Here is a 278,248-nt window from a genome sequence, read left to right as displayed (position 1 = left end):
GCAAAACACCATGGCACATGCACCTGTGCAACAAATCTGCACGTTCTGCACACACACCCTAGAACCTAAAGTATAATAATTAAAAAAAGAAACCATAAAAATACTATGTCTTAATATAACTTACTGTACCACGGATTTGTTAGAAACTAAGGTAAGTCATTAAGAAAACGATACAGGCTGGGCACGGTGGCTCACTCCTGTAATCCCAGCACTCTGGGAGGCTGAGGCGGGTGGATCATGAGGTCAGGAGATCGAGACCATCCTGGCTAACGCAGTGAAACCCCATCTGTACTAAAAAAGACAAAAAAATTAGCCGGGCGTGATGGTGGGTGCTGTAGTCCCAGCTACTTGGGAGGCTGAGGCAGGAGAATGGCGTGAACCCAGGAGGCAGAGCTTGCAGTGAGCTGAGATCGCGCCACTGCACACCAGCCTGGGCAACAGAGCGAGACTCCATCTCAATAAAAAAAAAAAATTCTCTTGCCTGTAATCCCAGCACTTTGGAAGGCCAAGGTGGGCGGATCACCCAAGGTCAGGAGTTCAAGACCAGCCCAGCCAACATGACAAAACCTCTTCTCTACTAAAAATACAAAAAAGAAACAAACAAAAGACACATTAGCGGGATGTTGTAGTGCATGCCTGTTATCCTTGCTCCTTGGGAGGTTGGGGCAGGAGAATTGCTTGAATCTGTGTTAGAATTAAAATGCTTATTTCTTGGTGTCGCAAGGAAAAATCAGCATTCAGACAAAAAGTTTTCTCAGCAAGGCAATTTTACTTTTTGCAGAAAGGGTGCTGCCCATCAGCAATCCTGCCGCAAGAGCACAATGAACAAAAAAAGGCAGGAATATTTGTCCCTTATGTGTTGGGTCCTTACTGCTATGTCGTGTCTCCATTGGTTGGAGCTGGATCTCACAGTCTAAGCTAAACCCAATTGGCTAACAACTTAAAAAACTTTCTTAAATAAGTAAAGGCAATGGAGAACAAAGGAAAAGAGGAAGTTGCTTGCAAAAAGACTTAGAGAAGTAATAACATTTCCTAATGAGGAAGGGGCATAAGCTGTGAGCCGGGACATGCTTGAGCATGTCAAGACCAAATATCTTGGTTAAAGTACAAGGACACAAGCCGGGCGCAGAGGCTCACACCTGTAATCCCAGCACTCTGGGAGGCCACGAGGTCAGGAGATCGAGACCATCCTGGTTAACAAGGTGAAACCCCGTCTCTACTAAAAATACAAAAAAAAAAAAATTAGCGGGGCGTGATGGCGGACGCCTGTAGTCCCAGCTACTAGGGAGACTGAGGCAGAATGGTGTGAACCTGGGAGGCAGAGCTTGCAGTGAGCCGACATGGCGCCACTGCACTCCAGCCTGGGGACAGAGCAAGACTCTGTCTCAAAAAAAAAAAAAAAAATTACAAGGACACAGAATGTACTTATTTCCTTATATCTAACAACTACATAAGATACAGTTTAAGAAAGAGTTATTAACACAAAGCAAAGAGGCTTAAAAAAAGTTAGTTTTAAAAAATTATCAGGCCGGGCGCGGTGGCTCAAGCCTGTAATCCCAGCACTTTGGGAGGCCGAGACGGGCGGATCACGAGGTCAGGAGATCGAGACCATCCTGGCTAACATGGTGAAACCCCGTCTCTACTAAAAATACAAAAAACTAGCCGGGCGAGGTGGCGGGCGCCTGTAGTCCAGCTACTCGGGAGGCTGAGACAGGAGAATGGCGTAAAACCCGGAGGCGGAGCTTGCAGTGAGCTGAGATCCGGCCACTGCACTCCAGTCGGGCGACAGAGCGAGACTCCGCCTCAAAAAAAAATAAAAAATAAAAAATAAAAAATTATCTCTAACACTTATGATTTATTATTTAATAAAAATAAACTTTACAGAGAAACTTCTTTACTTTCCACAACCTGGAAGGTGGAGGTTGCTGTGAGCCAAGATGGCACCACTACATTCCAGCCTGGGTGACACAGGGTGACTTGTTTCCAAAATAATAAAATATGTTTTAAAAAAAAATACTTTTCTGCCGGGCGCGGTGGCTCAAGCCTGTAATCCCAGCACTTTGGGAGGCCGAGACGGGCGGATCACAAGGTCAGGAGATCGAGACCATCCTGGCTAACACGGTGAAACCCCGTCTCTACTAAAAATACAAAAAACTAGCCGGGCGAGGTGGCGGGCGCCTGTAGTCCCAGCTACTCAGGAGGCTGAGGCAGGAGAATGGCGTAAAACCCGGGAGGCGGAGCTTGCAGTGAACTGAGATCCGGCCACTGCACTCCAGCCTGGGTGACAGAGCAAGACTCCGTCTCAAAAAAAAAAAAAAAAAAAAAAAAAAAAAAATTTCTGTAGGCTTGAAATTTTGATTGATTGATTGAGACAGAGTCTCACTCTGTTGCCCAGGCTAGAGTGAAGTGGCATGATCTGGGTCCACTTTAGCCTCAACCTCCTGGTCTCAAGTAATCCTCCCACCTCAGGCTCCTGGGTAGCTGGAACCATAGCATGCACCACCACACCTGGCTGCTTTTTTGATTTTTTTTTTTTTTTTTTTGGAGACAGAGTCTTATTCTGTCTCCCAGGCTGGAGTGCAGTGGCATGATCTTGGCTCACTGCAACCTCTTCCTCCCGGGTTCAAGAAATTCTTCTGCTTCAGCCTTCAGAGTAGCTGGGACTACAGGTGCAGGCCGCAATGCCCAGCTAATTTTTCGTATTTTAGTAGAGACAGGGTTTCACTGTGTTGCCCAGGCTGTTCTCGAACTCCTGAGCTCAGGCAGTCTGCCTGCCTCAGCTTCCCAAAGTGCTAGGATTACAGGCATGAGCCAGAGTGCCTGGCCTACTTTTTAAATTTTTTTTTAGAGATGAGGACTTGCTGTATTGCCCAGGGTGATCTCAAACTCCTGGGCTCATCATCCTTCTGCCTCAGCCTCCCAAAGTTCTGGGATTACAGGTGTAAGCCACTGCACCTGGCCTGAAATTTTTAAAATAAAATTTTAAATAAACATTTTAAAAATGAAGATATTGCATGGGTGTACATGGGTATCATATGGATTTATCAAGCTCTTTGGGTTTCTTAAAACTTTTCAGGATTAAAAATGCCCTGATTTTGCAAAGCACTTCATGATTACAATCACTTGTAGAAGTTTACCAAAGGTGGGCGGGCATGGTGGCTCACACTTGTAATCCCAGCACCTTGGGAGGCCGACGCAGTTGGATCACCTGAGGTCAGGAGTTCGAGACTAGCCTGGCCAACATGATGAAACCCTGTCTCTCTAAAAATAGAAAAATTAGGCGTGGTGGCAGGTGCCTGTAATCCTAGGTACACAGGAGGCTGAGGCAGGAGAATCGCTTGAACCCGGGAGGTGGAGGTTGTAGTGAGCCAAGATCGTGCCATTGCACTCCAGCCTGGGGGACAAGAGCGAGACTTCGTCTCCAAAAAAGAAAAAAAGAAAAGTTTACCAAAGGCAAAATACACAAATTATTTAGCATTCATAAAGCTCTTCAGTATTAAAAATGACATACTGGGCCAGGCGCAGTGACTCATGCCTATAATCACAGAACTTTGGGAGGCCAAGGCAGAAAGATCACCTGAGGTCAGGAGTTCAAGACCAGCCTGCTCAACATGGTAAAACCCCATCTACACTAAAAATACAAAAATTAGCCAGACGCGGTGGTGTGTACCTGTAGTCCTAGCTACTTGGGAGGCTAAGTCTGGAGAATCACTTGAACCTCAGTGGCAGAGGTTGCAGTGAGCTGAGATTGTGCCATTGCACTCTAGCCTGGGTGACAGGGTGAAACTCCATCTCAACAAAAAAAAAAAATCAAATTTTGGGCTGGCTGTGGTCGCTCATGCCTGTAATCCTAGCACTTTGGGAGGCAGAGGTGGGTGGATTGCCTGAGCTCAGGAGTTTGAGACCAGCCTGGGAAACATGGTGAAACCCCGTCTCTACTAAAAATACAAAAATTAGCTAGGTGTGGTGGTTCGTGCCTGTAGTCCCAGCTATTTGGGAGGCTGAGGTGGGAGGATCATTTTAATCTGGGAGGTGGAGGTTGCAGTGAGCTGAGATTGTGTCACTGGACTCCAGCATGGGTGACACAGCAAGACTCCATTCTCAAAAAAACAAAAAACAAAACAAAACAAACAACAAAAAACATTTTGGAGTTTATAACGGAGACGTTTACCAACCACTTTGGGATAGAGTGAAAAATACTCTGGAGGCCGGGCGCGGTGGCTCAAGCCTGTAATCCCAGCACTTTGGGAGGCCGAGACGGGTGGACCACGAGGTCAGGCGATCGTGACCATCCTGGCTAATACGGTGAAACCCTGTCTCTACTTAAAAATACAAAAAACTAGCCGGGCGACGAGGCGGGCGCCTGTAGTCCCAGCTACTCGGGAGGCTGAGGCAGGAGAATGGCGTAAACCCGGGAGGCGGAGCTTGCAGTGAGCTGAGATCCGGCCACTGCACTCCAGCCTGGGTGGCAGAGCAAGACTCCGTCTCAAAAAAAAAAAAAAAAGAAAAATACTCTGAAGTTTGCAGAGGACTTACTTTGAGACAAAAACACACTTTGGGGTGTATGAGGGTGAAGCTTTCCAATCACTTAGAATTAAGAACCCTTCTTGGTTTATAAGACATTTTGGTGCTCATAGAAACACTTTGATTGACTATTATGTAGTTTAAAAAGAAAAAAAAAAGAAAACCACTTTGACACTCACAAAGCCCTCTACGGTCTACCAAACCCTTGGGGATGTATTCTGAGGTCGAAAAATCTCATTTCTGACAGTTGGATTGCCCAACTTGAGAGACGGCAAAACAGGCTCAGAAGGAGGAAGTTCCACACGGAGGAGTAGGAGGGTCAGTTCTTGTCCTCCTAAACTACAGAAAATGTTAGGGCCTTGCCAGGCATGGTGGCTCATGCCTGTAATCCCAGCACTTTGGAAGGCCAAGGTGGGCAGATCACTTGAGGTCAGGAGTTCGAGACCAGCCTGACCAACATGCAGAAACCCTATTTCTACTAAAAAAATAATAAAAATTAGCCGGGCGTCGTGGCGGGCGCCTGTAATTCCAGCTACTAGGGAGCTTGAGGCAGGAGAATTACTTGAACTCGGGAGGCGGAGGTTGCAGTGAGCTGAGATTGCGCCACTGCACTCCAGCCTGGCCAACGGAGTAAGACTCTGCTTTAAAAAAGAAAAAAAAAGGCCGGGCGCGGTGGCTCAAGCCTGTAATCCCAGCACTTTGGGAGGCCGAGACGGGCGGATCACGAGGTCAGGAGATCGAGACCATCCTGGCTAACACAGTGAAACCCCGTCTCTACTAAAAAATAGAAAAAACTAGCCAGGCGTGGTGGCGGGCGCCTGTAATCCCAGCTACTCAGGAGGCTGAGGCAGGAGAATGGCATGAACCTGAGAGGAGGAGCTTGCAGTGAGCTGAGATCCGGCCACTGCACTCCAGCCTGGGTAACAGAGCAAGACTCCGTCTCAAAAAAAAAAAAAAAAAAAAAGAAGGCCGGGCGCGGTGGCTCAAGCCTGTAATCCCAGCACTTTGGGAGGCCGAGACGGGCGGATCACGAGGTCAGGAGATCGAGACCATCCTGGCTAATACGGTGAAACCCCGTCTCTACTAAAAAATAGAAAAAACTAGCCGGGCGAGGTGGCGGGCGCCTGTAGTCCCAGCTACTCGGGAGGCTGAGGCAGGAGAATGGCGTAAACCCGGGGGGCGGAGCTTGCAGTGAGCTGAGATCCGGCCACTGCACTCCAGCCTGGGCGACACAGCGAGACTCTGTCTCAAAAAAAAAAAAAAAGAAAAAAAAAAGAAAATGTTTGGGCCTGACACTTTGACGGCGGGGCATGTCCTAACCTTCAAGTCACCGTTGAAGCTCCCCTCTGCTGGTTGGATGGATGCCACCATATTCTCGGAGATCAGCACCTCTCCTGTCTTGTTGTCGGTCATCTGTGAGGATCCGATGAGAGAGTGAGAGCAAACCTGCTTTCCTCCTCTGCCCTCCTTCCCTCCCAACAGATACTGCAGCACGAGGGATGGAGGGATGGAGGGATCCCAAGGGGACTCCAGGAAGGGCTTCCCTGCAAAGGCACCTTGTCTATCTGGAGGTGGCTGGAGAGGGTGTTGTTCCCCAGCTGGTGCTCCTGGTTCTCCTCTTTGTGGTAGTTCCTAGGGAGGCCCCGGAAGTCCATGGGGGCAGAGAAGAAACTGTCTATGCCCCGAAGCAGGTTACCCTGGGGCCGGAGGAGGGACTGGTGAGCTGCTGGACCTCATCCGCCTAGTACAGCCCCTTCTATAGCCCCGCTAGGATGCTCCCGAGGCCTGGCCCCAAGTCCCTCCCATCCCCTTTACTTTCTGCCCTCTGATACTTAGGGCCTAACCTGCGGCCTCCATCTGCCATCAATTCTGTCTGTCTTCTCAGTCCCGTTGCCTTACTATCCCTGTCTGTCCGCATCCCCCTCTCCTCATGTCTCTTTCCCCAGTCTCTTGTCTCTGTCCCGTCTCCCTCTCTCTTTGCCTGTTACCTTTCCTCTCTTATTTATGTACGTATATCTTTATTTATTTAGAGACAGGGTCTCCCTGTTATGTCAACCAGGCTGGAGTGCAGTGGTGCGATCATGGCTTACTGCAGCCTCAACCTCCTGGGCTCAAGGGATCCTTCTGCCTCAGCCTTCCAAGCAACTGGGATTACAGGTGCATGCACCTGCAACTATTTTTTATATTTTTTTGTACAGATGAGGGTCTCACTATGTTGCCCAGACTGGTCTCCAACTACTGGGCTCAAATGATCCTTCTGCCTCAGCCTCCCAAAGTGCTGCGATTATAGCCTGGGACCAGCCCCTTCCCTCTTCCTATCTCTTGGTCTCCCTGTTGCCCTCTCTCTCTGTCCCTTTGACTCTCATCCTGCCTGTCCCCCTGCCTGGCCCCCAACCATCTCCCACTCTGTGTCCCTGAACCTCTTCTCAGTACTTCTTTCCCCATCCCTCCGCTATCACTTACTTTCAGGAAAAGTCGGCTGAAGCCTTGGAGTAGGCTCTGGAGGCCTGTAAGATCCAAGGAGCTCTCTTGAGCATCAGCATCGTGGATAGGGGCTGCAGTGGAGGGGGTCACCAGGGCAGAGAGGAGCAGCAGCAGGACCAGCCGATGCCGCATTGTGGGGGCAGGCGGGGAGGCTGTGGCAAGGGTCGGGGTCAGAGCCCCTCACAGTGGCCACGCCCCCACCCAAGATGCCCGTCTCCAGCACCTTGCCCAGGCCGCCTCCCCAGTTCAGGCAACTCTCACACCGCGCTCATTTCCCCCACTGCTTCTTTCTTCTACTCCCACACCCTCTACCCTGCCAAGCCCCCTCTTCTCCCAGGTCCGGCCCTTCTGGGTTCTGTCTCATGTACTTTTTTTTTTGAGACCGAGACTCTGTCGTCCAGGCTGGAGTACAGTGGCACAATCACAGCTCACTGCAGCCTCGACCTCCCCGGGCTCAGGTGATTCTCCCACCTCAGCCCCCCGAAGTAGCTGGGACCACAGGCGCGCACCACCACGCCCGGCTAATTTTTGTATTTTTTGTAGAGACGGGGTTTCAACACATTGCCCAGGCTGGTCTCGAATTCCTTAAGTGATCCGCCCACCTGGGCCTCCCAAAGTGTTGGGATTACAGGCGTAAGCCACAGCACCCGGCCTCATCCAATGGTCTTTCCCTCACTTTCGCCCACATTCACGACCAGATCTCAATCCTCACCTTCTCCCATACCCCGCCCCTTCTTCTGGGCTCCGTCTTTATGCTAGACCACAGCCCGGTCACCGGACTCCCGGATTCCGGCCGCCCACGGACTGTTAAACCCGAACAGTTATGGTCTCGAGCCCAGGTCTGGTCTGGAGAGTTGGTCGCGCTCCGCGAGCCGTAGCCACGCCCCTATTGTCTGACCACGCTCCAAACTTGACGGCCTGACCCAGGAGCCCCGGCCTCTATTCCATGACCACGCCCTTGGTGACAGAGCCCCGCCCCATCCTTCGTTCACCACACCCCTTAAGCCAGAGCCGTGAGTTCGGTCCCTGGCCACGCCCACGCCGTCAGACCACGCCCCTGTCAGTTGACCTCAGTCCTGGAGACCAAGTCCTTGGAGGTGTTCTCTGCGGCCCTCGTTTCGGAGTCCCGCCGTATCTCAGATGGCCACGCCCCTTGGCTGAAAGCCACGCCCCTGCACTGGGCCCCTACCCCTGCGTCCCACAGCTTGCCCTCGGCACCCCGAGTTCCACTCCTAGGCTCCTCTTACTGGAGACACCGGAGTACGAGCAGCCCTTTTAGTTCTCACTCTAATTTTGTATCTGTCTCGGAACCTTTCCTCCGTGTCCCTTCTGGTTTTCCCGCTCCGGTTCCACTAAAAAGTCCCGTTCTCTCCCGAAACCCTAAATCCAGCCGTATATTTCATCTTCCAATGAACCCGGAATCAGACTTCCCTTATCCTTGAGGACCTCAGGTCCGGACTCCAGCCCCCTCTAGTCCCTTAATTTTGAACACCCAGCCCTTCACCCTTAAGGGACCGGGCCCTAAGTCATCTTCTCTCAGGCACCAAAGCGCTCTTCCCAGTCCTGGGACAGCCGCCAGCCGTCTCCAGTCCACTAGCGCCTGTAGATGAAGAATCTGCACTTACGTGGGCCTCCAATAAACTCCCGGTGGTCCTGCCCACGACTCTTAACTGTGGTGAGGTCACAAGGAAACCATGTTGTCATAGGCATCAGTCAAAACCCATCCCCAGACCCCAATCCTCAAAAACAACAACAACAACACACACACACACACACACACAAAACCCTTAGGGCTGAACAGTAAAGATTCTTTGTATTCGTATCACTTCCACACCCCCAATACGCAAACACTAGAGGGTAGCCGGGATTCCAGGTGCCCAGCCCCGTCCCCTCTCAGACCTAGGAGCCCATATCTCCAGCCCTTTCCTCTCCCAGATCCAGGAGTCCCAGCCCCTAGCCTCTCCTCCCTCACACCAGGGGTTCCTGGCTCCTATCAGCCTTTTCCCTCAGACTTGGAGTCCGAATCCCCAATTCCCCTCCTTTCCCAAGCATCCAAATCCTGAGTTCCTACCAGCCCCGAGATAGACTAATCTCTCCCAAAGCAAAAATCCTCCTCCAAACTGTCACCGTCGGATCCCCCTTCCCGCTGTCCGCCGGCCGGGCCCGCCCCCCCTCCGGTCCCTCCCACTTTTCCCAAACAAAGCTCCCGGCAACTTTCTCCCTCGCAGCGCCCCGCCCGCCCGCGGCTACCCAGCCCCAGGCCGGGAGGTAGGAAGGCGCCGGCGGGAGTCGGGGATCCTGCTTTGGGGTGTGTGAGTTGGGGTGGGGAGTTGCTGGTTAGGAGGTGAGGCGTGCGTTTGCGGGACCGTCTCTGAATGATTCACAGTCCTCTTTTTGCCCGGGCCCCGAATTTGCGCCCGTGACCGAGCCTCATTGAGGAGTGGGAACTCTGGCCGGAGTTAGGGTGACTGCGGCTGGGTCTGAGTTTGGGCGTGCGCGCAGTAGCGGGTGCGGGCCAAGGGCGCTGGCGGGGTGTGGGGCGTGCGAGTGTCTGCGGCGGTGTCACTTTGGAGTGAGAAGGACCCCATGTGTAATCTAGGGGGCATTTGGTCCTTCTTACGGAGAAGGGAGGGCCTCTGGGGTGGCCGAGGTGAGGTTACGGGGCTTTCTGGATCTTAAGCCTTGCCTCTTTGGAGGTTTAGGGTCGGGGGCGGGAAATTAGGGGGACCTTTCTTACCCGGCTCCACCGTCCCTTTGTCTGGCCACATGGGGGAGGGCTGGGCTGGGATTTTGGCCTACGGGGGTCCTGAACGCCGCAGCGCCACTGGGCTTGGCCCGGGGTCTTTGTCTGCTAGGGTCCGTGGGAGGAGGGGAATAGGGACCTGGACTCTGGGGTCCTGGGAAAGCTATGGAGGATATGGAGCCTCCGGGGAGGCGGGATCTGACTGTATTGGAAAAAGTTTTCCCTGTTCCTGGCCTCCGGAAAGTCGCTGGGAACTTGAGTTGGATCAGAGCCCACGGCGCACGGGGGAGGGGAGGGGCGGGGCCCGGTGCCGGAGGGGAGTCGCCCTGGCCGGCAAGCCCCTCCCCTGATGGGGGTTGTGGGAAGCTGGGGGAGGGGACGCCTGGGCCCTTTGTTCTGGCTCTCTTGATGGCAGGGCGCCCCAGTCCCCCAGCCTGTGGTTCTGTGTGTCTCTCCTGGTCTCGGCCTCAGCTGCTGCCCTGAGTCTCTGTCCCTATCTTCTCTAGGTCTCCGTCTCCCTCTTTCTGGGTCTCTGTTGCCCTCTCTCTGAGTCTCTGTCCCCCTCTCTCTGGGGTTCTGGCCCCCTCTCTCTCTGGGTCTCTGTCCCTCTCTCTCTGTGTCTCTGTTCCCCTCTCTCTCTGGGTCTCTGTCCCTCTCTCTCTGGGTCTCTGTCTCTCTCTATCTCTGGGTCTCTGGCCCCCTCTCTCTCTGGGTCTCTGCCCCCTCTCTCTCTGGGTCTCTGTTCCCCTCTCTCTCTGGGTCTCTGCCCCCTCTCTCTCTGGGGCTCTGTCTCCCTCTCTCTCTGTGTCCCTGGTCCCCTCCCTCTGGCCCCTGTCCCCCCCTCCCTGGTCTCTGTCCCTCTCTTTCTAGTCTCTGTCTCTCCCTCTCCCTGGGTCTCTGCCCCCTCTCTCTCTGGGTCTCTGTTCCCCTCTCTCTCTGGGTCTCTGCCCCCTCTCTCTCTGGGGCTCTGTCTCCCTCTCTCTCTGTGTCCCTGGTCCCCTCCCTCTGGCCCCTGTCCCCCCCTCCCTGGTCTCTGTCCCTCTCTTTCTAGTCTCTGTCTCTCCCTCTCCCTGGGTCTCTGTCTCCCTCTCTCTCTGAGTCTCTGTCCCTCTCTCTGGGTCTTTGTTCCCCCCTCTGGTCTCTGTCCCCCCCCTCACTGGGCCTCTGTCCCCCTCTCTCTCTGGTCTCTGTCCCCCTCTCTCTCTGGGTCTCTGTCCCCACCCCCTCTCTGGGTCTCTGTCCCCTTCTCTCTCTGAGTCTCTGTCTCCGTCTCTCTAGACCTTCCCTCAGTCTTATTTAGCCCCTCTTCTTTTCTGGCAGCTGCTGCTCACATCCTAGCACCTGTTCTTGGGGTGGGACTGGGAAAGTTTCACCCACACCTTCCTTCCCCACCATTAGCTTTTGCCTCCTGTCTTCTTTAAAACCCATAATTCATACCCGAACCTTTAGCCCTCATGGCCCTCGGCATTACTCTGGGGTAGTCACTCTGGGGTAATCATTGTGACTTCACCACGATTGAGTTCCTCTGGAAACCCTGAGAACACTCCCATCCTCCTCAACTTTCCCAGAAACCCAGCTCCTTCTCCTCCCTCACACCCAGGAGTCCAGGCCTCCAGCCCCCACTCCCTCAGACCCAGAAGTCCAGGCCCCAGTCCCTCCTCCCTCAGACCCAGGAGTCCAGGTCCCAGATCCTCCTCCCTCAGACCCAGGAGTACCCCCCAGCTCCTCCTCCCTCAGGCCCAGGAGTCCAGGTCCCCAGCCCCCTCCTCCCTCAGACCCAGAAGACCAGGCCCAGAGCCCCTCCTCCCTCAGACCCAGTGGTCCAGAGTCCCAGCTCTCTCAGCTTCAGGTCCCTTGAGGGTGGGGTTTGGGGGAAGCTTGCTGAGTTCTGTGTTCCTCCAGGCCCAGATGGGGGAACCCCGGGCTGGGGCCGCCCTGGACGATGGCAGCGGCTGGACGGGCAGTGAGGAAGGCAGTGAGGAGGGTACCGGCGGCAGTGAGGGGGCTGGGGGTGACGGGGGCCCGGATGCAGAGGGGGTGTGGAGCCCAGACATTGAGCAGAGCTTCCAGGAGGCCCTGGCCATCTATCCACCCTGCGGCCGCCGGAAAATTATTTTGTCCGATGAAGGCAAGATGTATGGTGAGTCTACTTCTGTCTTTTGCCCTGGCCCCAATGATGAATAATGACAGTAACCAAGGTTTATGGAGCACTCAGAAGTAGGAGCTAGCATCACTATTTGCACATATGAGGAAACTGAGGCACAGCTAGGTTAAATGATTTGCTTACAGTTGCACAGAGCTGGTTCGGATGGAGCTGAGATTTGAACCCAAGCAGTCTGGTTTCCATGTAGCTGAGGGGACCGGCAGCCCAGTTGCTGCAGACCTTTGGGGACTCTTGCTGCTTTCTTCTTTCCTGGTGTCCCTGCCGTGGGGAAGTTCTGCTGAAAGTCTAACTAACTCTATTCCGTCTTTGAATCTTCAGGTCGGAATGAACTGATCGCCCGCTACATCAAGCTGAGAACAGGGAAGACCCGAACTCGAAAACAGGTCTCAGAACGGACTTGGGGGCTTCTGTCTGGGATGGGCCGGTCTTCTCAGGGTCATCCTCATATGGGCAGGTTCAGGTTCAAGGAAGAAGCTGCTTCCTGTGTGTTCATCTGTCTTCTCGGCGTGTGTGTTAGTCCGTTTGTGTTGCTATAAAGAATTACCCGAGGCTGGGTTATTTATTTATTTGTTTATTTTTTGAAATGGAGTCTAGCTCTGTTGCCCAGGCTGGAGTGCAGTGGCCTGATCTTGGCTCACTGCAACCTCTGCCTCCTGGGTTCAAGCAATTCTCCTGCCTCAGCCTCCTGAGTAGCAGGGATTACAGGCATGCACTACCATGCCCGGGTAATTTTGTGTTTTTAGTAGAGTTGGAGTTTCACCATGTTGTCCAGGCTGGTCTCGAACTCCTGACCTCAGGTGATCCACTCACCTCGGCCTCCCAAAGTGCTGGGATTGCTGGGATTATAGGCGTGAGCTACCGCACCTGGCAAGACTGGATAGTTGATAAAAGAGCTTTAGGCTGGGCGAGTGGCTCATGCCTGTAATCCCAGCACTTTAGGTGAGCGGATCAGGAGGTCAGGAGATTGAGACCATCCTGACCAACATGGTGAAACCCCATCTCTACTAAAAATACAAAAATTAGCTGGGAGTGGCAGTGCGTGCCTGTAATCCCAGCTACTCGGGAGGCTGAGGCAGGAGAATCGCTTGAACCTGGGAGGCGGAGGTTGCAGTAAGCCGAGATCATGCCACTGCACTCCAGCCTGGCGACAGAGCAAGACTCCGCCTCACAAAAAAAAAAAAAAAAGAAGAAAGAAAGAAAAGAGCTTTATTTTGGCTCAAAGTTATGCAGGCTGTCCAGGAAGCACGGAGCTGGCATCTGCTCCTGGTGAGGCCTCAGGAAGCCTCCAATCATGGAGGAAGGGGTAGTGGGAGCAGGCCTGGCACATGGAGAGTGGAAGCAAGAGAAGAAAGACAAAGATCCCAGACTCTTTTTAAACACCCAGATCTTTTTGTTGTTGCTTTCTCTGGAGATGGGGTCTTGCTCTGTCGCCCAGGCTGGAGTGCAGTGACACGATCTTGGCTCACTGCAACCTCCCCTTCCCGGGATCAAGCGAATCTCCTGCCTCAGCCTCCTGAATAGCTGGGATTACAGGCCTGCGCCACCATGCCCAGCTAATTTTTGTATTTTTAGTAGAGATGGGGTTTCACCGTGTTGGTCAGGCTGGTTTCGAACTCCTGACTTCAGGTGATCCACCTGCCTTGGCCTCCCAAAGTGCTGGGATTACAGTCATGGGCCACTGCGTCTGGCCAGTTTTTGTTGTTTTTGAGACAAAAGTCTCACTGTCTCCCAAGTTGGAGTGCAGTGCCGTGATCTCAGCTCACTGCAGCCTCCACCTTCTGGGTTCAAGTGATTCTCCTGCCTCAGCCTCCCAAGTATCTGGGATTACAAGCACGTGCCTCCACATCTGGCAAATTTTTATTTTTATTTTTGTTTTTGTTTGAGACAGAGTTTTACTGTTGTCACCCAGGCTGGAGTACAGTGGCGAGATCTTGGCTCACTGAAAGCTCCTCCTCCCGGGTTCAAGCGATTCTCTTGCTTTAGCCTCCCAAGTACCTGGGATTACAGGCGCACCTCACCACGCCTGGCTAATTTTTTGTATGTTTAGTTTAGTAGAGGTAGGGTATTGCCATGTTGGACAGGCTGGTCTCGAACTCCTGACCTCAGGTGATCCACCTGCCTTGGCCTCTCAAAGTGCTGGGATTACAGGCGTGAGCCACTGTGCCTGGCCCTAATTTTTGTATTTTTAGCAGAGACAGGGTTTCACCATGTTGGCCAGGCTGGTCTTGAACTCCTGACGTCCAGTAATCCGCCCATCTAGGCCTCCCAAAATGTTGTGATGACAGGTGTGAGCCACCGCGCCTGGTCTAAACAACCAGATCTTGCATGAACTGAGTGAGAAGTCACTCATTATCAAGGAGATGGTGCAAAGCCATTCATGAGGGGGTCGCCTCCATGATCCAATACCTCCCACCAGGCCTCACCTCCAACACTGGAGATGGCATTTCTTTTTTTTTTTTTTTTTTTTGAGACGGAGTCTCGCTCTGTCACCCAGGCTGGAGTGCAGTGGCCGGATCTCAGCTCACTGCAAGCTCCGCCTCCCGGGTTTACGCCATTCTCCTGCCTCAGCCTCCCGAGTAGCTGGGACTACAGGCGCCGCCACCTCGCCCGGCTAGTTTTTTGTATTTTTAGTAGAGACGGGGTTTCACCGTGTTAGCCAGGATGGTCTCGATCTCCTGACCTTGTGATCCGCCCGTCTCGGCCTCCCAAAGTGCTGGGATTACAGGCTTGAGCCACCGCGCCCAGCCAGAGATGGCATTTCAGCATGAGATTTGGAAGGGACAGATGTCTGAACTGTATCAGCACGTCTGTTCGTGTGCTCTCGCTGTGCCTATTTGGGGATAGTTTTTCTAGCGGTTGTGTTAGACCCAGGGGAGCCACAGAGAGCATGATGGAGGGGAAGGAGGCCTGGATGGGATGGGTCCCGGGAGGATCTGTGGTGTTCAAGAGCTTCTTGATGGACATTTGTGTTTGGGTGCTCCTGAGACGGCTCTCATCTTCAGTGTGTTTGTCACCTTTCATGTTCCAGCAGCTCAGTGAGGCACCTGGAGGGAGAGAAGGGGTAGTGAACACAGGGGCGGTGGCTGCGGCCTGAATCTGCTACTCTGTTGATACTTCCAGGTTTCTAGTCACATCCAGGTTTTGGCCCGAAGGAAATCGAGGGAAATCCAGTCCAAGTTGAAGGTAGGGACCAAAGCAGACATCCTGAGAGGGGGACAGAGACTGGGGGGTGGGGGACCAAGACCCAGAAAGAGAGGGACAGAGACCCAGGGACAGGGGGACAGAGACTTAGAGGGGGGAGGACCGAGAGTCAGAGAGAAAGGGACAGAGACCCAGGGAGAGGGGGACAGAGACTTGGAGGAGGGGACCGAGACCCAGAGACAGAGGGGGACAGAGACCTCAGGTGAGGGACCTCTGTGGACAGGGCGGGGGGTGCAGTCATCCAGGTGGGGAGTCAGTGGCCCATAAAGGGATATGCCTAGGGATGGTGGTGTGGTTGCTGAGACCCTGGGCAGGGAGCGATAGCATGGAGAGAGCTGAAGGTTTTTGCTCAGGACAGTGGGAAGGATGAGCCATTGGTCCCCTCCCTTGACCACTGTTCCTGTCCCCCTCCCTTCCCTCTGCTCCTGTCCCTCCTTTCCCTCTTCCTGGCGATCTCATTTCTTCCCCAGTCTTGTGCTGTGAAAGCCTCTTCGTCTCCGCTGGATGGTTTTCCTATTTCCTGGCCTTCGTGTGATCTGCCTACTCTTTGTGCCCAGAAATCTTCATTCTCTGGTGGAGAGTCCTCATTCATTTCCTTTTCCTCATCCTTTGGATTTCCTGGTTCCTCTTGGCCAGAGACCCTCATTTTCTCCTCCTTCTGGGTGTGCGGGGTTTTTCTGTCGCTTTTTCTGGACTTGGGGACAGTCGCTTCCTGTTTTTGTTTTTGTTTTTTTGTATCCAGCAGCTTTCCCTTTCTTTCTCTCTAGGTCTGAAACCCTTCCCTTCCGGTCTGTTCTCGACCTTCTCTGTTCCCTGTCTGTTCTGTCTGGATTAGGAAACATTCACCTCGTCTTCCCGCTGGCTCTGAAATTCTCATTTCCTGTCTCCTGGACATCTGGGAACCTTCTGGCTTTCCTTGTTCTAGAAACCCTCATCACTGTCTTTCTGGGCAGGGAGCCCCTTTTCCCCTCCAGGGCTGGCCAACTCCACTTCCTGTTCTGCATCCATCCCTTGGCACTGCTCAGCTCAGGGTGGCGGGGCTGTGCGGGCGGATAGGGCAGGGAGGTGGGGGAGTCCGGGCCACACTTCCTAAGTCATGTTTTCTTTCCTCCTTTGGCACCCTCCCCCACCCCCACGGGCAGGCCCTGAATGTGGTAAGTCCCCTTGCCCATCCTCCCACCCACGCTCACTCCAGACTAGTGCCCCGTCCTGAGGAGGGGCAGAGGGCTGTAGTGAGAGGTTCAAACCTCCCCCAACCCAACCCTTTGCCATTGTTTTTTCCTTTTTTTTTTTTTTTTTTTGGAGACAGGGTCTTGCTCTGTCATCCAAGCTGGAATGCAGGGGCGTGATCTCCACTCACTGCAACCTCTGCCTCCTGGGTTCCAGAGATTCTTGGGCCCCAGCTTCCCTAGAAGCTGGGATTATGGGTATGCGCCACCACACCTGGCTAATTTTTGTATTTTTAGTAGAGACAGGGTTTTACCATGTTGGCCAGGCTGATTTGAACTCCTGACCTCAAGTGATCTGTCCACCTCGGGCTACCAGAGTGCTGGGATTACAGGCGTGAGCCACCACGCCCGGCCACCAACCTTTTACCTTGACTCCCCACCTCTGCACCTCCCCATCTTTGCCCCACCCTGGCACCACCTCCCTCTTGCCATGTTGGCTGGGATGCCACTCTCACATGAACTTCCACCTCCTCCTCCAGGACCAGGTTTCCAAAGACAAGGCTTTCCAGACAATGGCGACCATGTCCTCTGCCCAGCTCATCTCCGCGCCTTCCCTGCAGGCCAAACTGGGTCCCACCGGTCCTCAGGTGGTCCAGGTTGGGGATTGTGGGACTTGGGGGCAAAGGGGTATGGATGGGGCTGCAACTGTCCACAGGGGACTGACCAGCCATTTTTCTTTGTATCCTATCCAGGCCTCTGAGCTTTTCCAGTTTTGGTCTGGGGGATCTGGGCCCCCCTGGAATGTTCCAGAGTGAGTACTATGTATCCTGGTTCAGCACTTGCCCCCCACCCTCACACCTCCACAGAGACCTTTCTCACTCCGCCATCTAACTCCAATCTCCCCTCTTTTGTTTATTTATTTATTTATTGACATGGAATCTTGCTCTGTCGCCCAGGCTGGAGTACAGTGGTATGATCTCGGCTCACTGCAACCTCCGCCTCCTGGGTTCAAGCAGTTCTTCTGCCTCAGCCTCCCGAGTAGCTGGGACTACAGGTGCCTGCCTCCATGCACAGCTAATTTTTGTATTTTTAGTAGAGATGGGGTTTCACCATGTTGGCCAGGCTGGTCTTGAACTCCTGACCTCGTGATCCACCCGCCTCAGCCTCCCAAAGTGCTAGGATTACAGGCGTGAGCCACCGTGCCCAGCCTGTATTAGGTGGTTCTTGGACCTGAGGGTAGAACAGAGGTTATAATTAATCTTCTCTTAGATTCAGAAGGAAGAAAATGTTTCCCAGAGGTAAGTGGGAGTGTCCTTTTCAGTTCCGAGAGAGCCTTGAGGTGACAGGATATGTTTCTAGCCTACAAGAATAGAAATGGGCCCCAGAAGATGATGAAAAGTGCTTTTTTTTTTTCTTTTTTATACAGGATATTCCTCTGTTGCCCAGGCTGGGGTGTGGTGGCACAATCATGACTCACTGCAGCCTCAGCTTCCTAGGTTCAAGCGATCCTTCTGCCTCAGCCTTCTGAGTAGCTGAGACTACAGGTGTGTGCCACCACGCCTGGCTAATTTTTTTGATTTTTTGTAGAGACGGTGGTCTTGTTGTGTTGCCTAGGCTGGTCTCGAACTCCTGGGCTCAAGTGATCCCACTCCCTGGACCTCCCAAAGTTCTGGGATTACAGGCATGAGCCACTGTGGTGGGCTGGGGGTGTATTTTTCAGCCCAGAGAAGAACTGATGGATCCAGGCTAGGCACTGATTGGCTAGTGTGGCTGCAGGATGGTGAGGCAGGAGTGTTGACAGTATTGCCAGAGAAAGAGTGCAGTGAGGACTGGGTGCAGTGGCTCACGCCTGTAATCCCAGCACCTTGGGAGGCTGAGGCGGGTGGATCACGAGGTCAGGAGATCGAGACCATTCTGGCCAACATGGTGAAACTCCATCTCTACTGAAAACACCAAAAAAAAAAAAAAAAAACTACACAAAAAAATTAGCTGGGTGTGGTGGCAGGCACCTGTAGTCCCAGCTACTCAAGAGGGTGAGGCAGGAGAATCGCTTGAACCCAGGAGGCGGAGGTTGCAGTGAGCCGAGATTGTGCCACTGCACTCCAGCCTGGGCAACAGAGTGAGACTCCATCTCAAAAAATAAACAAATAAATAAATAAATAAATAGAGTGCAATGACAGGCTGTGGGATCTAGACTGGAAGAGAAGGAAGGTCACTAGGGAACCGCTGCTGAATGGGGACATGGGAAGCATCAGATCAAGTACCTGGGGGCTTGAGGGTTTTGCAGGGGAGGGTGCTGAGCTGGAAGGTGGGGGGTTGGGCAGGCACTGCACTGACGCTGGGGTTTCCACTTTTATGGAGCTGTTAGTCAAATGGGGGAAATGAGTGTTAATCAAATAATCACCTGCATAAACAGAAAATTGAAGAATGTGTGAGGTGCTGTGAAGAACCACAGCAGGTTCTGGGGTGGAGGAGAAAATTCTAGGAGTTTCTCTGAGAAGATAACATGGAAGCCTAGGTAGGACTTAGGTGAAGAATGGGAGTGGGAGGCCCGGCACGGTGGCCCACGTCTGTAATCCCGGCACTTTGGGAGGCCAAGGAGGGCGGATCACTTGAGGTCAGGAGTTTGAGACCAGCTTGGCCAACGTGGTAAAACCCCATCTCTACTAAAAATGCAAACAATAGCCAGGCATGGTGATGCACTCCTGTAGTCCCAGCTACTCTGGAGGCTGAGGCAGGAGAATGGCTTAAACCTGGGAGGCAGAGGTTGCAGTGAGCTGAGATTGTGCCACTGCACTCCAGCCTGGGCAACAGAGTGAGACTCTATCTCAAAAAAAAAAAAAAAAAAAAAGAATGGAGTGGGAATATATTAGGCAGAGACAATAGCACATGACAAGGTCCCGAGGTAGGAGATCTTGCTGGGTTCCAGGAATCTAGAGGCCAGTCTAGTATTTGTTGAGTGCCTACTAAGTACCTGATACTGTGCTTGGTTTGGGGGCACAGCAGTAAGACAGGTGAAATCCCTGCCTTCACAGAGCTTCATATATTTGGGGCTGGGAAGAGACCGACAATAAACATATCAACAGTGGATTAATCAGAAAAGGAGGCCGGGTGCGGTGGCTCATGCCTGTAATCCAGCACTTTGGGAGGCTGAGGCGGGTGGATCACTTGAGGTCAGGAGTTTGAGACCAGCCTGACCAACATAGTGAAACCCCGTCTCTACTAAAAAAATACAAAACTAGCTGGGTGTGGTGGCACAGCCTGTAATCTCAGCTACTTGGGAGGCTGAGGCAGGAGAATCACTTGAATGCAGGAGGTGGAGGTTGAGGTGAACCGAGATCACTTCATTGCACTCCAGCCTGGGCAACAAGAGCAAAACTCTGTCTCAAAAAAAAAAAAAAGAAAGAAAAGAAAAGGAATAAATATGAAAAATAGAGCAGGGGCCGGGTACGGTGGCTCAAGCTTGTAATCCCAGCACTTTGGGAGGCTGAGACGGGCGGATCACGAGGTCAGGAGATCGAGACCATCCTGGCTAACACGGTGAAACCCCATCTCTACTAAAGAATACAAAAAAACTAGCCAGGCGAGGTGGCAGGCGCTTGTAGTCCCAGCTACTTGGGAGGCTGAGGCAGGAGAATGGCGTAAACCCGGGAGGCGGAGCTTGCAGTGAGCTGAGATCGCGCCACTGCACTCCAGCCTGGGCGACAGAGCGAGACTCAGTCTCAAAAAAAAAAAAAAAAAAAGAAAAGAAAAATAGAGCAGAGTGTATTAGCTCTATTTTAGACAAGGGACAGAAAGGCCGATCTGAAGAGGTGGCTTTGACGATTAGAGATTATGTCAATGGGCAAAGTATTGAAGTTTAGATTTTAGAATTGGGATGACAAGGTCTAGGGCAGAACCCATGGGAGTCAGGGTCTGGAGGTCCCTGGAGTTTGTCATCTGATCTTGGTCTTTTGAGCCTTGACATCTTTTCTGACCTTTGACCCCCATATCCTATCTCCCTGACCTCTGACTTATTTTTTGAGGCAGAGTCTCACTCTGTGACCCAGGCTGGAGAGTGCAGTAGTGAGATCTCGGCTCACTAACTTCCGCCTCTTAGAGTAGAATCAAGTGAGTCTCCTGCCTCAGCCTCCTGAGTAGCTGGGATTACTACCACCACACCTGGCTAATTTTTGTGTTTTTAGTAGAGACGGGGTTTCGCCATGTTGACCAGGCTGGTCTCAAACTCCTGACCTCAGGTGATCTGCCCACCTCAGCCTCCCATGACCTCTGACTTTTCTTCTCTTTCTTCATCTTCCCTTTCTTCTCCTTCCTCCTCCTCCTTCTCTTCTTCCTTTTCTTTCTCTCTTTCTTTCCCTCCCTCCCTCTCTCTCTCTCTCTTTCTTCCTTTCTTTCCCTCCTCCTCCTCCTTTTTCTTTCTTCCTCCTCCTCCTTCTTCTCCTCCTTCTCCCCCTCCTCCCCCCCTCCCTCCCCCTCCCCCCCCCCTCCCTCCCCTCCCTCCCCTCCCTCCCCTCCCTCCCCTCCCTCCCCCTCCCCCTTTCTCTCTCCTTCTCCCTCTCCTTCCTTCTTTTTCTTTATAAAATAGAGATGGGAGGCCGGGCATAGTGGCTCACGCCTATAATGCCAGCACTTTGGGAGGCCGAGATGGGTGGATCATCTGAGGTCGGGAGTTCAAGACCAGCCTGACCAACATGGAGAAACCCTGTCTCTACTAAAAATACAAAATTAGCCAGGCGTGGTGGTGCATGCCTGTAATCCCAGCTACTCGGGAGGCTGAGGCAGGAGAATAGCTTGAACCCAGGAGGTGGAGGTTGTGGTGAGTCGAGATCACGCCATTGCACTCCAGCCTGGGCAACAACAACGAAACTCCATCTTAAAAAAAAAAAAAAAAAAATCAGAGATAGGGTCTTGCTGTGTTGCCCCGGCTGGTCTCAAACTCCTGGGCTCAAGCGATCCTCCTGCCTTGGCCTCCCAAAGTGCTGGGAATACAGTGCGCCTGGTCTGATCTCTGACATCTAAGTCTCTTCACCACTATCTCTTGGGCTACTAGGGCTGTGACTGATACTATAGCCAGTAGCCCATGCAGCTATTTAAATTAAAATTAAATAAAATTAAAGATTCTGTTTCTCAGGTACGTGAGCCACACTAGTGCTCATTGGCCACGAGGTGTGTGGTCAGTAGCCACATGTGGGCACTGGGTACCGTATCGGATGGCGCAGATTTCCATCGAATAGAACATTTCCATCACTGGAAAGTTCTATTGGCCAGTGCTGCCTCCCCACCCTGAGTTTGGCCTCATGTCCCATCTCCTGACTGTTGGTGATTTTCTTCCCACCCTCCCAACCCCTCAGCCTCTTCTTCCTCCAAATTCCTCGTCTTCTGTGTCTTCTCCCCACTTTCCAAGACTTGGTTTCTCTTCTCTCCTCTTTCTTTCTTTTTTTTGACATGGAGTCCTGCTCTGTCACCCAGGAGTATCATGGCACTATCTTAGCTCACTGCAACCCCTGCCTCCCGGGTTCAAGCAATTCTCCTGGCCCAGTCCCCTAAGTAAGCTGGGATTACAGGTATTGGCCACCACACCCAGCTAATTTTTGTATTTTTAGTAGAGATGGGGTTTCACCGTGTTGGCCAGGCTGGTCTCGAACTCCTGACCTCAAGTGATCTGCCCGCCTCAACCTCCTGAAGTGCTGGGATTACAGGTGTGAGCCACCACGCCGGGCCGGTTTCTCTTCTCTTTCTGACATTTTGTGAGAGATACCAAAATGTCATCATCAAGAGCCTGAGATACGGGGCTGAGACTGACCTGGGTTCAAGTCCTAGCTCTGCTGCATCTCAGCTGTGTTGAGCAGGTCGGTTGACCCCTCGATACCTGTTTCCTCATTTGTGTAATGAATAGAGCAGTCTTTCTACCTACCTCACGCACTGTGAGGCTTCAATGAGATTGTGCACAAAATGCACAGGGTCTGGCTTGTTGTGGCCTCTCAGTAAACATTTGCTGGTGACATTAGCATCTTTCTACCTGGCTAACCCCTGGCTTCCTTTTTCCCTCAGTGTGAAGCCATTCTCACAGACACCGTTCTCCTTGTCACTGACTCCCCCATCTACTGACCTCCCAGGTAAGAGCCTGCGCTCCACCCTCCCTCGTCTCCCCTCTCTCTCTTCGACCCCTGCTGCCTTTCCTTCAACCTTCCATCAATTGAGGGATACATTGTGGTTTTTTGTTTGTTTGTTTGTTTTTTGAGATGAAGTCTCGCTCTGTCACCAGGCTGAGTGCAATGGCACGATCTCAGCTCACTGCAACCTCCGCCTCCTGGGTTCAAGCGATTCTCCTACCTCAGCCTCCTGAGTGGCTGGAATTACAGGCGCCCACCATCACACCCGGCTAATTTTTGTAGTTTTGGTAGAGATCAGGTTTCACTGTGTTGGCCAGGATGGTCTCAATCTCTTGATGTCGTGATCCACCCGCCTCAGCCTTCCAAAGTGCTGGGATTACAGGCGTGAGCCACCGCGCCAGGCCAGTTGGAGGACACATTCTTACCGAAGCCCAGCTTTGAGGCAGGGTGTGTGTGTTGGAGGCGGGGGAGCAGGGAGGGGCTGGAGAGCTGAGTGGTGGAACTGGTGATGGTTAGGAAATTTTGGTCTTTGTAGCCACACACACTGGGTTTGTGTTCTGCCACTTACTAGCTTATGAGACTTTGGGGAGGTGTGTTAGTCAAGATTCCTTCAGCTGCAAGTGATAGAAATCCAAATCAAGCCAGGTGAAGCAATATTTTAAAAAAGAAGAGGCCAGTGCAGTGGCTCATGCCTGTAATCCCAGCACTTTGGGAGGCCAAGGCAGGTGGATCACCTGAGGTCAGGAGTTCAAGACAAGCCTGGCCAACATGGTGAAACCCCCCCCCCACCTCTACTAAAAAATACAAAAATTATCCAGGTGTGGTAGCATGCACCTGTAATCCCAGCTACTCGGTAAGCTGAGGCAGGAGAATCACTTGAACCCAGGAGGTGGAGGTTGCAGTGAGCCGAGATGGCACCATTGCACTCCAGACTGGGCGACAGAGCAAGACTCTGTCTCAAAAAAAAAAAAAAAAAAAAAATATATATATATATATATATATATAAAATAATAATAAAACTTTATTGATTTATTGGTTCCAGTAACTGATAGTTCAGAATTATGGCTTCAGGCATGGCTGGATCCAGCGGCTCAAGTGATGGCATCAGGCATTACTTTGATCTGCTTTCCACTGTGGTGGCTTCATTCCCAGGCAGGCTCAGCTACTTGGCAGCAAAGATGGCTTCTGGAAGTCCATACTGATATGGCCCTGAGAACTCACATCAGTGAAAGAGGGAGTCCCTTAGTTTCCATAAATTTATCAATTAGGAATACTTTTGGCTGCAAGTAACAGAAGACCCAAATTAAAAATGCCTTAAATAGTAAAAGCATTCATGTTATGAATCCACACAACAAAAAGCCTAGAGGTGGGCTGTTGCCGTGTGGGCTTAGCAATATGAGGACTGGCATCTTGGTAGTTCCTCTCACGTCTGTCTTATTGTCCCAAGATGGCTGTTGCAATTCCAGGGATCATGTCTGTGTTGGTCCATTTGCGTTGCTGGAAAGGAATGCCTGAGACTGGGTGATTTATAAAGAAAAGAGGTTTCTTTGGTTCACAATTCTGCAGGCTGTACAGGAAGCATGTTGCCGCCTATGCTTCTGGTGAGGGCCTCAGGAAGTTTAGGATCATGGTGGAAGGGGAAGGGGAGCCACCATATCACATGGTGAGAGGGAGCAAGCGAGTGAAGCCAGACTTCTTTTAACAGCCAGCTCACATCAACTCAAAGAGTGAGAACTCACTTGTTACTATGGGAAAGGCACCAAGACATTCATGAGGGATCCACCCCCATGACCCAGGCACTTCCCATCAGGCCCCACCTCCAACCTTGGGGATTACACTTTTCTTTGAGATGGAGTCTCAACTCTGTCCCCCAGTCTGGGGTGCAGTGGCACAATCTCGGCTCACTGCAACCCCTGCCTCCTGGATTCAAGTGATTCTCCTGTCCTCAGCCTCCTGAGTAGCTAGGATTACAAGCACGTGCCACCACGCCCAGCTAATACTTTGTATTTTTAATAGAGACAGGGTTTCACCGTGTTAGCCAGGATGGTCTCGATCTCCTGACCTTGTGATCCGCCCGCCTTGGCCTCCCAAAGGGCTGGGATTACAGGCATGAGTTACCACACCCAGCTGGGGATCACATTTCAACATGAGATTTGGAGAGGACAAATATCCAAACCATATCAATGTCCCAAGCAGGACTTGGCCAGGGCCAAAACTTTCTCCTTCCAAAGTTCTGTCTTTTTCATTCAGGAAGAAACTCCTTCCCAGAAGCCCCCCAGCAGATTTCCCCTAACGTCTCATTGGCTAGGACTGTGTCATATGGCCACTTCTAACTGCAAGGGAGGCTGGGAAAGTGAGTATTTAGCTTTTTCAGTTTCTAAGTGGAGGCAGGCAAGAGACAACAGTACCTGATATATTCAATAAATGTTAGCAATTTGTATTGTTCTTTCTTCTCTCTCTCTAGGGTACGAGCCCCCCCAAGCCCTCTCACCCCTGCCCCCACCTGCCCCATCGCCCCCAGCCTGGCAGGCTCGGGCCCTGGGCACTGCCCGGTTGCAGCTGGTAGAGTTCTCAGCATTTGTGGAACCGCCGGATGCAGTTGATTCTGTGAGTGAAATTTTGGTATAGTCACTGAGGGATTTTGAAATATCGAGGGTGATAGGGAGGGAAGGTATAAAGTCATGGTTTTCAAACTTTAGCATGTATCAGAATCATCTGGAGGGCTTCTTAAAACAGAGATTGCTGGACCCCATCCCCAGAATTTCTGATTTGCTAGATGTATGCGGGGCTTGAGAATTTGCGTTTCTAATAAGCTACCAGGTGCGCTGATGCAGCTGGTCTGGGGACCGTACTTTGAGAACTGCTAGCATAAAGGAACTGGAAGGTCACGGGGTGACAGGTTGGGAAGGTCAGAAAAACTCCTCAGGACATCATTCATTCATTCATCAAATGTGTTTGAGTTTCTACTGTTCACTAGGCTTTGTGATGCATATTAGGAACTTGGAAAAGATCTTATTTCTGTGCTTGAGCCTCTCCTGGGTGAGGATGGAGTGGGCCGACTGTTAGAAGAAACAGCTCCTAACTCTTAGGGACTGAATGCCAGATAAGTTGCATGTAACATTTCAATGTAGGTTCAGCAGGAGCCTTGGACTCAAGTGATTTGGGGATCCAGGCTCCTTCCATTTTGTGGCTCTGCCATTTTCTAAGGCTTCAGAATCTGCTGATGGAGTCTCTGCATCTGGCCAGCAGATGGAGGAAGGGAGAGAGTCAAGATTGTGCAGGAGGTTTTAGGAATCTGGCTTGGATGTGTCAACTGTCAGGCCTGGTCACATCCCATTGGCCAGAACTTAGTCACGTGGACACACCTAACTGCCAAGCAGCCTGGGAAATGTAGTTTCACACTGTGTAAAGGAACCAGGATTTGTGAACATGTAGCAGTCTCTGCCACACCATATAAACATCAATCAAAACACCAACCAATCCAGACCTCTGGATTCACATTAATTCAGTCTTCCATCCATTGAACATTTATGAGCACCTGCTTTATATAGGACCAGGCCTAGGGGGTGTGAGCTTTGCTCTGGGGGTGCTGGGAAGCTATGGGAGGGCTATGACCAGGGGAGGGGCAGGAGCAGGTCTGGAGCCACGTGAGGGATAAACTGGAGAGGCGAGGTTGGAGGCTGGGGTGAGGGCGGGAGGCCTGTGCTGAGGCTGAGGCAGTGAGGATGGAGTTGGGTGTGGCAGGGAGTTGGGGACTGTAGGACTGCAGGGGCTGCAGGAGACAGGAGTGGGGACGATGGGTGGGAGTCAGGCCCAGTGCTGGGTGGACAGTGTGGAACAGCTGACCTGAGCTGTGGGGATGGTGATGGCATTTGGTGGGCTCAGGCAGCACGGGCTGGAGATCCACCCCACCTCCGACTTCTCACCCATGGCCAACCCTCCTCAGTACCAGAGACACCTGTTTGTGCACATCAGCCAGCACTGCCCCAGCCCCGGAGCGCCGCCGCTCGAGAGCGTGGATGTCCGGCAGATCTACGACAAATTCCCCGAGAAAAAGGGTGGCCTCCGAGAGCTGTATGATCGTGGCCCCCCCCACGCCTTCTTCTTGGTCAAGTTCTGGGTGAGTTGTCGCAGCAAAACCAAAAGTGCTTACAAATCCTGTGGTGTCCCAGCAAAGGCCTCTGGCCCTAAGAGAGATGGTCGCAGGCCCTGCCAGGTCAGCCTGGGACGTACCGGTCAGTCCTCATGGCTTGGAGTGTCCCCTTTGCGACAAGGAACACCGAGGAGGCCAGCCCCTGGGGTGGGTGGGGGTGCCTGGGCCTCCCTGGATATTGCCGCATGTAACTAATATGGCGAGTTACCTGACTGTGTAACTAATGGGGTCCTGGGCATGGGCTTGCCATGTTCCAGGCTTCCCTGTGCCCCACCTGACTGCACCAAGCCTTGCTGCTAAGGAACAGCCCCCTCCCCTTAGCCAGTGGACTTGTGGAGGCTCTGTTCTCTAAAGAGGGGAATGATGCTTTGCATCAGGTTCACCAGACCTTGTTGCTAGAGAATGTCTAGCTTTGATGAAGTGATGGAAGGAGCCACGGAGTGGCTTTGTCAAATCCTATATTCATTTATTTGTTTATTTATTTTTGAGACAGAGTCTCACTGTCACCCAGGCTGGAGTGCAGTGACTGGATCTCGGCTCACTGCAACCTCTGCCTCCTGGATTCAAGCGATTCTCCTGCCTCAGCCTCCCCAGTAGCTTGGACTACAGGCACCCGCCACCACATCCGGCTTATTTTTGTATATTTAGTAGAGACGGGGTTTCGCCATGTTGGCCAGGCTGGTCTTGAACTCCTGGCCTCAAATGATCCGCCCACCTTGGCCTCCCAAAGTGCTGGGATTACAGGTGTGAGCCACCGTGCCCGGCCAAGTCCTGTATTTATGTAGCAATCATTTACTGAGCACTTCCTGTGTAGAGGCCTGGTGTCAGGTGCTATTTACATAACTGTGACTAAGAGGGCCCATCTTGCATGTTTCTTAGGGCTACTTGGTCTAGTGTCCAGTACGATGACTAACACTACCGGGGTTCAATAAATGTGTTTTATTTTATTTTATTGTTTTTATTTATTTATTTTTTTGAGATGGAGTTTTGCTCCTGTGGCCCACACTGGAGTGTAATGGTGTGATCTTGGCTCACTGCAACCTCTGCCTCCTGGGTTCAAGCGATTCTCCAGCCTCAGCCTCCCAAGTAGCTGGGATTACAGGCATGCGCCACCATGCCCAGCTAATTTTTGTATTTTTTTTTTTTTTTTTTTGAGACGGAGTCTCGCTCTGTCACCCAGGCTGGAGTGCAGTGGCCAGATCTCAGCTCACTGCAAGCTCCGCCTCCTGGGTTTGCGCCATTCTCCTGCCTCAGCCTCCCGAGTAGCTGGGACTACAGGCGCCCGCCACCTTGCCCAGCTAGTTTTTTGCATTTTTTAGTAGAGACGGGGTTTTACCGTGTTAGCCAGGATGGTCTCGATCTCCTGACCTCGTGATCCGCCCGTCTCGGCCTCCCAAAGTGCTGGGATTACAGGCTTGAGCCACCACGCCCGGCCTAATTTTTGTATTTTTAGTAGAGACGGGGTTTCATCATGTTGGCCTGGCTGGTCTTGAACTCCTGACCTCAAGTGATCCGCTCACCCCGGCCTCCCCAAGTGCTGGGATTATAGGCATGAGCCACTGCACCGGGCCTTATTTTTGTATTTTTAGTAGAGACAGGGTTTTACCGTGTTGGCCAGTCTGGTCTCAAACTCCTGACCTCAAGTGATCCACCCACCTTGGCCTCCCAAAGTGCTGGGATTACAGGTGTGAGCCACAGCACCTGGCCTGGGCTCAATAAATGTTACCTGGATGTTTAGGGGGTGCTAGCTCTTATAATAACAAAGGTGGTAGAGGGATCTAGTCTCTGAGAAGAAAGCCTGGCTAGGTGTGGTGGTTCACTCCTGTCTTCCCAGCACTTTGCGAGGCTGAGGTGAGAGGACCGCCTGCGTTCAGGAGTTTGAGACTAGCCTGGGCAACACAGCGAGACCTCAACTCTACAAAAAATGAAAAAATTAGCTGGGTGTGGTGGTGCGCACCTGTGGTCCCAGCTTCTCTGGAGGCTGAGGCAGGAGGATCGCTTAAGCCCGGGAGGTGGAGGCTGCAGTGAGCCAAGAGTGCGCCACTGCCTTCCAGCCTGGGTGACAGAATGAGACCCTGTCTCAAAAAAAAAAAAAAGAAAGAAAGAGAAAGGAAGGAAAGGAAAGGAAAGGAAAGGGGAAAGGAAAAAAGAAAGAAAGAAGGAAGGAAGAAAGAGAAAGAAAGAAAAGAAAGAAAGAAAGAAAGAAAGAAAAAGAAAGAAGAAAGAAAGAAAGAAAGAAGAAAGAAAAAAAGAAAAGAAAGAAAGAAAAGAAAGAAAAAGAAAGAAAGAAAGCCTGCTGAGGACTTGAACTTTATTGGCCTTGCTGGGAATGTTGCTGTTCTGGAGCTTGCTGTTCACGGTTCTGGAGCTTTCTGCCGTGTGAAGCAGGGGCCTGAAACTGCTCTGGGGATGTGCAGCTGAGGGCTTAGACACTGCTGGGGCTTAAGACAGGCCTCATCAGGTCCCAGGACTGGAGAGCCACCCGCTTAGGAAGCCCAGCTGCTGAAGGGGTTCAGAGGAGCAGCTGGTAAGGTCTTTGGTTTTGCCACAGTGAGGGATGGAGCTGAGCCCCTGAGAAGACTGACCTGGCACAGTGTTAGCAACTAAAGTTAGGAAGAGGAAGAGGTGCGCCTCTCAAGGAGGTGACTCAGACCAAAGCTGTGATGAACTCTTAGGCTTCCTTAGGCCCCACTTGGCCTAGTGACACTTGGCCAGCTGTCTACACACTTCGCCACTGGGGTTAGGGAGGGAGTCTGACCTCTCAGATTCGGCCGAGGGGGAAGCGCTCTGAGGAGGAGTCAGGCCTCCGCGGGCTCCGTGAAGTCCCATTGCTAGGGAGTAGCAACTTGCCTTAGCAACCAGGGTAGAGGGGCTTAGAGGGAGGTGTTCATCTTGAACTGGTTGCTAAGCAGTAACTGCCTCCTTAGTAACCAGGCCCTTGGAAGGGGCTAAACTCTTGAGTTGCGGGCTTCAAGAGAAAAAGGTTGAATTGGCCGGGCATGGTGGCTCATGCCTGTAATCCCAGCACTTTGGGAGGCCGAGGCGGGTGGATCACCTGAGTTCCAGAGTTCGAGACCAACCTGGCCAACATGACAAAACCCCGTCTCTACTAAAAATACAAAAATTAGCCAGACATGGTGGCATGCGCCTGTAATCCCAGCTACTTGGGAGGCTGAGGCAGGAGACTCACTTGAATCCAGGAGGCGGTGGTTGTAGTGAGCCGAGATCATGGCATTGCACTCCAGCCTGGGCAACAAGAGTGAGCCTTCGTCTCAAAAAACCAAAAAGAAAAGAAAAAAGGTTGAATTTGAATTCCAGGGTTCCTTTGGTTACTGGGGAGAGAGGGCCAAGACTGTTTTGGGGACCCAGACTTCTTCAACACGGATGGACAGTGGATCTTCTCCAGAAACCAGCCGTTGGAGAATTTTGAAAGGCTGACGTGGTGGCTCACGCCTGTAATCCCAGCACTTTGGGAGGCCAAGGTGGGAGGACTGATTGAGCCCAGGAGTTGGAGACCAGCCTGGGCAACATGGTGAAACCCTGTTTCTACAAAAAATACAAAATATTAGCTGTGTGTCGTGGCATGCACCTGTGGTCCTGACTACTCAGGAGGCTGAGGTGGGAGGATCACTTGAGCTCAGGAGATCGAGGCTGCAGTGAGCTGTGATTGTACCACCACACTCCAGCCTGGGTGACGGAGCAAGATCCTGTCTCCAAAACAAACAAACAAACAAAAAAAACAAAAAAGCACTGAGGAATCAAGCCGGGAACTACAGGGTTAATGGGAAAACTAGGCTATGGGGCAGAGTCCTTGCTGTGGTTTTGTTTTGAGATGAAGTTTCACTCTTGTTGCCCAGGCTGGAGTGCAATGGCCCGATCTCTGCTCACCGCAACCTCCGCCTCCCGGGTTCAAGTGATTCTCCTGCGTCCTGCGTCAGTGTCCCAGTAGCTGGGGTTACAAGCATGCGCCACCACGCCCGGCTAATTTTGTATTTTTAGTAGAGACGGGGTTTCTCCATATTGGTCAGGCTGGTCTCGAACTCCTGACCTCAGGTGATCCACCCACCTCAGCCTCCCAAAGTGCTGCGATTACAGGCATGAGCCACCGCGCCCCGTAGTCTCTACTGTTTATAAGGGACGTCCCCTCTGACTCATCTGTGCCTTCCCATCTCCCAGGCGGACCTGAACTGGGGCCCAAGTGGCGAGGAGGCGGGGGCCGGTGGCAGCATCAGCAGTGGTGGCTTCTACGGAGTGAGCAGCCAGTATGAGAGCCTGGAACACATGACCCTCACCTGTTCCTCCAAGGTCTGCTCCTTTGGCAAGCAGGTGGTGGAGAAGGTGGAGGTGAGGCTGGAGGGGTGGAGCTCTGGGCGGGTGAGTGCCCAGCCACCCAGCACTTGGGGGTGCAGAATGGACCAGAAGCCATGATGGCTCAGGCATTTGGGGGTGTGCGTGGAGGGAGTGGGTCCCAGCCTCTTTTGAGGGTTTAATGCACGTGTTGGGAGCTAATGTGGAGTCGAAGTCACAGGTAGGGATCATTCTGAGGGCTGACAGGTCATGTGTAGTATAGAGATTTAGAGTCACTGAGATTGAGAAGGGTCTTATGGATATGGAGAGATTCCTAGGGCAAGAAGGTTCGGCACTCAGACTTAGGGGTTGCTAGAGACTTGGGGAAGTCTCAAGTTTAGAGGTTAGATAGAGTTTGAAAATGTCATGGAGGTGTCTTTGGAGGGTATCTGAGGGCTGGGAGGTTAGAGGAGTTCAGAAGTCTTTGGGGGTTCAGAGCATCACTTTGAGGGGCTTGTGATTTGCAGGCTCAGAGATCCTGAGTTGGATCCCTGAGGGTTCAGGCCCAGTCTCCGGTCACTGTGGGTGGTGTAATGAAAGGAAGGTGGCAGTGAGAGTGAGTGTGATGGCATCTTAGAGGCACAGGGTGGAGCTCAGTTCCTGGGGTGACCCATGTGTCTCTCAGCCACCATTCTCCCCACTCCCTGCCCCTTGGTTCAGACGGAACGGGCCCAGCTGGAGGATGGCAGATTTGTGTACCGCCTGCTACGCTCGCCCATGTGCGAGTACCTGGTGAATTTCTTGCACAAGTTGCGGCAGCTGCCTGAGCGATACATGATGAACAGCGTCCTGGAAAACTTCACCATCCTCCAGGTGATGCCTGGGGCTGGGCTGGAGTGGGGGCCCCCAGGGGCCCCCAATGTGAAGGGACAGTACCTATAACAGACCTTCAGTCTAGGGGAACTCCTCACCCAGGGACTGACACAGCAGGGACTCCGAAGTGAGCCCTCAGCCTGAGGCTCTTTTAACCAGGAAACTGATGCAGTGGGGACCCCACCATTGACCCTTAGTTTAGGGGACCCCTTCACCTAGGGAACTGATGTGGTGGGGATGTCACAGCCCTCTCTCTCTCTCTTTTTTTTTTTTTTGAGATGGAGTCTCGCTCTGTCGCCCAGGCTGGAGTGCAGTGGCAAGATCTCGGCTCACTGCAACCTCTGCCTCTCGGGTTCAAGCGATTCTCCTGCCTCAGCCGCCCGAGTAGCTGAGATTACAGGCATGCCCCACCATGCCTGGCTAATTTTTGTATTTTTAGTAGAGACGGGGGTTTCACCATGTTGGCCAGGTTGGTCTCGAACTCCTGACCTCAAGTGATCCACCCGCCTAGGCCTCCCAAAGTGCTGGGATTACAGGCGTGAGCCAGCGTGCCCAGCCCCATAGCACTCGCACGTAAGGTGGGGCCCTCCTTCCCTGGGGAAGCTGACTGGAGGGCACTTCAAGGCAGATCCTCAGCTTCTCAAGAAACATGATATGGTGGGAGCCCCTTTAACTTTTTGGACTGGTGAGGCAGAGACCCCTTGACTGCGGAACCTGCAGGGAGGGTTCTCTCTTTACCTGTGACATGATGGGGATCCCTTTTACCTGGGGAATGTGATATGATGGGAACCTGATTGACCCTGAGATGTGATACACCATCACTGCCAACGCTCAGCTGAGGGAACTGACTTTTGGGCATCCCTTTCTCCTGGGGAACATGATATGGTGGCCGCCTGTTTCCTGGAGATAGAAAAGAGCCTGCTGGGTATTCCATGATAACTTGGCGGGGGTGCATAGGGGTCCCTGCCCTCCCTTCTAAGCATAAGTCCCTTGTCCTGGCCTCCCTGGCAGGTGGTGACAAACAGAGACACCCAGGAACTGCTGCTCTGCACCGCCTATGTCTTCGAGGTCTCCACCAGCGAGCGTGGGGCCCAGCATCACATTTACCGCCTGGTCAGGGACTGAAGGGGGACCCCAAAACTGGCTCACCCCCAGAACACCCTCCTCCCAAGGAGAGTCCTCCAGCTCACCTCATGCTTCTTATTTGGGGAGAGGGCTGTGATGTAAAGGGGTTGACCTCAGAGGCCTAAGCAACTGGGGCCATCCCCCCCATTAGAGGGGCCCCCAAAACTTGGTTGGAGAGCTGAACAGGCTGGGACTGAGGAAAGGATAAACCCCAATATTGGAACCTCACAGTGGGTGTCTGAAAGGACAGATCACTCTGGAGTATCAGGGATTGTGGGGACAGGAGTGAGACAACCCCCAGGTACAGCACTGACTTCTCAGCCCCTGGCAGGGCCCCCCCACTCCTCTGCATGTCTTGGAGGGCCCTAGTTACACATTGGCTTGTCCCCTTTACTTTTTCCCAGCCACCCCTCCCCCTGAAATTTCTGCCTCTCTCTACCACCCTCACTCCGTGACCTGTGAGATCACAAAGTGAAGATTAACCCTTTCTGTGCAGGAGCAGAGCCAGGTGGGCCCTGGAAATATTTTTTTTTTTAATATAACGAGATATTTATAAGTGGGTGCTAGGGTCTTGACTTTATCTCAGCTGCACAAGTAGTGGGTTGAAGCTTTCTAATCTCATCCCCCCGACAAGTGAGCTGTGAGCTAGACTGTTTCCTCCCTCCCCTCTCAAAGTTTGTTGGTTTGTGTTCTGACAGAGGATAAAGCTATTTTACCAAAAACGCAGGGCATTTATTTGAGGTTTGGGTGAAAAATAATCTTGTGGGAGGTGGTAGGCCGACAGATGGGGGCAGGAAACTGTGGACGAAAGCCCCAGGTCCCGTGGGAGAGGTGACAGCAGCGGGGACAGGCAGCCACCTGGGTCCCCAGGGGAATGTGAAGGAGGAGGGCTCTAGGCGAACTGGGGATTAAACAAATATTTACAGGCAGCAGGGAAGTGCCCAGTGCACGTGACGGGGCAGGGCGGGACTTTGGGGAGGGCGGGGCCTAGCGGTATCGAGCGAGCCGGTTGTAGACGTGGTCCAGGTTTCTGCACAGGAATATCGAGAGCGTCATGAACCCGAGCTATAGAGAAAGGAGATGAGGTCAGAGAAGTCGAAGGGGTGCTGGCGAGACGGGGGTGATGCCCATCTGGGCGAGAAAGGTCAGGGGTGGGGCCGTGAATTGGTAGAAATTCACGGGATTTCTACGGGATAGGTAGAAATGGGCGGGACTTGAGGGAAACTGCCGCAGGGCTGGCTGGTGATGCGGATACAGCTGCAACAGGTGAAGGTAGGGGAAGCGCTGCTGCTATAGGTGGGGAGGCGGGGTCGGGGTAGAGGCTGAGAAGGAGTAAGGTCGGAAGCAAGCCCAGGGTCCTTTATTCTGGAGGCTCATCTGTCTCCCCCTCTGCCTCAGCCTCTAATTCTGCCTCGGCCTCTAATTCTGCGCCCGCACTCCCAGTATCAGGCTGGTCCTCGTCTTGAACCCACAGCGGCCAGAACCCCAAGGCCATGGGCAGCTTGCCCTGCGGGGCCTTGTCCCCCCAGTTGGGGCAGGCACCCGCCATGCCCCAACCACCCCACAGACTGCCGCTGTGCCCGCCGCCGCCATCAGCGATCAGACTGGGCCCGGGGCTCGAACCCCTAGCGCCCGGCAAGTGCGGCTCGCATTTCCGGCGGAGTGCCCTGCGCTGTAGCTGCACGCTCAGCATCATGACAGTCATCTGCGGGGAAAGGGGAGGGAGATCGCAGCCAATAGCAGGAGGTTTTCCCTGCGTGCAGCCAATCAGGGCTCCCTGAAGCTAGGCCGCCCCCCCACCCCTGGTGCTGGGTGGAGCCGCGGGAGGGCTGGGGTGGGCTGCGCTCCGCCCCGAGCGCGTCCTTCCCAGGCAACCGGAGGACGCGAAATGAAGGGCAGGGCCATCTAAGGTAAATCCCGGCAGATCGCGGGTGGGGGCGGGGCCAGATCACCTCCAGTAGGCCGACGCCCAGGCAGATGCCCACTATGGAAATAAGGTTGTTGTGCAGCCACTTCTGGAGGCTCCGCGCGCAGCCCTGCGGGTGTAGGGAAAAGTTAAAGGGATTCTTTCTGGGACTCTCAAGCCCAGGGCCAGCGTTCTTTTCAGCCCGACTCTCACCGCCTTCAGGCATCTACCCGCTCCCATAGTCACCAGGCCTCTCTCGTCTCCTTACTAGTGCACCTTCGCTTAGCCTTTTCCAAGCCTGGCCCCTCCCTAGGTGTCTGTATTCCAGAGCTAGCCCCGCCTCTTCTTTAGGCCCTGTCCTTCCTACGGACCCCGCTCCCTTCAGAGGGCCCCGCCCCGCCCACCGTACCTTTCTTTTCTTGTAGCCCCGCCCTTTCTCAGGCCCCGCCCCTCACCGGCAGCCCTGCCCCTCCCGCAGGCCCCGCCCTATTCTACAGGTGTCTGCTCCGAACCCCTGCCCACCTCGCCGTAGATGTGGGTGTTTGCAGGGACCGCGCAGATGTCTGTACTGTGTCTGGACCGCGCCAGCTGTCCAAACCTGCTGAGCTGGGGCAAGATCACCTTATCTAGTATTGTGGAGTCGTTGGTCGCCGACAAGTTGTAGCAGGAGCAGGGCACGCGGTGCGCCTCCGACCCGTTACCTCTCAGGATGAGGACCTGGAACCAGTCCCGCGGGGAGTGCCAGCCGCAGCAGCGCAGCTGGGAGAGGGATACGGGTCAGAGGGACCGAGACTGGAGACATGATGTTGCGGATCAGGGGACAAGGTGATGGGTATAAGGTCAGGTCGGGGAGCAGGGGACTAAGTGGTGGGTGTGGAGTGGGGGCCAGTGGGCTGGTGTCGCGATGGGGCCGGGGCCAGGGGACATTACGGGAACATGGGGCTGGGAGACACGGGTCACGGGGTGATCTGGGGCAGGGGAAGTAGCTGCAGCTTCGCGCTCTGGACCAGAGATTGGGTGGGCGGTGCGATTGAGCCTCTGATACCCGACAGGTGAATGGGAGTGCGAGACCATGTGAGTCTCATCGGGAGCGGGGTCCGATGAAAGCCAGAGTCACTGCGGGGTAGGAAACCTCGCTAGGGTCTTGGGACTAGGGGCCTGACTACCTCCGGTCGGGGCGGGGTCGGGGCGGGGGCGGAGTCTCTCAAGGTAGATGGTGAAGCCATGCCAGGGTCTGGGTACTGGGAGACTGGGCCATGCCGGGGCCAGTTGTGTCATCTGGGGAGTGGGGGGCGTTGGGCCTGGGAGGGGTTGGGGTACGTTCGGGTCGTAGAGCTGGGGGTCGGGGCCACGTTGGGGTGGAGTCTCCTCGAAGCACAGGGCTGAGGTGGGTCAGTCCGTGAGGGAGCTGGAGGAGAGGGCTCACCTGGAACTGCACGTAGTCCCAGCTCTCCTCGGCCGCGGTCTCCTCGGGGTTGCTGCGGTACTTTTGGATGGTTTTCTCTACGATGTCCTGCAAGCTTCGCTCCAGCTGAGAGGCCACCAGTGAGGCTGGACCTCATGTGCCCCGCCCCATCCCACCCCCTCTCGGGCTGTGCCAGCCTCAGGCGGTCCCTGTGCATCTCTGGGTCAGTCTCAGATCCTCACTGAATGGCTAGCTCTGTGTACTTCAGGTCTGTCTCTCTGTTTCTCCCACTATTTCTACGGCTCATTAAGTCTCTGTCTCTTCTTTCAGGGCATCTTTTTCTTTCTCTTGTTCTTTTTCCTGTGTGTTTCCCTTTGGAGCTGTTTATCCTTCTCTCCCTTGGTCTGGGTCGGTGTGTCTATTTATTTTTTGAGACAGGGTCTCACTCTGTCACCCAGGATGAGTACATGGCTCACTGTAGCCTCAAACTCCATGGCTCAAGTGATCCTCCCACCTCAACCTCCAAGTAGCTGGGACCCCTGGTGCGCACCCTCACACCCGGATTTATTTTTTAATATAGATGGGGTCTCACTGTGTTGCCCAGGCTGGTCTCAAACTCCTGGACTCAATCCTCCAGCCTCAGCCTCCCAAAGTGCTGGGATTATGGGATTACAGGCATGAGCCACCAGGCCCAGCCTCTTATTTCTCTTTATCTAGATCAGTCCCTGTCTGCCTTTGTTTCTCCGTCTCTCTCCACCCCCTCCCACCACTCTGTTCCCCCTCCTCTCTGCTGGGCGTGGGTGGTGGCCACTGCAGGAAGCTCACCTGGGCCCGCTGAGTGGAGATGAGGATTCCCAGGGTTATCTGCGTGGCAAACAGGAGCAGCAGCATCCCAAAATACTGGGGAGCAGAGTGGAGAGATCAGGCTGACCACCCTTGGCAACCTCGGCCCAGGCCATTTTTGAGGGTGGGGATACGAGTGTTCCTAGGGATGGAGAGGGATGAGGCACTCACCAGGCCCAGGAGGCAGCGGAGCTCCTTGAGGGCCCCCACGCATCCCAGGAGGGCGAGGCCCATGGTGAAGACTCCAGAGATGGCCAGGACTTTGGACCAGATCTGCAGGGGCAGGAAGGCCAAGCCTGGGAGAGGTGAGGGGAGCAATGATGAGCCGGGTAGCACAATTCTAGGCAGCCCCATTTCCCGCCTAGGCAGCCGCCCAAGTGGCGAGCAGTATCCTGGTGCCCTTCTCTCTGGGACTCTGTCCCTGCCCCACCCTGAGTCCCTGTCTCCTTCTGAAACTTTCTTTTCTTTCTGGGCCTCTTTTTCCTATCCTTGGATCTCTCTTCCTCTCACCCTCTGCTTCCTCCTTCAGCTCCTCCTCATCCCCAGTAGTTTCAGCCCTAACACTTGTTCTGTGACCTTGGCTTGGCTCTTTAAACCTCCCTGAGGCCTAGGGGATGGTATCTATTTCTCAGAGGTTTTTTGGCTTGTTTGTTGTGTTTTTGTTTTTGTTTTTGTTTTTTTGAGATGGAGTCTCACTCTGTCACCCGGGCTGGAGTGCAGTGGTGTGATGTCGACTCACAGCAACCTCCGCCTCCCAGGTTCGAGTGATTCTCCTGCCTCAGCCTCTCTAGTACCTGGGATTACAGGCACGTGCCACCATGCCTGGCTAATGTTTTGTATTTTTTAGTAGAGACAGGGTTTCACCATGTTGGCCAGGCTATTCTCGAGCTCCTGTCCTCAAGTGATCCACCTGCCTCGGCCTCCCAAAGTGCTGGAATTACAGGCGTGAGCCACCACACCCGGCCCCTAGGGTCATTTTGAGGGACACACAGGAACATGTGTTCAACCCAGTCCTCAACGCAGGGCAAAGACTTCTTAAATATGAACATTTAGGGTCATATTTCATTATTATTTAGGGTCATACTTCATTATTTTTTTCCTATTACTATTAATGTTATTTCGGCTATTTTACTTCCTTGCTATATGACATCCATCAAGGGACTTCCCCTCTCTGAACTTCAAGAGAGGGGAAGGTTTGTGGGGGCATCTGACCAGCCACAAGGCCCGACAGATAGGAAGTGCTTGAGAAATGGCTCTCATGGTCATTGTATGCACAACCCCATTTGCCGGAAGACGCAGGCTCCGAGAAGAGAAGCAGCGGTGAGCAGTGGATGGGAGCCTGTGGCCTGACTGCAGAGTAGGGCACCATGGGTCTCCCTGACACAAGGGAGACCACAGGAAGTCACTTGGGTTGGGGGAGGCCCTCCCACCTGCCCCAGCCCCCCTCACCCACAAAGGACACGAAGCTGGTCTTGTCGATGAGGATCCAGATGCCGAAGCAGAAGATCAGGCTGCCCAGGACCTGAGGAGTGGCAGATACGGTGGTGGGCCACGGGGGAAGATGAGGGCAGGGTTAGCGGCAGGGGCTGGGCCCGGGCTGGGGAGCCATGAGGCAACTCACGAAGAAGAAGAGGTTGAAAACGAAGAGGAAGTATTTGATGAGGCTGAGGCAGCTCTCCTGGGCCGACATCTTCACCTAGAGGGGTGAGCGGTCCACTCACCACACAGAAGAGGTGCTGACAGTAGGGGAGACAGGGAGAAAGACAGAGGCTGAGAGAGAAAGAGAGACGGAGAGCTGAGACAGAAAGGAAGAACCCCGAAAGAGGAAGTTCCAGGGGTGGGGCTCCACCCCCTCCTGCTTCATGCAAGGTGGCTTTCTGGCTGTCTCTCTCTGTCCCTGTCTCCCTCACCTGCCCCACTGGGACACACGCTGTGGTACCTGAGGGGCCTTGGAATTTGTGGGCACCAAGGACTCACGGGGCAGCCCCTCCCAGGTCTCCATGTCTCAGGCGCTGGGGTATCTAAAGGGACACCTGATCTACTGTACCCACCTCTGGGCGTGGGGACCCCAGGGCTGACCCTGGACAGCAGCTGACCTCACAGACACTCTGACCTCATGGCCTGCTAAGCTCTCCCATCTCTGCATCCAGCTGTGTCTCCCCTTCCCCGCCCTGGGTCTCTTGTTCCTCCTCTCTGGGTCTTTGTCCCCACCTTCTTGCCACTCCCCATCTCTGTCCCCTTCTCTCAGCAAAGTCTCTCCCTCCTCTGGGTCTCTCTCCTCCTGCCCCCTGGGGTCTCTATTCTCCCTCTCTCTGTGTTTCTTTATTTTATTTATGTATTTGTTTCTTTTTGAGACAGGGTCTCACTTTTGACCCAGGCTGGACTACAGTGCGGCAAATAACTCACTGTAGCCTGGGCTCAAGCAATCCTCCCACGGGAGCCTTCCGAGTAGCTGGGATTACAGTGTACACTACCACGCCGGGTTCGCTTTTGTATTTTTTGTAGAAATGGGGTCTTGCTATGGAATGGGAGTGCTTTTTCTTTTTATATTTAATTTGAAAAAACAGAGACGGGGTCTCACTAGGTTGCCCAGGCTGGTCTGGAACTCCTGGACTCAAGCGATCCTCCTGCCTTGGCCTCCCAAAGTGCTGGAATTACAGGCGTGAGCCACTGTGCCTGGCCTTTCTCTGTGTTTCTGGTCCCTTCTTTGGGTCCCTTCCTCCTTTCTCTCTTCATCTCTCTTTTGTTTTTGTTTTTGAGACAGTTACCCAGGCTGGAATGCAGTAGTGCAATCATAGCTCACTGCAGCCCGGATCTTCCCAGGCTCAAGCAATCCTTGCACTTCAGCCTCCCAAGTGGCTGGGACTACAGGTGCACACCACCAAGCCTGGCTGATTTTCTTCATTTTTGTAGCGATGGGAGTCTCACTGTGTTGCCAGGCTGGTCTCAAATTTCTGGGCTCAAGTGATCCTCCTGCCTTGGCCTCCTAAGGTGCTGGGAGTATGGGTGTGAGCCACTGTGCCCAGCCTGTCTTCCTTTCTCTGTCTCCCCCTTCCCTGCTTGTCTTTGCACCTCTCAGAGTCTGCAGCCTGTTCGGGACCAGGGAGCACCCAGGTGCTGGGGGCAGGGGCTGGGTACCTGGGGAAGTGAAAGTGCTACAGGCTCGAGGTTGGAAGGTCCCTGGGAGTAGAGAGGGCGCTGGGCCGTGCCAACACCCCCAGCGGAAGCTGAGCATCAGGCGGTACTTCCTGCCTCTGCAGTGGGGCCCGAGGAGCAGAGGCCCCAGAGGAGGAGGCACTGAGCCTGGGATCCTGACAGTCAGATCTGGGTCTGCAGTACCTGGTTGCAGGTGCACACCCAGTGTCCTCTGCAGTTTCCCCTGATGTCCCCAAATTCTCTCACCTGGTTTCCTCATCTGAGGCAGCCCCACCATCTGTCTAGTCATGGGGTCAAAGCCCCATCTTGTCCCCTCTCCCCCAACAGCGCATCAGTCTCTAAACCAGACCCCTCCTGCCTCCTGAGTCTCCACTCCACCCCTCTTCTCTGTCCTGAGGGCTCAGGTAGGCTCCGGGCTCCTGCTCTCCTACCTGGACCCTGACTCTAGGCTTCTCCCTGGCTTCTAGTCTCTCCCTCCAGTCTATGCCCCACAGAGCCCCAGAGGGGTCTTTTTGAAACCCAGACCTGAGCCACACAGTTCTGTATCCAAACACTGAGTCACCACCCCGCTCATCCCTCAGATTTTATTTTTTCAGTTGTTGTTGAGACAGAGTCTTGCTCTTCGCCCAGGCTAGAGTACAGTGGTGCAGTCGGCTCACTGCAACCTCCTCCTCCTGGGTTCAAGTGATTCTTCTGCCTCAGACTCTGGAGGCTGACCTCGAACTCCTGACCTCAAGTGATCTGCTCACCTCGGCCTCCCCAAGTGCTGGGATTACAGGCATGAGCCACCACACCCGGGTTTTTTTTTTGTTGTTGTTGTTTGTTTTGAGATGGAGTCTCACTCTGTTGCCCAGGCTGGAGTGCAGTGGTACGATTATGGCTCACTGCAACCTCTGCCTCCCGGGTTCAAGCGATTCTCCCGTCTCAAGCCTCCCGAGTAGCTGGGATTACAGGCGTTGCACCACCACACCTGACCAATTTTTGTATTTTTAGTAGAGACAGTGTTTTGCCATGTTGGCCAGGCTGGTCTTGAACTCCTGACCTCAAGTGATCCACCTGCCTCGGCCTCCCAAAGTGCTGACATTACAGGTGTGAGCCACCGTGCCCAGCCCCTCAGCTTCTGTTTCTAACCACCACCAACGCCGCTGCTCTACCACTGACATACATTGCAAACCCACCCACTTCTCTCCAAGGCCACCATCCTAAGTCAGGTTCCCATCGTTTTCTACAAAAATAATTATAGCTGATTGTAATGGGTTGCATGTCGTTCTCCAAAAAGATAGTCTATGTCCTAATCCTCAGAACTTGTGGTGACCTTATTTGGAAAAAAGGGGTTTTGCAGGTGTAATTACATTCAGGATCCCAAGATCCTGAATTATCTGTGTGGCCCCTAAATCTGATGACAAGTGTCCCCCTTTTTTTTTTTTTTTTTGAGACAAGTCTGTCACCCAGGCTGGAATGCTGTGGCACAGTCTCAGCTCACTGCAACCTCCGCCTCCCAGGTTCAAGCAGTTCTCTGCCTCAGTCTCCTGAGTAGCTGGGAGTGCACACCCAGCTAATTTTTGTATTTTTAGTAGAGGTGGGGTTTCACCATCTTGGCCAGGCTGGTCTTGAACTCCTGACCTCGTGATCCACCCACTTCGGCTTCCCAAAGTTCTGGGATTACAGGCATGAGCCACCGCACCCGGCTGACAAGTGTCTTAAGAAACACACAGCGGAGAAGACACAGAAGAGGAGAGCACCATGCGATGGTAGACACAGAGACTGGAGTTCTGCAGCTACAAGCCGAGGAACTCCTGGAGTCACCAGGAGCTGGAAGATGCAAAGAACTGATTTTCTCTCAGAGCCTCTGGAAGGAGCGGGGCCCTGGTGACACCTTGATTTTGGACTCTGGCCTACAGAACTATGCAAGAATAAATTTCTGTTGTTCTAAGTAGTAAGTCTGTGGTAATTTGCTATTTCAGCCATGGGACACTAATACACCAATCCCTTCTTCCCACCCACTGATCCTTCTTCAGAGGTGAGTTCATGAGTAACCAGAAGTCAAAGGGTAGGTGGCAGAGTGCAGTGGTGCAATCATGGCTCACTGCAGCTTCCATGCTCACCAACTTGGTTTCTTTTTTCCTAGGCACACAGGAGGACTTCATTTCCCAGGTCTCCTTGCAGTGAAGTTGAGGTCATGTGACTGGTCTTGGGCCAATGGAATGAGTGCAGAAGGGAAGTAGCCCATTTCCAGACTCAGTCTAGAATGTCCTCCATAATCCTTACTCTTTCTGCCTTCACTCACTGGCTGCAGGAAGCTGAGAATTATCCTTGGACTTACATAAAGCATTCTGGACTTTATGTAAGTAAGAACCTATTGTATTAAGCTACTAAGATTTTAGGGTTGTTTGTTAAAGCAGGTAACCTTAAACATCCTAACAACTACAAATAGAATACCTGTTACTGCATACACTATATATATCAAAACATTATTATGGGCCAGGTGAGGTGGCTATAATCCCAGCACTTTGGGACACCGAGGCAGGAGGATCACATGAGCCCAGGAGTTCGAGACCAGCCTGGGCAACATAGACCCTGTCTACAATAACAAAAAAATTATCTGGGCTTTGGTATGTGCCTACAGTCCCAGCTACTCAGGAGGCTGAGGGAGGATTGCTTGAGCCTGGGAGATCGAAGTTGCAGTGAGCCGTGATTGCACCACTGCACTCCAGCCTGGATGACAGAGCAAGACCCTACGGGGGGGTGGGAGGGAGGAACACCAGGAGCTACCAGAAACTGAAGAGTCAAGGAAGGATTCTCCTCTGAGCCTTTGAAGGAAATGGCGTGCTAACACCTTAATTTCGGACTTTTGGCATCCAGAACTGTGAGATTATATATATATATATATGTATATATTTGTTGCTTTAAGCCACTAAGTTTGTAGTAATTTATACAGCAGTCTCAGGAAGCGAATACACCTGCTCAATCAGACACTCTGGGAGCAGGGCCTAGCAATCTGTGTGTGGGGTTTTTTTTTTTCTTTTTGAGTCTCACTTTGTCAGCCAGGCTGGAGTGCAATGGCACGATCTCGGCTCACTGCAACCTCCGCCTCCCGGGTTCAAGCAATTCTCCCGCCTCAGCCTCCTGAGTAACTAGGATTACAGGCGCCCACCATCATGCTCAGCTAATTTTTGTATTTTTAGTAGAGACAGGGTTTCACCAATTTGGCCAGGCTGGTCTTGAGCTCCTGACCTCAGGTGATCCACCCACCTTGGCCTCCCAAAGTCCTGGGATTACAGGCAAGCCACTGCACCTGGCCTGGCGATCTGTGTTTTAACAAGCCTTCCTGGTGACTCTGATGTGCACTAACATTTGAGAACAGCAATTCTACCCATTTAATTCACCTGATCCCCTCCTCCTTTATTGGCAAATTCCCTCTTGCTTTTCTTCCTTCCTTTTTCACTGGCTGGTTCTGCTCAATCCTCAGTGGATCTTCCTTTTTCTAGCTTCTAAAATTTGGGGAGTCCCAACCCTTTCCAGCTACACTCACTCACGAGATGATACCATGCAGTCCCATAGTGTTCATGGCAATCTACAATACTGGTGACTTATCCATTTATATGCCTAGCCTCAAACTTTCCTCTGAACTGCAGACTCAGGGGGATTCATTTCCCAGGTCTCCTTGCAGTGAAGGACAAGTTAACCTCTCCCTTTGGCTGTGTAATCGACATCTCAAACTTAACACGTCCAAAACGAGACTATTGATTCCCTCCCAACTCGTGCACACTCCAGTGCTTTCCTTTTCAGTAAATTGTTACTTCATCTTTCAATTCTGCAGGCCCAAAGTTTTGGAATTTTTTTTTTTTTTTTTTTTTTTTTTTTTTAGGTCTCGCTGTGTCATGCAGGCTGGAGTGCAGTGGCATGATCATGACTCACTGCAGCCTCAATCTCCTGGGCTCAAGTGATCCTCCCACTCAGCCTCCTGAGTAGCTGGGACAACAGATGCGTGCCACCACACCTGGCTAATAAAAAACAATTTTATTTTCTTTCCTTTAAGTGACAAGGCCTTGCTATGTTGGCCAGGCTAGTATCCTACTATCAAACTCCTAGCCTCAAGCAATCCTCCCACCTCGCTCTCGCAAAGTGCTGGAATTACAGGTGCAAGCCACTGCTCCCGCCTGAGTCATTCTTGATTCCTCTCTCTCACCCCCAAACCTAATCACCGTTAGTTTTCTAATGGTCTGTAACAAATTACCCCAAACTTAGCAGTTGAAAACAATAAACATTTCTTAGGCCAGGAGCAGTGGCTCACGCCTATAATTCCAGCACTTTGGGAGGCTGAGGCAGGCGGATTACGAGGTCAGGAGTTCGAGACCAGCCTGGCCAACATAGTGAAACCCTGTCTCTGTTAAAAATACAAAAATTAGCCGGACATGGTGACGCATGCCTGTAGTCCCAGCTACTCGGGAGGCTGAGGCAGGAGAATCACTTGAATCCGGGACGTGGAGGTTGTGGTGGGTTGAGATCGCACCACTGCACTTCAGCCTGGGCAACAGCGAAACTCTGTCTCAGAAAAGAAAAAACAATAAATATTTCTTATCTACTGTAGTTTTTGTGGATCAGGAATCAGGGAGCAGCTTATTTGGATGATTTCTGCTCAGTGTTTTATGAGGTTGCAGTCAAGATGTTGGCTGGGGCTGCAGTCATCTGGAGATTTAACTGCGGCTGGAGGATCCACTTCACCATGGTTCACTCACCTGGTGCTGGTTGCTGGCAGGAAATTTCAGCTCTTCTCTTATATGGATCTCTTCACAGATTGCTTGAGTGTCCTTGCCGTATGGTGGCTGGCTTCCTTTAATAAATCAGTTGAAAGGAATGGGCAAGTGAGAAACAGGAATGCTTTTTATGACCTAGTCCCGAAGTTCCCCACCATTACTTCTGTTCATTGGAAGCCAGTCGTTAAGGAGAGACTGCACTCAAAGATTGGGGAAATAGACTTTATTTTTCAAAGTGTCAAAGAATTTGCAGACGTATTTTAAAACCACCGCACAATCTGTCAACAAATCATGTCGGCTCTATTCTTGAAGTAGATCCAGAATTTGACCACTTTTCACCATCTCCATTGCTATTACCGAGATCTAATCACCACCATCTCTTGCCTGGACTAGAGATTTCTTCCTGACTGGGCTCTCTGCTTCTATCCTTAGCCCACTGATACGATTCGGCTGTGTCCCCACCCCAACTCTCATCTTGAATTGTAATGTCCATAATCCTGGTGGGTCAAAGGAGAGAGCAGGTGGAGATAATTGAATCATGGGGGTGGTTTCCCTAGGCTGTTCTTGTGATAGGGAGTGAGTTCTCACGAGATCTGATGGTTTTATAAGGGGCTCTGAGGGTTTTATAAGGGGGCTCTTCCCCGCTTCGCTTGTGAAGAAGGTATCTTTTTTTCCCCCCTTTGCCTTCTGCCGTGATTGTAAGTTTCCTGAGGCCTCCCCAGCCAAGCTGAACTGTGAGTCAATTAAACCTCTTTTCTTTGTAAATTATCCAGTCTTGAGCAGTTCTTTATAGCAGTGGGAAAACAGAGGAATACACCCATACACCCTATTCTCTGCCCAGAAGCCAGGGGGGTCCTGCTGTTAAAATGAAAGTCACTCCTTGACTCACAACCCTCAAATAGCTTTCATCTCACCCAGAAAAAAAAAAAAAATTTGCGACCATGACCCATAAGGGCCTCCAAATGATAGTCTGGCCCCTGCCACTTCTCTGATCTGATCTGTTGCAACCCTTTCGTCAATCACTGGGATCCATTCATATCAGACTCCTTGCCATTTCCAAGTGTACTTCTGCCTCAAGGCCTTTGCTGTTGCCATTTTCTTTGCCTGGAATGTTCTCCCGCATGCTGTTCACAAGGCTCCCTTCCTCATCTCCTTCAGCTCTCTGCTTAAATATCACTTCCCCCAAGGGTCCTTCTTGACTACCCTGTCTAAAGTAACTCCCTGTCAGCACTCTTACTCTCTGAAATTCTTTCTGTTTAGGCATGTACTCTCTTTGTGCAACTGGAATGTAAAATCTTTTTCATAACTGTATCCCAGGGGTCTAGGATAGTGTGGGGCACATAATTCAATAAATATTTATTGACCGACTGAGACTTTTCCTGGTGCCTTGAACTCACAGTTTGCCCTGCCTCAGGGCCTGTGGACAGCCTCGAGGCTTGAGATGTTCACACACAGTTTTCACCTGGTAAATCATCCTTTAAGCCTCAGCTGTAGTGTTATTTCCTTAGAGAAATCCTCCTTCTAAATTAGGTCTATGGGCCAGGTGCTGTGGCTCATGCCTGTAATCCCAGCACTTTGGGAGGCTGAGAAGGGCAGATCATCTGAGGTCAGGGGTTCAAGACCAGCCTGGCCAACATGGCGAAACCCTGTCTCTACTAAAAATATGAAAATTAGCCAAGTGTAATGGCAGGCACCTGCAACCCCAGCTACTCGGAAGGCTGGGGCAGGAAGAATTGCTTGAACCCGGGAGGCGGAGGTTGCAGTGAGCTGAGATTGTGCTGCTGCACTTCAGTCTGGGTGACAGTGAGACTCTGTCTCAAAAAAAAAAAAAAGGTAGATAAAAATAAATAGGTCTATGGCCTTTTTCTGTCATAACTTTTTTTTTTTTTTCTTGAGACAGGTTCTTACCCTATCACCCAGGCTGGAGTGCAATAGTGTGATCTTGGCTCACTGCAACTTCTGCCTCACGGTTTTAAGTGATTCTTGTGCCTCAGCCACCTGAGTAGCTGGGATTACAGGTGTGCACCACCATGCCAGGCTCATTTTTGTATTTTTAGTAGAGATGGGGTTTCACCATATTGGTCAGGCTGGTCTTGAACTCCTGGTCTCATGTGATCTGCCCACCTTGGCCTTCCAAAGTGCTGGGATTACAGGCGTGAGCCACCATGCCTGTTCTGTCATAGCACTTAATACACTTTATAATGTAATTATTTGTGATATCATCATATATGTGTTTTCTTGTTGTGTGAAGCAAAGTGAGGGCAGGAATGGGGCCTGTTTTGTTCTCTACACTATTCCCAGCTCCTAGCATTTAGTAGACTCTCGATAAATACGTGTTGAAGGATTGAATGATTCCCAAGAATTGTGATGCACTCTTAGAGCACCCCCAAAATTTCCTCTTCATCTCTTTGTTCAATCATAACAATTTAAGCCTGTGATTCTCAAAGTGTGGCCCAGGGACTCCTGGGGGCTCGTGAAACACTTTTGGGGTTCCATGAGGTGAACATTATTTTCATAATACTACTAGGTTGTTATTTGCCTTTCACTCTCATTTCCTCTTTGAATATAGTAATGTTTGCCAGAAGGTACAAGACATGAACTATTTTGACACACTTGGTGCAGAAGCAGATATGAGAATCCAGCTGTCTTCTATGAAGCCAGACATTAAAGAGATTTGCAAAAATGTAAAATGCCATTCTTCTCCCAAAAATTTCTTGAGACGGAGTCTTGCTCTGTCGCCTAGGCTGGAGTGCAGTGGCAAAATCTTGGCTCACTGCAACCTCCACCTCCTGGGTTCCAACGAGTCTCCTGCCTCAGGGTCCTCAGTAGCTGGCATTACAGGCCTGTGCCACCACGCCCGGCTAATTTTTTTTTTTTTTTACTTTTAGTAGAGACGGGGTTTCACAATGTTGGCCAAGCTAGTCTCGAACTCCTGATCTCGTGATCCATCTGTCTTGGCCTCCCAAAGTGTTGGGATTACAGGCGTGAGCCACTGCATCCGGCCCCAAAGTTTCTTTTGGTGTAGAAACTATAGTTATTTTAAATAAAAATGTTATTTTGACACATAATGAATTTTTAAACAATGATTATTTTAGAAATTTAATATTGATAGATACAACTTACATAAACATACAACCCATATAAATATAACTCATAAATTATTGGAGTCCTTAATAATTCTTAAGAGACCACAAAGTATGAGAACGGATGACCTAAGTAAATCTTTGAGTTTTTTATTCTTGTCTGCAACCTAGTAGGCTTCTGAGCCCTCTTAAGGCAACGTCCCTCTCTGCCTTGTTGGACGCATATTTAAGGTTTGTTTTCTAGTAGGCGATCTTTAAGTGTGAAAGGTTTGAAGGCTAGAAGGAATGAATGAGACGATTCTCCCACTTCATCACCTCTTCTTCCTTACGTGGAAGTGGAAGCAAAGCGCATGCATCAGAGAAGGGACTTGTCTTAGAACCCTGCCTGAAGTGTGGCGTCGTGGGTGTCTGTGATGGGATGGGATGGGGTATGGGGTGTGGTGCAGCGCGTGAGCAGTCAGAGGATGTGCGCACGTGCGTGCAGGCAGAGACCAGGGAGTTGGGGAGGGTGGAGTGGCGAAAGCATTCGCTATGGTACTAGGGAAGGCCTGAGGGGCCGTGGCGGCGGCGGCGGCGGCGCATGCGCAGAGAATCCGCGGGAAAGGCCGCGAGCCACGCAGATCGAAGGGTATTGCCCGAACTGATCCGTCGACGCCTGAAGGGGCCTGAAGAGGTTGCTAGGCTTCTCAGCTGGGGCTTCTTCACCCTCATTTTTGTCTGACTGGCTGGACTGAAGAACCTGGCAGAAGCCTCGGGGCTAGGGTGAGGGTCACTTGGCCCAGGGAGTCCTGAAACGTTCCCAGATCTGGGGTGTGTGGGGCCGGGCGCCATTTTCCAGGCCCGGGCTCACTGGGCTCCCCTGACGGGTGACAGTTGGCTGGGAGCCTCCTGGTTGCCCTGGGCTCTGTGGAGCTGAGGAGGCAAAGGCGTCCCTCCTTTACCCCCCACGTAGGACACAAGAAACTGTCTTCTGCTTTCCTTACTCATCCAGTCTGAGTTTGAGCCAATTCCTTAACAGGATTCAGCCATCAGTCCCTGCCTTTGGGGAAAGCCATCAGTGTCAACTGCCTGGGTGGCAGAAACCCGGGTCCAGCCCCTTCACTGGTCTGTTAGGGCAGTTATTTTCTGCTTTTTGAAGAAATGGGACACCAGCTCCCTATTTTCCTTTTTTGGAGGTTATAGTTCCAGGGAAGGAGGTAATGTGAGGGGAATGGGCATTTCTGGGGGATCCTGAGCACTCCCCACAGGGCATGAGCTCAGGAGTTGCTTGGGATGACGGTGCAGGGGCGCCATGGAGGGTTGCACCCATATGGGAGGAGGAGTCTGCCTGGGGCTCAAGGGGCTTTATGGGTGTTGAAAGTGGCCAGTTAGCCAAAACTCAGTTCTCTCACTTCTGTAAAGCTTGTTTTTAAGGACAACTATTCTAGAATGTGTTTAAGAAACATGAATCTATTATTTTTTATTTATTTTGTTGAGATGGAGTCTCACTCTGTCACCCAGGCTGGAGTGCAGTGGTGTGATCTCAGCTCACTGCAACCTCTGCCTCCCAGGTTCAAGCGATTCTCCTGCCTCAGCCTCCCGAGTAGCTGGGACTGTAGGCGCACGCCAGGCTGATCTCAAACTCCTGACCTCAGGTGATCCACCGGCTCCAGCCTCCCAAAGTGCTGAGATTACAGGCGTGAACCCCCGCACCCAGCCTATTATTATTATTTTTATGAGACAGGGTCTCTCTCTGTCTCCCAGGCTGGAGTCCAGTGGCACGATCACTGCTCACTACAGCCTCGAACCTCTGGGTTCAAGCAATCTTTCCACCTCAGCCTTTCAAAGAGCTGGGATTACAGGCTGAGCCACTACAGGCCTGGTTTTCAGTTATTTTGGGTGTATACCCAGAAGTGGAATTGCTGGATCATATGGTAATTCTATTTTTAAGTTTTTGAGGAACCACCATAGTGTTTTCCATGGTGGTTGCACCATTTTACATTCTGATGAGCAAGGCATAAGGATTCCAATTTCTCCACATCCTCACCAACAGTTCTTATTTTCTGCCTTTTTATGTTAGCCATCCTAATGGATGTGAGGTGTTATCTCATTGTAGTTTTCATTTGCATTTCCTTAATGATTAGTGATGTCAAACATCTTTTCATGTGCTTTTTGGAGACTGGTATGTCTTCCTTGGAGAAATGTCTATTTAAAAGTCTTTTGCCCATTTTTGAATTGTGTTGTTTGTTTCTTTGTTGTTGAGTTTTAGGAGTTCTCTATATATTCTGAATATTAATCTCTTATTAGACATATGATTTGCAAATATTTCCTCCCATTCTGTGGGTTGTCTTTTCACCCCTTCGATAGTGTCTCTTGATGCACAAATTTAAAACATTTTAATGAAGTTCTGTTTGTCTGTTTCTTCTTTTGTTGCTTTTGCCTTTGGTGTCATATCCAATAATTCATTGCAGATGCACTATCATGAAGCTTTTGTCATATGTTTTCTTCTAAGAATTTTCTAATTTTAAGTGTTACATTTAGGTCTTTGGTTTATTTTGCGTATTTGTATGTGGTGTCAGGTAAGAGTCCATCTTTACTCTTTTGCATATACATCATCCAGTTTTCCCAGCATCATTTGTTGAAAAGACTGTCCTTTACTCACTGAGTGGTCTTGGCACCCTTGTAAAAAGTCATTTTTCCATATATTGTTTCTGGGCCCTCTATTCTGTTCCCTTAGTCTGTATCTTTATGCGGGTAACACACTATTTTGATTACTATAGCTTTGTAATATTTTTTGAAATCAGGAAATGTGAGTACCCCAGCATTTTTCTTCTTTTTCAAGATTATTTTGGCTATTCAGGGTCCCTTGAGATTTCATGTTGGTTTTAGGACGTGTTTTTCTGTTTCTGCAAAAAAAAATAAAATAATAAAAAAATAAAAAAGCTACTAAATCTGTAGATTGCTTTGGGTAACACTGACATCTTAACAGTATTAAGTCTTCCAGCCTGTGAACATGGGATATTTTTCCATTTATTTATGTCTCCTTTAATCTTTTTCAGCAATGCTTTGTAGTTTTCTTTGTACATGTCTTTCACCTTCTTGGTTTTTTTTTTTTTTTCTTTTGAGATGGAGTTTCGCTCTTGTTGCCCAGGTTAGAGCGCAATGGCACAATCTTGACTCACTGCAACCTCTGCCTCCTGGGTTCAAGCGATTCTCCTGCCTTAGCCTCCTGGGTAGCTGGGATTACAGGCATGTGCCACCATGCCCGGGTAACTCAGTAATGGAGTCGGGGTTTCTCCATGTTGTTCAGACTGGTCTCGAACTCCCGACCTCAGGTGATCCCCCGCCTTGGCCTCCCAAAGTGCTGGGATTACTGGTGTGAGCCATCGTGCCTGACCAAATTAATTCTTAAGTATTTTTTTCTTTCTGATGCTATTACAAATTGAATTGTTTTCATAATTTTCTTTTCAGATTGTTCATTGTTAGTGTATAAAAATGCAACTGAGTTTTGATTGTTGACTTTGTATCCTGCTACTTTGCTGAATTCATTTATTAGCTCAAAAAATTTTTTGATGAAATTTTTAGGATTTTCTACGTATAAGATCATATCATCTTTCTAGTTTGGTTTCCTTTTATTTATTTATATTTTTGCCTAATTTCTCTGGCTAGGACTTCCAGTACTATGTTGAATAAAAGTGGCAAAAGTAGGCATTCTACACTTGTTTCTAATCTTAGAGGGAAAGCTTTCAGTCTTTCATCATTAAGTATGACATTTGCTGTGAATTTTTCGTATATGGCTATTATGTTGGGATATTTTCCTTTTTTTTTTTTTTTCTGAGACATGGTCTCACTCTGTCACCCAGGCTGGAGTGTAATGGTGTCATCATGGCTCACTGTAGCCTTGACCTCCTGGGCTGAAGTGATTCTCCCACCTCAGCCTCTTGAGTAGCTAAAAAAATTTTTTTGTTGAAATGAGGTCTCATTTTGTTGCCCAGGCTGTGTTTTGTTTGTTTTTGTTTTGTTTGTTTGTTTTTTGAGATGGAGTCTTGCTCTGTCACCCAGGCTGGAGTGTAGTGGTATGATCTTTGCTCACTGCAACCTCTGCCTCTGGGGTTCAAGCGATTCTCCAGCCTTAGCCTCCCAAGTAGCTGGGACTACAGGTGCATGCCACCACATCTGGCTAATTTTTGTATTTTTAGTAGAGAGCAGGTTTCACCATGTTGGCCAGGCTGGTCTTGAACTCTGACCTCAGGTGATCCACCTGTCTCGGCCTCCCAAAGTGCTGGGATTACAGATGTGAGCCACTGCACCTGGCCCCAGGCTGGTCTTGAACTCCTGTATTCAGCTGGTCATCAGGCCTCCCAAAGTGGGGATTACAGGCATGAGTCACCATGCCCAGCCATATTTTCCTTTAACTCCTAGATTGTTGAGTTGTTTTTTTTTAAATCATGAAAGGGTATTGAGTTTTGTCAAATGTTTTTTCTGCATCAATTGAGATGATCATGTTTTTCTTTCATTCTGTTAATGTGGTGTATTATATTGATTGATTTTTGTATGCAGAACCATCCTTGCATTCCAGGAATAAATCCCACTTGGCATGGGGTATAATCCTTTTTTTTTTTTTTTTTTTGAGACGGAGTCTCACTCTGTCGCCGGGCTGGAGTGCAGTGGCCGGATCTCAGCTCACTGCAAGCTCCGCCTCCTGGGTTCACGCCATTCTCCTGCCTCAGCCTCCCGAGTAGCTGGGACTACAGGCGCCCGCCACCTCGCCCGCTAGTTTTTTGCATTTTTTAGTAGAGACGGGTTTCACAGTGTTAGCCAGGATGGTCTCGATCTCCTGACCTCGTGATCCGCCCGTCTCGGCCTCCCAAAGTGCTGGGATTACAGGCTTGAGCCACCACGCCCGGCCTAATCCTTTTAATATGCTGCTGAATTAGGTTTGGTAGTATTTTGTTTAGGATTTTTGCATCAAAGTTCATAATGAATATTGGTCTGTAGTGTTCTTTTCTTGTAGTGTCTTTGTATGGCTCTGGTATTAGTACAATGTTGGCCTCATAGGATGAATGAGGAAGTGTTCCCTCTCCAATTTTTTGGAAAAGTTTGAGAAGGATTGATATTAATTCATTAAAGGCTTAGTAGAATTCACCCATGAAGCTATCAGGTCCAGAGCTTTTCTTTGTTGAGAGATTTTTGATTGCCAATTAAATCTCCTTACTAGTTATAGATCTATTCAGATTTTCTGTTTCTTTGTGATTTAGTCTTAGTAGATTTTGTATTTCTAGGAATTTGTCCATTTAATCTAGGTTGTCCAGTTTATTGGAGTACAGTTGTTCATAGGTTCATAGTACTCTCTTATAATCCTTCCTATTTCTGTAGAATTGGTAATAATGTTCCCATTTTCATTTCTGATTTTAATAATTTTAGTCTTCTCTTTTTTTCTTAGTACATCTAGTTAAAGGTTCGTCAATTCTGTTGATATTTTTAAAGAACCAACTTTTGAATTCTCTATTGTTTTTCTATTCTCTATTCATCTCTGCTTTGGATTTAGTTTGCTTTTCTAGTTTCTTAAGTTTTAGAGTTAGGTTATTGATTCAAGGTCTGTTTTTTATTTATTTATTTATTTATTTTTTTTGAGAGGGAGTCTTGCTCTGTTGCCCAGGCTGGAGTGCAGTGGTGTGATCTCGGCTCACTGCAACCTCTGCCTCCTGGGTTGGGTTCAAATGATTCTCGTGCCTCAGCCTCCTGAGTAGCTGGGATTACAGGTACCCACCACCACGCCCAGCTGATTTTTGTATTTTAGTAGAGATGGGGTTTCAGTATGTAGGTCAAGCTGGTCTTGAACTCCTGATCTCAGGTGATCCACGCACCTCAGCCTCCCAAAGTGCTGGGATTACAGGTGTGAGCCACTGTGTCCAGCCTCTTTTTCGTTTTTTAATGTAACTATTGATAGTTATAAATTTCCCCCTTAGCATTGCTTTTGTTGCCTCCCATAAATTTTAGTATGTGTGTTTTCATTTTCATTTATCTGTATTTTCTAATTCACCTTGTATTTTCTTCTTTGATCCTTTTTTTTTTTTTTTTCTTTGAGACGGAGTCTCGCTCTGTCGCCCAGGCTGGAGTGCAGTGGCGCAATCTCAGCTCACTGCAAGCTCCGCCTCCTGGGTTCATGCCATTCTCCTGCCTCAGCCTCCCGAGTAGCCGGGACTGTAGGCGCCCGCCACCACGCCTGGCTAATTTTTTGTATTTTTAGTAGAGACGGGGTTTCACCTTGTTAGCCAGGATGGTCTCGATCTCCTGACCTCGTGATCCGCCCGCCTCGGCCTCCCAAAGTGTTGGGATTACAGGTGTGAGCCACTGCGCCCGGCCCATTTGTTGTTTAAGAGTGTGTTTAATTTCCACAAATTTGTAAAAGTTTCAGTTTTACTTTTTTTTTTCTTTTCTTTTTTTGAGAGGGAGTATCGCTCTGTCGCCCAGGCTGGAGTGCAGTGGCCGAATCTCAGCTCACTGCAAGCTCCACTTCCTGGGTTTACACCATTCTCCTGCCTCAGCCTCCCGAGTAGCTGGGACTACAGGCGCCCGCCACCTCACCTGGCTAGTTTTTTGTATTTTTTAGTAAAGACGGGGTTTCACTGTGTTAGCCAGGATGGTCTCGATCTCCTGACCTCGTGATCTGCCCATCTCGGCCCCCCAAAGTGCTGGGATTACAGGCTTGAGCCACTGCGCCTGGCCTCAGTTTTACTTTTGTTATTCATTTCTAACTTCATCCTATTGTGGCTAGAGAAGATATTTTGTATGATATTTATCTTTCTAATTCTGTTGAGAAAAGGAAATTTGTGGCCCACAAATTTGTGGTCTGTCCTGGAAAATGTTTCATGTGCACTTGAGAAGAATGTGTATGCTGCTGCTGTTGGGTAGAGTGTTCTGAATGTATCTGTTAGATCTAGTTGGTTTATTGTGTTAAGTCTATTTCCTTGCTTATCTTCTGTCTGCTCATTCTATCCGTTGTTCATAGTGGGATATTAAAGTCTCCAATTATTGTAGAACTGTCCTTTTATCCTTTCAATTATGTGAGTCTTTTCTTCATATATATATATACACACACATATATATACACATATATACACACATATATACATATATATACGTATATACATATATACGTATATATATGAAGGAATTAGGAGTAAACAAGAGGAGTTGGTCAACATACAGCAGGTTCATCTCATTGTACAAATGTAATTTCTCAAGCTTCAGTTCTTTGGGCATCTGGCTTGTTGGAAAGTTGGTCTGGTTTCATTTTCATATCCTTCCTTTATTTTGGACCTCAAGTTACACATTTTAGGCCATTTGATATTGTCCCACAGTCACTAATGCTCTGGTAATTGTTTTCAGTCTTTTTTTTCTCTTTGTGCTTCATTTTGGATTGTTTCTATTGCTATATCTTCAAGTTCACTGATTTATTAAAATCTGCCAGTAATCTTCAGTGAAATTTTCATTTCAGGTGTTGTATCATCTCTAGAAGTTTTATTTGATTTTTAAAATATATCATGGCCAGTCATGGAGTCTCGTGCCTGTAATCCCAGCACTTTGGGAGGCCATGGCAGGCAGATCACATGAGATCAGGAGTTCGAGACCAGCTTGGCCACATGGCAAAACCCTGTCTCTACTAAAAATACAAAAAAAAAAAAAAAAAAATTAGCCAGGTGTGGTGGTGCACACCTGTAATTCCAGCTACTTGGAAGGCTGAGGTAGGAGAATTTCTTGAAATGTGGAGGCAGAAGTTACAGTGAGCTGAGATCAGTGTAGGCAACAGAGTGAGACTCCATCTCAAAAAAGAAAATATCTGTCTGTCTGTCTGTCTAGCTAGCTAGCTATCTGATATTTCCTCATTCTGTTCATGCTTTCAAGTCCTTGACCATACTGAGCATATTTGTAAGAGCTATTTTAGTGTTATGATGTGTTAATTCCGTTAGTCAATCATTTGTGTTTTTGTTTTCTAATTGTGGGTCACTTTTCCTGCTTCTTTGCATGTCTAGTGATTTTTGACTAGATGATTGACATTATGAATTTTTTGTTGTTCAGTGCTAGGTTTGTCTGTATTATCTTAAGGAATGTTGGCCTTTGTTGTAACAGGCAGTTACTTGAAGATTAGTTTCGGCTCTTTAAGAGTTGCTTTTAAGACTTTTTTTTTTTTTTTCCAGGTCTAAAGTAGTCCTACTACTAGAACTAGAGCTAGTTTATGCCACCTTGAATGTTCCAAGTATTCAGTAAAGTCTCTCCATACTGGCTGGTGGAAACTTAAGTAATTCTTGTTCTTCTTCAAATTCTAGGAATTGCTTTACCTATAGTTCCTCAGCAATTTTCTTTCCTTGGAATTTACTCTTTGCCTGTTCTTATGAAGTTTCATAAGAATACATGTGCAGGTTGATATTTAGCTAATGGCTCAAAAGTATTTTATCCAGATTCCTAGAGCTCTTTCTCTGTGGCTCCCTTCTGTTGAGTACTTAGCCCAGCTAATTCTAGTCACCTAAGCCTTCCTGAACTGATTTTTGCCTCAAGTACTGAGACTGCCAGGCTCTGTTGGTATTCTTCCTCCTGCGCCAAAGTTTGGAAATCAGTAGCAGAAAAACAGGGCAATGATGCAATGAGTTACCTTGTTTTTTGGCCTTTTTTAAAGAGATTGCAATGCTGTACTGCCTTTGTTTAATATGTGAAAATAGTTGTTTCAATTATTTGTACAGCTTTGTAGTGTTTTTGTGGAGGTAAGTCCAGACACTGTTTTGCTTTCATGGTCAAAAGTGGAAATTTCTTCTCCCCCCTTTTATCTGGATCCTGTATATCCTTCATCTCTGTTTTCTTAAAATTATTTTTAATTAATTAATTAAATTATTATTATTATTTTTGAGATAGGGTCTTCCTCTGTTGCCCAAGCTGGAGTGCAGTAGTGCGATCTTGGTTCACTGCAACCTCCCCCTCCTGGAGTTGAGTGATTATCTCACCTCAGCCTTCCGAGTAGCTGGGGCTGCAGGCGTGTCCCACCATGCCTGGCTAATTTTTGTATTTTTTGGTAGAGATGGGGTTTCACCATGTTGGCCAGGCTTGTTTTGAACTCCTGACCTCAAGTGATCCTCCCACCTCAGCTTCTCAAAGTGCTGGGATTATGGGCATGAACCACTGCACCTGGCCTATTTTATTTTATTTTTTTTAGGGAATAGGGTCCCACTCTGTTGCTCAGGCTGGAGTGCAGTGGTATGATCATAGTGCACTGCAACCTTGAACTCCTGGGCTCAAGCAGTCCTCTCCACTTAGCCTCCCAAATAGCTGGGACCACAGGCATGTACCACTATGCCTGGCTAATTTTAATTTTAATTTTTTTTTTTTTTTTTGGTAGAGATAGGTTTTCACTGCATTGTCAAGGCTTATCTTGAACTCCTGGCCTGAAATGATCCTCCTGCCTTGGCCTCCCAAAGTACTAGGATTACAGGCATGAGCCCCTGTGTCTGGCCTATCCTTCATCATTCTTGTTCTTGTATTGCTCAATTTAGTTTTACTCACAGGAATTTCTCCTCATTGTGGCTTCTGGGTTGGAAAAGATCCCTGGTTGGTTAATTTTAAGAGTTCATAGAATCTAGCCTGCCCTGGTCCCTTCAGTTTCTATTGTAGACTCCATGCACTCAACTGTTATTGATTAGGCAAGACATCTTCTAGTTTTAGCAGCTGTTCTCTAATAGGCTTTCCATGATTTCTGGTGAGTACCTGTTGATTATTTTGAGAGGTTTGTTTTCCTGCCCCCCACCCCCAGGTCTGTCAGATGTTGTCTTGCTTCCTTTGTTTCCTCCCACACAGATGCTGATTCTTTACAGGTCTGTGGCTCTTGTAGTTTATTCTCATAGACTTGTATTTTGGGGTTTATCTTGGTATCGTAAATATTATCCATGGATTTTGGGCTTGCAATCTAGTAGAACTACTTGTTTTCATGTGGGTATTTGGGAAGATTTTAAGACGATATTGCTGTTATTGCCATTACCTCCCCAGGATTTTACTCTATATTTAAAAACATTTTTATAAGTGGCATTTTAAATTTTTATTTTCTAATTATGTATTGCAAGCATAGACATATAATTAATTTTCATTTATTGCCGTTTGCATACAACAATCTTGCTAAATTATTTTATTAATTTAAATCATTTATCTGTAGTATTTTGGATCTTCCACAGATATATCATCTGTGAATAGTGAGTTTTGTTTAATCTTTGTCTTTTGTTCCCCTTGCTTTACTGTGCTATCTAAAATATTTAATGCAATGGGAAGGAAGTACTGATAGCTGTTTTCATTGATTGTTCTTTATTTCAAAAGGAAAGCTTTCCTCATTTCACTATTAAGTATGTAGCTATGTTTAAGCATACGTTCACTATTAAGTATGATCTTTTTTTTTTTGAGAGACACCATTTATCAGGGAAATTATTCCTGGTTTGCTAAAAGTTTTTCTCTTTAAATCATTGTATGTTGCACTTCATGAAATGTTTTTCCTCTGTTTCTTGAGAGGATAATATTTTTCTTCTTTATTATATCAATGTGGCTAATTATATTGATTTTCTTTAGTGGAATGCTTTGAATCATTTCTACTAAGAGTTTTTTGCTTTGTAGTTACCGTGAAGCTTACATAAAACATCTCCTGCCTCAGCCTCCCAAAGGGCTAGGATTACAGGCATGAGCCACCATGACCAGCCCCAAAGGCTGGATTTTTGTACCTAATTTTTTCTTCAGCCTTTTCTCCCCTGCATGGTTTCCTGCTTCTCTCTTAATCTTATGGAAGCATCGTTTGTCTCAGGGAGACGCCCATCAACCCACTGCATTTCTCTTTGGAGTGGCCCACCTGTTGTTGCATTCTCTGGCATATAGCTTCTGGAAGCCATTGGTTCACTGGAGCAGAAGGTCTTTGGCAAGTGATTGTTTTTATCTCCCACAAGTTGCTGGGAAAGTATTTACTTCCTGAAACATTGAACCACTTTGCCAGGAAAAAGAGATGTGAACTGACTCCTCAGTGATTACAGTTTGGTCCTGTTTCTTGTTTATGTAGCAGAAGTTTCTCTGTTTTTGACATGAGGATGGAACCTACTTTTCAGAAATGATGCGGATATCCCCATATATGTAATATTTTAAAATCATTTTTTGTTGTTGTTGTTGGGTAGGAGGAGATTGTGGATAAGTTTGGAGATAGGTGTTCATGTGACTGTCTTTCTTAGAAGAAACTTCCTTTTATTTTGATAGTGAATTGTAGGAGTGGCAGGTGCTTAGAAGTTTAAAAAATTAAGAAATTTTTTGACATAATTTCAGACTTACAACACTTCCATCTTTCCTTGTCTTCATTGACTGTGACATTTTTACTGAGTACAGGCCAGCTATTTTACAGAATGTACTTCAATTTAGATTGTTTTTTTTTTTTTTTTTTTTTTTTTTTTTGAGACGGAGTCTTGCTCTGTCGCCCAGGCTGGAGTGCAGTGGCCGGATCTCAGCTCACTGCAAGCTCCGCCTCCCGGGTTCACGCCATTCTCCTGCCTCAGCCTCCCGAGTAGCTGGGACTCCAGGCGCCGGCCACTGCGCCCAGCTAGTTTTTTGTATTTTTTAGTAGAGACGGGGTTTCACCGTGTTAGCCAGGATGGTCTCGATCTCCTGACCTCGTGATCCGCCCATCTCGGCCTCCCAAAGTGCTGGGATTACAGGCTTGAGCCACCGCGCCCGGCCAATTTAGATTGTTTTCTGATGTTTCCTTACGATCGGAGTTTTGTTACACGTTTTTGGCAGGAATCCCACAGAAACGATGTGCTCTTAATGCATTGTATCAGGAGTTATATGATATCAGTTGACTATTATTGGTTAAGGTAGTGTGTAACACTCTAAAGATACTATTTTCTTGTGTTTTTTGGGGGGTATCTTGTGGGGAGATACAGTAATACTGTGCAATTATCCTGGCCCCATCAAATTTTCATCATCTTGTGTTAGCAACCATTGATGATTCTTGCTTGAATCAGTTATTACTCTGGTAGTTTCCAAACAATGATTTGTTAAAAACACTTCTTTATTGAGGTATGATTGACATGTAAAAAACTGTACATATTTAATGTGTACAACTTGATTAGTCTGTGATAAGCAATTACCTTCTAATTCATCGTTCCTTGTACATGTATTAGTTTGTATTCTACTGTAAGGAAGAGGTTTTCCTTTTCCTGAGTTGTATCCCTGTGGATTCATAGATTCTTGTTTTAGTCTGTTGGTTCTCATCTGTTACTATTATTTATTTTGATGTTCTGATTTGCCCAGATTTGGCTGATGAGGGCTTCTTCAATTGGATTTCTTTGTCCATGATGATCTTTTTACTTTCATTTATCAATACATATTTTTTCTTGATTATGATTATTGTTATTTTTTTTTGAGATGGAGTCTTGCTCTGTCACCCAGGCTGGAGTGCAGTGTCGCCATCTCGGCTCACTACAAATTCCACCTCCCGGGTTCATGCCATTCTTCTGCCTCAGCCTCCCAAGTAGCTGGGACTACAGGCGCCCACCACCGTGCCTGGCTAATTTTTTGTATTTTTAGTAGAGATGGGGTTTCACTGTGTTAGCCAGGATGGTCTCGATCTCCTGACCTCATGATCCACCTGCCTCGGCTTCCCAAAGTGCTGGGATTACAGGCATGAGCCACCACGCCCGGCCAATTATTATTATTATTTTTGAGACGGAGTCTTACTCTGTCTCCCAGACTGGAGTACAGTGGTACGATCTTGGCTCACTGCAACCTCTGCCTCCCGGTTCAAGTGATTCTCCTAAGTCAGCCTCCCTAGTATCTGGGATTACAGGTGCCTGCCACCATGTCTGGCTATTTTGTTTTTGTATTTTTAGTACAGATAGGGTTTCACCATGTTGGCCAGGTTGGTCTCAAACTCCTGACCTCAGGCGATCCACCTGCCTTGGCCTCCCAAAGTGCTGGGATTACAGGCGTGAATCACCACGCCTGGCCATATTTTTCTTGATTATTAAAGTAATACAAGTGAGTGGGGAATGGTGGCTTGTGCCTGTAATGCCACCTACTCTGGAGGCTGAGGCAGGAGACTCACTTGAGCACAGGAGTTCGAGGCCAGTCTGAGCAACATAGTGAGACTCCCATCTTGAAAAAAACTTTTAAAAATTAGCTAAGTATGGTGGCACATGCCTATAGTCCTAAGTACTTTGGAGGATAAGGTGAGAGGATCCTTTGAACCCAGGAGTTCAAGGCTGCAGTGAACTATGGATCATGCCACTGCATTCCAGCCTGGGTGACAGAGTGAGAACCTGTGTCTGAAAAAAAAGTAATACAAGATTTTAAAAAATGTAATGTAAAATCAGGAATAAGGATATAAACATATTGTAGCCATCATCACTTTTTTTTTTTTTTTTTTGAGACAGGATTCCCCAGGCTGGAGTGCAGTGGCACGATCTCGGCTCATTGCAACCTCTGCCTCCTGTGTTCAAACGATCCTCCGGCCTCAGCCTCCTGAGTAGCTTGGATTACAGGCGTGAGCCACTGCGCCCGGCCTGATCATCTTCTCTATATTGATGTATTTCCTTTCAACCTTTCTTTGCATTTTTAAATGTAGTAGAGATAGAACTAAAGATAGAAATTTGTATCTTAGTTTTATATTTTTAACCTGTAACTGAATTATAAGCATTTTCTTGAGTAACAAAGAGCTCTTTGGAAGCTGTGTCTCAGAAGCAATTATCCATGTCACCCAAATGTGCCAGTGCTGCCTGGAGGCCCACCTACTGCCTCTGCTTTTGGAAAGCATGCTCCTTCCCCCACTGAAAGAAAACTCCAGTTTCCCCTCTCTCTTCCTCTCTTTCACGTAACTTTTTTCTTTTTCAGCACACTCCGTGCCCGTTTTCTTGTATTTGAAGAGCCAACAGAAGTTCAGAGTGGCAGGAACTTGGAGACCAAGGAGAATAGCCCCAGATGCGAGGTAGAACACCATCCTTTTGCTGGAGATAGAACAGTAGGTGGAGATGGAGAATGAATAAATTAATCAATAGATAATAAAATCAGGAGATGAGAAATGCCATGAAGTAGAGAGAGTAGCGGGTAGGTAGCTGCTATTTTAGATAGGTGGACAGGGAAGACATCTCTGGTGAGGCTATATTTGAATGGAGATCTGAGTGTTTTACAGATTAGAAAGCTCAGAAACGTAAAGTAACTTTTCTAAGGTTACAAGGAAGATTTAGTATTAAATTAGTTTAGTTTTGTTTCATTTTTAAATTCAGAAGCCCTCTATAAATAGTACTTCAGTGTTCTTAGAAATCCTTTGATTTCAGGCTGGCTGTAGTGGCTCACACCTGTAATTCCAGCACTTTGGGAGGCTGAGGTGGGCGGATCACTTGAGGTCAGGAGTTCAAGACCAACCTGGCCAACATGGCAAAACCCCGTCTCTACTAAAAATACAAAAATTAGTCAGGTGTGGTAGTGGGCGCCTGTAATCCCAGCTACTTGGGAGGCTGATGCAGGAAAATCGCTTGAACCCGGTAGGTGGGAAAAAAAAAAATCCTTTGATTGCAAGGATTCCTGACTTTTGGGTGTGTCTGTCTCTATCCCTATGCCGTGCAAGAAAACTTTTCTGTTTTTTTTTTTTTTTTTTTTTTTTTGGGATGGAGTCTCACTTTGCCTCCCAGGCTGGAGTGCAGTGGCCTGATCTCGGCTCACTGCAACCTCTGCCTCCCGAGTTCAAGCGATTATCCTGCCTCAGCCTCCGGAAGCTGGGATTACAGGTGCCGACCACCACACCCAGCTAATTTTTGTATTTTTAGTAGAGACGGGGTTTCGCCATGTTGGCCAGACTGGTCTCGAACTCCTAACCTCGGGTGTTCCACCTGCCTTGGCCTCCCAAAGTGCTGGGATTACAGGCGTGAGCCACCGCATGAAAACATTTCTAAGAAGTGAAACTTATGCAGGAGACTTTTTTGTGCTTTGAATGTCAGTGGTGGTTGGGATACAAATCAAGTTTGCTTTGAGGAGATGTTGAGGATTGTTTTGTAACTCAGTAGTTACTTGACTCTAAAATCTAAAATCTACAGATTTTGGTGTCCTGCAGGTCTGTTCAGGAAGATGAACCCTCCCTTGCAGAAGCTGGAGCTGCCCCAGGGAGTCTGTCAGGGATGAAGACAGAGGTCCAGCCTTCGACATCCTCGCTGGCAAACACCTCATGGACTGGCACAGTGATTTCTGACACTGTCCCAGGAAGTCAAACATGGGAAGACAAGGGTCCATTGACCTGGTCTGCAACATCTGGGACCTCAGAGGCCCAAGTTTCAGCAGCCCGGGTTGCAGAGGCTGAGGTCTGGGAGGCTCATGTTTCCGAGGCTCAGGCCAGGACCAGTCAGCCAAAAAAAAACTCTGTGTTGGAGGCAGCAACTGCCTCAGTCCTGAAACAGAAATCCATGTACGAGAAGGTGCAGGTGACAGAGAAGAAACAGAGTGAGGTCCTCCTTGCCCGTCCATTCTGGTCCAGCAAAGCTCAGTACATTCTGGCTCAGGTGGGCTTCTCTATGAAGCCATCTTGTCTCTGGCGCTTTGCCCACCTGTGGCTTAACAGTGGAGGCTGTAAGTCTGGGGACCAGGAAACCTGAGTCCACAAGGGGCAAGCAGGACAGAGTCCTGTCCAGGCTTTAACCATGAATGTTTCTGAGATATGTAGAGACCAAAGACCTGGTGCTCTGCGCAGGATAGGAGCCAGGTCCCTGGACACCTAAAATCATGAGAGGTGTAGAGGTTCAGGGTATCTGAACATGGGGATGGCAAAGCTTGAGGCCTGGGTCCAAGGTGGGCTGGAAACTAGGTACTTGGGAATTGGGGGCCAGAGGACTAGACACTTGGGACCGTGAGGGATGTAGACATGGGTGAGCCCTGATGCCTGTGACCCTGGGGGAGGTCGCTGGTAGGGAGAATGTTTTCCTGGGCTCCTGGAGTCCAGGCACTGAAAGGACATGGTTCTCAGAGTCCCCCTGAATCCTCTTCACAGGCAGTTTCGCCGCCATCTACATCTTCATGCTGTTCCTGGTCGGGGTTCCTCTTGTCTTCCTGGAGATGGCAGCCGGTCAGAGCATGCGTCAGGGTGGCATGGGTGTATGGAAGATCATTGCCCCCTGGATTGGTGGTGTGGGATATTCTAGCTTCATGGTGAGGAGCCCATGGCTGCCCAGGCCTGACTTTTACACCCCACCTGCATCCCAACCCTCCTCCTGAAATGCGCCCCATGAATACCTCCATGGGTCAGATCCCTTTGGTTCCCCAATCCTCTGTCAAATCCCCTCCCTTTTCCTGTCCCTGCTCTTCCTCCCCAGCCATGTCCTCCTTGGCCCCCAGGTGTGTTTCATCCTCGGCCTGTACTTCAATGTGGTCAATTCCTGGATCATCTTTTACATGAGCCAGTCCTTCCAGTTTCCTGTTCCATGGGAGAAATGTCCCTTAACGATGAACTCTAGTGGCTTTGGTGAGGAGGAAGTGAAAGAAGAGGAGAAGGGAAAAATGGAGAAGTAGAAGTAGAAGAGAATTTGGAAGAGGAGAGAGAGTGGGGAGGGACAAGGAAGAAGAAGAAGAAGAAAAAGAAATGGGAGAGGGAAAGAGAAAAGGGAGATGGGAGAGGGGATAAGGAAGAAGAAGGGGTACCTTGTCTAGCAGGCATGTCTAAAGCCAGGTCCCCCCCAGATCCTGAATGTGAACAGACAACACCCTCCATATACTTCTGGTACCGGCAGACCTTGAAGGCCTCAGACAGAATGGAGGATGGTGGGTCACCAGTCTACAGTCTGGTTCTGCCCTTCTTTGTTTGCTGGTGTCTTGTTGGTGCTTTCATGATCAATGGGCTTAAGTCCACGGGGAAGGTGAGCCACCAGTATTGGATTCCTTGAAATTCTCAGATGCTTTAGCCCTTACCTCACTTTGTTACTTGTTGATCTCCTAATCTCTTGCTCCTCTGGCCTCTTACTCCCACTAGCCACCGACTCTTGCTGAAGGCTTTCTTCTAACTCCTACTCATTTCTGACTCGGAACTTTCGATTCCTCCTGTTGGTTGACCCCTACTGGTACACGGGTGCTGATATGTCCCACTCTCAATTCAGGTGATCTGCGTCTTGGTACTGCTGCCTTATTTCATCATCATTGGTTTCTTCATCCGGAGTCTACTGCTGGAAGGGGCAAAATTTGGCCTTCAACAGTTGGTGGTTGCCAAGGTGAAATCTGTCTCCTCAGTCCTCCATCAGGCCTTGTAGGGCACCACAGCTGCCTGTTCTTAGAGCTTCCTTTCCCCATTTTTTCCTTCTGCATCTCCCTCTCTCCTCCCTGCAACATTTCTATTATAGTTGTCCTCTGCTGCTTCTTTTACAACCCCCTTATACTTATCTTCTCTCTTTTAGATATCGGATGTGTACAATGTGAGTGTGTGGTCCGTAGCAGGGAGTCAAGTTTTGTTTAACACAGGCATAGGCCTTGGCTCTGTTGCCTCCTTAGCCTCCTACATGCCCCAGTCCAACAACTGTCTCAGTGATGCCTTTCTCGTGTCTGTGATAAACCTGCTCACTTTGTTGATTGTCACATCTTTCAACTTCTCTGTCCTGGGCTTCTGGGCGACAGTCATCACACATCGCTGCTGTGAGAGGTAAGGCCGGCCCCCTTGTGGAGGGTCCCAGCCCCAGGGAACTTTCAAACCCGGAGACCCTAACCTTAAAGGTGCTGCAAAGACCCACGTTCACACATTTCAACCTTGGGTGCACTTGCATACCTTCCCCATAGCTAAAAATGGAGACAATAGAATCTCCTATCATGTATTATCCTTCTCAGAGCCTTTTGTCACCCTAGAAAGAAATCTTCAAACTGAGAGATTGCCAGCTCTGCACCTCAGAGTGGATATGCTAATGGGGATGTACTAAAAATGGCAAACATTGAAGGCTACTCTAATACCAGATACACAACAAAATAGCATCCAAGACCCCACCACCCAGAGACCCTTCCGAGGCTATCCTTGGAGAAATGGAGAGGTAGAACGCCCCATTCTTAACTGTCAACTCTTGAATTGGGGATTTCTGCCAATCTATCAGAAACTCCAAAAGGATTCTCTGTACTAGAACCTTAATTGTCTGATCACCCCTGTTTCTTATTTTTCTTATTTTTAGGCATTAATTTCAAGAACATCCATCAGACATTTAGGAAGTATTCTTTCTATACCACAGAGACTTGGACAGGTGAATCAGACCACAGTCCTTGTTTCATTAAGTTTTCGATTTTGGAGGGAGAAGGAAAGGAGAGAATGAGACAGCCAAAAACTTATGCTAACTGGTAACTGAAGTGATAGGTGAGGACAGGAGACAGCCATTAATTCTGTCTGGGCTACTCAGATGGGGCCTTCCAGAGGAGGCAACCCTGAGTTGAATTTCTCCCTGTAGTCTTTTTTTTATTCCTCCTCCTCTTCCTCTCCCAGAGTAGGTTTTTTTGTTTGTTTGTTTTTTGTTTTTTTAATTTAAATTTTTGAGAACGGGGTCCCGCTACATTGCTCAGGCGGGTCTTGAACTCCTGGGCTCAAGTTATCCTCCTGCCTCTGCCTTCCAAAGAGCTGGGATTACAGGCGTGAGCCACTGCTTCCGGCCTCTCCTAGTAATCCTAACCCTCACAAATAATCACCATTTTCTTCTAGAAGATGCCTGGGAATATACATGTGTGGGTGTGCAAGAGTTCTTGACAGCATATAGTTAGGAAAGGAATTGCTGAGTAGGGTGTGCTGACCTTCAATTTTATCATGTATTGTCTGGTTTTCAAAGTGGTGTAATGCATTACCCTCCCATCAGGGATGTATGAGACTTCCATTTGTTCTACTTTTTGCACAACAGTTGATTAAACTTGGTTGGACTTTTAAATTGTTTCCAGTCTGGTGGGAGTGTAATGGTAACTTTTTGGGTATTTTCAAAAGAAACTTTTTACTATGAGCTATTACATACATATGTAAAAATGCATAAAACAAGGCTAGGAGCAGTGGCTCACGCCTATAATGCCAGCTCTTAGGAAGGCCGAGGTGGGAGGATTGCTTGAACCCAGGAGTTTGAAGCCAGCTGGGTGAGACCCTGCCTCTAACAAAAAAAAAAAAGAAAAAAAATGTATAAAACAATGTACAGTGTAACGAACTATGAAGTAAGCATCACCTGTATTAAGAACTAGAATAACCCTAGCCGCTCTCCATGTATCTTTTTCTAATCATAATCCCTTTACTGCCTCCCAGAGGTTAACCATCATAAAAGTCAGGATAGTGGTTTCTATATTGCTTAGTAGATACGCATACATACATGATCAAATATAAAGAAAAACAAGCCCGGGTGCACTGGCTCACGCCTATAATCCCAGCACTTTGGGAGGCTGAGGAGGGTGGATCACAAGGTCAGGAATTTGAGACCAGTCTGGCCAATATGGTGAAACCCCGTCTCTACTAACAAATACAAAAATTAGCTGGGTATGGTGGCACACACCTGTAGTCCTAGCTACTCAGGAGGCCAAAGCAGGAGAATCACTTGAACCTGGGAGGTAGAGGTTGCAGTGAGTGGAGATCGCACCAATGCACTCCAGCCTGGGCGACAGAACGAGTCTCCATGTCAAAAAAGAAAAAGCCTGCTGTAGTGTTCATTGGGATTGCATCAAATCTGTAGATCATCTCTGAACCAGCTTTCCTTGCATTCCCGGTTGTGGAGAAGGGCCGGGGCAAAGCTTCTGCTTCATTTTTATTGTGAACGTATAGCCCTTTGAAGTTGTCAGATTTAAGTGGGGAACTTCTATTCTGATCTTTATTTTGGGCAGGCTCTGGTGCTTTATATCTGGCCTCCATGGCCCCCTTTTGTATCTGAAAAGTCATAAAATTGGAAACTGCAGGTCTAGTTTGTTGCATTTTGCATACATCTTTGGGACAAAGTATATTTGAAGTCCCCTTTTTCCACTGCTTTGCCTGTACTTCAGTTTTTGCCCGATGATTTCTTATTATCCTGTCAACATTTTTATTTCATTAGAAGATTTAAAAATATCTTCCAGGCTGGGCACGGTGGCTCACGCCTGTAATCCCAGCACTTTGAGAGGCCAAGGCGGGCGGATCACCTGAGGTCGGGAGTTCAAGACCAGCCTGACCAACACAGAGAAACCGTGTCTCTACTAAAAATACGAAAAAATTAGCCAGGCATGGTGGTGCATGCCTGTAATCTCAGCTACTCGGGAGGCTGAGGCAGAAGAATTGCTTGAAGCCAGGAGTCGGAGGTTGCAGTGAGCCAAGATTGTGCCATTGCACTCCAGCCTGGATAACAAGAGCAAAACTCGGTCTCAAAAAAAAAAAAAAAATCCTCCAGCCTTTTAAATTATTTCCAATGAGAAAATTGGTTCAAATCTCTAGCTTATTACTGGAATAGCATATAGTATTTTATTTTCTAAAATGTGATCAAACTCTACTTGCTTGCCTTTTGCTTTTATCAGTGAATCTTGGCAAGCTGTCCATTGCAGTTCTTACAGAGCAATGAGCTGAAGTTTTAAGGATTTGTAGGAGTTAGCCAAGTGAAGAATGGTGGTGAGGGTGGAGTTGGTATTGTGTGTGAGAGGGTATGATGGGCCTTGAAACTGTAAGTAGTTAAATCTGGCCAGAACATGGAATGTGAAGAGAGCCATAGGGACATATGAGGCCAAAATGGTCAGCAGGGCTCACATCAAAAAGTCGAACCAGCAGTTGCTCTCACACAGCACAACTCCATGGGAACATTATCATCATAGTCTCTGTGCTCCCGGACATGCCGTAACAGGAAGTTTAGAAAGTTGGCTTTTACCCGTTAGTCTCAGCAAAGCGGGAAGGTAGACAGTGAATAAGAAACCCCATCACTAGAGCAGAGACCACTGAGTCCCCAAGAAGACTGTAGAAAATGCTTCTTCGAGGCTCTCCCATGGTCATAAATTCTCCAGGATTACACAAACGAATTCACATCCCTGAAGGCAGGTGCTTTCTAGGTTTCATACCAGGCTCTCACCCAGATCACCAATGCTAAGCCAGTGGTAGCCGTTTTTATCTTGAAGATAAAGGAAAAGGAGACCATCTCCTACTGGGCCAAATGGTTCAATTTGATTCAACCCCCTATCCCCAGGAATGCTGAAATACTTTTAAAGCTGATAAACCTAGGGAAACTGCCTCCTGACGCCAAGCCCCCTCTTGACCTGCTTGACAACCCGACCTCCATCTACAACACCTGGTTCAATGGCCTTCCCCAGCACATCAAAAGCATGGTTCTCCGCGAGGTGACTGAATGCAACATAGAGACTCAGTTTCTTAAGGTCAGTAAAAATAACTCAGTGGGGGCCTAGAGTTCTGAAAGCCCTTGGCACAACAGAAATTTTAGCTTTTATTAGCATGAGAAAAAATCCCGGAAGCACCAGGATAATCTGTGGCGCTTAGTAATACAAAGTACTATAGTTGGCAGAATGGCCCTCCAAGGATAATGCTAACTGGATTGATTTTTCCATGTCAGAAAAATCAGTGACTCCCTCCTTCCTATCATTCAGGAGTCTGTTCACATGTCACCTTATCGGAAAGGCCCTCCCTGAAGTCGTATCTGGATTGGTTCCCACACACACTCCCACTATGGGCTGGCTTGGAGATCTGATTTTCTCAGTGATCCAGGGATTTTCAGGAGTTTTCCAGGGAAGATAGAATGTATACTTGTCTATATTTTTTTGTTATTGTTCAATGACACGTCAACTCCTGTTTGTTCTCTCTTCGCAGGCTAGCGAGGGCCCAAAGTTTGTATTCCTGTCCTTTGTTGAAGCCATGTCCTTCCTTCCTCTGTCTGTCTTCTGGTCTTTTATCTTCTTCCTGATGTTGCTGACCATGGGGCTGAGCAGCGCAATAGGGATTGTGCAGGGCATCATTACTCCACTCCAGGACAACTTCTCTTTCTTCAGGAAACATACAAAGCTGCTCATAGGTACTCTGACCTAGGCCCTACTCCTAACAATGACCCTGACCCCTGAACCACTGGGATTTTTTTGGGGGGGCAGGGTCCCTATAGTCCAGGCTGGTGTGCAGTGGTGTGATCTTGGCTTACTGCAACTTCTGCCTCCTGGGTTCAAGTGATCCTCCCACCTCAGCCTCCCCAGTAGTTGGGACCATAGGCATGCGCCACCACGCCCGGCTAAGTTTTGTTCTTTTGGTAGAGACGGGCTTTCGCCATGTTGCCCAGGCTGGTCTCAGAGTCCTGGGCTTAAGCAATCTGCCCACTTCAGCTTCCCAAAATGCTTGCATTACAGATGTAAGCCGCCGTGCCTGGCCACCACTGGGTCTGCCACCAGTCCTGCTCTATGACCTCGACTTAGCCCTTGTCACCCAGCCCTGACTTCTAACCTTGATCCAGATCTCATGTTTTCTCCAGTGGGACTCTTTCTGCTCATGTTCGCGTGCGGCCTCTTCTTCACTCAACCTTCAGGCAGCCACTTCATCAAACTGCTGAGTGACCACTGGATAGTCTTCCCCATCATCGTCATTGCCATATTTGAAACCATGGCTGTATCCTGGGCCTATGGGGCCAGGAGGTGAAGTCCTAAGCCCAGGTTCTCACAAAGCATGGGACTGTCGGGAAGGTTGACCCCTTTCTTGTTGCCTCTACTGTCACCCAACTAGTGGGACATAGGGACTCTTAATTTCAGAGCCTTCTGGGAAACCTTTTTATTCATTCATCCATTTTCACATATATTTTGGGTGCTGCATGTGTGCCAGGCACTGTTTTAGTCATCAAGGATAGGAGCATTGAATAAAAGAAGTATTCCTATTGTCAGAAAGCTTACATTTTAGTGGTCTGGAGAGACAATAACCAAATTAGCAAATAAAGAATAAAGACATTGAGAATAAATATAAGTGATAGGAAGAATCAAAGGGTGAGATCAGATGGCCCATAGTGGGAGTGTGTGTGGGCACCCATCCAGATAAGACTTCACGGAGGGCCTTTCTGATAAGGTGACATGTGAGCAGACTCCTGAATAATAGGAGGGAGGGAGTCATGACAAGACTTTGAGGAAAGTGCTCCCTGCAGGGAAACAGAAATTACCAAGGCCAGAGGAGGCATAATGTCTAGAGTTTTTGAGAAACAAGGAAGTCAGAGAGGCTGAAATAGAAGATATTAGGAGATGGCACTAGAGAAATGATGGGGGCCAAATCATGTAGGGTTTATGTAAGCCACTATAGGAGTCAGCTTTGTATGCACAATGAGAGATGAAGCATTGGAGGGTTTTAAGTAGGAGAATGACATTTTCAGGTGGGAGTTGCCATTATTAGATTTGTTTTTTAAAAAGGTATCTATGGCTGCCGTGTGGAAAATGGATCAGGAAGGGTCCAGAGTGAAGCCAGGATAAGAGTTGGAGGCTATGTAATATTTCTTTTTTTTTTTTTTTTTTTTTTTTCTTTTTGAGATGGAGTCTTGCTCTGTTGCCCAGGCTGGAGTGCAGTGGTGTGATCTCAGCTCACTGCAACCTCTGCCTCCCGGGTTCAAGCAATTCTCCTCCCTCAGCCTTCTGAGTGGCTGGGATTACAGGCATGCACCACCACGCCCAGCTAATTTTTGTATTCTTAGTAGAGATGGGTTACACCATGTTGGCCAGGCTGGTCTCGAACTCTTGACCTCGTGATCACCTGCCTCAGCCTCCCAAAGTGCTGGGATTACAAGCATGACCCACCCCGCCTCGTGAAGGCTATGTAATATTTCAAATGAGAGCTAAGAATGGCTTGGTCAAAAGTAGAAGAATTGTGGACTAAGAGAAGTGGTCTGATTCTGGAAGGTAGAGCTACCTGGGAAAGAGAACAAGATAATCTGGGAGTGAGACCTGGAAGACGTAACTGTGGAATGTAAGTCTATAGTAGAGGTAGCCAGGGAAGCTCTGGGGGCACAGATGATTAGTTAAGGAAAACTGGAGAGTTAGGGAAAGTGGCCTAGAGAAGTGGATGCTTGAGCAGAGCCTGGACAGATGAATAGGTGGAGATAGGGTGATGGGCACCCTAGACCAAAAGACCCCACTTGTATATTTATTGAAATTGAGAATATGTACTAAAGGAGACTGGATAGGTGGCTGAAATAAACTAGATACGTTCCCCAAGGGCCAAATGCCACTTTCTTTTATCCGTGTTGTTCACTGCTCGATATCCAGCACTTAGAAGAGTTCCTGGCACATCATAGACATTCTGATATTTATGGGATGAATGAAAGAGACTTGACCTTTCTTCCGAGGCCATTGGATACCCATGGAAAGTTCTTGAGCAGGAGAGGGGTGTTTGGAAAATTTTCTTGGGTTGGGATAGACGACAGACTGACTAGGGAGAAGATGAGAAGGACAAGACTTGAGATGAAACAGGAGATTAGAGATACAATAGAATGTTTGAAATATGCCAAGGTTGGGCTGGCCCTGCCTCCAAGGTGGTGAGGCCTAACTGGGCATCCCACACTCTGGTGGCCCTTCCCCAGGTTCCTTGCAGACCTGACGATCCTGTTGGGCCACCCCATCTCTCCCATCTATGGTTGGCTGTGGCCTTGTGTGTGTCCAGTTGTGCTGCTTATCCTGTTTGTGACCGTGATGGTTCGTCTTTGTATGAAGCCGATCACCTACATGTCCTGGGACTCAAGCACTGTGAGCCTCCCCCAGGACCCAGAACCCCGAACCCCTTTGGGAGTGGGGGCCAGACCTTTCAATTCACTCTGGGTGAAAGAACCCAGTCATCTCATTCTCTTATGCCGGAAGACTCATGGGTTTTCTGCTTTAGTTCCCCACCTGCCCTTCCCCTCCACAACTCTTCCTCTTCTCTTGGAGATTTTGATATTCTGAACCTTTTTCCCATCTCTCCGCAGTCAAAAGAGGTGCTTCGACCATACCCACCATGGGCACTGCTCTTGATGATCACCCTTTTTGCCATTGTCATCCTCCCCATCCCTGCATACTTTGTATACTGCCTCATACATAGGATTCCCTTCAGGCCCAAGAGCAGAGACAGGCCTATGACAGCCTCCACATCCCTACCCCTAAGTCACCAGCTAACACCCAGTAAAGAGGTTCAAAAGGAAGAAATTCTACAAGGTGATGAAACAAAGTACCCATCGACCTGTCATGTGACTTCTTAACTTCATTCATTTGGCTTCACATCACATATCCCTTAGAACAGATCCAATAGGCAACTCTTAATATCAGCTTGCAACCGTTGATGTCCCTGGATCCAGAACCACTTTTATTTCCAAGAGGAGGGGCGTTCTTTGGAGGGGGATCATAGGGCCTGGCCTTGCAATCCCCTCTTCGGTCCCATCTTACCTGGTGACCACCATCATTGTTTTCCCCATCCTCTTCCTCAACACACATACATGTACAACTTATATACAATACTAGTGATGTCTACCAGTCCTGCTACTTCTGGGGTGCCTGTCTCCTGGAATGGAGTTGGAGGAGTAATGCTGTTGGTCAATAAATCAGTCTACATTAACTCCAGAATGTAAGCAGATCTTTTTTTTCTATAGATGTCTCAGATGTTCAGTTTTCCTGTCACAAGGCTTCCAGTCTGTATTCATTTTCGCACTGCTAATAAAGACATACCTGAAACTGGGAACAAAAAGGTTTAATTGGACTTACAGTTCCACATGGTTGAGGAGGCCTCAATCATGGTGGAAGGCGAAAGGCACTTCTTACACGATGGCAGCAAGAGAAAAAATGAGGAAGAAGCAAAAGCGGAAACCCCCGATAAACCATCAGATCTCGTGAGACTTCTTCACTATCACGAGATTAGGATGGAAAAGACCAGCCCCCATGATTCGATTACCTCCCCCTGGGTCCCTCCCATAACACATGGGAATTCTGGGAGATATAATTGAAGTTGGTGTTTAAATGGGGACACAGCCAAACCGTATCATTCTGCCCCTGGCCCCTCCAAATCTCATGTCCTCACATTTCAAAAGCAATCATGCCTTCCCAACAGACCCCCAAAGTCTCAACTCATTTCAGCATTAACCCAAAAGTCCAAAGTCTCGTCTGAGGCAAGGCAAGTCCCTTCCACCTATAAGCCTGTAAAATCAAAAACAAGCTAGTTACTTCCTAGATACAATGGGGGTACTGGCATTGGTTAAATACAGCCATTCCAAATGGGAGAAATTGGCCAAAGCAAAGGGGTTACAGGGCTGATGCAAGTCCAAAATCTAGAAGGGGAGTCAAATTTTTTTTTTTTTTTGAGATGGAGTCTTGCTCTGTCGCCCAGGCTGGAGTGCAGTGGCCGGATCCCGGGTTTACGCCATTCAGGGGAGTCAAATTTTAAAACTCCGTAATCTCCTCTGACTCCAGATCTCACATCCAGGTCATGCTGATGCACAAGGTGGGTTCCCATGGTCTTAGCTCCACCTCTGTGGCTTTGCAGGGTACAGCCCCCGCTTCCAGCTGCTTTCACAGGCTGGTGTTGAGTGTGGCTTTTCCATGCTCATGGTGCAAGCTGTCAGTGGATCTACCATTCTGGGGTCTGAAGGACAGCGGACCTCTTCTCACAGCTCCACTAGGCAGTGCCCCAGTAGGGACTCTGACTCCACATTTCCCTACTGCATTTCCCTCCCTAGCAGAGGTTCTCCATGAGGGCTCTGCCCCTACAGAAAACTTTTTCCTGGGCATCCAGGCATTTGCATGCATCTTCTGAAATCTAGGCGGAGGTTCCCAAACCTCACTTCTTGACTTCTGTGCACCCGCAGGCTCAACACTATGTGGAAGTTGCCAAGACTTGAGGTTTGTACTATCTGAAGCCACAGCCCGAGCTGTACATTGGCCCCTTTCAGCCATGGCTGGAGTGGCTGGGACACAGGGCACCAAGTCCCTAGGCTGCACACAGCACAGGGACCCTGGGCCTGGCCCACAAAATCACTTTTTCCTCCTGGGCCTCTGGGCCTGTGATGGGAGGGGCTGCCATGAATGTCTCTGATGTGGCCTGGAGACATTTTCCCCATGGTCTTAGGGATTACCATTAGGCTCCTTGCTACTCATGCAAATTTCTGTAGCTGGCTTGAATTTCTCCTCAAAAATGGGTTTTTCTTTTCTACTGCATCATCAGGCTGCAAATTTTCTGAACTTTTATGCTGTTTCCCTTTTAAAACTGAATGCTTTTAACAGCACCCAAGTCACCTTCTGAATACTTTGCTGCTTAGAAATTTCTTGGCCGGGCGCGGTGGCTCAAGCCTGTAATCCCAGCACTTTGGGAGGCCGAGACGGGCGGATCACAAGGTCAGGAGATCGAGACCATCCTGGCTAACATGGTGAAACCCCGTCTCTACTAAAAAATACAAAAAACTAGCCGGGCGAGGTGGCGGGCGCCTGTAGTCCCAGCTACTCGGGAGGCTGAGGCGGGAGAATGGCGTGAACCCGGGAGGCAGAGTTTGCTGTGAGCTGAGATCCGGCCACTGCACTCCAGCCTGGGCGACAGAGCAAGACTCCGTCTCAAAAAAAAAAAAAAAAAAAATTTCTTCTGCCAGATACTCTAAATCATCTCTCTCAAGTTCAAAGTTCCACAAATCTCTAGGACAGGGGCAAGATGCCACTAGTCTCTTTGCTGAAACATAACAAAGAGTCATCTTTGCTCCACTACCCAACAAGTCCCTCATCTCCATCTGAGACCACCTCAGCCTGGACCTTATTGTTCATATCAGCATTTTTGTCAAAACCATTCAATAGGTCTTTAGGAGGTTCCAAACTTTCCCACATTTTCCTGTCTTCTTCTGAACCCTCCAAACTGTTCCAATGTCTGCCTGTTACCCAGTTCCAAAGTTGCTTCCACATTTTTGGGAATCTTTTCAGCAATGCCTGACTCTACTGGTACCAGTTTACTGTACTAGTTTGTTTTCATGCTGCTGATAAAGACATACCTGAAACTGGGAGCAAAAAAGTTTAATTGGATTTACAGTTCCACATGGCTGGAGAGGTCTCGGAATCATGGCAGGAGGTGAAAGGCACTTCTTACATGGTGGTGGCAAAAGAGAAAATGAAGCAAAAGTGGAAACCCGTGATAAACCCATCAGATCTCATGAGACTTCTTCACTATCATGAGAATAGCATGGAAAACACCAGCCCCCATGATTCAATTACCTCCCCCTGGGTTCCTCCCACAACACATGGGAATTCTGGGAGATACAACTGAAGTTGAGATTTAAATGGGGACACAGCCAAACCATATCACAGTCTTTCTAAAGCCAAATGTCCAGCCCTGAGTTCCTGCCCTCCCCTTGCTCTGGCAAACTCAGATGCTAGATCACTAGGCTTGCCTTATCCAGGGGCTGGCCTTTAGCCAAGGGAAACCTGGGAAATGGTGACTTCAACAAAGATGGGAAAGATACTAATGCACTTGCTACTGATACCTGATAATTCTATTATAGGTCTAAAGTTATTTCTAAAAAGTTGCACTCGAGGTTTTAACAGTGTGTTGTGGACTGAGTACATCTGTAAATCAGTGCCACAACCAGTTACTAACAAGCTGTTTTGCTGGGCCCACCAAGGGTCCTGTTGCTGCTCAGTACCGGGCACCACTGGTTTTTATCCCAGGGTCAAATCAACTGAACTTGCCCAGTGGATGATCACTGAGTGGGTCTCTAAGAACTTGTGGGACGGTAGTGCCATGAGGGTGCTGAAGTACTCCCCACAAAGAGAATGGGGCCTGTCAGTTACCTGCTGGGGATGGGGGCTGTGGGCAGAGGTGACTGGGATTCCCAAAGATCCAGGAAATGGGTTTCCTGTAAATGCTCAGCGATCTAAGGCTTTTAGATTGCTTAGAGCCCACGGGTAAGTTTCAGTGATAAAGGAAAAGGAGACACCCCCAACCACTGGCAGGTAGGACTCAAGAGGTGGGTCTGCAGAAAGGAAAGAGCAGAGGCACCCAGAGTTTCCAGACCTCTGAAGTCTGGCTCTTCAAGCTTGAAGACAGGAGGGCTGGAGGGGGCGTGTCGCTCCATGTCATCACCCATTGGCTTCTGTGCTCTATTAGCCCAGCCCCTCCATCCCCCAGTCCAAATGCTTTATCTGCCTGAAGACTCATGCTATTGAATCGGGTCATGTGGGGATGGGAGAGAGAAGGCGGTGGGCTCCTCCTTCTCATCAAATAGTCTGGGTCTTCAACCTCCTCCCTTTTGGGAACCCAGGCACTCATCCTCCTCTCTGCCTCAAGGCCCCTCCCACCCACCTCCCCACCATCCTGGTCCAGTTTTGGAGGTGGAACTTGGGAGAGGGGGATTGAAAAGTAGGGGCTTACAATCTCAAAAAAAAAAAAAAAAAAAAGAAAAAAAATATTTTATTTCCTTCTTAGTATCTGTTTGTTTCTTTCTCTCTCTCTCTCTCTTTCTTTTTTTTTTTGACAGAGCCTTGCCCTGTTGCCCAAGCTGGAGTACAGTGGCTCAGTCTTGGCTCACTGCAAACTCCGCCTCCCAGGTTCAAGCAATTATCCTGCCTCAGCCTTCTGAGTAGCTGGGATTACAGGGATGCACCACCATGCCCAGCCAATTTTTGTACTTTTAGTAGAGATGGGGTTTCACCATGTTGCCCAGGCCGGTCTTGAACTCCTGACCTCATGACCCACCCATCTTGGCCTCCCAAAGTGTTAGGATTACAGGCGTGAGTCACTGCACCTGGCCTTTTTTTTTTTTTTTTTTTTTGAGTCAGCCTCTCTCTGTTGCCCAAGCTGGAGTGCAGTGGCACGATCTCAGCTCACTGCAACCTCCACCTCCCAGGCTCAAGCGATTCTTACGTCTCAGCCTCCCAAGTAGCTGGGATTACAGGCGCACACCATTGTGCCCAGGTAATTTTTGTATTTCTAGTAGAGGTGGGGTTTTGCCATGTTGGCCAGGATGGTCTCAAACTCCTGGCCTCAAGGGATCCGCCCGCCTCAGCCTCCCAAAGTGCGTGAGTCACTGCACCTGGCCTAATTCTGCTTTCTAATTTGCCTCCCTGACATGGGGGATGCTTCAGTAGGGTTGGCGCCAGGTTCAAGAGGCTGAAGAAGAGACCCAGGGCTAGCAAATGAGACATAGGGTTTATTTGAGGGAACTTACAGGGTGATCCGGTGGTGGTGAGCTGGATAGGAGAACCACAACCACCTGCAAAGCGCATGCAGTTTATATAACGCTTTCACTTAGCACCCTCCCCCAGCAACCTCCATGCAGCAGCCCTCATCCTCAGGGTGTGCTTAAGTTACTGCTGTTAGCCGTGTCTACCATATACACTCCACTCCAGCATACCCACCTTGTTGTGTTTTTTTTTTTGTTTTTTGTTTTTTGTTTTTTTTGAGATGGAGTCTCACTCTGTTGCCAAGGCTAGAGTGCAGTGGTGTGATCTTAGCTCACTGCAACCTCTGCCTCCCGGGTTCAACTGATTCTGGTGCCTCAGCCTCCTGAGCAGCTAGGATGACAGGCCCTCGCCACCACACCCAGCTAATTTTTGTATTTTTAGTAGAGATGGGGTTTCACCATGTTGGCCAGGCTGGTCTTGAACTCCTGACCTCAAGTGATCCGCCTGCCTTGGCCTCCCAAAGTGCTGGGTTTACAGGCGTGAGCCACTGCGACCCGGCCACTCTAGCATACCTTTGAATGGCCCTCACATTCTTGTACCATTCTTCCACCGTTTCCCTGGGGCCAGGTGTGCAGAGGAGCATTGCAGCCTGAACCACAGCAGCAACACAAACTACAACAGAAAAGAGTAATGAATATAAAAGTGGCTTCAGGTACTCAGATTAGCTGCTGGGATGCAACATGGCAGGCCCGCAGTGGAGGAGAGGGGCAGCTCTCTGCAGATCCAACAGTCTGTTTTGTTCTGGAGAGAGGCCACCATCTGTGCCCAGCTGGTAAGAGGTTTGCTGCATACAATCTATGGGTGAAAAGTGAGATGTTTAGTGAGTACAAGAAGGAGCAAGTCATGGTCGTTTTTTCCTTTTTGAGACAGAGTTTCACTCTTGTTGCCTAGGCTGGAGTGCAGTAGCTGGCTCTCGACTCACTGCAACCTCAAACTCTCGGGTTCAAGCGATTCTCCTGCCTCAGCCTCCCGAGTAGCTGGGATTATAGGCACCTGCCATCATGCCCGGCTAAGTTTTTGTATTTTTAGTAGAGGCAGCGTTTTGCCAGGCTGCTTTCGAACTGCTGACCTCAGGTGATCCACCCGCCTTGGCCTTCCAAAGTGCTGGGATTATAGGCATGTACCACTGCCCCCAGCTTCATGGTCATTTTACAAGAAATAGGCAGTCGTGTCCTTCTCAGAGAGCACCACCCCAGCAGTGGCCTGGTGCTTGGTTTGCAATACCAAATAGCTTGGCCCCATCTCTACAAAGTGTCATGTGAGACTGGAGTGAGACAATAGGGATATTATGCAGTGTGGGCCTCCAGATGCTAGACTGTTACATGCATCCCCCAGGTGCGGTGAAGAATGTTCTTCCATATCAGCCCCCCAAAGGGGGCCGCCTGCTACCATCCAGTCCTGTGTTTCTCCTTGTAGTAGGCGCATGGTAGGCCCCTTAAAGACGGTGCCCAGATGTCAGTGCACAGGACTACTGGGTCTGGCTCCTAGAAGAAACCATCCAGGCAGCTTGCAGCTCAGCCTGTTGGTTACTATGTCCTTTGCCTGTATCGAGCCAGACACTCTCAGTGGACAGCTGGATACAGGTGCAAGGATTGCCTCTTGACAAGCCATCTGTGTTCCAGGCCTGGTCAGGAATTGGGCCCTGTCCCTCTTATACAAAGGAGGGAATCTGTGGAGGCTCAGTGCCTCTGTCAAAGACTGTCCTTCAGCTGTCACATAGGTGACAGGGCCAAGCAGTAAACAGAGCCCTGTGCTAGTTTATGTACTTCTGTGGCAGGCATGCATGCCATTTAGCCACAGTCTGTTTCTGCGAAACCAAAATTCGTGCCTCAGCCCCCTGAGTAGCTGGGATTATAGGCACGTGCCACCACACCTGGCTCATTTTTGTATTTTTAGTAGAGATGGGGTTTCACCATATTGGCCAGGCTTGTCTTGAACTCCTGACCTCAAGTGCCTGCCTTGGTCTCCCAAAATGCTACTCGGGAGGCTGAGACCAGGATAAAAGGTACATCTTGGTAAAGGTGTCCTACTTTAGACTAGGATAAAGGCTAAAGTCCCAGGATCCTGATAAGAGCAATGGTGGCTGGGTGTCTGGAGACTGCCGGCTACATCTAGAGGTAGCTAACTATATATTGGTCACCTAAGAATGCACAGTCTGGCTGGGCATGGGGCTCACGTCTGTAATCCCAGCACTTAGGGAGGCCGGTGGAAGGAGGTGGGTGGATCACCTGAAGTCAGGAGTTCGAGACCAGCCTTGCAAACGTGGCAAAACCCTGTCTCTACTAAAAATACAAACATTAGCTGGGCATGGTGGCAGGCCCCTGTAATCCCAGCTAACCTACTATGGGGTACTGGGTATGTACTAGCATGGGATCCGCTTTGGAACATCTTCCACTTGCTGTAAGGCATAACACGTAGTGCAGAATTGTAGCTCCATGACACTATAATCTAACTTTAGTCCCCTTCCATAGCTGGAACCAGAATCCTAAAGGCACAAGTTTGTGTCCTTGCCTTTGCCACCGGTCCCAGTTGGCCCCCTTCTTGACTAAGTGGTACAGTGGCCTAAGGAGTTGAGCCAAATGGGAAATAAAAGGACACCACGGCCTTAGAAGAAGAACTAAGGTTTGCAGCCACTTTGTTGGTGTAGGATGTGGGTAGGCCTGCACCGTATCTAGAATGGCAAATTGAACACCATTAGTCTTAGCCATCCAGATGACACCAAGTATTTGACTGATAAGCCTGGACCCCGCCTTTGTCTGCATTGAGGGCCCATCCTGTTAACCAAGTGAGACAGGAAGGTGAGGGCTATAGAGACTCGGAAGTTAGCTGGAAAAAGATTCAGAAGTTAGCACGATATCATCAATGTAATGGAAAACATGTACCCTCTCCAGGGTAGTCCATCTACTGAGGTCTGTGGCCACTAGGCGTTGACAGATAGTGAGGCTATGGAAATATTCCCAAGGCAAGAGAGTAAAGGTATAATTGTTCTCCTTCCCAGGTGATAAGGTTAGGCTTTTTTTTTTTTTTCTGAGACGGAGTCTCGTTCTGTTGCCCAGGCTGGAGTGCAATGGCGCAGTCTCTGCTCACTGCAACCTCCACCTCCCAGGTTCACACCATTCTCCTGCCTCAGCCTCCCGAGTAGCTGGGACTACAGGCGCCGGCCACCACACCTGGCTAGTGTTTGGCTCTGTGTCCCCACCCAAATCTCATCTTGAGTTGTAATCTCTGTAATCCCCACGCGTCAGAGAGACCAGGTGGAGGTAATTTAATCATCCGGACGGCTTCCCCCATGCTGTTCTCCTGGTAGTGAGTGAGATCTCGCGAGATCTGATGGTTTTATAAGGGGCTCTTCCTCCTTCGCTGAGCCTCGTGAAGAAGGTGCGTTTCCTCCCGTTTGTCTTCTGCCGTGATCGTAAGCTTCCTGAGGCCTCCCCAGCTCTGCTGAACTGTAAGTCAATGAAACCTCTTTCCTTTATAAATCACCCAGTTTTGGGCAATTCTCTATAGCAGCGTGAAAACGGACTAATATACCAGGTGAATGCAATGACAAAACGAGGTGCGTCCAGTCCCTCTCCTATCCTCATCAGAAAGGAGGCAATATGAGAACAGCTGCATACATTGGGGGGGCACTTTATTGAACTCCCAGTAATCTGTCATTCTCCGTGTCCCATCAGGCATCCACATGGGCCATGCAGGGCTATTGTATGGGCTGTTCACTGGTCTTATAATGTCTACCCAGACTCTTTTCAGTCCCTACGATCTCATCACGACCTCCTGGCAGGTGTTGTCGTTTCAGTGCTGCTATTCACAGAGGGGCTGGCAGCTGTGCTGGTGTCCATTTCGCATTCCCCTTGATCACACGCTTCACCATCCTAACTCAGTCGGAATTCAGAGGGTCAAGCCTGATGAGACAGCCATTCCCAAGATGTACTCTGGAACAGGAGCTCTGTATACTAAATAGGGTTTGGGTGGCAGTCTCCTAACTTGTAATACTAGCTCAACCTGTCTGACTTTCACAACCCCCCACCCCCACAACCATCTATTGTTATAGGCCACTGGAACCACAGATGTCACCACATACGAGAGTGCATTCAGCTACAGGATCCGCTGGGGACAGCCTGTGCATTCTTTTTGTTTTGTTTTGTTTTTGAGACGGAGTCTCTGTCACCCAGGCTGGAGAGCAGTGGCATGATCTCGGCTCACTGCAACCTCTGCCTCCTGGGTTCAAGCGATTCTCCTGCCTCAGCCTCCAGAGTCACCGGGATTACAGGCGCCCAGCTAATTTTTGGTGTTTTTAGTAGAGACTGGGTTTCACCGTGCTGGTCAGGCTGGTCTCAAACTCCTCACCTTGTGATCTGCCGGCCTCAGCCTCCCAAAGTGCTGGGATTACAGGTGTGAGCCACCGCGCCTGGATGCATTGTTTTTTTGCCTTTTTTTTTTTTTTTTTGAGACAGAGTCTCACTCTGTGGCCCAGGCTGGAGTGCAGTGCCATGATCTTGGCTCACTGCAACCTCCGCCTCCCAGGTTCAAGTGATTCTCCTGCCTCAGCCTCCTGAGTAGGTGGGATTACAGGTGCACACCACCACGCCCAGCTAATTTTTGTATTTTTAGTAGAGATGAGGTTTCACCATGTTGGCCAGGCTGACCTCAAACTCCTGACCTCAGGTGATCCGCCCACCTCAGCCTCCCAAAGTGCTGGGATTACAGGCATGAGCCACTGCGCCCAGCCAGCCTGTGCATTCTTTGGTGACCAATATATAGTTAGCTAGTCCTACATGTGGCCGGCAGTCTCCAGACACCCAGCTGCCATTGCTCTTAGCAATGGGGCCTTAGCCTTTATCCTGGTCTAAAGGGGTTGGTGCCTGTATCCCTCTGTGGCAGGGGCAGTGGGCTGAGCCTGAGGCTTCTTCATGAAGCGCTGTTTTGGCTTGAGCTTCTGCCTCAGTCTGACCAGAACAGCATTAGGCTGTTTATTTTCACAGTAGGCATCCCTGCCACTACCTGGTCACATCACATTTGCTGGGGGTCCCCTGACAGCCCCCTGGCTGTTTTTCCTTTGGCTCCCTTGTTTTTATCCCAGCAGCGTGCACCCCTCACCTATGCAGTTTCTGTTTTCCTGAGTGGTGGCCCTTTGGGCCGCCTGAGACACTGGCTGTCCTATGAAGGGACTCAAGATAGACACTAGCGTGCCACACCATTGATTGTGTGCCTACTGTAAGATGGCATTTCTCATGCCGGCAGTGAAAAGCTCACTGTCAGGGCCTCAGTAATGCTCAGCATAGATAGCAAGCACCACCCCTAATTCCCAGAGGATGTCCCTCAATTCCTCCATAATCTGTCATCACAAAGGAGATGTAGGCACATTCCTCTTCTTCCTTTCTTCCTTTCCTTTCTTTCTCTTTCTTTCTTTCGTTCCTTCGTCGTTCGTTCGTTCATTCATTCTTTCTTTCTTTCTCTTTCTCTCTTTCTTTTTCTCTCTCTCTCTCTCTTTCTTTCTCTTTCTTTTCTCTCTTTGATGGAGTCTTACCCTGTCACCCAGGCTGGAGTGCAATGGCTCCATCTCAGCTCACTGCAACCTCCACCTCCCGGGTTCAAATGATTCTTCTGCCTCAGCTTCCCGAGTAGCTGGGATTACAGGCGCCTGCCACCACACCCGACTAATTTTTGTATTTTTAGTAGAGATGGGGTTTCACCATATTGGCCAGGCTGGTCTCGAACTCCTGACCTCATGATCCACCTGCCTCGGCCTCCCAAAGTGCTGGGATTACAGGTGTGAGCCGCTGTGCCCGGTTGCCCCCCTAGTGATTTTTATGTGGTGAATCTGGATTTGAGATCATTAATTTGCATTTATCACATTCCCAGGTGATGCTTATGATTCGCGGGCCACACTTTGAGCAGCCTGGTGTAATTGACATTAGAACCATCTGCTTTTTAAAGGTTAAATCAAACTATCTCTGAACCCATCTGGTCCCAGAGCCCATTTCTGCGGTAGATCCCTACTCATCTCTCCAACCCTTTCCATTAATTCTCCCCACAATTCTTGGATTATTTTTAGTAATTTACATTTGCTAGACACTTTGAGTTTCCTCTAAGCTTTCAGATTTGTTGACCTAGAATTTCATATAGCTTTTGTCCTTAAAATTCTAAATTTGATGGCTATATCTCTTTTCTCCTTTTTAACGTTTTGTTATTTTTATTTATCTTTTTCTCAATCACATTCACAAGTGGGATTTGGATTTACTTAGCATTTGTACTTTATTTTCTATCTCATTAATGTCAACTTTTAAATTACAGTTTCTCTCTAGTTTGTTTTGTCTTTATTCTTCTGATTTCTCAAACTCCTGACCTCAAGTGATCCACCCACCTCAGCCTCCCAAAGTGCTAGGATTACAGGTGTGAGCCACTGCACCCAGACTGTTCTTCTGATTTCTTAAGGGGAGTGTTAAATTCCTTTATTCATCATCTTTAGTCTTCAGTAAAGTGTAATTTTTGCATTATGTCGAAGGTTTTGATATGAAATAGTCTCCCTTTTATGGTACCTAGAAACTTTATAATTTTCTACTTAGCTGCTTTTTAATCCAAGGATTATCTGGAAGTGTGTGTGTATGTATGTGTATATGTGTGTGTGTATCTACATATGTAGATATATGTATATGAGATGGGGGTCTTTTTTTTTTTTTTTAATCAAAGCTTTTATATAAGATTACTTTATTCCTGCATCTTCTCAATAGTTTCTTCCTTGTATTTGCCCTTTTCCTTTCCTACTTGGCGAGACTTGGCTTTCCGTTCAAGGATCTTTTTGCGGTCTTTGTCCAGTTTTAGCCTAGTGATAACTACCTTGCTGGGGTGAATGCCTACGTGGACAGTTGTGCCATTAGCCTTTTCCCGCTGCACCCGTTCAATGTAGATAACGTATTTCTTCCTGTAAACTGGACTACTTTGCCAATTTGCTGACCTTTATAGTGTCCTCGTACAACCTGAACTTCATCATCCTTTCGGATGGGCATAGATCGCACGTTGTACTTCTGTCTCAGCTCTTTGGAAAGAGGAGAAGACATAATCTTCCTGCGAATGTGGGAAGGTGCATTGAAATGCCTTTTGCGATTCTTGCTTCGGTCGGAAGTCACAAAGGGATTAAATTTCATTTTGGCCGCTCCCGCTTCGGTCGAGATGGGGGTCTTGCTGTGTTGCCTAGGCTGGTCTTGAATGCCTGAGCTCAAATAACCCTCTCACCACAGAAGCATATTTCTTAATTTCCAAGTCATGAAGGTTATTTTCTCTTTTAAAATTGTTCATTTCTTTTTTTTAATGATTTTTACACATACTGTTTTTTTTGTTTTCTTTTTTTGAGACGGAGTCTCGCTCTGTCGCCCAGGCTGGCGTGCAGTGGCCGGATCTCAGCTCACTGCAAGCTCCCCCTCCCGGGTTTACGCCATTCTCCTGCCTCAGCCTCCCGAGTAGCTGGGACTACAGGCGCCCGCCACCTCGCCCGGCTAGTTTTTTGTATTTTTAGTAGAGACGGGGTTTCACCGTGTTAGCCAGGATGGTCTCCATCTCCTGACCTCGTGATCCGCCCGTCTCGGCCTCCCAAAGTGCTGGGATTACAGGCTTGAGCCACCGCGCCCAGCCCATACTGTTTATTTTAATGAAGCTGGTACAGACAATGTCCATTTAAAACCCATATCCTGGGCCAAAAAGTACAAATAGAGCAGTGCCCTGTTGTATTCATTTCTGCATGTATCGCTTTATTGCTAATGAAAATTAGAACTTTTCTGGGATCTTGTGGCAAGAATTTTTTTTTTTTTTTTTTTTTTTTTTTTGTGACACGGAGTCTCGCTCTGTCGCCCAGGCTGGAGTGCAGTGGCCGGATCTCAGCTCACTGCAAGCTCCGCCTCCCGGGTTCACGCCATTCTCCTGCCTCAGCCTCCTGAGTAGCTGGGACTACAGGCGCCCGCCACCTCGCCCGGCTAGTTTTTTTTGTTTTTGTTTTTGTTTTAGTAGAGACGGGGTTTCACCGTGTTAGCCAGGATGGTCTTGATCTCCTGACCTCGTGATCCGCCCATCTCAGCCTCCCAAAGTGCTGGGATTACAGGCTTGAGCCATCGTGCCCGGCCAACAAGATTTTTTTAAAAATCATAAAATGCCTTTTCTTCAGTGAAGCCATCTTTGGAGTTAGGCATTACTCTCACCTTATCTGTCATCTTGACTTTAACCTGATATTCCTCTTCTTTTGGTCCAGACCCTCAAATTTTAAAAGTACCTTCAAGTTAAGGAAAGGTCATTTTTCCACAGTTCAGTTCTCTGAAAAACTCCCATCTCCCACTGAAAGTCACAGTCCAGGAGTGAAGCAGTCACATGCTAGAGCATCAGGGCCACTTGGAAAGTCATTATGAACGCTTGTGTCGGACAATCTTATTTATCACCACAAGCCTGAAAATGCAATGTCCTGAAAAAGGTGGCCTCTCTGTGCACATGTAATTTTTAAAAAGGAGAGGGTAGGCCGGCCGTGGTGGCTCACACCTGTAATCCCAGCACTTTGGGAGGCCAAGGTGGGCGGATCACAAGGTCAGGAGATCGAGACCATCCTGGCTAACACGGTGAAACCCCATCTCTACTAAAAATACAAAAAATTAGCTGGGCGAGGTGGCAGGCACCTGCAGTCCCAGCTACTCGGGAGGCTGAGGCAGGAGAATGGCCTGAACCCGGGAGGCGGAGCTTGCAGTGAGCCGAGATCGCGCCACTGCACTCCAGCCTGGGTGACAGAGCAAGACTCCATCTCAAAAAAAAAAAAAAAAAAAAAAAAAATAGGGTAATATGAAGGAGACTGAGGCTTGATCACCAAAAATCAGCACAATGAAAACAAACAAAATGAATAATGAGCACAAGAATTCAAATCACCAGATGTTTCAAAGAGCTAGGGTACCAGTTTTCAGTTCCGTTTTGAACACATTACAAAGGAACTATTTTTAAAAGTAAAGGATAGGGGAAAGAAAAAGAATAAGCTGTTGAATGACCCCTCCCCCTATTTGTTCCTGATAAACGTCAATCACATCTTCTTCCTCCATTCCCAGTTCTTTTGGAGTATGATTATCGGCAGTTCTCTGACCCTCAAAGAGAAACCGGAGTGAATTCATTGCAATGCACTGTCTTTGACAGCATGATTCTTGGAGTTTCTTGAGATGTGTTGTCATTTTCACTTTGAAGTGAATCTCACTGCTGTCGTGTCCAGTGACTGAGTTTAATATACTCACCTTCCTTCTTATCCCGCAAGTCCTCAGCTGAAGGTTTAGCTTCCTGGTCAGACATGATGACGGCGTCTTCACCTGGGGGTCTCCGCACAGTAGCGGCCTTGGGGAGGCAGAAACTCGCTCCGGGGTTTACAAATCCGTCTCCCTTCCCTAAAATTGTTCATTTCTAATATGACTATGCATCTATTAAATCATATTTGTTTGCATTATTCAATTTCTCTGTCATTTTTTTCTCAGATCTGCGAGTTCTGAAAAAGTTGCATGATAATTGCTATTATAGTTATATTTCCATCAATTTCTTTTTGGTTTTATACGTGTTTTGCCTTAAATATTTAGCTCTCCAGTTGTTTGGTACATATAGGTTTGTGGCTGTTATTTTTTCTTTGCGTGTCGAGCATGTATTATACAATGTCTCTAATGTGCCCAGTACTTTTAATCTTAAATACTCAATTTCCTGATATTCAGATTTCAATCTTGACTAGGATGGTTGGGGTATTTGCTTTATAATATATCATTCAGGTGAACATTTCAGTTTTGTACACTTTTTGGAATATGTATATTTTATAATAAAATGGGGGTAGGTTAGTATGCAAGAACAAAGCAAAACTCTCAAAAAAAGAAAAAATCTATAAATACATTACTGGGATTAATGAGTGAGTTTAGCAAGGTTGCCGGATACAGGGTTAATAGAACAATATTAACAGCATTTCTACATACCAGCAAGAAATAGGTAATGAAAAAAATTAAAGGTAACATTTGTAATAACACGAAGCTATTTTAAGTGCCAAGGAATAGGTCTAACAAAAAAGTACAAAACTTCTATGCCAAAACCTATAACCATTATTATTATTATTATTATTATTGACAGGGTCTCTCTGTTGCCCAGGCTGGAGTGCAGTGGCACGATCTCAGCTCACTGCAACCTCTGCCTCCCAGCTACAAGAGATTCTTGTGCCTCAGCCTCCTGAATAGCTGGAACTAAAGGCATGTACTACCACACCGGCTAATTTTTTGTATTTTTGGTAGAGATGAGGTTTCACCATCGTGCTCAGGCTGCTCTCGAACTCCTGACCTCAAGTGATCCGCCCACCTTGGCCTCTCAAAGTGCTGGGATTACAGGGGTCAGCCACTATGCCCAGCCTATAATCATTATTATTATCAAGAAAATTGAAAGTTGTCATTAAATGGAGAGATTCTTTATGTCAACCAAGACTAGCGTGGAAATGACGGTATTAAATAATGATGAGAAAATGTGTATTTTCTCATGGAAAAAATGAAATTTGATCCTTATTTTACATTAGACATTAAATCTGTTAATCCTCATGGATTAACAGATGTAAACATGGAAGGCAAATTTATAAGGCATTTAGAAGTTATGTGGAAGAATAGCTTCATGATCTGGGGGTTAAGAAAGACGTATTAGGGCCGGGCATGGTGGCTCATGCCTATAATCCCAGCACTTTGGGAGGCTGAGGTGGGCAGATCACCTGAGGTTGGGAGTTCGAGACCAGCCTGACCAACATGAAGAAACCCCATCTCTATTAAAAATACAAAATTGGCCGGGCGTGGTGGCTCATGCCTGTAATCCCAGCACTTTGGGAGGCCAAGACAGGCGGATCACAAGGTCAGGAGATCGAGACCATCCTGGTTAACACGGTGAAACCCTGTCTCTACTAAAAATACAAAAAATTAGCCGGGCCTGGTGGTGGGCGCCTGTAGTCCCAGCTACTTGGGAGGCTGAGGTAGGAGAATGACGTGAACCCGGGAGGCGGAGCTTGCAGTGAGCTAAGATCGCGCCACTGCACTCCAGCCTGGGCGACAGAGCGAGACTCCGTCTCAAAAAAAAAAAAAAAAAAAAAATACAAAATTAGCCAGTGTGGTGGTGCATGCCTGTAATCCCAGCTACTCAGGAGGCTGAGGCAGGAGAATCGCTTGAACCTGGGAGGCAGAGGTTGCAGTGAGCTGAGATTGCTCCATTGCACTCCAGCCTGGGCAACAAGAGTGAAACCCCATCTCAAAAAAAAAAAAATGTATTAAATAGCTTTTAGAAAATATTAACCATGAGAGAACAGATCAATTTGAGTTCATTAAAATTTAGAACATCTTTTCATCAAAAGACACCAACGTAATAATAATAATGGTAATAGGTTTTGGCATAGAAGTTTTGGTTAGATCTATTCCTAGGCACATAAAATATCTTGTTATTATGTTATCTTTATTTTTTATCACCTATTTATTTCTTGCTGGTACGTAGAAATGCTGTTAATATTGTTCTATTAACCCTGTATCCAGCAACCTTGCTAAACTCACTCATTAATCCTAGTAATGTATTTTATTTATAGATTTTTTTCTTTTTTTTTTTTTTGAGACAGAGTTTTGCTCTTATTGCCTAGGCTGGAGTACAATGGTGTGATCTTGCAGAATGCAACCTCCACCTCTCAGGTTCAGTGATTCTCCTGTCTCAGCCTCTTGAGTAGCTGTGATTACAGGTGTACGCCACCATGCCTGGCTAGTTTTGTATTTTTAGTAGAGATGGGGTTTCGCCATGTTGACCATCTGGTCTCGAACTCCTGACCTCAGGTGATCCACCCACCTTGGCCTCCCAAAGTGCTGGGATTACAGCTGTGAGCCACTGTACCCTGCGATTTTTTTTCCTTTTTATATACAGAATCATATCCATAAATAATAGTTTTATTTCTTCTTTCCTAAACCATTTTTTTCATTTTTATTGTACCTCGTATCAATGACTCATAACACTGCATAACAAACCACCTCAAACTTCAGTGACTTAAAACAAGAATTCATTATTACAGCTTATGAGTCATTATGTTGGGCTCAGCTAAAATAAAAGGGAATGGGTTGCCTCTTGGCTAATGTAGACTAGCTTGAGCTAGGACCACTGGAGTGATTCAGCTCTAATAAATGTTTGTTTCCAGCAGATTAGCCCAGACGTGTCCTCATAGATTAGCCCATTCTGCCTCATAGTGATGGCAGAAGAGTAAGAGAAGAAGCAGTAACAAGTAAGGTCCCTTGCAGCATAGGTGCTGAATCAGCACACAAGCCCAAGTTCAAGGAACAGGAGAGTAGATATGGTCTTAGACAAACTGCAGAATCATATTGCAAAGGGGGTGGATATAGGAAAAATTGAAGACTTACCATGAACACCATCAATCTACACAAACTTTAAATTCAGTTTGACTAGAAGGGATGGTGGCAGGCATCCTTGTCTTATTCCTGACTTTGAAGGAAAACCCTTCAACATTTTATCAAGTATGTTTACTGTATGCTTTTTTTATAAATACGTCCTATGAAATTAAAGATGTTCTTTTCCACTGCAATTTGCTAAGAGGTTGGCTTTTATTTATTTATTTTATTTATTTATTTATTTTTTTTGAGACGGAGTCTCGCTCTGTCGCCCAGGCTGGAGTGCAGTGGCTGGATCTCAGCTCACTGCGAGCTCCGCCTCCCGGGTTTACGCCATTCTCCTGCCTCAGCCTCCCGAGTAGCTGGGACTACAGGCGCCCGCCACGTCGCCCGGCTAGTTTTTTGTATTTTTTAGTAGAGACGGGGTTTCACCGTGTTAGCCAGGATGGTCTCGATCTCCTGACCTCGTGATCCGCCCGTCTCGGCCTCCCAAAGTGCTGGGATTACAGGCTTGAGCCACCGCGCCCGGCCGGCTTTTATTTTTTATTTTGTGGAGAAGGGATCTCGCTGTGTTGCAAGGGCTTATCTCAAACTCTTGACCTCAAGCAATCCTCCTGCCTCATCCTCCCAAAGTCCTGGGATCACAGGCATAAGCCACCATGCCCAGCTATTTTTGTTAATAAATAAATGGTTATTGGGTTTCATTAAATATTCTATAAATTGAGATGGTCATAAGATCTGTATCCTTTATTATGTTATCAGGAATTTTCTTTTAAGCAAAATCAACTCATTTGTGATACATTGCTTTCAGGTATTGATGGATTTCATTTGCTGGTTATTTTTTGGGACTTTTGCATCAAGGTTTATGAATGACATTGGTGTATGATTTTATTTATCATAATTCCCTTGCCAGACTAGGTACTGCGGTTATACTCATCTTGCCACTTTTTATATTCTACAAGATTTTATATCCTATTGACAGCGATAGCGTTTACTTCTTAAATGTCTGGTAAGATTCACCAGTGAGGCCGGGCTTGGTGGCTCAAGCCTGTAATCCCAGCACTTTGGGAGGCTGAGATGGGCGGATCACGAGGTCAGGAGATCGAGACCATCCTGGCTAACATGGTGAAACCCTGTCTCTACTAAAAATACAAAAAAAAAAACTAGCCGGGCGACGTAGCGGGCACCTGTAGTCCCAGCTACTCGGGAGGCTGAGGCAGGAGAATGGCGTGAACCCGGGAGGCGGAGCTTGCAGTGAGCTGAGATCTGGCCACTGCACTCCAGCCTGGGTGGCAGAGCGAAACTCCGTCTCAAAAAAAAAAAAAAAAAAAAAGATTCACCAGTGAAGTCATCTTGGCCAGAAGTTTGCTTTGGAGCAAAGTTACTAATTACAGAAGCAATTTATTTAGTGGTCCCCAACCTTTTCGGCACCAGTGTAGGGGGTGGTTTCAGGATGAAACTCTTCCACCTCAGATCATCACACATTCCATTCTCATAAGGAGTGTGCAACCTAGATCCCTCACATGCACAGTTCACAATAGGGTTCTAGCTCCTATGAGAATCTAATGCCGCCATTGATCTCACAGGAGACAGAGTTCAGGCAGTAATGCCCACTTGCCCTCCCCTCGACTCCTGCTGTTTGGCTGGTTCCTAACAGGCCACAGACTGCTGGCCTGTTAACCAGGGATTGGGGACCCCTGATTTAAATATTAAAGGACAATTCAGAGTTTCTATTTCTTCCTGTGTGAATTTTATTAAATATTTTTCTGAAAATTTTCACTGAAAATTTTATTGTCATAAATTGTTTTTATTATATTTTAAATAAGTATACGATTTATAATGATGCCCGCTTTTTAATTTCAACTTTTTGTGCTTTAATTTTTTATTTCTTGGCAAGTGTTGCTAGAGATTTTTATCCATTTTATTTGTCTTTTAAAGTACCAACTTTTGATTTTGTTGATCTTCCCTCTTCTATTTCCTGATGTTACTATTTCCTGCCTCTCACCGTTTTGGCTTCATTTTGCTGTTTTCCAGTTTCTAGGGATGGAGTCTAAGCTTACTGATTTTCAGCCATTTTAAAATTTCTAATATTTGACTTTAGTTGCATCCCATGTTTTCACATGAAGTATTTTCATTATTCTGTTCAAAACATTTTCCAATATCCATTTTGATAAATTCCTTAACCCATGGTTATTTCAAAATGTAGTCTTAAAAATTCAAACATAAGGATTTGAGGATTAATTTCTAGCTTAATTGCATGTGGTCAGAAGTAAACTCAGTATGACTTTGATCCTTTGAGATTTGTTGAGATTTATTTTGTGGAAAATATTGTCCACTTTTGTAATTGTTTAGTATGTTCTTGAAAAGAATGTGTATTCTGTAGTTGGATATGTTGTTAGACATATGAGTATATAGATACATGTATAAAGTCAGGTTTGCTAATTTGAATATTTTTTGATATAGGCATTTATTGCCATAAGCTTCCCTCGGTATTGCTTTTGCTGTATTTGTAGGTTTTATTTTACTATTTTTATTTATTCACTTATTTTTGAGATGGAGTCTGACTCTGTCACCCAGGCTGGAGTGCAATGGCACAATCTCAGCTCATTGCAACCTCTGCCTCCTGGATTCAAGTGATTCTCCTGCCTCAGCCCCCTGAATAGCTGGGACTACAGGCACCCATCACCACACCTGGCTAATTTTTGTATTTTTTTTTTTTTTTTTTTGAGGCGGAGTCTCGCTCTGTCACCCAAGCTGGAGTGCACTGGCCAGATCTCAGCTCACTGCAAGCTCCGCCTCCCGGACTCACGCCATTCTCCTGCCTCAGCATCCCGAGCAGCTGGGACTACAGGCGCCCGCCTCCTCGCCCGGCTAGTTTTTTTGGTAGTTTTTAGTAGAGACAGGGTTTCACCGTGTTAGCCAGTCCTGACCTCGTGATCCGCCCGTCTCGGCCTCCCAAAGTGCTGGGATTACAGGCTTGAGACACTGTGCCCGGCCAATTTTTGTCTTTTTAATAGAAGCAGGGTTTCACCATATTGGCCAGGCTGGTCTCAAACTCCTCAAGTGATCCTCAGCCTCTGAAAGTGCTCGGATTACAGGCATGAGCCACCGTGCCCGGCCTCCACAGGTTTTAGTATGCTGTATTCCCATTTTCATTTGTGTCAATTTCCTTTTTGATTTCTTCATCGACCCCATTGGTGGTTTAGGAGCATGTTGCTTAATTTCCAAATACTGTACAGTTTCCAATGTTCTGCCTATTATTCTAGATTTACTCTGTTGTCAAAAAAGATACTTGATGTGATTTAGTTTTTTTTTAAATTTGTTAAGACTCGTATTGTGGCCTAACATATAATCTATACTAGATAATGTTCCATGTGCTTTTGAGGAGAATGTGTATTCTATGGCTGTTGGATGGAAGGTTCCATAAGTGTCTTGTTAGGTCCGTTTGGTCTAGAGTGTACTTTAACTCTGATATTCTTTGTTGATTTTTGTCTGGATGATCTGCCACTGCTGAAAGTGGAGTGTTGAAATCCTCTAGTATCACTGTATTGCAGTCTATCTCTCCCTTTAGGTCTGTTTAAGATTTGCTTTATAAATTTAGATGTTCCAATATTGGGTGCATATATATTTATTACTGTTATATCCTCTTGTTGTATTGACCATTTTACCATTCTATGATGGCCTCTTTGTCTCTTTTTACAGTTTTAGGCTTAAGATCTATTTTATCTGATGTAACAACTTGTTCTTTTTTGCTTTCCATGTGCAGGAGATATCTTCCCATCCCTTCACTTTCAGTCTGTGTGTCCTTTCAGGTGAAGGGAGTCTTTTGCAGACAACATATACAGTTGACCCTTGAACATTGTGGGGTTAGGGGCACCAACCCCAGGTAGTTGAAAATCTGTGAATAACTTTTGACTCCCCTAAAACTTAACTACTAATAGCCTAATGTTGACCCAAAGCCTTACCAACAACATAAGTCGATTAACACATATTTTATATGTTGATTATATTATATACTATATTCTTACAATAAAGTAACCTAGAGAAAAAATGTTACCAAGAAAATCATAAGGAAGAAAAAATATATTTAATGTTTGTCAAGTAGAAGTGATCATTACACAAAGGTCTTCATCCTTGTGATCTTCACATTGAGTAGTTGAGGGAAAGGAGGGGGAGGAGCTGGTCTTCCTGTGAAGACCAGACTGGCAGAGGCGGAAGAAAATCTGCATGTCATTGGACTCATGGAGCTCAAACTCATTGTTCAAGGGCCAACTTTATTTGGGCTATGTTTTTTAATTATTTCAGCCAGTCTGCCTTTTAATTGGATAATTTAATCCATTTACATTCATGGTAATTATGGATAGGTAAGGGCTTACTATTGCCATTTTGTTACTTTTTTCTAGTTGTTTGGTAGATCTTTTCTCTTAGTCTTCCTTTCTGATTAAGTGATTTTCTCAAAAAATCTAGAAAAATTAAAACAAATGAAACCCCAAATTAGTAAAGGAAAAAATAAAGATCAGAGCAGAAATAAACTAGAGAATTAAATACAAAAGATCAACAAAACAAAGAGTTGGTTTCTGAAAAGATAAAATCAACAAACCTTTAGTTAGACTAAGTATGAAAGGTGATTCAAATAGATCAAAGGCCGGGTGTAGTGGCTCACGCCTGTAATCTCAGCACTTTGGGAGACTGAGGTGGGTGGATCACCTGAGGTCAGGAGTTCAAGACGAGCCTGGCCAATAGGGTGAAAATCTCTACTAATACAAATATTGGCCAGGCATGGTGGCGGGCACCTGTAATCCCAGCTACTCCAGAGGCTGAGGCAGGAGAATCACTTGAACCGGGAGGCAGAGGTTGCAGTGAGCTGAGATCGCACCATTGCACTTCAGCCTGGGCAACAAGAGTAAGAGTGTCTCAAAAGAAAAAAAAAAAAGAAAAGATGATGACAAAGGAGACATCACAATTGGTATCACAAAAATACAAAGGATCATTAGAGACTAATGAACAACTATATGGAAAACGTAGAAGAAATGGATAAATTCCTGGACACACATAACCTGCCAATATGGAATTATGAAGAATTAGAAAACCTGAACAGACCAATAATGAGCAACAAGCTTGAATTAATAAAAAGTTTTCCATTAAAAAAAGCTCTGGATCTAATGGATTCACTTACAAATTCTACCAAACATTTAAATAAAGAACTGTAGCTGGGCATGGTGACATGTGCCTGTACTCTCAGCTACTTGGGAGGCTGAGGTGGAAGCATCAGTTGAGTCCAGGAGTTCAACTCCAGCCTGGGCAACACCGATCCTTTTTTTTTTTTTTTTTTTTTTGAGATGGAGTCTTGCTCTGTCACCCAGGCTAGAGTACAGTGGCATGATCTTAGCTCATTGCAACCTCCACCTCACTGGTTCGAGTGATTCGTGATTCTCTTGCCTCAGCCTCCTGAGTAGCTGGGACTACAGGCACCCACCACCACGCCTGGCTAATTTTTTGTATTTTAGTAGAGATGGGGTTTCACCATGTTGCCCAGGCTGGTCTCAAACTCCTGAGCTCAGACAATCCTCCCCTCTTGGCTTCCTAAAATGCTGGGATTACAGGTGTGAGCCACTGCACCCGGCCAATGCCATTTCTTTAAAATAACACATCAAGAAAGTCATTTGCCTTGATTAAGTGGGATTCATCCCAGAGCTGCAAGGATGGTTCCAACCTATGCAAATCAATAAATGTGACATATCACATTAATAGAATGAAGGACAAAAACTATATGATTATCTCAAATTCAACATCCCTTCATGATGAAAACCCTAAACAAATTAGGTATAGCAGGAACATAGTTGATTGCAATAAAGGCCATATATAACAAACCCACAGTTAGCATCATACTCAGTGGGGAAAAGTTGAAAGCTCTGCCTCTAAAATATGGAAAAATACAAGGTTGTACCACTTCTATTCAACATAGTACTGAGAGTCCTGGCCAGGGAAAGAAAGGGCATCTGGGCATGGGGGCGCATGCCTGTAATCCCAGCTCCTCAGGCGGCTGAGGCAAGAGAATCACTGGAACCCAGGAGGCAGAGGTTGCGATGAGCCAAGATTGCACCATTGCACTCCAGCCTGGGCAACAAGCGCGAAACTCCATCTCAAGGAAAAAAAAGTATCCAACTGAAAAGGAGGAAGTCAAATTGTCCTTGTTTGCAGAATACATGATCTTATATATAGAAAACCCTACAGCCTCCCCCAAAACCTGTTAGGTTAAACAAGTTCAGTGAAGTTACGGGACACAAAATTAACATACAAAAATCACTAGTGTTTCTATACATCAACACCAAACTATCTGAAAAAGAAATCAAGAAAGCACTCCTGTTTTCAATAATACCAAAAATAAAATAGGAACAAATTTAACCAAGGAGGTGAAAGAGCTCTACAATGAAAACTAGGAAAAACTGGTGGAAGAAATTGAAGAGATTACTAATAAATGGAAAGACATCCAATGCTCATGGATTGGGACAATTAATATTGCTAAAGTGTCCATACTACTCAAAGTAATGTACAGATTCAATGCAATTCCTACAAAAATACCAGTGACATTTTTCACCAAAAAAAAAAAAAAACCCTAAAATTTGTATGGAATCACAAAAGACCCTGAATAGCCAAAGCAATTTTTTTTTTTTTTTGAGACGGAGTCTCACTCTGTTGCCCAGGAGGCTGAAGTGCAGTGGCATGACCTCAGCTCACTGTAACCTCCTCCTCCGGGATTCAAGTGATTCTCTTGCCTCAGCCTCCGGAGTAGCTGGGGCTAAAGGTGTGTGCCATCACGCCCATCTCATTTTTTTGTATTTTTATTGGAGATGGGGTTTCACCGTGTTGGCCAGGCTGGTCTCCAACTCCTGACCTCAGGTGATCTGCCTGCCTCAGCCTCCCAAAGTGCTGAGCCACTGCACCCGGCTGATGTTGAGCACTTATTTATATACCTGTTGGCCATTTGTATGTCTTCTTTGGAGAAACATCTACTCAGGTCCTTTGTCTACTTTTTAATTAGGTTGTTTGGTTTGTTTGCTGTTGAGTTGTGTGAGTTCCATACATATTTCAGATGTAGCTTGCAACTATTTTGATTCCATAGATAGCCTTTTCTTTTTCTTTTTTCTTTTTCCTGCTGTGCAGGTTTGGCAGATGCTAGGGCTTCTGGGCAATGGGGAGATGTTGGGCAAAGGGTACAAACTTGGAGTTATACGATTATTAAGTTCTGGGGATCTAATATATACATGGTGGCTACAGTTAATAATACTGTATTATTTACCCGAATTTGATGAGAACAGATTTTTTTTTTTTTTTTTTTTTCAGAAAGTCTCGCACCTGAGACGTGTCCTTTAAATTCTGTTCTTGGTGACCCTAAGATTTCCTCAGGATATACTAGGCCTGAAAGAAGAAAGCCATAGAGTCCTTTGAGGAATTATCTGACAGAGAAAGAGTCTTCCAAGAAATTCCAGACCCCCAACTCCCCATCCTGAAGGCTCAAGAGCAAGGAGATCCGGGCCACCAAGACCCCAAACCACTTCATTCAGTCTAAAAACTCTGAGAGCATCTTGATCCAGATTGCCTTCTCCGTCGGGTTGGGCAGTGTGTGGCGTTTTCCTTACCTGTGTCAACAGAATGGAGAAGGTAAGGCCAGGGGCCGGGGTCCTCAGCTTAAGGAAGGAGTTTCTAGGATGGGAGCCTCGAGTCCTGGGCCCTGAAGGAGGAGAAAACTGGGGTTGGACACATGGGCTCCTAGGGGAAAATGGGGACAGGGCCAGGACTCCTGGCTGCCTGAGCACAGCCCCTGGCAGCTTCATCCTGATGTACTTCTTCATGCTCCTCTTATTTGGGATCCCACTCTTGTACATGGAGATGATCAGGGGGCAGTGGCTGCATGTGGACAACATCCGGGTCTGGAAGCAGCTTGTCCCCTGGCTGTGCAGCGTGAGCTATGCTGGCATTCTGGTAAATGAGGGATCCAGCTCCACGCCATCCCAGATCTCCCTCCGTGGTCCCCGCCCACCGTGTCCACCCCCAGATGTGCGCCTTGGTGAGCTTGTACAACAGCAGCACCATCTCCTGGAATTTCTTCTCCCTGAGCAACTCCTTGGCTCACCCCCTGCCCCGGGACCACTGCCCACTGAAGAACATCAGTGTCACTGGTGAGGAGACAGGGGCCAGCAAGGGGAGGAAGTGAACAGAAGCAGGCACTGAACAAGGTGGTACCCGAGTCCCCCCAGACTTCTCTTGCCTTCAGACTGTGCCCACCAGTACTTCTTGTACCACGCTACCCTCCATGCCTTGGACCACAATGAAGAAGTGGCTGAAGCCCTCGTCCTGAACCGCAGCCTGGGTCGTCTTCTCAGTTGTGATCACAGGGATTCGGTTTTCAACGCCGGTAAGCTCCCCTGACCGCCAGCGCCACTCCCATGTCACCTTTGCAAATCCGAAGACTTCCACACACTCCACTCTGACACAACCCAACTCCTTCCTGGTGACTGCTCTTCTGCAATCCCTGTGGCCCACCCACCCACCCCGTGGACAAGCCCAGATATGCCCCAGCCTCCTGAGTAGCTGCGATTACAGGCACCTGCCACCACACCCGGCTAATTTTTGTATTTTTAGTAGTTTTGCCATGTTGGCCAGGCTAGTCTTGAACTCTTGACCTCAGGCTGAGGCAGGAAAATCCCTTGAACCCAGGAGGTGGAGGTTGCAGTGAGCTGAGATCGCGCCACTGCACTCCAGCCTGCACGATGGAGCGAGACTCAGATGTGGTCACCCAGCATCTCCATGCAGGGGTCCGAGGAAGATTCTGTACTCTCAGGCAAGCGATGTCAGCCCCGTCTCTACAGAGAACTGCCGCTCCAGTGACAGCTCAAACAAATTCCTCACTATCAACCAGATCCCCACATCAGGGCATGCAGAGGCCTGTGGGCAACCTTTCAGCTCAGACCAGTCTCCCCAGCTGAGCCCTGCAACCTCCACCTCCCTGCGTTTTGACAGCATGTTAACCCCTAAGGGAGCTGACTGGCATTTGGAGCTTTTGTTGTTTGTTTTTTTGAGACTGAGTTTTGCTCTGGTTGCCCAAGCTGGAGTGCAATGGCGCTATCTCAACTCACTGCAACCTCTGCCTCCCAGGCTCAAGTGATTCTCCTGCCTCAGCCTCCTGAATAGCTGGGAGTACAGGCACCTGCCACCACACCCGGCTAATTTTTGTATTTTTAGTAGAGATGGGGTTTCACCATGTTGGCCAGGATGGTGTTGATCTCTTGACTTTGTGATCACCTGTCTCAGCCTCCCAAAGTGCTGGGATCACAGGCATGAGTCACCACGTCCGGCTTTTTTTTTTTCTTTTTTTTTAAGATGGAGTCTTGCTCAGGGTGGAGTGCAATGGCATGATCTCAGCTCACTGCAACCTCTGCCTCCCAGGTTCAAGTGATTCTCCTGCCTCAGCCTCCTGAGTAGCTGCGACTACAGGTGCCCATGACCACACCCAACTAACTTTTAAATTTTTTAGTAGGGATGGGGTTTCACCATGTGGGCCAGGCTGGTCTTGAACTCCTGACCTCAGGTGATCTGCCCACCCTGCAAAGTGCCTGGATTATAGGTGTGAGCCGCTACACCCAGCCTGGGAGTATTTTCTTTCAAACCATCTCCTTAGCATCTGGATCATACTCCCTTTACATTGAAAATGTATTTCAGGCCGGGTACAGTGGCTCACGCCTGTAATCCCAGTACACTGGGAGACGGAGGCGGGAGGATCAATTGAGCCCAGGAGATCGAGACCATCCTGGCCAATATGGTGAAACCCCATCTCTACTAAAAATACAAAAATTAGCCATGTGTGGTGGTGAACGCCTGTAGTCCCAGCTACTCGAGAGGCTGAGGCAGGAGAACCGCTTGAACCCCAGAGGCGGAGCTTACAGTGAGCTGAGATTGTGCCACTGCACACCAGCCTGGGCGACAGAGTAAGGCCCCGTCTTAAACGCACTGAAATACATTTTCTTTTTTATTAGATCATTTTGGTAAACTCTACCTGTGCCTCCTGGTCCCTGCATTCATGCAGGTGGTCGCCTTTCATGTCATCCATCTCCATCCTGGAAGACTCAGCTCACCATCTCTTCACAGCCTCCAAAAATAAACCACTCCTACAAAAGCAGACTTTCCTAAAGGTTTGATAGGGATATGCAGAGAGGGGCCCACTCCTAAACACTTCTCAGTCACCCACAGCTTTCTCACCTTGTCCTGCCTGGACCTGTGGCATCAACTACCTCCGGGGCAAATCATTAAAATTCCTCTTAGTTCTGTTATTCTCTCTCAAAGTCTCTTCTCAGTTTCTTTTCCTCTCCTTTCACTTATAAAGTTCTTCCACACAGTCTTTAGCCTCGCTGGCTCCTGTCCCTAAACTCACACATAAGCCGTAAAACCAAGGCCTGGGAATTAAGTGTCCAGCTACCCACCCTTTCAAAGCCATCTTTACTTGCAGTCTCACACCGACTCCTGGGAAGCTTATTGTCTGCTGCAAACTAGCATCTCCTTAGAATCGTCCTCCCGTAATTCCATCGTGGTACCTCTGGGCCACCTTGACATGGCTTATATTTCTACTCCTGACCGGGAGGCCCCTGCTGATGCTAACCTCTGTCTTCCTCTCCTCCCCTCCGTCATCCTCCTCTGCTTCTTCATCCGAGGTCCTTTCCTGGAAGGTGCGGTCACCACCCTCAGACGTATGATCACCACAGAGGTGAGGCCCGGGACTCCAAACCTTCTCCCTCCCTCGACTCTCAAAGACCTCCAAGTCTCCTTCCCTCACATCTCCTTTCCTTCTGCCCCCAGCCTCCCCTTTATCCCTTTGCTCTCTACCTTAGCTGACCCCTTAGCCTACTTATTTACTGGTAGTCCTACCCTTCCAAGCCCACTCCTAAACACTTCTCAGTCACCCACAGCTCCCTGCCTTGCCCTCCCTGAACTGGTGGCATCAAGCAGGGACCATGTACTCTATTCCCTGAGCCTGGGTGTGGGTACCGTCATCGCCTTCACTTCCTACAAGGCTGGAGGTGATGATTATGTCAAGGTGGCCATTGCAGCCCTGGTCAACCTGATAACCTCGATGTGGACCACATCCATCATCTTTCTAGTGCAGGGATTCTGGACCACCACCAGTGGCCACACCTGGGTTGAGAAGTGAGTAGAGCCTCGCAGGTACAAGGAAAGGCCCCTCCCTTTACCTTAGCAATCCGCCAGCTTCACAACCCTTCAGACTCAAGACCTTTCCGTTCATAACAACATCCTTCTCACAGAAAGCCATTAAAAAAAAGGAATGCGGCCAGACGCAGTGGCTCACGCCTCCAACCCAGCACTTTGGGAGGCCAAGGTGGGCGGATCACCTTAGGTCAGGAGTTTGAACCCAGCCTGGGTAACATGGTGAAACCCCATCCCCATTAAAAATTACAAAAGTTAGCCAGGCATGGTGGTGCACACCTGTGGTCCCAGCTACTCTAGAGGCTGAGGCAGGAGAATCGCTTGAACCCGGGAGGCAGAGGTGGAGACTGCAGTGAGCCGAGATCACGCCACTGTACTCCAGCCCGCATGGTAGAGCGAGAGTCCGACTCAAAGGAATGCTCTAATATAATATCCACCACTTTATAGATAAGAAACTAGTCTCAGAGATGCAACTGTTCTAAGCTTTCCATAAATCACAAATGGAGGGAGGAAGATTCTCAAATCAGTTCTAGAATTCACAAAAGAAGGCTGCTGCAGCTCTTGGGGCCACAGTCAGTGGTTATAGACCCAGGCTGTATATTGGAATCATTTGGGGAAGATTAGAAAACACTCCTGTCTGAGCTCCTTCTCCAGAGATTCTGACTTACTTGGTCTTGGGTACGTCCAGGCATTGGGATTCATAAATGCTTCCCAGAATTTTTCTTCTAGTCAGAATGTTGAAGGATACAAACATCCCTGCTTTGACAGTGGTAGCAGCTTTTTAAATGAATAAAATAAAAACCACACTTTCTTATAAAGTTACTGAAGAGCAGTGGGCACAATGTTTTTTTGTTTGAGACGGAGTCTTGCTCCTCGCCCAAGCTGGAGTGCAGTGGCGCGATCTCGGCTCACTGCAAGCTCTGCCTCCCCGGTTCACGCCATTCTCCTGCCTCAGCCTCCCAAGTAGCTAGGACTACAGGCGCCTGCCACCACACCCGGCTAATTTTTTTGTATTTTTTAGTAGAGATGGGGTTTCACTGTGTTAGCCAGGATGGTCTCGATCTCCTGACCTCGCAATCCGCCCGCTTTGGCCTCCCAAAATGCTGGGGTTACAGGCATGAGCCACAGTGCCTGGCCATGAATGTTTTTATATCTGTGGGTAAGTGCTTCATCTGGGTAATATGAGTGGAACAGTTTTCACAGGTGGACAGACTGTTTGCACAGCTAAGCAGAAACCATCCAAGCGTTTAATAACAGCATGGGCTGCCAATAGGTAGTGTCGTCTTGAAGAATCCCCAGCACAGAAGTCAATTGCTTGATCCAACAGTTATCCTCACATTATTCCCAGGAATTCTGCTGAGGAAGTGTGTATAAGTCTTATGATGCTCAGATTCCTGGGCCCACTGGAGTTGAACACAAACAAAAACATCTAAAGCCACAACCCAACTCACTCAAACTCAATGACAACATCCAAGGAACGAGTCCGATGGCAGGTGCAAAAAGTTGGGGCATCGAAGGTGAACTGAGCTCTCTTCATTCCATGTGAAGGTGGAGAAAATTGTAAGGCTGTTACCCAGCCCCAGCTCAACTCAACTCAACTCTTAGAAGAATCTAAATAGCCCTCATCCTAGCTGACTTTTGGGATAAGAGGCATGAACTCATTGAAACTAAATAACATGCCTTTTTTCTACATATAATATCCAGCATAAAATTTAAACCAAGAAAATGTAACCCATGACCAAGAGAAAAATGACCCACAGATTATCCAGACATTAAGATCATCCAGACATCAGAATTAGCAGACAAGAGCTTTAAAACAACTTACAAATATGTTAGAGGGTTTAATAGAAAACCATGGTATAGGCCGGGCGCGGTGGCTCAAGCCTGTAATCCCAGCACTTTGGGAGGCTGAGACAGGCGGATCATGAGGTCAGGAAACCGAGACCATCCTGGCTAACACGGTGAAACCCTGTCTCTACTAAAAATACAAAAAACTAGCCGGGCGAGGTGGCGGGCGCCTGTAGTTCCAGCTACTCGGGAGGCTGAGGCAGGAGAATGGCGTGAACCCAGGAGACAGAGCTTGCAGTGAGCTGAGATCTGGCCACTGCACTCCAGCCTGGGTGACAGAGTGAGACTCCGTCTCAAAAAAAAAAAAAAGAAAAAGAAAACAATGGTATATTAGGAGACACTAAAACTCTAAAGAGCCCCAGGGGAATTCTAAAAAAGATGAAAATTTCACTGGATGGGTTTAATATGGACTGGAACCAGTGGAAGAGAGGATCAGTTAGCTTGAAGATAGCTACATAGAAATTACAGAAAGTAAAGCAGAAGAATTACTGAGAAAAGCTAAACATATCAGCGACCTGTGAGACTAATATATGTAGAAAAGCTAAACATATCAGCGACCTGTGAGACTAATATATGTATAATTGGAGTTTCAGAGGGAGAGGGGAGAGAATCGGGGCAACCATTATCAACCTAAATAATGTAGGACTCAACCATATGCTGTTTGCAAGAGATACCCTTTATAAAGACACAGGTTTAAAGTAAGAGTGGGGCCAGGCTCGGTGGCTCATGCCTGTAATCCCAGCACTTTGGGAGCTAAGGCAGATGGAGCACCTGAGGTCAGGAGTTCGAGACCAGCCTGGTTAACATGGTGAAACCCCGTCTCTACTAAAAATACAAAAAGTCTCTACTAAAAATACAAAAAATTAGCCAGGTGTGGTGGTGTGTACCTGTAATCCCAGCTACTTGGGAGGCTGAGGTTGCAGTGAGCCAAGATTGTGCCATTGCACTCCAGCCTAGGCAACAAGAGCGAAACTCCATCTCAAAAAAAAAAAAAAAGGAATGGAAAAACATACCATGCAAACCAATGAGAAAGCTACTGTGGTAACATTGATATCAAAGTCAAGCAAGTAACATGAGATTAGGAAGAGGATTTCATAATGATAAATGGGCCAATTCAGCAGGAAGCCTGAATCATAGTAATGTTTATGTAGCTCCTAACAGTTTCAAAATAGATAAAAATGTTCAGAACTCCAGCAAGAAATATATACATTCATAATCATAGTTGGATAACACTACTCTCTCAGTAGCTGGTGGAAAAGATAGAAAAAAGAAAAAAACCACATTTAAAATACAGGGAATTAGCCAGGCACAGTGGTTCACACCTGTAATCCCAGCATTTTGGGAGACCAAGGCAGGTGGATCACCTGAGGTCAGGAGTTCAAGACCAGCCTGGCCAACATGGCAAAATTTCATCTCTACTAAAAATACAAAAATTAGCCAGGTGTGGTGGCATGTGCCTGTAATCCCAGCTACTCAGGAGGCTGAGGCAAGAGAATTGCTTGAACCAGGGAGGCGGGAGTGAACCAGCCTGATGACAGAGTGAGACTCTAAAACAAAAGCATCATTATAGAGCCTGATGACATCAAAATAATAATGAAATATGATCAAAATTATACCAGTAAGTTCAACTTAAACACCTTGCAAGGTCCAAATTACAAAGACTGATGCAAGTAGAAAATCTAAATAACCCCATTTCTGAGTTTAAAAGTTAAATTTGGCCCGGCGCAGTGGCTTGCGCCTGTAATCGCAGCACCTTGAGAGGCGGGCAGATCACTTGAGGTCAGGAGTTTGAGACCAACCTGGTCAACATGGTGAAACCCCGTCTCTACTAAAAATACAAAAATTAGCCGGGTGTGGTGGCAGGCGCCTGTAATCCCAGCTACTCAGGAGGCTGAGGTAGGAGAATCACTTGAACCTGGGAGGCAGAGGTTGCAGTGAGCAGAGATCATGCCACCGCATTCCAGCCTGGGTGACAGAATGAGAGACTGTCTCAATAAAAGTATATTAGCAAATTTAATCCACAAATGTACAAAGTGGATACAGTATAAGCAAGTGGTTTTATCCCAGAAATTAATATAACTTAAGAGATTAAAGGGAAGAACCATTTGACAAAATTCAACAGCTATTAATGGGGAAAAAACCCTGCAACAAACTAGAAATACAACAGAACTTCCTCCAGCTGCTAGGCAGAGATTCTCTACCTGAACGTTCTTGGGATTTTTGTCCAGAAAATTCTTTGTTGGGGTGGGGAGAGGTTGTGCTTCATAAAATGTTTGGCAATACCCCTAGCCTTTACCCTCAAAATGCCAGCATCAACGCTCCCCACTCAGCTGTGACAATGAAAAATGTCACGTGACATTGCCAAATGTACCTGGAAGAGGTGGGAAATCACCCTCGGTTGAGAACCATTCATTGTGTTGAGAATATTAACAACGACAAAAAAACTACAGCTAACATCATACTAAATGGTGAAATACTGAACACTTTCCCCTAATATTGAAAACAGGGAAGGGAAATCCCTTTGCACCACTTCTGTTCAACACTATAGTGAAGTTCCTAGCCAGTGAAAAAAGGCAAGAAAAAGATATAAAAAGCATAGAAACTGGCTAGGAAGAAGTAAAACTGTCTCACTGTCTTTATTCACAGATGTCATAAGCATGTAATTAGAAAAATCCTAAGGAATCTACAAAAATAAAAAGCTACTAGAATAAGTGCACTTAGGAAAGTCATAAAAATAAAAGCTGATATACAAAAATATTTCTGCATACTAACAAACCATAGTTACATGAAATTTTAAAAACAAAACCATTTACAATAGCCTCAAAAATCAAATGCTAAGACTATATTTAACAAAAGATGTTCAAAATCTCTATACTGAAAACTACAAGGTATGTTTGAGAGAAAAACCTAAATAAATGGAAATATTTGTTTATGAATTCAAAGAATCATTAGTGTAGGCCGGGTGTGGTGGCTCACACCTGTAATCCCAGCACTTCAGGAGGCCGAGTTGGGTGGATTACTTGAGCTCAGCAGTTTGAGACCAGCCTGGCCAACATGGTGAAACACCGTCTCTATTAAAAATACAAAAAAATTAGCTGGGCATGGTGGTGGTGCACACGTGTAATCCCAGCTACTCGGGAGGCTGAGGTAGGAGAATCTCTTGAGCCTATGAGGCAGAGGCTGTAGTGAGCAGAGATTGTACCACTGCACTCCTGAATGGGTAACAGAGTAAGACTGTCTCAAAAAACAAGATATCAGTTCCCCCCGAATTGATCTACAGATTCAACACAATGGCAGTTCAAATGCCAGCCAGCTTTGGTGAGGAATTGACAAGCTGATTCTAAAATGTATATGAAAATGCAAAGGACCGGCTGGGTGTGGTGGTTCATACCTGTCATCCCAGCACTTTGGGAGGCCAAGGCAGGAGGATCATCTGAGGTCAGGAGTTTGAGACCAGCCCGGCCAACATGGCAAAACCCCATCTCTACTAAAAAATAATTAGCCAGACCTGGTATCGGGTGCTTGTAATTTCACCTACTCAGGAGGTTGAGGCAGGAGAATTGCTTGAACTAGGCAGGGAGGTTGCAATGACCTGAGATCACACCACTGCACTCCAGCCTGGGTGATGGAGCCAGTTGGTGACATGGGTCATTTGTCAAAACTCATTAAAGTATACATTTAGCATCTGTGCTTTTTGTCTGTAAATTATAGCTCAATAAAAACTGAGTTCTTGCCAGGTGTGGTGACTCAGGCCTGTAATCCCAACACATTGGAGGCCAAGACAGGAAGATCCCTTGAGCTCAGGGGTTTGAGACTAGCTTGGGCAACATAGGGAGACCCTGTCTCTACAAAAAAAAAAAAAAAAAAAAATTAAATTAGTTGGTCATGGGGGCACATGCCTGTGGTTCCAGCTACTCAAGATGCTGGGCGTGAGGATCGCTTGGGCCAGGGAGGCCAAGGCTGCAGTGAGCTGTCATCACGCCTCTGCACTCCAGCCTGGGGTGACAGAGCAAGACTGTCTCAAAAAAAAAAAAAAAAAATAGCCGCATGCGCCTAATAGCTATCATACTGGACACTGCAAGCCTAGAAGAGCAGCCCCGTGAGCACTCTGCCCTTTATTATACAGAGCCTGTCAAACTGCAGTGGGGTCTGGGCGCAGTGGTTCACACCTGTAATCCTAGCACTTTGGGAGGGCCGAGGCGGGTGGATCACCTGAGGTCAGGAGTTTAAGGCCGGACTGACCTACATAGTGAAACCTCATCTCTACTAAAAATACAAAATGAGGCAGGGTATTTTTTAATCTTTAGTAGAGATGGGGTTTTGCCATGTTTTGATTGAGACGGCTTCCAATCAGAGCAAAAGACAGCTGAAAAATCTGCAGCATTTAATTAAGGGAAGTTGGCTGGGCACAGTGGTTCACGCCCGCAATCCCAGCACTTTAGGAGGCTGAGGCAGGCGGATCATGAGGTCAGGAGTTCGTGACCAGCCTCGCCAACATGGTAAAACCCTGTCTCTACAAAAAACACAAAAAAATTAGGCGGGTGTGGTGACAGGCACCCGTAATCCCAGCTACTCAGGAGGCTAGGGCAGGAGAATTGCTTGAACCCAGGAGACGGAGGTTGCAGTGAGCTGAGACCATGCCACTGCACTCCAGTCTGGGCAACAGAGAGAGACTCTGACTCAAAAAAAAAATTAAGCACAGATTTATGGGCCAGTGACGCCATAGACAACTTCTCACAGCCCTAGAAACAGATGGTTCATCGTGATCATGTTTGTGATTACAAGGAGCTGTCTCATTATTTAGGGAATCAAATATAAAATGTGGATTTTTAAATGCAGACTATGGAGGATGGCACAGCAGTCAAGGACAACAAACCAAGTCTAACTGGGTAACTCATGGCCCCACTGGACCCCACTGGACCCCCAGAACAACTCTCACTGCCGCTACCGAGAGGCTGGCGTGAGCCCAGCACCGTGCACGCATGGAGTCCCAGCTACTCAGGCTGAGGTTCGTGTGAGGCTGAGGCTATATAGCACACAAGGACCATGCCTATGAATAGCCACTGCTCTGCAGCCTGGGCAACACAGTGAGACCTCATCTCCCTACATATAAAACAAGGCCAGGCACAGTATCATCCCAGCACTTTGGGAGACCGAGGCAGGCGGCTCACCTGAGGTCAGGAGTTCAAGACCAATCTGGCCAATATGGCGAAACCCCATCTTTACTAAAAATTTTAAAATTTGCTAGATGTGGTGGTGCGTGCCTGTAATCCCAGCTACTTGGGAGGCTGAGGCAGGAGAATTGCTTGAACCTGGGAGGTGGAGGTTGTGGTGAGCCAAGATCACCCCACTGTACTCCAGCCTGGGCAACAGAGTGAGACTCTATCTCTAAATAAATAAAAATAAGAAAATAAACAGAAGGTAATGGGCCCAGAACAGAGCCTGGCACATAGGTCCTCTCTAGCTCACCATCGTGCTTGGTTCTTGCTCGGGGTAGGGTTACTTGCCCCCTCGGGCACTGGGAGATGGGCCACCTGCTTTCCCTGGGCCATGGCCCAAAAGCCTCACAGAACTTGGACCTCACTGTGTTGTGACATTCAAAGACTTGAATGTCAAACGGAGTTACGGCAGCTCAGGGGCGTGGAGGTATCTTCTAGAAGCCATACTCCTTAGTGACTTCCTGGGCAAAGAGCCCTTCCTCTCCACAAAGTTCATGGCCTTGGAAAACCCAAATCACTGCCAGCTCCCTGGTTCCCCACCAATTCCCGAATCTTCACCTGCCCCTCACACCTTTCTGTTTACCTTAGAAGTCCCTAAACATTTATCACACTCCCCATCAGTAACAACGTTCTGAAAAAACATTGCAAACATAGAAAATGTATGTGTGATCTACTGTCATTCTACACACAATGTCAGTGAAGCTTGTTTTGCTTATTTTTGTTTAAAAAAATAGAGGCAGAAGTCAATTTTTCTTCCTGCCTCCCCAATGTAACTGCTTCTACAACCCATTTTAGAGAGCCCTGAGAGCTTACAGGCAAAGGCCCCCAGTCCCCTTCCCGCCTCCTCCCTCCTCCCTCGCTCTCCAGGGACTCTGGGTCTGGGATGTCCCAGCCTCGGGAATGGCTGGATAGAATGGGGATGGGGCCAAACTCTAGCAGGGAGAGAAGAGGCTGGGACCCCCTCTCCACCCTCACCTCCACCCCTTTTTTCCCCTCTCAGAGCCAGGACAGACCACCAGCCACCAGGAACTGTGAATTACCTGGACTGTGGTGGAGGGTAAAACCCAACGTGGGAGATGCTTCCAAAGTCACTTGGAGCTCCAGCTGCAGGGTCCTTTTTGTGTGAGATGAGGGTGGTGACACATATGGGCACTGAGAACACTGTTCCAAGTGCTACAGGAAGCCCCAGTGCCTTTCTTAATACTTCACATGGGGCCGGGCGCAGTGGCTCATGCCTGTAATGCCACCACTTTGGGAGGCCGAGATGGGTGGATCATCCGAGGTCAGGAGTTTGAGACCAGCCTGGCCAACATGGTGAAACCCTGTCTCTGCTAAAAATACAAAAATTAGCTGGGTGTGGTGGTGGGTGCCAGTAATCCCAGCTACTCAGGAGGCTGAGGCAGGAGAATCACTTGAACTCAGGAGGCAGAGGTTGCAGTGAGCCGAGATCACTGTCTTGCTCTGTCGCCCAGGCTGCAGTACAATGGCACGATCTCGGCTCACTGCAACTTCCACCTCCCAGGATCCCATGATCTCCTGCCTCAGCATGACGAGTAGCTAGGAATACAGGTGCATACAACTGCAGCCGGCTAATTTTTGTACTTTTCGTAGAGACGAGGTTTCACCATGTTGGCCAGGCTGGTCTTGAACTCCTGACCTCAGGTGATCTGCCCACCTCAGTCTCCCAAAGTGCCAGATTACAGGTGTGAGCCACCGCGCCTGGCCAGGAGATTACAATGTATATGGGTGTTTTGAGATCCCCAAGCTGAATTGAGGTTCCAATGCCAGAGTGGCTGGCAACCCTTCCCTAACAGGACAGGAGGGCAGCTGGGCGTGATGCCTACATTTATCCATACCTGGATGTGCATTTCTCAGAATGCTCCTACCTGGCGGATGACCTAATGCCTAGTTGTCTGACATGAGCAGGGATCCCTCACACAGAACATTGTTCTGCCCCAGACACCCGTATGGCTCTCATGTGACCTGTGTCCAGTTTCTGCCTAACTATCACTGTGGCACTGGGATCCCGCCCGTGTTCTCCCTGGCTTCCTGGGAAAAACCCAGCCTGGGATAGCCCTTACAGCTTCAGATGAGGGACGTAAATTTGATACATCACCACAATAGAAAATAAGGTCAAAGCAAAGCAAAGGAAAACAAAGTGGGGAAGGATCACCCTATTCAGCAAATGGTGCTGAGATATTGGCTAGCTACATGCAGGAGAATCCGACTGGATCCTCCTCTATTACCTTATACAAAAATCAACTAAGATGGATCAAGGACTTAAATCTAAGCCCCGAAACCATAAAAAAATCTAAAAGATAACACTGGGGAAACCCTGTTAGAGACTGACTTAGGCAAGGATTTCCTGACCAAGAGCCCAAAAGCAAATGCAATAAAACCAAAGATAAACAGCTGGGTTTTAATTAAACTAAAGAGCTTTTGCATGGCAGAAGGAGCAGTCACCAGGGTAAACCGACAACCCACAGAGCGGGAGAAAATCTTCACAATCTACACCTCTGACAAAGGACTAATATCAATATCCAAAAACTACAACAAACTCAAATTAGCAAGAACAAAAACAATCCCATCAAAAAGTGGGCTAAGGAAGTGAATAGACAATTCTCAAAAGAAGATACACAAATGGCCAACAAACATATGAAAAAAATGCGCAACACTAATCATCTGGGAAATGCAAATCAGAGCCACAATGCCATACCACCTTACTCCTGCAAGAATGGCAATAAAAAAAAAAAAAAAAAAAATCAGGCCAGGCGTGGTGGCTCATGCCTGTCATCCCAGCACTTTGGGAGGCCAGGCGGGTGCATCACGAGGTCAGGAGATGGAGACCATCCTGGCTAACAAGGTGAAATCCCATCTCTACTAAAAATACAAAAAATTAGCCGGGCGTGGTGGCGGGCGCCTGTAGTCCCAGCTACTCAGGAGGCTGAGGCAGGAGAATGGCGTGAACCCGGGAGGTGGAGCTTGCAGTAAGCCGAGATCGCGCCACTGCACTCCAGCCTGGGAGACACAGGGAGACTCCGTCTCAAAAAAAAAAAAAAAATCAAGAAATAATAGATGTTGGTGTGAATGCAGTGAAAAGGGAACACTTCTACACTGTTGGTTGGAATGGAAACCAGTACAACCACTATGGAAAACAGTGTGGAGATTCCTTAAAGGACTGAAAGTAGAACCACCATTCGATCCAGCAAAAACATTCTTGGATGCTGGACACAGTGACACGTCTGTAATCCCAGCACTTGGGGAGGTCAAGGTGGGCAGATCACGAGGTCAAGAGATCGAGACCAGCCTGGCCAACACGATGAAAGCCCGTCTCTACTAAAAATACAAAAATTAGTTAGGCATGGTGGCGTGCACCTGTAGTCCCAGCTACTCAGGAGGCTGAAGCAGGAGAATTGCTTGAACCCGGGAGGCCGAGGTTGCAGTGAGCCGAGATCACGCCACTGCCCTCCAGCCTGGCAACAAAGCGAGACTTCGAAAAAAAAAACCAAAAACTCCTGGGTATGTACCCAGAGGAAAAGAAGTTATATGAAAAAGATACTTGCACATACATTTATAGCAGCACAATTTGCAATTGCAAAAATGTGGAACCAACACAAATATCCACCATCAATGAATGGATAAACTGTGATATATATATGTATATGTGTATATATATGTGTATATGTATATATGTATGTATATGTATATATGTAGGAATATATATACATAATATATATGATGAAATACTACTTAGCCATAAAAGGAATGAATTAATGGCATTCGCAGCAACCTAGATGGGATTAGAGACTACTATTCTAAGTGAAGTAACTCAGGAATGGAAAACCAAACATCGTATGTTCTTACTTATAAGTGGGAGCTAAGCTATGAGGCTGCAAAGACATAAGAATGACACAGTAGGCCGGGCGCGGTGGCTCACGCCTGTCATCCCAGCACTTTGGGAGGCCGAGGCGGGTGGATCACGAGGTCAGGAGATCGAGACCATCCTGGCTAACACGGTGAAACCCCGTCTCTACTAAAAACTACAAAAAATTAGCCGGGCATGGTGGCGGGCGCCTGTAGTCCCAGCTACTCGGGAGGCTGAGGCGGGAGAATGGCGTGAACCCGGGAGGCGGAGCTTGCAGTGAGCCGAGATTGCGCCACTGCACTCCAGCCCGGCGACAGAGCAAGACTCCGTCTCAAAAAAAAAAAAAAAAAAGAATGACACAATGGACTCTGGGGACGCAGGGTGGGAAGGGTGGGAAGCGGGTAAGGAATAAAAGACTACAAATTGGCTCGGTGCTTGCTGCTCAGGAGATGGTCGCACTAAAATCTCACAAATCACCACTAAAGAACTTACTCATGTAACCAAACACTACCTATTTCCCAATAACCGATGGAGACCAAATTAAAATAAATAAATAAGGTCAAAGATGTATCACTTACAGATCCTGGGCAGGGTGGGTACAATGAGTGAGGACCCAATGAGAGAGTGAGAGAGAGAGTGAGAGAGAGAGAGAGAACATATCACAGCTAGCGGAGTAGGTATACAGGGGAAAAGGGTGTGGGTCACTTTAAATTCACAGGCAAATGTCTGAATGGCCCATTTAAAGGAAGCGAAGGAAAGCAGAGAGCCCAGTCTGCCGGGTGACAAAGATGCCCCTGGGGGCTCATCTCTGACCACCAGCTTGGACCACTCAGGTGAGGTGTTCTCATGGCTAGGCAGCAACCTTTGGTGTGGCATTCCTGCTACAGTGGTATACTCCTACTTTTGCAAAAATATCTGTGTAAAGTGTCTAGGAGGATATAGAACCAAACTTTAACATCAGCTGCATGAGAATTGAAATGATGAATGACATTGTTTTATGAGATGGAGTTCTTGCTCTGTTGCCCAGGCTGGAGTGCAGTGGCACAATCGTAGCTCACTGCAGCCTCGGACTCCAGGGTTCAAGCGATCCTCCTGCCCGAGCCTCTCCAGTAACTGGAACCTCAGGCACACATCACCATACCTAGCTAACTGTTTCTATTTTATTTTTTGTAGAGATAGGATTTTGCCGTGTTGCCCAGGCTGGTCTCAAAGTCCTGGGCTCAAGCAATCCTCCTGCCTCAACCTCCCAAAGTACTGAGATTACAGGTATAAGCCACTGTGCCCAACCCATTTATGCTTTTTTTTTTTTTTGTATTTTCAGCACAGTATCAATTCTTTAGAGAACGTGATACCATTACTGCAGCCAAAAAAAAATCATTTCCATTTTTAAGAAGCACCAGATGTGCTATTAACTACTGCAGCAAAATATAATTAAGTGTGGATGGAATCGTAAACAAAAGAGGAAAGGCAAAAATATTTCAAACTGAAGCTGAATGAGGAGTACGTGGGTTTCGTTATGATTCTACTTTTCTGTAGGTTTTCACTTTTTCCATAATCAAATGTTTTGTTGTTGTTTGGGGATATTTTTTGTTTTGTTTTGTCATCCAGGCTGGAGTACAGTGACGCAGATCTCAGCTCGCTGCAACCTCCGCCTCCCGGGTTCAAGTAATTCTCCTGCCTTGGTCTCCCACGTAGCTGGGATTATAGGCATCTGCCACCACGCCTGGCTAATTTTTGTATTTTTAGTAGAGACGGGGTTTCTCCATGTTGCCCAGGCTGGTCTTGAACTCCCTACCTCAAGCGATCTGCCTGCCTCAGCCTCCCAAAGTGCTGGGATTACAGGCGTGAGCCATCGCTCCTGGCCTCATCATAAAATGTTATGTGCAGAATTTTTAAATTAAATTGAAAAGCCTCTTGGCCCACCTCCTCTCCCCAGTCTCTCACACTCAGCATCTGCCTCCCAGACCCCATTCTCCCAGATTCTGGACCTCTGAGGAGTGGAGCCACTTTCTACCCAATTGCCAGGCCACGCCCCAGGCACCTTCCTCTCTCCTTCCCTTCCCTTTACCTTCGCACAGCCCAACAGCCCCCAGCCCCATCCCTGCTGCCCCCTGACTTTCTCTGCCCAATGCTATCTTCTTCATCTCCACTTCTTCAGCTCTGTCGCCCAGGCTGGAGTGCAGTGGCGCGATCTCAGCTCACTGCTGGAGATGAAGAAGGACCCCAGCTCATTCATACCTCACCCTCTCCTGCCTGGACCATCGACCCAGCCTCCCTCCTGGCCTCCCAGCCTTCACTCTTTTCCCTCCAGCCCACTCCCCAAATGGCCAGGGAGAGAGGAGCCTGCTTCTTCTTTGCTCATAGCCCTCCCATGGCTCCCCAGTGTACCAGGAAAAATTCCCAGCTTCTCTACTTTGATGACCTCATCAAGTCTGTCCAGCTTCATCTTGAGTTACTTGCCAATCACGCTCTTACAAGCCAGGCTCCACCTGCAGCTCCCTGCCTCAGTCCTCCACACACATGCAGTTCCCTCTGCCTGGGATAATCTTCCCACCTTTCTCCATCTGCTCAATTCCCAACTCATCCTTAGGGGTAGATAAGAAGTAAAAAGTCCTCCCTCCTAGGGTCTGCCAGAAGACAGTTAACCTCTTCCTTCCCAAGGCTGCCTTTTTTTTTTTTTTTTTGAGAAGGAGTCTTGCTGTCACCCAGGCTGGAGTACAGTGGTGCGATCTCAGCTCACTGCAACCTCTGCCTCTCAGGTTCAAGCGATTCTCCTGTTTCAGCCTCCTGACGAGTTGGGATTACAGGCGCCCGCCACCATGCCCGGCTAAATTTTGTATTTTTAGTAGAGACAGGGTTTCACCATGTTGGGCAGGCTGGTCTCGAACTCCTGACCTCAAGTGATCTGCCCAACTCAGCCTCCCAAAGTGCTGGGATAATAGGCATGAGCCATGGCACCCGGCCCCAAATACCATTTCATTCATTCATTCATTGATCTAATTTTTAAATATTTTTTATTTCTTTCTTTTAGAGACAGGGTCTCATTCTGTTGCCTAACCTGAAGTACAGTGGTGCAATGATGTCTCACTGCAGCCTCCAACTCCTGGGCTCAAACGATTCTCCTCCCTCAGCCTCCCAAGTAGCTGGGATTACAGGGGGACACCACCATGCACAGCTATTTTGTTATTTGTTATTTTGTAGAGACAGCATCTCCTATGTTGCTCAGACGGGTCTTAAATTCCTGGGGTCAAGCAATCCTCCCTCCTTGGCCTCCCAAAGTGCTGGGACGACAGGCGTGAACCACCATGCTCAGCCTACAAATATTTATGGAGCGCATACTCTGTGTCAAGAACGCTCATCTGTTCTAGGTGTCAGGGATACAACCAGAAACGGGACAGATAATCCCGGTTGTCATCGAGCTTGCGTTTCTAGATGTGTGTGTCGGGGACTGGGAACAGAAAGCAGTGGAGGCCGGGTGCAGTGGCTCACGCCTGTAATCCCAGCACTTTGGGAGGGTGAGGCAGACAGATCACCTGAGCCCAGGAGTTCAAGACAAGCCTGGCCAACATGGCGAAACCCCTTTTCTACTAAAAATACAAAAGTTAGCCAGGCGTGGTGGCACGTGCCTGTAATCCCAGCTACTCAGGAGACTGAGGCAGGAGAATCACTTGAATCCGCGAGGCAGAGGTTGCAGTGAGCTGAGATCGCACCATTGCACTTCAGCCTGGGCAACAAGAGTGGAATCTCCATCTCAAAAAAAAAAGAAAAGAAAAGAAAAGAAAAGCAATGGAGAAGCTGAAGGAGAAGGGGCAGAGGCCTGATTCCTGGATCTGTAACCTTTTCTCCTTTGCCATTAGCTTTGTTCTTCTCACCCCAGTTCCTCCTGCTCTCACAGGCAGAAAGGCCACACCAAAGCAGCCTCAGCAACACTCAGCAAACCCCTGGTGAGTGGCGGTCCCAGGGAGTCTTCCCTTCTAGGGAGGGCCCAGAAATTTTCCAGCCTCTTCTTCCCCCTTCACCTGCCCACAGCCCACTGTTCCCAGCCTTGGGTCCTTCCAGCTATGGGCTCAGCCCAATGCCCCGAGCTATCCAAGTCCAGATGCATTGGTGTAGAAGAGGCAGAGGAGGTAGGGTTGTGCAGAGAAGCAGGAGGAAGGGAAACATTAATAAGAGCTTCTGAATGTCCAAATAGGGCTCTTGAGCAAAGAAAGGACTATTTGCTGCTATTCCACTTCGAAAACAATACTCAATCGTTTAAAATTGTTCATTGTAAAAAAAATTTTCAGGGCCAGGCATGGTGGCTCACATCTGTAATTCCAGCTCTTTGGGAGGCCAAGGTGGGAGGATCGCTTGAGCCCAGGAATTGAAGACCAGCCTGGGCAACATAGCAAGATCCCTCGTCTCTGGAAAAAAAAAATTAAAATTATCCCAGTGTGGTGGCATGCCTGGGGTCCCAGCTACTTGAGAGGCTGAGGGGGAGTGGTGCCTGAGCCTGGGAGGTCAAGGCTGCAGTGAGCTATGATCACACCACTGCACTCCAGCCTGGGCAACAGAGCAAGATTGTAAGACTCTAAAAAAATGTCCTAAGGCCTTATGTTCAATGAATATATTATATTTATTATAATAAGGGCCAGCTGGGCACGGTTGCTCACGCCTGTAATCCCAGCACTTTGGGAGGCCAAGGTGGGTGGATCACTTGAGGTCAGGAGTTTAAGAGCAGCCTGGCCAACATGGTGAAACTCCGTCTCTACCAAAAACTACAAAAATTAGGCAGGCATGGTGGTGGGTGCCTGTGATCCCAGCTACTCGGGAGGCTGAGGTGGGAGAATCACTTGAACCTGGGAGGTGGAGGTTGCAGTGAGCCAAGATCACACCACTGCACTCCAGCCTAAGCGACAGAGCGAGACTCCGTCTCAAATAAATAACTGAATGAATGAATGATGAAAGCCGTTTAATGATTAGAGGGTGGGGGAATCCCTCATTTCCCCTTTTTCTGTTTCTTTCTCTGTTCTCTCCTCCCTGATCAAGGCTCTGTGGTTCCCTGGGGGCAGCACTCATCCCCATCGCTTTCTTTCCCCCTGCATCCTCCTGCCCACTTCGCCCTAGATGCAAGTTCAGTTGCAGGAAGTATGAGGCAAGTGGGGTAGCTGAGGCCCCAACTTTCTGACTGGAGGACCAATAAAGGGGAGAGAAACCAGACAGTATCGCGGAGAGGGAGGAGATTGGGAAAGTTGTTTTTATGAATTTCTGTGTTTGCCCCCAAGATGCACATGGATCTGAGCCTAAACAGCATTCCAAAGATGTTGAAGACACAGTGAAGGGATTGGACCCCCTCCGGTTCCAGTCTGGCCAGTGGGTGGTCCACGGGGAAGACAGATTAGAAAGTCATTGTAATGACTTTGAAGTCAGAACTCACCTGAAACCACAACCCACAGCAGGCTGCTCAGAAGCCCTGCGCTGAACCAAACTAGGCCAATGACCTGTCAAAACAAAAGTATTACCGGGTGTGGTGGCTCACGCCTGTAATCACAGCACTTTGGGAGGCCGAGGCAGGAGGACCACTTGCCGTCAGGAGTTCAAAACCAGCCTGGCCAATATGGTGAAACCCCATCTATACCAAAAAATACCAAAAATTAGCTGGCCATGGTGGCACATGCCTGTAATACCAGGTACTCGGGAGGCTGAGGTAAAAGGATCACTTGAGCCTGGGAGGTGGACGTCACGCCACTGCACTCCAGCCTGAGCAACAGAGCAAGACCTGTCTCAACAAAACAAAAACAGGCCGGGTGTGGTGGCTCATGCCTGTAATCCCAGTACTTTGGCAGGCCGAGGCGGGTGGATCACCTGAGGTCAGAAGTTCAAGACCAGCTTGAGCAATATGATGAAACCCCACCTCTAATAAAAATACAAAAATTAGCTGGGCTGTGGTGGCACATGCCTGTAATCTCAGCTACTCAGGAAGCTGAGGTGGGAGAATCTCTTGAACCCAGGAGGCGGAGGTTGCAGTGAGCCAAGATCACACTACTGCACTCCAGCCTGGGAGACAGAGAGAGAACTTGTCTCAAAAACAAAACAAACTCCCCCCACAAAAAGTATCCACAATCTACACAGAATTTAAACAAGACCCAGCACCTTATGATGTAATATTTAAGATGTCCAGAATACAACCCAGAATTGCTCAGCATGCAAAGAATAAAAATTGCAACTCACACGAGAAAAAGACAACAGAGATGACATAAGTGCTGGAATTGAGTGCAAGAGGTTAGGACTGTGTGTAAAGCATTTAAAGCGGCAGAAAGCAACATGCCTCACTGACCGAACACAAGAGTCTGGGGAATCTGTTTTGCAGGCTTCCTAGCCTGGCCATTGATAGAAAAGAGAAGAAAGAAGAATATGGAACTGAGAGGCAAGAGTGTCCAACACAGGCCACCATTTTGGCTACTCAGTATCTGTTCACACCAATCTACCCTTATTCAAACCTTCATACAACAAGAAAACATCGTGCTTCCATCTAATAGGATGCAAGTATCCCTTGTACAAATGCAGACGTGAGCAACCCCTTCCCAAGAAAGCACTTAACAGTGGCATCTGGCCGGGTGCGGCGGCACACACCTGTAATCCCAGCACTTTGAGAGGCCGAGGTGGGAGGATCACCTGAAGTCAGGAGTTCGAGACCAGCCTGGGCAACATGGTAAAACCCTGTCTCTACTAAAAATACAAAAATTAGCTGGGCCTGGTGGCGGGCACCTGTAATCCCAGCTGCTCGGGAGGCTGAGGCAGGAGAATCACCTGAACCGAGGAGGCAGAGGTTGCAGTAAGCCAAGAACAAGCCACTGCCTTCCAACCTGGGTGACAGAGCAAGACTCAGTCTCAATAAATAAATGAATCTATCTATCTATGTATGTATCTCTCTATCTATGTATCTATGTATCTATCTATCTATATCTAATGTATCTATGTATATTGGCAGAAGACATGAAACTCCCGGGTCAGAGACAAAGGACCATATTCCTTCCAGTACAGCCAGCAGCATAAACACAGCATATTTTCATGGTTCCCCTTTCTCTCCAAACTCTGTAAGGGCAATGCCAGGGCCCAGGTGGATGCCTGCACGTACAGAGGGTTGTATTACAGGAGAGGAGCACTGAGCTTAGGGAACCCCCTCTGCTTTATAGCAATCAACAAGCCTCTCTTTGTGTGAGGGGAGGGGTTGCCTCATTACTTAAGGTTGCCAGCTGCATCAACAACCCTGAAGCAACAGTGACCAGGGCCTTGCAGCCATGCACACCCCACACAACATGCAGGAACACAAGACAACTATGGAGGACAGTCTCCTAGCAGCAATAGCCACCCCCAGACCCACATCATCTCAGCTTCTGGCAGGTTTTCCCACCCCCAGACCCACATCATCTCAGCTTCTGGCAGGTTTTCACATGACTCTGCCACCCATCAGCCACTCTGATTCATCTGACTAACAGGCTGGAATAAAATCACTTCAGGCCAGGTGTGGTGGCTCACACCTGTAATCCCAGCATTTTGGGAGGCTGAGAGCACTTGAGGTCAGGAGTTCGAAACCAGCCTGGCCAACATGGGGAAACCTGTCTACTAAAAATAAAAAAAATAGCCGGGCATCATGGTGGGCGCCTGTAATCTCAGCTATTTGGGAGGCTGAGCCAGAAGCATTGTTTAAGCCTGGGAGGTAGAGGTTGCAGTGAGCCAAGATTGTGCCACTGCCTAGGCCAGAGACTCCATCTCAAAAAAAAAAAATCACTTTAATTTGTCTCACTCGGCCTTTAATTAAGGCTACTTTCCATGTGACTCCCATCAGCAGGATCAGGCCAACCTTGAGTATTGACCTCAACTCTCAACTATGCCCCCCAGGGTCCTAGACTCAGCCAACTGTGAACAAGTCTCAAGGTGGCGCATGCCTATAATCCCTGCACTTTGGGAGGCTGAGACTGGCATATCATTTAATCTCAGGGGTTCAAGATCAGCCTGGGCAACATGGTGAAGGCCCATCTCTACAAAAAATACAAAAACAATATTATCCAGAAGTGGTGGCACACCTGTAATCCTAGCTACTTGGGAGGCTGAGGCAGGAGGATCCCCTGAACCTGGAAGGTTGAGGTTGCGGTGAGCCAAGATCACACCAATGTACTCCAGCCTAGGTGACAGAGCAAGATCCTGTCTCTAATACAATAAAAAAATTAAAATAAAAAAATTTTAAAAGACCGGGCACGGTGACTCACGTCTACAATCCCAGCACTTTGGGAGGCCGAGATGGGTGGATCACCTCAGGTCAGGAGTTCGAGACCAGCCTGATCAAGATGGAGAAACCACGTCTCTACTAAAAATACAAAATTAGCCGGGCGTGGTGGAGCATGTCTGTAATCCTAGCTACTCGGGAGGCTGAGGCAGGAGAATCACTTGAACCCGGGAGGCAGAGGTTGCAAATAGCCAAGATCGTGCCATTGCACTCCAGCCTGGGCAACAAGAGTGAAATTCCATCTCAAAAAAAAAAAAAAAAAAAAGTAAAAACTGGTCCCAGAGGACCAGTACATCTTATTTTGGACAACCAGCAAATAGTCTAAGGCTACTCTATTATCCATTATAAGCAGAGCAGAGAACTTTAGACTGATCTGCTAAAATACCAAAAAAAGAAATTTAAAAATAAAAAGATAAACTGATCTGATCTTTGATGTCTTTACAGATAATTACAGGGTGACAAGAGATGGGCCTAAAACCAACCCCCGTCCACAATGAGCATGCCACAGCTTACCTCCCCAACCTGAGAAGATGCAGTCATTGGGTTTTGTTGTTAAACTTGACTGGAATTACCGTTACATTGTCTCAGTTAAGCCTCATGAGTAATATTAGCAGGTTGGTTCAGCTAACACAGGAGTCAGTCAACTTTTTCTGTAAAGAACCAGGTAATCACATTTTGGGTTCTGTAGGGCATTTGTTTTCTGTGGCATAGTCATCTTTTATTTTTTCTTTTTGAAACAAGATCTTGCTCTGTCACCCAGGCTAAAGTGCAGTGGTACAATAATAGCTCACTGTAGTCACAACCTCCCAGGCTCAAGTGATCCTCCCACCTTAGTTTCCTGAGTAGCTGGGACTACAGGCATGCACCAGCACACCCAGCCATATTTTTAATTTTTTGTAGAGACAGGCTTTCACCACGTAGCCCAGGCTAGTCTTGAACTCCTGGGCTTAAGTGATCCTTCTGCCTTAGCCTCCCCAAGTGCTAGGATTACAGGGGTGAACCACCACACCTTTTTTTTTTTTTTTTTTTTTTTTTTTTCGGCCTGGCAGTGGCTCCTGCCTATAATTCTAGCACTTTGGGGGCCTGAGGCAGGTGGATCACTTGAGGTCAGGAGTTCGAGACCAGAACGGCCAACATGGAGAAACCGTGCCGCTACTAAAAATACAAAAATTAGTTGGGTGTGGTGGCAGTCGCCTTTAATACCAGCTACTTGGGAAGCTGAGGCAGGAGAATTGCTTGAACCCAGGAGGCGGAGGTTGCAGTGAGCTAAGATCACACCACTGCACTCCAGTCTGGGCAACAAAGCGAGACTCTGTCTCAAAAAAAAAAAAAACAACAACCAAATTTTAAAAAATATATAAAAACCTTTGTTGGCTTATAGACCATACAGACACAGGTCATGGGCCAGATGTATCCCACAAGCTGTAGTGTGTCAACTCCTGATCTAGCACCATCTTGGTCCAACAAGGGGATTCTGGTGCCTAAACCAGCATTAGTTTGAATCCCCTACTTGGCCCCCTCAGGGCTAAACTGCCATCTGGAGGGTGTGACCACCAGGCTGTCCAGCGGAAAGAAAGATGCATCATTCTGACGATGGTCAGTGGGCAGAATTGTACATTTTCAGAATAGGTCTCTGTAACTCCTCCAACACTTCCGTCTCAGTGACTATCCAAGATGCAGCCAAGAAGAGATGAAGCCTCTTCTGGGACTGCCACATTCGGTGACCAAACAGCCTGAGTAAAGTGTGTGTGGCTAGGTGTGGTGGCTCACGCCTGTAATCCCAGCACTTTGGGAAGCTGAGGCAGGCGGATCAGTTGAGGTCAGGGGTTCGAGACCAGCCTGGCCAACATGGTGAAACCCCATCTCTACTAAAAATACAAAAATCAGCTGGGCGTGATGGCGCACACCTGTAATCCCAGCTACTTGGGAGGCTGAGGCAGAAGAATCGCTTGAACCCAGGAGGCGGAGGTTGCAGTGAACCGAGATGGCACCACTGCACTCCAACCTGGACGACAGTATCTGTTTCAAAAAATAAATAAATAAAAATAAAGTGTGTGGATCAGTAAGAGGTGGGAAGGGGAAACCAGAAATCTTTTTGAGCTGATTCTTGAGGAAGATGATCCAGCAATCAATACTACCAGACACCCGCTGATAGTGAAGAAGTTACCAAGTCCCATTGAATACCTTAAATATCAACTAAACTGCAATCAATGTCTTCCGGAGTTAGTGTTGGGGTTAGGTGGTTGCTGCCCCCTAGTGGACATCTTTAGGTTTAACATAGTGGAACGCGCCCCGCCCTTTAAGGGAACCCTTGTGAATCCAGGGCCCCATGAGCCAGAGGAATTGCCACAGGCAGGGGAGTAGAGGAGAGTTTTCTCCAAGTGGGGTAGCTGCTGCTGGGTGCAGCGGCTCACACTTGTAATTCCAGCACTTTGGGAGGCCAAGGCAGGAGGATCGCTTGAGCCCAGGAGTTCAAGACCAGCCTCGGCAACACAGCGAGACTCCCTCTCTGAAAAAAAAATTAAAAAATTAACCAGGTGTGCTGGTGCACGCCTAGAGTCCCAGCTACTCAGGAGGTTGAGGTGGGAGGATCACTTGAGCCCAGGAGTTCCAGGCTGCTGTGAGCCACGATCATGCCACTGCACTCCAGCCTGGGCAACACAGCAAGACTGTCTCAAAACAGAAAATGAAACAGGGGTAGCTGTGACTTGTATGTAAAACTCAGATGACCTGAGGACCAGACTGGCTGTGCCTTTACCTTTGGCCATTTCCAGTATTACTAGTGAAGTTCCAGTTAACCTACCTGAGAATGAGGGTGTGAGGCTGGGGAGTTAAAGGCCTCCACAGGCCAGGCGTTTGCTTTCAATGAGAGCTTAATAGCGATTCATAGTGGGTTTTTTTTTTATTGTTATTATTAAAAGAGAGACAGGACCGGGCACGGTGGCTCACGCCTGGAATCCCAGCACTTTGGGAGGCTGAGGTGGGTGGATCCCAAGGTCAAGAAATTGAGACCATCCTAGCCAACATGGTGAAACCCCGTCTCTGCTAAAAATACAAAAGTTAGCTGGGGGTGGTGGCAGGCGCCTGTAATCCCAGCTACTCGGGAGGCTGAGGCAGGAGACTCACTTGAACCCAGGAGGTGGAGGTTGCAGTGAGCCGAGATCGCACCATTGCACTCCAGCCTGGTGAGAGACAGACTCCGTCTAAAAATAAATAAATAAAAATTAAATTAAATGTAAAAAAATAGAGATGGGGTTTCACTATGTCGCCCAGGCTGGTCTTGAACTCCTGGACTCAAGCGGTCCGCCCACCTCCCAGTGTGAGCCACCGCACTCAGCCTAGCTGCCTTTTCTTTTTAAAAGGGGTGCACTTGGTGGCCGTGTCAGGCAGGTGGCGCTGTGGCACTGGGAAACGGCTTCCCGGAGCACTCCAGCAGCCATTTAGTCATTAAAGCTGTGTTTCCTTTTCTACGGGATCCCACACATCGTTCCTGGTAGAGGTGAAGAGGGCAGCACATGCCACAGCCCCTGACCGGTAGAATCCCCTGATAACGGGGCGTTCGTTGTTCGAGCATGTAAGACATCAGTACCAATTATACCCGCTCAGTCGTGGAAACCACACAGCAGGACGTTGAATTGGCCCAAAGCGCCACACCCAACTAGAGCACTTCAGCTTCCCTTCCCACTGCGAGCCTGATTCGTTGAATTCAGGCACTTGAACCAAGAAGTCTGTGGGTCAGGGAATACAGCCTCAGTCCTGGAGCAACTTGGGGCTGGGGAGTAGCCTAGGGGGACAGCAAAGGCAGGGGGAAAAAACTCACTGTTGGTCCGGCGTGGTGACTCACGCCTGTAGCCCCAGCACTTTGGGAGGCCGAGGCCGGCAGATCACTTGAGGTCAGGAGTTCAAGACCAGACTGACCAACACGGAGAAACTCCGTCTCTACCAAAAATACAAAATTAGCCAGGCGTGGTGGTGCACACCTGTAGTCCCAGCTACTCGGGAGACTGAGGCAGGATAATTGCTTGAACCTGGGAGGCGGAGGTTGCAGTAAGCAGAGATCGTGCCTTTGCTCTCCAGCCTGAGCAACAAGAGTGAAACTCCATCTCAAAAAAACAAACAAGCAAACAAAAGGCCAGGTGCGGTGGCTCACGCCTGTAATCCCAGCACTTTGGGAGGCTGAAGTAGGTGGATCACCTGAGGTCGGGAGTTCGAGACCAGCCTGGCCAACAAGGAGAAACCCCGTCTCTACTAAAAATACAAAATTAGTCAGGCGTGGTGGCACATGCCTGTAATCCCAGCTACTTGGGGGGCTGAGGCAGGAGAATTGCTTGAACCCAGGAGGTAGAGGTTGCAGTGAGCCGAGATCTCACCATTGTACTCCAGCTTAGGGGACAAGAGCAAAACTCCATCTCAAAAAAAAAAAAAAAAAAAAAAAAACAAGTAGGACAGTGGGGACCCCTATTGCTGGCCATCCTCTTCTACTTGGATGAGAGAATTCCCTACTGGATCCTAGGGATTCTTCTCATATTTTTGAACCAGGCCCATGGAGGCTCTGTCCTTCCAATTCCAGAAAGCCACACCTTTGTCAACATCCCATCCTCTTCAATACTACCAGGTCCGGACTTTCATTTTGTCCTACTTATAAGCCAGTCTGGGCCAGGTGCGGTGGCCTCATGCCTGTAATCCCAGCCATGTGAGAGGCTGAAGCAGGAGAATCTCTTGAGCCCAGGAGATCGAGACCAGCCTGGGCAATGTAGCCATACCCTGTCTCTACAAAAAATAAAAAATTAGCTGGGCACAGTGGCATGCACCTGTAGTCCCAGCTACTCAGGAGGCTGAGGTAGGAGAATCACTTGAGCCCAGGTTGGAGTGCACCATTGCACTCTAGCCTGGGTGACAGAGTGAGACCCTGTCCCTAATTCAATCAATCAATCAATAAAATAAAAAATAAAAATAAAACAAGCTACCCCATTACTGTTATCACAAGTGTTGCCAGAAGACACAAGACTCCTGGGCCAGAGACAAAGGACTTTATTACTCACCAGCCAGCAGGCAGCAAGAGCATCAGCGCCTTCGTATTCGTTCTCCTGGACTCCGACGTCCCACGGAGGTTGGCGCAGACGTCTGTAATTCCGTGGGTTCTGAGGAAGATAAAGAGCTCCTGGGTGGAGTTTGATTTTAAAAAGCTCTTGCTAAAGAGGCTCCCACTCAAATGCGGCCATCTGTCTGGTCACTTGCTACAGCCGCATTAGTGAAATTTCCACACGTGAGATGTGGCGTCTTCAAGATCCAAAAAAGCTTATCAGTTGCGACACTTTTGTAGTTGGAGGTGGCAGGGCCAACAGTTTGTCTTTTTTAAGCTATGAAATGTCTCTTTAAGCTGCGGCCCAGCTAGTCCTCGTGAGGATGATTGGGATAACAGGGTCTTTGTCACAGCTAACTAAGAGCAGGTGAGCATTGTCCTCACTCAACACCCACCTGCCCTTAGTTAGCTTCGACTGGACGGCAGCTGAGACAACACAACAATGCAAAGCCATTACCCAAAAGCCATTTCTTCCAAAGAATACGTAAGGCCGGGCGCAGTGGCTCACACCTGTAATCCCAGCACTTTGGGAGGCCAAGGCAGGAGAATCGCTTGAGCCCAGGATTTCCAGACCAGCCTGAGCAACATAATGAATCCCCATCTCTATAAAACAAACAAACAAAAAATTAAAACTTAGCTGAGTATAGTGGTGTGCACCTGTAATCCCAACTACTCAGGAGGCCAAGGCAGGAGGATCATTTGAGCTCAGGAGTTTGAGACCAGCCTCGGCAACATAGTGAAATTTCATCTCTACTAAAAAATTTTTTTATATTGGCCAGGTGCAGTGGCTCACACCTGTAATCCCAGCACCCTGGGAGGCCGAGGTGGGCGGATCATGAAGTCAGGAGATCGAGACCATCCTGGCTAACACGGTGAAACCCCGTCTCTATTAAAAATACAAAAAATTAGCCAGGCGTGGTGGCGGGCACCTGTATTCCCAGCTACTTGGGAGGCTGAGGTAGGAGAATGGCATGAATCCAGGAGGCGGAGCTTGCAGTGAGCCAAGATCGCACCACTGCATTCCAGCCTGGGTGACAGAGTGAGATGCCATCTCAAAAAAAAAAAAAATTTATAAATTAACCGGGCATGGTGGCTGGCATGCAACTGTAGTCCCAGCTACTCAGGAGGCTGAGGTGGGAGAATCGCTTGAGCCCAGGAGTTCCGGATACAGTGAGTTATGATCATGCCACTGGACTCCAGCCTGGGTGACAGAGCGAGACCCCGTCTCAAAAAAAAAAAAAAAAGCGTGTAAGACTGGTAAAAACACATGAAAAGATGCTCAGCATAACTAGTCCTTAGAGAAATGCAAACCAAACCACAATGGAGCACCACTCCACACCCACTAGGATGGCTACAGTCAAGAAAACAAACTGGGCAGGGCGCGGTGGCTCATGCCTGTAATGCCAGCACTTTGAGAGGCCGCAGTGGGAGGATCGCCTGAGGTCAGGAGTTCAAGACCAGCCTGACCAACATGGTGAAACCCCGTCTCTACTAAAAATACAAAAATTAGTCAGGCGTGGTGGCGGGTGCCTGTAATTCCAGCTACTCAGGAGGCTGAGGCAGGAGAATCGCTTGGACCCAGGAGGCAGAGGTTGCAGTGAGCCAAGATTGTGCCACTGCACTCCAGCCTGGGCAACAAGAGTAAAACTCCATCTCAAAAAAAAGGAAAGAGAAGAAACTGCAAATAGCGTGTGTTTGGCATGGATGTGAAGAAATTGGAACCCTCGTACATGGCTGGTGAGAATGTACAATGGTCCAGCCACTGTGACAGTTTGGCAGTTCCTTAAAAAGTTAAGCACGGAATTAGCCTTTATATGACCCAGTCATTTCACCCCTAGGTACCTGATACTTCTTCAAACAAAAACTTGTACACATTACCTGATACTTGCTTGTGGGGAGGGGGACAGAGGCTTGCTCTGTCACCCAGGCTGGAGTGCAGTGGTGCAATCATAGTTCACTGCAGCCTCCAACTCCCGGGCTCAAGTGATCCTTCTACCTCAGCCCCCTGTGTAGCTGGGATTACAGGTGCACACACCACCCCACCCAGCTAATTTTTAAAAATTTTTTGTAGGAATGAGGTCCCACTATGTTGCCCAAGCCTGGTCTTGAACTCCTGGCCGCAAGTGATCCTCCCACCTCGGCCTCCCAAAGTGCTGGGATTACATGTATGAACCACTGTGCCCAGTCAATACTTTGTGCTGGAAAAAAAAAAACTTGCTAGGAGTGGTGGCTCACTCCTGTAATCCCAGCACTTTGGGAGGGCGAGGCAGGTGGATCATTTGGGGTCAGGAGTTCGAGACCAGCTTGACCAACATGGTGAAACCCCATCTCTACTAAAAATACAAAAAATTAGCTGGGTGTGGTGGTGTGTACCTGTAATCTTGGCTACTCAGGAGGCTGAAGCAGGAGAATTGCTTGAATCCCGTAGGTGAAGGTTGCAGTGAGCCGAGATCACGCCAGTACCCTCCAGCCTGGGTGCCAGAGCGAGACTCTGTCTCAAAAAGGAGAAAAAATTATAAGCGCTGATAATAGCAGGTCCTGGTAAGGATCAGGGCCACTAGAACGCCCTCACGCATTGCTGGTGGTAATTCAAAATTCAAACGGTGCAACTACTTAGGAAAAGATTTTGGCAATTTCTCATAAAGTCATACATACACTTCCTATACCATCCAGCCATCCCAATCCTAGATGTTCAAGAGAAGCAAAAACGTGTGTCCAACACCCACAGTTTTTCCAAACCTAGTCTGAGTTTGTGTACCAGCTCCTTGGCTTGCCTACGTCTTTCTTCTAAAAAGGTAAATCTGGCCGGGTGCGGTGGCTCATACCTATAATCCCAGCACTTTGGGAGGCTGAGGAGGGTGGATCACGGGGTCAGGAGATTGAGACCATCCTGGCTAACACGGTGAAATCCTGTCTCTACTAAAAATACAAAAAAAAAAAAAAATTAGCTGGGCGTGGTGGGGGGCACCTGTAGTCCCAGTTACTTGGGAGGCTGAGGCAGGAGAATCGCTTGAACCTGGGAGGTGGAGTTTGCAGTGAGCCGAGATTGCACCACTGCACTCCAGCCTGGGCGACAAAGCGAGACTCTGTCTCAAAAAAAAAATAAAAATAAAAATAAAAAAATAAAAAGGCAAACCCATCCCAGTTTTGGCCGCAGTCCATTTGCTTGGGTGCAGTTTTGACCCAACCTTACCACTCTGCTCCCTCTAGCCACACTCGTCACCCTTTTGATATTACCAGTTCCTTGGCCCCAGTCTTTTTCTTTTCTGAAACAGGGTCTCCGTCTGTCACCCAGGCTGGAGTACAGTGGCGCGATGATGGCTCCCCATAGTCTTGACCTCCCAGGCTCTAGTGATCTCCCCACCTCAGTCTCCTGAGTAGCTGGGACCACAAGCGTCCGCCCCCACACACAGCTCATTTTGTAATTGGTGTCTGCATTCTTGGGTCCTCATCCCAGCCTCCTGCCTCCTTTCCTCTGGCAACCTGCAGCCTCGCTACCTAGAGATTTCTTTTTGTATACAATGAACCCTTTTTTTCAAATGACCTGCTTGTCTGGAGGCCTTTAGTGTCTTACACATTCTGTTTCCAGTCACCTGTCTTTCCCTGCAGCTGAGACCTGGAACAGACAGCATCTTAGGGGGCCTCCCCGGGTCCCAGGTGAGGGGACACCGCAGCCATCCCACCCCGTCAGCTGCTTCTCCAGAGGACACTGCACTAGCTGACCACAGCTATGCTGCCCGCTCTTGCTTCATAGACATCCAGTTTATTCACTGGCCTTACAGGTGACCGGCCATCACCATTCGGAGTGAATGTCTTCCACGTCCATAGAGGGCCAGACAAACTCCATGTTGCTTGCCAAAACAGCACCAGGCCGGGTGCGGTGGCTCCCATGTGTAATCCCAGCATTTTCCGAGGCTGAGGTGGGCAGATCACTTGAGGCCAGGAGTTCGAGGACCAGCCTGGCCAACATGGTGAAACCCTATCTCTACTAAAAATACAAAAATTAGCCAGGTGTGGTGGCAGGTGCCTGTAGTCCCAGCTATTCAGGAGGCTGAGGTAGGAGAATGGCTTTAACCGGGGTGGCAGAAGTTGCAGTGAGCCAAGATCATGCCACTGCACTCCAGCCTGGGTGACAGACCAAGATTCAGTCTCAGAAAAAAAAAAAAAATATATATATATATATATATAAAATGAAAATATTATATATATATTTGTATATATATAAAATATATATATAAACCCTATCTCTACCAAAAATACAAAAATTAGCCAGGCATGGTGGCCGGCACCTGTAATCCCAGCTACTCAGGAGGCTGAGGCAGGAGAATCGCTTGAACTGGGGAGGTGGAGGTTGCAGTGAGCCGAGATCACGCCACTGCGCTCCAGCCTGGGCAATAGAGCAAGACTTTGTCTAAAATCAAACAAAAAGAACACGGCACCAGGACAGATGGAGAAGTTTCCTTTGTGGTTACCAACTGTCATACACACCACTAGGCCTGTGTGATAGAGATGTCAAATAGATTCTTGGAGGGAAGACGCGCAGGTGGAGGAGGGAGCGTCCCTCCATCCCATGACTCCGGCTGGACAAGAACGGTCTGCCTGCACCATGGCCAGCAGCATCCCAGTAAAGAGGGACTGTGTCCTTGTATTTATAGAATCAGGGAAGAAGAAACATCTATGTGGCAATGACAGCTTCCCGGTCAGGAAAAATGTTCTGGCTAGAAAGGGGCAGCCTCTGGGACATAGCAGCTGGTATCAGCCTGTTCTTCTGTATCTGTGGTGTCAGCGCAGGCTTGTTGAGCCAATTCTGCTATGTTACCAAAGAGAGGATCAGATGAACCTCAGGGCTCTTGAGATTGGTTGCTCAGGATTGCTGCCCAGCTCAGAAGTGGGCATTGCTGAGCTGGGGCTCAGATTTCTGGGCAAGGAGACTGCCAGGCTAGTGCTGGTTCCTCTGAGGGCTGCAATGCGGCTGATTCTGAGAACCCTAGTATATCATGCTGAGCCATCTAAAAATCAGCCCAAAGTTGTATCCTCCCCAGTTCAATTAATCACGAGGAGCGGCCTGGCGCTCACACCTGTAATCCCAGCACTTTGGGAAGCCGAGAAGGGCAGATCACCTGAGGTCAGGAGTTTGAGACCAGCCTGGCCAGCATGGGGAAACCCTGTCTCTACTAAAAATACAAAAATCAGCTGGGTGCGATGGTACACACCTGTAGTCCCAGCTACTCAAGTGGCTCTGGCAGGAGAATTGCTTGAACCTGGGAGGCAGAGGTTGCAGTGAGCCGAGATTGCACCACTGCACTCCAGCCTGAGGAACAAAGCAAGACTCCATCTCAAGAAAAAAAAAAAGAAAAGAAAAGAAGTCATGAGGAGTTGTCCATGAAGCCATGGATATAGATGGAGAGAAGACAAAACAGTGGGTATAGATGGCAGAACGGTTTGTGCTGTCCACTCAAGCAATTTGCTTGTTTTGCTTGTGTCACTGCTCATGGCAACACCTTAGTTCTTTTTTTTTTTTTTTTTGAGACAAAATTTTGCCCTTGTTGCCCAGGCTGGAGTGCAATGGTGCCATCTCGGCTCACCACAACCTCCGCCTCCTGGGTTCAAGCAATTCTCCTGCCTCAGCCTTCCGAGTAGCTGGGATTACAGGAATGCGCCACCACGCCTGGCTAATTTTGTATTTTTAGTAGCGATGGGGTGTCTCCATTTCGGTCAGGCTGGTCTCGAACTCCTGACCTCAGGTGATCCGCATGCCTCGGCCTCACAAAGTGCTGGAATTACAGGTGTGAGCCACCGCGCCCAGCCAACACTTTATTTCTTATTTCCACCTGATGCACTGCCATTGTCTACGCTCAATCTTCTGGATTTGTGGGTCAGATTACACTGAGTTCCTGATGGTCAGGTCAGGTTTTATCATTGCTCTGTGCACCATGGCCAAGCATCTATCTTTAACCGAGAGAAGGAACTGTTTCTTCACAGAGATGAGCTGTGTGCAGAAGATGGCATGGCTTTGGGCCAAAACCCTACGAGTTTATGCCAGAAAATGCTCCTATTGGCACTTTCTGGAGATCATACAGCATCTCGATTTGCCACATTCTTTTCTGAGTATCATGTGATCTGCTGAGTCATAAGACTGAGCTTAAGCTCAGCATGGGCCGGATGCGGAGCCTTCTCAAGGACTTGGACCACACTCCAAGTTGGCATTTTTGTAGGCTACTCACTAAATGGGTTGGAAAATACCTCAAATGTGGTATATTTTTCCTTTTTTATTTTATTTGTATTTTTAAACTTTATTAGCTTGGCCAACATGGTGAAACCACGTCTCTACTAAAAATACAAAAATTAGTCAGGCGTGGTGGTGCACGCCTGTAATCCCAGCTACTCAGGAGGCTGAGGCAGGAGAATTGCTTGAACCTGGGAGGTGGAGGTTGCATTAAGCTGAGATTGCGCCACTGCACTCCAGCCTGGGTGACAGAGCAAGACTCTGTCTCAAAAAAAAAAAAATTATTAAAGACCAATTGTTTGGTTTGTTTTGAGACAGAGTCTCGCTCTGTTGCCCAGGCTGCAGTGCAGCATGATCTCTGCTCACTGCAACCTCCGCCTCCCAGGTTCAAGCGATCCTCCTTCCTCAGACCCCCTAGTAGCTGGGATAACAGGCACACACCACCATGCCTGGTTAATTTTTGTATTTTTAGTAGAGACAGGGTTTCGCCATGTTGGCCAGTGTGGTCTCGAACTCCTGACCTCAGGTGATCCACCTGCCTTGACCTCCCAAAGTGCTGTGATTACAGGCATGAGCCACCGCACTGACCTAAAAAAATTTTTTTAAAATTATATAGGCATGGTGGCATGCACCTGTGATTCCAGCTACTTGGGAGGCCGAGGCAGGAGGATCACTTGAGCCAGGCTGCAGTCAGCTGTGATCACGCCACTGCACTTGAGCCTGGGCGAGAGAGTGAGACTGCATCTCAAAAATGAATAAATAGGCCGGGCCAGTGTCTGCTAATCCCTAAAAGGTCTAAGTATTTTCCTTTCCCCAATACACAGTTACTGCATAAATGGAGACAAGTCCCATTTGAATGGAAGATGCAAAATATAAGCTTGCAGCAGTTATTTTAGGGTAATTCCTCAAGAGTACCAGCCTCCTCTTCAATTAAGGAACTTTTGGTCTCCAAATCGGTTTACATGTGGAATTCGTGCAAATTCTCCATCTTGATGACTCATGTTGGATTTCTACACACACGACCTGGAGTCTTCCTGTTATATAGATATTTCAACAGAGATGAATTAATACACAGGTCTCAGATAAATTAAACAGGTCTCAGGAAACCTTGAAAGGAATGAGAAGAAACAGCGTAGAAATAGTAACTGCACCATATAAAAATAGTAACTGCAGGCTACACCTATCACTCCAGGACTGAGCTAGAATTATCAGGATCTAAAATGTTGAGGCAGCAGCCCTGCAGAACTGAAACCCAGACTAGAGCCAGGGCCTACCGGGGTGGCGCTGGTGTGACAGAAGGCTGACAATGACACTGCTTATGGCGTCGGGCGCGGTGGCTCACGCCTGTAATCACAGCACTTTGGGAGGCTGAGGTGGGAGGACCCCTTGATCCCACGAGTTTGAGACCAACCTTGGCAACATGGCGAGACCCCTATCTCTACAAAACAATTTGAAAACAAAAAATTTAGCTGGGTGTGGTGGCATGTACCTGTGGTCCCAGCTATTCTGGAGGCTGAGGCGGGAGGATGGCTTGAGTCTGGGAGGTCGAGGCTACAGTGAACCTTGACCACTGCACTCCATCCTGGGCAACAGAAATAGAAAAAGAAATAACAGGTTATGGAGATGCCAAAAAATAAAACTTAAAACCTGGAAGAGGGCCGGGCGCGTTGACTCACACCTGTAATCCCAGCACTTTCAGAGGCTAAGGCAGGTGGATCACCTGAAGTGAGGAGTTCAAGGCCAGCTTGACCAACATGGTGAAATCCCGTCTCTACTAAAAATACAAAACTTAGCTGGGCGTGGTGGCAGATGCCTGTAATCCCAGCTACTCAGAAGGCTGAAGCAGGAGAATTGCTTAAACCCAGGAGGCAGAGGTTGCAGTGAGCTGAGATCGTGCCACTGCACTCCAGCCTGGGCGACAGAGCAAGACTCCGTCAAAAACAAAAAACAAAAAACAAAAAACCTGGAAGCAACTGCTGCTGTCAGAGGGAGCATTGTTCTAGGACGATGCTTGCTTGAAAGCCTGGAGCAAATAGATGGAACAAATCCCTGCTTCCTCCTCCAATCGCTGGTCTCCGTCTAGCGCCCTCTTTAGGCCAGGGCTTATAGCAACCGACTGGGAAAGCAAAAACAAGGCTTACAGAGGCCCCGCCCCAGCATCACAGAGCTGAGACAAGGGTGGATTTGCAGCTGAGACAAAAGCTCAAACTCGCACATGGACGGAGTGAGTTCCTGTGGCTTCACAGCAGTTGACATTTCCAAATATAAAATCGTGCATTACAGATGCTCTCCGGATTGCCCACATTTCTGTTCCAACTCAGCCACTTTGAGTTTCTATTTTATTATTATTATTTTTGAAACAGAGTCCTGCTCTGTCACCCAGGCTGGAGTGCAGTGGCGCAATTTCCGTTCACTGCAACCTCCGCCTCCTGGGTTCAAGCAATTCTTCTGCCTCAGCCTCCTGAGTAGCTGGGACTACAGGTGTCCACTACCACACCCAGCTAATTTTTGTATGTTTAGTAGTGATGGGGTTTTGCTATATTGGCCAGGCTGGTCTCGAACTCCTGGCCTCAAGTGATCCACCTGCTTGACCTCCCAAAGTGCTGTTTTACAGGCATGAGCCACCACGCCCAGCATCCAACTCAGCCACTTTCTGTGTGACTTTATTAGAGCCACTTTTCTGTGTCTCACTTTTCCCATCTGCAAAATGGAGAAAATAATAGTAGCTACCTTATATGGTTATCATCGGATTCACTGATTTAGTGCACATGAAGCACTTAAAACAATGCTGGACAGATATATATAGAAAGTACTGGAGGCCAGGCATGGAGGCTCACACCTGTAATCCCAGCACTTTGAGAGGCCTAGGTGAGTGGATCGCTTGACCCCAGGAGTTTGAGACCAACCAGAGAAATATGGTGAGACCCCATCTCTATCAAAAATCCAAAAAATTAGCCGGGCATGGTGGTGCAAGCCTGTAGTCCCAGCTACTTAGGAGACTGAGAGAATTGCTTGAGCCCAGCAGGTGAGGTTGCAGTGAGCTGTGATTGAGTCACTGCATTTCTGCCTGGGTGACAGAGTGAGATCTTGTTGAAAGAGAAGAAGAAAAAGTGGCCAGGTGCGGTGGCTCACACCTGTAATTCCAACACTTTGGGAGGCTGAGGCAGGCAGATCACCTGAAGTGAGAAGTTTGAGACCAGCCTGGCCAACATGGTGAAACCCCGTCTCTACCAAAACAAAAATTAGCCGGGCATGGTGGTGGGCACCTGTAATCCCAGCTACTCCAGAGGCTGAGAATAGAATTGCTTGAACCCAGGAGGCAGAGCTTGCAGTGACCTGAGATCATGCCACTGCATTCCAGCCTGGGTGACAGAGCGAGACTTTGTCTCAAAGAAAAAAAAAAGGAGAAAAAGAAGAAAAGAAGGAAGGAAGGAAGGAAGAAGGAAGGAAGGAGGAAGGGAGGGAAGGAGGGAAGAAGGGAGGAAAGAAGGAAGAGAGGGAGGGAGGGAGGGAGGAGGGAGGGAGGGAAGGAGGGAAGAAGGGAGGAAGGAAGGAAGGAAGGAAGGAAGGAAGTTACATTACAGTGATTATTACTACTTGGGTTGGTGAAAACTAACTCAGCATCTTCCAGGGAAGTCGCGGTTGCCACACAACACTTGGCTATGTTTCAACGGTACTCTGCACCCACAGTGACAGATACTTGGATCTCCTCCAATTTGGAGGAAGGATGTTTTGGTTTTGATTTTTGGACGTGTGGGTTGTTGGTGGCTTTCGTGCTATTTAACTAATAATTGCTGTCAGTTCAACCTTGTCATTACCAGTTTAGCTTGTTACGCGTTAGTTAAACTGCATGTATAATCATGCATATTTGCCTCAACCCTGTGTGCGCCTGGCCTGCAATTTCCCACTAATTAGACTTTTTAAAGACACGTATGCATTTATCTACTCAAATTTGCATCATCCGTTTCCCTATTGCCAAAGCAGATGTACATAACACCCATCCACCCCCACTCCAGGAAATACTTTGCTTATTATCATTGAGTTATTTTTCCACTGGAAAGTTGAAACTGGGTAGGAGGGGGTACAGATGGGGTCTTGTCCTACTGAAGTGAGAGCCATCAGAACACTGCAGACAGAAGGTGCTGGGTCTCAGGCAAGAACAATGGGGCTGAGGGGAGGAAACAGACTCCGAAATATCTGAATTACAGCAGCAAATCCACCAAGAACCCCAAGCCCAACACCCCAGCTCCAGCCACCATCTTGGAAGGATCTAGACACCTACCAGTTCCCCCAAGAATCAAGCCTCTGGACACAATTCCTCTCAAATGGCTTTATTTCCCCAGTGTGAGGAATCTGTGAGTGGTGAGGGGTCTGTGGTCCCTGTTACCCCAAGGACCCTCCAGCCTCCCCTGCTGTGGCAGAGTCCCCAGAGGGATAACGGCCTGGGCTCCAGGACTTGATCCTCCCAGGCTGGGGTTGGTTCTGGGAGGAGCCGGACATGCTGTGGTTTGTACGGATGACACTCCCAAAGGTGGTCCCAACAGTGGCCCAGATGGGCACGGGGCTCATCTCAAGGACAAGGCCACCAGGTGCGGGGGCCGAGGCCCAGATGAGCCTTACTCTGGGAGCAAAATCCCCGGTGGGGGCTTCTCCTTGAAGTCTGCCAGCAGAGCTCAGTCTGGGGGAGGAGAGAAAAGAGAGAGCTGGTGATTGGCAGGGAAGGGGAGAGACAGAAAAACTGGCAGACTGGCATAAAAGAAGGAACACGAAGACCACAGTACAAAATGCTCAAAGGAGACCAAGAGAGTGACCCAGGGACCCTGGAAAGGCGCCAAGAGAGAAAAACACGCAAACATACAGGAACAGAGGCTGGAGATGCACAGGCTGATGCTACACACTGACCTTTGGGCCCAGGCAGGTCAGGGGGTGGCGGCCCACCTGGGGGCAGCAAGGCAGAGCGGCTCAGGGACTCGGCCACCCACCCAAGGACGCGGCTACAGTGCTGGATCTGGGGAACGGGAGGAATGTAAGAGCAGGAGATGGAAACCCCTCCCGACCCCTGCCACAGTTCCCCAGCCAAACCCCAAGCCCTCACCTCCCGCTCCAGCACTTTCAGGCGCTGTTCGTACTCGCGGATGTGTCCCAGCTGTTTCAGTGCCATGTCCACCCTGAGAAGGGAGGACCTCTTACCGGGGGCACCCGCAGCCCACCCACCCCCCCGGGGCTCCGCCTACTTCCTGGGCCTCCTCCCTCCCTCCCAGGACCCTGACTTCAACCGAAGTCAGAATCCGCCCCAGGCCAGAAGCCCCATCCCCAACCAGGCCCCGCTCTCACTTCTGGGACGTGCGCTTCAGACGCTCGGAGTCGCTCTCCCGCTTGTCCCTAGCTCGTGCCAGCAGGAAGTTCTCCTTCTGTACCGATTCCCACGTTAGCAGCTTCCGCTCCGCTTCTTTAGAAAGGCAGACCCCTGCAGGGGAGGGCGGAGTCAAAGGGCTAAGGCCACGCCCCTTCCCAAGCCCAGCTGCCCCTTCTGACACCCTCAGAACACGCTATCTCAGACCCGGCCCCTGGTGATTCGAGAACATGCCCCGCCCCTCACCCCTAAGCCCTGCCCCTCAGTGCTTAAGCCCCGCCCCTTGTTGTTTAAACCCCGCCCCTCGCTGCGTAAGCCACTCCCATTAGTCATTTGGGGCATGCCCCTTCCCCTCGCCTTCCAGGCTGCCGGTCCCCTATACTTCTCCTTTTTAAGCCAAGCTCTGTTCTCACGGAAATGCTCGAGGGTCGGGGAGGACGGCTGGGGGCTCCGGGGGCGCCTGCACAATTGCCTGAGCAGGAGGCGCAAGTGGGAGATAATGATAAAGGGCGGGGCCAGCGCGGGCCGAGAGTGGAATTCCCGGATGAGGCGGTAGCGCTGCGCCTTCCAGTAGAGATCGCTGTTGCCCTGTACTTTGCCGAACGTGTAGCTGCAGAGGCCAGAGGTCAAAGGTCACTTGAGGTCAGGGTACAGCACCAAGCAAGGACAAAGGTTAGATACCAGGCAATAATTGTTCAAAGTCTACGGCACCAGACAGAAGTCAAGATCACTAAAGTGGCCGGGCGCGGTGGCTCAAGCCTGTAATCCCAGCACTTTGGGAGGCCGAGACGGGCGGATCACGAGGTCAGGAGATCGAGACCCTCCTGGCTAATACGGCGAAACCCCGTCTCTACTAAAAAATACAAAAAACTAGCCGGGCGACGAGGCGGGCGCCTGTAGTCCCAGCTACTCGGGAGGCTGAGACAGGAGAATGGCGTGAACCCGGGAGGCGGAGCTTGCAGTGAGCTGAGAGCCGGCCACTGCACTCCAGCCTGGGCGGCAGAGCAAGACTCCGTCTCAAAAAAAAAAAAAAAAAAAAAAAAGATCACTAAAGTAAGAGGTTACAGGATGCGATTAGAAGTCAGGTTAGGGCTGGGCCCATTTGCTCACGCCTGTACTCCCGGCACTTTGGGAGGCCGAGGTGGGCGGATCACCTGAGGTCAGGAGTTCGAGACCAGCCTGGCTAACATGGTGAAGCCCCATCTCTACTAAAAATACAAAAATTAGCTAGGCATGGTGGCGGGTGCCTGTAATCCCAGCTACTGGGGAGGCTGAGGCTGAGGCAGGAGAATCGCTTGAACCCAGGAGGTGGAGGTTGCAGTGAGCTGAGATCGTGCCACTGCACTCCAGCCTGGGAGACAGAGTGAAACTCCGTCTCAAAAAAAAAAAAAAAAAAAAGTCAGGTTAGAAGGGCCAAGGGTCAGATGTCAGAGGTCAAGTTGGACATGGTATCATGGCTTAAGGTAGAGGTTGAAGTCAGGTTAAAATTGGGCTCAGAAATTAGCCAGGACACAAATAACTGACATCAGAAATGAAAATGGAGACATTACTACCGACCTTACCGAAATAAAAAGGATTATAAGAGAATACTATCAACAATTACATGTCAACAAACAAGATAAGTGAAATGGACAAATTCCTAGGAACACACAAATTACCTAAGCTGACTCAAGAAAAAATAGAAAATCTCAATAGACTTGTCAAAAGAGATTTAATCAAAAACCTTTCAATAAAGAAAAGCCCAAAACCAGATGGCTGTGCTGGTGAATTCTATCAAACATTTAAAGAAGAATCATAATAACAAGGATGTTTCTCAAATTTGTCCAAAAGATTGAAAAGGAGAGAACATTTCCTAACTCATTCCATGAGGCCAGCATTACCGTAATACCAAAGCCAGATAAAGATATCACAAGAAAATTACAGACCAGTAGCCCCTATGAATAGACATATAAACATCCTGAAAAAATACTGGCAAATCTAATTCAGCAGCATATTAAGTGGATTTTACACCATAACTAAATGGGGATTTATCCTAGGAAAGTAAAGGTAGTTAAACATACAAAAACCAGTGCAAACACCACATTAATAGAACAAGGTGTGGGGGAAACCACATGATCTCAACCAACACAGAAAAGGCATTTGACAAAATTCAACAACACTTCATGATTTTTTTTTTTTTTTTGAGACGGAGTCTGGCTCTGTCACCCAGGCTGGAGTGCAGTGGTGCAATCTTGGCTCACTGCAAGCTTCCCCTCCCGGGTTCACACCATTCTCTTGCCTCAGCCTCCCGAGTAGCTGGGACTACAGGCACCCACCACCACGCCCGGCTAATTTTTTGTACTTTTAGTAGAGACGGGGTTTCACCGTGTGTGGGTGGCAAGTCACTCAGGTGCCGAGGCAAGAGACCGAGGGCACGAGCTGTTCCAGTGTAATAAAATATATAAAATAACAAGAGTTATACTAGATATAGATCATAGATATAATTACATATGAATATCATTAATCATTAGTTTGTAGCAATTACTCTTTATTCCAATATTATAATAATCCTTGCTCTACAATTATAACCTAGGAAAAACCAGGCCATATGGAGATAGGAGCTGAAGGGACATAGTGAGAAGTGACCAGAAGACAAGTGTGAGCCCTTTGTCATGCCCAGACAGGGCCACTAGAGGGCTCCTTGGTCTAGCGGTAATGCCGGCGTCTGCGAAGACGCCCGTTAGCAAGCGGACCGTGGTGTAGCGGTAGTGTCAGTGCCAAGGAAAAGCACCAGCTACTTAGCAGACCGGAAAAGGGAGTCTCTCTTTCCCCAGGTGAGTTTAGAGAAGACTCTGCTCCACCACCTCTCATGGAGCGCCTGACATCAGTCAGGCCTGCCCGCAGCCATCCGGAGGCCTAACCATCTCCCTGTGATGCTGTGCTTCAGCGGTCACGCTCCTGTTTCACTTTCATGTTCCACTCTGTACACCTGGCTCCGCCCTCTACAGAGCAGTAGCAAAATTAGTGAAAGTATTAAAGTCTTTGATCTTTCTGAAAAGAGCATAGAAGAAATAATGACGTAAGCTGTCCTCTCTCTCTCCGCCTGGGCTACCTAACAGGGAAGGGCCACCTGTCTGGTGGACACGTGACTCACGTGACCTTATCAATCATTGGAGATGACTCACACTCTTTACCCTGCCCCTTTTGCTTTGTATCCAAAAAATAACTATGCAGCCAGGCGTTCGGGGCCACTACTGGTCTCCCTGTCTTGGTGCTAGTGGTCCCCCAGACTCAGCTGTCTTTTCTTTTATCTCTTTGTCTTGTGTCTTTATTTCTATGATCTCTCGTCTCCACACACACAGAGAAAAATCCACAGACCCTGTAGGGCGGGCCCTTACAACTGTGTTAGTTAGGATGGTCTTGATCTCCTGACCTCGTGATCTGCCCACCTTGGCCTCCCAAAGTGCTGGGATGACAGGCGTGAGCTACCAAGCCCGGCTTTTTTTTTTTTGAGACAAGGTTTCACTCTGTTGCTGGCATGATCATGGCAGTGGTGAAATCATGGCTCACTGCAGCCACAGCCTTGCCCTCCTAGGCTCAAGCCATCCTCCTGCCTCAGCCTCTTGAGTAGATGGTACTACAGGCATGCACCACCATGCCTGGCAAAGTTTGTTTTTTTATTGAGATAGGGTCTCACTATGTTGCCCAGGTCGGTCTTGAATCCCTGGCCTCAAGTGATCCTCCCACTTTGGCTTCCTAAAGTATTTGGATTACAGGCATAAGCCACCCTACTCAGGCATCATAATTTTTAAAAATCATAAACTAGGAATAGAAAACTTTCTCAACATGAGAAAAGGTACTTCTGAAAAACGCACAGCTAACGTCATACCTAATGGTGAAAGACTGAAAGCTTTCTGCCTAAGATCAGGAACAAGACAAGGACATCCACTTTTACCACTGCTATTCAACATTATACTGGAAGTTCTGGCTAGAACAATTAAACAAGAAAAAAATATATAAAAAGCATCCAAATTGGAAAGGAAGAAGTAAAAATATCTCTATTCACAGATGACATGATCCTATATATAGGAAATGCCAGAGAATCACAAGAAAGCTTCTAGAGCTGCAGATTCAGCAAAGTTACAGGGTACAAGATCACGCAAAAATCAGTTGTGTTTCCACACACCTGCAATGAACAATCCAAAAAGGAAATTCCACTTACAGCAATTCCACTTACAGCAGCATCTAAAGGTTAAGCACCTAGGAATAAAGTTAACCAAGAGGGTGAAAAACCTGTGGCCTGAAAACTACCAAATATTGCTGGAAAAACATTAAAAAGAACACCTAGATGAAATGTCTATACTACCCGAAACAATCTACAGATTCAACGCAATCCCAATGAAAATTTCAACAACTGGCGGGGTGCAGTGGTTTACGCCTATAATCCGAGCACTTTGGGAGGCCAAGGCAGGTGGATCACCTGAGGTCGGGAGTTCGAGACCAGCCTGACCAACATGGAGAAACTCCATCTCTACTAAAAATACAAAATTAGCTGAGTGTGGTGGTGCATGCCTGTAATCCCAGCTATTCAGGAGGTTGAAGCAGGAGAATTGCTTGAGTCTGGGAGGCAGAGATTGTGGTGAGCTGAGATCGCGCCATTGCACTCCAGCCCGGGCAACAAGAGTGAAACTCTGTCTCAAAAAAAAAAAAAAAAAAAAAAAATTCCAACAACCTTTTTGACAGACATAGAAACTCTGATCTGCAAATTCATATGGAATTGCAGGAGGCCCTGAGTAGCCAAAACAATCTTAAAAAATAAAAGAGACTCATACTTCCAATGTCAAAATTTGCTACAAACCTACAGTAATAAAAACTGTGTGGGCTAGACGTGGTGGCTCATGCCTGTAATCCCTGCACCTTGGGAGGCTGAGGTGGGTGGATCACCTGAGGTCATGAGTTCGAGACTAGCCTGGCCAACATGGTGAAACCCCATCTCTACTAAAAATACAAAAAAAAAAAAAAGCCAGGCCTGGTGGCAGGTGCCTGTAATCCCAGCTACTCAGGAGGCTGAGTTAGGAGAATCACTTGAGTCTGGGATGTGGATATTGCAGTGAGCAGAGATCACACCACTGCATTCCTGCCTGGGTGACAACAGCAAGACTCTGTCTCAAAAAAAACCCAAAAGCCTGTGTGGTACTGGCATAGGGATAGACACAGATGAGTGGAATAGAATTGAAAGTCCAGAAATAAACTCATACATCTATGAGTGTCATGCATTTAATTGTAGCCCACTAGAGATATGTTGAAGTCTGGTCAGGTGCAGTGGCTCATGGCTGTAATTCCAGCACTTTGGGAGGCCGAGGCAGGTGGATCGCCTGAGGTCAGGAATTTGAGATCAGCTTGGGCAACATGGTGAAACTCCATCTCTACTTAAAAATACAAAAATTAGCTGGGCATGGTGGTGGGCGCCTATGATCCCGGCTACTCGGGAGGCTGAGGCAGGAGAATCCCTTGAACCCAGGAGGTGGAGGCTGTAGTGAGCCGAGATCGCGCCACTGAACTCCAACCTGGGTAACAGAGCAAGACTCTGTCTCAAAAAAAAAAAAGAAAGAAAGAAAAAGAAAAAGATATGTTGAAGTCATAACCCGTAGTGCCTCAGAATGTGACCTTTTAAATTTTTTTAATTTATGAAATATGTGGCTTTATTCAGAAATAGAGTTTACAGATGTGATCAAGTTAAAATGAAGTTATTAGGGTGGTCCCTAATCCAATTTAAGTAACGTTTTATCAAAAAGGGAAATTTGGAAGATGAAAGCAGAGGTTTCAATATGCAACTAAAAGCCAAAGATGGCCAGCAAAACACTAGACGTGACAGGAGAGACATGGCACAGGCTCTCCCCGACAGCCCTCAGAAGAGAATGACTTGGTCGATGCCTTGATTTTGGACCTCTAACTGTGAGACAAGAAATTTCTGTGATTTAAAGCCACACAGTTTTTGGTACTTTGGCAGCCCTAGGAAACTAACACAATAGGTCCCAATAGGTCCAGCACAGGGGCTCATGCCTGTAATGCCAGCACTTTGGAAGGCCGAGGCAAGGCAAGAGGACTGCTTGAGCCCAGGAGTTCAAGATCAGCCTGGGCAACATGGCAAGACCCCATCTCTGAAAAAAAAAGAAAGCCAATGAAATTTTATATTTTCTCGGTAAAAATCATGACAATGAGAAAGGAAGCAAACAGAAGGACCCAACACAGGATTGAAAAGGAGTTTCATTTCTAAAAAAAACAGGCCGGGCGCGGTGGCTCATGCCTGTAATCACAGCACTTTGGGAGGCCGAGGCTGTCGGATCACGAGGTCAGGAGATCGAGACCATCCTGGCTAACACGGTGAAACTCCGTCTCTACTAAAAAATACAAAAAATTAGCCGGGCGAGGTGGCGGGCGCCTGTAATCCCAGGTACTTGGGAGGCTGAGGCAGGAGAACGGCGTGAACCCGGGAGGTGGAGCTTGCAGTGAGCCAAGATCATGCCACTGCACTCCAGTCCAGGAGACAGAGTGAGACTCTGTCTCAATAAATAAATAAATAAATAAATAAATAAAAATAGCCACTGGGCACGATGGCTCACGCCTGTAATCCCAGCACTTTGGGATCCAGCCGAAACGGGTGGATCACAAGGTCAGGAGATGGAGACCATCCTGGCTTACAGGGTGAAACCCCGTTTCTACTAAAAATAAATAAACAAACAAAATTTTAAAAAAATATGGCCAGGTGCCGTGGCTCAAGCCTGTAATCCCAGCACTTTGGGAGGCCGAGACGGGCGGATCACAAGGTCAGGAGATCGAAACCATCCTGGCTAACATGGTGAAACTCTGTTTCTACTAAAAAATACAAAAAACTAGTCGGGCGTGGTGGCGGGCACCTCTAGTCCCAGCTACTCGGGAGGCTGAGGCAGGAGAATGGCGTGAACCCAGGAGGCAGAGCTTGTAGTAGGCTGAGATCGCGCCACTGCACTCCAGCCTGGGCAACAGAGCGAGATTCCATCAAAAAAAAAAAAAAAAGAGGAAAAATGGGAAATTTTATATAATTTTACCACAATAAAAAACAAAGTTGGCTGGGCGCGATGGCTCACACCTGCAATCCCAATACTTTGGGAGGCCGAGGCGGGCCACTCACTTGAGGTCAAGAGTTCGAGGCCAACATGGTGAAACCCTGTCACTACTAGAAGTACAAAAAATTAACCGGGTGTAGGGGAGTAGGAAGTGGAGGTTGCAGTGAGCCGAGAACTTGCCACTGCACTCCAGCCTGGGCAACAGATTATCTCAGCACTCTGGGAGGCTGAGGAGGGAGGATCACTTGAGTCTAGGAGCTCAAGACCAGCCTAGACAACATAGTGAGACCCCCCCTCTCCAAATAAATTTTTTAATTAGGCAGGCATGCTGGCCTGGCTAATTTAAAGTAGTCCCAGCTACTTATGGGGCTAAGGCAGGAGGATTGCTTGAGTCCAGGAGGTCGAGGCTATAGTAAGCTATGATCACACCACCAAACTCTAGCCTTGGCGACAGAGTGAGACCCTGTCTCAAAAAAATAAAAATGGCCGGGCGCGGTGGCTCAAGCCTGTAATCCCAGCACTTTGGGAGGCCGAGACGGGTGGATCACGAGGTCAGGAGATTGAGACCATCCTGGCTAACACGGTGAAACCCCGTCTCTACTAAAAAAGAAATACAAAAAACTAGCCAGGCGAGGTGGCGGGCGCCTGTAGTCCCAGCTACTCGGGAGGCTGAGGCAGGAGAATGGCGTAAACCCAGGAGGCGGAGCTTGCAGTGAGCTGAGATCCGGCCACTGCACTCCAGCCCGGGCGGCAGAGCGAGACTCCGTCTCAAAAAAAATAAAAAATAAAAAATAAATAAAATAAATAAAAATAAGGAAGTTCAAACTGGGCTCAGGAAGAGGATCAATCCAAAGTACAAGTCACAAGCAGGGTCTGCTTGGGTCTGGGGAGAAGGCAGCATTAGATTGGATCAGAGTTCAGGGACTAAAGACAGAATTCATTAGACGGCGTTCAAGAGTCATGAGAGGGCCATGGGTCATGCTGGGTGGGGTCGGATCAGAGAGCAGTCAGGCCTCACCTGAACATGGCAATGAGCAAATTGACCAGCAGGATGTTGGCCACGAGCAGGAAGATGATGAGGAGCAGCACCACCAGCCAGTTGGCATACTGGGAGACGCAGACACCTGCCTGGGCCCTGGGAGGGTGTGCCCAGAAGCCAGGCTCCGACGAGCAGTTGCTGTGCTCCATGAGGGCCACTGTGAAGAGAGACATTCAGAGATGGGGGGAGGGGGACAGAGGCCTAAGAAAGACAGAAAGACTGCGAGTTGCGGTGGCTCATGTCTGTAACCCCAGCACTTTGGGAGGCGGAGATGGCCAGATCACCTGAGGTCAGGAGTTCGAGACCAGCCTGACCAATATGAAGAAACCCCGCCTCTACTAAAAATACAAAAATGTTAGCCAGGCATGGTGGCATGAGCCTGTAGTCCCAGCTACTTGGGAGGCTGAGACGGGAGAATCGCTTCAACCCGGGAGGTGGAGGTTGCAGTGAGCTGAGATCACGCCATTGCACTCCAGCCTGGGCAACAAGAGCAAAACTCCATGTAAAAAGTAAAGTAGAGGCTCCTCTTTAAAGACTTTCCTCCCTATCTAATTAAGAATAAATAGTAACTTCTTTTAGAAACAAAATGTATTCACAGACCTGTGCTAACATTCTTAAATATCTATTAGCCGTAATAAAGAAATCAATGTAGTTTACATTCTTAGCTCCCACAATTTAGCCTAAATATTTGCCCTGGCATGCTTATACTGGTCCAAGCAAGCATTAGTTCATAGCCTGTTCCTCCTCCTTATTTAAAAGTGTTTTTACCTTTCTCAACATTCCACAAGTTACCTCCTCCTTCCTTTGTTCTCCTCTGCCTTTGCTTCTTTTAAAAATTTCTAAGTTACCAGCCAATGAAGACAAATACAAAATGTAAAGTCTGGTTCCAGCCAATAAAAACCAGACACAGCAGTAAGATAGACGCGTCAGGTTATAAATGACCCTATCTCCTTTGTTCGGTGTATTCTCGTGGCAAAACTGCTGGCGAGTGTACACTTTCTACAAAAAATTAAAATGGCCTTACTAAAAAAATTAAATTTATGTTCAAGTACTATTTCTTTACGACACCAAAAAACAAACATTTCTAATATCCATCTCAAAAAAAAAAAAAGACGGCCGGGCGCGGTGGCTCAAGCCTGTAATCCCAGCACTTTGGGAGGCCGAGATGGGCGGATCACGAGGTCAGGAGATCGAGACCATCCTGGCTAACCGGGTGAAACCCCGTCTCTACTAAAAAATACAAAAAATTAGCCAGGCGAGGTGGCGGGCGTCTGTAGTCCCAGCTACTTGGGAGGCTGAGGCAGGAGAATGGCGTAAACCCGGGAGGCGGAGCTTGCAGTGAGCTGAGATCCGGCCACTGCACTCCAGCCTGGGGGACAGAGCGAGACTCCGTCTCAAAAAAAAAAAAGACAGACAGAAAGACAGAGGGGGTGGGGTGGGCAGAGACCCAGAGAGAAGATGATAGGGAATATAGGGTGTCACTCAGAGATCCAGAGAAAGAGGGAGACAGAGACTCAGAGAGACAGAGACATTTTCTTAGAAACAGGGGTACAGAGACCCAGAGAGCGGGGACAGAGACTCAGAGGGAGGCTGTCAGGCCCTGTCATCCCCCCCCTACCATCCATGTCCTCCTGGGGGATCTGCCCGAAGATCTGCAGGTAGGGACGGTAGAAGACGCGGCGCAGGATACTTGGGAGATCACTGTCCCGTGGCCTTAGGAGCCCCTCCGTGGCCACGCCATAGGCCACCAGCCACACGCCGAGGAAGAAGAGGAAGAAGAACACATCCTTCATCTGTGGGGAGATGTGGCTGAATCTGGCCCCGCCCTTCCCCACCCCTTATCCCAAAACCACGCCCCTTGCTCCCCAAAGTCACACCCTTTCTCCACAGACCGCTCCCTCCCCAGCCCCACCCCTTTTCCTATCGCCCCGCCCACTTCCACCCCGCCCCTCCCTCACCATCTTGTTCACGATGACGATCTTGGGTCCCAGCTGTTTGTTGACCGTGAAGATGTGCAGCAGCCGCACCGTGAAAACCATGAAGTCAATGCAGAGGACAGTGCGGCCCAGGTGGTACAAACCCAGGGTCAGCCTGTGGTGTGGGGAGATGCCGCAAGGGTTACTCAAGTGTCACAAGACGCCAAGGAACATGGGAGTCTTCCCAATGCCATGCTTCAGATGAAGCTGCAGCCTCCACCGGGCAGGACCAGGACCCTCCCAGTCACCCGAGGTTTACTGAAATGTACTCAGTGCCAAGCTGGTCCACGCAGGGCACTGGCACCCATTTGAAAAATGATTGCGTCTATTAAGTAATGACTGAATGAATGATGGCCTTAGCAAACAGCCAGCCCCTGTAGGAATCAAGCTGGGAAAAACTGTCGGAATATCTATCCAACCTATAAAAGGCCAAACATATAGAGTCCCCACAAATCAATAAGCAAAAGGAAGGAATAGGAAGGAAGCCAGATAAAGGATACCACGTACAATTCACAGAAGTTCAAACGGCCAGTAAACATCAGAAATTCCTATGGGGAAAATGAAAATGCTACCCTATTTTGCATCCTCATGTACTTAAATTTTGGATGGATTAAACATCTGGTGTATGGACAGGTGCAGTGGCTCACGCCTGTAATCCCAGCACTTCGGGAGGCCGAAGCGGGCTCAAAAAAAAAAAAAAAAAAAGGAAAGAAAGAAAAGAAACATACAAAAGTGAAAGTGAAAAGACAAGCCACAGAATTCAAGAAGATATTAAGACCAACAAAACTACCAAGGATTAGGATCCAGAGTATAAGGAGAAGAGCGAGATATATATACATAAAATCAATGGGCCGGGCGTCGTGGCTCACGCCTGTAATCCCAGCACTTTGGGAGGCCGAGGCGGGTGGATCATGAGGTCTGAAGATTGAGACCATCCTGGTGAACATGGTGAAACCCCGTCTCTACTGAAAATACAAAAAATTAGCCAGGTGTGGTGGCGGGCGCCTGTAGTCCCAGCTACTCGGGAGGCTGAGGCAGAAGAATGGCGTGAACCTGGGAGGCGGAGGTTGCAGTGAGCCGAGATCGCACCACTGCACTCCAGCCTGGGCGACAGAGCAAGACTCTGACTCTAAAAAAAAAAAAAAAAAAAAATCAATGAACCCCAATTTTAAAAACGGGGGGGGCAAAGAAGACAATTGACACAAGCAAATGTGGCCATTAAGCTTAGGAAAAGAGGTCCAACCTACCTGGTAGTCAATAGTGCATAAATTAAAACAAGGAGAAGTCATGTTTGCCCATTAAATAGGCAAACTTTTTTTTTTCAGTTAAATTGAGAGCTACATTTTAGAGTCAAAGTATCAGGCATTGTCAAGAATGGCCTCAAGAGGGCACTCTCTTATCCTGATGGCAGGGGTGGAAATGGGTGAAGCTACTTAGAAGGAAATCCATCCATGTCAAGAACATATGTACGCTTTGACCCAAACACTTTACATCTGGGATGTAAACTTTTATTATTTTGGAATAATAAAAAAACAGAAGGCTGGGCATGGTGGCTCACACCTGTAATCCCAGCACTTTGGAAAGCCAAGGTGGGAGGATTGCTTGAGCCCAGGAGTTTGAGACCAGCCTGGGCAACACAGTGAGACCCCGTCTCTATTTAAAATGAGAGAGAGCGCGCGAGAGAACCTAAATGTCCATCTAGAAGGAACTGGCAAAACAAAGGATGATTCATCCATTCAATTCTGGAGATGATTAGACATTTATCCCTTTTTGTTTGTTTGTTTGTTTGAGACCGAGTTTCGCTCTTTTCACCCACGCTGGAGTGCAGTGGCTTGATCTTGGCTCACAGCAACTTCTGCCTCCGGGTTCAAGCAATTCTCCTGCCTCAGCCTCCCGAGTGGCTGGGATTACAGGTGCCCGCCACCATGCTCGGCTAACTTTTGTATTTTTATTAGAGATGGGGTTTCACCATGTTGGGCAGGCTGGTCTTGAACTCCTGACCTCAGGTGATCCACCCGCCTCGGCCTCCCAAAGTGCTGGGATTACAGGCGTGAGCCACCGCGCCTGCCCACTTCTCCCTTTTAAGCTGAGATCTTTCCATTTTTCTCATGTAGTAATTCTTCCTTCACCTGGAAAGTGGTGGGTCTGATAAACTGTCCAAAATATTGCTGGCAATCCTAGAGCATGGTAGCATATGGCCTTAGCCCTTTCATCTCAAAAGTCACTTTATACAAAATACAACAAATGATAAACAGAAGTATCAGTGTTCTACAAAACTCTCATATCTTGCTCCCTGCTTGAATAAATTATTTATGTCGAATCACTTTGTGACACTGCTAACACAGCTTAGAGGAAGCCTGCCTTTCAGCGTAGCTACTGAGAAAAGCTTGAGTAGGGATCATCACTGTCATCACTGTCAACCATTCAGGATGTGTCAGGTCCCTTGTAAACAGTCACCAGGTTGTTGGCCAGGCACGGTGGCCCACATCTGTAATCCCAGCCCTTCTGAAGGCTAAGGCGAGTGGATCACTTGAGGCCAGGAGTTCAAGACCAGCCTGGCCAATATGGCAAAACCCCATCTCTACGAAAAAATACAAAAAAAAATTTAGCTGGGTGTAGTGGTGCATGCCTGTAATCCCAGCTACTCGCAAGGCTGAGGCAGGAGAATCACTTGAACCCAGGAGGTGGAAGTGGCAGTGAGCCAAGATCGTACCACTGTACTCCAGCCTAGGTGACACAGTGGAACTCTGGCAAAAAAAAAAAAAGGAAAGAAAGAAAGAAAGAAGGAAAGAAGGAAAGAAGGGAAAGAAAGAAAGAAAGATGAAAGAAAGAAAGAAAGAAAGAAAGAAAGAAAGAAAGAAAGAAAGAAAGAAAGAAAGAAGAAAGAAAGAAAGAGGCCGGGCGCGGTGGCTCAAGCCTGTAATCCCAGCACTTTGGGAGGCCGAGATGGGCGGATCACGAGGTCAGGAGATCAAGACCATCCTGGCTAACACGGTGAAACACCGTCTCTACTAAAAAATACAAAAAACTAGCCGGGCGAGATGGCGGGTGCCTGTAGTCCCAGCTACTCGGGAGGCTGAGGCAGGAGAATGGCATAAACCTGGGAGGCGGAGCTTGCAGTGAGCTGAGATCCGGCCACTGCACTCCAGCCTGGGCGACAGAGTGAGACTCCGTCTCAAAAAAAAAAAAAAAAAAAGAAAGAAGAAAGAAAGAAAGAAAGAAAAACAAACAACCAGCCACCAGGTTGTGTCCACAAAGTTTTCTGTTTGCTCTCCTCAAAAGCAGGAGTATCCTAATGTGGCAGGACAAGGGTCAAACCCTTAGCGTGGAGGGATGGAAGGATGGATGGAAGGAAGGAAGAAATGAAGGAAGGAAGGAAGGAGGAGGGAGGGAGGGGGCAGAGGAGACAGGAAGAGAGAGAGAAAGAAAAGAAAGAGAAAAAGAGAAAGAAGAGAGAGAAAGAGAAAGAAAAAGAGAAAGAATGAAAGAATGAAAAGAATGAAAGAAAGAAAGAACAGAAGGAAGGAAAACGAAGGAAGGAAGGAAGATGAAGGAAGGAAGGAAGATGAAGGAAGGAAGGAAGGGGAAGGGAGGAAAGAAGGAAGAAAGGAAGGAAGGAAGGAAGGGGGAAAAGAGTAAGTCGGGGGCAGGAGGGCAAGGGGCCTGGGACCAACGAGCTGTGTGGAGGAACAGGAAGGAGGAGGTGAGGTTGGCACGCAGGTCGGGGCGCTCCCAGAAATATGTGTTAACCTTCAGACCTAGCAATAAATAGCCACAGAGGCTGAGTGGCGGACAGTGGGGTTTTCCCCTGAATCCTGCCTTCTCTGAAGCCAGATCTCCAGGTGCCAGTCAATTACCCTGGGGCAATCGTCATGCCTGACTCTCCTAAGAGGGGTTTTGTTTCTTTTTCTCCAGTCAGCAGGGATGGCTTGACCTGCTGCCCAGCTGCGGGGAAGCCAGGAGTGGAGACCCCGGGAGTGGGCAGGAAGGATGAGAGGTGGCCAGGGGCCCGGGTTCCAAGGCCCCGGGGCACTCACCGGCAGCCCACGCCCAGGAGGAAGCAAGTGAGGGCCACTAGGTCGCACTGGTTCCAGCTGTCGGCGAGGTAGAGGCGCAGGCGCTGGCTCAGTGAGGCACGGCCAGGCCCTGGGCCCCCGCTGGCCAAGCTTCCCCCGCCTCCGCTCAGGCCCTGGCGCAGCTCCTCGCACAGCAGCGTGAAAGCCCAGAAGTAGAGCAGCAGCTCCAGGGCGCCGGGTGGCGCTGGCTGGAAATCCACAAGCAGCACCCGCGCGAAAAGCAGCAGGAACAGCAGGTAGGTGACCACGTTGCCCATGAAGACGGTCACCGGCGCTCCCCAGAAGTGGAACCAGCGGCGTAGGCACCAGTGGCCCCCGCAGTAGCCCCCGCAGCAATCCCGGCGGCCAGGCTGGCGCGGGATCCCCAGCGGCGTCTTCTCGGCGGGATCCGCAGTCCTGTTGGGGAGAGAAGAGAAGGGACCCTGTCTCAAAGGACAAGAGTCCTGATCTCCACCATCATGGAGACTTTTGGCCTGGCACATCTGACCCTGCTGACCTGAAACTCAGTCTGCCCAGCGCTACCTTCTTGGGTTTTGACTCTTGTATCTAACCTCTGACCTCTGAAATCTCCCGTCAAGAGGTGGACTGATCGCTTGAGCCGAGGAGTTGGAGACCAGCCTGGCCAACCTGGCAAAACCTCATCTCTACAAAAAATATTTTTAAAATTTAGCTCTCTACTAAAAAAATACAAAAAACTAGCCGGGAGTGGTGGCGGGTGCCTGTAGTCTCAGCTACTCGGGAGACTGAGGCAGGAGAATGACGTAAACCCGGGAGGCGGAGCTTGCCGTGAGCTGAGATCCGGCCACTGCACTCCAGCCTGGGCGACAGAGCGAGACTCCGTCTCAAAAAAAAAGAAAAAGAAAAAGAAAAAGAAAAAAACAAACCTATATATAGGCCGGGCGTGGTGGCTCACGCCTGTAATCCCAGCACTTTGGAGGCGGAGGCGGGCAGATCACAAGGTCAGGAGATCGAGACCATCCTGGCTAACACAGTGAAACCCTGTCTCCACTAAAAATACAAAAAAAAAAAAAAAAAAAAAAAAATTAGCCAGGCGTGTTGACGGGCGCCTTTAGTCCCAGTTATTCAGGAAGCTGAGGCAGGAAAATCGCTTGAACCCGGGAGGCAGAGTTTGAAGTGAGCTGAGATTACACCACTGCACTCCAGCCTAGGTGACAGAGCAAGACTCTGTATCAAAAAAGAAAAAAGAAAAAAACTATATATAGGCCAGGCATGGTGGCTCATGCCTGTAATCCCAGCATTTTAGGAGGCTGAGGTGGACAGATCACGAGGTCAGGAGATGGAGACCATCCTGGCCACCATGGTGAAACTCCGTCTCTACTAAAAATACAAAACTATTAGCTGGGCATGGTGGCAGGTGACTGTAATCCCAGCTACTCGAGAGGCTGAGGCAGGAGAATCACTTGAACCCAGGAGGCAGAGATTGCAGTGAGCCAAGATCGCACCACTGCACTCCTGCCTGGAGACAGAGCAAGACTCCATCTCAAAAAACAAGCAAACAAAAAAGCTGTATATACATAAATATATTTAAATTTGAGGCCAGATAACAGTGGCTCACACCATTTTGGGAGGCCAAGGTTTGGGAATAGCTTAAGCCCAGGAGTTTGAGACCAGCCTGGACAACATAGCAAGACTCAGACTTAAATTTTTTTTATTTTTATTTTGTTGATGGTGGCACATGCCTGCGTCCCCTGCTAGTTGGGAGGCTGACCTGAGCTTGGCATTTGGGAAGCTTCCTCAGTATCCCAGTCCCTGATGGGATGTGTGATATAGTTTGGACGTTTGTCCCTTCCAAATCTCACATTGAAATGTAATCCCTGGGCCGGGCACAATGGCTCACGCCTGTAATCCCAGTACTTTGGGAGGCTGAGGCGGGAGGATCACAAGGGCAGGGGTTCAAGAGCAGCCTGGCCAATATGGTGAAACCTGTCACTACTAAAAGTACAAAAGTTAGCCGGGCATGGTGGTGGGCGCCTGTAGTCCCAGCTATTCAGGAGGCTGAGGCAGGAGAATCGCTTGAACCCAGGAGGTGGAGGTTGCAGTGAGCCGAAATCGCACCACTGCACTCCAGCCTGGGTGACGGATTGAGACTCCATTTCAAAAAAAAAAAAAAAGGAAGAAATGTAAACCCTGGCTGGGCACACTGGCTCACACCTGTAATCCTAGCACTTTGGGAGGCCAAAGTGGGCGAATCACTTGAAGTCAGGAGGTCAACATCAGCCTGGCCAACATGGTAAAACCCTGATTCTACTTTAAAAATACAAAAATTAGCTGGGCATAGTGGCATGCACCTCTACTCCCACCTACTTGGAAGGCTGAGACAGGCGGATCAGGAACCCAGGAAACAGAGGCTGCAGTGAGCCAAGATTGCACTATTGCACTCCAGCCTGGGGAACCGAGGGAGATTCCATATCAAAAAAAATAAAGAAAGAAAAAGAAGACAAGACAGGAAGAAGGAAGGAGAGAAGAGAGAGAGAGAGAGAAAGAGAAAGAAAGAAAAGAAAGAAAGAAAGAAGAAAGAAGAAAGAAAGAAAGAAGAAAGAAAGAGAAGAAGAAGAAAGAAAGAAAGAAAAGAAAAGAAAAGAAAAGAAAAGAAAAGAAAGAGGCCGGGCGCGGTGGCTCAAGCCTGTAATCCCAGCACTTTGGGAGGCCGAGACGGGCGGATCACGAGGTCAGGAGATCGAGACCATCCTGGCTAACACGGTGAAACCCCGTCTCTACTAAAAAATACAAAAAACTAGCCGGGCGAGGTGGCAGGCGCCTGTAGTCCCAGCTACTCAGGAGGCTGAGGCAGGAGAATGGCGAGAACCCGGGAGGCGGAGCTTGCAGTGAGCTGAGATCCGGCCACTGCACTCCAGCCCGGGCGACAGAGCGAGACTCTGTCTCAAAAAAAAAAAAAAAAAGAAAGAAAGAAAGGTAATCCCTAATGTTGGAGGTTGGGCCTGGGGAAGGTGTTTGGGTCCTGGTGGTGCGTCCCTCATAAATGGCTTAGCACCATCCCTTTGGTGACTTTTTGCTCAGTTAGTTCACATGAGATCTATGTGGCACCCCTTACTCCTGCTTCTGCTCTTGCCATGTGATACACTGGCTCCTCCCTCACTTTCTGTCATGAGTGGAAGCTTCCTGAGGGCTCACCAGCAGCAGATGCCAACACTATGCTTCCTGTACAACTTGCAGAACCATGAGCCAATGAAACCTCTTTTCTTTATAAATTACTCAGTCTCAGGTATTCCTTTGTAGCAACTCAAGAGGGGACTAACACAACATGGAAGTGCCACATGTCCTGAACTGCCCAGGATGTCCCCACCTCACACAGTGCTAGGGGCTCCACTCACCCAACAGGCCCTTCTCCGTTAACGGCACTATCCATGTCAAACTCTAGCTCCTCCCGTGTGTGCTCCTCTTCTGATTTCCTGGCAAGGAGGGAAGCACAGAGTGAGAAACAAGGGGAAGAGGAGGTGGAGAGGCATTCTCCAGCAAAACTCAAACTTCTTCACCTGGAGACGTGGCAGACAGACAGAGAGGTGGTTTCCTGAAGTCACCCCAAAGGCATCTTCCCCCAGAGCCATGGCCAGAAAGGCAGAGTAACTGCCACTAGAGACACGGGGAGGATCCCCCCAAAACTTACCTCCCACAGCACTCCCTTAGTGGATGGAGAGAGAGTCCCATTCCCAGGGAAGGGACACAATGGGCAGATGAGGGAAGAAAGGTGGGCAGAGTGAGCAGGAAGGAGAAACTGAGCACCCCGCCCCCATCCCCACCACTCTTACCCCAGGGTACTGACCTGAAGGTGATGAGGTGGGTGTAGATGAGTGGGGGGCAAAAGAAGGCAAGAATCAGGGCCCAGATGGGTGTAGTGCTGGCCATATCTCCCCACCACTTCTGTGTCAGCAGAGACTGTGGGGGGTGGGCAGGATTAGGATTCAAATATCCCCCACAGTCCCCTCCCTAAGATGCCCAGCAAGGGTTGGACCACAGCTCCAAAGTACAGAGCAAGTGCCCAGTGTCACAGCCACAGCTATTGAGGTAGGGAAACGGTGGTGAAAGGCAAAGACAACTTGCGCCAGGTTTTGACAGTAAACAGCCAACACTTAAATTGACACTATATGGCAGATACAGGGCTAAGCACTTTATGTAGATTAGTCCACTGAATCCTCGACACATAAGGGGGTGGGTACTAGTATCTCCTCCTTGGCACACATGAGGCACAGAGAGGTTAAGGAAATGGCCCAAAGAAACACAGCCTGTATATTGTAGAGCTGGATGAGTTTAACCACTATCCACAGCAAGGGACTCTGGGTAGCTGTTTAAAATGTGGGCCAAACCATTCCAACAGATGAGGATGGGACTTCCTGTCGGGTGGGCACAACTTCCTGTACTGAAGTGAGATTCTGAGCCCCTGTCAGAGTCAAACTAAAAATACTGATAATGTTTCCAAAATGTCAACTTGTCAGGATGGGAGAGACTGTGGGAGCAAGTGGGGCTTCCCAAGGCAGACAATTTCCTATAGAAAGGGTGGGATTTCCTAGGCCAAAGTTTATGTCCAAAAATAAAACGTAATTGTTCGGTAAGGCCATTCTAATTGCTGAGAACTGAAACTAGGGACCTCTAAAAGAAGTGGAAAGGATTTCCTGTGGATGACATGGGACTTCCTGTGGATGACGTCAGACTTCCTGTGGATGACTTAGGACTTCCTTTGAAAGAAATGGACTCTTCCGTGAAAGGGGGAAGGACTTCTTAGGTTAAAGGTGGAACTTCCTGATAGGGTCACCAGGAGTTTCTCTATCTGGAGTGGAACTTTTTAGGAGGATGCGCTTTGCCGTGGGAAGGTTGGCTTTTAGTGGAAGGGAGTGAGGCTTCTTATGGGAAGAGCAGCCTTTCTGAGGGAGAAGAGAGACTTTCTGGGTAGTCTCCAGGGAGAGGGGCTGGTCAAGACCATAGATGTTCCCAATGGCAGGGGCTCATCCCTGTACTTCCCAGAGTCCACTTGGAGACTGTTTGGGATGTTGATGTCGCAGATACTCACCTGTACCCCATCCTGGGCAAAGAAGGCACGGGCGTCAGCTTGCATGGCCAGCTGGAGGCAAGTGGCGTCCCCCCAGAGCGGGCAGCGACGAAGGAGGAGGCGGGCAGCCCTTACCTCACTGCTGTGATAGCACTCACCAAAGAGGTCTAGAGGCAGAGGAGTTAGTTATGTGACAGGGATGGGAAGTAGGGTGAGGGTGTGAAGGGAGAGGAAAGGGAATTTAAGGGGATGGCGCAGGGATATGTGAGGAGTGCGGAGATTCACATTCCCCCCCTGGCGGCAGCCCCCATCCCTGCTCCCAGGCACTATGCTCCACGCACCAACGCCCATCCCCTCAAACTTGATCGCCAGGTCTTTCCTCCGTGCTGCCTCCTCAGCATCAGGCTCCAAACGTGCCATCACCCGGAGTAGCAAACAGGCCCCAAGAGCTGAGGAAACTGCATTGGAACCCTGGAGAGGCAAAGAGGGCATAGATGCCTCAAAGAGGGTTCATAGAGGGGGAGAAAGCCTGAAGTCAAGGGAAGGGACAGAGTCAGAGGTCAGAAACTAACTGGGGTCATCAGAGGCCAAGGAAGAAGCAATGTTTGGAGACAGATCTGGAAGAAACTGAACGTCAGTTGAAAATGCCAGAAGTCAGGTGGTTCAGAGACCAGGGATGCAAGTCACGGATGCAAGTCAGGGGTTAGAATGAATTCAGCAGTCACAGACAGGTCAAGAAGCAGTTGGAGGCTGGGTAAAGTGGCTCATGACTGTAATCCCAGCATGCTGGGAGGCTGAAGTGAAACCACCTTTGCAAAAATTACAACTGAGGAAATTATGACAATGAAAGAAATCAGACCTAGCTGACTCCATCTTGCTTCTAACCCTTAAGCTGTCCTTGCTCATTCCTGGGCATAGGCTGAAGTAACTTTGGGAAGGAATTCAGTTCATGGTTTGACTCTGAAACAAAATCGGTAATAGCCCTTTCCCAAAAGACGCCCTTCTTGCCTGGGGACCAGTCTGCCTTTGAGGACTAACAAATTAGCTACAAGATTATAAATTATGGGCCGGGCATGGTGGCTCATGCCTGTAATCCCAGCACTTTGGGATGCCGAGGCGGGCGGATCATGAGGTCAGGAGATCGAAACCATCCTGGCTAACACGGTGAAACCCCGTCTCTACTAAAAATACAAAAAATTAGCCAGGCGAGGTGGCGGGCGCCTGTAGTCCCAGCTACTCGGGAGGCTGAGGCAGGAGAATGGCGTGAACCCGGGAGGCGGAGCTGCAGTGAGCCAAGATTGTGCCACTGCACTCCAGCCTGGGCGACAGAGCGAGACTCTGTCTCAAAAAAAAAAAAAAAAATTAGAAATTATGGTTAGGGGGCCATGCAGCCTCTGGCTCCCCAGATTGCTCCTGGGGATAACATTACTATTGTAAAACCTAAGATGAGTGCTTGAGATAGTTTGCAGACCTTGCACTGGATGGATCAGCTGACATCACCCGGACTGTAATCTGGCTCAATGAGTTCTGCCTTCCCACTCAGGAACAAAAGACAGCAAGAAAAACTCACTTGGGCTCCCGTGAGTTCATCTCCAACCTGACCAATCAGCACTCCCCACTTCCCAAGCCCCTACCCACCAAATTATCTTTAAAAAGTCTCATCCCCGAATCCTCAAGGAGACTGATTTGAGTAATAATAAAACTGAGGTCTCCCACACAGCCCGGCTCTGCGTGAATTACTCTTTCTCCATTACAATTTCCTGTTTTGATAAGTCGGCTCTGTCTAGGCAGCAGGCAAGGTGAACCCATTGGGTGGTTACAGATGCAGGAGGATTGCTTGAGCCCAGGAATTCAAGACCAGCCTAGGCAACATAGTGAGACTCCATCTCTACAAAAAAAATTTTTTTGGCCGGGCGCGGTGGCTCACGCCTATAATCCCAGCACTTTGGGAGGCTGAGGCAGGCGGATCACGAGGTCAGGAGATCGAGACCATCCTGGCTAAAATGGTGAAACCCTGTCTCTACTAAAAATACAAAAAAAAAAAAAAATTAGCTGGGCGTGCTGGTGGGCGCCTGTAGTCCCAGCTACTCGGGAGGCTGAGGCAGAAGACTGGCATGAACCCGGGAGGTGGAACTTGCAGTGAGCTGAGATCATGCCACTGCACTCCAGCCTGAGCGACAGAGCAAGACTCCATCTCAAAAAAAATTTTTTTTTAGTTAGCCAGGCATGGTGGTTTGCTCCTGTAGTCCCAGCTACTAGGGAGGCTGAGGTAGGAGGATCAAATGAGCCCAGGAAGTTGAGGCTGCAGTGAGCCATGATCATGCCACCGCACTCCAGCCTGGATGACTGAGGAAGACCCTGTCTCTAACAATAAAAGTTTTTTTTTTTTTGAGACAGAGTCTCGCTCTGTCACCCAGGCTGGAGTGCAGTGGCCGGATCTCAGCTCACTGCAAGCTCCGCCTCCCGGGTTCCCGCCATTCTCCCGCCTCAGCCGGCTAGTTTTTTGTACTTTTTAGTAGAGACGGGGTTTCACCGTGTTAGCCAGGATGGTCTCGATCTCCTGACCTTGTGATCCGCCCACCTCAGCCTCCGAAAGTGCTGGGATTACAGGCTTGAGCCACCGCGCCCGGCCAACAATAAAAGTTTTAAAAGCACTTGGAGAGGTAACCAAAAATGCCAGTGTAGGGAACTTCAAAACTTCATCCCTCCACAAAAGCAATCAATAGCTAGCAAAAACTGTCAGAATCAACTTTTCTAGAATTCTGGAATCTAATCCAAAACTTACAAAAAAAAACCAAGAAAATGCTTAATGAAGAGACTACTAAATTTCAGTAAGAGGGCGCTGTGACATTTTAACCTACCCACTTACTATATCCCCAGCTCCCCAGCTCAGTGGCAGCCTTGAAGACAAAGACACATATTCCTGGTGTGGGCCGCTGGTACTAGACGGAGCAATTCAGACCTTACCCTCCAGAATTGTGGTCGCGTGGGGCCCTATCTGGTGGCTCCCTGAAGCAACAGCTCAAGGGTTTGACTTTGCTTCACCTGCCTTAGAGCTTTCCCCAGAGAAAAAATGCCTTTCCAGCAGTGTGTGTTAAAATCTTTTTTGAGGCCGGGCGCGGTGGCTCAAGCCTGTAATCCCAGCACTTTGGGAGGCCGAGACGGGCGGATCACGAGGTCAGGAGATCAAGACCATCCTGGCTAACACGGTGAAACCCCGTCTCTACTAAAAAATACAAAAAAAAAAAAAACTAGCCGGCGAGGTGGCGGGCGCCTGTAGTCCCAGCTACTCGGGAGGCTGAGGCAGGAGAATGGCGTAAAACCCGGAGGCGGAGCTTGCAGTGAGCTGAGATCCGGCCACTGCACTCCAGCCCGGGAGACAGAGCAAGACTCCGTCTCAAAAAAAAAAAAAAAAAAAAATCTTTTTTGAGATGGAGTTTCACTTTTGTTGCCCAGGCTGGAGTACAATGGTAAGATCTCAGCTCACCACAACCTCTGCCTCCCGGCTTCAAGCAGTTCTGCTTCAGCCTCCCAAGTAGCTGGGATTAGAGGTATGCGCCACCATGTCTGGCTAATTTTTGGTATTTTTAGTAGAGATAGGGTTTCTCCATGTTGGTCAGGCTGGTCACAAATTCCTGACCTCAGGTGATCTGCCCGCCTCAGCCTCCCAAAGTGCTGGGATGACAGCGGGAGTCACCGCGCCGGCTTGTTAAAATCTTTCAAACGCAAATGAATTCTCCACAGCCACCAGAGTCAATCACAGTAGAGGCAGCAATAGATACACTAAGCAGCTTAGAAAGAAAGAGGCCATGAGCTGGGCGCGGTGGCTCAAGCCTATAATCCCAGCACTTTGGGAGGCTGAGACAGGCAGATCATGAGGTCAGGAGATCGAGACCATCCTGGCTAACACGGTGAAACCCCATCTCTACTAAAAAATACAAAAAACTAGACGGGCGAGGTGGCGCCTGTAGTCCCAGCTACTTGGGAGGCTGAGGCAGGAGAATGGCGTAAACCCGGGAGGCGGAGCTTGCAGTGAGCTGAGATCCGGACACTGCACTCCAGCCCGGGCGACAGAGTGAGACTCCGTCTCAAAAAAAAAAAAAAAAAGGGCCGGGCACGGTGGCTCAAGCCTGTAATCCCAGCACTTTGGGAGGCCGAGACAGGCGGATCATGAGGTCAGGAGATCGAGAAACCCCATCCCTACTAAAAAAATACAAAAAACTAGCCGGGCGAGGTGGCGGGCGCCTGTAGTCCCAGCTACTCGGAAGGCTGAGGCAGGAGAATGGCGTAAACCCGGGACGCAGAGCTTGCAGTGAGCTGAGATCCAGCCACTGCGCTCCAGCCTGGGCGTCAGAGCCAGACTCTGTCTCAAAAAAAAAAAAAAAAAAAAAAGAGGCCATGAAAGGAAACACTTGGAGGGAATAAGGGCTTTGAAAAGCTTCCTTGTGTGCCAGGAAATTCAAAAGGCTAGATGCATGACTAGGGCTAGAGGCGTACTCAGAAAATACCAAAGAAAACCTGACGCTCTTATCTCTGCCTGAACTTTAGGCTCTGCACAAGCAGGAAGTGAAGACTAAAGCAGAACTGTAAACAGCGTGGCTAAGTATTGCAAGACTGCTTCACTACACAGCCATGGTGGGCCAGGCGCGGTGGCTCAAGCCTGTAATCCCAGCACTTCCAGGGACTTTCTTGTGTTTGCTTCTATGGTTCCAGGCATTTAAGGATATCTCTGTCAAGTCACTAGCAGACCACTAAGCTAACAGAAGAGGGGCTTCCATGGCCACACATGATAAAGAATACAGACTTTCCTAAAAAAAAAAAAAAGAGAGAGAGAGAGAATACAGACTTTTCTTCTAAAAAAAGTTTAGAGAAGTCACTAAACAGGGTGGGTATGGTGGCTCACGTCTATAATCCCTGCACTTTGGGAGGCCGAAGCAGGTGGATCACCTGAGGTCAGGAGTTTGAGACCAGCTTGGCTAGCATAGTGAAACCCCATCTCTACGAAAAATACAAAAATTAGCTGGGTGTGATGGTGCACACCTGTAATCCCAGCTACTTGGGAGGCTGAAGCAGGAGAATCGCTTAAACCTGGGAGGTGGAGCTTGCAGTGACCTGAGATTGCACCACCACACTCTAGCCTGGGCCACAGAGCGAGACTCCATCCCAAAACAACAACAAAAAAAAGAAAAAAGAAAAGTCACTAAACAAACAACAATGACCCACAGCAAGCAGCAGCCACAACAAACCCTGGAGGGAGGGCATAAGCTGATTTCCAGAGTTGCAACATTATCATATTCAAAATGTTCCACTTTTCAACAAAAAATTATGAGGCATGCAAAGAAACAAGACAATATGGTTCATATACTGGAAAAAAAAGAAATTAATAGAGACCAGCCACAGTGGCTCACACCTGTAATCCCAGCACTTTGGGAGGCCAAGGCAGGAAAATTGCTTGAGCCCAAAATTCAAGACCAGCTTGGGCAACATAGTAAGACCCCATCTCTGCAGATTTTTTTTTTTTTTTTTTGAGACGGAGTCTCGCTCTGTCGCCCAGCCTGGAGTGCAGTGGCCGGATCTCAGCTCACTGCAAGCTCCGCCTCCTGGGTTTACGCCATTCTCCTGCCTCAGCCTCCTGAGTAGCTGGGACTACAGGGGCCCGCTGCCTCGACCGGCTAGTTATTTGTATTTTTTAGTGGAAACGGGGTTTCACCGTGTTAGGCAGGACGGTCTCGATCTCCTGACCTCGTGATCCGCCCGTCTCGGCCTCCCAAAGTGCTGGGACTACAGGCTTGAGCCACCGCGCCCGGCCATGCAGATTTTTTTTAAATTAGCTTGTCATGTGGCCGGTAGACCCAACCACTCAGGAGGCTGAGGTGGGAAGATCGCTTGAGTCCAAGAAGGTCAAGTTTGCAGTGAACTCTGGTCACACCACTGCAGTCCAGCCTGAGTGACAGAATGAGACTCTGTCTCAACAACAACAAAAAAAAGAAAAAAAGAAAAGAAAGGAAAATAAATGAAATGAATAGAAATGAGTAGGAAAAATAAATAAATGAATAGAAACTATCCCTGCAGAAACTCAGACATTGAACTTACTAGACGAAGACTTTAAATAACCTGTCTTAAATATGCTCAAAGAGCTAAAGGAAATCATGAAAAAAGAACTAAAGGTAACCAGGAAAAAGATGTCTCACCACCTAGAGAATAAGAATACAGAGATAGAGGCAGTGTTTCCTGAAACTGGGTTAATTCTTTATAGAAATGTGAACACTGAATTTATTTTTTAAAAAATAATAAACATTAAAAAAATAAAAAATAAAAAACCAGAAAACATCTTATATGTACATAGGTCTTGAGTGAAGTGGCGCTTTTTTTTCCTGCTTTTTATAGAAGAGATTGAGAATGGTACTCTAATCAAAAATAAAGTTTTGTAGTGGGACCAGGGGAGAAAAAAAAAGAATATAGAGATAGAAATTACAGAAAGGAACCAAACAGAAACTCTGAAGCTAAAAAGCACAATAACTGAAACATAAAAACCACTAGAGGGACTCAACAGTAGATTCATAAAAAAGGCAAAATAAAGATCAGTGAATTTGAAGCTAAGTTCATTGAGATTATCCAGCTGAAGGAGAAAAAAGAAAAACAAAGGAAGGAAAATAAGTAGAGCCTAAGGGACTTGCAAGACACCATACAGAATACTAATACACACATAACGAGAGTCCAAAAGGAAAAGAAAGAGAGAAAGGGAAAGAAATAATATTTGAAGATATAATGTCCTAAAAACTTCCAAAATTTGATGAAAGACATAAGTCTACACATCCAGGAAGCTCAAGGAACTCCAAGTAAAATAAATTCAGAGAGATCCACACTGAGATATGTTATCAAAGGCCAAAACAAAGAGAGAATCTTGGCCGAACATGGTGGCACATGCCTGTAATCCCAGCATTTTCCGAAGCCAAAGCAGGCGGATCACTTGAGGTCAGCAGTCCAGCCTGGCTAACATGGTGAAACCCCATCTCTACTTAAAAAAAAAAAAAAAAACAAAAATTAGCCAGGCATGGTGGCAGGTGCCTGTAATCCCAGTTACTTGGGAGGCTGAGGCAGGAGAATTACTTGAACCTGGGAGACTGAGGTTGCAGTGAGCTAAGATCATGCCACTGCACTGCAGCCTGGGCAACAGAGCAAGACTCTGTCTTGAAAAGTAAAAGTATAAAATAATGCTTGATATGAGGGAGAGAAAAGAAAGAGGAAGCAGTTGGAGGCATATATCACGGATGGAGGATGGGGTGCCGGTCAGGTGATGTCAGGGGTCGGGGAATTGTATAGTAATTGTATGGTGAACGCTGGCATCCAGTGGCCTAAAGGACAGGGATGCAGGAGCGCCAAGTCAGCACTCACCATCTCCCAGAAGTACATGGCCATCTGTGCCCTGTTCAGCAGCAGCGCCCAAATAAGCAGGTCACTCCAGGGGGCCTGCCCGAGGTCAGCATCCAGTGAGAGCAGCGAGGTGGCCTTGTCCGAGAGCAGACCCGTCTGCCAGCAAAAGGAGGGGTGGTGAGGACTGGCCCCTCCCCAACACTGGCCACCACCAGCCCTGCTCCTGGTTTTGCCACACCCCTGCTCTGGCCACGCCCCATTCCTGATGTAATCCCGCCCCCAGGTCCTTCCCATGGAGAGGGGGCCCCCCCAGCTTTGCCCGGTCCTTACGCTCTCCCCGAAGCCCTGGCCTGGGTGAGGGTCCCAGGCGCCCCCGGAGGGGTACCTCGGCGCACACATCTTCCCCAGCAGCATCCTCAGCACATGCCCCACGTCAGGGAGCCGGGGCTCCGCAGCTCCCCCTTTTTGGGCTAGGGCTTTGGTGCCTGCGCTGTGGGACGCCTGGTCCAAAAGGTTGCGGATGAGCGAGTTTGGGGGCGCCGCGCCGTAGAGTTGGGCCAGGCGCATCGGGGTCAGAAAGCGGCCCAAGCTGAGGCCGTGGGAGATGAGCAAGCGCACGAACTCGGGCCGGTCATTCAGCAGGGCGTCCATGAGGGAGGCTTCGAGATGGAAGGACTGGTGGGGGTGGGATGAATGGGGGAAGAGATTAGCTCAAAGGTTAAGGACAAGAGACGGGGGTACAACGGTATGAGGGACAGATGGATGGATGGATGGATGGATGGCTTGATGGATGGATGGATGGATGGACGGACGGATGGACAAACGGATGGATGGATAAAATGGATGGATGGATGGATGGATGGATGGATGGATGGACGGACGGACAAATGGATGGATGGATAGATAAATAGATGAATGAACGGATGAATGGATAGATGGATGTACAGGGTGGAGAGATGGATAGATGGACAGAGGGATGGATGGGGAGGAAACATGTTGGAGCAGATGGACAATCAGAGATGGATGGGCAATTAAGGGAAGGCTGGACAGGCCATAATGGAAGGCAGGGTGAAAAGGTGTCTAAGAAGGCAGAGAGGGAGGATAGCACAGTCCCTTTGTCAGGATGCGCAACCCCCAGGCCCTGACCCCTCACCCGCCATTGGATGTCCCCCCGAAAGAGTTCACTCTGGGCAATGTCCACGCGGTTCCAAGCCACAGCCAAACGCAGCTCGTCCAGATAGGCTGAGGCCTCCGAGCTGCCGCAGGCTGGAAGGATTAGAGGGAGAGGGGGCAAGAAGTCAGGGGAGGAGGGACATCTTATGAATGTCTATTTTGCTTCTATTTTGCATGCCTTTTAAACTCTGCATAAAGGGGGTGCTACTGGGCAGAGTGTGGGGGTCTTTAAGTAGTCAGGTTATGATAAGCATAAGGTCATTTGGCTCAGGGCCAGAGCAGAGACCACTGGTTTACAGCCCCCAAGAAGAAAGAAAAGGAATCACTTAATCATTTAATATTTATTGAGGTATGTTACGGACCAAGCAGTGGAGAGAGAAATCGGATACAGTTCCTACCCTGAAGAAGCTGGTTCTATTGGGGGAAATATGCCACCCCAACACATAACTACCCTCAGAGTGCTCGGTGCCCTCAGAGGTGGGCATATAATATGATTAGGACCCAGAGGAGGATATGGTCACAGAGGTATAGAGTGGCCCAAGACAGCTCCCAGAGAATGTGTGTTGAGGTAGCACTTTGAAAGACCACCAGGATTGGGAAGTGTGCATCTAAGATAGGAAAAGGGCGTTCAAAGCAGCAGGCACAGCAGAAGCAAAGGCCTGGGTGCAAAAACAAAACAAACAAAAAAAACCACACAGCAGATGATGACAAATGTAAGTCGCTCTGATTTCTGAAACTTGGGGTATGTTGTGAGGGGAAAGAGGTGACAACAGCAGAAAATGAGACTGGAAAAAATCTGAACCTGAGAGGGACTCGGAGAGACCCTGGAGGTCACTAAAACAGCAAGAGAGAACAAGAAACCCTTAAAAATTTGATCCAGCTATTTAGTGGATCCAAACATGTACAGTCAATAGGGGCATGAAAAGTCCTGAAGGGCATTTGTTGTGACATGGAGTTAGGTTTCCTCTGCCTCCACTTGCTCTGTATCTATCTCCAAAACAAATTCATCTCATTCTGGTTGCTCCAAAAACTGGTACCACAGAAAGAGATAATCTCATGCAGTGGAGATGAGCAATGAGCTCTGGGGCAGGCAGACGTGGGTTCCAGTCCTCGGTCCACCAGTACCAGCTGAGTGACTTCAGGCAAGCCATTGAACCTTGGGAGCCTCGGTTTCCTCATCTATGAAATGGGAGATAGTGGCACCCCCTTCAGAGCACTGTAATCAATTACAGTAACTGTGGGAAGAAGTTCCACACTGTGGTGACTCTGCAGCTTGACCAGTGTAGCCTCTAAGGCTGTAGTTGAGGAAAGAGAGGCCCAGAAAGGCAGTCACATGTCTAGGGCCACATGGCTTTCTATGCTCTTTCAAAACCCACATGTCCATGTCCATTCAGAGCGGGCTTTTCTATGATTTTCTTTTTTTTTTTTTTTTTTTTGAGACGGAGTCTCGCTCTGTCGCCCAGGCTGGAGTGCAGTGGCCGGATCTCAGCTCACTGCAAGCTCCGCCTCCCAGGTTTACACCATTCTCCTGCCTCAGCCTCCCGAGTAGCTGAGACTACAGGCGCCCGCCACCTCGCCCGGCTAGTTTTTTCTATTTTTTAGTAGAGACGGGGTTTCACCGTGTTAGCCAGGATGGTCTCGATCTCCTGACCTCGTGATCCGCCCGTCTCGGCCTCCCAAAGTGCTGGGATTACAGGCTTGAGCCACCGCACCTGGCCTTCTATGATTTTCTATAATTCTAGGAAGCTCTCCTACTTCCCCCACAGTTTCAAAAGAAGCAAACAAAATTGTTTATTTATTTATTTATTTTTTGAGACGGAGTCTTACACTGTCGCAGGGGATGGTGTGCAGTGGCACAATCTCGGCTCACTGCAACCTCTGCCTCCCGGGTTCAAGCGATTACAGGCGCTGGCCACCACGCCCAGCCCGGCTAAATTTTTTTGTATTTTTAGTAGACATGGGGTTTCACTGTGTTGGCCAGGCTCGTCTTGAACTCCTGACCTCGTGATCTGCCCGCCTCAGCCTCCCAAAGTGCTGGGATTATTGATGTGAACCACAGCGCCTGGCCCAAAATCGTTTGTAATATTTTGCTTTATAGGCCGGGCGTGGTGGCTCACGCCTGCAATCCTAGCACTTTGGGAGGCCAAGGTGGGCGGATTGCTCGAGCTCAGGAGGTCGAGCCCAGCCTGGGTAGCACAGTGACACCCCGTCTCTGCTAAAATACAAAAAATTAGCCAGGCATGGTGGCGTGCATCTGTAGTCCCAGCTACTCGGGAGGCTGAGGCAGGAGAATCACTTGAACCCGGGAGGCAGAGGTTGCAGTGAGCCAAGATCGCATCACTGCATTCCAGCCCAGGTGACAGAGCAAGACTCCATCTTAAATAATGATAATAATAATAGGCTGGGCGCAGTGGCTCACGCCTGTAATCTCAGCACTTTGGGAGGCCGAGGTGGGCAAATCACCTGAGGTCAGGAGTTCGAGACCAGCCTGAACAACGTGGAGAAACACCACCTCTACTAAAAATACAAAATTAGCTGGGCGTGGTGGTGCACGCCTGTAATCCCAGCTACTTGGGACACTGAGGCAGAAGAATCACTTGAACCCAGGAGGTGGAGGTTGCGGTGCGCCGAGATCACATCATTGCACTCCAGCCTGGGCAACAAGAGCGAAATTCTGTCTCAGAAATAATAATAATAATACCTTGCTTTATATTCTGCCTTAATCTGGCACCATTTGTCACCTGGACACCCGACCCCGTCCCCACCTTGTCCCTTCATACTCACCATGTTCCATACTCAACTCAGTGTCTAACCTTCAAACCCATCTTCCCCACGTCCTTATCTCAGGCCCCTCTATCCACCCAGTCAATAAGACAGACCCCCAGGTACTGTCCTTGTCCCTTCCTGCCCCTCCCGTCTCACAGGCCATCAGCCTCCAAGTTCCAAGTCCCATGTCCAGCCTCCTGACTCTCTGCTGAGCCTCCCCTTCTGTCCCCCTGGCCCCAGCGGCAGCTCAAGCTTTGGCGCCCCCCCAACCACTGTCACTGCAGTCTCTTCTCTCCTCTCCACTCTGCCCCCACCCACTCCCAGAGGGTCTGTTTTTGTTTTTGTTTTTTGTGACAGGGTCTTCCTCTGTTACCCAGGCTGGAGTGTAGTGGCGCCATCACAGCTCACTTCAGCTTTGAGACGTCCTGGGCTCAAGCGATCCTCCTGCCTCAGCCTCCCAAGTAGCTGGAACTACAGGGACATAGTGCCATGCCCAGCTAATTTTTTATAGAAATGGGGGTCTCATTATGCTGCCCAGGCTCGTCTCAAACTCCTGGGTTCAAGTGAACCTCCTTCCTTGGCCTTCCAAAGTGCTGTAATTACAGGCATGAGCCTTCACACTTGGCCAGAGAGTCTTTTTTTTTTTTTTGAGACGGAGTCTCGTTCTGTCGCCCGGGCTGGAATGCAGTGGCCGGATCTCAGCTCACTGCAAGCTCCGCCTCCCGGGTTTATGCCATTCTCCTGCCTCAGCCTCCCGAGTAGCTGGGACTACAGGCGCCCGCCACCTCGCCCGGCTAGTTTTTTGTATTTTTTAATAGAGATGGGGTTTCACCGTATTAGCCAGGATGGTCTCGATCTCCTGACCTCGTGATCTGCCCGTCTCGGCCTCCCAAAGTGCTGGGATTACAGGCGTGAGCCACCGCGCCCGGCCCCAGAGAGTCTTTTTTATCCATACAACTGACCTTGGTCCTCTGCTGCCTCTCAAGGACAGCCTTTAGACCCTCTGCCTGGCATTTGAGGTCCTGGGTGGTTTGGCCCTACCCGCCTTACTGGCCTTGTCTCCAACAATCCCTTCATGCCAATGATACATACCAACCCTGCGAGCCTCTGACCTCTCTCCAAACATGCCCCTTCCTATGGGCTTGAGAATTATACAGACTCACATGAAAAGCCTGACCCCTGCTACTAGCCAGATGACCTTGGGCATGTGATTTTTCCTTTCTCTGAGCCTCAGTCTCTTCATCTGCAAAATGGAGTGATAATCCTTGCAGGCAGGGAAGGGAGATGAAGGGCAAAGGAGTATACCAACTGCCCAGCACTAGGCCTGCCTATGCGAGACTCTTAAGAAGCATTCATGGGCCGGGGGCGGTGGCTCATGCTTGTAATCCCAGCACTTTGGGAGGCCGAGGTGGGCAGATCACGAGGTCAGGAGGTCAAGACCATTCTGGCCAACACGGTAAAACCCCGTCTCTACTAAAAATACGAACATTAGCCAGGTGTGGTGGCGGGCACCTGTAGTCCCAGCTTCTCCGGAGGCTGAGGCAGGAGAATCGCTTGAACCTGGGAGGTGGAGCTTGCAGTGAGCCGAGATTGCGCCACTGTACTCCAGCCTGGGCGACAGAGCGAGACTCCATCTCAAAAAAAAAAAACAAAAACAAAAACAAAAAAAGACCTTGCCCCTTCTTTCTTGCTGAAATTCCATCCATTCAACTCTGCTATCCCCAGGCCTATCAGCCATCTACAGTTCCCCCAGTGGACTGCGATCACTTACATGCTCCTTCTGGGCTTACAACACCACCCCCGCAAACCACATCTTACAGAGCTGCCTTATTTTCTCTCAGGAGGCTGCTGAGTTAAATTCCGCAGAGTGAATCAGATTTGCCCACTGAGAGTCACCTTATACTGAAGGATGTGCCCCCAGAGGAAATGGAATCATATTAAGACGAGATCCCTCTTACTGGGCCCCCACCAGGGACCAGGCACAACTCATACCTTGCCTTGGAGGCTTATAACACTCCTGCAAGATACTATCATCACTTTCCACAGAGAGAAACTGGGGCTCAGAGAGGGGAAGCTGCTTTCTCAAGACCACACAGCAAGAAAGAGGCCAAGCTGGTTTGTTTCTTTTTGCTTGTTGGTTTGTTTCTTTTTGAGACAGAGTCTCGCTCTGTCGCCCAGGCTGAAATGCAGTGGTAACCCCAGCACTTTGGGAGACTGAGGCGGGAGGATCAGTTGAGGCCAGGAGTTCACGACCAGCGTGGGCAACAGAGCAAGACCTCGTCTGTACCAAAAAAAAAAAAAAAATTTTTTTTAATTTACCAGTGTAGTGGCGGGCAGGTGTGTTCCCAGCTACTCAGAAGGCTGAGGTAGGAGGATCACTTGAGCCTGGGAGGTTGAGGCTGCAATGAGCCATGATCACACCACTATACTCCAGATTGGCCTACAGAGCAAGACCCTGTCTCAATAAATAAATAAATAAACCCCACCCCAGCCTCTTCCAGGTGGGTATTATGCTTCCCCGCCTTGGTTTTCATCATTCCATCCTCCAAGCTGCCATTTCTAGTGAAATATCTGGACTTCCTCAGAGGGAGACAGTGTTTTGGTTCATGTCTAGACAGAGTGCTTCACGCATATTGGAAGCATATAGGGAAGGAAGAACGGGTGGGTGGATGGATAGATGGAAGAACAGTTGGATGGATGAATGACAAGATGGAGGGGAAGGCCAGGCGCAGTGGCTCAAACCTGTAATCCCAGCACTTTGGGAGGCCGAGACGGGCGGATCACGAGGTCAGGAGATCGAGACCATCCTGGCTAACATGGTGTAAACCCTGTCTCTACTAAAAAAATACAAAAAACTAGCCGGGCGAGGTGGCGGGCGCCTGTAGTCCCAGCCACTCGGGAGGCTGAGGCAGGAGAATGGCATAAACCCGGGAGGCGGAGCTTGCAGTGAGCTGAGGTCTGGCCACTGCACTCCAGCCTCGGCGACAGAGTGAGACTCCGTCTCAAAAAAAAAAAAAAGAAAAGAAAAGATGGAGGGGTAGATGGGTAAATGGATGAAAGATTAATGGATGGAGGAATGAGTGGATGAAATTGTCAGTGGATGTGTGGACGGACAGGTGAGAAGAGGCATGGATGGAGGAATGAGTGGATGGAATTCTTAGGAATTGCCAGTGGATGTGTGGATGGACAGGTGAGAAGATGGACAGATGGAAGAATGAGTGGATGGAATTGTTCGTGGATGTGTGGACAGACAGGTGAGAAGATGGATGGATGGAGGAATGAGTGTATGGAAGAATGAGTGGATGGAATTGTCCATGGATGTGTGGACAGACAGGTGAGAAGATGGATGAATGGAGGAATGAGTGGATGGAAGAATGAGTGGATGGAATTGTCCATGGATGTGTGGACAGACAGGTGAGAAGATGGATGGATGGAGGAATGAGTGGACGGAATTGTCCATGGATGTGTGGACAGACAGGTGAGAAGATGGATGGATGGAGGAATGAGTGGATGGAAGAATGAGTGGATGCAATTGTCCATGGATGTGTGGACAGACAGGTGAGAAGATGGATGAATGGAGGAATGAGTGGATGGAATTCTCAGGAATTGTTGGTGGATGTGTGGATGGACAGGTGAAAGGATGGATGGATGAAAGAATGACAGATGACTGGAAGGATGGGTAGGTAAAGAGATGGAAAGATCGACCTGTACATATGGATGGATGGCTGGAAAGATGAAAGAATGGCTGGATGGATCCCATAGAGGAAAGCAGATGCTGGAACATAATGGAAGTATCCGGGAAAACTACCCAAATAGCACCATGCAAAGCCCCAAAGGGGAAAGATATTAAGAGGGGTAAAGGGGGCATGGGCCTTGGATTAGAGAGGGTGGATGAAGTGCCCAGGCCAGGAAAGGTGTCCAAGGTTGAACTGAGAGAGGGGGAGGACTGGAGGGTACAACTTTTACCCTTCACAAGGGCCTTCAAAACTATGGTCTCGAATTCCTCAGACCCATCCTCAGAAGAATAGACTGTCAGGAGCTCCTTCCGGGTCATAATCCTCTCCACCTGTGGAATAGCCAGTTCTGGATCCCTAGTCCAGCTCCATCCCCAGCTCCTGTTGGGCCCCGTCCAAAGGGATAGAGGAGGCCATTCCCCCCCAGGACCTAATAGTCTAGGTGCCCAGAACCCTCTACTCCTGGAACCTGGAAGTCCAGGCCCCCAGCCCCTCCTCCCTCAGACCCAGGAGCCCAAGTCCCCAGTTCCCTCCCATCTCAGGATCCAGAGTTGGGCCCCCAGTGTCATACCTGGGCCTGCAGGACCTCAGGGTCCCCTTTGGGAAAGAAACGCCTGATTCGATCCCGGGCTTCGCCTTGCCTGGCTCCCCCACTCCCTGGGGCCAGAGTGTCTTCCAGGGTCTCCGCCAGGCAGTCCGCAGCTCCCCCAGAGCCGGCCACGAGGAGACAGGGGAGCTGAGCCTGGGTGGCGTTCTCTATTTGCTACAGGATAAAGGAGAGAGTCACGTCAGAGAAGGCTACGCAGAGTCAGACTCCCAGACCCTCCCTATGACTCAGGACCCAGGAGTCCTAGCCCCCAACTCTCCTTCCCCCTTAGATCCAGGCATCCAGGCCCCTGTACCGTCAACATCTTCTCATCACCATCGATCAGGAGGAGCAGGACAGGGATGTCAATTCCAGTCCCTGAGGCAAGAAGAGAAGGGGGCTTGATTACCTCCCATCAGCCTTTGCTGGAGATAGGAGAAAACCACATATCCCAGGAGTCCCTGGGGCAAATATCAGCCTTGTCCTAATCTTCTGTTCAGAGGCTCATTGGAATTGTCATTTCTTTTTTTACTTAATTATGTATTTATTTTAGAAATGAGCGTCTTGCTGTGTTGGCCAGGGTGGTCTCAAACTCCTGGCCTCAAGCAATCCTCCCAACTTGGCCTCCCAAAGCGCTGGGATTACAGGCATGAGCCACCGCACCAGCCTAACTTTTGAAACAGGGTGTCACTCTATCACCCAGGCTGGAGTGCAGGGCCATGATCACACCTCACTGCAGTCTTGATCCTCCTACTTTAGCCTTCTAAGCAGCTGGGACGACAGGCATGCACCACCATGCCCAGCTAACTTTTTAATTTTTGGTAGAGACGGAGGTCTTGCCATCTTGCCCAGGCTGGTCTCGAACTCCTGGACTCAAGGGATCCTCCCACCTTGGCCTCCCAAAGTGCTGGAATTACAGCTGTGAGCCAGCGTGCCCGGCCAGAATTGTCATGTCTTTGAACACTTCAGGAGGGAGCTAGATTTTGAAGACAGTAATGCTTAACTTCCCCGGGGAGGAGGGTGCTGAGGACCTGGACTCCTGAGTCCCTGAATGAGGCAGGTGTTTCTTGCATGAGTCAGTCCTGTAATTGATTAACCATCAGGAGCCAGAGTGAGTGAAAGTTCAAACAGAAAGTAAAGGAAATGAAAATAGAAAGGGCTATCCAAACACAATATAGATATGTACTAAAATCCAATTGCACCATAAAGATAAGATTATACTAACTCTATTCCCATTAAAATTAGAAACTAGGCCAGGCGAGGTGGATTACCTGAGGTCAGGAGTTCAAAACCAGCCTGACCAACATGGTGAAACCTCATCTCTACTAAAAATACAAACATTAGGCCGGGCATGGTGGCTCACGCCTGTAATCCCAGCACTTTGGGAGGCTGAGGTGGGCAGATCACGAGGTCAGGAGTTCGAGACCAGCCTGACCAACATCATAAAACTCCATCTCTACTAAACATACAAAAATTAGCTGGGCATAGTGGCACATGCTTGTAGTCCCAGCTACTCAGGAGTTTGAGGCAGGAGAATCGCTTGAACCCAGGAGGCGGAGGTTGCAGTGAGCTGAGATCGTGCCCCTGTACTCTAGCCTGGGCGACAGAGCGAGACTCCATCTCAAAAAAACACGAAAATTTGCCAGGCATTGTGCCACATGCCTGTGGTCCCAGATACTCAGGAGGCTGAGGCAGGAGAATCACTTGAGCCCAGGAGGCAGAGGCTGCAGTGAGCTGTGATTGCACCACTGCACTCCAGCCTGGGCGACAGAGAGACCCTTTTTCAAAAAGAAAGAAAGAAAGAAAGAAAGAAAGAAAGAAAGAAAGAAAGAAGAAAGAAAGAAAGAAAGAAAGAAAGAAAGAAAGAAAGAAAGAAAGAAAGAAAGAAAGAAAGAAAGAAAATTATGAGATACCTGGGAATTAATTCATCCAGAAAGGCACAGGATATTTATGAGGAATCTTACAAATTTTATTTAAGGACAGGTCTAATAAATGGAAAAACTAACAGTAAGTCAACTTGTCACAAATTAACATATAAATTCAATATAGCCTGGAGAAAGAGGGAGGTTAAGAGGAGGTCTGGAGGTGTTTACCCTATTTTGAATGGAACAGAATCATTTTAAACTTCATATGGAAAAACAAGTGTCAGAGAAGAGCCAAGAAATTGTTCAGAAAGGACAGTGAGAAGGAGCTTTCATTAACACATATTATTTATTTATTTATTTATTTTTTATTTTTTTATTTTTTTTGAGACGGAGTCTTGCTCTGTCACCCAGGCTGGAGTGCAGTGGCCGGATCTCAGCTCACTGCATGCTCTGCCTCCTGGGTTTACGCCATTCTCCTGCCTCAGCCTCCCGAGTAGCTGGGACTACAGGCGCCCGCCACCACGCCCGGCTAGTTTTTTGTATTTTTTAGTAGAGACGGGGTTTCACCGGGTTAGCCAGGATGGTCTCGATCTCCTGACCTCGTGATCCGCCCGTCTCGGCCTCCCAAAGTGCTGGGATTACAGGCTTGAGCCACCGCGCCCGGCCTTATTTATTTATTTTTATGATTGAGACAGGGTCTCACTCTGTCACCCAGGCTGGAGTGCAGTGATACCATCTCGGCTCACTGCAGCCTCCACTTCCTGAGCTCAAGCGATCCTCCCACCTCAGCCTCCCCAGTAGCTGGGACTACAGGCATGTGCCACCATGCCTGGCAATTTATTTTTATTTTTATTTTTGTAGAGATGGAGTTTCATTATGTTGCCAGGCTGGTCTTGAATTCCTGAGTTCAAGTGATCCACCCGCCTTGGCCTCCTAAAGTGCTGGATTACAGGCGTGAGCCACCACACCTGGCCTTAAAACATCTTTAAACTGCTGTAATCAAAGCATAGTTTGGCCCCAGGAATATATAAGTAGAGAAAAAAAAAGTTTTCAAAACGGATTTCTACAGATAAAGGATCTGAATACGCAACCACAAGAATTCCATTCAGCTAGGAAAGGATGGTTTATTAAATGGTCATAAGGCCGGGAGCGGTGGCTCAAGCCTGTAATCCCAGCACTTTGGGAGGCCGAGACGGGCGGATCACGAGGTCTGGAGATCGAGACCATCCTGGTTAACACGGTGAAACCCCATCTCTACTAAAAAAAATACAAACAAATTAGCCGGGCGAGGTGGCGGGTGCCTGTAGTCCCAGCTACTCAGGAGGCTGAGGCAGGAGAATGGCATAAACCCGGGAGGCGGAGCTTGCAGTGAGCTGAGATCCGGCCACTGCACTCCAGCCTGGGCGACAGAGCAAGACTCCATCTCAACAAAAAAAAATAAAATAAAATAAAAATAAATGGTCCTAAAGAAAACATAGCTTCTCCTTTGGATGAACAGAAATATAGACTCCTGACCTCAAAATATGTAAAAAATCATTTCCAGATGGATTAAAGGTTTAAATATAAAACTAAGAGATATTAAAAGACGACTTACGAGAATATTTGTCTTGGAGTGGGATGAGCCTTTCTAAGACAGGCAGCCAAGGGGTTATAAAAGAGACAAAAGCTATATCTAACCCCATAAAAATCATAGGATTTTTTTATAGCAATAGACACCATATAAAAGTCGCTTTTTACATTTTGTTGCTGGGCGCAATGGCTTATGCCTGTAATCCCAGCATTTTGGGAGGCCAAGGTGGGTGGATCGCTTGAGCTCAGGAGTTTGAGACCAGCCTGGGCAACATGGCAAAATCCCGCTTCTACCAAAACCACAAAAAATTAGCTGGGCGTGGTGTGGTGATGTGCACCCGTGGTTCTAGCTACTCGGGAAGCTGAGGTGGAAGGATTCCTTGAGCCCAGGACGCGGAGATTGCAGTGAGCCAAGATCACACCACTGCACCACTGCACTCCGGCCTGGGTGACAGAGTGAGACCCTATCTCAAAAAAAAAAAAAAAAAAAAAAAAGACCTTTTATTTAGCATCATTTGTAGTGTCAAACATTAGTAAACCTTAGATATCCATAAACTGGGAATTTTTTTAATTTTTTTAAACTGTAATCCCATGAAAGATTCGATTGAGGAATTTTTTTTTTTTTTTAGAGGAAGTCTCACTCTGTCGCCCAGGCTGGAGTGCAGTGGCATGATCTCCGCTCACTGTAACCTCCACCTCCCAGGTTCAAGTGATTCTCCTGCCTCAGCTTCCCAAGTAGCTGGGATAACAGACGCGCGGCACCATGCCTGGTTAATTGTTTGTATTTTTAGTAGAGATGGGGTTTCACCATGTTGGCCAGGCTGGTCTCGAACCCCTGACATCAGGTGATCTGCCTGCCTCAGTCTCCCACAGTGCTGGGATTACAGGCGTGAGCCACTGCACCTGGCCTTAGATTGGGGAAATTTTTAAATAACAGATGGGGACAGGCACGGTGGCTCATGCCTGTAATCTCAGTACTTTGGGAGGCCAAGGTTGGTGGACCACTTTAGCCTAGGAGTTCAAGACTGGCCTGGGCTACATAGAGAGACCTCACCTCTACAAAGAATACAAAAATTAGCTCAGTGTGATGGCATGTGCCTGTTGTCCCAGTTACTCAGGAGGCTGAGGTGGGAGGATCACCTGACCTGGGGAGGTTGAGATTACAGTGAGCCATGATTGTGCCATTGCACACAGCCTGGGTGACAGTGAGGCCCAGTCTCAAACAAAGAAAAAGGAAAGGGTACATCCTTACTAAGGAAGATCAGACAGCAATTAGGAGAAGAAGCAAGACAGAGAAGTTTAAACCTAAAAAGATGGTCATGAAAAATGTGTAGGCCGGGTGCAATGGCTCATGCCTGTAATCACAGGACTTTGGGATGCCAAGGTGGGCAGATCACCTGAAGTCAGGAGTTCGAGACCAGCCTGGCCAACATGGTGAAATCCCATCTCTACTAAAAATACAAAAATTAACTGGTGTGGTAGCGGGAATCTGTAATCCTGGCTACTCAGGAGGCTGAGGCAGGAGAATTGCTTGAACCCAGAAGGCAGAGGCTGCAGTGAGCCGAGATCGCGCCACTACACTCCAGCCTGGGCAACAGAGCAAGACTCCGTCTCAAGATAAAAAATGCATCAAGCTGTCCCCTTCATGCATTTTTCTGTATGCATGAGAGATTTCAAAATAAAGTCTGTTTGTTTGTTTGTTCTTTTGAGATGGAGTCTTGCTCTGTCGCCCAGGCTGGAATGCAGGGGCTTGATCTTGGTTCACTGCAACCTCCACCTCCCGGGTTCAAGCAATTCTCTTGCCTTAGCCTCCCAAGTAGCTGGGCTTACAGGCACACGACACCACAACTGGCTACTTTTTTAAAATTTTTTATTCTTTATTATTATTATTATTATATTATTATTATTATTTGGTAGAGACAAGGTCTTGCTCTGTTACCCAGGCTGGTCTTGAATTCCTGGCCTCAAGCAATCCTTCCACCTGGGCCTCCCAAATTGTTGGGATTACTGATGTGAGCTACCTCACTCCCAGAGAGAGGTTTTTTTTTTTTTTCTTTTTGTTTGTTTGTTTTTAATTAATTAATTTTTTTTGAGATGGAGTCTTGCTCTGTCGCCCACGCTGGAGTGTGGTGGCGCCATCTCGGCTCACTGCAAGCTCCGCCTCCCGGGTTCACGCCATTCTCCCGCCTCAGCCTCCCGAGTAGCTGGGACTACAGGCACCCGCCACCACGCCCAGCTAATTTTTTGTATTTTTAGTAGAGACAGGGTTTCACCGTGTTAGCCAGGATGGTCTCGATCTCCTGACCTCGTGATCCACCTGCCTCGGCTTCCCAAAGTGCTGGGATTACAGGCGTGAGCCACCGCGCCCGGCCTCAGAGGTTTTTAAAAACATGAATAATGGCCGGGCGCGGTGGCTCAAGCCTGTAATCCCAGCACTTTGGGAGGCCGAGGCGGGCGGATCACGAGATCAGGAGATCGAGACCCTCCTGGCTAACACGGTGAAACCCCGTCTCTACTAAAAATACAAAAAACTAGCCGGGCGAGGTGGCGGGCGCCTATAGTCCCAGCTACTCGGAGGCTGAGGCGGGAGAATGGCGGGAACCTGGGAGGCGGAGCTTGCAGTGAGCCGAGATCGCGCCACTGCACTCCAGCCTGGGCGACACAGCGAGACTCCGTCTCAAAAAATAAAAATAAAAATAAAAACATGAATAATGATGGGGAAAGACACTTAACCATAGGTAATTCCCCAAATTTCGGCCAGACCAAACTACTGGAATCTTGAGCACTGGGGTCGTGGGTTGTGGGTCACGGTTCAAGAAGCCACTCACCTCCCACGCCCGTCTTCTGCTGTGAGATGTAGGACTCCAGGCGCAAGCGGAAGCGGCTCTCGCCCCCCAGGCGGCAGTGCGTGCCGTCGTCCACCAGGAAGAAGGCCGAGTAGTTGTAGTCCAGGGGAAACTGGACCCCGTCCTCCGGGTCGCCATGCCACCGGTACCTCGCAGGGAACGAGCCCTAGGGGAAAAATGGCCAGACCAGGGCGTCTCCTCATCAGGGCCAGGACAGACACAAGCCCCTCCTCCTCCCTCAGACCCAGGGGTCCGGGCCCCTCCTCCTCCCTCAGACCCAGGGGTGCGGGCCCCTCCTCCTCCCTCAGACCCAGGGGTGCGGGCCCCTCCTCCTCCCTCAGACCCAGGGGTCCGGGCCCCTCCTCCTCCCTCAGACCCAGGGGTGCGGGCCCCTCCTCCTCCCTCAGACCCAGGGGTCGGGCCCCTCCTCCTCCCTCAGACCCAGGGGTGCGGGCCCCTCCTCCTCCTCAGACCCAGGGGTCGGGCCCCTCCTCCTCCCTCAGACCCAGGAGTCCAGATCCCCAGCCCCTCCTCCCTCAGACTCAGGCCCCCAGCCCCTCCTCCCTCAGACCCAGGAATCCAGGCCCCCAGCCTCTCCTTCCTCAGACTTCAGGAACCCAGGCCTCCAGTCCCTTTTTTCCAAGTCCCTGGGTTGTACCTTGGGGTTGGTGAGGGTGTCTCTATTCCGGACCACACCCCAGGGGGCCACGCCCATGGCCACCACCTTGGTGCCCCCAGTGCTGGCTGTCTGATGGTCCCGCACAGCCACACCAACATGCCGGCCGATGCCCGTGTGCAGACCCCCAGTGACAATCCAGGCTCCTACGCAGACGCCGAGGAACACGCAGAGGCAGAGGGAGAAAAACCAAGAGTAAGACAGAGACACACACACAGAGACTGGGTGGCGGGGGAGGCCACCCAGAGTAGTGGGGGAGATGGCAGGCAGGCCAAGGCCCGGGAGACAGCCCCCACCCACCCTCGGTCACCTGTGCTCTGGGCAGCCCGCACCAGCCCACGACGCAGCAGGTCCTGCAGCCAGGTCTGGAGGACGGGGCCCCCCGACCCCCCCAGCACTGACACCACCAGGTTCGGGGCACGGAAGCCCCACGTGCGTGTGACCAGACTATAAACTGTAGCTGGATCCGTTCGGTCAGAGAGCCGGAGGAACTGTGGACACATGGAAGCGGGGGACACAGGGAGGGGGACAGAGACCCAGACAGATGGGGACAGAGACCCAGAGAGAGAAAGAGACAGACTCAAGAGAGAGAAAGAGACAGAGACCCAGAGAGACAAGGATAGAGACCCGAGAGAGAAAGAGACAGAGACCCAGAGAGATGGGGACAGAGACCCAGAGAGAGAAAGAGACAGACTCAAGAGAGAGAAAGAGACAGAGACTCAAGAGAGAGAGGGACAGAGACCCAGAGAGATGGGGACAGAGACCCAGAGAGAGAAAGAGACAGAGACCCAGAGAGAGAAAGAGACAGAGACTCAAGAGAGAGAAGGACAGAGACCCAGAGAGAGAGAGACAGAGACCCAGAGAGATGTGGACAGAGACCCAGAGAGATGGGGACAGAAACCCAGAGAGACAGGACAGAGACCCAGAGAGACAAGGATAGAGACCCGAGAGAGAGGGAGACAGAGACCCAGAGAGATGGGGAGAGAGACCCAGAGAGATGGGGAGAGAGACCCAGAGAGATGGGGAGAGAGACCCAGAGAGAGAGGGAGACAGAAACCCAGATGAGGGGGACAGAGACCCAGAAAGAGAGAGAGACAGAGACTCAAGAGAGAAAGGGACAGAGACCCAGAGACAGAGAGACAGAGATCCAGAGGGAGGGGGACAGAGACACACAGAGAGAGAGACAGAGACCCAGAGACAGAGGGGGACAGAGACCCAGAGACAGAGGGGGACAGAGACCCAGACAGAGAGGGAGACAGAGATCCAGAGAGAGGGGGACAGAGACACACACACACAGAGAGATAGAAACCAGAGACAGAGGGAGACAGAGACCCAGAGAGAGAGGGGGATAGAGATCCAGAGAGAGGGACACAGAGACAGAGGGAGACAGAGACACAGAGAGAAGGAGACCACCTCAGAGAGAAGACAGGTGGGGCGGAGGGGACACACAGAGCAAAGACAAGGATGGGCGGAGAGGACCAGCGTTCAGCGTGGGCGTCCCGGCTCCACTGTGGAGCCCCGAGCATGCAGCCCCTGGTGCCCGGGCCCTGCCCACACAGGCCCGCCTCACGTTGCTGTGCTTGCGGCCGGCCCCAGTGAAGTCCAGCTCTCCGTAGGCATCGGTGGGCTTCTCCGTGGTGTGTGCATCGCTGTCCCACACGGTCACCACGGCCGCCCCGAAGGCATCCTCCATGGCCACTGCAGGGTGGGCGGTCCGGGGGCGCCCACACTGGCACAAGGTCCCTCTGGGGGTGCGAGGGCGGAGCGTGAACCCAGGGCTGCCCCCCGACCCCAGCATCCGGTCGGTGTGTTCATGCTTCTGTGGAGGGGCTGTTGACACTGACCCCGCACCCGCAGAGGCAGGCAGAGTCCACGCTACCCCTGGCCCTGGCTCTGATCACCTCAGGGAGAGACTGGAGCCGAGGACAGTCCCCCTTCCCCATGGGAAGGAAGCCAGTGAGTCCAGAAAGCCTGAGCAGGAAGAGGTGGGTCACCGTCACCTGCGGAGCCTCAAGTGCAAAGGCAGAGGGCCACTGGGGGTATCCTCGCTGTGCCCCCATCCAAACACAAGATGTTCACCATGAGAAAGGACATCCAGAGGGTAACTTAGGGACAGCCCACGTGCTAGAGGCTGACGCGGCTGTGTGACTTTGGGCGAGCGGCTTCACCTCTCTGAGCCTAAATTTCCTCCTCTAATGAAAAGACAATAATAGCGCAGCCTACTCCACGGAGCTATGAGGAGCCAGGGAAAGAACGCAGTGTTTCCTGAAATGAGGCTCGCATACCAGTCCCAGCCAGAGGCAACGCGACACGAACTTCACACGGAGCTTAAAATAACCTTGAATAACGCAGTGAGAAAGTCATTCCTTTTTCAGTTCTCCTGACGACTGTCAAGGAGAGAGGCTCAGCTGGGTGCTGGAATATTTTTGAATGCCTAACCCTTTGCTACTCTTTTGAACGAGAAAAGCAGGCCTCGGACTCAAAAAGTGGAGCTGGCAACAGCCACCTAGCAAGTAGGGAAACACCTTTGTTTGCTTTTCATTGTATTTGTCTTCTGTGTGGCTTGCTTATTCCTCTCTGTGCCAAATGGAACAGGTTTTCCATTTATGGTGATCACATATAAAACTTTCCCCCACCTAAAAAAATGCACAAGTCTCTCTTGCTATCTGAAGGTGATTGGCACCAGAGTAAGTAACAGGTTTGGAGAATGAGAATTTCATTTGAAAATGTAGGGTCGGGTGCTATGGCTCATGCCTGTAATCCTAGTACTTTGGGAGGCTGAGGCCAGAGGATCGCCTGAACCCAGGAGTTCGAGACCAGCTGTGCAATATAGTGAGACCACCCTATCTCTAAAAAAAAAAAAAAAAAAAAAAAATTAGCCAGGTGTGGCAGTACGTGCTTAGGAGGCTGAGGCAGCAGGATCACTTCAGCCTGGGAGATCAAGGCTGCAGTAATGCAGAAAGCTGTGACCACACCACTGCACTCCAATCTGGGTAACAGAGTGAGACCCTGTCTCAAAAAGAAAAGAAAAGAAAAGAAAAAAGCAAGCAAGCAAGAAAGAAAGAGGCCGGGCACAGTGGCTCATGCCTGTAATCCCAGCACTTTGGGAGGCTGAGGTGGGTGGATCACCTGAGGTCAGGAGTTCAAGACTAGACTGGCCAACATGGTGAAACACCATCTCTACTAAAAAAAAATACAAAAATTAGCTGGGCACGGTGGCGGGTGCCTGTAATCCCAGCTACTCAGAAGGCTGAGGCAGGAGAATCGGTTGAACCCAGGAGGCAGAAGCTGCAGTGAGCCATCACAGCATTGCTCTCCAGCCTGGGTGACAAGAGCGAAACTCCATCTCAAAAAAAAAAATAAAATAAAATAAGGAAAGAAAGGAGGGAAGGAGGGAGAGAGTCAGAGAGGAAGGAAAGGAAGGGAGGGAGGGAGGGAAGGAGGAAAGAAAAGAAAGAAGAAAAGAAGAAAGGAAAGGAAGAGAAGAAAGAGAAAAATGTATCTAAATTATTTTGTTCCAGATTCCAGAAGGAGTTCAGATATCAGGGGAGACCCGTATTTACACAAACCTAGTGAGCAGATTTAATAGCAATTTTACAGAAGGGATAGCGGAGATGCTACAAGGATTTGGCAAAGCCGTAAAAACACTAAAAGAACAGCTAACTGATCCACACATGGGATGAACCAAACATGCTTAGGCCAGGTCCTGGCACAGTGAGAACTACTCACTGTGTCCTCTTCCTTCCTGAGTCTACCTCCAGGGCCCTGGCATGCCTCAGTTTACCCACTTTGTCCGTTCACCCATTTCAGCTCCATCCTTGAAGTCCCTAGTTCCCCTGCAGCTACTTCCCGGGAAGTTTGCTCTTCGGAGCAAAACTTCTAGGACGCTGGGCACAATCCCAGCACTTTGGGAGGTCAAGGCAGAAGGATTGCTTGAGCCCAGGAGTTTGAGAACACCTGGGCAATAGAGCGAGACCCCATCCCTACAAAAAAAAATTTAAAAATTAGCCAGGTGTGGTGGTGCATGGCTGTGGTTCCAGCTACTTAGGGGGCTGTAGCAGGAGGAACACTTGAGCTCAGGAGTTCAAGGCTGCAATAAGCCATGATCATACCACTGCAGCCCAGCCTGGGCGACAGAGCAAGACCATGTCACTAAAAACAAGAAATAAGGCTGGACGCGGTGGCTCGTGCTAATCCTAGCACTTTGGGAGGCCAAGGAGGGCAAATCACAAGATCAGGAGTCTGAGACCAGCCTGGCCAACATAGTGAAACCCCGTCTCTACTAAAAATACAAAAATTAGCTGGGCATGGTGGTGCACACCTATAGACCCAGCTACTCAGGAGGCTGAGGTAGGAGAATCACTTGAACCCGGGAGGCAGAGGTTGTGGTGAGCAGAGGTTGTGCCACTGCACTCCAGCCTGGGCAACAGAGCGAGACTCTGCCTCAAAAAAATAATAATAATAATAAAATAAAAGGTCTTCAAGGAATAGTCCAGAGCCTGTGCTGTCCAATATGATGGCTGCATGGGGTTCTTTACAGCCATGGAGCTCTTTCTGCTCTAATAAGTTAAAATTAAATCAAATAAAAAATTCAGGCCAGGTGCAGTGGTTCATGCCTGTAATCCCAGCACTTTGGGAGGCCAAGGAGGGTGGATCACCTGAGGTCAGGAGTTTGAGACCAGCCTGGCCAACACGGTGAAACCCTGTCTCTACTAAAATACAAAAAATCAGCTTGGCATGGTGGTGGGAGCCTGTAGTCCCAGCTACTCGGGAGGCTGAGGCAGGAGAATGGTGTGAACCCGGGAGGTGGAGGTTGCAGTGAGCCAAGATCGCGCCACTGCACTCCAGCCTGGGCGACAAAGCGAGACTCCATCTCAAACAAACAAACCAAAAAATCAGTTCTTCAGGAACAATGGCCATATTCCAAGTGCCCAGTAGCTCCCTGTGGCCAGGACTGCTGTACTGGATGTGGATATAGAACGTTTCCAAAATCGTGGAAAATTCTGATGTTCAGTGCTAGGAGCCATTCCTTCTGCATACCTTGCCTCCTGCCCTCTTTCCTCGGTGGAGCCACAGAAACTGAAATAAATTCTTTTTTTTTTTTTTTGAGATGGAGTCTCACTCTGTCTCCCAGGCTAGAATGCAGTGGTACGATCTCGGCTCACTGCAATCTCTGCCACCTGGGCTCAAGTGATTCTCGTGCCTCAGCCTCCTGAGCAGCTGGGATTACAGGCATGTGCCACAGTGCCTGGCTAGTTTTTGTATTTTTAGTGGAGATGGGGTCTTACCACATTGGCCAGGCTGGTCTCCAACTCCTGACCTCAAGTGATCAGCCCACCTTGGCCTCCCAAAGTAGTGCGATTATAGCCGTGAGCCACCGTGCCTGGCCTGAAATTGTTCTTGATTAAAATCATCAATTACCTGCCTGGCTCCATATACAATGGCCCTTATTCAGGTTTCATCTGACTGTATCAAAAGTGGCCCTGGCCACAGCTGAAAGGCTCTCATTCTGGAAAACCTTTTCCTTGGCAGGATATGCCTGCCCCTCTGGCCTTCCTCCCAGCCCCGGCTGCTTCGTGCCTGCCTTGTTTGTGGCTTTTTCTTCCTTTTCACTTCCCTTTAGTGTAGATGTTCCCAGTGCAAGCCTTCCCTACATGGTTCTCAAACTCGATGCATGCAGAGGCCAGGCAAGTAACTCAACAGAAAGAAGTAGCCAGGGCCAGGCACGGTGGCTCATGCCTGTAATCCCAGCACGTTGGGAGGCCCAGGTGGGTGGATCACTTGAAGTCAGGAGTTCGAGATCAGCCTGGTCAACATGGTGAAACTTATCTCTATTAAAACTACAAAAATTAGCCAGGCATGGTGGTGGGCGCCTGTAATCTCAGTTACCTGGGAGGCTGAGGCAGGAAAATCACTTGAACCCAGGAGGTGGAGGTTGCAGTGAGCCGAGATCGCACCACTGCACTCCAGCCTGTGCGACAGAGGGAGACTCGGTCTCAAAAAAAAAAAAAAAAAAAAAAGAGGTAGCTGGGTATGGTGGGTCTCGCCTGTAATTCCAGCACTTTGGCGGGCGGGATGAGGTGGGAGGATCACTTGAGTCCAGAAGTTTGATACCAGCCTGGTCTCTACAAAAACAATTTTTTAAATTAGCCAGGCATGCTGGTGCAAGCCTGTGGTCCCAGCTACTCAGGAGGCTCATGTGGGAGGATCGCTTGAGCCCAGCAGGTCAAGGCTGCAGTGAACCATGGATCGTGCCAATCCAGCATGGACAACAGAGCGAGACCCTGTCTCAAAAAAAAAAAAAAAAAGAGAGAGACAGAAGACAGATGTTTTTAAATGCTATTCTAAACACACACACACACACACACACACACACACAACTGGCTATAGAATTGCCAGTTTGCAACTCCCCTGACTTTACACGTTGTTTTCCCTGTGACATCTTACCTACTTCCAGTCTCAATTACCATCTACATCTTGGACCTCTCAGATCCTGGACATTAGTCCAGACCTTTCCCAAGTCTCAGTCACCACATGCCCCTGGCTCCCCCAGGCCGCTCATATGCAGAGTCCCACATCGCACTTAGCGGCATTTCCCAAACCTGCTCGCCCTCCTGAGCTCCATCTCGGGGACAGCCCCACTGTGTCCCAGTCAGCAGACCATATGTCCAGTAGCCATCCACCGATGGGGTCACCCCTTCTCTCCCCCTGTTCATCAGTCCCCAAGCTTTGCCTTCCTGCTCCCCGAGTCTTTGCCCCATCCCCTCCTCTCTGTGTCCCAAAAGCCCTGACCTGGATCAGGCCACTACGCCTCCCACTCAGACCCTCTATCCAGACTCCTCCAGAGCTCCTTTTCATCCTCTCCCAGTCCCAGAAGGCTTTTCCACACCCAGAGCCAACCCCACCACTACGGTGATGCCCCAGCTCCCCAGGACAAGGTCCCAGCCCCTTAGGGTGGCCTCTGACACCCTGCAAGCCGTGGCCGTGCCCTCCTCTGCAGCCTCTTCTCTCTTGACAGTGCTCCCTGCATCCTGAACTTTGATTCATATTCAAGCAGCACCTTATGGTCCTCATCAAGGACTTCGCACACGCTGTTCAAATCACTTTTCTTTTTTTTTTTTTTTTTTTTGAGATGGAGTCTTGCTCTGTCACCCAGGCTGGAGTGCAGTGACATGATCTCGGCTCACTATAGCCTCCGTCTCCCAGGTTAAGCAATTCTCCTGCCTCCTGAGTAGCTGAGATTACAGGTGTGCGCCAACACACCCAGCTAATTTTTGTATTTTTAGTAGAGACGGGATTGCACCATGTTAGCCAAGCTGGTCTCAAACTCCTGACCTCAGGTGATCCACCCGCCTTGGCCTCCCAAATTGTTGGGATGACAGGTGTGAGCCACCACGCCCGGCCCCAAATCGCTTTCCATGGGCCTCTCTCCAGCCCACTTTCAAATGTCACCTCACTAGCCACTCTTCCTCCTCCAGAAACCGTTAGTGACACCCTATGTACCCTCCCAGTCTTAAGCAGACACCTCCCCCCAGCTCCCACAGAGCCCAGTGGCTCGTCCTTGGGAGCTGCAACCCCTTGCCTTACTATAATTATCCTCTGCATTTCTTCCTCCTCAGGCCAGACCAGAGTTTCCTCAATTGTCTTGACCACGCTGCCCCATCAGTAAAAAGGTTTTGAGCACTCACATCCAACAAGCGCATATCTGTTTATTTATCCACAATTGACAAGCAATACTGCACTAATATATAGTCATAACAAAATACACACTGAAGGAGGAATGTGGATACTTCCCCTACCCCAAAAACTGTCCTAAAAAACAACTAGAGGGCTGGGCGCGGAGGCTCACACCTGTAATCCCAGTACTTTGGGAAGCCAAGGCAGGTGGGTTGCCTGCGGTCAAGAGTTCAAGACCAACCTGGGCAACAGGGTGAAACCCCATCTCTACTACAATACAAAAAATTAGCTGGGTGTGGTGGTGGGCACCTGTAATCCCAGCTATTCGGGAGGCTGAGGCACGAGAACTGCTTGAACCCAGAAGGTGGATGTTGCAGTGAGCCCAGATCGCGCCACTGCACTCCAGCCTGGGTGACAGAGCCAGACTCTGTCTCAAAAAAAAAAAAAAAAAAAGGCCGAGCGCGGTGGCTCAAGCCTGTAATCCCAGCACTTTGGCAGGCCGAGACGGGTGGATCACGAGGTCAGGAGATCAAGACCATTCTGGCTAACACCGTGAAACCCCGTCTCTACTAAAAAAACAAAAAAAAAAAAAACTAGCGGGCGAGGTGGCGGGCGCCTGTAGTCCCAGCTACTCGGAGGCTGAGGCAGGAGAATGGCATAAACCCGGAAGGCGGAGCTTGCAGTGAGCTGAGATCCGGCCACTGCACTCCAGCCTGGGCGATAGAGCGAGACTCTGTCTCAAAAAAAAAAAAAAAAAAAAAAAAACTAGAACGCCTGGGCCAGGTGCGGTGGCTCACGCCTGTAATCCCAGTGCCTTGGGAGGCCGAGGTGGGCAGATTATGAGGTCAGGAGATCGAGACCATCCTGGCTAACACGGTGAAACCTCGTCTCTACAAAAATCAAAAATAAAAAAATAAAAAATAAAAAAAATATTGGCCGGATACGGTGGCTCACGCCTGTAATTCCAGCACTTTGGGAGGCCGAGGTGGGCAGATCACGAGGTCAGGAGATCAAGACCATCCTAGCTAACATGGTGAAACCCCATCTCTACTAAAATACAAAAAAATTAGCCAGGTGTGGTGGTGAGCGCCTGTACCCCCAGCCACTCGGGAGGCTGAAGCAGGAGAATGGCGTGAACCAGGGAGGCGGAGCTTGCAGTGAACCGAGATGCACCACTGCACTCCAGCCTGGGCGACAGAGTGAGACTCCGTCTCAAAAAAAGAAAGAAAGAAAGAAACTAGAAAGCCTGGATCCGCTTGAGAGGCCATCACTGAAAGGCAAGAGCTCCTCACCGACACACACACCCTATCTAGCTCAAATGGTGTCCCCGGCCACCAAGCACAGCGCCTGCCTGCGGTAATAATTGCCACCTCCCAGTGGGAGCTGCAGATGCTTGCCAGCGTTCTTGCTGAGCACTGTGCCAGGAATATCACAAGCATTAACTTGTTTAATCCTCATAATAACCCCGGGAGATCAAGCTTCTTTTCATGCTCACATGAGAAACGGGACCCAGAGGGTGAAATGATTTGCCCAAAGCCACACAGCACGTGTCCCAGGGAAATTTGAACCCTGGCAGGGCCACTGAATTAGGCTAAAGGGACCTCCTCCCTTGGGAGCGCTGAGTGAGGGTTTCTTGCATGGATGGATGAATGAATGAACGAATAAATGAATGAATGAAACAGAAATACCCAAAAGGGAAAGACAGAGGCGCAGAAAGTGACACGAAGAGACAGGCACACAGAAGAGACATCGAGGAGGAAAGCAGCAGAACCGAGCCCTGGAACGTCTACACTGACCCTGAGCGGGAGAATAGCGAACGGGGAGTGGGGAGTGTCTACATAGACCCAAACGCTCCTGGAGGGAGAGAGCCGGCAGGGAACGCCCTTGGGATGGTCCCCGAGTCCTGGAATGGGGAAGGGGCGTGGCCAGGGCGTGGCCATCCGCGGGCGGGGTCTGCGGGCTTCGGACCCTCTGGGGTCAGTCCAGGGGCGAACTCCTCACCCCGGATCTGTGGCGTCAACTATGAACGTCGTACAGGTCTTCTTCTTGAAGATCTTGGGGATCCAGCTCTGGGGACAGGAACAAGTGTAGGGGTGGAAGTGGGGTCGGGGGCACCCAGTTCTGTCCTATGGGACACAGAGCCACCCACCCTGTGCGCTCCCCACGGACACAGGAGTCCGGGCCCCCAGCGCCCTCCCACTCCCGACTCAGGAATCTCGACCCCCATGCCAGGGACCCTGGAACACGGACCCTCCCATCCCCCTCCTTCGTCTGACCCAGGAATCTGGGTGTCCAGCGCTGGAAGCCTGGAGGCGAGGTCCCCAGCTCAGCACTCCCGCAGACCCGGGTCCGGCGCTCACCTGCTCCTTCTCTGACACCACCATGCTGCCGCGGCCGCCGCAACCTCCAGCAGCCCAGGGCCCCGGCGCTCTCTCGGCCTGCTCTGATTCCAGACCCGCCCAGGGCAAACCGGATCCTCCACTTTCCAGCCCAGCCTGGGGCGGGGCGAGGTCTGCGGGGCGGGGAGTCTTGGAGACGCCAAAGCGGGAGGCGGGGAGAGGGCGGGTCCCAGGCCACGATAAGGGGACAGAGGGACAGCGACCTGGGGGGTGCAGAGGCCCGAGCCAGGGGCTGTGGGGGCCCAGAGACAGGTAGGGGAGACTCTGAGGGCAAGAGCCAGATGGGGACAGAAGGAGTTGGGGGCCAGTGGCAGAGAGGGAACAGAGACTCGGAGGATGCCAGACAGGGAGGGGACAATTTAACCCAAAAAGAGGGAGACAAAGACTTAGGGGACAGAGAATCAGAAGGTGGGGCAGCAGGGACCCAGGGACAGAGAGGGAGAGAGACCCAGGGAGAGGGGAAGAGAGAGCCAGACAGAGAGGGGGACAGAGACCCAGAGAGGGGTGTACAGAGACCCAGAGAGTGGGGGACAGAGACCCAGGGAGAGGGGAAAGAGACCCACAGAGAGAGATGGAGACAGAGACCCAGGAGAGGGGACAGAGACCCAGAGAAAGGGAGACAGAGACCCAGGGAGAGGGGAAGACAGACCCAGAGAGAGTGGGGGACAGAGACCCAGGGAGAGGGGGACAGAGACCCGGAGAGAGACGAGGACAGAGTCCCAGAGAGATAGAGGGGGATAGAGACCCAGAGAGTGGGGGACAGAGACCCAGGGAGAGGGGAGAGAGACCCACAGAGAGAGATGGAGACAGAGACCCAGGAGAGGGGACAGAGACCCAGAGAAAGGGAGACAGAGACCCAGGGAGAGGGGAAGACAGACCCAGAGAGAGTGAGGGACAGAGACCCAGGGAGAGGGGGACAGAGACCCGGAGAGAGACGAGGACAGAGTCCCAGAGAGAGAGAGGGGGATAGAGACCCAGAGAGAGGGGGACAGAGACCCAGGGAGAGGGGGACAGAGACCTGGAGAGAGGGGACAGAGACCCAGGGAGAGGGAGAGAGATACCCAGAGAGAGAGGGACAGAGACCCAGGGAGAGGGGTCAGAGACCTGGAGAGAGGGGACAGAGACCCAGGGAGAGGGGGACAGAGACCTGGAGAGAGGGGACAGAGACCCAGGGAGAGGGGGACAGATACCCAGAGAGAGAGGGGGAGAGAGGCCCAGAGGGAGAAGGGGATAGAGGCCCAGAGAGAGGGGGACTGATACCCAGAGACAGAGGGGGACGGAGACCCAGGGAAAGGTGGACAGAGACTCCAAGAGAGAGGGTGACAGAGACCCAGAGAGAGGGGGGAACTGAGACCCAGAAAGAGAGGGGAGCAGAGATCCAGAGAAAGGGGCAGAGACCCAGGGAGAAGGGGACAGAGACCCAGAGAGAGATGGGGACATATACCCAGAGAGGGGGACAGAGACTCAGAGAGAGAGAGACAGAGACCCACGGAGAGAGGAATAGAGACCCAGGGAGAGAGGGAGGGAAACCCAGAGAGAGAGGGGGACAGAGACCCAGGGAGAGGTGGAGAGACTCTGAGAGAGTGGGGGACAGGGACCCAGAAAGGTGAATGCCAGAGATGGGGAGGAGACACCTTGACTGAGGCAAGGGGCAGAGGGGGATGCAAAAACCAAAGAATTGAGCAAAGGGCAGGAACTCAGAAAGGAGGGGCCAGAGATTTAGGGGAGAGGGCACAGGGGAGAGAGAGGGACACAGACTTGGGTGGAGGACAGACACTCAGATGAGAGCGGGACGGAAGCCCAGAGTGAGAGGAAGAGGCAATGCCATGGAGGAGGGACAGGGACCCTGAAAGAGCAGATGACAGAATGGAAGAGAGAGGAGGACCTGTGAACAGGAAGGGAGACGCTAGCGGGGGCAGTCATGATCGGTGAGGAGCAGGAGATACTGAAACACAGAGACGGGCAAGGCCACTTGTCTCCTGCCAGCCCTCTGTGACGGGGACAGCTGTGGCCTCCGTAACCTGAGTCCCCCTACCCCTCCCAGCTGTATTTATAGCCCTGGCCTAGCCCAGTCCCTGCCCCCAGATCTGAGTTCCAGGGACAGGAGGTCATGGGCACGTGTGTTGGGGGCCATGTTCCTTCCCCCCCTTCCAGGGCCTCAATATTGGCATCACTCTCACCAGCGCGTGTCATTACGGCTGGAAACACCCCACAATCGAACCCCCAGTCCTTCCATGCAAGGGGTCTCTCCCCTCTGATAAGTCTCTTCTGCCTCCCCCAGGTGCCCCAGGCTCCCCCAAAAACCTGCTAAAAGTCTAGCCTTTGTCTTTGCAGCTGCCAAACATGAGCTTGTTGGTAGGTCAAAGTCAAGTCCCTTGGCCCCCATCTCCTGGCTGGGGAGAGACCCCTCACTGGTCCTCTCCCCAGCTGGGAGGAGGAGGAGGAGCAGGAGGTGGCAGGCGGGGACTGACCCAGAATAACTCAGGGCTGAGAGTAAATTTAGCCGGAGAGAGGGGAGGGGAAAGACCCTATTGGCTGGGGAATGGGGAGGGAGGGCCCCAGAGGGGGGTCAGGGGGCTCCGGAGACAGCCTCAGAGGGGTGTCCAGAGCCAGGCAGCAAGGACCAGAAGAAGGTGGACAGAGACCGAAAGGACAAAGCAAAGGAGAGACACAGAGAAAAAAAGAGACCGACCCCAAAGGGACAAAGACCCTAACATTTGTCCACCTCGCCGCAGAGGCAGCTGGAGTCAGTGCTGCCTGTCCGTCCCCATGGGCCACCATAGGCCATGGCTGCACACTTCTGTCCTCTGGGCTGGGGTGGCCAGCCTGCTCCTCCCCCCGGCCATGACCCAGCAGCTGAGAGGGGCCGGGCTGGGCTTCAGCAACTGGAACAACAACGCCGGAGTCACCGGGCTCTCCCAGGAGGCATTGGCAGAGCTTGGCCACCACCTCCACAGCCCGAGAGACCATCCAGATGAGAACGAGGATGTTTCCACAGAGAATGGGCATCATTTCTGGAGCCACCCAGACCGTGACAAGGAGGATGAAGATGTCCCCAAGGAATATGGGCACCTACTCCCAGGCCACAGGTCCCAAGACCACGAGGTTGGAGACGAGGATGTCTCAGGTGAGGAGGTCTTTGCACAGCATGGTGGGCAGACCCGTGGGCACAGAGGCCATGGGAGTGAAGACACGGAAGACTCAGCTGAGCACAGGCACCACCTCCCCAGCCACAGGAGCCACAGCCATCAAGACGAGGATGAGGACGAAGTTGTGTCCAGTGAGCATCGCCATCATATCCTCAGGCATGGACACCAAGGCCATGATGGGGAAGATGATGAAGGAGAAGAGGACGAGGAGGAGGAGGAAGAAGAGGAGGTCTCCACTGAGTATAGGCACCAGGCCCACAGGCACCGAGGCCACAGGAGTGAAGAGGATGAGGATGTCTCAGATGGACACCACCATCATGGCCCCAGCCACAGGCACCAAGGCCATGAAGATGACAATGATGATGATGATGATGTCACCACTGAGTATGGACACCAGGCCACAGGCACCGAGGCCACAGGAGTGAAGAGGATGAGGATGTCTCAGATGGACACCACCATCATGGCCCCAGCCACAGGCACCAAGGCCATGAAGATGACAATGATGATGATGATGATGTCACCACTGAGTATGGACACCAGGCCCACAGGCACCGAGGCCACGGGAGTGAAGAGGATGAGGATGTCTCAGATGGACACCATCATCATGGCCCCAGCCACAGGCACCAAGGCCACGAAGAAGATGACGACGATGATGATGATGGTGATGATGATGATGATGTCTCCACTGAGTATAGACATCAGGCTCACAGGCACCGAGGCCACGGGAGTGAAGAGGATGAAGATGTCTCAGATGGACACCATCATCGTGACCCCAGCCACAGGCACCAAGGCCACAAAAAAGATGACGATGATGATGATGTCTCCACTGAATATGGACACCAGGCCCACAGGCACCGAGGTCACAGAAAGGAAGAGGATGAGGATGTCTCAGATGAACACCACCATCACGGCCCCAGCCACAGACACCGAGGCCACAAAGAAGAAGAAGAAGAAGATGATGATGATGATGATGTCTCTACTGAGTATGGACACCAGGCCCACAGGCACCGAAGTTACAGAAAGGAAGAGGATGAGGATGTCTCAGGTGAACACCACCATCATGGCCCCAGCCACAGACACCAAGGCCACAAAGAAGAAGAAGAAGAAGATGATGATGATGATGTCTCCACTGGGTATGGACACCAGGCCCACAGGCACCAAGACCACAGAAAGGAAAAGGATGAGCCTGTCTCAGGTGAACACCACAATCATGTCCCTGACCACAGGCACCAAGGCCACAGAGACGAGGAAGAAGATGAGGATGTGTCCACTGAACATTGGCACCAGGGTCCCCAACGTGTCCACTATGGCCTTGTAGATGAGGAAGAGGAAGAAGAGGAGATCACAGTCCATTTCAGCCACCGTGTTGTAAGCCACCAACCTCAAGACCACAAGAGTGATGAAGCGGACTTCCAAGATGAGTATAAAACAGAAGTCCCTCACCATCACCACCACAGAGTCCCCAGGGAGGAAGATGAGGAGGTCTCCGCTGAGCTTGCCCACCAGGTCCCCAACCACAGGCAAAGCCACCAAGATGAAGAAACTGGCCATGGTCAAAGAGGGTCCATCAAAGAGATGAGCCATCACCCCCCAGGACACACAGTGGTCAAGGATAGAAGCCATGTGAGGGAGGATGATTCTGAGGAGGAAAAGGAGAAGGAAGAGGACCCCGGCTCCCATGAGGAAGATGATGAAAGTTCAGAGCAGGGAGAGAAAGGCACCCACCATGGCAGCCGGGACCAGGTAGATGAGGAGGATGAGGAGGAAGGTCATGGCCTCAGCCTGAATCAGGAGGAGGAAGAAAAGGAAAACAAGGAGGAGGAGGAGGAGGAAGAAGAGGAGGAGAGGAGAGAAGAGAGGGCTGAAGTTGGGGCCCCACTGAGCCGGGACCACAGCGAGGAGGAGGAGGAGGGGCTGGAGGAAGATGAGCCCCACTTCACCATCATCCCCAACCCACTGCACGGGAGAGAGGAGGCTGGAGGTGCCTCCAGTGAGGAGGAAAGCGGTGAGGACACAGGTAAGTGGCCTGGGCTGGTGTGGGTGTGGAGGAACCGTGTCAGCCTGGGTCACTGCTGCTCTTCTGTCCCCGCAGGTCCACAGGACGCTCAGGAGTACGGGAACTACCAGCCAGGGTCCCTGTGTGGCTACTGCTCCTTCTGCAATGTATGTCCCCAGCCCAGATCCACCCACCAAGGTGTCCCCAGAATCTGTCCCAGGGGCCCTGGGGTGGTGCTGTGGGAGGGCTCAGAGCAAGGTCAGGCCAGGGTCAGTTCTGAATGAAGAGATCCTTATGCAGGCATGTGAGGTGAGGACAGACTGAAGGCTGGGAGGCTGGGGAGGAGGCTGGGGCAGTGATTCAGGTAGGAGAGGACAAGACCCAAGCTGCATCTTGGGGTGTGGGGACAGAGACAGGGGTCTGTGGCAAAGAGAGTCGGGGGAAGGAGGGACAGCACAGGGGCTGATAGGCTAGGGGGAGAATAGGGAGAGAGGGGGTGGAGAGAGCACCGGAGCCCACCCTGAGTGGGGGACATGGGGTCACCATGAGATAGAAAACCAGGGGCAGGGTCGGGCATGGTGGCTCACCCCTGTAATCCCAGCACTTTGGGAGGCCAGGGCAGGCGGAACACGGGGTCAGGAGATCAAGACCATCCGGGCTAACACGGTGAAACCCCGTCTCTACTAAAAAATACAAAAAATTAGCCGGACGTGGTTGCATGCACCTGTAATCCCAGCTACTCAGGAGGCTGAGGCAGGAGAATCGCTTGAACCCGGGAGACGGAGGTTGCAGTGAGCCGAGGTTGTGCCACTACACTACAGCCTGGGCAACAGAGAGAGACTCCCTCTCAAAAAAAAAAAAAAAAAAAAAAAAAAGCCGGGCACGGTGGCTCAAGCCTGTAATCCCAGCACTTTGGGAGACCGAGACGGGCGGATCACGAGGTCAGGAGATCGAGACCATCCTGGCTAACATGGTGAAACCCCGTCTCTACTAAAAAATACAAAACACTAGCCGGGCGAGGTGGCGGGCGCCTGTAGTCCCAGCTACTCGGGAGGCTGAGGCAGGAGAATGGCGTAAAACCCGGGAGGCAGAGCTTGCAGTGAGCTGAGATCCGGCCACTGCACTCCAGCCCGGGTGACAGAGCGAGACTCCGTCTCAAAAAAAAAAAAAAAAGGGAAAGGAAGGAAGGAAGAAAGGAAACAAACCAGGGACAGTGGAGGGGAGAGAGGCTGATTTGGGGGGGCAGATACAGAGCTCAGTGTCAGAGATAAAGAGGGTAGAGTCTGGGGAAGCGTCCAGGGTGCAGGGGTGGACCAGGGGCAGGTGTCTCCCAAGTGGGGTTAGAGTTTCCGTCTAACCAGGCTCCCCTGCTCCCCAGCGATGCACTGAATGTGAGAGCTGTCACTGTGATGAGGAGAATATGGGTGAGCACTGCGACCAGTGCCAGGTGAGACCTCACCTCACACTCAAGGCTCCACTGGGCCTTAGGATGCACCGGGACCCTCTGAGGACCCCCACTCCTAAATCCTGGCCTCTGACCTAACCCCTTACCCCGATGCAACCTTGACTCCACAAGCGATCCTGACTCCAACCTTAACCTAGACCTAGCCTCTGGTCCCGGTCTGGTCCTGGCCCCATCCTAACTCCGCCCCCGGCCACGCCCCACGCTCACTCTCTCTCCCCGTCCCCACCCCCAGCACTGTCAGTTCTGCTATCTCTGCCCGCTGGTCTGCGAAACGGTCTGCACTCCAGGTGAGCATGGTCGGGGCCCTGGAAAAACCTGAAGAAGGTGTCAGGCCCAGCGTGGTGAATCCTGGTGGGGGCGGAGCCAAACCTGGGGGACTGGCCCGGAAGACTGGTGGGGCGGGGTTAAAAGGGGAGGCGCGGCCAAAGCTGTGAGCACGTGGGCCGGGACCTGGCTCGAGGAACACCAGGTGGAGCTGCTGAAGTCAAGGGACTCAAGAAATGAGTGGAGGGCTGAGGTGCAGGCCTAGAGCCTAATGGGCGAGGTCAACTCAAGTAGGAATCGAAGGGGCGGGGCTACTGGAGAACAGAATCACCCAGAACGAAAAAGGGGTCCAGTAGAAGGGATTCAGTTTGAAGAAGGAATTAGGGAAAAGGAGGTGGCGCAAGCACTAATCTCGCACGCTATACTGAGTGGCCACCTAATTTTGCTCGTGCAGTACCCCTCAAGCCTCTTTTCCCTGCTCTCCCACAGGAAGCTACGTCGACTATTTCTCCTCGTCCCTATATCAGTAAGTGTACTGGGGGAGGAGAGTGTGTAAAACCCCGTTTAGAGAAGTGGTTGTCTCGCTATGAGTTATCGGATGACTCTGGGACTCCATTTCCTCGTCCATGAAATGGGCAGGTTAATGATCTCTAAGCGTCCTGGTGTGAGCTTTGAACACCAGCTGTTTAACTTCTGGCGTCCTCCTCTCCAGAGCCCTGGCGGACATGCTGGAAACGCCGGAACCCTGACCCAGCCGCTCGACTGCGACACAGGGGTACCTCCCCTTGCCTTCCAACCCCTTTCCATGAGCCATATTTATTTCTCTGAATAAACGTGCTCCCCGAAATCTCATTGTGAGACGTGGGGTCTGGGAATCTCAGGGCAGCAGGGAATGCGAGTAGGCTCTAGGGACCTGGACCTAGACTTGAGGGATGAGGGGCCTGGACTCCTGGCTCGAGGAGGTTGAACACGCCCCCCTACCAAAAAAAAAATCAGTCAACAAAGGAGCTTTTTGAAACAGTTCTCTTTACCCGTGATCACTGAGTGACGCCTGGGGCGGGGAGGCCGACCGAGAGTCGGGGGCGAGGGCTCCCCCACTGCCCCCCTGCCCCCACGCCACGTCGCCCAGCGGCATCGTGGAAAGAGGATTCTCCCATGCAAACCCCGGAGCCAGAGGGGAAGGGGGAGCGCCATTCTGCGCCCCCTACCCCTGGGGCACGGACACGGCCACAGCACGGGGGGCGGTGAGGCCCCGGGGACACGAGACACGGGGGAGGGAGAGGGGACCCCGCCCGCAGATGACCCGGGGGACCGGCGACCGGACGCGGCGGGGCGGAGCTGAGTGGCACAGGGGGCGAGGCTTGTAGCAGCGAGTCTCCCCTCCCCTCCTTTCGGACGAAGAAGGAAGACTTGGGCCCCGCAACTGGGCAGGAAAAAGGGGAGGGGCAGCCTCTCCCCGCATGCGGCCCGGAAGGGAAGCCCCGCCCCCTTCCCGCGGGTAAAGGACACCCGTCTCCCAACAGAAACTGATCAATAAATTACAAAGTAGAGAAAAGGAAGGCGGACGTTTGGGGCGGGATTTCTTCCTGCCCGCTTCTTCCCCCTCAGTCCAGTTCATGTGGTTTGGTCCAGGCCCCGGCCCTGTGCGAGGCGGGCGCGCGCACGCCCGCTGGTCTGTACAGATGGTCCAGTCCTAGGCGCGAGCTCCCCCGCCCGCTCTCCCCGGCGAGGCCACAGTCCGGGCAGGAGAGGGAACAGCCCAGCCTCGGGAAGATTCTTCCGTCCGAGTGAGGTCACCTGCATGACGCCGGGCAGCGCGTGGAGCAGTGAATATCCACCGTGCCGCCCCGCACCCCCAAGGTCGCCCAGCACGGTCCTCACCTGGAGGCCTGCACTAGCAGGAATAGGTCCGGACCGAAACGCCGTCTGCCCGGGAACTCCCAGAAGTCTGGCCTGGAGGGAGAGCGAGCAGCGGTTCAGCCTGGAGTACCCTCCTCCCTGTTCCTCTCCAGGATTCCTCCCTTTGAACTTCCCTTCCCGATATCACAACGATCGCCCGGCTCCACATGGGTTTCCCTCCCTTCCGACTCAAACTCGCTTTGGGCGAGTTCACTCCCGCCTTGGGAAGGGGGAGTGGGATTTATCCATTCCATCCTGAGGGGGGAGTCCGGAACGTTGGAGCAGTCCATTCTTCAGGGGTGGGCGAGAAAGGACTAGGCCATTCCAGAACCTGGACTACTGAGGTGGTCCATGTCCAACCCAAGGGAAGAGAGGAGGGGATGTCGCATTTGGGAGCCCCCCACCTTCTGGCTGCAGCTTGCGGAGAGGGAGCCCCGGAGAGCCCAGGGCTCCTGCTGCAGCCGAACGAAAGTTGGGGGGCAACATCTCAGCTGAGTCGGGAGTTACGCCTCGGAGGTCCTTCTCCCGGAACATCTTCCGCCAGGATGGGGAGCGGCTGAAAGACTTGGCGCTGTCCTAGGTATAGGAGCCGGGCAGCCGGTGAGGGACTCGGGCCTCGTCTGACTCCGCCCCTTCCTTTGACTCCACCCCTCTCCGGGTCGCACCTCTCCCTTAACCCCGCCCCCTTCCTGGCCCCGCCTCCAACTGTAACTCTTTAATAAAGTCAGGCCCCGCCCCCTCAGCACCGCCTCTCGAGGAGCCGCTGGGGGCTGGGGGCAGAGCCCTCTGAGCTGCTGCCGCGCCCACCTCGTCCAGCCGCCTGTCTGTGCCTAAGGAGATAAGGTTGCTGAATTCCTTCTCCAGGAGCTGCCGGGCCTGGAAAGAGGAGGTGGAGGGGGCGGTTGGAGCGTGCAGTCTGCAAGGTGGGGACGCCTAGCATGCTCCGGGCCCAGCGGCAGCTCACCTGTGCATTCTGCGTGGGGATCTGCAGGAGCAAGGCCAGGTCGGAGTAGTCGAAGGTCTCGTCCAGGGCGAGCAGTGCCCCGTGTACCCCGCTCTCCGTGAGGTTCGTGGCAAATTCTTTCAGGCCCAGCCCGGACACCCAACCCATGACCCGCTCATTGGACCACACCATCACGTCTGGGGACGGAAAGGACCCTCAGCCGTGCCCCTCCCGTGGCCTGGAGAGTTCAGTTTAGCCCATACCTACACCTCCATTTCCTCTCTTCGGGTTACGCCCCCCACGCTGGCCCCACCCCTCGGTTATGGTGCCAATCTTCTTCTCCGGCCTCTCCCCACCCCCTCTCCTCCCCATCCAGCTCTACACCCTCCACCTGGCTCCCAAAGGGGCCCTTACACTCGACTTACCTCGGATCTGGGTCTGACTTTCTTCCCGCCTCCGCTCCAGGTCCTTCCGGTCATAGTTGAGCCGTTTGAGGCACATAATCCCATAATGTAGACTCACCCTGAGCAGCAGGAGAAGTGGAGTCACGGATGAGTCTTCCAATCCCCCTGGCTGCTGCGCCTACGGGTCCCTCCCCACTGGCTGTGCTCTTCTTGGAAAGGGTGGGGAACTGATCGGTTCTATTGACTGTTGACCGCCTCAGGAGGTGAGGCATTTTCAACAATAGGCACTTCCTATTGGCCAGCCTGGAGGGGATACAGGGTTAACTAGCCAAGCCATCTCAGGATCTGAACTTTTCCTGTGGACCATCTCATTGGTGAAAGGGGCACAGAGTGAGGATTTCCTGAGAACTCAGGCTAAAAGGGCCAAGATAAGCCTAGGAATCTCCCATGGCCAATCCCATTGGCCAAAGACTCTCTGGGGTGGGGCTTCCCTTTGGACTGTACCCATTGGCCAGGCAGCCCCCACCTGTGAAAGCTGTCCACCATCTTGAGTTGGCCCCGGAGCTCCTTCTTGTTAAGGTGATCTAACATTCGGGCATCCACCAGCGACTCCATGAAGTAGCTGCGGTATTGGGGCAGCCCCAGGCTGGGCAGCCAGTCGTTCCCCACCCACTCGTGGTTCATGTCGCCATATGCCAGGATCTGGGGCCATGGGCAGGTGAGGGAGGAATCAGACCCTCTGGCCCCTTCCCACTGTGCATGAGAGGGGTACAGTCCAACCTCCCAATCCAAGGTTTTTTCCCACCCCATAGTAGCACAATGACCAATCTCTGCTCAGGATAATGGACCAATCCAGAGCTGTCTCCTAGTTCTTCATGACAACATATACTCTTGGCTACTCAAACAGTGGTCCTGAGACCTAGAGAATCCCCATCACCTGTGGACTTCCTGGAATTGCAGAATCTCAGACCTTATTCCAGGCCTGCTGAAGTCGGTATCTGCATTTTCACAAGACCATCAGGTGATTTGAAATATACATTATATTTATTTTTTAATTTCCTTCTTTCTTTTATTTTATTTCTCTTTCTCTTTCTGACAGAGTCTGATATGTCACCTAGGCTGGAGTGCAGAGGCACGATCTCGTCTCACTGCAACCTCCCCGTCCCAGGTTCAAGCAATTCTCTTGCCTCAACCTTCGAGTAGCTGGGATTACAGATACATGCCACCACGCCAGGCTGACTTTTGCATTTTTTAGTATAAACGGGGTTTCACCATGTTGGCCAGGCTAGTCTCGAACTCCTGACCTCAAGGGATCCGCCCACCTCAGCCTCCCAAAGTGCTGGGATTACAGGCATGAGCCACCGCGCCCGGCCATATTTGTTTATTTTTTAGAGACAGGGTCTTACTATGTTGCCCAGGTTGACCTTGGCTTCTTGGGCTCAAGCAATCCTCCTGCCTCAGTATTCCAGGTAGCTGGGACTACAGGTGCGTGCCACCACAATACCCATTAAATTTGGGGAAGCACTGTTTTAACTCTGTCTCACTACAGTCCAACGTCACTACACCCCCAAGTCAGGACAATGAATTCCTTCAAGGCAGCTCTCCCACTAAGAAAGGGCCATCACTCTTGCAATGTCCTGAAAATACTTGTCTAATGTTGTATCTGGCCCAGGACAATATTCCAGATGAGCCCCAAGTCCCTCACTCCTTTCAGCATCAGCACAAAATCCACACCTCCCCCTGGCTGGAAATATGTGATCTATGACCACAGTCAAACATAATTCCTCCGTGGACAGTCAGCTCATGCCTCTTGATTTTTTTGTTTGTTTATTTGTTTGGTTTTTATGAGACGGAATCTCACTCTGTCACCCATGCTGGAGTGCAGTGGTGCAATCTCTGCTCACTGCAACCTCCACCTCCTGGGTTCAAGGGATTCTCCTGCCTCAGCCTCCCAAGTAGCTGGGATTACAGGTGCTAGCCACTGTGCCCGGCTAATTTTTGTATTTTTAGTAGACACAGGGTTTCACCATGTTGGCCAGGCTGGTCTCAAACTCCTGACCTCAGGTGATCTGCCCACCTCAGCCTCCAAAAGTGCTGGGATTACAGGCAGGAGCCACCGCGCCTGGCCACCTCTTGTTTCTTGAGAACAAAGTGTAGCTCTTCCACCCCAGTGTCTTATTCAGCCTGGCTACCTCACCACCACCACAGCCAATGCTTCCTCCTCGGCCCTGGTACACTGAGCAGTCCCTTGTAGCCCCGGCCCCCTCCACTATAGGGACACCTGCTGCTCAGCGTCTCTCCTAAGCTACAGAATTGAAGCCCCTTAGAGCCCCCACAATCCACGATGATGAAATGGTCCATGCATAAGGCTGACTATGCAACAGTCTGGGCTTCCACATCGCATCCCCTCTACCCTCCCCACCACCAAGCCATAATGGAACAGTCCAGAGCCAAGCTTGGCACAGCGCCCCCCCATGGGGATGATGGCATGTTCTGGTGAGGACAGGGGCAGGGCTCGGAGGAGGAGCATCCATGCGTCGTGCACAGCCTGTTCATGCGCTCACGCCCCGCCCCGCGTCCCCTACCTGCTCCCAGCTGATCTCCTTGGTCTCCTGACCCGTTAGTAGGAAGAGGGGAGAGAAGGGGTGAGTTAAGGGGCAGGCAGAGGAGGACGCAAGGAGCGGACTTAGGGATGGCCACAGACTCGGTCCCTGCCCCCACCCCCAAAGAGGGTTAGTGCCACCCCCAAGGCGGCCGGCAGGGGGCACTCACGGGCTTGGTCGTGGCCGTAAGTGACTCCATCTCCTCGTGTGTCATCCACACGTTTCCTGTGGACTGAGGGGCAGGGAGTGTTAATGGATGGTGGGAGAGGGCTTCGCGTCGGGGAGAGGAAGGAGGGTGTCCTCCTGAAGGCCCTGGGCCATACGTTTATGTCCCTCCTGCTTTCTGGGACAAGCAGTAACAGAGAAAAGGAATGATCCTTGTTATCGGGCACCTGCCATGTACCGGGCAATGTGACTTTGGAGTTGAACAAATTCAGGTTGGAATTGGGAGCCTGCCATGCATTTTGCTGTGTGGCCCTGTGCAAATGACGTCACCTCGCTGACCTCACACAGAGGTACAGAATGAGGATTCAAAAGTGGGGGGCAGGCCGGGCACGGTGGCTCAAGCCTGTAATCCCAGCACTTTGGGAGGCCAAGACGGGCGGATCACGAGGTCAGGAGATCGAGACCATTCTGGCTAACACGGTGAAACCCGTCTCTACTAAAAAATACAAAAAAAAACTAGCCGGGTGAGGTGGCGGGGCCTGTAGTCCAGCTACTCGGGAGGCTGAGGCAGGAGAATGGCGTAAACCCGGGAGGCGGAGCTTGTAGTGAGCTGAGATCAGGCCACTGCACTCCAGCCCGAGGGACAGAGTGAGACTCCTTCTCAAAAAAAAAAAAAAAAGTGGGGGCAGACACAGCCATGGGGCAAATGTTAGGGGGTGTGGGGGGGTTCACATTTATTGATCTTCTGCTCCCAACAACCCCACGAGTTAGGAATCCATACAAGGATAAAAACATTTATGTATCTCCTAGTGAGTGTCAGGCACCAGTCACCATCATAGTGTGTGGGATATGGCTAGGGACACAACAGACCCTTTTCATCGAACTGGGGAAGAAATAATCAACATATTTTAAGTATGTTGGGGAAATTTGAATACAGATTGAATAGTCGATGAAATTAACAACTGTAGCCAGTTGCGGTGGCTCACACCTGTAGTCCCAGCACTTTGGGAGGCTGAGGCCAGCACATCACTTTTGGAGTTTGAGATTAGCCTGGCCAACGTGGAGAAACCCCGTCTCTACTGAAAATACAAAAATTAGGATGAGAGATGGGGTTTCGCCATGTTGCCCAGGCCTGTAATCCTAGCACTTTGGGAGGCAGAGGCAGGTGGATCACCTGAGGTCAGGAGTTCAAGACCAGCCTGGCCAACACTGGTGAAACTCCATCTTTACTAAAAATACAAAAATTTGCTGGGCATAGTGGCCTGTGCCTTTAATCTCAGCTACTCAGGAAGCTGAGGCAGGAGAATCGCTTGAACCAGGGAGGTGGAGGTTGCAGTGAGCTGAGATCTCACCACCGCACTCCAGCCTGGGCAACAGAGTGAGACTCCGTCTCAAACAAAAAAAAAGGAAAAGAAAAAGAAATTAACAACAATGTGAATGCCCTTAGGTATGATAAAGAATGTGGTGTTTGCAAGGAAGAAAAAGACCCACTAGGCCGGGCACAGTGGCTCACGCCTGTAATCCCAGCACTTTGGGAGGCCGAGGCGGGCAGATCAGGAGATCGAGACCATCCTGGCTAACATGCTGAAACCCCGTCTCTACTAAAAAAATAGAAAAAATTAGCCGGGCTTGGTGGCAGGCGCCTGTAGTCCCAGCTACTCTGGAGGCTGAGGCCCAGGAGGCGGAGCTTGCAGTGAGCCGAGATCACGCCACTGCACTCCAGCCTGGGCAGCAGAACGAGACTCCGTCTCAAAAAGAGAAAAAGACCCACTAAAGTAATTTTGGAGGCTAAGCTGTTATGATGACCTCAAATGACATTCAAGTATAGGTCTCTCAGCATCCCTAACCTGAAAATCTAAAAATCCAAAATGCTCCAGAATTCTAAAATTTTTTTTTTTTTTTTTTGATGCAGTCTCTCTCTGTCACCCAGGCTGCAGTACAGTGGGACAATCACAGCCCACCGCATCCTCGATCTCCTGGGCTCATAGGATCCTCCCACCTCAGCCTCCTGAGTAGCTGGGACTACAGGTATGTGCCACCACACGCGACTAATTTTTGTATTTTTAGTAGAGACGGGGTTTCGCCATGTTGCCCAGGCTGGTCTTGAACTCCCGGGCTCAAGAGATCGGCCGCCCAAGGCCTCCCAAAATGCTGGAATTACAGGTGTGAGCCAGGGCACTTGGCCCTAAACTTCTTAAGTGCTGATATGAAGCCACAAGAGGAAAATCCCCCACCTGACCTCATGTGATAGATCACAATCAAAATGCAGTCAATACCTTGTTTCATGCACAAAGTTATTTAAAATATTGTATTAAATTCTTTTTAGGCATGTGTATGAGATGCATATGAAACATAAATGAATTTCATGTTTAGGCTTGGCTCCCATCCCCAAGATATTTCATTTCTATGCAAATATTAAAAAAAAAACAAACTTTTTAAAATCAGAAATTCTAAACACTTCTGGTCAGGTAAGGGATACTAACATTTCAGGTAAGGGATACTCAACCTGTACTCCCCACTCCCCACACACAACAGAGCAGGTACAGCAAAAGGTTGAGAATTGCTGAACTGGGTACACATGATATCCTGTATGTTTGAAATTTCTCGTAATAAAAAGTTGAAACGAGGGCCAGGCGTGGGGGCTCACACCTGTAATCTCAGCACTTTGGGAAGCCGAGGCAGGCGGATCACCTGAGGTCGGGAGTTCAAGACCAGCCTGGCCAACATGTCAAAACCCTGTCTCTAAAAATACAAAAATTAGCCGGACATGGTGGCAGGTGCCTGTAATCCCAGCTACTCAGGAGGCTGAGACAGGAGAATGGCTTGAGCCCGGGAGGAGGGGATTGCAGTGAGCCGAGATCACGCCATTGCACTCCAACCTGGACAACAAGAGCGAAACTCTGTCTCAAAAAAAAAAAAAAAAAAAAGGCCGGGCGCAGTGGCTCAAGCCTGTAATCCAGTACTTTGGGAGGCCGAGGCGGGTGGATCACGAGGTCAGGAGATCAAGACCATCCTGGCTAACATGGTGAAACCCGTCTCTACTAAAAATCAAAAAACTAGCTGGCGTTGGTGGCACCGGGGCCTGTATCCTAGCTACTCGGAGGCTGAGGCGGGAGGAATGCGTTGAAACCGGGATGCGGAGCTTGCAGTGAGCCGAGATATCGCGCCACTGCACTGCACCCGGGTTGACAGAGCGAGACTCTGTCTCAAAAAAAAAAAAAAAAAAAAAAAATGGAATGAAAAGATAAAATAATTAGAAGGCAATAAATGCTATGGGGAAAATTAGAAGGTGCTGATATCTGGAATGATGGGGGAAACTAGTTTAGCTGACAAGGAAAGCTTCTTGGAGGTGGTGACATTTGAGTGGGACAGCAAATGCCGAGGAGAGGGAGAGAGTCAGGGAAGGAGGTGGGCTGGGCCCCTCCTGGAGTACCACATGGACCACAGGCCAAGTCGGGAGCAGAGGGGAGGCTGAGGGGGTGAGAGCCAATGAGAAGCACGGTCGTGGGACAGATGAGTGGCAAGCCCGGATTGCTAGACTTGAGGGCAAGAGGCGGGCCCTGAGGAAGCGAAGGCTGGAATTGGCTGCCGGACACTCACAGGCGAGAGGAGGCGGGGCCGAGGGCGAGGTGAGCGAGACCATCTCCTGGATGGCGAGGCGAAGCTTGAGTCTGTGCAGCGGGTTGCTGATGCCGATCTCGCGCTGGATCTCTGTGTCTGACAGGTTGGCCATGATGGCACCGCTCTTGACATTGGCCCGGCAGGCGGCCACGTACCAGGCAGGCATGCCTACCCACAGCTGCAGCGGAGGGACAGATGGACAGAGGGGACAGAGGAAGAGAAAACCGGAGATACGGGGGGACAGGGAGGGGGGATAGGCAAGGGGGTGTGGGGGATGAAACAGTGACGTGGAAAAGTTCGCAGGAAGAAGAAACAGGACAAGGAAAAGAGACGTGGACGAGATGAGGAAGAGTCCAAGGGAGACAAATGGCGGGGAGGGGGGAAGACAGAAAGAAAAACCAGAAAAGAAGAGAAAGAAAGAGAGAGAGAGAGAGAGAGAGACAGAGAGAGGAGAGAGAGAAAGAGAGAAAGATAAAAGAAAGAAAGAAAGAAAGAAATAAGAAAGAAAGAAAAAAGAAAGAAAAAAAGAAAGAAAGAAAAAAGAACAGAAAGGAAGAAGGAAGAGGAAAGAATAAGAAAAGAGGAAAAGGAAAGAAAAGAGAGGGTGGGGAGAGACAGGAAGCGGGAGACAGGGAGACATGGCAGGGCGATCGGAGACATGAGGAGAAATATGGGGGATGACAAAAGCGTGGTCAGAGATGGTAATCGTGCCGAAAAATAGAGACAGAGAATCCAGAAAGAGAGAGTAGAGAGAACGACAGGAGACCATGACCCGGGTGGGCAAGGCCAGAGCGGCAGGGGCGGAAGGAGAAGGAGAAAGAAGCTGTTTAGATGAAGAGGAAGGCTGAGCCGTCCTGGGTCCTCACCTGCCCGGCCCATGGCCACCCCCACCTCTGGGCTAGAAGCAGGGTGGCGCCAGGAGGACCAGACAGCCTCTACCAGTAGGGCTGTCACAGGGGTTGGGGACCAATAGTCAGGGCATTTCTGGGCCCCAGTACCTCCAGCCAGGACACCACGGTGGGCCCGTCCCAGGCAGCAAAAGGTAGGCCCTGGCGGCAGGCCTCCTCCAGGAGTTCATGCCTGTAGGGGTGAAGGGGCCAGGATAGAAGCTGTCAGGGGTGGAGACCCCCTGCCCTGTGGATGGTCCTCATCACCACACACACACACACACGCACACACGCACCTTTTATGAATGTATAAAACACGGCAGAAGGTCAAAAAATACATGTGAATCTAAATCCTCTCCCCCAACCCCTATCAAAAGAGAGAAAAAAGAAAAACAAAAAATATAAATGAAAAAAACACAAAAATTAAGAAAGAAAAAATAACTCTAGGAGCTCCTGGGTTTCCAGGAAAGCAAGTTCAGGGTCACGGACACCCCCTCCCAGCATTGAATTCTCATTTCTGTTCACCGCCACTGCTGCACACACGCACACTCTCTCTCACACACACTCACACTCGCGGGCACACACTCATGCACACTCACACGCACCATCACACTCACACACACTCATACACACACATACACTCACACACACCACACACACACACTGTCGTCACTCACACCACACTCACACACACACTCATACACTCACACACATACTGTCATTAACACACACACACCACACACCACACACCACACACACACTGTCGTCACTCACACCACACACACACACTCATACACTCACACACATACACTCACACACACCACACACACACACTGTCGTCACTCACACCACACTCACACATTCATACACACACATACTCTCACTAACACACCACACACACAGTCGTCACTCACACCACACTCACACACTCATACACTCACACACATACTCTCACTAACACACACACACAACACACACTGTCGTCACTCACACCACACTCACACATTCATACACACACATACTCTAACACACCACACACACAGTCACACACATACACACCCTCGTGGGCACACATGCACACTCGCACCATCACACACACACTCATACACACACTCATACACTCACACACACTCTCACTAACACACACCCCCCCCACACACACCATACACACTGTCGTCACTCACACCACACTCACACACATTCATACACACACATACTCTCACTAACACACCACACACACAGTCACACACACTCTCACACACACACTCGTGGGCACACATGCACACTCGCACCATCACACACACACTCTCATACACACACTCATACACTCACATACTCTCACTAACACACACCACACACACACACACCACACACACACACTCATACACACACACTCATACACACACTCATACACACCACACACACAGTCGTCACTCACACCACACTCACACACACACACACACCACACACACACTCATACACACACACTCATACACACATACTCATACACACCACACACACAGTCGCCACTCACACCACATTCACACACACACACTCTCACACTCACACATTCACACACACACACTCACTTCCTTTTGTTCCTTCGGTCCTTGTCTCCTGGGCCTGTCAGCTTGGCTAGTCCCAGAGGGTCAGTGGCCAGTGTCTCATCTGAGGGTGTTCCAGCTGGAGGCAGGGAGGGGTTGAAATTTGGAAAATCTCAAGGGGGAGGCAGAATCTTTCATGCTGGAGGTGATGAGGCAAATGCAGGAAAGGCAGAGACCCTGAGGGAGTAGTGAGTGAGGCCACATCGAGGAAGTGGTAAAGCCAGACAAGCACCCATGAATTGCAGTCACCCCCAAGATACGGCTGGATGCACTGGGCTGTCCTTAGTAAGGTGGCAGTGGTGTGCTGGTAAATGCCTAACAACTGGCTTCTTGGGAAGGCAGAAGGGAATCCCTGATTTGTAGCATTTGTCCATTTCCGTGGTGTAAATAATCCCACCATGGCCAATTTCAAGCTACCAGTGTGATATCAGCCAATTCCTGAAAGAGCGGATCTCCTGAGCCAGTGAGAGCAGGCTCCAACACACCACAGGAAGGTGCCCTGCCTTGAGGATGCCCTACCCTCTTCCTCTGTTTAAAAAATAGGTCACCAGGCGCGGTGGCTCACACCTGTAATCCCAGTGCTTTGGGAGGCTGAGGCGGGTGGATCACTAGGTCAGGAGATCAAGACCATCCTGGCTAACATGGTGAAACCCTGTCTCTACTAAAAATACAAAAAATTAGCCGGGCGTGGTGGTGGGTGCCTGTAGTCCCAGCTACTCGGGAGGCTGAGGCAGGAGAATGGTGTGAACACGGGAGGCAGAACTTGCAGTGAGCAGAGATTGCACCACTGCACTCCAGCCTGAGCGACAGAGCGAGACTCCGTCTCAAAAAAAAAAAAAAAAAAAGTAAATGAGTCTGTAATCCCAGCACTTTTGGGAGGCCGAGGCTGTTGGATCACCTAAGGTCAGGAGTTCAAGACCAGTCTGGCCAACATGGCGAAACTCTATCTCTACTAAAAATACAAAAAAAAAAAAAAAAAAAAAGGTAGCCAAGCATGGTGGTAGGTGCCTGTAGTCCCAGCTGCTTAAGAGGCTGAGGCAGAAGAATTGCTTGAACCCAGGAGGTGGAAGTTCCAGTGAACCAAGATTGTGCCACTGCACTCCAGCCTGGGTGACAGAGCGAGTCTCCGTCTCAAAACAACAGCAAAAACCAAACAACAACAACAACAAAAATAGGTAAAGGAAATCAATTCATTTACCCACCCAGTCACCCAAGCAGGCCCTAGAGTGCCTTTCCTTTTCCCTCCTCCTCCTGCCTACCTTAGCAAGCTGTGTTCCTTCCAAATTCTAAATAAGTCACCAAATGAATGAAGACATGAATGAAGTCAAATGAACATACAAAGAAGAAGAAAGAAAGGGAGGAAGGAACAAAGGAGGGAAGGGTTAGAGTGAGGTACTCACCCAGAGAAGAGCTGTCCCGGCCTGGGGGTCCCATTCGTCCCTTCTCTTTCTTGCCAAAGAGACGGCCTATGGAGGACTTGATGCTCTTCTTCTTGGGGGCTTTGTGCAGGGAGTCTGGGGTACCCTCACTGGGAAAGAAGGAGAGAATGAGAGCATATCCTGGCTGGGATGCCTCCTCTCCTCCCAAGTCCTTGCCCACCCCCTTCTCATCTTCCCAAGCCAGCCTCTCCCTGTCCCTATCCCTTGTCCCTGCTGACCTTCCCCGTGAGGGTCCCCCATCTTCCAGGGACCCCGCCTGCAGTGCCAAGGCCTGGGTCATTCTTTCAAGACGGGCAGAGCGGGGAGTTGGTGGTGGGGTGTCTCCTGGGATGGCCGGCCCCTCCCCTCGTGGAGCTCCAGCTTCCTCCTTAGGGACATGATTCTGAGGACAGAGGGCACAGATGCTGGACTGAGTTCAAGGAGTCATGTCGGGGGCGCTTTATTAACTGAGATGTCTACCGAGAGGTCTGTGGGGTGACCCTGGTTTAGAACATTATCCAAAGGTAGTCTAGCTCAAGTGAGGGTGAGTTGCAGAAACTTTTTTTTGTTGAGATGGAGTTTCACTCTGTCACCCAGGCTGCAGTGCAATGGCACAATCTCGGCTCACTGCAACCTCTGCCTCCCAGGTTCAAGAGATTCTCCTGCCTCAGCCTCCCAAGTAGCTGAGATTAAAGGCATGTGCCACCACGCCCGGCTAATTTTTTTTTTTTTTTTTTGAGACGGAGTCTCGCTTTGTCACCCAGGCTAGAGTGCAGTGGCGTGATCTCGGCTCACTGCAAACTCTGCCTCCTGGGTTCACGCCATTCTCCTGCCTCAGCCTCCCAAATAGCTGGGACTACAGGCGCCCACCACCACGCTGAGCTGATTTTTTGTATTTTTAGTAGAGACGGGGTTTCACCGTGTTAGCCAGGATGGTCTCGATCTCCTGACCTCGCAATCTGCCTGCTTCGGCCTCCCAAAGTGCTGGGATTACAGGCGTGAGCCACCATGCCCGGCCCAGAAACTTTTTAAAATCCTATGCAGAAACTTGATGCATGAGAAATAAAAGTAGACCAGATCTGACTAAAGTGAAAGTTAGGGTTCAAGAACCCAGTGACTCCACCTCCCCTTTGCTCTTTGAGTTTGAACCTTTAGGGAAAGCTAAGGTTGCTTTGGAAAACGACTGCTATGAGGGGTTACTGTTGTTCACTGCGGAGCCCTGCTTCTGACCTCTCCCCATCCCCCTACTAGGCTGGGGAGACTTCAGAACACTCACAGCCTTGTCGGTGCCCTCACGGGCAGGGCTAGGGGGTGCCAGGCGGGGAGTTGAGTGGCCAGAGCTGGGAGGGGAGGGGCTGGCAAGGGTAGAGGTGGTGAGGGAGGGGGGCAGGGAGCAGCTGCTGCGGTAGCGGCCCAACGAGTCCAAGCCAGAGCTGGACACCCGGCTCTCCAGCTCCTCTGCCCTCTGTTCTGTTGTCTCCTTCTCCTCTTGGATCAGCCTGAGGAGGGAAATAGGGGAAACTGGGTAAGGGGCCACAGCAGACAGTGGGAGAGGGAATCTGGAAGCACAAGGGGACAGAAAGGCTTGGTGGGGACAAGGGGAATTCTGGGGAAGGTGCAATGACATCAGAGGGCTTTGGTGGGTTTCTGAAGGACTCCCAGGCTCAAGGAGAGTCAAGGAGTCCTGATAGGCTCAGGAAGTCATTGCAGGATTAGGGCTGTCAAGGTGATCAAGGTCTGCATCAGGGTGGCCCTGATGATAGTGGTTTGGAAAATCATGAAGGGATTACTGTGGACAAAAGGTCAAGTTCAAGGTGGACTGTAAGAGCAAGGTCATAACAGGAGCAGTGTGAGATCAGGGACTCAGGTCACTCTAGGATCTGGGAAGGGCATGCAGTCATTCAGTATGGAAGGTGGTGGTCACGGTATATTTGCTGAAGGTTCATGAGGAGTGCGTTATAGCAGAATTGCTGAATATGGTCATTGCTGGTGAATCGGGGTAGACGTTACATCACTGGGGGCTTCTTAATAAGTTAGGGATTTTTTTTTTTTTTTTTTTTTTGAGACGGAGTCTCGCTCTGTCGCCCAGGCTGGAGTGCAGTGGCCAGATCTCAGCTCACTGCAAGCTCTGCCCCCCAGGTTCACGCCATTCTCCTGCCTCAGCCTCCCGAGTAGCTGGGACTACAGGCGCCCGCCACCTCGCCCGGCTAATTTTTTGTATTTTTTAGTAGAGACGGGGTTTCACCATGTTAGCCAGGATGGTCTCGATCTCCTGACCTCGTGATCCGCCCGTCTTGGCCTCCCAAAGTGCTGGGATTACAGGCTTGAGCCACCGCGCCCGGCCAGGGATGTTTTTTGTATTAGAAATTCTTGGTATATGGAGTTGAAGTTTTTATTTGTTTGTTTTTTGAGACAGAGTCTCGCTCTGTCGCCCAGGCTGGAATGCAGTGGCGCAATCTTGGCTCACTGCAAGCTCCGCCTCCCAGGTTCACGCCATTCTCCTGCCTCAGCCTCCTGAGTAGCTGGGACTACAGGCGCTTGCCAACATGCCCAGTTAATTTTTTGTATTTTAGTAGAGATGGGTTTCACCATGTTAGCCAGGAGGGTCTCAATCTCCTGACCTCATGATCCGCCTGCCTCGGCCTCCCAAAGTGCGGGATTACAGGCGTGAGCCACCGTGCCCAGCCCGGAGGTGAAGGTTTTGATTAGGGCATTAGGATGAGATTCTTGGTGTTTGAGGTTGGGAACCTTGTGTTGTCTTGAGATTCTTAGGGTAGTGGAAGACTCTGGGCACTCGTTATGTGAAACCACAAAATTGATGGCGTAATGGAAGATTCTTGATGCATTGAGAAGAACTGGGGTTTTTGGGGTGCAGTCTTTGGTGTGTTGGGGAATGGTGAGTACTGGCTGGGGGTATATGTGTAGGTAGCACATAGAAGACTTCTGAGTGTATCTTAGGGGATGCCTGGACAGTAGAGTGAGTGCTGGGCTGGAAGAATTCCTGTGGATGGTGTAAGAGGAGATGGACTCAGGCTTTCAGGTCTCCAGAGCCAAAAGGGCTGTGGAGTCAGCTCAGGCAGGACAGGGCGAGCCAGGGCGGGGCCAGGGCTCACTTGATCTCCTTGTTGATGGCCTCCAGCTGCTCCTGAAGCATGATGGCCAGCGTCTGCACGTCAGCCTGCCCACTGGGGGACAGCAGCTCGGCCCCAAACATCCCCTCTGTCTCCTCCTCATCTGAGCCGTCCAGCTCCCCAGGGAATGGGGGTGGTATGGAGCCCGCAGGAGCAGACCGCTCCCAATCCTGTCCCTGTGTGGGGACAGAGCGACATCAGGTGGGTGGGGGCCGAGGTTGGCGCTGGGTCTTGGCTCATGATCCTGACCTTTCCTAACCTCATTGATGCTTTTCCCAGCCCAGCTTTATTTCTTTGTTTTTTTATTTTTTCTTGAGACAGTGTCTCTCTCTGTCGCCCAGGCTGGAGTACAGTGGCGCAATCTCAGGTTACTGCAACCTCTGCCTCCCAGGTTCGAATGATTCTTCTGCCTGTCTCCTCAGTAGCTGGGATTACAGGTGCCCGCTACCACGGTCGGCTAATTTTTGCATTTTTCCTAGAGACGCCATTTTGGCAAGGCTGCTCTCAAACTCCTGACCTCAAGTGATCTGCCTGCCTCGGTGCCAGCAAGTGTTGGGATTACAGGCATGGACCCCCCTGCCCGGCCTCCAACTTCTTCTCTTGACAGGTCCCTGTCCTTGATCCCTCCCCGAACCCTCTCCAAGCCACGCCCACAGCCATGACTCCATTCCTGTCCCTGATTCCCATGACTCAGCTGGCTCACCTAACCCCGCCTACTCTGGGATTCCATACGCCCCTCCCAGTCCCATCATCATTACTCTCAGGTTCTCACCAGGTGGCAGGACATCCACACGAGACATCCAGGCAAGAGGGTTGCAGGGAAGGAGAGAAGAAAGGGTGAGTGGGTGAGTCCAGGAGATCCTGCCTCTCAACTCAGCTTCCTCCCGGAGTCCCATGGATTTAGCTCCAATTCCTACCGCTGCCCACCCAAGCCCTGCTCAGTCCAGGCTCCAGAGGCAGCTGCTGACCTTGGAGGGCTCCTCCTTGACCCCCGACCAGCGGCCCCTCTTGCCTGCCCGACCACTGCCAGCCACATAGGGATCCAGGTGGGCACCAGAAGGTAATGTGGGTGCCTGAGAGTAACGGAGCTCCAGGGCACTGCCAGGAAGAGACCTGTGGGCATGAGGGAAGCAGTCAGGGACCAAGGGGTCAGGAAAAGGGCACAGAGGTAAGGGGTCACAGAGACAGACCTAGGGCCAGGGCCCTGAAGTCAGGGTCAAGGGGCCAGGCCTGGTGACTCAGGCCTGTAATCCCAGCACTTTGGGAGGCCGAGGTGGGCAGATCACTTGAGGTCAGAAGTTTGAGACCAGGCCAACATGGTGAAGCCCCATCTCTACTAAAAATTTAAAAATTAGCTGGACATGGTGGTGGGTTCCTGTAATCCCTGCCACTCTAGAGGCTGAGGCAGGAGAATCACTTGAACTGGGGAGGCAGAGGTTGCAGTGAGCTGAGATCGTGCCACTGCACTCTAGCCCGGGGAACAGAGCGAGACTGTCTCAAAAGAAAGAAGAAGTAAATAAATAAAGTCAGGGTAAAAAACCAGAGGGGGCTAAGCACGGTGGCTCACATCTGTAATTCCAGCACTTTGGGAGGCCAAGGCGGGAGGATCACTTGAGGTCTGGGGTTCCAGACCAGCCTGGCCAACATGGCAAAACCTCGTCTTCACTAAAACTACAAAAATTAGCCGGCTGTGGTGGCACACGCCTGTAGTCCCAGCTACTCAGGTGGCTGAGGGACAAGAATCGCTTGAACTCAGGAGGCGGAGGTTGCAGTGAGCCAGAATCGTGCCACTGCATTCCAGCCTGGGCGACAGAGTAACAAAAAACCCGAGGGATCAGTAGAAGTCTTGGGAGGATAGGAAGTGGGGATTAGAAGGGAGGAGCCTGGCCAACGAGGCTCCATGGTGGAGGCAGGGCAGGAGGGCTGCTGTCACCTGGAGTAGGAGGATGGTGGCCTCCCCCGCAGCTGGTCGATCTCCATCTGCATCCGCTCCATTTCGGCCAAGAGCTGCTCCTGGGGGCCGGTGTTGGAGGTGTCCGGTTAGAATCTGCTCCGCCCAGGAGGAACAGCCCCTGCTAGACTTGCGGATCCTAGCCTCAGCAAACACTGCCCCAACTTCCTCCTCCTGTCCCCTCAGGGCCCCCTACCTTGTTTAGCAGCAGCTCATCCTGAAGCTTCTTCATGTTGGCTATCTCCTCGCTCAGGGAGTTCTGTGGAGACAGAGGTGAAGTGAGGGAGTGGGAACTGAGAGCGGCACGCCCGTGGGGCTGCAGGCAGCTCCCAATGCACACAGACAGGCCTGAGGGGACCCAGAAGGAATGAGATGGACAAATGGTGAGTTTCGGGGGAGCAGGGACAACGATGTTTCTGGGGAGAGAAGCCCCGGGATGCAATACCCTGTGCAATCTCAGAGGGTTCAGGGTTTGGGGGTCCATGGGGTTGGAGGCTTTGGAAAAAGTCAAGGACTTGAGGCATGGGTGCCCCAGAATTCGGCTCTTGGAACGTCTAGAATAGGTGAAAAAGCGGGTCTCGGCAATACAGCAGAGAAGGCTGCCCAACTCAGGATGCCGGGGTTTAGGGAGGCCTCCGATAATAGATCTGAGAGAAAGGCCTGGGGCCTCAGGATTCCAGCAAGAGGTAGTCCCAGAATTCCGCGTCCCGCAGTCCTGGATGGGGGCCGCACCTTCTCCTCCAGCGCCCCCATGCGCTCCTTGAGGTGAAGCTGTAAGCGCTCGTTGGACTCGCTCAGCAGCTTGTCCACCGTCTCGGACAGCCGCTTATTGTGGTCATCGTTCATCTTCTCCCGCTGCCGGGCCTGTGCAAAGCAGAGCGGGACGGGCGTACTCAAGCTTATCCTGCCCAGACCACCGCCCTCGATCTAAGCCCCGCCCCCGGGCCCCCAGCCTCCTCATTAAGCTCCGCCCCAGCCTCGAAGCCCCACCCTCTGTGCTGTCTTCCGCCCCCTCACCCGCTGGAGTTCTTGATTCTTCTCTTCCAGCTGGGCCTCCAGCTGCCGAAGCCGCTCCTCGAAATTCCCATGACGTTCCTCAGCCTAGAGGATGGAACTCATGGCGTGTGACTTACCCTTCCAGGATCAGTCAGGCTCCGAGCCCTACCTCCTCCAAGGTTGAGCGCCAGGCTCCTCCCCTGCAGCTATGAGTCAGGCCCCGCCCCTGCGCCTAGTCCACTTTTTCAGGACCTATTCTTTCCCTCTCAGGTTCCAGGCCACCAGTCCTTTCAGTCCAGGCTAGAGAACCCCGCTCCCATCCGTCCTGCGTGCAGACCTCCAGGCCCTCCTCATTCCAAGTCCTGTCCCTTTCCCAGCCCCTAGGCCTCACACTTTCCCCCAAATCCAGGGTTCTGACCTCGCTCCTACCCCTCCAGATTTGCGACCCTGCCTCCTCTAGGCCCCACCCCTTCCCCCACGCAAGGTCGCGACCCAAGTCCTCCCCGCACCTTGTTGAGCGCCGCGACGCGCTGCGCTAGCTGCGCCTCTATCTCGGGTAAGGTCTCCGCCTTCTGCAGCGTCTGCTGCAGCTTCTGTTTGGCATCGTCCAACCACTCGGCCAGCTGACGGCTCTTCTCTTCACTCTGGGGGAGGGAGAGGCAGGGGGAGGGCACGGGCTGCGTCACCTGGGCCCCGGCGCCGCCCCATCGCCCCTCCCGGGCTGCGCCCCCACCTGCCGATACAGTGACTCCTTGCTAGCTAACTCGTTCTCCAGTTTGTCGTTGGCGTCGTGCAGAGACGTGGCCTCGCGCTGGGCGCTCAGGTAGCGCTTCTCCAGTGTCGTAATCCGCTCCTCCATATCTTCCCGCTGCGCCAGTGCCTGCGGAGGTGGCAAAGGGCCCCTTGGACTGCGAGCCCCTGGGGGAGCGGATGGGGCATCCCCTTGTTTCCTGGTAAACAAAGTGCCCTGACGCAGGAATCAGAATGGCGGTATCACACCTGCTAAGAGCTCCCAGGACTAGCCCATTCTTTTTTTTTTTTTTTTTTTTTTTTTGAGACGGAGTCTCGCTCTGTCGCCCAGGCTGGAGTGCAGTGGCCGGATCTCAGCTCACTGCAAGCTCCACCTCCTGGGTTCACGCCATTCTCCTGCCTCAGCTTCCCGAGTAGCTGGGACTACAGACGCCCGCCACCTCGCCCGGCTAGTTTTTTGTATTTTTTAGTAGAGACGGGGTTTCACCGTGTTAGCCAGGATGGTCTCGATCTCCTGACCTCGTGATCCGCCCGTCTCGGCCTCCCAAAGTGCTGGGATTACAGGCTTGAGCCATCGCGCCCAGCCAACTAGCCCATCTTAAGTCCCTGCCGCCTGCGAGTTAAAATGGTGGTGCTACACCTCCCATGAGCTTCTAGGACGCTGCAGGCTCAGATCCTCTAGGTGCAGAGGATCTGAGGCCCGTAGGATGTGAAGGCTCCATTCCAGCCCTTTCCTCAAAACCCAGGGCTTGGATTTTTCACTAATTTCTAGCATACAGCAGACTTAGAATCAAACAGCAAGTGTCCTGTGGTCTCATGGGAAATAAGGATCCCTTCTACCTAGAAGACAACACCTTCCAAGAACTACCAGGGTACCAGAGGCTTAGAACCCCAAAAGAGGTGCTCCAAGGTCTCATGGGAGATGGACCCCCATCTGGTAGCCCACATGGTGGGGCTACATTTCCCAATAGCCCCCGTGGCTATTTAGGCTTTTAAAAAATCCCAGATGAAGACTCTCTCTCTCTTTCCTTTTTTTTTTTTTTTTTGAGATGGAGTCTTGCTCTGTCACCCAGGCTGGAGTGCAGTGGTGCGATCTCGGCTCACTGCAACCTCCACCTCCCAGGTTCAAGTGATTCTCCTGCCTCCGCCTCTCTAGTAGCTGGGATTATAGGCACCCGCTACCACACCTGGCTAATTTTTGTATTTTCAGTAGAGACAGGGATTTCACCATGTTGGCCAGGCTAGTCTTGAACTCCTGACCTCAGGTAATCTGCCTGCCTCGGCCTCCCAAAGTGCTAGGATTACAGGCGTGAGCAACCGCGCCTGGTCTCTTTTTCTTTTTCTATCTTTTTCTTTTTCTTTTTTTGGCAGAGTTTCACTCTAGCACCCTGGCTGGAGTACAGTGGTACGGATCTCGGCTTACTGCAACCTCCACCTCCCAAGCTCAAGTGATTCTTATGCCTCAGCCTTTCTAGTAGCTAGGACTAAAGGCACCCGCCATCACTCCCGGCTATTTTTTTTTTAAAGTAGAGACAGGGTGTCACTATGTTGCCCAGGCTAATCCTAGTGCTCACTCTTCTTTCTCATCCACTGCCTTCAAGAATCCAGGTCCACATTTCCCAGCAGCGCCCTGGGGTCACTGGGATTAGGATAAAGTGGCTTAAACTAAGAAGGGGTGAAATACCCACAAAAGATGCCATTTAGAGGCTGGGCGCAGTGGCTCACGCCCATAATCCCAGCATTCTGGGAAGCCAAGGCAAGCGGATCACTTGAGGTCAGGGATTCGAGACCAGCCTGGCCAATATGGTGAAACCCCATTTCTACTAAAGATAAAAAAAAAAAAAAAAAAGCCAGGTATGGTGGCGCACATCTGTAGTCCCAGCTACTCGGGAGACTGAGGCAGGAGAATCGCTTGAACCGGGAGGCAGAGGTTGCAGTGAGCCAAGATTGCACCACTGCACTCCAGCCTGGGTGATAGAGTGAGACTCCATCTCAAAAAAAAAAAAAAATGCTGGGTGTGGTGGCTCACACCTGTAATCCCAACACTTTGGGAGGCCGAGGCGGGTGGATCACCTGAGGTCAGGAGTTCAAGACCAGCCTGGCCAACATAGTGAAATCCCATCTCTACTAAAAATAAAAAATAAAAAATAAATTAGCCAGGCGTGGTGGCGGGCACCTGTAGTTCTAGCTACTTGGGAGCCTGAGGCAGGAGAATCGCTCGAACCCGGGACGCAGAGATGGCAGTGAGCCAAGATCATGCCACTGCACTCCAGCCTGGACGACACAGCCAGACTCTGTCTCACAAAAGGAAAAAAAAAAAAAAATCCATTTAGAGGCACCAGAGAAGGACCCAAAGTTAGGTAATAAAGTAATTAGGAGCAGTTATGGAGCGCCTACTCTGCGCCACCAGGCTCACCCTCTGATGAGAATCATACATCTCCTTTCACAGGTGAGGAAACTGAATCTCAGAGAGGAGGAGTCACCCAGCCTGTGGACTGAATCGAGGTTCTGCCATTCATAAGCAATGAGCAAGGGAGAGCGCTACGGAAAGAAGCGGGACCGAGGGCAGCCCACCTCCCTGGGGCCTCACCTCCTTGAGGTCGCGCTGCAGCTTGGAGTTGGCTTCCTCCGCCTTGCCCAGCTCGCGGTGCGCAGTGCCCAACTCCTCCTCCAGCTGGCTCATCTGACGGCACAGCACCGCCAGGCGCTCCCGCAGCTGGCACACCTCGGCGCGTTGCCGCTCCAGGGCCTCCTCCAGCTCTGCTGTGCGCCGGTTGGAATCCCCGCCAGGACCCAGGCCATTGGCAAGCGTCTGGAGTGAGGGAAGGAAGGGACAAGGTCTCAGAGTGTCTCCGAAGACACAGAGGAAATCCAAGGAGAAAGTCAATCAGCTGAAAGGAGACCAAAGATCAATATGGATCATGCTGGTCAGAGTCCACAGGGGTCAGTGAAGGAGGTCACAGAAGTTAGCTAGGTGACCTGAATCAGAGGTCAAAACTCTGTGACAGTCTTAGAGGTGCATCCATCTTAGGGCAGATGAGGATTATGCCAAACATTACAAACACCATAACAAAGTCAGGGAGTTGAATGGAGCTCACAGGGAGGGGACTTCCATGTCTCACCTGCCCATCCCCATCCTTGCCCGGCTCTTCCAGCCCTGACCGCCGCCTAGACAGCTGCTCTCGAAGGTTCAGAGTCTGCAAGTGTGAAAGGGGAATCAGAGCACAGGGGCTCCCTGAACCCCCAGCTCTACTTCTCACTGGCACTGGCCCTCTAAGGGGATAGGCGGCCCCATCTGAGATGCCTCCGGTCGTGCTGGGGCCATGCCTACCCCACGGTTTACCCTTAGGCCCCGTCCCTCTTTATATCCCTCCTTAGCTGCCACCACGGAGGGCGCCTACCCTTACTCTTCCTCTTAGTCTCCTGGGCAAAGTTTCCGCTTTAGCCCCGCCTTTCCCCATCCAATCACTTCCTCCTTAGTCTCAGCCTGAGCCCCAGTCCCTGGTTCTACCCTTAATCTCACTCTCACTGGGAGGTTCTCTCCGTAGCACTGCTGTGTGCCCACTTAGGAACCCCACTGGTTTCTCTCCATAGTCCATCCCCATTGGTTGTCTGCCGTAGTCCTGCCCCAATAGATTCTTTCTGGAACCCTCCCAACCGGCTCCACCCCATGTGCAGCCCCTTAGCCCCTCCGCTTGGATTCAACCTCCCCTTCTTGGCCACACCCACACCTCCTGATTGCTCAGTTCCAGCTCCTCCTCGAGCACTGCCACGCGCTCCAGCGCCATCCGCAGCCGCTCCCGGACCTGGGGATGGGGCAGGGCAATAGTCAGCTGGAGACCAGACCCAATTTAGGACAGTTGTCCCCGGCCCAGAACACCCCTGGGACGGATCTGATAGGGCAGCCTTGGGGCTCCTGTCTCCATAACGGGTATGCAGCCGCAACAAGCTACCTAGTCTGCCCCATCCACTGGTAGCCCCCATCCTGGTTTATTTTTCTGCTATCAACCAGTCAGGTCCCAGTCTATGTAACCTGTCCCAATCAATCACAGTCAACATTCTTCCAACTCAGAACATCCCCAACCAATCACGGCCAGAATCTCTCCCACTCAGAACAGCCCCAGTCAACTATGGGTTTCCATTCTCCACCCTTGCTCTTCTAATTCTCATACCTTCTCATCCAGGGCCTTGTGGTGCTCGAAGAGAGACTTTAGAGCCTTGAGTACTTCTACCTCCGAGGAGACCCCACCCGGGGACTGGGCCTGGCGCTTCACCACGGTCATGCGCAGTGACCTCTCGTGCCTGGACACCAGGCACTCCAGGTGTTCCAGGAGCAGCTACAGGCACACGGCATGGGGTCAAGGAAAAGAGGCAAAGGAAAAGGGGCAGAGTTGAGAAAAGGGGTGACAGGTAGGGCAGACACATGGAGGAAAAGATGGAGCCAAATAAAGGAGCACGGAGAGAGACAGGTCAGGAAAAGAGAGAAGGTCGGGGTCAAGGAAGGGGTGGTACAGAAGAGACAAATTATAGAGACAGGGAGGAAGGAGTGGGACCAGAGTGGGAGACCAGCCAGGAAGTGGGAGCAGGGAAGAGGAGAAGGCAGAAAAGGCGAGATGGGGGAAAAAAAATAGGTCAGGCTGCAACACTGCGAGGCCCCGCCCCCCACTTCAACACCACGAGGCCCCGCCCCACTTAGGCCCTGCCCTCAACACTCCTCACCCGCGTGTTGTTCCGTTCCGCCTTCAGCTCTGCAATCTCTTCCTCCCTCTCCAGCAGCTGCTCCCGACATAAGTTCAGCTCCTTTGTCAGAGCTGCAAACTCCTGTCCAGACATTGGCAGGATCCGGACATTCGGCTCAATCCTTTCCCTATCTCCTTCATTCCCTGGGACTGGAAGTTTGAAGGTCCCGCCCTCCCTGCTAAGTCCCGCTCTCCCTTGCCACTCAGGCCCCGCCCATTAACAGCAAGCGTCGCCCAGACTCCTCCCTTCCAGGCGCCAAGCCCGGCCCCTTCCGGACTGCCTTCTTCCCCGAGGCCCCGCCCCTCAGGCCCCGCCCATGCCCCGCCCAGACCTGGGGCAGCGCGATGCTGAGCTGACGCTGCAGCGAGTCCTTCTCGTGGCCAAGCTCGCGCAACCGCAGCTGCGCTGTAGCCAGCCCGTCCTGTGCCTCGCGCAGCGTCTCCAGCAGGCGCTCGCGCTCCGTGAGCATCGTGACCATGAGGCGCTCCAGCTCCCCTCCCGCCTCGTCCGGGCCCAGCGCCGAGCCCCGCCGGCCATCCTCGCTGATGGTGGGCATCACCTCGCACATCATGGCGGCGGTGCGGGCCTGCGGGACGGGGAGGGGCAAGGAATAGACCGGCCTTGTCAAGGCACAACAGAGAAACTGAGGCACGGCCACTCGGATACCATGTAGGAGAAACAGTTGGGGCAAACCAAGCACTACACAGAAGAAACTGAGGCCCAGGCACTCTGATCATGACACAGGGAAACAGGCATCGTCACCCTGTCACTCCACCAGGGAAACCAAAGATTGGCCGCGAGGTGCTGCCAGAGGAAACTGAGGCCTATTCTTCTTTTTTCTTTTCCTTTCCTTTTTTTTTTTTTTTTTTGTTGTTGTTGTTGTTGTTGAACTGGAGTGCGGTAATGCGATCTCGGCTCACTGCAACCTCCACTTCCCGGGTCCCGGTTCAAGCAATTCTCCCTCAGCCTCCCCAGTAGCCGAGTAGCTGGGATTACAGGAACGCGCCACCATGCCCAGCTAATTTTTGTATTTTTAGTAGAGATAGGGTTTCACCATGTTGGCCAGGCTGGTCTTGAACTCCTGACCTCGTGATCTGCCCGTCTTGGCCCCCCAAAGTGCTGGGATAACAGGCGTAAGCCACCGTGCCTGACCTTTCTTTTTTTTTTTGGTAGAGACAAGGTCTCACTATGTTGCCCAGGCTGGTCTCAAACTCCTGGACTCAAGGGATCCTCCTGCCTCAGCATCCCAAAGTATGCCACCATGCCTGTGCCATTGCTCTTAGGAAAACAGTCCTGGCTACCTGGGTGAGAGGATTTGGGAAAACTGAGGTCAGACTCCATCAGACATTGGCAGTAAACCTAAGTCTAGCCCACTCAAAGGTACCAAAGCTGGGTGACCCTGGCATCGTGTGAGTGAATGTGGAGAAAATCCGTTTCTATCTAGTCTGGCTCTACTAAGTATCCCCCTCAACCCACTGCACGGGTAGGAAAACTGAGGCCCAGACCGGAACCATGCCTTAAGAATGCCAAAGGGCCAGGGACCCAGGATTAGGTCACTAGGATGTGGTTACCTGTATAATGTCACAGGGTTGGTCTCACCTACTAGCCAGCCCAACTCCGCCTCCTTCAATTTCCTTCAGGCCCCTCCTCCCCCAGGCCCCCGGGTGCACAGCTCCTTCGCCAGGACCCAGGAGTTCTGGGATGCTTCTCCCAACTCCAGCCCCAGCCCTCTTGGGGCTATACCCAAGGGCGGGGGACAAGGAAGGGGCGGGGTTTCTGGGGCAGGAAGGCGGGACTTGGGTGCCTGGAACTAGGGATAGGGCGGAGATGAAGCCAGGCCCACTGAACCGCTCCCTCCACACACATCAGGTCCGACGGGTCCAGCTGGCCCGGCCGAAAGCAGGAGGGACTTTCACTCAGTTCCTTCTTTTCCTTCTCCCCCTGCGGGCAGGCATAACCGGTTCTGACCGTGGATAATTCCCAGCCCCACCCAGTATGCGGACTATGTCCAAAGCCTGGGACTGGGGCCGTGGACTCCTGTGAGGAGAGGAGGGCCTGAGGGCCGTGGGCCCTGGGAGAGGAGGCAACTGGGTTCCTGTCTCCTTGGATGTTTGAAGTGGTGCATCTGAGAATCTAGGCAGGCGAATTCCACACTCAGAGGAAAGATTCAGGAAAACGATTCTAAGAGGGCAAGCCAGCCGTAGGCCAAAAACCAACTTTTTTTTTTTTTTTTTTTTTTGAGACAGAGTCTCACTCTATCGCCCACGCTGGAGTGCACTGGCGCGATCTCGGCTCACTGCAACCTCCGCCTCCTGGGTTCAAGCGATTCTCCTGCCTCAGCTTCCCGAGTAACTGGGACTACAGGCTCGTGCCGCCACGCCCGGCTAATTATTTTTTTTTTTTTTAGTAGAGACGGGGTTTCACCGTGTTAGCCAGGATGGGCTAAATCTCCTGACCTCATGATCCCGCCCGCCTCGGCCTCCCAAAGTGCTGGGATTAAAGGCATGAGCCACCTCGCCCAGCTCCAATATGGTATCTAAAACCAGCAACCCACTCAGACCATGCAATACAGATGTTTTAGGGAGGCTGTTCCAGAGCCTTAAATTCACCGAGAAGGAAATAAAAAACACAGCAAGGCTGGACATAGAACCTAGAAAGTTACTACACACAGTCAGGGTGGGGAATAGACGTATGCTTCCACGCTTTCGTTGGCTTGGAGTAAGAACTGCTCATAGGACTAAGCAGAGTAATCTAGAACTATGTTCTGAAGCCTATAATCTAGAACCAGCCAGGAGCAACCCAATAACTTAGTGTCCAGGTCACCCCAGAACCCCACATACATAATGACACCCATGAATATACCTTATGCAATACATAGCAAACATAGTCAGCAGATAAAATCTAGAACTCAGAACCTGCTAGGGATGAAGATATAACACAGAATACAGCAGGGGGCCGGGCGCGGTGGCTCACGGCTGTAATCCCATCACTTTGGGAGGCCGAGGTGGGAGGATCGCTCGAGCCCAGGGGTTCGAGACCAGCCTGGGAAACATGGTGAAACCCCATTTGTACAAAAAAAAACAAAAAACAAAAATACAAAAATTAACCAGTCTCATAACCCGGTCTCGAAATAAATAAATAAATGGATTTTTAAAATTTAATTACATTTTTAAAAAATAATATAGCAGCAGGAGTCACATCCTTGGTTTTGTCATGTGTCTAAGAGTTTGCTTGGAACTTAGAAGTGTCTATGGGGCAGGGAGGGGGAGGGATCAAAAGGATGCATGTTGAGAATTGAACATTTCCTGGAATAAAGACTGAGCTGGCAAAGGAGGGGGGTTGTTCTGGAAATAAGGACATTTCTAGGCTGAAGGCTCCAGAATAAGAGAGAGCCTAGAACAAGCTTAGAATGCCAAAGTGGCAGATGGAGGATAAAACCCACGATCCACCAGGGGACAAGTTCTAAACTAAGGCTGCACTGGGGAAAAAATGACAGAAAATGAATGGGCCTAGAACCTAGAACCGGGGGAAGGAAAACATTATGTAGAACACTTCATTGGGAATCTTTTACATTTAAGAATATGAGGCCGGGTGCCGTGGTTCACGCCTGTAATCCCAGCATTTTGGGAGGCTGAGCCGGGTGGATCATTTGAGGTCAGGATTTCGAGACCAGCCTGGCCAACATGGTGAAACCCCGTCTCTACTAAAAACACAAATATTAGCCAGGCTTGCACCACCACGTGGTGGTACACGCCAGTAATCCCAGCTACTCGGGGGGCTGAGGCAGGAGAACTTGCTTGAACCTGGGAGGCGGAGGTTGCAGTGAGCTGAGATTGCGCCACTGCACTCCAGCCTGGGCGACAAAGTGAGACTCAGTCTCAAAAAAAAAAAAAGTGAATTTAGGGCCAGGCACAGTGGCTCATGCTTGTAATTCCAGCACTTTGGAAGGCCAAGGTGGGAGAATCGCTTCACTGGAGATGAGCCTCAGTAACATGAGACCCAATGTCTAAACAACAATAATAGGCCAGGCACAGTGGTTCACGCCTGTAATCCTAGCACTTTGGGAGGCAGGAGAGGGATCACTTGAGGTCAGGAGTTTGAGACCAGCCTGGCCAACATAGTGAAACCCTGTCTTTACTAAAAATACAAAAATAACTAGCCAGGCATGGTGGCATGTGCCTGTAGTCCCAGCTACTTGGGAGGCTGAGGCAGGAGAATTGCTTGAACCATAAGGCAGAGGTTGCAGTGAGCTGAGATCACACCACTGCACTCCAGCCTGGGTGACAAAGCAAGACTCCATCTGAAAAATAAAATAAAAACTAAACAACAGGCTGGGCACAGTGGCTTACGCCTGTAATCCTAGCACTTTGGGAGGCTGAGGCCGGTGGATCACGAGATAAGGAGATCGAGACCATCCTGGCTAACACGGTGAAACTCCGTCTCTACTAAAAATATGAAAAGTTAGCCGGGTGTGGTGGTGGGCGCCTGTAGTCCCAGCTACTCGGGAGGCTGGGGCAGGAGAATGGCGCGAACCTAGGAGGCGGAGCTTGCAGTGAGCCAAGATGCAGCCACTGCACTCCAGCCTGGGCGACAGAGCGAGACTCCCTCTCAAAAAAAAAAAAAAAAAAAAAAAGCTAAACAACAACAAAAAAGAATGTACAATTAGAACTTAGAACCTAAAACAGGGAAACAGGGAAGGACATTCTAGAATCAATAACACGAATTAGGAAGCCTAGAGCACATACTTGGAACATTTTAGAAGTTAGATTGTCCCTGGGAAGAGAATGGAATTTAGAACAATGTGGCTGAAACCTGGAACACACTTGAAATGAACATTTAGCAAAGAAGGAAGGACTGGTTGCTAAAACTTTGGAACATGTCTGCGGATGCGGTGGGATCAGAATCTGGCTCAGGGGTCTTATCTAAACATTTGAAAAAACAAAGGCTGGCACAGTGGCTCACGCCTATAATCCCAGCACTTTGGGAGGCCGAGGCGGGCGATCACCTGAGGTTGGCAGTTTGAGACCAGTCTGACCAACATGGAGAAACCCCGTCTCTACTAAAAATACAAAAATTAGCCGGGCTTGGTGGCGGGCGCCTGTAATCCCAGCTACTCAGGAGGCTGAGGCAGGAGAATCACTTGAACCCGGGAGGTGGAGGTTGTGGTGAGCCAAGATTGTACCATTGCACTCCAGCCTGGGTGACAAGAGCAAAACTCCATCTCAAAAAAAAAAAAAAAGGAAAAGACATGCCTAGAATTTGGCATCTGGCCTAGAACTCAGACCATGCCTGGAATGAAAATGGAACACAGAACAGACATCAACCGAGAGTGTTCTTGTGTTTAGAAGGAATCTAGAACATGGAGCAAAGTAAGAGCACATGTGCGACAAGAAATGTGACCGGGCTGGGCGTGGTGGCCATGCCTGTAATCCCAGCATTTTGGGGAGCCGAGAGAGAAGGATCGCTTGAGCCTAGGAGATTCAGACCAGTCTGGGCAACATGGTGAAACCCCCATCTCTACCAAAAAAAAAAAAAAAATGAGACGGAGTTTCACTCTTGTTGCTCAGGCTGGAGTGCAATGACTCGATCTCAGCTCAATGCAACCTCCACCTCCCAGGTTCAAGCGACTCTCCTGCCTCAGCCTCCTGAGTAGCTAGGATTACAGGCATGTGCCACCACACCTGGCTAATTTTGTATTTTTGGTAGAAACAGGGTTTCTCTATGTTGTCCAGGCTGGTCTCAAAATCCTGACCTCAGGTGATCCGCCCACTTCAGCCTCCCGAAGTGCTGGGATTACCGGTATGAGCCACCACACCTGGCCGAAAAAAAATTTTTTTTAATTAGCCAGGCCTGGTGGTGCGTGCCTGCGGTCCCAGCTACTCAGGAGGCTAAGGTGGGAGGATCACCTGAGCCCAACAGGTGGAGGCTGCAGTGAGCTGTGATTGTGCCACTGCACTCCAGCCTGGGCAACAGAGACCTTGTCTCAAAAAAAAAAAAAAAAGAAAAGAAAAGAAAAGAAAAGAAATAAAGAAATTTGTATGGCAGCAGGTAACTTCTATGAGCCCAGGCCACAGAATATATCTGGAGGAAGTGATGTGTGTTCGGCTTATTGGCCTGGGAGAGTGTGCTTGGAGAATGGGAACTCATCTGAGCCTCAGGGGGCAATGGAGTGCTAGAAACATCTCAAGAAGCTGAGTCTTAGGGGAGAGAGTCCTGAAGCCCACCACTTGGGGTGACATGAGGATGAGACAGGGGTTTGTTAAGGCCACAGGAGATGTGAAGTTGATGGGGCAGAGTGATGAGGCTGTGAAGACTTGGTTCCTAAAAGTGAGAGCTGAAGAACCAGATAACTGCTGGGGAGGCAGTGGACAGAGCTGGGAGCCTAGACTCCTGAATCCATGTGGAGGTAAATGATGGGGGATTGGAAGCTGAGAGCCTGAGGTCTTGTTTGGAGAAAGAGTTGAGGCAGACAGCCTGGGTAAAAGCTGGTGGGAAGTACAGAAGCTGGGGTCTGAACTCCTGGGACCCTGAGGGGATACAAGACTGGGACCAGGACATTTAGGTCCCCAAGCGGGAGTGTGAACAGAAGTCAGAGAACTGCATTAAGAATCACATTCTGCGTCCCCCAAAGGAAGCGAGTCATGGCGCCTGAGTCCCTCAGGGAGCAGATGCTGGGTGCCAGGAGGTTGAGTCTGTGTGTCTGCAGGGCACAGGGGCTGTTGAACGAGGTTCTAAGCAGAGCAAACGCTGGGGAACAGGATTCCTAGGTTCTGACGGGGTGAGGGCTACCACCTGGGGCCAGCAGAGGTGTAGGCACGGACAGGCTACCCGAATGGGGTGGGAGCTGCATGCCCGGGTGCCATGGTCTGCACGGCGACCAGAACAGAAAAATTCAGAAGCCCTGGCTCCTCAGGGAGCAGCTGGAGTCCCAGGAACCTGGGGTGCCAAGGACCGGGCCACAAGCCTGGCCGGCGGAACCCTGAGGCCGGGGCGCCCGGGTCGGGGAGGGCCCGGGTATTCCCGGGTCAAAGGCGCGGCGGGGGAGATCCCCGCGCCGCCTGCGCCCCCTCCCTGGTGGCGGCGGCGGGCGGTGGGGGGAGGCGAAGCTGCCGAGCGCGCTGACCATGGACAGCTCCAGAGCGGGCCTGTGTCCAGGGCAGCCGCCGAGCCTGCCTGGACCGAGGGAAGCGGCCGGCTGTGCAAGCCTGAGGCTGGCGACGGGAGACTGGGTGCGCGAAGCCGGGACTATGCGGACGCGCCTGGGGAGTCTGGCACCGCCGCGGCGGGTGTCTGGAGCTCCCAAGACAGGGTCAGGAAGGGGGATCTAGGCTCGAGAGGGGTCCCGGGGCCGGACCGGGAAATCCAAGCTCTTGGGCCCTGGAGGAGGCGCGAGGCGGCGGTACGCCTGGGATTCTAGGGTTCGGTCGCGGACTCTGGGCGCCGGGAGGGGCACGCCTGAGTCCCCGGGGTTGGGCTGTGAAATCTGGGCTCGGGGGTCCCCTGGGATGAGGAAGGGAATCCGGGATCTCGGGGAGGCGGGGGAGGCTCGCCAAGGGGTCCCCGGGGTGGGCGCTGCCAGGAGGGCCGGGCCGGGATCTTACCTGCCTGGTCGGCGGCGGCTGCGGGCGGAGCTGGGCTGCAGGAGGGACGTGGGGTGGAGTGGAGGGGCCGGGCGGGGCCCCTGGCAGCGGCCGGGGCCCGGCTCTGTCGCTTCGGAGCCCTGGAGCCCTGTCTCCGACGCTCGCGCGGGCTCCGCGTCTCTGGCTCCGGCTCGGGCGCTGGGGACCCCCCTCCCCCTCACGGTCTCACTGCCTTCTACCCCCAAAATAGCCCCCTGCCCCTGTCACTGATCAGCCTCCCCCTGCGAGGCCGCAGCCGCCAGATCCAGGGGTGCCCACCAGCGCCCCCCAAATCCCACCTTCCCCCCAAAAAAATTCCTCCTCCCTCCCCCTCCCCCCCACGGCTCCCGGGCGGTCGTGGCCCCTTTAACAGGAGACTGACAGACGGCGAAGAGCGGCCAATGGGAGGCAGCGTCGGCGCCGGCCGGCGACTAGACCCCGCCTCCACACCGGCAGGGAGGGGTCGCGCGGGCGGAGAGCGACAGGCGGGGCATAAGGCGCGTCGACCAATAGGCGCACGGCGTGCGGCGGCTGGGGCGGGGGGCGGAGCCCGGCAGGGGGATGATGTCACCTGGAGCGAGTAGCGCGCGGCGTGGAACGCGAGTCGCGACCTCGGCTCCCGGCTGTGGCGCGCCTTAGCCCTCGCGCCGCACGGGACACGAGGGCTGGGCAGGCAGCGGGATGGGGCTAAAGGTTGGATTTCAAGGCGGGGGCAGCTTCCGGAAAGACGCGCTCTGGTTGGAAGGTGGAGTGAGCGCCCGGTGGGCGAGGGCACCTCATTCTGCAGCCCTGCGCCCGCCTCGGGAACTGCACGCAGCACCCCCACCTGCGACTCCCACGCAGACGGTAGTGCGGCCTGCAGGGTTCCCCCGGCGGACGAGGCTAATGGTTCGCTCCTCCCCGCCCACACAGAGGCCGCCCACTGGCTCCGGCTGCGTTTCAGGACTCTGGAGGAAGGGACTTGGCCTTCGCCCTCAGACGCTCTTAAGGGTAGGCGGCGTTGTCCTCAGTTCTGCCCCTGCACTCAGACCCAGACTGGGTCCCGGCCTCCGCCCTCGGACTAGTCCCTTGGAAGCCGGCCTGTCTCTGCCTTCAGACCTAGGGAGAGGTCTCAACCTCTGTCCTCAGACTCTTTGAAAAGGGCTTCTCAAGGGCTTGGCCTGACCTTAGCTCCTCGCATTCCCTCCACATCTCAAGACACCAACCCAGGGATGCAGGACAGACACACAGACACTCCGTGAGGGTAAAAGACTTTTAAATAAAGTGCCAGGGACAATAAATACTGTACAGGGAGAGAATGCGTGTGAGCGTCCAGATCTGTGGTTTCAGCCTCGAGACTCCAAGGACCTGCAAGAAGGGTGGAGAAGGGACCCGGGATCAGGGGGGCTCCGGGTGATGAGAGAGGCAGGACTGGGGTTGCAGAGGCAAGGGCCCAGGGAAGTGGGCTGAGGGATCCCAGCCACAGTAGGTTCCATATCTTGGGATGGAAGGAAGCTAAGGGGTCCCCAGGGGATTTGGCCAGACTGGCCTGGGGTGAGAGCCTGGGCCAGGGGTCAAGGGTCAGGATCCCAGAGGAGGGGCCAGGGCCGGAAGGTCCAGGAAGCATTGCCCTGGTTTGGGAGCCTGGGGTTAAAGGGAGCCAGTGGAGGCCCCAGGGATGTGGTGACCCAGGGACTCACGAGTAGCTTTGATGCTGCTGGCGCCGGCGGGCAGAGCGCATCTTCTCGAACCGGGCCTCCATCTCCTCCAGCACTCGCGGCGTGTAACGGACGACCAGCTTCACCGAGCCCTGGGCCGCCTTCAGCAGCTCCACCGCCTTCTCATGCTGCTCACCCTCAACGCTCTGCGGGGCCCAACACAGACAGCTGGGCCTGGGGCCCGCTGCCCTCGCCCAGCCCCCACTGGGAGATGGGACCCACTGCTGGTGAGCCTGGTGTCAGCCCTGAGATGCTAACACCTCATGTCCTCCTCGTGGGAGAGTCATTAACTCCTGGTTCAGTGTCCTCCTCCAAAACCTCCCAGGTTTCCCATGTCAGGGACAGCCCCATGTTCCCTCAGTCCCTGGTCAAACATCCAGACCCATCTTTGTGGCTTCCCTGCACACAGCCCACTAATGCCCGCCTGCCTTGACTCCCTCTTCTTTGTCCCCACAGCCCTGGGCCAGCTCAGGCCTTGTCCCCTTTCCTCTAGACTTAGCCCAGGCTCCTCCCTGGCCTTCTGGCTTCTAGTCTCTCCCCTCAGTTCATCTCCCATAGGGTCCCAGAGGGGTCCTTCTGCACCTGCAAGCTGAGCTTATCCCTGGCTCACCCCTCCCATAGCTCCCCAGCACCCATGGGACAAAGTCCCGGCTTCTCAGGCTGGCACTCAGGTCCTGTATGGCTGACCCCAGCTACCTCTCCAGTAATGCCAGTAATGCCTCCCTCAACTCTAACCACAATGATTTTTTTTTTTTTTTTTTTGAGAGGGAGTCTCACTCTGTCACTCTTGCTGGAATGCAGTGGCACTATCTCGGCTCACTGCAACCTCTGCCTCCCAGGTTCAAGCGATTCCCCTGCCTCACCTCCCAAGTAGCTATGCTACCTTAGACAGACTGTGTCCCGCAGATGCCTGCCACCACGCCTGATTTTTTGTACTTTTAGTAGAGACGGGGTTTCACGATGTTGGCCAGGCTGGTCTTGAACTGCTGACCTCAAGCGATCCACCTACCTCAGCCTCCCAAATTGCTGGGATTACAGGTGTGAGCCACCACACCCGGCCTAACCACAGTGATTTTAATTACCTGCATGCCCCAGACCTCCATCAGAACTAAGCCCTTTCTTTTCAGCTCAGAGGTATGCCAAGTCATTATCCTTATCTACAGTACCCTCAGCAGGAACACCCTTTACCTTGTTTGCCTGGAGAACTCCTACTCATCCTTCAACACCCAACCCAAATATTCCTTACTCTGCAAAACTTTTCTGTATCTATGCTGGCCTGGTGCCACATCTGGGCTGTCACAGTACTTTGCACTTCCTCATTATTATGTCTCTGGCTTAGGACTATTTCAGCCGGGGCCTATTGCCCTCCCTAGAGAGGGAAGGTTGAGTGTAGGAGCTGAAACCAACATCTCTCAGGGTCTGTAACATTGGCCAGCACAGGGCTAGCCATAGAGGCAGAGCTCAGTCAGTGTGTGTTGAGTCAATGTCAAAAGCAGGGGCTATGCTACCTTAGACAGACTGTGTCCCGCAGCACTGCCTCAGCCCTCCACTCACCACACCGTTCACCGACAACAGTTGGTCCCCACGCTTGAGGCCTCCATGGCGGTCAGCCACACCCCCTGGGATGACCCGGGAGATGTAGATGGGCGAGTTCTGTTCTTTGCCACCCATGATGTTGAAGCCCAGGCCCTCATCCGTCTTGGGTAGCTCCACTACCCTGGGATGTGCGTGGCCCTCGCTGGCTGTGAAGGCAGCCACTGTGGCCTGGGAGAGAGAAAGTGACTGAAGATGAGGGCCCCTTCCAGGTGGGCAAGAAGGCTGGGGTGGGGGATCTGAACCGAGGACAGCGATTTAGCCTGGGTTACTATCCCCAAGCATGGGACACGTGCCATGGCACAATGCAAGATTCCCCTGTAATGACTGTGCGTCCCTTTCTGTTCACTTGCAAGAGAAAGTGTCCATTTGGTGTGTGTCTTGAATACCCCATACTTGCCAATCTTTTTTTTTTTTTTTTTTTGAGATGAAGTCTCGCTCTGTCGCCCAGGCTGGAGTGCAGTGGCATGATCTTGGCTCACTGCAACCTTGGCCTCCTGGGTTCAAGCGATTCTCCTGTCTCAGCCTCCCGAATAGCTGGGATTACAGGCACCCGCCACCACGATCGGCTTTTTTTTTTTTTGTATTTCTATAGAGACGAGGTTTCACCATGTTGGCCAGGCTGGTCTCGAACTCCTGACCTCAAGTGAGCCACCTGCCTCGGCCTCCCAAAGTGTTGGGATTACAGGCGTGAGTCACCGTGCCTGGCCGCAATCTTACTTTTAAACAGAGGAAAGCCAGGCCTGGAGGGAGATCGGAGCCTCCGGGCAGCAGCAAGAGGTAGCATTTCACTATTGTGCAGTGAGAGGTCAGAGCGCCATGACTTTCCTGGTTTGCACTGTACAGATGTTGAAGGTTATCTTCTAGCCAGTCATGCCACACTGGTTTCCATTTGCAGTTGCTAAAGACGCCTTCGTATGACATTTAAGTTAAAAATGTGCGATTATTTAATAATGGTAAGAGTGGCACATAGATTTAGCAAAAATCATGAGAGAGGAAACAGAAATGACTGGCATGAAGGAGATACTGAGCTCGACCAGGCAGTTAAATAGACACCAGGAGCAATGAGGTGCGGGGCCCACCTTGGCTGTGGCATGGGCTCGGATTTCGGCGCTGCCAGTGATGTCCAGCGTGTCATAAAGCTGCTCATACACCTGGGTGAGGAGGCAGCGGCATCAGGGAGCTGCCAGTTCCTCCAGCCCTAAACGCAGGAGTCCGGGCCCCTAGACCCTCTCCCGCTGCCACGCAAGGATCCGCCCCGCCCCCGCAACCGGAGCCCGAGGAAACTACAACTCCCGAAGAACCACTGAGCTGAAGCGTGGGCACCGCAAGGCTGGCCGCCTCGGGAACTGCCGGGAGGCGTAGTCCCCGGGCTCGGGACGAGCAGGAGGAGGAGGAAGAGGACGGCGGCCACCAGCTCGCGCCCTTGCGCCGCGCGCCGCTCACCTCTCGAATAGCGGAGCAGAAGCGGCTCTGCAGGACTCGCTGGAGGGCCTGCAGCTTCTGCGGGGGCAGCTCCCCGCTGCGCTGGAGCCGCTCGAGGAGCTCAACCGCCCGGGACACGTCTGCGGGGCGGGGGCGGGGCGCAGAGACCCCGATATGCAGAGAAGCAAGCAGAGCGGCGGAGTGAGGCCGAGCGCACAGTCCGGGGAGGACCGCCGAAGCCCAGTCGGACACCCCGCAGAGTCCAGGGTGGCGCAGGAGAGACCGCCACCAGCCGGGCGCCCTGCGGCCCCGGGACCCCTCCACAGGCCGGGGTGTAAGGCGGGCGCCCCCGCCCCGGCCCGGGCTCAGGGAGCCTCCCACACCCCGCGACCGCCCGGCCCAGGCGACCGCCCGGCCCAGGCGCCCGCCCCGCCCACCCCCGCCGGGTCCGCTGGCCCACCCGCACTGGCCTGGCCCGGGAAGGGCGGGGACCGGGGGCTGGGTATGCAGGCCGCGGCCCGGGTGGGCAGGGCCCCCTGGCGCGCGCTTACCCCGCTCCAGCCCCAGCGGCTCCACCAGCGCAGCCATGTCGGCGCCACAGCTGCCAGCCGCCCGCCTGCCCCGGCGCGGGCGAGGAGGGCGGGGCTGCGCGAGGCCACGCCCCGGGCCACGGGCGCCCCCTGCGGAGGCGCAGCCTGGAGAGCGCCCAGCTCCCCCGCGCCGGACTGTCCCGACCCCCCTGCCGCGCGCCACCCGCGGCCCTGCCCTCTGTCCCGGCCAGTCCGTCCTGTTGGTGACTCCTCCCATTGTAGGTTCGGTCTGTGTTTCTCTTTCAGGATCAGTGTCTGCCTGCCCTCCACACCTATCCCCTGTCCATTCTTTTCCCACATTCATTCAACAAACTCCTGTGAAACATCTGGGCCCAAGGCATGGACACTGTGGTGAGCAGGGCAGCCAAGCCCACGGCCCGAACGGAGCTTCCAGTCTATGGGGGAGGTAGACGACCAGCCACAGCTGTAATGAGAGCTGAGAGTCGGGAGGTAAGGATCTAGAAGACGAAGGAGATCCTAGAGCAGGGACATTGACATACAGTCCTGGGAGGTAAGATGAACAAGAGGTGGAGCTTGGGTCACCCCCACCACGCAGAAAGAGCCCACGGGGCTGGAAGCAGAGTTAGGATTGGTTGATGATGAGGTGAAAAGGCCGGCAGGATACAGTTTATGCCTGGGCTCCTGCGTTGGCATTATGAGCCTTGAGGATTTGGGGCTTCATGCAAACTCCTAAGAGTAAAATATGACACTCAAATTTGTATTATTATTATTATTATTGAGACGGAGCCTCGCTCTGTCGCCCAGGTTGGGCCTCAGATTTGTATTTTAAGATCACTGGGGCCGGGCGCGGTGGCTCACGCCTATAATCCTAGCACTTTGGGGGGCGGATAGCTTGAGCTCAGAAGTTCGAGACCAGCCTGGGCAACATGGTGAAACCCCGTCTCTACGAAAATACAAAAAAATAGCCGGCATGGTGGTGTGCGCCGGTACTCTCAGCCACACGAGAGTCTGAGGCAGAATTGCTTGAGCCCAGGAGGCGGAGGTTGCAGTGAGCCGAGATGGCAACTGCACTCCAGCCTGACAGAACTAGACTCCATCGCTTAAAAAAAAAAAAAAAAAAAAAAGAGCTCTGGGCAGAGCGGGCGCTGTGTCTCAGGCCTGTAATCCCAGCACATAATCCCAACACTTTGGGAGGTTGAGGTGGGAGGATCACTTTAGCCCAGGAGTTTAAGACCAGCATGGACAACATGGTGAAACCCCATCTCTACAAAAAAAAAAAAAAAAAAATTAACTAGGCGTGGTGGCATGTGCCTGTAGTCCCAGCTGCTCTGGAGGCTGAGGTGAGAGGATCGCTTGGGCCCAGGAGGTCGAGGCAGGAGTGAGCTATGATCACACCACTGCACTATACCTGGGTGAGAGTGAGTCCCTGTCTCAAAAAAAAAAAAAAAAAAAAATCACTGGGCTGAGCGCAGTGGCTCACACCTGTAATCCTAGCACTTTGAGAGGTTGCATGCAGCGAGAGGACTACTTGAGCCCAGGAGTTCAAGACCAGCATGGGCAATATAGTGAGACCGCATATCTATGGGAAAAAAAAAAAAAAAAATCACTGTAGCCACTATGGAGACTGGGTTGGACAAGAACAAGAGGAGAAGCAGCGGGGCAGCTTAGGAGGGTACCACAGCCATCCTGGTGGCAGCTGGCACCAGGGCCAAGGCACAGAAGATGGGTGGGCAGATGTGGAAATGTCTGGATAAGCCTTGGTGCTTGGCTATATATGAGGATTGGGAGGTGCAGGAGAAGACAGTATTGAGGTGCTTTGGTGCTATTTTTTTTTTTTTTTTTTTGAGACGGAGTCTCGCTGTGTCGCCCAGGCTGGAGTGCAGTGGCGCGATCTCGGCTCACTGCAAGCTCCGCCTCCCGGGTTCCCGCCATTCTCCCGCCTCAGCCTCCGAGTAGCTGGGACTACAGGTGCCCGCCACTGCGCCCGGCTAGTTTTTTGTATTTTTTAGTAGAGACGGGGTTTCACCGTGTTAGCCAGGAGGGTCTCGATCTCCTGACCTCGTGATCCGCCCGCCTCGGCCTCCCAAAGTGCTGGGATTACAGGCTTGAGCCACCGCGCCCGGCCGGTGCTATTTTTAAGATGGTCTACACTGAAGGAGGGATACTGGATATTTTGTTTGTTTTCAGAGGCAGAGTCTTCCCTCTGTCCAGACTCAAGTGCAGTGGCGCGATCTCAGCTCATTGCAACCTCTGCCTCCCGGGTTCAAGCGATTCTCCTGCCTCAGCCTCCTGAGTAGCTGGGACTACAGACGCACAACTCCACGCCTGCCAAATTTTTGTATTTTTTGTAGAGACGGGATTTCACCATGATGGCCAGGCTGGTCTCGAACTCCTGACCTCAAGTGATCCACCCACCTCAGCCTCCCAAAGTGCTGGGATTACAAGCATGAGCCACCTTGCCTGACCGATACTGGATATTTTGAATTTGAGGAGCCTATGCAGAATCCATGGGGAGAAACTATCGATCTAGGTCTAGGGCTCAAAAGAGCAACCTGGTCTGCAGGCATGTTTGAGTATTGGGGCATAGGTGGTAAATAAATCCACAGGAGTGGATGAGAATGTCAGGGGCAAGCGAATATTAAGAGGGCCTAGGACTGGTCCTCAAACCTCTCTAACACTTAAAAGTCAGGAGGACAGCAGAGAATGGCCTGAAATGTAGGCAGAAACCCAGGTGGGTGAAACCATGAGAAGAGAGGTTTTTAAATTTTATCTTTTTGTTTGTTTTAGACGGAGGGGTCTTTGTTGCTCAGGCTGGTCTTGAACTCCTGGGCTCAAACAATCCTCCTGCCTCAGCCTCCCAAAGTGCTGAGTTTACAGGCATGAACCACTGTGCCTGCCTGAGAGTGTTCTTAAAAAGAAGAAGTGTGGCTGGGTGTGGTGGCTCATGCCTGTAATCCCAGCCCTTTGGGGGACCAAGGCAGGTAGATCACCTGAGGTCAGGAGTTCAAGACCAGCCTGACCAACATGGATAAACCCCGTCTTTACTAAAAATACAAAATTAGCCAGGCGTGGTGGTGCGTGCCTGTAATCCCAACTGCTGGGGAGACTGAGGCAGGAGAACTGCTTGAACCCGGGAGGCAGAGGTTGCGGTAAGCCGAGATCGTGCAATTGCACTCCAGCTTGAGCAACAAGAGTGAAACTCCGTCTCAAAAAAAAAAAAAAAAAAAAACAAAACCGTGAGGCTAGGCCTGGTGCTCACGCCTGTAAGCATTTTGGGAGGCTCAAGCGGGTGGATCACCTGAGGTTGGGAGTTTGAGGCCAGCCTGGTCAACATGATGAAATCCTGTCTCTACTGAAAATTGAAAAAATTACCTGGGCATGGTGGCGGGTGCCTGTAATCCCAGCTACTTGGGAGGCTGAGGCAGGAGAATCGCTTGAACCCAGAAGTGGAGGTTGCAGTAAGCCAAGATTGCACCATTACACTCCAGCCTGGGAAATAAGAGTGAAACTCCGTCTCAGAAAATTAAATAAATAAATAAATAATAATAAAAGGAAGTGGTCAGTGGTATCATGCTTTAGAGAGGCTGAGATGTGGACAAGACTTTCTTTTTTTCTTTTTTTTTTTTTTTTTTTTTTTTTGAGACGGAGTCTCGCTCTGTCGCCCAGGCTGGAGTGCAGTGGCCGGATCTCAGCTCACTGCAAGCTCCGCCTCCCGGGTTTATGCCATTCTCCTGCCTCAGCCTCCCGAGTAGCTGGGACTACAGGCGCCCGCCACCTCGCCCAGCTAGTTTTTTGTATTTTTAGTAGAGACGGGGTTTCACCGTGTTAGCCAGGATGGTCTCGATCTTCTGACCTCGTGATCCACCCGTCTCGGCCTCCCAAAGTGCTGGGATTACAGGCTTGAGCCACCGCGCCCGGCCTAAGACTTTCGAGAAGTCTGGCTGCTGCTCTTCTGTTTCCACTGGGTGGCGATATGGAGTCCAGAAAAAGGCTGGTTCCAAGTGGGAGGACTAAAGTAGGTTTGTCTGGCTCCTTCACTGTAGTTCTCTCTTTAGCAAAAAGTAGTGTCTTTATGGGATTAAAAACAAAATCAAATAACACAGACAGGCTAATAGTGAAAAACACCAGCCTCTGTACCTCTCCTAACTCTACTCACTGCGAGAGGGAACTTACAGATGTTTAGTCTGAGAGCTGCTTCTGTGTCTAAGTAACACGCTATTTATCTCTCTCTCTCTCTCTATATATATATCCGTCATCTATCTATCTATTTATTTGACGTGGAGTCTCTCTCTGTCACCCAGGCTGGAGTGCAGTGGCTGCAATCTCCACTCACTGCAACCTCTGCCTCCTGGGTTCAAGTGATTCTTCTGTCTTAGCCTCCCAAGCAGCTGGGACTACAGGCGTGCGCCACCACACCCAGCTAATTTTTTATAATTTTAGTAGAAACGGGGTTTCACCATATTGGCCAGACTGGTCTTGAACTCCTGACCTCGTGATCCACCCTCCTCAGCCTCCCAAAGTGCTGGGATTACAGGCGTGAGCCACCGTACATGGCTATTTTTTAATTTTTTTGAGATGAAGTCTCACTGTTGCCTTGGCTAGAGTACAGTGGCACGATCTCAGCTCACTGCAACTTCCACCTCCCGGATTCAAGCGATTCTCCTACCCCAGCCTCCTGAGTGGCTGGGATTACAGATGCCCCCCACCACACCTGGCTAATTTGTGTATTTTTAGTAGTCACTGCATCTGGCCCTTGATTTATCAATTTAAATGTAATAGATTACAGATTGATTTTCTGCTCTTACCATCTTCTCTCTAAACTTTTGGGAAACTTCAGTCCTCTTACCCAACTCTGAACCAAATTGCTGTCTAGAAACTGCCATCCTAGAACTTCCCTCCACCAATCTCCTGAATTAGATCCAGTTTCTTCTTGTAAATCCTTCATTTCAGTGAAGTATGACTTCAGTTATTCCTAAAGAGGTAATGAGATGTCTCTTTCAAGAAAGTTTGAGGCCGGGCGCGGTGGCTCTTGCCTGTAATCCCAGCACTTTGGGAGGCTGAGGCGGGAGGATGACCTGAGGTCAGCAGTTCAAGACCAGCCTGGCCAACATGGTGAAACCCGTCTCTACTAAAAACACAAAAATTAGCCAGGCGTGGTGGCGCAACCCCAGTTACTCAGGAAGCTGAGGCAGGAGAATTGCTTGAACCCAGGAGGCGGAGGTTGCAGTGAGCCAAGATTGCCCATTACACTCCAGCCTGAGTGACAAGAGCGAAACTCCTTCTCAAAAAAAAAAAAAAAAGTTTGTAGCCAGGCGCGGTGGCTCACGCCTGTCATCCCAGCACTTTGGGAGGCCAAGACGGACAGATCACGAGGTCAGGAGATCGAGACCATCCTGGCTAACACGGTGAAACCCTGTCTCTACTAAAAAAAAACAAAAAACAATTAGCCAGGCATGGTGGCGGGTGCCTGTAGTCCCAACTACTCGGAAGGCTGAGGCAGGAGAATGGCGTGAACCTGGGAGGCGGAGCTTGCAGTGAGCTGAGATCGCGCCAATGCACTCCAGCCTGGGTGACAAAGCAAGACTCCGTCCGCCCACCCCCCCAAAAAAAAATAAATAAAAAGTTTGTTCAAGTCAATCTTTCCTAGCATTTATAAGGAGGACTCCACGTTATCTAGTGTCTCACCAACTACTAAATTTTTTTTTTTTTTTTTGAGACAGAGTCTCGCTCTGTCCCCTAGGCTGGAGTGCAGTGACACAATCTCGGCTCATTGCAACCTCCGCCTCCCGGGTTCAAGCAACTCTCCTGCCTCAGCCTCCCGAGTAGCTGAGACTACAGGCACCCGCCACCATGCTCAGCTAACTTTCGTGTTTTTAGTAGAGACGGGGCTTCACCATATTGGCCAGGCTGGTCTCGAACTCCCAACCTCAGGTGATCCGCCTGCCTTGGCCTCCCAAAGTGCTGGAATTACAGGCGTGAGCCACTGTGCCTGGCTGTCTACTAAATTTGTGTGTTTGTGTGTGTGTGGTGTTTATGTGTGTTTGTGTGGTTGTGTGTGGTTGTGTCTGTGGTGTGTGTGGTGTTTACGTGTTTTTGTGTGTGGTGTGTGTGTGTGGTTGTGTGTGGTGTTTGTGTGTGTGTTTGTGGTTGTGTGTGGTATTTGTGTGTGTGGTGTGTTTGTGTGTGTGTGGTTGTGTGTGTGGTATTTAGTTGTTGTTCTTGTTGTTACAGGGTCTCACTTTGTTGCCTAGGCTGAAGTGCAGTTGTGGAATCAGGGCTCACTGCAGCCTTGTCCTCCCTGGGCTCAGGTGATCCTTCCACCTCAGCCTCCTGAGTATCTGGGACCATAGGCACACGCCACCAACGTCTGGCTAATTTTTGTATTTTTTTAGAGAAAAGGCTTTTGCCATGTTGCCTAGGCTTGTCTCCATCTCCTGGGCTCAGGTGATCCTCCTACCTTGGCCTCCCAAAACGTTGAGTTTACAGAGCCACCGTGCCTGGTCGCCACCTACTTAATTCTTAATTTCAGTTGTTTTCTAGTTCTAGAATTGCCATTTAACTTTTTGTTAGATTCCAGTTTGTTTTTTTTTTTTTTTTGAGGCAGGGTCTTCCCGTCACCCAGGCTGTAGTGCAGTGATGTGATCATAGCTCACTGTAATCTCAAACTCCTTGGTTTAAGGAATCCTCCTACCTCTGCCTCTCAAGTAGCTAGATTCCAGATATCTCAACATTCTCCATCTTCTCCTTACTTTGTGAATGTATCTCATAGTTATAACTCCAACATCTGAATCACCCCTGCCTGGGTCTCTTTCTATTGTCTATTTTGTTTCCCTCTTGGTTTTCAGCAAATTAAGTCCTTTCTAGCAAGGCTGGTAACTATTGAGTAGATGCTGAATAATGGGTACTAAAAATAGTACGTGTGGCGACTCGGAACGTTTTCTTCTTTCAGACTTTTCTTCTGGCTAGAAGATTGCCTAAATCCTGAAAAAGTCTGGTTTTAGGCTTTCTTAGCCTGATTATTATTTACTCTTTTTGAGATGCAATCTCACTCTGTTGCCCAGGCTGGAGTGCAATGGCGCCATCTCGGCTCACTGCAACCTCCACCTCCCACGTTCAAACAATTCTCCTGCCTCAGCCTCCCAAGTACCTGGGATTACAGGCGCTCACTACCATGCCCGACTAATTTTTCGTATTTTTGGTAGAGATGGGGTTTTGCCAAGTTGGCCACGCTGGTCTTTAACTCCTGACCTCAAGTAATCCACTCACCTCCGCTTCCCGAAGCGCTGGGATTACAGGCGTGAGCTACTGCGCCCAGCCTCTTAGTCTGATTTCTTCTGTTATGGCCTTACTTTGACATTGAGGCACCCTGGCCATCTCAAGCAGGGTCAATCCACCATGGTGGGCCTTGAACCACAACCTGTCTGCCCCAAAACAGCATGGCTGCTGCAGTCTCCAGGCCACCAGTTCCTCAGCCTCACAGTTACTGCATTCTGATGAGTTTCTTCTTGGGGGTCTGGCATAGACAGTGAGCAGCCTGACTTGGCAGATGCTTCTAAGGGAGGGTGCACGTAGATTTGGGAGCTCAGTGCCCTCCTCTCCTATTTTGTCAAGTCCCAGCTGCCTGGCTGAACCTCTGTGAACTTGGCCCAGTGGAAGTCAGTCCCGCCTGATAGTCTCTTCCCCATGCTAAATGGCAAAACATCCTCAAGGAAAAGGCAAGTTAAGCATGAAACACACCCGTAAGTGTTCTCTTAACGGATCACACCCCCTCAAGCCTCATCAAAGTTGGCTGCGCTCTGGCGCCTTTCCTAAGTTTTTGCCTATTGTCCAGCCTTTATATAACCAGTTTGTGCCATGTGAGTCCAAAATGGGCTTTTTATAGCCAATACTAGAAATCTATAGTTGCAGTATCTGGGGTATCTATGAAATATACTAATTAGAGGTAAGAAGTGCTTTTAATCCTAAGTCATTTCTTCCAGGGTCAGTTTTTCTATTTATCTTCTGGTCTGCTTTTCCTCAAATATCTGGGTATCCTTAGTTGATTAAACTGAAACCATTAAAAAGCAGACTAAAATCCTGCGGGTCAGTCACAGACCCTCTGAGTTACCAGGGCAAGTTTGCCTTCAGGCTGAGATGCTTCTAAAAGACACAAGCAGGCCTGAACACAAGCTGGTTTGCCTAGGCACCCCCCCGGCCCAGCTCCCAGGCATCCTGAGTGCCAACAAGGAGGCCAACTGTTCTGTCCCGAGCTCTGCCTCTGGCGTCCCACTCTCGCTCTCCTGGAGCTGCAGCCTTGACCCTCTAGGGTTCTGCAAGGCTGACTGGCTTCCTTCTCGGCACTCACCAGACTGAAGTGTTCTCACCACCGATGGCTTTCATCTTTTGTCCAGGAATTTGCTTGAAATCTCAATTGCTGGTAGGACCTCTTCTGTTTCTGCTCGTTACACCTGTCACTACTAAGTACGATGTGAGTCCACCCTTCCTGCTCTGCCCCATCTCACCCGTGCCCAGTGCGTTCCTTCTGCCTTTCCTCACCATGTATGCCGCTCTCCCGTGCAGATGGCAGCTTCCCTTGCATATTCAAAACTGCAGCTTCCCCGGAGTAATCATGTCCCCTCCTAATTAATTCCCAGCCCCCTACCAAGACAGGGGTATGGTCAGCCCTGAGGAATGTATGCCAGAGATGAAAAAGAAAAGAGAGAGTGAAAAAACAAGGGAAACAAGGAGCCCTAGAGAGACCTCCTCCCCACCTTCAACAGCTCTGGCTACTGGGCAGAGCCAGCCTCACGTCCTAACCCTCACGTTGTAACTACTCCCTGGAAACCAAACCAAGCAGGGCTAGCAAAAGTCAGGGACAACCTTCTGGGGAGGACAGCAGTGAGGAAGAAACCGAGGTGCCCACCATCAACAGGAAATTAATTTTATTTTTAAATCCAAGGGGCCAGAAGAAATCAGACACCTACCCTTGGAGGACAAACTCAGGTGGCCAAGGTTGGGGGAGGGGATGACAGCAAGGGGGTGGGCAGGAACGCGTCCAAACACAGCTGGTGGAGAACCTCTTCACTCCGGTGCAGCCTCCATCAAATACCCATTCTCCGGAGCCAGGTAGCCGTCGCCGCCCTCAGACTCCATGTACATGTCTCGGCTGTCGTTGCCCAGACCCTCCAGCCCGTTGTCCTGGCCGCCGCCCCCACCTCGGGCCTCATCCCTGCCCCGCTCACTGCCCCGCTCCCCCCGTTTGTGCTCGCGGTCACGGTCGCGGTCACGATCCCGGTCCCGGCGCCGCTCGCGCTCACTCCGGTGGCTCCGCCGTCGCTCCCGGTCACGATCCCGGCCCTTTTCCTCTGGACCGTCAGGGCCGTCAGGCCCGAGCTCCCCTGGAGGCCCATCATCAGGGGGCGCATCACCCGCCTCGGAGGGCTCCGCCATGTCGCCACCGCCCCCACGCAGCTCCTCCTTGCGCTCCCGCTCCCGCCGGGCCCGCTCCCGGCTCCGGCTGCTTCGCCGCTTCCGGTCCCGGTCCTTGTCCTTGCTCCGCTCCCTGGAGCGCCTCCGCTCCTCCTTGTCGCGACTCCGTGAGCGCCTCCGCCGGTCCCGAGAGCGGGAGCGTCGCCGTTCTCGCTCCTTGTCTCGCTCCCGGCTCCGCTCTCTGCGCTCCCGCTCACGGTCCCGGTCCCGGTCCCTGTGCGGAAGCGGCGAGGGGCCGGGCCTGGATGAGGTGGGCAGACCTGTGTGGCCGGGCTCCCCCCGTGACCGCCCCGACCCAAGACACCGGTCGCCCAATCTTACCTCTCATCATAGCGGGAGGTGTCATCGCGGCCTGAATGCCGGATGTTCACATCAGCCCCTCCTCTTCTGGTACCGCCGAGGCCTCCTCCTGGGCAGGGCAGACAGACAAGAGGGTCAGTATGGGCAGGGGCAGGGGCAGGGCCCGGAGGAGCAGAAATGAGCCGGCTCCAAAAGCAGAAAGGCAGCCCCTGGCTTAGTGTTCACAGGGTTGGGTCCCCCTCTGCAGTTCATCCCACACACTCCCATCACAAGACAGCCACATCTTCCTTAAGTAACTCACACAAAGCATTCGCTAGGAAACAGCCGTTACTGGAACCCACATTTGACCCCAAAGTGCATCATATTAACCACAGCGCACTTCACAGCCTCCAGTCATCCTCATCCTCACACAAGCCCGAAGCTAAAGATCTTTCCACCCAAAAATGTGATCGGCTTAGAAGCCTCTGGTGGCGTCCCCCAGCCTGAGGTCCAAACTCCTTGTCAACTGGTGGTAGCAGCAGCAAGAGTGGGCCCCGCCAGCGTCTGACCCGCAGCCCCTGGCTGCACGTCCCAGGCTTTCCCAGTGTCCCCGCGCTCACCTTCCTGCCAGTGTCTGCGCATTCTCCTTGCCCTGGACTGGTCTCCCCTTCCTTCTCTGGCGAACTCCCACTCACCCTTAAGGCTAGCCCGAACATCCCTTCCTCCGGAAGCCTCTCCTCACAGTCCTACGTACTCACAGTTGCAGAAATGCTTCCTTTCCCCGGAGTTTCAGGTTTGCTACCTGTCTGAGTCGACCCCTACCTGCCTCTCCCACTAGACTGCAAGGCACCGGGACTGTGGGCGCACTCGGCTCTTGCTCACGGTACCAGCAGGTGGCGCTGCAGCTGGTATAGAAAGGTGGATGTGTGTGTGTCAAGCGAATAGATGAACAGCCCCAAGGAACCTCATGGTTATGATGGAGAAACAATCTCAGATCAAGTCACTGGCCCACAGTGACTCAGCAAGGAAGGTGCAGAACTGGGCTGTCACTGCCGTCTGCTGCAGAACCTGCCTTCTCAAGCGTTCCTCTATCCCACACTGCCTGGAAAAGCTTCCGTGAGGCAGGGCTGAGTTCTGTATAGAAAAGAGGCTGCAGGGAGATATTCTTTTTTTTTTTTTTTTTGAGATGGAGTCTCGCTCTGTCGCCCGGGCTGGAGTGCAGTGGCCGGATCTCTGCTCACTGCAAGCTCCGCCTCCAGGTTCACGCCATTCTCCTGCCTCAGCCTCCCGAGTAGCTGGGACTACAGGCGCCCGCCACCTCGCCCGGCTAGTTTTTTGCATTTTTAGTAGAGATGGGGTTTCACCGTGTTAGCCAGGATGGTCTCGATCTCCTGACCTCGTGATCCGCCCGTCTTGGCCTCCCAAAGTACTGGGATTACAGGCTTGAGCCACCGCGCCCAGCCAGGGAGATATTCTTATAGGAAGCCGGCAGCAGACCAGGCACCTGCCATATCACAGGCACAGGGCAGCTAGACTAGCCTTTACTATTTTCAAGTCATGACCCAGCAATGAGTCACATCATCAGTCTGATGGGTTGCAACCAACATCTTAAAAAACAAAACAGCAGAATATAAAATACAACTATATACTTACTACACAGAAAAAACTGTTTCCTCAAACTTTAGGTTATAGTATTTCTGCAGGTGCACCGAGTCAAGATGTTATTGGCTAACACCAACAAAAAGTCTGAATGGCAATTGAACTAGAAGATTCTGAGATTCTGGAAAGGCTGAGATTCCAGAATTCTCCTGCCCCAACAGGAAACAGCAGAGCTGTAAGAACCCACTCCACCCCGGAGAGACCAGAGTAAGGTAAGAACATGCCTGGTAAACTCAGAGGCTCAGCAGCTTAGAGTGTGATCTCCCTAGCACAGGCGAATCCAGAGCGAGGATACAGGGCTGGGAGGCAGGACAGGAGTCCCAAGTGGCTACTACTGCCTGGGTGTCTGCCCAGGGATCATCATCTTCTCTGACAACTGTCACTCAGCTTTGCAGGATTCAGTCGTCAATAAGCATGCCTGAGTAGCAGGACCCCAGGCCCAACACTGAGTCAATCAGATGTGCCCAGCCCGAAACAAGAGACCCATCCAGGACTGAGTGTAAAGCCGGGGCCTGTGGCATGCCTGCACTGGGCCAGTGCAAAGAGGCATGGGACAGACCCAGCTGCATGGAGGCTAAGGAGGCAGAAGCAAGCTGTGGGCCGTCACACATCACAGGTGAGTCATCCCAGCTTTTTTTTTTTTTTTTTTCTGAGACAGAGTCTTGCTCTGTCACCCAGGCTGGATGGAATGCAGTGACTCGATCTCGGCTCACTGCAACCTCCACCTGCTGCGTAGATGAGATTACAGATGCCCGCCACCACGGCTACCTAATTTTTGTATTTTTAGTAGAGACGGGGTTTCAACATCTTGGCCAAGTTGGTCTCGAACTCCTGACCTTGTGATCCACCCGCCTGGGCCTCTCAAAGTGCTGGGATTACAGGCGTGAACCACTGTGCCTGGCCTGGCTGCCCCAGCTCTTAACAGCTTCAGCTACCAGGTCCTCTTAGATCCATGGGCATCACATACCTCTGAACTCCAAAGGATGCCCATAATTCTGTATCAACAGAATTATGTTTCTTTTTTTATGTTTTTATGTTTCAGGAAGCTCAAGTTTATTTCTGATACCTGCAGCCAAACTGACCTTGCCTGAGACAGCAAACGACAATGAGGAGACTGAATGCAGGAGGCTCAGAGGGCAGAGGCTGCCTCTGTGTTGCTCTTGACTAGAAGCCTGGCATACGGCTGGTGATCAAATAGGTACTTGCTGAATCAGTAAAATAGCGAACAAGAGCAAGAACAAGCAGCAGAAGCAGATAAGCAAGTGACATTTACAACCCCAGAATGCGTCACTGCCAAGCTGGGCACCCAGTACACTGAGCTCAGCAAACTCAGGTTATTTCCACTAAGAGGAGGACAATGAGGCAGGAAGAGGTGACCCCCGCAAGCAAGTGGGGATGCCAGCATGTGGGCTCAGGCCTCTCCAGGCTGGTGCCCCTGCTCCAGGTTGGTGCCCCTGCTCCTCACAGTAACCCAGAACGAGGAGACAGGCGGCTGTCAGAAATGTGATGGCCACGAAACAGAGAAGCTGGAGATGAGGACGCGATGGGAGACGTGAGCCGGCAGGAGACAGAGAAGCAGAAAGCAGCCAAGAAGGGAGAACAAGGCCACCAGGTCCAGCGTCCCCGAGAGCCCGTCGAGGGCAGGACGTGCTCACCTAGCCGCCGGGGCCTCCAGCCCTTCACGGTTCGGCCCCTCTCCACATCCACAAGGACCCTCCTGCCATCAATCTTCTTGCCGTCTGCGTGTTTGTAAGCGGCTGTAACAGATGTGGGGAGGGGGAGGGGAGGAGTCCCCAGAGGGTCCTCTAGTCAGGACAGGCCCGGCTCTACAGAATCCCCGCCCTGTGTCCCCATCATCACCCACACGCACACGCCCAACAGACAGCCAGGCAACTGACAGCCAGACCAACCCTCTCCCAAATCGGCGAAGGGCCTGCTCCATCTCAGCCTCTGCTTCCTCTCAGCACCCCAACCACTCCTGGTCGAGGGAGATGTTCACCCTCATCCACCACCCCCTGGGATCCCCGTCCTTCCTCTCCCACATGATGGAACAGCCCCCTCCCGCCAGGGCGGCCAAAATCGCTGCAAAGAAACTGAAGGTTAACTCCACGCTGGACTCTGCTGTGGGGGAGGGGGCTCCTCCACAACCCCAAGCATGCACCCTGAGACACAAGCCAGGGCAGGAGGCCCAGCTGGGACGCTCCGCACCCCAGACCACACCGGTTTTTGTTTTTGTTTTTTTTTGGAGGGGGGTGAGTGTGGGGGGAACAGACATCAGAACAGAAAATGAACCAGAAGGGGGTGGGAGAAATCTTCAGGAAATGGCAGGGAGCAGAGAGGCGGGTTATACACTCCCAGGGGGCCTGGCAGGGCCCCTGCAGCAGGGGAGAGGGGCAGTGGAGGAAGCATGGGGTGCCGTGCGGTGCTACTGAAAATCCCTGCCTTACCTGAGATGACTGACTCTGCCTCCCCCCAGCCCCGCCCCATCTCGCCCTCCACACCCCTGGCTCAACACGCGCTGGGAGCGAACCCCAGCCTGAGCCTGCCAGGAAAGGGGAGTCGTAGAGGGGAGACGGGGGAGAGGCTCACTGCTGCTCTCGGGTAGTGCACAGCAGAAGGCAAGCCTGAAGCCCTGGCCTGTGATCACGTGGGGCTATCAGGAAGGCCAAAAAGTCCCTGTTCCCCCACCCAGCCCTGGCCTAGCGGGCTGTCCTCAACCAACCGTAATACCCTGCCCCGCCCCAGCCCGATCCCCCCCAAATAACAACCAGAGGAAGAGAAAAAGGTGCCATTTACCGATGCCGGCCTTGCGGGTGTCCAAACCGAGCGGGATGGGGGGGGCTCGGCAACTCCTGGGGGCCTGGCGAGGAGGCGGGCTTCCCGGGGGGGGGACACGGGACCGCTTACCTGGAGCCCCCAAGCTTACCTGAGCACGCGCACAGACCCCACACCCACCACCATGGGGTCAGCTAAAGCTACAGGGAGGGGAAGTTGGGGGTTCTAGGGAGTCAGGAGAGGGAGAGGAACCACATCTCCTGTACCACCTGGAGACAGGCAGAGGACGTGGTGGACCCCAAAGAAATCTCAAGGAGGCCTTAGAGTCAGGGAAACGAGGATTATCATCCGAGCTGGGCACTGGAAAGCCCTGGACTATCTCGTGTGAATTTACAAAGAAGGCTGGGGAGGCCTCAAAAACCTGTCCAACCTCACCAGTCCCCAAGTCACACTGAACTAGGCACACAGCCCACCCCCCGCGACTTCTCCACCTCCAACTCCATGCTCCCTCCCACCAGCTGCGTCTGCAGAGGCTGGCACACAGGGGTCCAGGAGATGGTGCTGCCCGTGCTCTGAGGAGGGGCCACTTGGCCCCTGAACCCACAGGAGGGGAGTGGGGAAAGGCATTTAAGGACCAGGATCAAAGTCAAGCGAAGGAACCCCGCTCGGGTTCAGAGTCCCAAACCCCAAAAGAGGCCCATCCCGGGAGGAACAGCAAAGAAAACATGTGATTGTGTTCGTCTAGGCCTCTCTCTCTCTTTCCCTCTCTCAAGTCTCTAGACAGTGGAAGGTTCTTTAGTAAAAACCTACTGACACCTTCAGCTGCTGGCAGCCTACCCCTTGGTCCCTCCCACACCCCAAGCCCCAATTCCATGCACTTTGGGGAGCTCCTGACCACCTCTGGAGAGCGGCTGGACACCACAGCCAGCCCCCTCGGGAGGCCTCAACCACAGGAAGGAAGACAGGAAGGGCGCAGAGCACCCCAAAACTAGCAGCCAAAAAGACTCTCCAGGGCCAGCACAGTAGCAGCCCCACAGAAAGCACGGGGGCAGGGAGGGAAGGCTGAAGGGTTCCAGTGGAGCCCTGGCCTGGTGCCCTGCCCTCGGTGTTCCCGCCACCTCGCCGCTGACATCGCGAAGCCGGGTCATCAGAGGCTGGGTGGAACCCAAGCGGAGAGGCCACCGCCTTTCCTACCGGGTTCATCCTTCCCCTCCTGGGATCAGCAAGATTCTCGGAGAGCATTCGGATCGGGGCAGGAGGGACAAAGGGCACCCAAACAAGGAAAGGGCCATGGGTGCGGGGAGGCTGCGGGGGCGACTGGGGTGGGAGGAGGGGCGCCTCGCTGCTCCTGAGCTGCCTGGCTAAGCTGGGCTGGTGTGCGGTGCTGAGTGATCTTACCCATGATACAAACCCTTATACCAACCATACACTGAGGTGTTGTAAGGGGAGCGTAAGCATCAGCTGCAAGCCAGCTGCGTGGTGGCTGCAGTGACAATAAGAACAATCAATTAATACGGCGGCCCCTGGACACGCCGCAGCCCTGCCCACCCTCCCCCACCCATCCCTGCCCATGTGGACGCCGCGGCAGCCTCAAAGGGGGCTTTGGAACTGTAGGGGCAGGCGCTCAACATGCCTATCACCCCACTGCCCACTGAGGAACAGGGTGGGGGGCCAGGGTTGGGGAGGCAGAGGGTCGGGTGGCCCAGCCCCAGTTCTACTGGGGGGGGAAGAGACAACAGGTTCAAAGGCCAGTCCTCATTGCAACCTGGCCACCCCCAACTTCGGTGGGGGGAATAATGGGGAGAGACTCCCCCAAAATCCGACCCCTTCCCCCACCTCCAACTGGCCCCAGCCCCCCACCCAGTTCCCTCTTTGCCCCTGAGGTTCAACGTGTGACACTTACCTCCCCAGGTTCACACACACACACACGTTGTGGGGGATTTGGTTTTTTTTAAAAATCACGTATATAAAAAAAAAAAAGATACATCAGAAACAGAGGGAGGAGGAAAAGAGACATCGCTAATGTCAGGTGTGGCAGGGTGGGGGAGGGGACAGACTGGGAGGGGCTGGGGCAGCAGAGAAGTGAGAGCGGGTCAGAGGGCAAGGCTCGGCGGGAGGTACTCACAGTGCATGTCTCGCTCGTGTTCGTACTCAATGAAGGCATAGCCGCGGGGCTTTCCTGACCGCTTACTGTAGACCATGTGTATCTGTGGGGCGCATGGGGACATGGGTGAGTCCCGCCACAGAGCGGCTCCACCCCACCAACCCCACAACAGCCTGCGCACCAGGCTCTGGGCCAGGTGAGGTCTCAGACGCTCTCTGTCCTTCAAGAGCCCTGAGTGACTTATGTTCTAATTGTAGGACCAGAGGGCACAGAGCCAGCTTCCTGGAGAAAATGACACTTAAGACCTAAAGAAAGAAGAGAGATGAAGGAGGACAGTGAGGAGTCAGCCTGTCAGGAGGAAAAGCAGTAACTCCAGAGGTCCAATGGCCTGGTGGCAGGAGGGCAGGAGGCTGGGGATGCACTTCAGCAGAGCTGGCTCACGTACTGATGACAGAGAGCCCCAGGAGATGAGGCCACAAAGGTGAGCAGGCCCAGGGTCACGCGCCCCAGCGCCAGGCCGAGAAGCATGGTCGCTGAGGAGCTGGGAAGGGTGTTGAGCAACGAAGGGCCAATGTGAGTGTAGGTCTATGTGGAGTCAGGAGGACACAAATGGACTTAGGGAAATAGGAGGGAGTTGTGTCGCCCAGGCTGGAGTGCAATGGCGCGATCTCAGCTCACTGCAACCTCCACCTCCCAGGTTCAAGCGATTCTCCTGCCTCAGCCTCCTGAGTAGCTGGGATTACAGGCGCCCGCCACCACACCTGGGTTATTTTTTGTATCTTTAGTAGAGACGAGGTTTCACCATGTTGGCCAGGCTGCTCTTGAAATCCTGACCTCATGATCCCCCTCCTCGGCCTCCCAAAGTGCTGGGACTACAGGCGTGAGCCACCGCACCTGGCCAGGGACAGCGGAGTTCTAAGAGAAAAAGCAAGGACATGTGCACATCCAGGGAGGCTTGAGAGAATGTGGCATGCTGAGGGATGGGTCCCATCCCGAGGATGGCAGCAAGAGAAGGGGGGTGGGGGATGGGGTGGAGGTCCACGAGGCCACACAGCTTGGGGAAGAGTCCTGTAAGGTCAGATGGTCACAGCTGGACCTGTCCTAACATGCTAGTGACCCATGGGACGCTGACCGCTGAGGAGATGGGGTCAGCTCTGGATGTCAGAAAGACTCCTCGGGGACCATGTAAGGGAGAACAATGGGCAAGGAAGGGCTGTTGAGACAGAGGTGGCCAGAATGAACCAAGGAAGATTTCTGGGAGGTGACAGCATTTGAGCTGGTCCCTCAAGGATGGCTAGTTCTCCATTCACATCACTACCAGTCGGCGACCAACTGCTATCATGGATGAACCTGGGACCCCACAGCCTCCAAAACACAACCGAGATTCCTGACTCGAATGGGATCAGAGGGACAAGGGTGGGGCCAAGGTTATCACTGGACTGCGCAGGGCAGAGCAACGTGTGTATACACATATATACACAGGCATACACAGATATATGCACACACACACACAGACACGAGACACCACAATTGGCTAGTATTTTGTATTTTTGTAGAGATGGGGTTTCGCCATATTGGCCAGGCTGGTCTTGACTCCTGACTACAGCTGATCTGCCTGTCTCGGCCTCCCAATGTGTTGGGATTACAGGCGTGAGCCACCACGCCCGGCCTACAATACTTTTTTTTTTTTTTAGACGGAGTCTTACTCTATTGTCCAGGCTGGAGTACAGTGGCACGATCTCAGCTCACTGCAACTTCCGCTTCCCGGGTTCAAGCAATTCTCCTGCCTCAACCTCCTGAGTAGCTGAGATTACAGGCGCCCGCTATCATGCCCAGCTAATTTTTGTACTTTTTAAAGTAGAGACCAGGTTTCACCACGTTGGTCGGACTGGTCTTGAACTCCTGACCTCAGGTGATCTGCCCATCTTGGCCTCCCAAAGTGTTGGGATTACAGGCATGAGCCACCACGCCTGGCCCAACAATATTTTTTTTTCCTTTTTGTGGAGAACAGGGTCTCACTACATTGCCCAGGCAGATCTCGAACTCCTAGGTTTAAGCTATCCTCCCGCCTCTGCCTCCTTAAGAGCTGAGATTACAGGTGTGAGCCACCGCACCCGGCCTGACATGTGTAAGTATTTTAAAAAGATGTATCAAAAACAAAGTAGGGAGGAGAAGAGACATGGCTAACATGAGTTTGTGTGTAGGGTGGCCTCAAGCCCTCACTACTGCTCAAGGAAGGCATATGTCTCCCATGTTAGATAAAGGAAATCAGGCACAACACTTAAGTGACTTAAAAGAAGATTGGTAAAACAAAGCCTTCCTCTAAAACAAGACTCAGCATACGTATTCTGCCAAGACGCAAAGAGTATATATTTCCAGCTTTGACGGCCACATACTCTTGCAACAACCCAACCCTGCCTTACAACAGTAGCAGCCAAAGACAATGTGTAAACAAACAGACCTGCCTGGCTGAGCAGCAGGAAGACTTTATTTACAAGCAATAAGTCTGCAGTTTGCCAACCCCTGCTCTCAATCAACCACCAGCAGTCATTACTTCTCATTTTACTTCTGCTACCCAAGGTCTGCTGCATGGAAATACAGTCAGGATGCATAAACCCAGGCCCTGAAATGGTGTGAGCCATGCTCAGGGCTGGGACCTCTCTCCCTCCCTTTTAGGACACAACCCCTCCTCCATGCACCCTCAATTCAAACACCCTGACCCCACTCCACTTACTCTTTTGATGGGTCCGTACACCTCAAACTCTCTCCGGAGCTTGGATTCGGTTGTGTCATAGTTCTACAAGGAGATGGGTATGACATTAAATGGGAGAACAGAGCTGTCCCACAGCCCCTGGAACATTCCCAGTACCTAGCCTATTTGCCCTTTGGGCCAGACCCAGGCTCTCAGCAGCATGGGGTTCCAGGAGCTGGGAGCTGGGGACTTACCACTCTCGCCACGAAGAGAGTCTTGAAGGCATCACCCTGAGCATTGGGATCATTGTGAGGGTCCCCTGTGCAGGAAGAAGGGAATTTTGTAAGTTGAAGGTGTCCATGGTCTCAGGTAGCAAAACAAATACGATGGGCAGAGGCCAAGAAGAAAATGGTGGCACTGGGAAAGGCCCCTAGCTGGAGGAACATGGGTGGTGACCTGGCAACCTCAGGCACGCCCCTCTCTGAACCTGTTTCTCTGAGGCACAGTGGGCTTTATCAGAGTGGCTGAGAGATAATCCAGGCTGCTGAGGGGAGGAGGTAAGGCTGACTTCAAGCTGACAGGATGTGGCAGGCCCAACTGCCATTTCAGACCTACATAAACCCTTAGGGCCTCATCGCTCCCAGATGCAAGGTGATCCAAACAGTAACAGCCCAACTGGGACTCCCTGGAAATGCAGCTGATGCCCCCAGGACACATCAAAAGAGTAAGTGGAGTGGGTCAGGGTGTTTGAACTGGGGGTACATGGAGGAGGGGTCGTATCCTCAGAGGGAGGGAGAGGTCCCTCCTGTAGGCAGGGCCACACTGCCACCCACTGGACACAGACTGCAACTACAGCCCATGGGAAAACCTGAGACCAAGTGATCCCAAGGCTATGAATGAGAGCCAGAAGAGCAAAGGCTAAGTAAGCTCTGCTTTCCCGTCTCTGCCCTGTGTCTCTAAAAGGAACCCAGAACTGCCGAGCATCAGATTAGATCCTCACTCCAGTCTCGCTGTGAGGCAAACTGTCCTACCTGGCAACTAAGGAATAACAATCTCCAAAGAAAAGAGCCAGGAATCTCCTGAGAAACCAATTCCATAGTGATCCTGCTGGGTCAGGCCTGGGAATAAGTCCTTTTCACCAAATATGGCGGCCCCAGCACATAACGACCCTGACTCCTGCCAGGGCCTTAAGGACACTGCCGGTTCTTCCATGGCATAGGGCTCCCCTCAGAAGCCCTGTCACATTCTGGGAGAGTATGAGAAAAGGAGTAACATTAACCCAGAGGTTGCAATTTTTTGAACTGCAGACGTGTGAAAAATCAGACCCTGGCGATGACCCTGAGCAGGATATAAATAACTCCCACATGCTTAGCATTCCAATAATGGAACACTAGGCATATAATTTACTGAGCACATACTATGGCCCAGACACAGTGCTGGATACTGATATTTGTTTATTACTATTTTGCCAACGGAAGCAAAACAGAACTCGAGACACAGAAAAAGGGAGGTGTCAAAGTGGCAAAGGGCCAAGGCAGACTTCACCTCTCACCCCGCACTCGAACTACCAGGCTCCTTCCCCGAACCCCCGGGTGCTACCTTTTCAGGAAGACAGCGTGGGTGTTGCCAGAAGCTAGAGAAATAAAGTATCAGATTTTTTTTTGAGACAGAGTGTCACTCTTGTTGCTCAAGCTGGAGTGCAATGGATGGTGCGATCTTGGCTCACTGCAACCTCCGCCTCCCGGGTTCAAGCAATTCCCCTGCCTCAGCCTCCCAAGTAGCTGGGATTACAGAGGCACACCACCACGCCCAGCTAATCTTTTGTACTTTTAGTAGAGACAGGGTTTCACTATGTTGGCCAGGCTGGTCTCGAACTCCTGACCTCAGGTGATCCACCTGCCTCAGCCTCCCAAAGTGCTGCCATTACAGGCGTGAGCCACCGTGCCTGGCCTAAGGGATGTTTTAGAAAGCAAAAGCTTGAGCCACAATGTAAGGGAATTGCTATCTGGGACGAATGGAAATGTCTGAAAACAACTCCATCTCGGTGTTCTCCCCACCCAATCCTCACAGTTGCTTGCCAGGCTGGGCTCGGTGGATCACACCTGTAATCCCAGCAATTTGGGAGGCTAAGGCGGACGGATCACCTGAGGTCAGAAGTCAGAGATCAGCCTGGCCACCATGGCAAAACCCCATCTCTACTAAAAATAAAAAATTATCAGGGTGTGGAGGTGTGTGCCTACAGTCCCAGCTACTCAGGAGGCTGATGCAGGGGAGAATCACTTGAACCTGGGAGGCGGAGGTTGCAGTGAGCCAAGATGGTGCCACTGCACTCTAGCCGGGGCAATAAAGCGAGACTCTGTCTCAAAAAAAACAAAAAGTTCCTTGCCATACCACATCCGTGAGCATTGTAATTTTCTATGGCCAGGTCTCTCAATTTGCACTGGCTTTTTTTTCTTTTTTTTCCCTGCACCAGCTAACTCTCATTCATTCAAAAGGTAATTCTTTTTTTTTGCCAATGTTTGTGCTTTTGTAAATAGGTAACTCTTAAGCGTCTACTATGTGCCTGGAAATGCTGTAGTTGTTGTTGATTTGGCAGTAAATAAGACAAAAAAGGTTGGCCAGGCACGATGTCTCATGCCTGTAATCTCAGCACTTTGGGAGGCCAACGCGGGTGGATCATGAGATCAGGAGATCCAGACCATCCTGGCGAACACTGTGAAACCTCGTCTCTAATAAAAATACAAAAAAAATTGGCCAGGCGAGGTGGCGGGCGCCTGTGGTCCCAGCTACTCGGGAGGCTGAGGCAGGAGAATGACGGGAACCCGGGGGGCGGAGCTTGCAGTGAGCTGAGATCGTGTCACTTCACTCACTCCAGCCCGGGCAACAGAGCGAGACTCCATTTCAAAAAAAAAAAAGGTGCTGGGCGCAGTGGCTCACAGCTGTAATCCCGGCATTTTGGGAGGCCGAGGCAGGTGGATCACTTGCGACCAGGAGTTCGAGACCAGCCTGACCAACATAGCAAAACATCGTCTCTACTAAAAATACACAAAAAAATTAGCTGGCCATGGTCCAGCTACTCAGGAGGCTAAGGTAAGAGAATCGCTTGAACCAGGGAGGTGACGAAGATTGTAGTAAGCCGAGATCGCGCCACTGTAGTTCATCCCGGGCAACAGAGTGAGACTGTCTCAAAAAAAAAAAAGAAAGACAAAAAAGGTGTCTACCCTCATGGGGTTCATATGCTAATGGAAGAAGTAAATAAGGAGATCATATGATCACATCAGATGACCAGCGATAGAAACAGGTGACTTTATAAGGCAGGTTAAGAAAAACCTCATAAGATGCTAATATTTAATGAGGAGCTGAAGGTTGTCACAGCAGCAAGGAAACACACCCAGCAACACCAGACAGCAGGCATTCTAACAGTTACTGTGGAACACTACAGTGGGACCAATGAATGCTGTAGGGTTGGGGAGTGGACGAAGGCCAAACAACAGCTGAGCTTCCTGAAGGACAGCCATAAGGAAACCACCCCAGCACACCGCCTGAGTTTCCTGGAGTGCTTGCTTACCTGGGGTGGGGGGGGTCACAAACGTGACTAAAGGGAAAAGAAAATGCAGCAAAGCAATGGTACCCAATTCCTGAAGACAGAGAGCACGAAAGCTCAAAGAGGGTAGTACAGACCCAACGCCAGGCAGTGGCCCACCATGCGTGCAGAGAGCCCTGCCAGCACCTCTCCCTTAGGAAATCATTGGTTAGGGGCTCATCTTAACCCAGAGCAGCCCAGAGCAGAAACTCAAAGGAACTGGGCCGTGGAGTCGGGAATTAGGCTTTGAGGTGCTCGAGGTCCCATCTCCGAACTCTCACTCTTTGTAAGCGTGCTTGCCTCAACAAGCCTCCATTTCCTTATCTTAAAAATGGGAGTCGCAACCCCTGCTGCACTTGGAAGCTGTGAGAAGTCAGTAACACGAAGTACAAGTGCTCAGCAAGGAGGCATGGTCCCCTTGACAGGAGCTGTTCATTGTGATAAGGCACAGCAAGCTTCTATAGTTACGAGTGGAGGCTCTCAAGGGCACAGAAACCCACTGAACTTGATCCGTTCTTTTATTTCTTTTCTATTATGGAGAAGTTCAAGCACTTAATGGAAGTAGAGAACAGTACAATGAACTCCCATGAGCCCGCTTCCATTATCAACATGCGGCCAGAGTTGTTTCATCCCTATCCTCCCACAGCCCACTGCATTTGGTTTTTTTTTTTTTTTGAGACGGAGTCTCGCTCTGTCACCCAGGCTGGAGTACAGTGGCATGACCTCAGCTCACCCCAACTTCTGCATCCCGAGTTCAAGCGATTCTCCTGCCTCAGCCTCCCAAGTAGTTGGGATTACAGGCTCTTGCCACCACACCTGGATAATTTTTATATTTTCACTTGAGACAGGGTTTCACCATATTCACCACTCGAACTCCTGAGCAGCCTGGATCACTCAAGTGATCCTCCCACCTCAGCCTCCCAGAGTGCTGGGATCATAGGCGTAAGCCACCGTGACCAGCTGGATTATTTTAAATGAAATTCCAGATAGCACACCACTTTGGTCTCTAATAGAGACTTTTAAACATCATAACCACAGTGCCACTATTACATCTTCAGAGCTAATATTTACTAATTCCTTAACCTCATCTATGATCCAGTGTCCAAATTCCTCAATTGGAACTTTTTTGTTTTTTTTTTTTTTGAGATGGAGTTTTGCTCTTATTGCCCAGGCTGGAGTGTAATGGCGCGATCTCGGCTCACTGCAACCTCCGCCTCCCATGTTCAAGCAATTCTCGTGCCTCAGCCTCCCGAGTAGCTGGGATTACAGGAGCCCACAACAACGCCTGCCTAGTTTGTTTTTTTAATATATATTTTTAGTAGAAACAGGGTTTCACCATGTTGGCCAGGCTGGTCTCAAACCCCTAACCTCAGGTGATCTGCCCGCCTTGGCCTCCCAAAGGTGCTGCGATTATAGGCGTTGAGCTTCCGTGCCCAGCCTGGAACTTTTTTTTTTTCTTTGAGATGCAGTCTTGCTGTCACCCAGGCTGGAGTGCAATGGCGTGATCTCGGCTCACTGCAACCTCCGCCTCCCAGGTTCAAGCGATTGTCCTGCCTCAGCCTCCTAGGTAGCTGGGATTACAGGTGCATGCCACCACGTCCAGCTAATTTTTGTATTCTTAGTAGAGACAGGGTTTCACCATGTTGGCCAGGTTGGTCTTGAACTCCCGATCTCAGGTGACCCATCTGCCTTGCAGGATTACAGGTGTAAGCCACTACACCCGGGCGGAACTGTTTTTAAAAAGCATTTGTGGCTGGGTGTGGTGGCTCACGCCTGTAATCCCAGCACTTTGGGAGGCTGAGGCAGGCGGATCACCTGAGGTCAGGAGTTCAAAAACAGCCTGACCAACATGGAGAAATCCCATCTCTACTAAAAATACAAAATTAGCCAGGCGTGGTGGCGCATGCCTGTAGTCCCAGCTACTCAGGAGGCAGAAGAATCGCTTCCACCTGGGGGCAGAGGTTGCATGCAGTGAGCCAAGATCGCACCATTACATTCCAGCCTGGGCAATAAGAGCAAATTTCCATCTCAAAAAAAAGAACATTTTTGGCTGGGTGTGGTGGCTCACACCTGTAATCCCAGCACTTTGGGAGGCTGAGGCAGGAGGATCACTTGAGCCCAAAAATTCAAGACCAGCCTGGGCACCATAGTGAGATCCCATCTCAGTTTTAAAGTTTTTCTAGAAAAGAAAAAAAAAAAAAAAGACCCACAGTGGATTTTGGTTGGTTAAGACATGGATAAACTAGGCTGGGTGCAATGGCTCACGCCTGTAATCTCAGCACTTTGGGAGGTTGAGGCAGGTGGATCACGAGGTTAGAAGTTCGAGACCAGCCTGGCCAATATGGTGAAACTCCATCTCTACTAAAATTACAAAAATTAGCCGGGCATGGTGGCGCACACCTGTAGTCCCAGCTGCTCAGGAGGCTGAGGCAGGAGAATCGCTTGAACCCGGGAGGCGGAGGGTGCAGTGAGCTAAGATTGCACCACTGCACTCCAGCCTGGCGACAGAGCGAGGCTCCCTCTCAAAAAAAAGAGACATAGGTAAACTAGTTATAACAGACTGTGACTGTGCTGTCCAGGCAAGAGGTGACCTGGGTGGTGGTGATGGACATGAAAAGAGAAGTCAGGTTTGTGACACTTAGAAAGTAACACAAATAGGTCTTGTTGAGAGACCGAGAAAATGGTTAGAAAAGGTGTTAGAAACAAATTGCATGGCAAAAAATGAGGTCATGACCAGCACAGTTGAATGTCTACGTCCCAGAGAAAACACCCAAAGGAAACCAGGTTGGGGGCGAAGGAAAAGCCCTGTGGTTTGGACACTGATTCATTCTGAGATGCCTCTGAGGCATCTGAGGAAAGACATCAAGGCAGCGTTCCGACAGCCAGTGTCCAAAGAGCGCACCACCAGGTGCCTCTGTCACACTTCTGCGTAGCACCCTGAGGAAACCCTGCACTCCAGGATTTGGAGGAAAGGGATTCATCGAAGTCCACAGGTATAGGAGGAAAACCTGTCTTCTCACTAGAGTCATGTCATGTTCTGAGAAGTGAGTCGTTTGATGGTGATATCGATACGCAAACATGAGACGGCACTTCCATGAGCCTAGATGGTATACCTCACAACACTCCTGGGCTAGAGGTGCGTCCCACTGCTCCGAGGCCAAGCATGTTACTACACCAAATACTACAGCAACCCTAACACAATACTAAGTATTTGTGCATCTAAACGCATCTAAGCATAGAAAATGTACAGTAAAAATATGGTATAATCTTTTTTTTTTTTTTTAGATGGATTTTCGCTCTTGTTGCCCAGGCTGGGTTGCAGAGAGCAGATGCGATCTCAGCTCACTGCAACCTCGGCCTTCCAGAGATTCTCCTGCCTTAGTCTCCCGAGTAGCTGGGATTACAGAAGACTGCCACCATGCCCAGCTAATTTTTGTACTTTTAGTAGAGACAGGATTTCGCCATGTTGGCCAGGCTGGTCTTGAACTCCTGACCTCATGATCCACCCGCCTCGGTCTCCCAAAGTACTGGGATTATAGACGTGAGCCACTGCACCCGGGAAAATATGGTATAATCTTATAGGATCACCATCACATCCACAGTCCCCTGCTGACTGAAACACTGTTATGCTGCATGTGACTGTACAGTTTTCACCCTCACAATAAAGAGCCACTGGAGATTGACATCTGACCCTCTTATGAGTTTGCTTAATGGCAACAATATACCTGTCTTGTACTCCAATTCCTCTTCTATGTGGAGGGGATGGAACAACCTCAGCCGAGGAGCTAAGGTTAGAGCCAGGACAGACCCACTCGCTCACAACTCATCGCCTCAGCCTGTGACACCCAGCTAGGTTGTGGGAGTCCCTTAACTGTCCTCCCCTGCAGGAGGAGCCCAAGGTACCGGGGTCTCCCTTCCTGCCAACTTTTACTCTATGTTCTGCTGCTGAAAAGCCTAAACCAAAAACAGTGCTTGCCAAGTGGCAGGGGCTAAATAAATAAACTAACAACCCTGCTCCCCGCAAAACAGGCTTTGGGCGACAGCAAGGTCCTGGGTATGACCTGGGAAGAACACAGAGGGTTTGGGGGAGGAGAGAGCCGTATGGTGGATGAGAGACTTACACATTTTAAGCTCCGTCTCCACTTCTTGCTGTCGCCGCTCAATCTTTTCCCGTCTCTGTCAGGAGAAAGGGGAGGTAGAGAAGTAAATGCAGATAGAAGTGTCCTAGCGTCAAGGACCATCTGCAGACAGTGGCAAAACAGGGGGTCAGGAAGCAACAATCACATACTTTCCTCTCCATGCGCTCCTCTCGGGTTTCTGCACGAGTTGGAGGCGGGGCATCTCGAGGGTCCTGGGAACAAGAAGAGAGGTGACAGGGTGGGAAGGACTAGGGGAAATGGCAAGGGTCACTCACCAAAGAAATAAGCAGGTCAACCCTCCCACCCCCACCCCCTACAAAAATAAACATCCACTCACCCTTCCCCGTCACAGTGCAGGGAGGGGAGTGGCACAGATCAAAGCATGGTCTGCGGCCACGCACAGTGGCTTTCCACTTGTAATCCCAGCACTTTGGGAGGATGACACAGGAAGAACGCTTGAGCCTAGGGGTTTCAGACTAGCCTGGGAAACAGTGAAACACCATCTCTACAAAAAATTTAAAAATGAGCTAGGCATAATGGCACACACCTACAGTCCCAGCTACTAGGGAGGCTGAGGGGGGGAAGGATCTTTTGGGCACCAGAGGTTAAGGCTGCCGTGAGCCATGATTGTGACACTGCACTCCAGCTTGGGTGACAGAACAAGATCCTGTCTCAAAAACTAAGCATGGTCCACGGACCAGTACTATCCAAACTGTTGCTGGACTGCGATGAGTACAGGTAAGTACAGAAACCATGAGTAAGTGTTCAGAAACTTCAATAATTTCACAGTTTGATGTCCACTGACTCTAATACAAATTCGGTCTTTTATTCTGCAGATCTTTTTTTTTTTTTTTTTTTTTTTTTGAGACCAAGTCGTGCTCTGCTGCCCAGACTGGAGTGCAATGGCGCAATCTGAGTTCATGCAACCTCTGCTTCCCAGGTTCAAGCGATTCTAAGCCCCGCTTTCCCCTCTGTGTTCCTGTGTCTCTAAAACGAACCCAGGAACTGACTAGAATCCTTCAAGCGGTTCTCCTGCCTAAGCCTTCTGAATACCTCGGATTACACGCACATGATAGCATGTTGGCTAGTTTTTGCATTTTTAGTAGAGATGGGGTTTCACCATGTTGGCCTGGCTGGTCTCGAACTCCTGTCTGAGGTCTTTCTTTAAGAAGTATTTCCATCATATTTACCAAAAGCAAACAGATTGGGAATAGTATCTGTCCTTCACCAAAGACAGTTGAAAAAGCACTGGTCTGGGTGACATCTAGCTTAGGAATATAGTATTTAGGAAACACACTGCTTCTCACAGCTCCAAGTATCACTCGCATTGAACAAACTGCCAGAGGACGTGATGGGAATGGAGTGATGGCAAGGCCCTGCTGATGAGTGCCAGTGAAGAGCACCAGGCCTGAGGCAACATGAGCTGACAGAACAGGGCTCCAAAGCCCACAACTGCACACTCTCTGAGGGCCAAGGCAGTTCTTTAAGGTCTCACCAACCACACATTAAATAGTAACTGGCTGGTGGGGTGCGGTGGCTCATGCCTGTAATCCCAGTACTTTGGGAGGCCGAGGCAGGCAGATCACAAGGTCAGGAGTTTGAGACCATCCCGACCAACATGGTGAAACCCCGTCTTTACAAAAAATACAAAAATTGGCCGGGTGCGGTGGCTCAAGCCTGTAATCCCAGCACTTTGGGAGGCCGAGACGGGCGGATCAGAAGGTCAGGAGATTGAGACCATCCTGGCGAACACAGTGAAACCCCGTCTCTACTAAAAATACAAAAAAAAAAAAAAACTAGCCGGGCGAGGTGGTGGGCGCCTGTAGTCCCAGCTACTTGGGAGGCTGAGGCAGGAGAATGGCGCGAACCCGGGAGGGGGAGCTTGCAGTGAGCTGAGATCCGGCCACTGCACTCCAGCCTGGGTGACAGAGCAAGACTCTGCCTCAAAAAAAAAAAAAAAAAAAAAAATACAAAAATTAGCCAGGCATGGTAGCGCATGCCTGTAATCCCAGCTACCCAGGAGGCTGACGCAGGAGAATCCCTGGAACCCAGGAGGCGGAGGTTGCAGTGAGCCAAGATCACGCCACTGCACTACACCCTGGGCAACAGAGTGATACTCCGTCTCAAAAGAAAAACAAAAAAGTACCTGGCTACCAGGCATGGTGGCTCACACCTGTAATCCCAGCACTCTGAGAGGTCAAGGCGGGTGGATCATCTGAGGCTAGGGGTTCGAAACCAGCCTGGCCAAAATGGTGAAACCCCATCTCTACTAAAAATACAAAACTAGCCAGGCGTGGTGGCGCATGCCTGTAATCCCAGCTACTTGAGAGGCTGAGGCAGGAGAACTGCTTGAACTAGAAGTTGCAGTGAGCTAAAATCATGCCACTGCACTCGAGCCTGGGCAACAGAGCAAAACTGTCTCATAAATAAATAGTAACTGAGACCAAGCACGGTGGCTCACGCCTGTAATCCCAGCACTTTGGGAGGCTGAGGTGGGCGGATCACAAAGTCAGGAGATCGAGACCATCCTGGCTAACACGGTGAGACCCCGTCTCTACTAAAAATACAAAAAAATTAGCCGGGCATGGTGGCGGGCACCTGTAGTCCCAGCTACTTGGGAGGCTGAGGCAGGAGAATGGCGTGAACCCGGGAGGCGGAGCTTGCAGTGAGCTGAGATGGCGCCACTGCACTCCAGCCTGGGCGACAGAGCGAGTTTCCCTCTCAAAAATAAATAAATAAATAAATAAACAAACAAATAGTAACTGGCACATGACCTGCATCATCAAAGGGCACCTACCACAGCCCGCGCCCATTAAGTTAATTTAACTGGCCAGTAACATTTCTCAAATGCAGGTTCACCAAGGGTGGCAAATCCCACTGAAGATACACTTTTCTGTTATCTACAAACTTCTGCTGTGCAACTCCCTCGCCTCCAGCTGCCCTTCCCTACCCAATGCCAGAATGTTCTTGTAACTTCTGGCTGTGTGCCAGTTTTTCTCAGGTGTGCTCTGATGCACCTAAGAGATGACCTTTGTCATCCCATTTCACAAATAAAAACACAGAGGTCCAGGAGCCTAAGTCATTCATTCCTATTTACCCCGAAGGTGCAGAGCTAAAATCCCCATCTGCAGCTTTAAGCCCTCCAACACTCAATACTGGGTGCTAAGTCTTTATGAACATCATCTTATTAACAATAAAAATGGTAAACAGAGTAACAAAGGCTGACATGTGCTGACTGCTTTGGTGCCAAGCCCCCGATACACTTTGCATTTTAATTCTCCAGCATTATGAGGGTGCTACCACTATCCCCTTGCTAAAGATAAAGAAACCAATGCATGAAAAGGATACAACATTTGTCCAAAGTCAGAGCTGATAAATGGTGTTGGTTAAGTGCAAATCCTCAACCACTACTCACTGAATTTTCACAAAAATTCTACAAAAGGGGTACTATCAAACCCCACTTTTTTTCTGAGACAGTCTTCTTCTGTTGCCCAGGCTGGAGTGCAGCGGCACGATCTCAGCTCAACCTCCACCTCCTGGGTTCAAGTGATTCTCGTGCCTCAGCCTCCCAAGTAGCTGGAATTACAGGCATCATCATGCCCGGCTAAATTTTGTTACTTTTAGTAGAGACGGGGTTTCACCATGTTGGTCAGGCTGGTCTTGAACTCTTCACCTCAGGTGATCCGCCTGCCTCAGCCTCCCAAAGCACTGGGATTACAGGCGTGAGCCACCGCATTGGGCCACAACCCCACTTAAAAAAAAAATTTTTTTTTTTTGAGAGACAAAGTCCTACTCTGTCACCCAGGCCGGAGTATAGCGGCACAATCACAGAGCACTCCAGTCTCCAACTCCTGGGCTCAAGCAATCCTCCCACCTCAGCCTCCTGAGTAGCTAGGACTACTGCCGCACTTGACCACACCCGACACCCGGCTGCAACCCCATTTAAAACAGCGAAACTGAGGATCACAAACATTAAGCCCCTCACTTAAATCACACAGCTAGCAAAATGGTCAGAGGCTGGACTCGCAAATCCAACCCCTTGCTCCCCAGAACCCAAACCATTCCTGGCCTGCTCAGTGAACTCACCTCAAACTCTCGAATGTACGGCGCAATGCCACAATAAGGTTGATTGTGGTGTTTTTCATGTGGCAGTTTCTCCAGGGGTGGCAGGTATGGGATAGGGTCACGGGGGGCAAAGAGGGCCAGAAGGTTGGGCGGCAGGAACTGGGTCATCTTGCCAAGTCTGAGAGCAGAAGCAGGACAGCCTTAGGTTAGATCGGGTCTGCAGAGAAAGCCCCTATTACTCCTTGCCTCTCAAAATAAGAAAGAAAGGAAAAAAGTCTCGGAATTAAAACAGGCTTTGTAAGGGCAGAGAACGGTCCTGTGTTACGGAGAAAAGGGTAAAAGTCTTGTTGGGGGTGGAGGTGAAAGGCCGGTAAGAAACAAAAATAAAGGCTGAAAAAGGGTTCCTGAGTAGTGAAGTCTCAGAGTCCTGAGACACGAGCTGTGGGGCGGAGAGGTTCCCTGGGAATTTCTGGGGGAATCAAGGACCCGAGGAGAGAGGCCCAGAGCAGTTGTGGCTGCTCGTCCCGTACTGTGCAGAGCAAATTACTAGACGCAGTTTGCAAAGGCCTGGAGGTCGGAAGTCTCCGAGCAAAGAAAGAGAAACATAAGGAGCGAAGCCCCAAAACCAAGTGCTTGTGGGTAACAGACCTGGACCCCGAAAAGGCGAAAGGAATTATGGGTAAGGGTCCAGGACAACATAGAAAAACGAAAAAGAAAAAAGGCCACACACCGCCAGGGCCTGTGGGTAGGGAATCGCGAGGGCGATGTGGGAAGCGGGCGTGGGTGCCCAGAGAACTCAGGGTCCGGGAACGGGATGCAGAAGTGACCCGTGGCGGGGACGTGGGAAGGGGGCCTGGCCGCGGGGAAGAGGCCCGGGCCCACCGCTGGGGCTTCTGGGTAGCGGCCCCGCTCCCCGTCGGACCACTCAGTCACACTCACTCGCCGCGCAGCGCCCTCCTAGCGCTGGTGTCTGTCCGGAGGCTCGCGGCGGCTGCGGCGGCCCCTCAGCAACAACAGCTCCTGCTTCGGCTTCCACTCTGGGGGCGTCTGCGTCCGTCTGATTCCGTCGCCCGCGCAGCGAGCGCACCAGGCCGCTGCTCAGGAACCCGCGCGGCCTCAGCTAGCGACTGGAGCAGGGGGTGGGTCCCGGCCGCAAATCCCTCCGCCGTCTGCACTACGCACGCGCCGCGCGAGGCCAAGAACAACCCACACGCTAGGACCAGGCGCCGCCGCGGCCACAGCGCACGCGCGAGGTCACTACCCCGCCTTCGGGCACCTTGAGTACTTCAACCGCCTGGAGATGGCGTCTGCACTGCGCGCGCGCGCTTAGCCCCAAGCCGCCCCTCCACCTCCCGCTTTCCGCTCCAAACCGCCTATGTCCGCGAGGCTCTCCCGGATGCTCCGCCCCTTTGCAATCACACTTCCCGGATCTTGCGCGCATGCGTTCTGCGTAGAGACCTATAATGTACCTCTCCGCCGACTAGCAAAGAGTCCCTAAGTGAATAGCCTGATTGCGTTGATGTCTAATCTATTCAATCGATAACTGTTCATCGAGCATCTCGTGTGTGCTAGGCACTGTCTGGGCTTTGGGGCTACAGCACGTGATTAAAGCAAAGTCTTCTCCTGCTAGGGCTTACAATGTACTGGGAGAGACAATAAAAGCATTTAACTGAGTAAAGATAATTTGAGGCCGGGCGCGGTGGATCACGCATGTAATCCCAGAATTTTGGGAAGCTGAGGCGGTCGGATCACCTGAGGTCAGGAGTGCGAGACCAACCTGACCAACATGGTGAAAGCCTGTCTCTACTAAAAATACAAAAATTACCCGGGCGTGGCGGTGCGCCCCTGTAATCCCGGTTACTCGGGAGGCTGAGGCAGGAGAATGGCTTGAACTCGGGAGGCGGAGTTTGCAGTGAGCCGAGGTGGTGCCATTGCACTCCAGCCTGGGCGACAGAGCGACTCCGTCTCAAACATTAATAAATATAAAAAATAAAAGATATTTTGAGATAGTGGCCAGCATAATGAAGAACGATGGAGCAGAATAAAGGGATGGGAAGTGAGAGCGAGTCTATTTTAGAAAGGGTGATAATGGAAGCCTCCTCTGAAGAGGTAACATTTGAACAAAAGCCAGATAGAAGCGAGATCTGTAGTGGGGCGGGGGTGGGGGGGGGTGGGGGGGGTGGTGTTTAACAGTATAAGTGCAAAGGTCCTGAGCTGGGACCAGATGGCAGAAATCTCAGGTTGTTAGCCATGAGATCAGAGAGCTGGCACTTACGTTATTTGTAGCCCTGTTGTTAAGTATCTTAAGTTTTGTGGATAGATTCAATAGCCTGTTTAATAACTGCAGAAATTACTGCAAAATTCAATTGACTAATTTTATGTTTCAAGAAAAAGGCTGAGTGCAGTGGCTCACACCTGTAGTCCCAGCACTTTGGGAGGCCAAGGCAGGTGGATCACTTGAGGTTAGGAGTTCGAGACTAGCCTGGCCAACATGGTGAAATCCCATCTCTACTAAAAATACAAAAATTAGCTGGGAGTGGTGGCACGCACCTGTAATTCTAGCTACTCGGGAAGCTGAGGCAGGAGAATTGCTTGAACCTGGGAGGCAGAGATTGTGCCACTGTACTCCAGCCTGGGCAACAGAGTGAGAATGTGTCTCAAAAAAACAAATAAAATAGGCTGGGTGTGGTGGCTCACACCTGTAATCCCATCACTTTGGGAGGTCACAGTAGGAGGATCCCTGAGATCAGGAGTTCAAGACCAGCCTGGGCAACATGGCGAAACCCCTTCTCTACTAAAAATACAAAAATTAGCTGGACATGGTAGCATGCGCCTGTAATCCCAGCTACTTCAAAGGCTAAGGCAGGAGAATTGCTTGAACCTGGGAGGTGGAGGTTGCAGTGAGCTGAGATTGTGCCACTGCACTCCAGCCTGGACAGAGCAAGACTCCATCTCAAAAAATAATAATGATGACTGGGCACAGTTGCTCACACCTGTAATCCCAGCACTTTGGGAGGCCGAGGCAGGCAGATCATGAGGTCAGGAGATTGAGACCATCCTGGCCAACATGATGAAACCCTATCTCTACTAATACTACAAAAATTAGCTGGGCATGGTGGCCCATGCCTGTTGTCCCAGCTACTTGGGAGGCTGAGGCAGGAAAATCGCTTGAACCCGGGAAGCAGAGGTTGTGGTGAGCAGAGATCGCGCCACTATACTCCAGCCTGGCAACAGAGTGAGACTTTGTCTCAAAAAAACAAAACAACAACAGTAAAAAAAAAAAATTACAATAAAATAAAAGGGAGAAATCTGCCAAAGGAAAGGAATAATAAGCTTAACAGAAGTCTGGCCGGGCGCAGTGGCTCATGCCTGTAATCCCAGCACTTTGGGAGGACGAGGTGGGTAGATCACGTGGTCAGGAGATCGAAACCATCCTGGCGAACATGGTGAAACCCCGTCTCTACTAAAAATACAAAAAAATTAGCCAGGTGTGGTGGCAGGCACCTGTAGTCCCAGCTTTTCGGGAGGCTGAGGCAGGAGAATGGCGTGAACCCGGGAGGTGGTGGAGCTTGCAGTGAGCGGAGATTGGACCACTGCACTCCAGCCTGGGCGACAGAGCAAGACTCAGTCTAAAAAAAAACAAAAAAACAAAAAAAAAACGGAGGTCTGAAACACAGCAGAGGAGACATTAAACTTCAAAGCTCTGGCCGGGCGCAGTGGTTCACACCTGTAATTCCAGCACTTTGGAAGGCCAAGGTGGGTGGATCACAAGGTCAGGAATTCAAGACCAGCCTGGCCAAGATGGTGAAACCCTGTCTCTACTGAAAATACAAAAATTAGCCGGGCGTGGTGGTGGATGCCTGTAATCCCTGCTACTCAGGAGGCTGAGGCAGAAGAATCGCTTGAACTCAGGAGGTAGAGGTTGCAGTGAGCCAAGATTGCACCACTGTACTCTAGTCTGGGCGACAGAGCAAGACTGTCTCAAAAACAAACAAACAAACAAAAAAAAAAACCAAAAAAAAAACTTTACAGCTCCAAAATAATCCCTGATTCCATGTCCTGCCTCCAGGGCACACTGGTGCAAGGAGTGGGCTCCCAAAGTCTTGGGTAGCAGAGTCCAGCCCCAATGTCTCCTCACACAGGTTGGAGTTTAGTATCTGCAGCTGTTCTAGGCTCAGGGTACAATCTGCTGGCAGATCTATCACTCTGGGGTCTAGAGGGCAGGGGTCCCCTTCTCACAGCTCCACTAGTCAACGCCCTGGTGGGGACTCTATGTTGGGCCTCCAACCCCACCTTTCCCCCTCGGCAATATCCTAGTAGAAGCTCTCTGTAGGGACTCCAACTGTGCAGCCAACTTCTGCCTGGACAGCCAGGCTTTCTTACACATCCTCTGAAATCCAGGTGGGAGCTGCTAAGCTTCCTTCACTCTTGCATTCTGTGCACCTACAGGCTTAATCCCACATGAAAGCTGCCAAATTTTATGGCTTGCACCCTCTGGAGTGGTGGCCCAAGCTATACTTGGGACCCTGTGAGTCATGGCTGGAGATGGAGCAGCAGGGATGCAGGGGAGCAGTGTCCCCAGGCTGAACAGGAGACAGGGCCCTAGATCTGGCCCAAGAAACCACTCTTTCCTCATATGCCTCAGAGCCTCTGATGGGGGAGGTTGTTTTGAAGACTCCTGAAATGCCTTCAAGGCCTTTTTCCCATTGTTTTGGCTGTTAGCACTTGGCTTTCTTTTAGTCACGCAAACCTCTCTAGCAAGGTAATACAGCCTGCTTGTATTTCTCTCCTAAAAAATGCTCTTCTCTTCTCTACCACATTGCCAGGTTGTGACTTTTCCAAACTTTTATGCTGTGTTTCCTATTTACTGATTGATTTTTCAGAGACAGGGTCTCACTGTGTCACTCAGGCTCATGAGCAGTGGCTATTTACAGGCATGATCCCACTCTTGATCAACACAGGAGTTTTGACCTACTCCACTTCCAGTCTAGGTCAGTTCACCCCCTGCTAGGCAACCTGGTAGTCTCCCACGCCTGGGAGGTCACCATATTGAAGCCAAACTTAGTATGGACACCCAATCAGCATAACACACTACATCCCAGAACTCCTGGGCTCAAACAATCCTCCTGCCTCAGCCTCCAAGTAGCTGGGAGTACAGGCACGTGCCACAGAGCCTGGCTGCCTCCCTTTATTTATTTATGACGGAGTCTCGCTCTGCCGCCCAGGCTGGAGTGCAGTGGGCGATCTCGGCTCACTGCAAGCTCCGCCTCCTAGGTTCACACCATTCTCCTGCCTCAGCCTCCCAAGAAGCTGGGACTACAGGCACCTGCCACCACGCCTGGCTAATCTTTTGTATTTTTAGTAGAGACAGGGTTTCACCATGTTAGCCAGGGTGGTCTTGATCTCCTGACCTCGTGATCCACCTGCCTCAGCCTCCCAAAGTACTGGGATTACAGGTGTGAGCCACCGCGCCTGGCCCTTTTTTTTTTTGGAAGCAGAGTGTCACTCTGTCACCCAGGCTGGAGTACAGTGGTGCAATCTCAGCTCACTGCAACCTCCGCCTCCCAGGTTCAAGCGATTCTCCTGTCTCAGCCTCCCAAGTAGCTCAGATTACAGGCACCCACTACCATGCCCAGCTAATTTTTGTATTTTTAGTAGAGATGGAGTTTCACCATGTTGGCCAGGCTGATCTTGAACTCTTGACCTCAAGTGATCCACCTGCCTCAGCCAGGTGTGAGCCACCACGTCCAGCTGAGCCACCATGCCTGGCACCCTTTTAATTATAAATTCCTTTTTCTCTTTTTTTTTTTTTTTTTTTGCGACAGAGTCTCGCTCTGTTGCCCAGGCTGGAGTGCAGTGGCGTGATCTCAGCTCACTGCAAGCTCCGCTTCCCAGGTTCATGCCATTCTCTCGCCTCAGCTTCCCGAGCAGCTGGGACTACAGGCGCCTGCCACCATGCCTGGCTAATTTTTTGTATTTTTAGTAGAGACAGGGTTTCACTGTGTTAGCCAGGATGGTCTTAATCTCCTGACCTCGTGATCCGCCTGCTTCAGCCTCCCAAAGTGCTGGGATTACAGGTGTGAGCCACCGTGCCTGGTGCACTTTTAATTATAAATTCCAACTTTAAGTTGTGTCTTTACTCCTGTGTCTGCTCATAGGCTGTTAGAAGCAGCCACATCACTACTTGAACGCTGTGATGCTTAGAGACCCTAGGTCATCCTTTTTTTTTTTTTTTTTTTTTTGAGATGGAATCTAGTTCTGTCACCAGGCTGGAGAATGGCACGATCTTGGCTCACTGCAACCTCCGCCTCACAGTTCCAAGTGATTCTCCTACCTCAGCCTCCTCAGTAGCTGGGATTACAAATGCGTGCCACCACGTCCAGCTAACTTTTGTATTTTTGATAGAGACAGGGTTTCACCATGTTGGCCTGGATGGTCTTGATCTCCTGACCTCATGATCTGCCCTCCTCGGCCTCCCAAAGCACCATTCTTAACCTTCCACAAATCCCTGGAGCATGGAAACAATGTACCAGGTTCTTTGCTAGATTGTAGCACAAGTGACTTTTACTCCAGTTCCCAACAATTCCTCATTTCCACCAGGCCTCATCAGCCTGAACTTCACTCTCCACATTTCCATCAGCATTTTGGTCACAACCATTTAACCAGTCTCTAAGAAGTTCCAAATTTCCCTGATATTGTTATGCTCTTATGGCCCCTCCAAACTCTTCTAACCTCTGTCCACTAACCCATTCTAAAGCTGCTTCCACATCTTCAGGTATCTTTATAGCAATGCCCCACTCTGCTAATTTTCTGTGTGAGTCCATTTTGCATTGCTAAAAAGGAATACCTGAGACAGGGCAATGTCTAAAGAAAAGATGTGGGCCAGGCGCGGTGGCTCATGCTTATAATCCCAGCACTTTGGGAGTCAGAGGCGGGCAGATCATTTGAGGCCAGGAGTTCAAGACCAGCCTGGCCAATATGGTGAAACCCCATCTGTACTAAAAATACAAAAAATTAGCCGGGCATGGTGGTGGGTACCTGTAATCCCAGCTACTTGGGAGGTTGAGGCAGGAGAATCGTTTGAACCCAGGAGGCAGAGGTTTCAGTGAGCCAAGATCGTGCCATTGCACTCCAGCCTGGGTGACAAGAGTCAAACTACGTCAAAAAAAGAAAAGAAAAGAAAAGAAAAAGATAAATTTAAATCATCCGGGTGTGGTGGCTTAGGTCTGTAGTCCCAGCTACTTGGGAAGCAGAAGTGGGAGGATCTGCTTGAGCCTGGGAGGTCAAGGCTGCAGTGAGCTGCAATAGTGACACTGCATTCCAGCCTGGGCAACAGAGTGAGACCTTGTCTCAAGAAAAAAACATTAACATCACCAGTGATATGGCATATGGACGTCATATGCCCCCAGTATGATATAATGAGAAGAGCAATGCCTCTCTGTGGTGTTCTCTCTACCCCCACCCCACAAAAAATATAACCTCAAACCAATCAAGATAACAGATCAGAGGAACACAAATTGAGAGACAGTTTCCAGATCATGAAAGACAAGGAAAAAGTAACAAACTATCACAGATTGCAGAAGACTAAGAAGGTATGACAACCAAATGCAACATAGTAACCCAGACTGCAGCCTGGCATGGGAAAAAGGCATTAGTGGAAACACAGAAAACCCGAACGAACTCTGTCATTTTGTCAAAAGTATTGTGCCACCTCAACGTCGTTTTTTTGTTTTTTGTTTTTTTGGGAAGAGTCTTGCTCTCTCGCCCAGGCTGGCGTGCAGTGGCACGATCTTGGCTCACTGCAACCTCCACCTCCCGAGTTCAAGCGATTCTCCTGCCTCAGCCTCTGGAGTAGCTGGGACTACAGGGGCCCGCCACCATGCCCAGCTAATTTTTGTACTTCTAGTAGAGACAGGTTTCACCATGTTGACCAGGCTGGGTCTCAAACTCCTGACCTCAGGTGATCCGCGCCCCCCAGCCTCCCAAAGTGCTAGGATTACAGGCATGAGCCACTGCTCTGGCCAGTGTCTGAACATTAACAAACGTTGCCAAAGCAATGCAACATTTTAACATTTGGGGAACCTGGGTGATATTTTTTAAATGTCTGTACAATCTTTGTAATTCTTCTGTAAGGCTAAAAATAGTTCAAAGTGAAAATGAAACAAAATGGGCCCAGCACAATAGCTTCACAGTTGTAATCCCAGCACTTTGGAAGGCTGAGGTGGGTGGATTACCTCAGGTCAGGATTTCGAGACCAGCCTGGCCAACAAAGTGAGACCAAAAATTAGACTCGGCACAGTGGCTCATGCCTGTAATTTCAGCACTTTGGGAGGCCAAGTTGGGTAGATCACAAGGTCAGGAAATCGAGACCAGCCTGGATAACACAGTCAAACCGCATCTTCACCTAAAATACAAAAAAATTTTAACCGGGCATGGTGGCAGGCGCCTGCAGTCCCAGATACTTGGGAGGGTGAGGCAGGAGAATTGTTTGAACCTGGGAGGTGGAGGTTGCAGTGAGCCAAGCGCCACTGCACTCCAGCCTGGGTGACAGAGCAAGACTGTCTCAAAACAACAACAACAAAGAGCAGGGCCAGTGGCTCACACATGTAATCCTAGCACTTTGGGAGGCTGAGGTGAGAGGATTGTTTGAGCCCAGGAATTTAAGACTGGCCTGGGCAACATAGTGAGACCTTATCTTTATCAAAAATTTTAAAGAAAATTAGCCGGGCATGGTGGTGCACACCTGTAATCTCAGCCACTCAGGAGGCTGAAGCAGGAGACTTGCTTGAACCTGGGAGGCAGAGATTGCAGTGAGCCGAGATTGCACCACTGCACTTCAGCCTGGGCAACAGAGTGAGATTCTGTCTCAAAAAAAAAAAAAGGCCAGGCGCAGTGGCTCACGCCTGTAATCCCAGCACTTTGGGAGGCCGAGACGGGCGGATCACGAGGTCAGAAGATCGAGACCATCCTGGCTAACACGGTGAAACCCTGTCTCTACTAAAACACACAAAAAAAATTAGCCGGGCGAGGTGGCGGGCGCCTGTAGTCCCAGCTACTCTGGAGGCCGAGGCAGGAGAATGGCGTGAACCCGGGAGGCGGAGCTTGCAGTGAGCCGAGATCACGCCACTGCACTCCAGTCTGGGCGACAGAGCAAGACTCCGTCTCAAAAAAAAAAAAAAAAAGAACGCAGGTCTAGAGGTTAGACATCTAAAATGGGGTGGCAGGGCTGTGTTTCTTCTGCAGGCTCTAGGGAAGAGTCTGTTTCCTTGCCTTTTCTAGCTTCAGGAAGCCACCCCCCATTCCTTGGCTCATGGCTGTTCCTCCATCTTCAAACTTCAAAGCCAGCACCATGGCATCCTCTCTTCTCTGACCTCTATGTCCATCCTCACATCTTCCATGAATCAGATGTTCCTGCATCCCTCTTATTTATTTATTTATTTTATTTTTTGAGACAGAGTCTCACTCTGTTGCCCAGGCTGGAGTGCGGTGGCTCAGTCTCGGCTCACTGCGGCCTCCACCTCCTGGGTTCAAGCAATTCTCCTGCCTCGGCCTCCCCAGTCGCTGGGATTACAGGCGCCCGCCACCATGCCCAGCTAATTTTTGTTATTTTTAGTAGAGATGGGGTTTTGCCATGTTGGCCAGGCTGGTCTTGAACTCCTGGCCTCAGGTGATCCACCCGCCTCAGCCTCCCAAAGTGCTGGGATTACAGGCGTGAGCCACAGTACCCAGCTACATCCCTATTTTAAAGACCTTTATGATTAGTGTGCCTACCCAACGGATCCAAAATAATCTCCCTAACTCATCAGCCTCAATTTTTTATTTTTTATTTTTTTGAGACAGGGTCTTCCTTTGTCACCCAGGCTAGAGCGCAGTGGTGTGATCATAGCTCACTGTAGCCTTGACTTCTTGGCTTAAATGATCCTTCCACCTCAGCCTCCCAAGTAGCTGGATTACTGGGGTGCACAAACACACCTGGCTTTTTGTTTTGTTTCGTTTTTGAGACAGAGTCTCACTCTGTCACCCAGGCTGGAGTGCAGTGGTGCCATCTCAGCTCACTGCAACCTCCGCCTCCCAGGTTCAGGTGATTCTCCCTCCTCAGTCTCCAGAGTAGTTGGGATTACAGGCGCGAGCCACCCTACCCAGCTAATTTTTGTATTTTTAGTAGAAAAGGGGTTTCACCATGTTGACTAGGCTTGTCTTGAATTCCTGACCTCAGGCAATCCAGCCACCTTGGCCTCCCAAAGTGCTGGGATTACAGGAGTGCTGAGCCCCAGTGCCTGACCCACCTTTTAAATTTTGTTCTAACTTATTGAGCAAAAAATGGCACCTTGGCTAGGTGCGGTGGCTCATGCCTGTAATCTCAGCACTTTGGGAGGCCGAATCAGGTGGATCCCTTAAAGTCAGGAGTTCGAGACCAGCCTGGCCAACATGGTGAAACCTCATCTCTACTAAAAATACAAAAATTAGGTGGGGCGCGGTGGTTCACACTTGTAATCCCAGCACTTTGGGACGCCGAGGTGGGCGGATCATGAGGTTGGGAGTTTGAGACCAGCCTGGCCAACATGGTGAAACCCCATCTCTACTAAAAATACAAAAATTAGCCTGGTGTGGTTGCACACACCTGTAATCCCAGCTACTCAGGAGGCTGAGGCAGGAGAATCACTTGAACCCAGGAGGCGAAGGTTGCAGTAAGCCAAGATCACACCACTGCACTCCAGCCTGGGCGACAGAGCCAGACCCCATCTCAAAAAAAAAAAAAATTAGCTGGTGTGGTGGTGCATGCCTGTAATCCCAACTACTCAGGAGGCTGAGGCAGGAGAATCGCTTGAACCCAGGAGGCGAAGGTTGCAGTGAGCTGAGATTGTGCCGCTGCATTCCAGCCTGGGCAACAAGAGCAAGACTGACTCAAAACAAAAGCTAAAACAAACAAGAAAAAACGAGAATCGGAGAAAAGAGGAGACAGAGACCAGAAAGCTGGGGGACAGAGAGAAATAGAGAAGCCCAAAGACCATGAAATAAATGAACACAGACTCAGAGGGAAGACAGAGACCCAGAGAGAGGGATACAGAAGTCCAGGGGACACAGCACCCCAAAAAGTGTGGGTGCAGTGGCTTACACTTTTTCCTAGCACTTGGAGAGGTCTAGCATGGTGGATTGCTTGAGCTCAGGAGTAGAAGACCAGCCTGGGCAACATAGTGAGACCCCGCCTCTACAAAAATTACAAAAAATAGCCATGCATGGTGGCTCACGCCTGTAATCCCAGCACTTTGGGAGGCCAAGGCAGGCAGATCACCTGAGGTCAATAGTTCGAGACCAGACTGATCAACATGGAGAAATCCCGTCTCTACTAAAAATACAAAATTAGCTGGGTGTGGTGGCACACGCCTGTAATCCCAGCTACTTGAGAGGCTGAGGTAGGAGAATCACTTGAACCTGGGAGGTGGAGGTTGCGGTGAGCCAAGATTGCACCATGGCACTCCAGCCTGGGCAACAAGAGAGAAACTCCGGCTCCCAAAAAAAAAAAAAAAAGTGGGAGGATCTTTTGAGCCCAGAAATTTGAGGCTGCAGTGAGCAGTGCCACTAGACTCCAGCATGGGTGACAGAGTGAGACCCCCATCTCAAAAAAAAAAAAAAGAAAGAAAAAGGAAGTAAAGAAAAGAAAGAGAAAGAAAGAAGAGCGTGGGGCACAGTGGCTCACAACTGTAATCCCAGCACTTTGGGAGGCCGAGGTGGGCAGATCACCTAAGGTCAGGAGTTTCAGACCAGCCTGGCCATCATGGCAAAACTTTGTCTCTGCTAAAAATACAACAATTAGCCTCGTGTGGTGGCAGATGCCTGTAATCCCAGCTACTCGGGAGGCTGAGGCAGCAGAATTGCTTGAATTCAGGAGGCGGAGGTTGCAGTGAGCCAAGATCGCGCCACTGCACTCTAGCCTGGGCAACTATGCAAGACTCTGTCTCAAAAAAAAAAAAGAAAAAGAAAAAGAAAGAAAGGGCCGGGAGCGGTGGCTCACACCTCTAATCCCAGTACTTTGGGAGGCCAAGGCAGGCAGTTCACGAGGTCAGGAGTTCGAGACCAGCCTAGCCAACATGGTGAAACGCTGTCTCTACTAAAAATACAAAAATTAGGTGGGCATGGTGACGGGTGCCTGGAATCCCACCTACTCAGGAGGCTGAGACAGGAGAATCTCTTGAAATCCGCAGGCGGAGGTTGCAGTGAGCTGAGATCACACCACTGCACTCCAGCCCGGACAACAAGAGTGAAACTCTGTCTCAAGAGAAAGAAAAAAGAAAGAAAAGAAAAGAAAGAGAAGGGAGGAAGGGAGGAAGGAAGCAGGAATGGAAGGAAAGAAGACAGATAAAGAGCGCCAGGATTAGCAGGGTGTTCTAACCCCTTAGTGCCTCTCTCCACACCCCCAGCAGAGGGCGACCGGGACTTCTTTCCTGGGAGTCTCGGTGATCAATCCCCTCCACTTCCCCCGAGCCCATCCGATGGGGCTATTTTTATGCAGTGTCACCGGATACCAGTGCCTAGAAGGCCACCGTCTTGTCTCTACGCCCTTCAGTTCCTGAGAATGACCCTGTGGCATCTCCCCGGCCCACACCCCCACCCCCACCCGTTCCTGGCAAGCCCAGCCTCCTTTTGCGAGAGTCATAGCCACAGCTCAGGCCCTGCTGGGTCTCAGACAGTCTTGCGAAGAAGCCAGGTGGAGACTCTAGGGCGAACTCTGGGGAGAGAATGGGGCGTGCGTGCACTGCTCAGTGGTTTGCAGCTGCCAGAGTGACCCTAGGACGGGACAGCCACCGGGACTGTGGCAGGACCCACATGGGGTGATGGTCAGGGAGAGATTCAGAGATAGTAACTCCCGAGACTCTAAGTCCTCTAGAGACGCTAAGGGGAGACCCAAAGGGGAGGGGGAGAGGAACCCTGAGGCAGAGGCATGGAGGGCTAAGAGATAATGAGCAAAAAGAGACCTAGAGAGGAGAGACAAAGAGACCAAGAGAGACAAGAGATAAACGGAGACAGACCAAGAGTCAAAATAAAGACGGAGATCAAGACGTAGAGGCTGGACGGACCCATACAGAGGCCCCCAGAACGACGAATCTCAGAAAGAAATGACTCATGGAGATACTCAGAGATACATCCCAACAGAGACAGAGACCCACAGGGGACAGCTGGACAC

The 278,248-nt window shown here is 50.5% G+C and overlaps 11 protein-coding genes and 2 pseudogenes across 44 annotated transcripts in view; 5 read left to right on the top strand and 8 right to left on the bottom strand.

The window, feature by feature from the left end:
• DKKL1 (dickkopf like acrosomal protein 1) overlaps positions 1 to 11,463 on the bottom strand; it is a 16,150-nt gene extending 4,687 nt beyond the window's left edge. The window contains exons 1-4 of one of the 6 annotated variants that reach the window (XM_033224011.1): positions 11,189 to 11,454; positions 6,988 to 7,160; positions 6,081 to 6,221; positions 5,845 to 5,937 (exon numbers count right to left, since the gene is read on the bottom strand). In XM_033224011.1, the coding sequence (XP_033079902.1) occupies positions 5,845 to 5,937; positions 6,081 to 6,221; positions 6,988 to 7,160; positions 11,189 to 11,219 (438 nt within the window). In that variant the 5' untranslated portion in view covers positions 11,220 to 11,454. Of the gene's footprint in view, positions 1 to 5,844; positions 5,938 to 6,080; positions 6,222 to 6,987; positions 7,161 to 7,720; positions 8,118 to 8,255; positions 8,590 to 9,079; positions 9,161 to 11,188 lie in introns of those variants that run through there. The other 5 variants (XM_033224013.1, XM_033224014.1, XM_033224012.1 and 2 more) reach the window with 5 other exon arrangements.
• Positions 9,197 to 33,558, top strand: TEAD2 (TEA domain transcription factor 2). Of its 7 annotated transcripts, none has more exons than XM_033224003.1 (13): positions 9,213 to 9,276; positions 11,654 to 11,891; positions 12,234 to 12,298; positions 15,036 to 15,098; positions 16,259 to 16,270; positions 16,825 to 16,932; positions 17,038 to 17,096; positions 22,337 to 22,401; positions 24,863 to 25,005; positions 26,345 to 26,518; positions 30,728 to 30,856; positions 31,559 to 31,711; positions 32,723 to 33,558. In XM_033224003.1, the coding sequence occupies exons 2-13, from the start codon at positions 11,660 to 11,662 to the stop codon at positions 32,834 to 32,836; spliced, it is 1,317 nt and encodes a 438-aa protein (XP_033079894.1). In that variant the 5' UTR covers positions 9,213 to 9,276; positions 11,654 to 11,659; the 3' UTR covers positions 32,837 to 33,558. The 7 variants fall into 7 exon arrangements, with proteins under 7 accessions (XP_033079895.1, XP_033079892.1, XP_033079894.1 ...); XM_033223999.1 differs by having other exon boundaries at positions 30,728 to 30,895; XM_033224000.1 differs by having other exon boundaries at positions 9,238 to 9,316; positions 30,728 to 30,895.
• On the bottom strand, positions 33,547 to 38,823 carry CD37 (CD37 molecule). Of its 4 annotated transcripts, none has more exons than XM_033224010.1 (8): positions 38,612 to 38,818; positions 38,444 to 38,512; positions 37,162 to 37,286; positions 36,973 to 37,047; positions 36,169 to 36,273; positions 35,265 to 35,501; positions 34,789 to 34,872; positions 33,547 to 33,901 (listed from the first exon to the last, which is right to left on the bottom strand). In XM_033224010.1, the coding sequence occupies exons 3-8, from the start codon at positions 37,222 to 37,224 to the stop codon at positions 33,824 to 33,826; spliced, it is 642 nt and encodes a 213-aa protein (XP_033079901.1). In that variant the 5' UTR covers positions 37,225 to 37,286; positions 38,444 to 38,512; positions 38,612 to 38,818; the 3' UTR covers positions 33,547 to 33,823. The 4 variants fall into 4 exon arrangements, with proteins under 4 accessions (XP_033079901.1, XP_033079900.1, XP_033079899.1 ...); XM_033224009.1 differs by having other exon boundaries at positions 38,440 to 38,512; positions 38,612 to 38,817; XM_033224008.1 differs by lacking the exon at positions 33,547 to 33,901 and adding an exon at positions 34,170 to 34,541 and having other exon boundaries at positions 38,612 to 38,823.
• A 2,904-nt stretch (positions 38,824 to 41,727) lies between these two features.
• SLC6A16 (solute carrier family 6 member 16) lies at positions 41,728 to 73,631 on the top strand. Of its 5 annotated transcripts, none has more exons than XM_033223994.1 (13): positions 41,728 to 42,490; positions 61,865 to 61,958; positions 63,081 to 63,589; positions 64,008 to 64,165; positions 64,352 to 64,478; positions 64,694 to 64,869; positions 65,107 to 65,217; positions 65,401 to 65,642; positions 69,139 to 69,325; positions 69,774 to 69,975; positions 70,420 to 70,579; positions 72,499 to 72,661; positions 72,880 to 73,615. In XM_033223994.1, the coding sequence occupies exons 3-13, from the start codon at positions 63,145 to 63,147 to the stop codon at positions 73,147 to 73,149; spliced, it is 2,241 nt and encodes a 746-aa protein (XP_033079885.1). In that variant the 5' UTR covers positions 41,728 to 42,490; positions 61,865 to 61,958; positions 63,081 to 63,144; the 3' UTR covers positions 73,150 to 73,615. The 5 variants fall into 5 exon arrangements, with proteins under 5 accessions (XP_033079885.1, XP_033079889.1, XP_033079888.1 ...); XM_033223997.1 differs by lacking the exon at positions 41,728 to 42,490 and adding an exon at positions 48,571 to 48,748 and having other exon boundaries at positions 72,880 to 73,631; XM_033223995.1 differs by lacking the exon at positions 41,728 to 42,490 and adding an exon at positions 48,770 to 49,182.
• An 11,133-nt stretch (positions 73,632 to 84,764) lies between these two features.
• On the bottom strand, positions 84,765 to 85,265 carry LOC117091556 (annotated as a pseudogene). Its single transcript, XR_004440453.1, has one exon. The product of XR_004440453.1 is annotated as a 60S ribosomal protein L26-like (transcript).
• Positions 85,266 to 87,051: 1,786 nt separating this feature from the next.
• On the bottom strand, positions 87,052 to 87,403 carry LOC117091557 (annotated as a pseudogene).
• Positions 87,404 to 136,523: 49,120 nt separating this feature from the next.
• TRPM4 (transient receptor potential cation channel subfamily M member 4) lies at positions 136,524 to 189,559 on the bottom strand. 8 transcript variants are annotated; one of them, XM_033223989.1, is made up of 25 exons: positions 189,392 to 189,551; positions 189,033 to 189,100; positions 180,925 to 181,099; positions 179,665 to 179,845; positions 179,337 to 179,500; positions 178,661 to 178,844; positions 172,715 to 172,776; positions 172,384 to 172,575; positions 172,045 to 172,144; positions 165,293 to 165,405; positions 164,470 to 164,814; positions 164,161 to 164,295; positions 157,107 to 157,236; positions 156,787 to 156,932; positions 155,545 to 155,657; positions 155,096 to 155,173; positions 151,704 to 152,138; positions 147,649 to 147,781; positions 147,309 to 147,483; positions 145,670 to 145,847; positions 137,980 to 138,176; positions 137,548 to 137,680; positions 137,309 to 137,381; positions 137,116 to 137,221; positions 136,524 to 136,891 (listed from the first exon to the last, which is right to left on the bottom strand). In XM_033223989.1, the coding sequence occupies exons 1-25, from the start codon at positions 189,413 to 189,415 to the stop codon at positions 136,887 to 136,889; spliced, it is 3,645 nt and encodes a 1,214-aa protein (XP_033079880.1). In that variant the 5' UTR covers positions 189,416 to 189,551; the 3' UTR covers positions 136,524 to 136,886. The 8 variants fall into 8 exon arrangements, 5 of the variants coding, with proteins under 5 accessions (XP_033079880.1, XP_033079881.1, XP_033079882.1 ...); XR_004440450.1 differs by lacking the exon at positions 137,309 to 137,381 and having other exon boundaries at positions 189,392 to 189,557; XM_033223990.1 differs by lacking the exon at positions 189,033 to 189,100.
• A 1,901-nt stretch (positions 189,560 to 191,460) lies between these two features.
• Positions 191,461 to 197,156, top strand: HRC (histidine rich calcium binding protein). 2 transcript variants are annotated; one of them, XM_033223987.1, is made up of 7 exons: positions 191,461 to 192,808; positions 193,093 to 194,596; positions 194,672 to 194,742; positions 195,954 to 196,022; positions 196,273 to 196,327; positions 196,794 to 196,830; positions 197,017 to 197,156. In XM_033223987.1, exons 1-7 carry the CDS (start codon positions 191,774 to 191,776, stop codon positions 197,051 to 197,053), a joined length of 2,808 nt encoding a protein of 935 aa, XP_033079878.1. In that variant the 5' UTR covers positions 191,461 to 191,773; the 3' UTR covers positions 197,054 to 197,156. The 2 variants fall into 2 exon arrangements, with proteins under 2 accessions (XP_033079878.1, XP_033079879.1); XM_033223988.1 differs by having other exon boundaries at positions 191,461 to 192,840; positions 192,984 to 194,596.
• Positions 197,157 to 197,310: 154 nt separating this feature from the next.
• Positions 197,311 to 229,346, bottom strand: PPFIA3 (PTPRF interacting protein alpha 3). Of its 3 annotated transcripts, XM_033223979.1 has the most exons (31): positions 229,018 to 229,346; positions 221,748 to 222,002; positions 221,396 to 221,497; positions 220,849 to 221,013; positions 220,408 to 220,482; positions 219,799 to 219,873; positions 219,267 to 219,488; positions 216,660 to 216,806; positions 216,436 to 216,570; positions 215,948 to 216,031; positions 215,663 to 215,794; positions 215,127 to 215,189; positions 214,913 to 214,992; positions 213,948 to 214,092; positions 212,962 to 213,149; positions 211,125 to 211,347; positions 210,088 to 210,251; positions 209,831 to 209,958; positions 208,416 to 208,509; positions 206,938 to 207,019; positions 205,919 to 206,117; positions 203,975 to 203,985; positions 202,323 to 202,385; positions 202,136 to 202,162; positions 200,077 to 200,252; positions 199,572 to 199,669; positions 199,168 to 199,343; positions 199,011 to 199,079; positions 198,608 to 198,779; positions 198,186 to 198,257; positions 197,311 to 198,101 (listed from the first exon to the last, which is right to left on the bottom strand). In XM_033223979.1, exons 2-30 carry the CDS (start codon positions 221,985 to 221,987, stop codon positions 198,199 to 198,201), a joined length of 3,594 nt encoding a protein of 1,197 aa, XP_033079870.1. In that variant the 5' UTR covers positions 221,988 to 222,002; positions 229,018 to 229,346; the 3' UTR covers positions 197,311 to 198,101; positions 198,186 to 198,198. The 3 variants fall into 3 exon arrangements, 1 of the variants encoding a protein (XP_033079870.1); XR_004440448.1 differs by lacking the exon at positions 203,975 to 203,985; XR_004440449.1 differs by lacking the exons at positions 202,136 to 202,162; positions 203,975 to 203,985.
• LOC117091345 (collagen alpha-1(I) chain-like) lies at positions 228,249 to 230,336 on the top strand. The gene is made up of 2 exons (XM_033223588.1): positions 228,249 to 228,815; positions 228,996 to 230,336. The coding sequence occupies exons 1-2, from the start codon at positions 228,249 to 228,251 to the stop codon at positions 229,617 to 229,619; spliced, it is 1,191 nt and encodes a 396-aa protein (XP_033079479.1). The 3' UTR covers positions 229,620 to 230,336.
• On the top strand, positions 229,605 to 230,333 carry CUNH19orf73 (chromosome unknown C19orf73 homolog). Its single transcript, XM_033223986.1, has one exon. It carries the CDS (start codon positions 229,717 to 229,719, stop codon positions 230,170 to 230,172), a length of 456 nt encoding a protein of 151 aa, XP_033079877.1. The 5' UTR covers positions 229,605 to 229,716; the 3' UTR covers positions 230,173 to 230,333.
• Positions 230,274 to 234,655, bottom strand: LIN7B (lin-7 homolog B, crumbs cell polarity complex component). 4 transcript variants are annotated; one of them, XM_033223984.1, is made up of 6 exons: positions 234,302 to 234,411; positions 233,772 to 233,890; positions 233,408 to 233,479; positions 232,287 to 232,496; positions 230,715 to 230,878; positions 230,274 to 230,382 (listed from the first exon to the last, which is right to left on the bottom strand). In XM_033223984.1, exons 1-6 carry the CDS (start codon positions 234,336 to 234,338, stop codon positions 230,361 to 230,363), a joined length of 624 nt encoding a protein of 207 aa, XP_033079875.1. In that variant the 5' UTR covers positions 234,339 to 234,411; the 3' UTR covers positions 230,274 to 230,360. The 4 variants fall into 4 exon arrangements, with proteins under 4 accessions (XP_033079875.1, XP_033079873.1, XP_033079876.1 ...); XM_033223982.1 differs by lacking the exon at positions 233,772 to 233,890 and having other exon boundaries at positions 234,302 to 234,655; XM_033223985.1 differs by lacking the exon at positions 233,408 to 233,479 and having other exon boundaries at positions 234,302 to 234,406.
• Positions 234,656 to 243,204: 8,549 nt separating this feature from the next.
• SNRNP70 (small nuclear ribonucleoprotein U1 subunit 70) lies at positions 243,205 to 266,458 on the bottom strand. 2 transcript variants are annotated; one of them, XM_033223980.1, is made up of 10 exons: positions 266,005 to 266,458; positions 265,087 to 265,243; positions 261,150 to 261,212; positions 260,983 to 261,037; positions 253,533 to 253,597; positions 253,321 to 253,383; positions 250,608 to 250,689; positions 247,363 to 247,464; positions 244,091 to 244,178; positions 243,205 to 244,010 (listed from the first exon to the last, which is right to left on the bottom strand). In XM_033223980.1, the coding sequence occupies exons 2-10, from the start codon at positions 265,231 to 265,233 to the stop codon at positions 243,362 to 243,364; spliced, it is 1,314 nt and encodes a 437-aa protein (XP_033079871.1). In that variant the 5' UTR covers positions 265,234 to 265,243; positions 266,005 to 266,458; the 3' UTR covers positions 243,205 to 243,361. The 2 variants fall into 2 exon arrangements, with proteins under 2 accessions (XP_033079871.1, XP_033079872.1); XM_033223981.1 differs by having other exon boundaries at positions 243,205 to 243,983.
• Positions 266,459 to 278,248: the final 11,790 nt, after the last annotated feature.

Source organism: Trachypithecus francoisi, unplaced genomic scaffold (assembly GCF_009764315.1).
Source record: "Trachypithecus francoisi isolate TF-2019V2 unplaced genomic scaffold, Tfra_2.0 Lachesis_group12, whole genome shotgun sequence".
In the NCBI taxonomy this organism is placed as follows: domain Eukaryota; kingdom Metazoa; phylum Chordata; class Mammalia; order Primates; family Cercopithecidae; genus Trachypithecus; species Trachypithecus francoisi.
Note: the sequence above shows the minus strand (reverse complement) of the source record. Positions and strands in the feature narration are given on the sequence as shown.

Coding starts and splice junctions, on each gene's coding strand:
- TEAD2 (XM_033223999.1), top strand. CDS start 11,660: ATGGGGGAACCCCGGGCTGGGGCCGCCCTGGACGATGGCAGCGGCTGG. Junction 25,006..26,344: donor CGCCGGATGCAGTTGATTCT/GTGAGTGAAATT, acceptor AACCCTCCTCAG/TACCAGAGACACCTGTTTGT. Junction 31,712..32,722: donor AAAACTTCACCATCCTCCAG/GTGATGCCTGGG, acceptor CCTCCCTGGCAG/GTGGTGACAAACAGAGACAC.
- CD37 (XM_033224007.1), bottom strand. CDS start 38,680: ATGTCGGCCCAGGAGAGCTGCCTCAGCCTCATCAAATACTTCCTCTTC. Junction 38,513..38,611: donor TTTTCAACCTCTTCTTCTTC/GTGAGTTGCCTC, acceptor GCCACTCCTCAG/GTCCTGGGCAGCCTGATCTT. Junction 36,274..36,972: donor TCTCCACTCAGCGGGCCCAG/GTGAGCTTCCTG, acceptor GTGGCCTCTCAG/CTGGAGCGAAGCTTGCAGGA.
- SLC6A16 (XM_033223997.1), top strand. CDS start 63,145: ATGAAGACAGAGGTCCAGCCTTCGACATCCTCGCTGGCAAACACCTCA. Junction 70,580..72,498: donor TGGGCCTATGGGGCCAGGAG/GTGAAGTCCTAA, acceptor GCCCTTCCCCAG/GTTCCTTGCAGACCTGACGA. Junction 72,662..72,879: donor TGTCCTGGGACTCAAGCACT/GTGAGCCTCCCC, acceptor ATCTCTCCGCAG/TCAAAAGAGGTGCTTCGACC.
- TRPM4 (XM_033223989.1), bottom strand. CDS start 189,415: ATGGTGGTGTCAGAGAAGGAGCAG. Junction 164,815..165,292: donor GGGGGGACATCCAATGGCGG/GTGAGGGGTCAG, acceptor CACCCCCACCAG/TCCTTCCATCTCGAAGCCTC. Junction 152,139..155,095: donor AACGGAGAAGGGCCTGTTGG/GTGAGTGGAGCC, acceptor TCTCCCCAACAG/GACTGCGGATCCCGCCGAGA.
- HRC (XM_033223988.1), top strand. CDS start 191,774: ATGAGCTTGTTGGTAGGTCAAAGTCAAGTCCCTTGGCCCCCATCTCCT. Junction 194,597..194,671: donor GGAAAGCGGTGAGGACACAG/GTAAGTGGCCTG, acceptor CTGTCCCCGCAG/GTCCACAGGACGCTCAGGAG. Junction 196,023..196,272: donor AGCACTGCGACCAGTGCCAG/GTGAGACCTCAC, acceptor CCCCACCCCCAG/CACTGTCAGTTCTGCTATCT.
- PPFIA3 (XM_033223979.1), bottom strand. CDS start 221,987: ATGATGTGCGAGGTGATGCCCACCATCAGCGAGGATGGCCGGCGGGGC. Junction 209,959..210,087: donor GGGGGACCCTCACGGGGAAG/GTCAGCAGGGAC, acceptor CTTCTTTCCCAG/TGAGGGTACCCCAGACTCCC. Junction 202,163..202,322: donor TTACGGCCACGACCAAGCCC/GTGAGTGCCCCC, acceptor CTAACGGGTCAG/GAGACCAAGGAGATCAGCTG.
- LOC117091345 (XM_033223588.1), top strand. CDS start 228,249: ATGGGGTGGGAGCTGCATGCCCGGGTGCCATGGTCTGCACGGCGACCA. Junction 228,816..228,995: donor GGAGGAGGCGCGAGGCGGCG/GTACGCCTGGGA, acceptor GGGCGCTGCCAG/GAGGGCCGGGCCGGGATCTT.
- CUNH19orf73 (XM_033223986.1), top strand. CDS start 229,717: ATGGGGCTAAAGGTTGGATTTCAAGGCGGGGGCAGCTTCCGGAAAGAC.
- LIN7B (XM_033223982.1), bottom strand. CDS start 234,640: ATGTGGGAAAAGAATGGACAGGGGATAGGTGTGGAGGGCAGGCAGACA. Junction 233,480..234,301: donor GCCGCTGGGGCTGGAGCGGG/GTAAGCGCGCGC, acceptor CTCCTCACCCAG/GTGTATGAGCAGCTTTATGA. Junction 230,383..230,714: donor CAGCAGCATCAAAGCTACTC/GTGAGTCCCTGG, acceptor CCCTTCTTGCAG/GTCCTTGGAGTCTCGAGGCT.
- SNRNP70 (XM_033223980.1), bottom strand. CDS start 265,233: ATGACCCAGTTCCTGCCGCCCAACCTTCTGGCCCTCTTTGCCCCCCGT. Junction 244,179..247,362: donor CTGGAGGCCCCGGCGGCTAG/GTGAGCACGTCC, acceptor TGCCCTGCCCAG/GAGGAGGCCTCGGCGGTACC. Junction 244,011..244,090: donor ACCTCCCGCTATGATGAGAG/GTAAGATTGGGC, acceptor CACCTCATCCAG/GCCCGGCCCCTCGCCGCTTC.